We start from the raw sequence: 285,560 nt of genomic DNA, 5'->3' as shown, positions 1-285,560 counted from the left end.
CACCGGACCCAGAGTCATTGGGGTAGGTGATCCTGCTCCAGGCAAAGGTGGCAGCGATGGCCCAGGCATGCGGCAGCTGGAGCTGCTTTTTAGAATCATAGAATCATAGAATGGTTTGGGTTGGAAAGGACCTTAAAGATCATCTAGTTCCAAGCCCCCTGCCATGGGCAGGGACACCCTCCACTACACCAGGTTGCCCAAAGCCTAGTCCAACCTGGCCTTGAACACTGCCAGTTTGAGCCAGTTGTCAGGGAGTCCTGTACATCCAGGGGTACTGAACATTGAGGACAGGAGGATAACATTATGCAGCCTGGTATAAGTTATAACTCAATGCAAAGCCTACATCAGGGATTCTTGAGATTACCCAGATGGTCATTCAGCCCCGTATGTTGATGCTCTGCGAGATGGGCTTTGCTGTGCGGCTGCACACTGCTGCTCCCAGGATGCAGTAAATCACATCGGGGTTTTTCTTCACTTGCAGCTGCTCCCCTGTGACAGCAGACACGTAGAGACCAGGATATGGAACGAGTTCCTGCATCTCCATGTACACCCTCTAATTCAGATCTAACGTTATCTTCTCTTACCTGTCCTCAGTTCTTCTCAAGGCACAGAGAAAGAGCTACAGGCTGGTTTTCAGGGTGAAAGGCAGTAACTGGTGCTCACAGCAAGACACGTGTCTGTGCTGGGTGACAGGAGCCCGGGATCACCTGGTCCAGCTTCCCAGGACCATGCTGTGGTGCTTTGGGATCCAAGTGTGTTACAACTGATGATGGGTTTAGGAAGGAAACAGCGACTAGTAGGACCAGCTGATCCTGGTCATTTTAAATTGGGAAATGGCTACTGATATAGAAGAACTGGGAAGAAGAGTTCTTAAGAGAGCGAATTTATATTCTGAGCTTTTGCTCCTCACTCACAGCTGTCTGAAAAACATCACTCCCTCACCCAGCTACTCAAAGAGCAGGAGAGCATGAGGAGAAGGAACAGCTCAGATCTGGATGGGCTGTTTGTCAGGTATGAATCCTCTCATGCAGCCACTCTCACTTCTATTCAGCACATGTAATGAATGTCTGAAAAATCTGGAAATTTATGTTCAGATCAATGGGAGCTGATTAATTACCTAAGATGTATTCAGATAACAGAGTTGAGAGGAAAAGCAAAGGCAATGCTTTCAAAAATGCTCAATGAAGTAAACCAAATACATTGAGAATATGTTTAAAGCATAAGTGCAAAGACGACCCAGGCAAGCGGGGTATCAAAGAAAGGAGACATCCAAAAGCCAGTCTTACAATCAACAACATAGACATGAAGGAGAAAAGAAATCTCTAAAGCTATTAAAAATCTGGAAGCCTATTAAAAATGGATGAAAAAAGGTACAAGGAAATCAAATCAAGAGACATGGAGTGGCACTTATGAAAGGAACCTTTAACAGAGTGGAAAAATTACTCTGTGATCCAAGTGAATTTAAATAGTTGCTCCAGTGATGATGGAGAACGGCACTTTCTTGTTTCATAGCCCTGCTCCCAGCAGATCCATGTCGATGTGCCTTCAGACTACGGGAATACACTAGGGGGGCTCATCCTGCATGTCCAGCCACCATGTCCCCACCTCAGCTGAGCAATGACACAACTGCCACTCAAAAACCGAGGCTCTGCTCTGCCTCCTGCTTCAGCAACAGGATCAGCTCATCCTGCTCGTGTCTCGCTTCTGTGTTTTGAGTTGGGAGGACCACCGTGAAAGCCAGCAAGGCTAAAGTTGGTGCAAGTGAAAGCTGAATCTGTCTCTCGACCCTGTCCTGCACCAGTAACCCGCTCAACACCACGATCTGCAGAGGGCCCTGCTGATGCCTGGTGCAGGGTGGGTTTAAGCTCTTTGGCAGGGAGCTGACCCTGAGCAATGGAAGGGGCAGAAAGCCCAGATAATATTGGCACACATGAGAAAGTTGATGTTTTTATGTCCAGCCTCAGAGTACAGCCCTTCTGCAAAAGACTGACATTTTCTCCGAGACGTGGTGGGAAGTCCCTTCTGCCCCAGCATCAGCTGTCTTCTAGCAACACGCCAGACTCACACGTTGATGCCTGGGATGAAAGCGGGTGCTTGGGGGGGTTAGAAAGGCCTTGCCCAGTCCCGTCCATTCCAGGTGAGCATTGCCCAGGTCTGGCTTCCTCTCCCTCAAACCCTGTCTATTCTGGGAGAAAATCTGCTGGCAGCTCTACTTTTCCCCACCTTCTTACTTTCAGCTCTATTTTGTCTGCAGAAGCAGCAATGCTAACATTCAAAACATGACTCCAGTGGCAAAGAAATCAAAGAGTTACCCCTAAAGCAGGAAATTTTTAAGACTTAATCATAGTGCTTTTTATGTGAAAGATTGAACATGCAGAGACACCAGAGGCATTTAATGGTGACCATCATTGCTGCACCTCCAGGAGAAGCAACCAGCAAGTCTGTCTGTGCCCCGCACCTTTCACCTCTTGCCCAGCCACCCATTTCCCACCCCCCTCCGCAGCTGTAAGACTGAAGGATGAGAAAAGACCTCCAGCATCCACACCAGATATCCCACCAGGAATGTCCCCATCTCTTCTTTAAGCCTAGGTTTAGTTTCCTCCTTCCCCTAATCTTCAGGAGACTGTTCCAGATCATTACAACTCTTCTATTAAAAATCTCCTTATAACTTCCTGAATGCTTTCATGGCCAGCATGCTGCATTTGTTCTTGTTCCAAGATAGTCCTTTAGCTCAAATAGCTTTCTTCCTCCTCTGTTCATTCCCCCTCCCCTCGTTGCAGTCATGCCTCCCTTGGCCATTGCTTTTTCCAATCACAGCAGCCAAGCCCTTCCTCTGCCCGGGCAGATGAGCTCTCAGCCCCTACGGCCACTGCTGCAGCCTTTCTCCGCGCCTTCCCACTCGCCGTCCTTCAACAGCGGTGGCCATGTGTGTGCAGTGGTCCTGGATGTGGTCACACCTGGGCAGGGACGCAGTACCCATGTTCACCCCTTCCTGGTGGGAAAACATCACCTGGGATAAGCATATTTGCCTTTTTCAGAGCTGCACCATGCTGGTGGCTCACCATCCCCCTACAACAGATGAGTGGAAACAACTTTCTCTCCTGTTCCATCATTTCCAAGCAATGAGGCCCAAGCTTCAAGCAGAAATTCGTCTTATTAGTCCCAGCGTGCACAGCTCTGCACTTTGTACTATTACATTTCATTCCGTTTCTATTACTTCCCTCGTCAGGATCATCCAAGTATTTTATTTGTTATATTTGATCCGATTTTCCATTTACCTTCAGGTCTTTAATTATTCTTTCCTCGCAAATTTATTCTAAGCTTTGCATATTGTCGATGTCTCTGGTTGCCTGGATCCTTTATTTCATTTTTTAAACAGGAGAACTGGGCTTGCCATTTTCTCCTGCTCGACTCATGTATTAAAAATCCTTAAGAGCAGACTCGTGATTTCATGTGCCAGTTCTTTTAGGAGTCTGGGCTGGATTATTTGTTCCCCCTGGCTTCAGTGCATTAAAGCTCTTTCAGTTTTGCTTTCACCTTGGATGCCGAAATTTCCATTTTTATAAACCTCATGCCCATTAGCTATCATCCCTGTGCCCTTGTGTCCCGAAGCATCGTCTTTATTGAAAACAGAAGCAAAGTATTCTTTTAGATATTTGGCTGTAACTACATTTATTTTTTATTTCATCTCTCTTGCTTTCTTTTTTGTCGGTGTGACCTAAGATTTTTACTCTAAAAAAAAAAAAAAAGAAAAAATTTGCAAGTTGTACCTCAGCTTGAGTTTTGACAAGTCTCGTTTTAGTCTTGCAGTTTCTGCACTCAGAAGGAGTTTGTTGATCAGTCTCTCCTTCCATCGCTTTTGGGCTCTCTGCTCTCTTGCAATCTCTCTTCCAGGAGACCAGCTGTATATTTCCTCCCTTTGCCCAGAATGTGCCTTCCAGAGCAGTTTTGTACTTTTGACTTCCCAAGGTCTCCTCTGCACTCAGGCCCTTGTGCTCTCCTGTAGACAGCATGGGTAGACCTGGCTGCAATTTTTTTCTCTGTTTCTCAGTCCGTCCTTCCCAAGTAAAGATCAGGTTCAGTTCATCTTTCTGTTTAACAGCTCTTCTACAATGTCCTCTCTGGTTTACCCGAAACGCCCCATGAAACAGCTTCTCCTGCAGACGTCCCCACCTCCTGGAGCCCCAGACATGGGCTGGGGAGCTGTAGCTCCAGCCAAGGAGCTGGGAGTCCTAACAGGCTGAGGCTTGCATCTTGGCCAGCATCAGGAACATCTGCCATAGGGTTGATGGGATCATCCAGATTCATGGTCGTCAGCTCATAGTCTCACCTGAGGACCATGCACTGCCAGGACAGGAGGTAAGAATCCGAGCTCCAAAAAGCACTGTTGATAGTGTCTGCAGATCACCCTGTTCCCTCTCCCTCTGGGAATACTCTGAACTGTGCTACTTTTGACATCATTGACATTGCTACTTTTGACATTCAGCCTGGAGAAGAGAAGGCTCTGGGGAGGCCTTCTAGCAGCCTTCCAGTACCTAAAGGGGCTACAAGAAAGCTGGAGAGAGGCGTTTGACAAGGTAGTGTGGTGTAGTGATAGGACAAGGGGTAATGGCTTTAAACTGAAAGAGGGGAGATTTCGATTAGATAGAAGGAAGAAATTCTTCAATCTGAGGGTGGTGAGACACTGGAACAGGTTGCCAAGAGAAGTTGTGGATGCCTCATCCCTGGAAGTGTTCAAGGCCAGGCTGGATGAGGCTTTGAGCAACCTGATGTAGGAGAAGGTGTCCCTGCCCATGGCAGGGGAGTTGGAACTAGATGGTCTTGAAGGTCCCTTCTAACCCAAACCATTCTATGGTTCTGTGATTCTACGATTGTTGGGTAGTTGAAGAAAAAGAAGCCAGATTCTCTTTTTCTGTTCTTTTGTAATAATAAGAACCACCTCATTCTTCTGCTCACCTTACAGCAAGAGTCTTATGGCAACAATAAAATAAAAAAGGAAACAAGAAATTTTTCTAAGAAATGAGCAGCCTCTCCCCTGCACACAGGGTTCCTGTGGTTTGGTTAGTGTTTAAAAGAGCTCGTGCTACTGATACGGCAAAAAGTCTCCTTCATAGAAACCTGAAGTTTCTCATCCAAATTTCTTCTGCTTGAAGATTTCTCATGTTTCTGCAAGTACAGTGTCTCTGAATGGTTTTCAAATGACCAAAACCAATGAAACAAAGAAAAACTGGTTTTAAGGTAGGCCAGTGATAGGGGAGAGACCCTGGAGAGTCTGCTGAAATGCATAGTGTAAGTAGGGAAGCACAGGCATGGCCATGTCTGGTGCCCAGAGATTTTCCAGCTACTGATTTAGCATATGGGGGATCCTCACTGATGAACTGTTCTCTGGGGGTGTCCAGACCCACCACAGCAATCCTGATGTAAATCAAGGCTGTGGAGGAAGGATCCCCTCCTGTTCCTGCTAGTGTATGTGCTGCAGATCTCATTTAAGGTGTTACCATGTGCTGAATCCAACCCATGACATAAAGCAAGATGCTGTTAGAACAACAACGTAAATCTTCATCTTTGAAATGACAAGTCAGCTCTAATGCAAAAGGGAAGGAGAGAGACAAATTTTTTAAATGTATTTGGTCAAGTAAGAGTTCTAGGTTTTGTTCAAACTGTTGACTTTCCTCAGGGTAAAATAATTCCCTTACTAATGAGATCCAGCCCAACTTAAGAAAAGAAAGTGAGTTCATCCAGCAGATCCATCTCTGTTACTCCTCCGATTTCTAAACATGGTGGGTTTTTTTTCCTGAGTGATCTCCCGTATCTAATTATTTGCCATGCAAAAAAGAAGCTTATTCTAATGAAAGTGTGCACTAATACAGACCAGCTTGGCGTTGGCAATGACACCGTTTGCTCCAGTTCATGACCACAGCACCAGCGAATCATCCTCTCGACAGCGCAGGGAAGTTTCGGTGGGTGCTGTTGACAGCGCCTGCGACGTCGCTCCTGTGCGGCAGGATTTTCCGTAGGCTGCATTAGCGGGACTGAGCCAGCACAAAGGCTCAATCTGAGAGCTCATCAGATACTAATTTACTGCTAGCCCCGCTATAAATAATGCATGCCAACGGGGAGCTGCAATGGCCCTTAGTGGAGTAAAGCACTCAGGCTTTCTTCCTCCCACGGAGGCCAAAACTCACGTCTGTGCTGGTACCACAGGAGAATTTTATCATACCGACCTTGGTGACTTAGGATCATCACAGGAAAGTCACTGGGATTTAGGCATCTTTTATCTCCATCGAGATATTTATATCTCCATCAGGCTATTTCTTCCTTTATTGGCAGGAAACGCTGGCTAAAAAGCAGAAGGCAGGCAAAAGATCTACTGGGATTTTCCATGGGGATGAGATGTGGATTCCCTGTGGGGTTTTACAGTCACTCCAGCGAGGGCCAGCAGGTCCCTGGCGCTGAGAGAAGGACAAGAATGGTCACAGCTGCATTGTCCCAGTGCTGCTGAGGAGGGTGATCCGAGAGACTCCTAGAAGAAGCAGCAGGATGCTCCGGGCCGGGATGAGGAGGAGGACTCATCCTGACCTCTGTCAGCTCGTTGTCTAAGCCCTGGAACATGAGAAAATTATTTGTCAAAATTGATTTCGAGAGACGTAGTCAAAAAGTTTTTCTGAAAATCTATTTGATTGTATTTTTCCCTGTCCAAGAGGAACATCCACGTCGTCCAGTCTTCCCACTATTGCAATGCCAGCGTAGTCAGGGTGAGACCTAAAGCTTCTCCTGCAGTTCTGTGCAGTCTGTGACTCTCCAGGTTTTCAGTACAGGGGCGGTTTTAGTGACAGACTGGGTATTTTTGGTTTCTGTTCCACCTCTTCTTTCTGTAGGATCTTAAGAGATCTCGGCTGACACCTCCCCTGCCTTCTGTGGGGCTTTTTTTTCTCCTTATTTCTTGAGTTAACTCCCTCTTGTGTCCCTTCCAGAAACCCTGATGGAGCTTTGGCCTTTCTACCCACAAACAGACCCAAGACTGCGTGGGGCTCATACCGATTGTCACGAGTAATGTAGCTCCCCTGTAGTTTTCTCTTCTCTTCACTTGTTGTATCAGTGTCTAAGAAGACCTCTTGCTGCTTGTTTCTCTATGGGTATCTGGTTTGCCCTCAAGCCCCTCTCCCCTCCTAACCTGAGTTTCAAACGTACCCGTTGCCTGCCAGCCTCAATGCTCCTTTTTATAGGATTAATTAAAGTTGGATTTCCATTTTCAACAGAATGACTGTGGTTTAATAATCTCTTGAATATCTCACTAAGCCGAATGGGGCTTGGTGTTTGCTTCCTCCCTTGTTCCTTTCTTGCTTTTTTCTGTGAGAAGTTTAAGGATTTACGTTCTTTGAAATTTTTTTGTTGTTGTCGTTATTTAATTCCTCCGTGTCCCGGTAGTGCAGTTCTTCCTGAGAATGGCCTTGGGCCACCTGATGTGGTTTGGCCAGACTGCTCCTGTCCACAGCCAGTAGTTTAGTGCCCACCTGGCAGAATGAGTGATGTCCACCCTGGGATGGTGGGCCCCATACCACAGACCTCTCAGCCCTGCATCAGGCACAGCGTGTGGTCCCAGCAGGACACTGGGTTTAAGGCGCCATGGCCAGCACGGGGCAGCAGCTCTCCCTTGGTGTTCAAAGTGTTCAGCTCCTGGCACTGAGCTGGGACACAGCCCTGCTCACCACATGGGCAGGTTTGAGCCGTTTTGGGGAAGGATAGTCCATCCTGGGAGAGCTGCATCCCTGTGCAGGTGGGAGCACCATCCATGGTGTCCGTAAACTCTTCACCCAATACATGGATTTTAATCCCCCATATTTTCATGTGTTTCTAACCCCTACGTCCTTCACAAGGGTAGTTTGTTCCCTCCATTAATGAAGTTTCCATGGGGCAGGAGAAGCACTTTACCAGACCAAGCCTGGGATCAGTGAGGCTCCTTCCGCATCCAGGACTGACATCCTCATCCCCTAAACATTGGCTTGCCATCACCTCCAAGGAGTCCCCAAGGGGTGGAGGTTTCTTCTGGGGAGGACTCTGAACTTAGAAAGCAAATAATGAGAGAGTTGTGTTGCACTCTGCCCTTTGCGTTCATCGTGGGGGGTGTCATGCATGTGCCCATGCATGCTGCAGGAATGCGCTGGTGCAGCTGAAGGTACAAGGCGCCCAGGGATGGTATTGGTGGGCTTTCTTGGACGGAGATCCCCAAACGAGGGTCATCCTGGTGCTGTGCTGTGCATGGGCAGTGCCCAAGCCCCTCGTCACACCTTGGTGGCCAAGGGAACAAGCTGGATCCCCCAGACTCAAGCCGGGAGTGCTCCAGCACATACACAGTGAGGCTGATGGAGCTGAGCCTGGGGCAGCATGGGGTCCAGGGAGTGCAGCAGGGCCATGCCCACACCTAGCGAGGCAGTGCCTGAGGATCATTCAAACATTCAGAAGCTGTTGTCCCTCCTGCAAAGCTAGTTGCTCTGAAGAAAACTCTTCAAGCTGTCATAAAAACTACCATACATTCCATATAGCTTCTTGGGACCCTTGAGATGTGTCTCCTGTTTGTTTGACAGCATCGTTAAATAACAACATATCCAAAGGCTCTGAGAAATAGCCTTTGGGAGGTTTCTCTCGGGGTCTGGTTTGAGATGTAGACAGCCCCAGCAGCCCTGGTCAGCTGCCCTGGGCCTCCACCTGCACCTCTCGGGCTCCATGTCCACACCAGCCTGCCCCATGGCTCATCCTACCCCACAAGTTCCCCATCCCCAAGACTGAGCCCCACAGCAAGCACTTGGGCCACAGGGCCAGGAGGAACACGGGTCCCACACCAGACAGTAGTCATCACATTTTACTACTAGTAGTAAAATTCAGCTGCCACGATCTTGAGTTCGAGTCAAATCCCCGATCACACCATGAGAGTCCCCAGCTTATTAACCACCAAAGCAGCCACCCAGCTTTGTTTGAGAGGATTTAGGAAATCTAGCAAGCTGTTTTGCTGTTAGATGCTGAAAGAGGAAGAACGAAGCTGTAGTATTTTTTATTTTTTTTTTTCTCTGAGTCCCTTTTTATCTTTTGGCAGCCCTTTGTACAATTAAATAGCTCCGCGGGGATGCCATATGTTGCCAATAGTTTTACACTTCTCAGTAGTGGGAGGCTGGAACGCTTTCCAAATTGACATGATAGGAACCCATTACAAAAGTCTTCTCTAAGAGGAATGGCTAAATGTTCTGTCAAGGAACTGAATTAAAAATAGACCAACTGGTATTGTTATCTCCCCAAAAGAATGCACTTGGCATCACGCATAACGTGGTACATGTGGTGGTACATCTCTGAATCACTGGAGCCCGAACACTGCTCCAGTAGGGCTGCCAGCAGTGAGGTGCAGAGCTGGGTCCAGACCCCAGGTGCAGGTCTGGGACCTGTCTTCTGTTCCCCACCACGGCTGAACAACATTGTCTTAGTCCTGTCAAATCTATTGCCCTGGGCTCCGTGCTCTTCCAGAGCCAGTCCCTGCCTGGACAACCTGCCACCATGAAGCTCAGCACAGGAGGACCTAGTGGGACTGGCTTCATCTGCCTTAAGCTCCAGCACCTCCCAGACAGGCTTCTTCCTGGGGTGGTGGAACACAAACTCACACGAGTTCTCCCCAGGTCAAAGCAAGAAAGTGCCAAACCCAACTGCACGTCAGCGCAGTCTGCCTGTGCACACAAAACATGCTCCAGATGGATTTGTTTTCCCACCATTTGTTGTCTTCGTGAAAATACAAGTTTTCACCCTCCTCCATCTCCACCTTAATCTTTGATTGCCTTGTTCTCTACTTGTTTGCTCAGTGACTCCTCTCTACAGGGCGGATGACTGGTTTTGCTGTGGGACTGGTGGGGACACAGCCACCACACAGCTGTGGGTGGTGGAAGGGGCATCTCGTAATAGCTTGATAACAGCTATTAAGTAAATACCACACACTGGGAAAAAAAAAAAAAAAGCTTCACTTCAACCTCAAACAGGGTGGGGTTAACTATCAGAACAGAGTTGTTTACCTTGGGTTGAAATGTATGAATAGGGGGACTTTGAAAATCCGCTCCCATGAATTACTGGTTTCCACAAAGGCTTCTGTTATACGGCAGTGGCAGCTAAAATAAGCAGAAATTTCTTGGAAGGATTTTCTTTTTGTCTCAGTTATGTTTTTACTACAATCCTGGAGCATCATTCACGCAATCAAAAATTGCCAGTGGACCGGGTAGTACAACTGCCAGTTAGAGCTGCCCCTTTATTTATTCTGATGCTGTGTTGATTCTGAGTTGGTTTAAAAAAAGAAAAAAGAAAAAAAAGAAAACGTGACTGATTCCTATTTGAGTTTGAACTGAGAAATGTAGTAAAAAAGCAGCAAAATAAGGAGTATACCTGGTGGTAATCTTTGGCCTGAGGAGTAGATCAGGGTAAGCCTGTCTGGTTTGTGTGTGCCTGTCCCTGGGAAGGTGCAATGCAAAGCCCCCCTGGTCCTCCAGGATGAACCTGCTCCGGGGTTGTGTTTGCAGAGCGTGTGCTGGGCACAGGGAAGCTCCCCTGAAAGGCAAGGTGTGTTAACTTCAGCCACATGACATGTTAATGGGTTTCGGACATCTCTGTGAGCCAACTGAACACGTGTCTGAGCTCATACACCTCTACAGGTTTCCCCGAAGCCTGTGTCCTCTCTCCAGTAGGAGATCAGTAGTGTAAAAGACAGACTGTGGCCTCCGCATAGTTCAGACAACCGGATTGTTACAAGCTCAGTTGCCAAACCAAGGGATTTCCTATGTGCCTGCCAAAAAACCTCAGAGAATGGTACCCAGTGGGATAGAGCATACCCAGAACTGTGCTATAGGAATGCCATTTTGGTAAAGAAAGCAAAGGTTAGAGGATAACTGATTCCAATTATTTATTTTTTTTACCTTTTTCCCCTTGGGTCACTCGATAAAATGCAGACAGACAGCTGTGGAGGAGCAGCCCACTGCTGGCAGCTCCCTCTTGCTCCTTCTCTTTCGTGCATCTCACCGCCATGGCCCACAGCTGTAGGGAGGGCTGGTACCCACCCTGTCCCTGCCCTGCTCCTCGTCATGGAGCCTCCGAGTGCTTGAGCTCCGTGGGCTGAGCAAGCCTTGTGTTTCTGGGGAGGGATGCTACAAAATGCACAACACTTTTGGTGGGAGCAGGGATGGACCACACTTGGCCAAGCAGGTTGCTGCAATCCTTGCATCAAGCCCAAGCTAATATTTTTGCCTTCTGCACAGGATTAAGTGCCCGTAGATCAGCCTTTCAGCTCTATCTTCTGAGACCAAATCCAACCTCTGGCAGGTGGGAGGATTTCAGGACCTTCCCTCCGTGCAGGGTCTCTTGCTGTGGGGCTGGCTGCCCTGGCTGCCCTTGCAACACTGCCAGATTTGAGCTGGACAGAATTTGGGCAGCCTTGCAGGACTGCACAAGGCTGGAGCGACTTCTCCTTCTTCTCCTTCCTAGGCTATGCAAGCCGTGAGTGTGGTCCCACACGGGAGGAACAAGGAACCTCTGCAGAAGGGAGATGCTTTGTACCTTTCCCAGGACATGTGGAGCTGCTCGGCTCATGGAGGGGGCAGTGGCTGAGACTTGAGCTATCACCGTGAGGGAGCTCAGGCTGGATCATCGAGTCCTGTCTCCTCTGAAGCTCAATGAATCTAGAAAACCATCTCCCCTTGTCATCTGTGCTAAGAGATTCACAGCACCTGCACAGAAGTGCTTTTATGTCTGCTTCATGCATATTGAGAGTTGACATTAAAAGAGAGAGAAAGGAAGAACAATCCATTAGGCTCTGTGCACTAAATCCTAGATTTCAAACTGACACATCTAAAAATACCTATGATATGAAAGCAGATCCAGCATGATAATTGCACACAGCGAGTCTATTGTGCTCTTGTACTCTATATGGGATTCCTTCTCCAGCATCTACTGCAACTGTTATGAGAAACAGGAGCAAACCAGCCTGGCTAAAGTGAAGAACCACACTGATGGATGGATTAGCATCATCGGCATCCCAAAATACTCCGGACTCTGGCCCAGTGCTCTTCAGTGTGGATTGCTGGGATTTGGCACTGGGTAGCTCTTCCTAGCCCAGGTTTGATGTATTTCTGTAGAGAGTCCTTTGGTGGCTGACCTGAAACCAGTTTCTTGTGTGAAGTGGTTAGTGTCTGTGCTTTCCCACTTTCTGGAGAGATTTCTCATGTCCTTGGATGTGGTAGAAACTTCGCGTGTGTCACGAAACTCCTGACCTCAAGCTGGTATGGAGAGAGCCACCACTCAGGCTCTGAAGCATTTAGCTAAGTGAAATGATGAATTTTGTGTGTTTCTGGCAATTTCCTGTAGTTATAAACTCCAGTGAAAATTGAGATTAAATTGTAGTCTAATTAGATAATGATCTAATTTTATATAAACATAAGTCCAGTAAATCACGTTCGTTATTGTATGAAGCTTGTGTTTAAAATGAGCTCCATAACACACACGGTCCGTATCCATGCGTACGGATCATCCCTCCGCTTTCACACTCAAACACAGTGAATGCAAAAGCATGGGACAGATTTGTCTAAAAATCAAGTCTGCTGCTAGAAATCTGCTGCCAGCCTGAGAAAACATACAATACCCTCTTAGTCCAGGCAAAACAGCAGTGGGCTGGATAGGAAACAGCTATTGAAGTGAGGACCACAGGGAGCTAGAAGGAAGAGGGACCCATTCTGCAAAGTCCCTGCGTGTCATAGAATCACAGAATGATTGGATTGGAAAAGACATTCAAGAGCATCTAGTTGCAACCCCCCTGCCATGGCACCTTCCACTACACCAGGTTGCTCAAAGCCTCATCCAACCCAGCCTTGAACACTTCCAGGGATGGGGCAGCCACGACTTCGCTGGGAAACCTGTTCCAGTGCCTCACCACCCTCAGAAGGAAGAATTTCTCCCTTCTATCTAATCAAAATCTCCCCTCTTTCGGTTTAAAGCCATTGCCCCTTGTCCTGTCACTCCATGCCCTTGTCCAAATCCCCTCTCCAGCTTTCTTGCAGCCCCTTTAGGTAGTGGAAGGATGCTGGAAGGTCTCCCCAGACCCTTCTCTTCTCCAGGCTGAACAGCTCTGACTCTCTCAGCCTGTCTCCATAGCAGAGGTGCTCCAGCTCTCGCATCATCTTCATGGCCTCCTCTGGACCCGCTCCAAGAGCTCCATGTCCTTCTGATGTTGGGGACCCCAGAGCTGAATGCAGCACTGCAGGAGGGGTCTCCCGAGAGCAGAGCAGAGGGACAGAATCCCCTCCCTCAACCTGCTGCCCACGCTGCTTTGGATGCAGCCCAGGACATGGTTGGCATTCTGGGCTGCCAGCACACTTTGCTGGACCCCCAAGTCCTTCTCCTTAGGGCTGCTCCCAATCGATTCTCTGCCCAGCCTCCTCCAGTGTGACCCAAGTGTCCCTGCCTCCCATATCTGTGTTGCATCTTCCAGCTTTTACAACAATTCTGAAAGCAAGCCTTGGCCGGGGGTGCTCAGTGAAGATCCCACCACATTTTGCAGGGGGCTGTTTGGGAGCCCCTGGCCGATGCGGCAGCGGGCAGTGGTGCTCTGCCAGCCTCGTCTCACCTTACACGTGCACGTGGATGGGACAGATGGGCTGCTGTGATGAGCTGGAGATATTTCTGGGTTTAGTTGGTGAAACAGGCTGGGATCCTGGAGATGAAGGGCTCTATAAAAAGGCAAGTTATTCCCTGTAATTTGAGAGAACTGCCAACCCCAAATGCTAAAATATTCTGAGGTTCCCAAACCACAGAACCAGCCAAACTGTCACAAGATTTTCATTTTTAATTGGAGTTCCTTCTTATTTTCCTTCTGGTTTTGAGCTGTTGGGTCGTGCTCTTGTTTGCAGAGAGAAGTCCTGATGAAGCCCAAACTGGCTGGTTTTCCAAAAGCGAAACCTGAACTTCACTCGTGGTGGCGTGTCCCCAGGAGATGGGGCTTCTCTGAAATGTCAAGGAGGGGGGAGCATCATGACGACAGCACCACAGTTGAGCAGGTGCCCTTTTTCTTTCATCTGACCGCAGTGGTGTGGGTCCATACGTGTCCTGCACTGCTCCTTTCACTTCTTCCCCCCACCCCACCCCACCAGCAGCTGCTCCCAGCCAGGACCGCAGCCCCCGAAATACAACTTTGCCCTTTCCCAGGGAGAGCCGGGGCAGCGAGCTCTGCGGGAGGAAATCACTCCTCCTGCTCTTTGAGAAAACCACCTGCACTTAAAATGGGTCAAAGGAAGGTGTGAAGTTCACACGTCTCTGCGGTGGGAGCGGGGGGACGCGCGGCAGGGAGGGTGGGGCTGTCACCTTCGGCGCTGAGCCTCGCTGGTGGCAGCGGGACCTGGGCAGCGGTGGCCGGGACGGGGTACGTGATTGCTATTGCTGCTCGCTGCCAAAATCGCTAGAAAAAAGACCAGGAAGAGCCCCAGAGGAAGGCGTCAAGCTGTTTTGAATTGCTTGCTGCCTAACAGGGATCAACCCTCACGTGTCCACCTCGTTCCTGGCAGGGACCCCCTGAGATTTAGGGGTACTGGAAGCAAACACCGTCCAACCACTGCATTTCAAGATGGGGATTTGAGCCTGTGTCTCTTCCCATGCTGATGTACAGCGCCCAACCCACAGCTCTCATGTTCATCTCAGCTTCTGGAGGCACCACAGCACGGTCAGGAGTTTGTGCTTCCACAGACCCACTGGCTGGGGCACAGAGCAAGTGTTTCAGTTCCCTACCAGGGAAACGAGCCCTGACTCATGTCCCTTTTCTCAGGAAATGTAGGAAACAGGTCCCAGGTCTCCCAAATCCTTGGCTTGTACTGAACAGCTCTAGAGATAACTTCTGCAAGAGGTATGACCACATGTCCAGGATACTGAACACCTGGTGGAGGTATGAGATGGAAATGAAACCTTCAGGGGCTGAGATGGGCAGTGCCATACTCCCAACAATGAAGCTGATGGAATAAGATCCCCCAATCTGCTGTGGAAGAAATTGCGCCTCTGTGCCTCAGTTTCCCCATCTGTAAAATGGGCACACGGGTGTTACTTCTGCAAGCAGAGTGCTTTGACACACGTTCCTGCTAAATGCTGGTTAAAACGCAGGAGCAGCAAACCAGAGAGGGACAGAGCAGGCCCAAAGTTGCTCAGTAACCCTCCTGGCAGAGCCAGGATCTGCAGACAGCTCTCAGATGTGGACAGGGATGGCCCTGGGGATGGGATGCCTTGGCCCTAGGGCCTCCTTTACCATTATGGCTCTTTCTGTCAGGCTGCTTCAGCATCTGCCTGGAGCAACGCGGCCCTTTTCCCCAGTGGAGACACCTTCTCTTAGCACTGAGCAAGGCTCAGGCCTCGAAGGAGGAGACGGGGAGCGAAAGGCTACGAGGCAGGTGAAGGCAAAACACAATTTCAGTGTCTGTGTAACCCTGGCTGTCTCTGTATGTGCTTTTTCTTACCATCCCTCCCAGCTTTCAAGAATCTGTCACAACAGTTTTCCACTGAAGTACCTATCCTGCCAGAAACCTTACTTTGGATATCATTATTTGTACTATTTTCTAAGAAAATACACTGCTATAAGGACTTTCCTGCTTGTAGAAGGTCTCCCACCCTGCAGAGGTTGTGCCTCTCTGCATCAGTACCAGGTGCATAAGTAAAACAGAGAGAAATTCTCAGAAACAGGAGCTCTGAAATCAGTCCTACCAGGAAATCAGGACAAAGGGAGACACTACACCTCTCCTTTTTTTCAGAGCAAGGAAAAAGTTGCAAAACACAAAGAGAAAGGGTGTTGTGTGAGTACTGGAAAGAAGAAGGAAAAATAATAGCTGGAAAGAAAAAAGAAAATGTGGAAGGAGAGAGACAACACACGTGCGAGGAGAAGGAAAAAAGAAGGGGTAAAGGCGCTGGGGGAGCGGAAGGCAGCTGGCAGGGCGGGCGGCGAGCCGTGCCCCGGCAGGCGATGGCTGCGCAGCCGGGTGCTGCGCATCCCGCGTCCTGCCCCCGTCCCAGCCGCCCGCGGGACCTCTGCCAAGGAAACCGGCCTCGTCCTCCCGCCTTTATGGCTTCCTCCTGTCTCCGAAGGATCTTTGGGCTTGCAGTGCCGGGGACACGTCGCTTGCAAACCGCCTGTGAGGAGCGATGCTGCGCTGGGGCCGGCTTCACCCGCCGACTTTGGACTCAGCCCTGCACCAGCCCCTTGAAGAGGGGAGGGGAATTTGGGAGGGGGGCTTCGGTGCCCACCCTCAATGCCAAAATAAAAATGCCCCATGGATAAGGTCCAGAAGTGCCATGTAGCTCAGCTTGCTTTTTTGTAGGATTAGCTATTCCTCTGCGCCATGGCATAGGGATAGATGTGTCAAACGACTACAGACACCGTCACTATTAAGGTCACCTGCGGGAACTACTCCTGATTCTCTCCGACAGCACGAAACCTGAGTCTATTCAAGTGACATAAAATAAGGCAGGCTGTGACAAACTTCTAAGCTAGTTCCCCTCGGCTTATCCTGCCCCAGCCATGGATTCCTGTCGTCAGAACATGAAGTGCGCGGAGCAGAGGCTGGTGGTGCAGTCAACATACGGGAAAATCGGGCGTCTCCGGTATTTGCCATCACGAATTGAAATGATATTTGTTTTCTGATAAAAGGTTGGTACTTTGCTCTTTCGCAAGCTACTTTTAAAAGCAGTTACTCTAGGGAGTAATTTAACTCCTTGCAATAACCTCTGTCCCCGCCTCTGCCAACGCGTGTGTCAGAGCCGACGTAAAACTTCGTGAAGCTCCTGGATGCTCAAAGATATCCAGATCCCTTTGCTGAGGGAGAGGAGATCCATCTCAGGTGAAAGGGATTATCGATGAAGCTGGCAATTATTGTGTAATATAAAGCATCTCATCCCCAACAGAAGTGCCTCCAGGTCTGGTGGCCCCCTCTGATCCCCCATGGGAGAGGGGACCTGGAAGGACCATCCAGATGCAGAGCCCAGCCCTGCACATGGCAGTGGCCACAGAGACCGGTTCTCTGGTGATCCACATCTTACCCGAGGATCAGTGCTGCCCACAGCACTTCTTTCCTTCCTTTAGTGGCACTGACCAGTTAATCTGAGAAAGTCAAAGAGGAGAACATTATATTGGTGAACGCTATTTGCCAAGTGACAGGGAAAAAATATTGCGACTCATTTTTGGGAGTAACTGCAGTTCAAGCATCCCCAGAGAAGGTTAACTACTCGTGACAATATGCCCAGAAATAATTCATTTGGCAGTGGATAAGAAAAGAAAAAAAAAAATAGTTGAATAAACTATTTTTGGGTAGTGCTAGCGAGCCAGGAACAAGGACCAGAACACACCGACAGGCGGGTCTGTGCAGCCAAACCCCGATCCGGCACCGGATCCCACATGCACCTGTGCTCACGAGCGATTTGCAGGGACGAGCAGGGATCGGGCCCCTGGCAGCTCCGTGTGCCCCGTCCAGCAATATCTCCTGCCATGGAAGTGCCCGGCTCTGTGCCCCCTCCCTCCCTCGCAGCCCCCCTGGGCTGCTGCGATGCTACACGGTGGGCACTGGGCCAGTTTGCTGGAGGGGCCTTGCAGAAGGAAACCCTTGGTCAAGGGGTAAAATTACTGGGAAAATAAAAGCCGTCGTGTCAGGCAGCGGCAGAGCCGCAGGAACAAACCCCTGATTAGTATTCCCAGAGCTGAGTACTTTTTCGGAAGAAAAGCACCTACATTTAGCAGCTAGAGTAAATATCATGCCTTAATATTGTGTGTTAATAGACTCGCTTTTTCAGCTACTGATGACTGTAGTTTCGGAAAATTTATTGTTGCTATAAACCCAGTCTCTATCTCTCTCTCTCTCTTCCCTCTCCCTCTCTCTTCTGCTAATTGACAAAGAGGCCCAGTAATTAAAGGACAATAAAAGTTTTCCAGTAATTAGTTTCTGTTGTTTGGTTACAGGCCATCAATTGTTCTTTAATAATACCAATCGTTAGCATGCAGTAGTCAGTGGGCTCTCAAAGGCTTCTGGGGCACAACCACTTACCAACACTACACATTCCATTCCCATGAGGGCATCCTGCAGCCAGCGGGAGATTAACCCTCTCCTAGGATGGAGCGCTCCCACCCTGCCTTGTGTTTTTGGGTAAACATCTCACATAACTCATGACCAGGAGCCAGCAATTAGGGTAAGGTAATTATCCCTACCTGAGGAGCAGGGAGGCGAGTAGCCCATGTATGTATGGTGCAGGGTGCTGGCAGCCCTGGGGGGTTATATACACCTTATCACCCCTCTTATAAGGCTGCTTTTCAGCATGGCGTGTCCTGCCAAATACTTGCAAAATAATCTTTCAAGGTCTAATTCTGCAGAGGGACATTCCCAGCAATTTCAGCAGGATTAAGTGAACACATAGGCAAGCGAGCGTATGCCAGTTGATTCAAGGATTTCATATTTGCCTGCCTGAATGCTGCATTTTATGCCGGAGGCTCAGCGTGTTTGCAGGATTTGGCACCCACGTAGCAATGGCTGGAGACAGCATTCCCTCTTTTCTTTTGCTGGACCCAGCTGAAGCTACAATGAGAACAGATCCAAGAGATACATCAGCAATGCAAAGGTCTAAGGCCTTGATCATCCTACATAAAACTTTAACCATAAGGTTAGATTCTAATGTAAAACACGTGCCCAGGGTTCCCTGATGGTGGAAGAGACCGCGTCCCAAAGCTGTTGCCCCTTTACAGCTCCTCCTCTCTACTGACTGCTGAGATGGTGCAGGTATCTCACCTGGCCTGGGCATCCAGCCTGGCCTGAGGTCCCAACCCAGCTGAGCTCCATACTGCCCAGCTGCTTGATGCCAGGAAAGATGAATTTCAGGAAAGTATTGAATAAGGAAAGAAGAAATTCAATCCTTCTCCTCCACAAGGTTTTTCCCAGACACCTTATTTATACACCTAGCTTGGAATGTGTTTGGAGGCTCTACCACAAACGAAATCCCACGTTGGTTACGTGATTGCTAAAAATCTCCAACGGCGTTGCTTCGTTACAGGTGTGGAAGCTACGGCTCCTGGAGCTGGTGACTGCCCAGCAGTCTCAGCCGCCAACAAAAAAAAAAAGAATAAAATAAACCCGAGCCTCAGCATTGCAGAGAAAAGATTAAAAATACAGTCTTCAAAATTCAGAAAGCAAATTAAAAACACCTCCCTGTCCCTTATTCGCGCAGAGATATACATAAATACATATAGATTGTTTCTGTAAGGCAGAGACCCAGTTTGGGGACACATGACTCACCATTCTGGAATCCTTAGCGTGCAATGGAGGGGTGTCTTGCAGCACCTCTCCCCAAGCTGCAGCCTTCCGCTCACATTTGGCTGAATTTAATATTTCATTTTCCTATTTTGTTTTCTCCACCTGGCCTTCTGGAGCAGGTGGGATGTGAGGCTGGAGCAGTTCTCCAAGGGCACGGTCCTCAAACGCAGCTCTCTAACAGAGCTTCTATGGCCAACTTTTCTCAGGGCTGGGGTTCAACAACAATGGAAACCAGTGGAGGCTGTCCCCAGGGAGTAAAAAGACCACTGCTCCAAAGTCGGAGTCCTCCTTGACCTGGAGGACCTTCTCTCCTGTGGGCAGCTGCCTGCCCTGCCATGGCCCGTCTCTGCTTTCCATCAGAAATTCCTTACATGCCACTGCTGGACAGCCTGCTATGGTCCCATGAAAAAATCTTGATTTTGTCTAATCAGAATTTTCTGACGTTTCCTGGAAGATTCCCAAAGAGCACTTAAACGCTTTTGTAGCCTGGATTCTGGGTATGATTTCTGTCCATAAATAGCCAGGCTGAAGTTCAGTTAAATAATCATGGCATCCAACCGTGTGGCCCTTGCCAGAAGACTGGCATGTACTTGTCGCCCTGGCACAAGGGCGGCATGGTTGTGCTGGGGTATCTGCAGCTTCCCCTCCCTTCTCTTTGGGGGAAAAGCAGACAAGGAGCGAGAAGGTGCTGTCTCTGCGAGAACCTGCCCTGACCCAGCGAGGCCAAGGGCTTGGGGTGGGGAGAGGCAGGGCTGCAAAATGCCAGGGTTTTGATGGAGATAGACTCTCCCAATTCTCCCCATTCCCCATGATGAAGCTTATAAGGAGCTTTCCAACAGCTGGGTTCCGCCCCACCGCTGGAGTCTCGTAGAAAGGCTGGGCACATCTTTGGAGCGTACGGCTGTGGTGTACAGCCAGGGGAGGGCTGGTTTGGGCAAAACCTGAGGCATATCAGACAATTTGTTTCCGAGACACGGGTTTTAGGGAAAATAAGTGTAATTCAGAGGGTTTGAAGCATCTCCTAATGCTTTTTCATGTCATGTCTCAAAAATGGCTTGGCCTAGAAACTTCAGATTTGTTTAATTCAAGAGCCCTTGACGTAATCTAGCACAGATGAGGGCTTCTGAGAGGCTGCAGTGCTTATTTTGAGTTATTCTCCTCCGAATTACGAATATATTAGTGTTCTATCAGCAGCTGTGACAGTGAAAAGTTAAGACAGGCTTTCCAGACTTCGTCAAATCACCCTTGGAGCATCCTTTTCCAGGATCCCTGTGTCAGACCTGTTTCACCCGCAACAAGCCCAAGTCAAGGACTGCTAAAACACACTGGAAACAAATTCAGCCCTGAATATCCACATCAGCCAGACCTCCTCAAAAAAACCTGCTTTCCTCCTCAAACAGGCTTTCCTTTCTTCTGACTTCAGTGCCCCGTCCTGATGCCACTGCTCCCTGGCCAGATATATTCCTCAGATTTGCAGGTTGGGTGACACAGGCTCAGCCGTATCCAAAGCACAGGCTGGGGGATGTGCGTGCACAGAGGACACTTGGAGAGGGGGACATGCGTGCACAGAGGACACTTGGACATGGGTGGCCCAGCTTCTGTCCCCAGAGATGCTGAGAAATGCCTGCTGTGCTCCCACCACAGCTCCTCCGGGCACGAGTGCAACCCTGCACAGGAATTGTGTCTGCTCCATCCCTGGGGGTGTTCAAGGCCAGGTTAGATGAGGCTTTGAGCAACCTGATGTAGGAGAAGGTGTCCCTGTCCATGGCAGGGGGGTTGGAACTAGATGGTCTTGAAGTTCCCTTCCAACCCAAACCATTCTATGATTCTATGGTAAGAGGGGCACAAGCTCAGCTCCTGGTGATCCTTCAAAAAAAAAACCCCACAAAAAATGCAGATCTAGAAATGAGACTATGAAAGCAAAACTTCCCAGAAGGCTTCGCTGTGATAGACAGGATCAATATCCAGGTGCAGTCCTGCTTCCCTGTTCCCAAATTACAGCAGCTGCCCATCAGGAGCTCTTCCCTGGGAGTCTCCCCTGGCAGCACTGACAGCTGCTGCCCTGCCATGCCCATGCCACCCTGCCGTTTGTGGCCCACAGGTGTGCTGAGTTTCCAGTCCTTATCCACACCCCATTTCAGCCAAATCTAAACAAAACTAAAGTGTGAGACAACTCCTGGCAACAATTCAGCTCAGAGAAGAAGGAGCGAGCAGACATGAAGTTTGGGAAGAGCTCTATTTTGCAGAAATAAAACTGAAAAATTACTGAAATGTGTTTCCTCCCTAATGGCCAGGGTGATGGGGAGAGTGTGGATTTTTTTTTTTTTTTTTTTTTTTTCATAATTATCAGAGCTAAGGAGAGATGTTGCGGACGGGGTGTTAATTAGAGCTGATATACTTGGGTATATTGCATTTCATTAAGAGAGTAAATAACCCCAGCAGATTTTAATCCTGCTGGCAACGTGCCAGGTGCTGCGGAGAGATTATCTCTGAGGGTTAAAATTAGGCCAAAGAGCTAAAAGCAGCCTTTCCTGAAAGAAGGAGGCCAAGGATCCAGGCTAGAGGTGGTTGGCCAAAGCTCTGGGTTACCAAATTGAAATCCTCAGCAGAAAATACATTAGAAATGAGATAAATCACGGTTGCCTGATTTCTGTGGGTGATCAGAAGGGAGTCGAATCCGGGCACTTTCTCCAACTGGAAGAAAAATGTGGCCTGATATTGTTTGCCTTATCAAGCCCTTCGCACCAAAACGCCCAACAGAGCTGCTTTAGCTGTGGAGGCTGAGGAGGGTGACCCAGCACTGACACTAAGGAGTGTGGAGGGCAGCAGAGATCATAGAACCATAGAATGGTTTGGGTTGGAAGGGACCTTCAAGACCATCTAGTTCCAACCCCCTGCCATGGGCAAGGACACTCTCCACTACACCAGGTTGCTCAAAGCCTCATCCAACCTGGCCTTGAACACTTCCAGGGATGGGGCAGCCACAGCTTCTCTGGGCAACCTGGTCCAGTGCCTCACCACCCTCAGAGGGAAGAATTTCTTTCTTAGATCTCATCGAAATCTCCCCTCTTTCTGTTTAAAGCCATTGCCCCTTGTCCTTGTCCAAATCTCCTCTCCAGCTTTCTTGTAGCCCCTTTAGGTACTGGAAGGCTGCTTGAAGATCCCCTCAGCTCAGCCACAGCTATGGGGACAACAGTCTCAGAGTGCCATAACACCTCCCTGTAGAGGTGGGTGAGGTGTCCCCCATGGTGATGTCATCCAAAAAGCCTCCTGGTAACTCCCCAGGGCTCTTACACCACTGCATTTGTGGACCCCTCGGGGTGACAATCATCCACCGGTACAGAGACGCTCAACGGAGACAGAGGAGCAGAGGACCCTGGTTTGCTTTGGATGTGATCTTGGTGTGATGCACGGGGATTTAGTTACTTCTGGAGCGAGCTTCTCTTATAAATGCACACGTGGAAACGAAGCCAAGAGGTGGGGTTTTAAATCAATAGGAAACCGGATTTGCAGGGAAATTTAACAGCTCCCAGCCCTACCTGATGCCTGCGATCCGATTCCTCAGAAACCAGGGGAGCTGGTCCCTGTTCCCCAAGGATTTACTGTGGCTTCTTCTCAGACCTCTCAGCCTTTTGCCAAGCGAGTGCAGCGAACACCGTGCTCAGGGTTTGGGCAGCATCGGGGAAAGGGGACACACCAAAAAGTCACGTCAGAAGCATCTGGGCTCCTCTCCTGCTCCGTGACCACGTTCACCACGGGGAGCTGGCTGAGGATTATGGATCAGGGAGGTGAAACGCAGCAGGCACATGGGTGCTGTGCTCCAAAGGAGCGATTTTCAGAGCTTATCAGAGGTGCAGGAGAAGTTGGGGTCAGAGGAGTTAGTTGTGAAGGGCACAAATCTGCATCCTTCAGCAGAGAAGGGAGATGTGTCACATCGCAGAGGATCCAGCAGAAGCTTTAAAAGCCATTGAGAGAGACATGAACAAACAAGGATGCTTCATCTGCCTTTGTCTTTCTCTCTGCTCCCAAATAAATCAGTGCAGGCCACGTGGCCTTTAGGGAAAATACTCTGTGTTTGCCGGAGCGCAGCAGAGGATCGCTCTCTGTGATGGCAGACACGAGGAACATGAAGAAGATCAATGTAAAAGGTGCAAATGAAAGGAAATAATAAGCTGGAGCTGTGACCTTCTCAGAGTGTCAGGAAGCAAAAAGTGTTGAAGGAGGTTAAGAGGGTCTGCGATCGGTGTGAATTTCCATGTCCCACTCTTCCCCGTCAGCAATTCTTGAAGGTAGAAAATCGCTTCTGAAAAATTCAAGTATCAAAACTTTTCAGCCTGTAAATGAGGGAGAAATTAATTTTTATCCTTTCTCCTCGGGAGTACGAGTTGTAAATCACTCCATTAGCTATTTCGGGGCAGGACTGGAGCGTGATTATACGACGGCTGGATTACTTTGACATAGCTTAATTCAATTAAAATGCAGTTGTTGCATCCCGAGAAGGGACCCAGATTCCTCGCCAGTGACTGCACGGAGACGCACGCTGAAGTAACCACAGGAGGGAATTACACCATTTTATGACCTCAGCCCCGAGTAAAGCTGGTGTAACCCTCCAGCACCCACAAGTCATGACATCAGTGCCGGTCCCACAAGGGCATCTTGCAATCAGCGGACAGCTTTGGTTGGAGGAACCTTGGGAAACTCAGTTTGCGAAACAAATCGAAGAATGGGAGAGGAGCACAAACACAGTCACACAACCATCTCCATCCACCCTGCCGCAGCGGACACAAGAAGACTCAGAGCTCACTGCAGTGTGAGGCTCAGCAGCATCGTGTTTGTGGTTCCCACTGTCATTAACTTTGCTGGAAACCTTGCTCATTTGTCCTACACTTGGATTTGAAACAAGTGCTTCTAGTTTGGATCTTCTCTTACATCTTTGATGTAGTGATCCTTTGGAAATGAGAGGGGAATGAAGCCAGCCCAAAGGGAGGAGTAGATATCAGGGATGATTTTTGCATTTATTGAGAGATCAAGCCTAGGAAATTGTTTCCTTCCCACATGGCTGCTTATAAGTCCCCTTCAGAGACGATACTCATTAATGCCTGAGAGGCTCCAGTGCCGTAGGTGGATATGAAATAACAGCAGAGCATCTGTTAGGAGGTCTCAAAATACCTTATGCTTTGACATAATAATTACTTCTAAAGCTGAATAGGGATTTGGTATGTTAAAATTCAGGAAAATAAATTAAAACTAGCTTCAGCTATGGGAAAGGCCAAACTGCAACGGGAAAGGACTCCTACACTGTGCCTAAGATGATGGCCGGATCAATTAAAGAGGTATCTGGTATTTAAATGTGGGTGATGTTTATTCTTGGAACATTACTAGAAACAAAGGCTCAGCTTCTTCTCTATCACACCTGTTAGATCTCATATTCAGGACAACAGTCCTGTTTGGAACCTGATTTCCACAGCAGTTTCTTGAAATTCAGGGTGACTTAAACATAACCTTAAAATTAGGTGTATTTAAATGCTTTCCTATGCCTACTAACTTTACTGTTGCCCATGCCCAGTACTACTCCCTCCAGCCAAAGGGAGCAACTGTTGGTGCTAAGTGGGGATAAAAAGGAGAAAACAAAACAGCTGAAGTGACGAAATCTTTTTAATTAGGTAGAAGGCCCTAAACTGTTCATCACACAGAGCAGTTCTTACAAGCACCAACCTGAAGTGAAAAGGCAATAGGTGATTAAGCACAGGAAAGAATAGGAAGCAAACAGCAAGAAGGGTGGTTTTTTTAGTAACTTTTATCACTATATTACTCAAAGCTTTCACCTGTGAGCCCTGACTCACCTGCTCCTGGGGAGCATCAGGCTCCTATTTAACAGCCATGAGTAAGACCATGGGTACTGATGAGGTCTTGTAAATGGGGGTTATGGTATTGAGGCCATGTGGTGGGATAAGGTGTTTTGTTGAATGGTGTTTTGAAAGGGGTCCATCAACTGAAATAAAGAAGAGAAAAGCTATGCAGTGTTAAAGAGGCTAATTCTCCAGCTCTGATGGATGTGTATGACTCTTTCTCAGATGCCAGGTAGGTGCAAGCTATTGACTTTCTGTTGTTCTGGGACTATTTGATGCCTTCTGGGTTCAAGGTCAGGTGATGATGCCTGGTACAGCAAGGTGGATGGAACAGCAAGTTTGGGAATGGAAGGCTGAGAGGATAATCTATTTAATAAAAAAAGCCAAACTTGATGGAAGGGAAGAGGTCTCTGAAAAATACCGGGAATGTTTATTCCCCAAAGTGTCTGGATTGGAAGAATTCCTTTAGCCAGTATGCAAAGTGTTCTCTGCCACTACTATTAGTCACTCAATAGACTTATACTGAACAATTTCTGTTTGCAGGTAACTTAAGTGTGGAGAAAATTTCTCCTGATGAAGGGGTTTTTGGGCATCTAATCGGAGACTAAAACAAATTCCATGTGATTGAGCTGTCCAGTCATAAGAGTCTTAAAACTATTTAGAAAAACACTACCTACTGAGGCTGGCTGGCTGTCCAGCCAAGCCCTACAGCTTGGTTTGTGGACCTGTCAGAGCCTGGTTGTCCAACTGGCTTCTGGCCTCGGTTCGTACCATGTTAACAGATGTGACTTTGGCCCTGTGTAGTTACAGTGCCCACCTGATACCAACTGGGTTGGAAGTAGAGCTCAGTGGTGGAATACTCTTCTTTCTGTGGCCTGGCTTTGGCTGATGCTCAGAGCACTCTGTGGCAATTGGACTAAAATTAGGTTTTCCCCCAGCAACCTCTTTGAAAAGGTGCTGGGGAGAAGCTGCAGCTGGCTGCTAGAGATGGTTCAGTGATGGGACGAGACTGGAGCACAGATACTGGGTCACTTAGTGCGCGGCTTTGCTCAGTACCAGTCAATTCTGCTTTGCCTCCACTAATTTCAGGATGTAAATTAAGGAAAAAAATGAACACGGCTTCCAGGTTAGTGGAGATAGATGACATTCACTCAATCTGGCATTTAGCCATTTCTGTTTACATTTGATGTGTCTTATAAATACAGTATTTCTGATTAAGAAAAAATCTTTTTCTAAAAGTTTGCTTAATTTTTCACTTCAAAGTCAATCTTTAAAAACCTGTCTGCCATTATCAAGCCTGCAATGGTTTCATCCTAATCCCTCTTATGCTCTCCATTCTTATCCTTTGCTGAGGGGAAACGATAAAAATTTTTTCTGACATGGAACTCGGATCCAGTGCTGAAAGATAAGCTGTTTCAAAATAAAATTATGAATTTCAATTTCAAGCGTTGGTTAATATTGTCACTTTTATAGATATTTTCCTACTGCAGATTGAACAAAGCATATTAGCTGAAAGGCCTTCTCCTGAAATAGTAGCTCATACTTTTCTAGAGCTCCTTCTTCATTCTAAGTTTCCACTTTTAAGTATTGTCTTTCTATAGCAGCTAACATCCAGAGATCAAAACCATCTTTATAATTAAAATTCAATCAAAACTAGGGCTTGGGAATTTCCAGTAGGTGAGAAAAGCTGTAGGTGAGCTTAGGTCTCAGATTGCTGGCTGTTTTTATTGTAAGACTATTTTAAGCTGCTTCAAGTCTCCCTGTTTTAGAAACTGGTATTCAGGCATAGTCACAGGAAGATGGAATGGGGATGCACGAGTGGCCTTGAACACGTGGCTTTGCAAATTCAACTGACTTCCAGTGCAGTTTGCGTTGGAGTAACGGATGTGTATGTCTACAGTTATGATCTGAAAAGGTATGTCCAAGGGTTTGGAAGAAACCATCTTGTCTAATGGAATGAACTGGCTTAGTGTAATTTTTTTGGTGGGTATGAACTGGAATAGTTTCACTGGAGGAGTAGCTGGGTCAGCATCACCACCTGGAGATTCCTGAATCAAAATCATAGGAAATTGTATAGGTACAACACAGATTCAGTTAAATACATGTGTTTTGAAAGGAACCAGAGGGAGGAAGGTCTGCTCTGCTTATATTCTGGCTGTTTTGGCTGATTTCTAGGGTGAAACAAAGCACTTGGTGTGTGTGTACCATGAGCTGTGTACATTGATTAATACAAAATACTGAGTTCACTGCACCGTTACTGCCAATGGGGGAGTAACCCAAGGAGGCAGTGGTGGTTCAGGGCTGCTCAGCTTTCCCTCCCCCTGTCTCTCCATTCCCTGCTGGGCACTAATCTGGAATGAGCGTTCGCAAAGAGCCAGTGGACAAACCCCTTGCCTTGGGACCGCTTGTTTTTTGCTCAGCAGAGAAACAGCTGTGGTGGCAGCTGGAGTCCTCCTTGGCCCTATGTGGATTGCAGCAGGACTGTGCCAAACCATTACCTGTGCACTGGTACCACTGAGTATCATCGCTGTAGGATCCCACCCGCTTGCTGCAGCATCCATGGCTACACCCATGAAATCATTCCTGCCCAGCTACAAACTGCAGCATGTTAGCAATGCCATGTTGCAGATAGTTTCCAGGACTATTTGCTGCTTCTAACAAACACCCAGACTGAAAGCTCTTCTTTTTAAATTGAAGTATGGCCTTGACAAATACCAGGTGTGTAGAAAAAGTTCTGCGGTGCTGAAAGTTGCTCTGGCGAATACTGTGCAGTAAGAATATTGTATAGATCAGTGAGGAACACCCCTGTCCCACAAAACCTTCCAACATCTCCAGAATGTTCCTGCAACAGGACATGTAGGAGGGCTTTACTAGCGTTTTGGGGTTTAGTAACACTAAGGAAGATGGAGACTAAACCCTCAAACCCCTGGAAAAAGCACATATTCACTTATAAGCTATGTGACACTTTAAGTCAAATATGTTTCTGGCCAGGAACTTGAACCCAAGCGATGCACAGAGCAGCTGTGTGATTGACTGTGGGGCTGCTGGTTGCCTCTGCTGCTGTAGGGCCTGTGGAGTGCAGTTTCTTCTGTGAAATTTAGTATTCCATAGATGTGCATTGATAGAGCCTGAATGTCAGTAGTCAGGACTTCCAGCCTTTGGTGTGGAAAATGAAGCTTAGAGTCACAAAGTCAATGGAGGCTTTATATTTACCATGTGGAGGTGTTTCAACAGGAGCTATGGGGAGAACTGTACCTCAGGAGCTCTTATGTCCCATATTCAAGTGTCTATCTTCACCCATCTCTCAGATAGTTTGTGCTTTATGTTCCCAGCTTTGATCAGAACTGTCATTGCTGACCGGAGAGGTCTTTTTCTCAAGCAAATTTTGGCAGAATTGATATGTTCCCAACATCTGGATGAATCCTAAATGTCTGATTTTTAGTAAGTGTCACCAAAAAACCCAAACCAAACCCAATTCCAGCCTGATGTTAATAATGATCTGAATCGCTGTTTCAAACCATGAAGTTGGCAGTGATATCTTAAGCCTGAGAACGATGCACTTGCAGCAAGAGGAAGAGGGAACTGTTTAGTTTGTGAGAGAGGGCATGTTTCACAGCATCGACGTGTCTTATTTGCTGTCGTTTTGCACATAAAGCCTCTCTCCTCATTAATGGCACAATGAGGTGCACGTCCACGTTGAGGACGTTTTTGTTCTTAGGTGTTATAACCACCAGTTCTTCTCTGTTTCTGCAGCGCTCTGTATTTTCTAGTAGCCTTTGGAAATTGTTCACTTCAATTTTATTCACCAGTGACAAACTGCTGGTATGTTGGCACCTCAGATGGCGAGGGGAGAAGGAGGGGAAGGAAGAAGGAAGGGAGACCTATGTGATCTATTCATTCATTATTCTGCGGTGCGTGGGAAGTCATCTCTTTACATGATTGACCTGCCTGGATTTGATTACAACACACAGCTAACCTTTTCCAAATCTGGTTGTGTCATACAAGAAAAGGGTTGAAGGCTGTTGCCATGGTATTAAGGTATCTCTTGAGAAAGAAGGAAAAAAGAGAGAGAGGAAACGATGCTGCTTTACTTCCTAGCCAAGTATAAACAAGAAGCACACGCACATGTTTTTGTTTTGGAAGAGCTTTCTGCATCTTATCGGGTCTCATCTATCAATGCATTTCCTCAGGAAGGGAAGGAGGAATTGTCTGCTTTGCAGATCAGTGTCTATTCAGCGGGTGGGGAAGCGGGGGAGATGACAATTGGAAGGAGGAAAAAAAAAGAATAAATCAGTCTTGCCACCATTCATGATTTATTCATGAGACACGTGAGTTTTGCATTTAAATGTGACATTCTCATGATCTCAATATTGTATATGCAAATCTAAAGATTTCTGTCTCCTTCCACATGCCCAGCTTAAGTCTCGCCTCGGATCTGCAGCTCTGTAAATGCAAAATCGGGAAGGTTTGTGCTGCTCCTGGTTTACTCCTTGTTTATTCTGTGATTCAAAGGCTGTAAGCAACGCTGAACTGCTCTGTATATCAGAGGTATAATTTAGATGTCATTATTGGGTTGTGTTTTGGTGTTTTTTTTAACGATAGTGAACTCTGAGTCAGGAAATTACCTGTAGATTTATTAATGGTTTAACTTTCTGAGGTCTTGCCCTGCTGGAGCTTCCCAAGCACTCTTCTGCTAAGGCCAAATTATCACTCAGGATTAGCACAGAGTAAATACTGTGCAGCTCTGAACAAAGCATTTACACCTTGGGCCATGCCTGCTTCAACACTCAACACAAATGTTGAAGTTGTCACTCAATAAATAAAGGGCAATGATCTTGCTTGCAGGCTTTTAATTAAAAATACTGAAATACATTGGAGTAGAGAAGACAGGCTTCCTCCAACAGTGGTGCTCTATTTGGGACATAACCTGAATCTGGGGAAAATCCTTCGGTCTTTGTCCCTGGCCAAGATTCCCGCTTTGGGGATGCTCAGCGGAACAAGAGACGTGAAGGCATGACTTTGGAAAGCACTGCAAACTCTGCTCCCAGCTAAAATGATATATCCGAACTCCTGCACTGGAGAGACCTTTGGCCCAGTATTTGGAAAAGTGGATTGTGTCAGGAAAACGCTGTTCTTGGGGCTTTGCCTGATCCGCGCGGCTGGAACATTGCTCCGTGAGTTAGTTACGGGATCTCGTTGCTACTTAGAGAATAAATCAGAGTGTAAATAATTTTTGTGCGTTATTGGGTCAGTTCTGTCACTAGACTAAAGCAAATATTCCTCAAATATGTTATTGGCAAACAGCCATCGCATTCATCAATAACAATGAAATTTGTAGGTTTTATAGTGCTTTCCAGCATTCAACACCTGTCTCCTGTTTGCTTGTCGGGTTGAAGCCAGAACCTGCTGAAGTCGATCGCCTTGTATCAGCAAATGTCTTCCTACTGATTCCATGATTTTAGAGCCATAAATGTTTTCTAAGTATCCATATATCCTATTGCTCACAGTGGCTGCTTAAGAAAAGTGTAAAAGATACAAAACCTGTATTAAATGACACTTCCCCAGGGTATTATCTCAGATTTAGGAAAATATGGAAGTAGAGAGCTCCTGATGTTACATATTCAGGTCATCACAACTAATTGCTTTAATGAACTCATCTCTTTTAAACCCACCCGTATGTTTTGTCCCACAGCACCCTATGGCAATGAGTTCCACAGTTTAATTTCCTATGGGGTAGGCATCTACTTTCTTTTGGTTAATTTAATATGGGTCCCACAGTTCTTTCCGTTACAAGAGATAACAAGGTTGCTCCTGAGCATCTTTCTCCACGCTGCTCACGTTGTTCCACAGCACCTTTCCTCCAGCAGCAAACCTGGCCTAAGAAAATATGTGAACACTTCGCATTACCTGCAAACATCTTCATCATGTTAATTGTTCTCTTTTCCAGGTCGCTGATGAACATGGGCTGTGCAGGCTCCAGCCCATGTCCTAGCAGGCCTCCACTGGCAGCCTCCCTGCACAGGTGAGACCATCCATTTGTTCCTGTCCTTTGTTTTCCATCTCAAAGTTAACTATCCAGCTCTACAAGGCAACCTTCTTTTGGCCCATGACACTGGCTCAGAGCCCACGGCACGAGTGTGTGTTTGCCTCTCCCAGTGATCTTAGAAACACGTGTCCAGCTGAAAGACAGGAAAAGATTACCAGGAAAAAAAAAAATCTTGCTGGAATTAAATACTCAAAAATAATTTACAGATGTGTTTTCCATCATTCTCGCATCCTCTTTTGCTGTGTCTTCAGGTGCTTGTATCAGCATACTGAAGTAGCACCCTCAATAGCTGGCCAGACTGGGAGCCCTGTCTTGCCAGGCAGGGAAAAGAAACTCCCACAGGGTTTACGTTGTTATTTAAAGATATGCTATCAGCTCATTTTAGCCCCCATTTAAAATCCAAGAGGGATAAACGCTTCCTTGCAGAAAAACACACATCTATGCATACTCAATTCAAACACTCTGAGAAGGCTGAGTCTGCTGAGTGTTCATCGTTGACTTTTTTTAACAGGGGCTGAGTGGCGGGTGCCTGCAGCCGCGCTCAGCAGCATGGGAACAAAGCAGCTCACGCCTCCGAACGCCGCAGCGATGCGCTCGCTCCTGCGTGGAGCTGCTCGCTCCCTGCCCCCGAGGAACATGAGGGCCTTTTTGCTGCGGGGTGCTGCTTGCAGAAATACCGAAACGTGTGTCACTAACCGGACTGAGCGAAGCCAGGGGTGGATGAAGTTGGGTGCTCTGGAAGCCCAGAATGATTTCACCACTGTAATTTCATTCTCCAGTGGTGGATGGAGCAGGTTTCTGCATCCCTTCCAGCTCCCACAGACCTCAGGCACGAGAGCTCTGCCTCCAAACCAAGTAGCCTCAGACAGCATTTGGGGCTGTGTCCCTGAAGAAAGGGGCAATGGGGAATAAGCAGAACTTTAGCACATGCTGAAATGGGATTTAATTGTGCTGTGCAAGTGGATTTCACCATCTTGAAGTCTGCTTGTGCCTGCGTTCACGTGGAGCAGGGGTGTACTCTTAACGCAAGAGGAGAACGCTCCCCCTTGCAGACCTTGGTTTCTGCAAACGTGGCCCCTCTGAATGTCATCAACGTTGTGCAGAGCTGCTGAAATCGAAAACAAAGCCAGAATGCTCATTGTGCTAAGTTTGGGTTCCTCATTGTGCGTTGTATTGCATCAGTGTTTTCTTTAGTTGCACAGTCAGCTGGCAAAGGTTTGTTTGAAATCTCGAGACTCTCCACTTTCAGGGGAAAACATGAATTTCCGGGAGATGTGGGTTCTGCTCTGCATCACCGTGTTCGGGCTGCTCAGCTGGGACACGATGTGACAGCCCGGCTGGTCGGGGGCTCAGCCGGCCCAGGACCTGGCAGCAAAGGCTGCACTGCATCTGCAGGGAAAAAACACGCTCTGTTGTCTTTTTTTTTTTTTCCCCTTGCATTTAACTTGCAGAAACTATTTTATCGGCTTTAAAAAGAAATAGAATAAAATTAACCTTTGAAACTTATTTTGCAGAGAATCTCTCTCCCTGCTTGCGACCATAATGAAGTACTGTGTTTCACCAGCATTTTATAAGGTGATCCTACATGGCAAAAATCTTGCTTTCTCCAAAGACTCCTCAACTGCTGGGACTGAGCAGCAACTGGCACTGCCTGTGCTCCCAGGACACTTATCCCTGTGGCAAACCCTCTGGAGCCTTGAACCCCTGCCCGGTGTGATGGTGAGCGGCTGTCGCGTCAGTGTAACGTGGTATCCCTGGAATACCAGGATGGGGCAAATCCTTCTTTCCCCTGCTGCATCCACATACAAAGTCTTCCAGCAGCCATGGGACAAGGAGTGACCAGATGCTCTGGATCCTCAGTGCAGATCGAGTTTGGGTACGTCCCTGTGTGCCGACAAGCACATGTGTGCGGCTCAATGGGAGCCCATTGCTCATTTATATTTCGCTTGATTTCCCTCTAAAAGCCTGATTTTCTTCATCCACAGCCTAACTTGCCCCAGAAGACACCTCTCGGGACACCCGCTGTGCCATGCCTTGGAGCCAACTCCTCTGGCAAGTGGAAGGGGACAGATAAGCTGCAGAGCAGTGGTGGTTGGTGTTTTGGAAGTTGTGGTTTTATTTGATCCAGAGCAGGTACTGAGCAGCTCAGCCTGTGTAGCCCACACTGATTTCACTTTTGTCTTGCTCAGGGACTGGGTTTCTGGCTTTTTTAATGGCGTAGAGGAAAACAGGAGTAAACCGGCAGAATCTGGGATGAGGTTTATTAAGAGTCAAAGCAAAAATCTAGCATGGAAGAAGCTGTACAACATCTGTCTTGTACAAGTTTCCTAATAAACCTGCAGAACTCAGGAAACTAAGAAAAAGAAATGTTGCCAAGTCTTGGGATACTTGCTGCTGTTACACAGGGGATGGGGGTCTTGCACAGCCGTGGAGAGAAGCTGGCCAAGGTGGAACTCAAGCCCAGAAGAGCAAGGAGAGGAGGCTGGAGCAAAAGGCACAATGAAGAAAAGGGCCAAGGGGGGCTGTCAGGGCAGAGTGGGCATCAGGGCAGCAACAGTGGGTAGAGGAGGAAGAAGAGGGGTGTTTGATCAGGATGTCCAGAGCTGAGAACAAAGACCCCTCCAACTGGACCTGAAGCTGACAGGGCTTGTCCTTGGACAGTGATGGGAGGAGGTGTCTCTTTGTTGAAAACTGAATTTATCAGACAGTGCAGAGGGTTAAACAATTTGTGATTTGATTAATTTCTCAACTTCTTTCTGCAAGAGAGAAGGAGGGAGGAACAGATTGAAAATATTCAAAATATCTCATTTCAATGTTTTCAAAAACGAGACATTTTCTGTTTTCACTTGGAAAGAAAGCCTCTGTTTCCTGACTAATGTAATTATCTCAAGATACGGAGGGCAGGAAGTAACCTGACACTTAGCTGAAAGTTTTGTTTCAGGCAGCTGATGTTTTGGGGGTTAACCCGTGATAATTCCCCGCACCCTCCCTGGCATGGCTGGAGTCTTTAGTTCTGCCATTGAAATGAAAATCCATTATTTGTCCAGCTCAGCTAATAACACTGACCAACCAACCGACGGGCATTTCCACGGGCAGCAGAAGCCCTGGAGGAAGGCTGCCAAAAGCCCAGGGAGTCAGAGTTCCTCTTCACGTTCAAATCTTCCGACTCTCAAATGCTTTAGTGATGCCATTATAAATGCCTAATGTTAGACTCGTGTCCAACCTCTCCCCCTCCCTTGCTCCATTAGCCCTGCAAGGACAACGCTAAACCATCTGAAGAAGCAGGAGTCATCCCAGGTCAGGCTGAAATAGCTAGAAACCACTGATTATCTCCAGGTTCATTAACACTTTTGTTTTTAAAAAAGGTGACTTTCTGTCACTAAGAAAGTATAATATATATATAGCAAGTGGAAGTCAGGATTTAATTTTAGCCTCGATTCTTAAGGTGATAATATTTTGGGTTGTGAAGTAAGAAGTGCAGCGTGTCTTCACGCATGGAATACATGCAAAAATGTTTTTAAAGTGTAGTACATGTACCAAACTTCAGAGGCTACCTCGGGAAATTCCCACCCTGCCACGAAATGCCCAGCAATGGTATGTTGGGTGAAAGTGAAAGCAGAGGATTGGAAACATTAGAAAAAAATTGCAGCCACGAAACAGAGCTAAAATGAATTTGGACATTTAATCCTAGATCCATCGGCAAATCTCACAACAGATAATTTTTTTCTTGTCACCCTGGCAAAGCAGAGCCACATGAAACTGGTTTAAAAAAAAAAAAAAACAAGAAAAAAGAATTAATTTCTGAGATGAGCTGCCAATCTTCTCCCTGGGCTGAGGGTGAGTGCCGGCACTCCCTCGCACCGCTGAAATATTGAATAACTTTAGAGAAAGAAGCCAACTATTGCAAGCTCAGGAGATCATTTATAAACAAAAATCGCTCTCTGCTGCATTGAAGAGCCTGGGAGATGCTCTCAGAAAGATTAATTTTCTGGGTAGAGGAGGGGAGCATTGGTTTCACCCCTCAAAATGAACCAGCGAGATGATTCAATTGCATCACTTTCAGAGCGTGAGCCCGAGACATTCAGTCAAAGCGTAGTTATAAGAAATGACTCCTTTACTTTAGGGGGAAGAATCCTGAAGAAACTGTTAAACTCGGTCACAGTATGTGACATCCTTGAAATCAAAAGCAATACTTCTTCTCAGCGACTGCACAGTCAAATTAAAGATGCGAAGGCAAATTCATCTGTGGCGTAACGCTCCTGCCAGTGGCTGGGGAGGCACCTGGGATTAATTCCCTCTATTATACAAGTGGCTCAGGACCCTGACAAATTGTTTTGAATGTTTTTTGGAACACTTAACGTCCAGAAGACTTATTCACTAAGTGTCTCACATGGGCAAAATCGAGGAGCTCTGCCCCACCACAGGTGGAATACAGGGCTATCACAGCCCCCGGGGTGTGACTCTCACCCCTTCCTGGGGGCAGAAGGTGGGAACCTGCTGGAATACACGGATTTCTCATGGAGAAAAAAATTCCTCCATCAAGTGATTGGTTATCAAGGAGGGAATGTGGACCTTGATGTACCCACCTCGGTCAACTGGCAGGTCTTTGAGTGATCACTGGATCTAGGGGTTGATTCCAGGCTCGTTGCCCTTGACCAGCATGTCGCTGGCAGGGTTGAGCATCACCTCCCCCAACTCTCAGGTTGTCCTGTGGCATCCTCCCCAGATGGCAGCAGAGCAAATTCACCTCTCTGCTCCTGCAGACCCTCTTTTTTTCTTTGGGGTAAAGCTTGCAAACTCGACCTGTGCAAGACAACACATGTATTCATGCTCCTGGACACAACCCGCTTCTTTGCTTGCAGTTTGCCTGTGGAAAGCTTATGTTTTCCTGGAGGAATTATAAACACCTGTGCAGTGTGCCAGTGATCGCCATGCCAAGGTGAGAGCTGGGGTAGCACTGGCCTAACACCCCCTGAGATGGGCCCTGTTCCCGTCTCCAAACAACCCCAGGTCCTCACTCCTGCCCGGAGCACACGCTCCTCTCTTTTATGTAGCCACCCTTATCTCACTGCCCCAGTTTTGTGTGAGCATCACCGGCCAGGTCAGGTTTAAGCAAGCATGTACCATGCAGATGGTCATCTTCCACACCACAGCAGTAAGGAGCAGGGGAAGCTCTTACGTTTGCCTGTGGAACAAGGATACCGGGTCCCCAAACAGTCAAATAGCGTCCAAAGGCAGATGCAAACTTGGGGCGGACATGAGTACAGAGCCCATGGTTGGGGCTTTTCAAGCAAGGCACTGCAGCTGGCCTTTCAAGTCTGCTTCTGGTGAGTAAGTTCATCTTCTGAAGTGCTGACCCACATCTTGGAGGAACGGGTCTGCTGGTCACTTGATGCTTTGAAAAATCAGGTGTGTCTTTTGGTATGGGTTGAAGGAGGGGAGGTTAAGGACAAGGCTCTCCCTGCCTTTACTAGTGAAAGGATTTCAGCTCACATGTTGAAACTTCTGGCCAACAGAAATGAAACACATGATCTTTGAGAGGACAGATCTGCTAACAAACCACAAAATATCCTTCTGCTGCATCATGTATTTCCTCAACTGGGACCAGCTCGCTGTGGCATTCTGAAGCAAAGACTACTGACACAGTCCTGGGCTGGCTCTGCAAACCATCAGCTGTCATTCTCAAGCCCATGTATTGATGTTGCCCTAAAGAACATATTTATCAGGAAAACTCAGAGGTGGCCTCACGCAAACACTCGTGCCTCAGAGCACCATTGCCATCTCCCTGGAACGCCAAGCTGACTGTCTGGCACTCTGCCAGCGTGTGTCATCTTCACCTTGTGAAGACCTGAGCTGCTCTTCCGAGGTTTTTGACATTTGCTGCCAACTCTCTTCGTAGAGTTCAACAACCAGGTAATCGGTGCAGCCGTGCTTCCTACATCTAGCTTCCATGAAATGTGCTTAACTAGAACTTTGTTAGATTTTCATTCCATAAAAAGGTGAGGATCTTATGAGTTCCACCTACCCACAGCTCCATTTGGGTAAAACCCTGCAGTCTTTAGTGAGAGGAAGCATGGAACCCAGGTTTGATGCATCAAGTCGTTCAAGAACTTACATCACCTTGAACATGAGAAGAAACTTGCTGATGTGCTTTAGACTGTCGGGACATTTTTCTTCAGCATATTCACATCAATGGAGATTCTCTGGGCAAAATTATTCACTCATAAGCATCAGCCAGTTTGGTATTCGACCAAAAGAGAGCAAGTGCTTGACCAAAGGAAAGCAGATATTTTCACTTGGGCAGAAGATCAACATAAGTTGATGTGTGAGCATCTTTAATGCTTCTCCGTCGTGTTTGAGCTTGTTTTGTTTTGTTATATTTGGGTTTCTGGAATGTTTTAGCCTATCAATGACATTAATTACGGAGTAATTGCCTTAGTAGCATGTAACAACTCTCCTCTCTTTTTAAATAGATTTTCACACAATGTGTAAACTTTGCTGTGTATGTGCTACGTTTCTTGTGTCATGAAATAATGTGCAGACAAAATAATGTTTTTCCTGTCAGAAATTCAATGGGCATCTAAAGCAAAGTGACAGGTGGTTAAATAGCTGCATTTAAAGGATGTCAAGAAGATTTTTTGGACAGGTACCAAAAGCCAATGCCAAAAAGAAGGCCTAATACCATCTGTTTTGTTAGCGTAGAGATGCAATTTTACATTAGATTTTAAATGACATGAAATGCTAAATTCATACCCTTGATTTGTGGGTGAAATCTAGCTTATCTAGATTGTGGATGATTTTATTTACTAGCACAGTTCCTGACCCAGAGCCCACGCAGGTACACGAACGCTCTTTCCATCAGACCCATTCTAAAGTAATAAGAAGCTTGAGTTGCATTTAATTTGGGTTTGTATTACATGTAAATCCAGATGCAATCTGGATTTAATTAATCCAATTTCATTGCATTTTAATGTACACATTTGCATTGTGTTTATTGGCAATTGGCTTTATCCATTTGTTCAGCGTTTTTATCACCGATGAAACTACTGAATATTTAGAGATCTACATACTTTCTAGCAAGAACGAGTAGCGTTGCTCTGATTAAATAGTTCTCAGACATAAACCGGGGTTAAGACTAAAATGTCAAAACATAGCTGCAAAATAAAGTGGGGAAAATGATACCAGTATTTTAAAGCAATTAACTTCATTGTGCTAAATTATTTGAAAAATCCTTTCATTAGACATTTTAGACGGTATGTTGAGAGGAAGAGGACTACTCTGAAACAAACAACAAAACTGATAAATTTAGTCACTTTTCCCTGCTTCTAAAAGGTGCCTTTGAAATGATGGTTGTTCAGGTTTAGTTTAATATTTAGAAATACTCATTTTTCTGAGTATTTCTAGATCTGTATTCTATATAGAATCTATATAGAATCTAGATCTAGATTCTATATCTAGAAAACTAGAGTTTTCTCTTTGTGAGGAGTCCGTGTGGCTTGAACAGGATTGCTGAGATAATCACGCTCTGCTGTTTCTGTTCCAGGGCTAACGTTAAGCATGAAATGTAAGCTGTCATGTTTGGAGCTCCTCATTCAATGACCTGGCCAAAGCAACTAAAAACATTCTGGGGTTTGTGAGGAATCAGTTGTGAAAAGAAGAAGAACAGCATCTTTCCATTTCTGTGTTTAGCTGCTTGGCTCGGCTCTGCTGTGAATGCTGTGGCTTGGGTCATATGATGTCCTTCTTATGTTGGGTCCCCAACACAAGAAGGACATGGAGCTGTGGGAGCAGGTCCAGAGGAGGCTGCAGAGATGATCCGAGGACTGGAGCACCTCTGCTATGGAGACAGGCTGAGAGAGTTGGGGCTGTTCAGCCTGGAGAAGAGAAGGCTCTGGGGAGAGCTTTCCAGCAGCCTTCCAGTCCCTAAAGGGGCTGCAAGAAAGCTGGAGAGGGGCTTTGGACAGGGGCATGGAGTGACAGGACAAGGGGCAATGGCTTTAAACTGAAAGAGGGGAGATTTTGATTAGATAGAAGGGACAAATTCTTCCTTCTGAGGATGGTGAGGCACTGGCACAGGTTGCCCAGAGAAGCTGTGGCTGCCCCGTCCCTGGAGGTGTTCAAGGCAAGGCCGGATGAGGCTTTGAGCAACCTGCTGTAGTGGAGGGTGTCCCTGCCCATGGCAGGGGGGCTGGAATGAGATGATCTTTCAGGTCCCTTCCAACCCAAACCATTCTACGATTCTATGATCATTGGGTATTTGAAGACAAAGTAACCAGCAGGACAGAACAACAGTGTTCTCATCATGAAGCTAAACATCCCCATGCTTCAACAGCTCCTGTGAAGCTGGGCTTTCCAGGGATGCTCAACCTTCTTTCTGCTATCACCAGCTCAGGGCTTCTGAAGAAGGAGAGGGTGTTTTTTCTCTAACCTTCTAGGAAGGACTTGGAAACAGGATAGATACCAAAAAGTGGGATGTGGGTGGAATTTAGACACCTGCATTCAAACCTATGCATGGGAAACTCCCCGACTTGGGCAAAACCTAGTAAGTGCCTGGATTCATTCAGCTCCCTCCATTGGGACAACAGAGACCCCACAGAGAGAGACTTTCCAGGAGCACATGTGCATCTTGCTCCCTCCTAAGTTCTGCTGCAATCCAGATGTGGGTGACACAGCAGGAGCATGTCTGGTGTGGAGCTCAGGCGATGTAGTCATCCTCATCCAAAACTTGGCCAGCACTGGTTGTACCTTTGCAGACCCCTCAGGGTGGGCTGACAAGCCCATGCCACTCAGGTAGGACATACCATGTGTCCTATACCCACCAAGAAGCAGCTCTGCACCATTGATCCCTCTGCTTTGGTGGGGAGAGCTTGTATAAAGTCGGTCCTATATAGAGAGGGACACCAAAGGGCCAGAGGAAAGCAGGAGTTCAAACCTGTACCTCCTGGTAGACCCCCACTTGCTCCACAGGGCAGACACTCAGCTGCCACAAGGGACAAAACACACTGAAAGGTAGGCAACAACAGAGTGAAGAAGGATTTAAGAGCAGGTACAAGCTGGAGGCTTCCTGAATGCATGGCAAGACTGGGCAGGTCCCCCCCACGCAGGAGGAGCTGCTGATGCATGGATAGAGCATCGCAGAGACTGGAGGCACCTCGTGACATGTCATTCTGGAACAGGTTGCCCAGAGAAGTTGTGGCTGCCTCATCCCTGGAAGTGTTCAAGGCCAGGTTGGATGAGGCTTTGGGCAACCTGGTGTAGTGGAAGGTGTCCCTGCCCATGGCAGGGGGGTTGGAACGAGATGATCTTTGAGGTCCCTTCCAACCCAAACCATTCTATGATTCTCCAGGCCCTGGTCAGGGGTGGTGCTGGGAAGCCAGTTGATGCTCAGCTCCACCAGGTTACCTTCTGCTGATGATGTAATGAGTCGAAACGCCGAACGCTGAGGTGAGCTGTGAGAACATCCGCTTGATCAAGAGCGTTTCCTCTGCCAGCTCCCCTTGGCGTTGAGACATATATATATAAAAAAAAGCATTTACGGATATTAATAGCAATAACACTTTGTGACGACGGGTTTTTCAAATCAGTCTCTGCTCGAGGGCTAACGAAGGCAGATGAACGCGCGGAGTTTGCCGGGGCTGGTTGTTGTAAATCTCCTGCTTCGGGGGTCTGAGGCAGCATTAAGGAAAACGGGGCTTCGTTTGGGAAAGACAAGCTTTTAAAATGGTTTGAGTGGGACCGTCGCGGTGTCTCAGGCACCGGAAAGAAATCGGGTTGTTGGAAGTTTGGTGACAAAACGTGTTAATTTTTGTAGGAAACGACGGAACTAAATCCTGCTTTAAGTGAAAAAGCCGATTCAGCCTTAACTGTAAAGCTGCTAGCAATGACTCCACAATATATGAAATATAATAATTATGATAATTAATAAAGATAATAATACAGTAAAACCTTTCTAATTCACCCTAATGACTCAGAGGCTGCTTACTAATTACTGAATTTTGTGGATAAACAAGCTGGAATAATGCATCATAAAATACACTTTGTTCCATTATTTTGACAACTCTCGTTTAGTTTTAATTATTTATCCTTCATAATATACTAGTCACTGTACTTGGGGAGGGTTTTACAAAAATAATGAAGCTCTAATAATTTGACATGTCTGTTCAGTATTTGCTGAAGCAGGGAGGAAAATCAGCCCTTTCTGGATGTGTGCGAACGAGGAGGAGCAGGGATGGGTCGAGCACAGATCTCTGAAGTTGTAATGCAAAATATTTCGCAGATTTCATAGATTTCTACGTTGGAAAAGACCTTAGAGATCATCCAGTCCAACCATCCCTAATCTCCCATCATATGATACGTCTCTCCCAAGCCTTTGGAGGGGAGCCCTCGGAGCAGCTCTCCTCGTGGAGCACTCCCGCAGCCGCACTGCTTCGCTGCTGAATTCTCCAGAAAAATCACACCGTTTGAAAAAATAATAATAATAAAAGCGAAGTAGCTTTTGTGCCCAAATCAATTTTTATCCTCAGATCAATTTTTTTTTTCCGCCATCACGAGGGCTAAAAGCTTGGTTTTAATTTAAATGAGCGCTACGATTTTCACATAATCACCTGATTCCCGGAGCTGGCATTCCCTTGAAACCCCAGCCCGTTTCCTCGCTCCCGAGTTTGGCAGGAGTTGGCCACGCTCTTGCAAAGGACTCTGCGTTTATCTAGCTCGGTTTTCCAGCTACAGAGAGTCCTGTAGGGTGCGTGTTGTACCTGTGCCTTCCTAGTCATGATGTGGTGGTGTTTTATTTTTTTTAAAAAAAGGCCATTTCCATGGGAGATTTGCCAGAAAACTGACTCTATCAGCCCTGTCCCAGCTGTCTGTGAGCATGTGGATCAGCGGCGGTAACTCGCTGTGTCTGGGAATGGAATAATATACTGCAAAGCCGCTCCGTACCTAGTATTTTCTTCCACTGGGCTGGTTTCCGAAGGGGCCTGTTGTGGGATGAGCAGAAGGGAGCGAGAGAGCGCAGAGCCCGCCGTGGCGTGGCAAAAGGGCCCCAAGGCCACTGGGCAAGGCTCAGCCCACCCGCCCCAGAGCATCCTCCCTCCCCACCTGCTAAATTTGTGCTTTCTGTGCCCGTCAGCAGTGTAAATCCTGGCCTGTGGGGAGTCAGAGGGGGACAGCAGGGAAGGATGGCTGCTGGTTGGGCATGGATGGGTGCTGCCTTCCCGGCAGTGGCGTGTCTAAAGACGGAGAGGTGCGGAAAGCTGGGTGGCAGGAGGTTGCAGGTGTCCCCACCTCGGGGAGCAGGACGCCAACACCCTTGTGGGAGATTTTGGGTGGGAGAGTGCGTGAGGAAGGGCAGGCCTTCCAGAAGTGAGGTCACGGTGCCGGGGTCGTGTTTAGGGTGGGTCAGCATGATGGAAAGCATCCTTCTCCAGGGATGGCGCTGGGGCTGGGCAGGGGGAACAGAAGGCTGCTTGGCACCGTCCTGTATCGGGAGGAGGGCAAAACCGGGCACGGTGTTTCGGTGAGGGCTGGGGGTGGGGGGCGGGTGGGGTGCAGAGGAGCCATGACGGGGTCTCCACCGGGGAGCGATAACCGGTGTCGCACCCCGTCTGCCGGTCCCCCGGCGGCTGCTGCAGCCTTCCCGTCCCCGGGCGGGCTGGGGCTGGGGGAGAAGCGGGCCGTCCCGCTCTCCTCCCGTATCCAGGCGCCCCCGGAGCAGCCCCAGCCCCGCCGCCCCGAGGTGCCCCAGCACCCGCCGGTGCCGGCAGCGGGGCGGGCACGGCCCGGCCGCCGAGCGGGAGTCGCCCGGCCCCGCCGCGAACAATAGCGGCCCCGGCGCGGGGCGGCGCGGAGCGGGGCGGGCCGGGGGCCGCCGCCCGCCCCCCCGCCGCCGCCGCCGCCCGCCCTCTCCCCGCCCCCCGCGCCAGAGGCACCGCCGCCGCCGCAGCCGGGTCCATGCCCGCTGGAGCCCCCGCCTGCCGCCGCCCGCAGCCCCGGCATGGACGTTAGGTTTTACCCCTCCGCCCCCACTGCCGTGGGCTCCCTGCCCGGTGCCGACCCCACTTGCCTCGGGCCGCTGGATTATTATCACTGCAACAAGGTACCGGGGCGGCGGTGGCGGGCGCGGGGCGGGGGGGGGGGAATGCGGGGGGCGGCGGTGCCCGGCGGGGCTGCCCGGCCGGCTCCGCTCGGTGCGTCCCGCAACTTCTCCACGGTGGAGCGGGGGGGGGAGGAGGAAAGGAAAGTGCCGGCGGCGCCCGGCTCCGGCGGGAGGGAATTTTGAAAGTGGTGTGGAAGCGGCGCGGGGAGAGCCGTCGGGTCCCCGGGCCGCCCCGGCCCCGGGCCAGCCGCGCTCCCGGCGGGGCGAGCGGAGCTGCGGGAGCCCGAGCCCGGGGCGCTGCTCGGCGGGGCGGGCTGGAAGCGGTCGCGGCCGGGAGAGAAGCGCTCTGGGAGGGGGGGTGAGCGCGGCTCTTCGGGGCCGGTTGTTTTACTTGAGCCGGTGGGTTTGTTTAATGTTTTCTCCTACGGGAGCGTTTGGCCCGAAGCGACGTACGCGGGGTTTTGGTTGTTGTGGTTGTTGTCGGGCACTTTTTTGGCTGTTGTTTGCCGCGTTGTTTTGCACCTTGTTCGAGAGGCTGCGGAGCCGCCGGGCCGGGGTCGGGGGCGCCTCCCGAGCGGGGGCTCCGGCTCTGCTCATCGCCTCCGGCACCCACCTGCCAGCGCTCCCCGCTGATGCTCCTGTGAAGGGCAGCACCCAGCCCCGGGTTTGGGGGGGGGTGTGTGCTCCCCAAAACCCAGAGCACGGCGGGAGAAGCTCCCTAACCTACATTTCCCTCGCTCGCTGCAGCTGCAAGGCAAAGCCCCCCCTTCTTGCAAGGAGAGAGGGATCCGCAGGGGGATGTTTGAGGGTGCTGTAGGAAATTTCCTTCATCCGAGAGGAGCCGAAGCGAAGGCGATAGATGCTGGACTTGAGGGATAAATAGTTCTCTGCGAGTATCGCCTTCCTCACGCGTAGGTAAACAGCACGGATGTATCGGCAACAAAGCCGTAGGAAGCGGACTCGTTTGGACGGAGGGAGGATCAACCATGATAAGCTCCGAGACGTAACCCGGGCTGCGTCCTGGTGGCCCGAGTCGGGGGAATTGTACTGGGAAAAGAAGTTAATAAAGGGAGAAAATGCTCTCCTGCGTGGGGACCGCAGCTCAGGATGCCCTCGGCTCATCTCGCTGTTGTGTTACTTCAGAATCAAACTCTTTAGAAACAAGCAGAGGGAAACCTGTGTGGCTTCCCAGGTGCAGCGAATGAATCTTTATGTTTCAAGATGTGTTTTTGACTGTTGTCTGCCGTTTGGGTTATTTATCTCTTTTTATTAAGTTGTAGCAGACCTAATAGTTCTCGTTTATTTTGAGATGCCTGATTATGTTGAAAGGAAACAACTTAAATTGATTTCTTCTGTGTCCACGTAACTGCTGGCTTCAAACTGTTTTATTATCATTGCCGTTGCTCTTAAAATGCTAAATATGCTCTTAAAATCCTAACGAGAGACGGGTCACCTGGGAGCAGGCCGTCCGTGCCGCTGAAACGTCAGCCCATAAACTGTGCAAAAGCTGAGAGTCTGGGATCACAGGAGCCGTGTGCCGCCGGGAACTGCGGCCACCCCAAATCCTGCTGCCTTTAGGAACTGGATTTGACCGAGAAGTTGTGAGATGTGAACGTGATTTATTTCGCCTTCCAGTTGTTCATGCGGGAGCAGGCTTGAGGCCGCGCAGGCAGCGCTGCAGGCCCTCGCCGCGGAGCTGCGCGATCCCAGCATCCCGACATCCCCCCGGCAGCTCAAGCCTGAGCCTTGGGGTGCGCGAGGCTCCGTGTCGGCAGCTCATCCGTGGCCTGAATCCCTGAGATTAGTCCCGGATTAGGCGTCGCCATTGATCCGTGGGTCCTCGGTGTCGCACAGTGCTGCGGCCGGAGGGAATTGCATCTTCTGGGTCTCCAGCGAGCGCAGCCCGGGAGAGTGAGTGGATGCGTTTCCATGCTGCCAGGGTGGATGGGACACTGGAGAGGAGCACCCCGGGTGCTGGCCACTGCCACCAGATGCTGCTGTTGTCACTGCTACCGAGGATCTTAAGGCGACGGGAGGAGGAAAGAAAGAGACTTACCCTTTTCCGCTCTTCAGGGCTCTTTTTTCTTCTTCTTCTTTTCTTCGCTGAGTTATCAAATGTCATTTGCTTCTGCCCAGTGGTGCGTGTTTGTCTGTGGGATGAGGCTGCTGGAGCGGAGCCAGGGATGAAGTGGGTTGACTTTGTTTTCCAGGCTGAACGCAGGTATTGACGGTGGGAACTTCAGCGCCGAAACGTGGCTCAGTGCGGAGCGGGTGCTGGTACTGCCTGCTGCCTCCGCTGCCTCCGCTTCGGAGAGCTTCTCTGGCCAGTGCGGGGTGGTGTACGGCTGTGGATGGCCACCAGCACACTGGTGCCCTGTGCCCGCTATGGAGCGGTGTCTGAGCACACCTGGAGCCGCGTGGGACCCTGCTGGGAAACTCCACAAACTCACGCTGGTCCCAGCTCCATCACTCCCATTTGGAGCAGGTTGCTCAGCCCAGAGCTGGGCTAAGACAGTGTCTGCCTCAACACATTTCCACTTTAAAAAGCTGCGGAGGAGGGTGGGGTGGACTGGAAAAATCAGAAGTTCTCCCACTATTGCCTTCAGGTATCCTGGATAAAATCTCTCTCTAGGAAAGACCTGGGCAAGGAGCAATTAGAGGCTCTTTGCTGTCCTCCTGCTTCACCGAGTTTATGGAGGGGCTTTAAAGCCTTTTGCTTTAGAGGGGCTTGTTTTGTTTAGGTTTGTCTTTCCCCCCTGCCCCCACCCCCAAAAAAAAAAAACAAACCAACGGCTGCTTCATTTATTTATTTATTTAGGTGGGATGCAGAGAAGCCGGGAAGGAGTGCGCAGTGTCACTGCGTATAAATAACTCGCTGAGAGCACGGCAGAGCTCTGCCCGTGCCCGTCGCCTGCGAGCTTGGCGGGTAGATGTGCTTCAGCCCAAAGCATCCTGAAATGTTAATGTAATTGTTTCGTGCTCTCACCGGACGTGATATTGTTACCGCGAGGTCTCCGGTCTCGCCTGCGCGCTGCGGCGAGCCACGGTTTCCCTGTGCAGCTACAGAGGTGCCTATTGCGGATCAGCATTTCCATTTGTTAAAAGGACAAGGGATGTTTAGAGGGATAATGAAATGGGAGCGTACGTTCAGCCGAGGCCTTCCCAGAAGAGAGGTGTTTGCATCCTTTCTTTAACCGCTTTCGGAGCATCCCTGTTTTCCTTCGACGGGCTGGTTGTGGGGAGCGAGGAATGGACACCCATCGGTGGAGAACAGGGTCCCTCCTGCAGACAGGGTGGGAAGGAGCCTTCCCCTCTGCAGCTGGCATTTGGCGAGGAGTTTTTATATATTGGGCGTGCTGGTGGCCTCGGAGCCGGACGAAAAAGGGCTGCCCACGTAAAACAGTCCCCATCACAGGTGATCCTGCATGGAGCAGTTTGCCGTGGCAGCTGGGAAACGGAGCCAACCCCAGACTTCCCGGTGCCTGAGGAGCTGCCGGTTGCAGCCTGGAGGACTGATGCTCCTCGGCAGGATTTTTAGGGTTGAAGCCTTCACGGTGTCCTGCTGCTGCTGGGGGGCTGTGACGGTGTTACGGGAGCGAGGCCGCGTGTTCCTGCGCTGTGTTAGGGGATTGTTGGCCTGTGGTGGGGGATTCTTATGTCCCTCTGGTTGCTTCGTGAAAATGTGGGGATTTTTCCCACTTCAACTCGAGGCAGACTCTTTGCATCTGTATTTTACGATAAGTAAACCATGGGAAAAAACATATCGTTTTGTAACACAGGGGCTCGTTCTGCTCTTAGAGCTTTAGCGACAGGATCTGGTACGGTAGTTGATGTGCCAGCGTGGAAGGATTTTCCCCAGATCTTAAATTGTGTGGGTCCACAAACTACAGGAGAGATGTTTTTTTTTTCTTCTTAGCCCAGGCAAAATTCCTTTTGCAAGGGAGGCACAGGGCAGGAATCCTTCCTGAGCACAGCACCCGGTGTGCGCAGTGATGCAATGCACGAGGGGTGGTTCTGCCCCCTCCTCCTCCCTGGGGGGCAACTTTGGGGAATGAATTCACATCTCTCTCTTCTTCCTGCAGAAATAAATTTAAATTTAAAGAAGTTCTTAGTTGCTTCTGGTGTTTCGATGATCGGACTTGGTCAGCATGTGATGCCTTGTTTCCAGTTAGGGCAATGATTGATGGTGGGGAAGGACCCAGCCTGGCAATACCTCATCCTTGCAGAGCAAGTGCAGTGCTGTGACACTGGGAATGTTTCCTGGGAACCTCAGGCAGTTACTGGGAGATCCATGCTGGGCAGCCCTGTTAACCCTGTAGTGTTTCTGTAGGACTAAACAACACCATCAAAACTCGTCCTGAATCTTTCTAATAGAGCTGTGGCTTTGCGTCTCCAAACACACCCTGTGTGCTGCCTTTTGGGCTGATAAATTGAGGAAAACTGTTTCGCCAACACACCATCATAAATTATGGATAATTAAAATCTACTAGTCATGAGATGAGTCTGAATCTGCAGCCAATGCTCTCTTCTTCTTTTAAGAACCCTTTGGAAATGGGATCTGAGCTGCTGGTACGAGCCCGGGTCGATGTAGCGAATGCATTTCTGTGGAACGTTCTGTTTTGTTTTGACTTTTACCATAAATTGTACATTGCGGTGATAAACACGGTCCCTTTTTCATCGTTCCAGAACTGCTTTGCCATCCTGGAAGATAAAATGTATTCTTTCCCTTTCTATTTTCTAAGCCAACTCTGTTTGGGAGTAGCATAAATCTTTCTTTGGAGATGGAGGATTTTGGATGGGGAACAAAGTCAGGCAAATTTTGAATTTGGGGCCTGTTTTATTCTCATTTGGCAGGCTGCTTCTGTGGATTTGCAAATGTGGATTATTTATTTACTTTTAGGCCCTGACGATGGGCGAGGGCTTCCTCTGAAAAGCTCTTGAGCTGCTTGGTGGGACAACTCCGCATTCTGCAGAGCGATCTTTGAGGGGTTACACAGCAGAAAGCGTTTGAAGCTCCGTTTCACCTTGGGCTTGAAGTCAGGCATCGGGAGCTAAATAAGGAATATCCACCCATTCATAGGGATTGTTGTCCTCTCTGTGTGCGTGGAGGCTTTAATCTGGTTGTTTTGGGAACAATGGAGATATTTTGAAGACCGGTCTGACTCGTGTGTAACAGGGTGTTTGTTGGAGCCGCTGCTGAGTGACCTTGGCGAGGGCCTGATCCATGAAAGCCTCTGTAGCAGAGGAGGCATCGAGAGACCAAAATTCAGAAATTTTACAAGTTTCTCTGATTTGTTTACGATGCTTCAAATCAGTTATAAACATTGTCCCCTAAACCAGGAGTCCAAAGTGTGTTACACCACCATAACCAGGGTGTAAATCCATTAATAGCTCTGGATTTAAGAATAAATCAGAGCTTGCAACAGGCACCAGGATCAGTTCGTCCATCCGTAGTGGAGAAAACGTTGATAAATTGTATTTTGCTTGTAACAGACCAAAGCATCCTATGGCTTGTGTAGGGCACGGCTGGCTGCAATGGGGAGAGCACCTGGAACCCTGGCAGAGCTCTCCCAGGGCCCGGCTTGTGCTGGTGGTGGGCACTGCTGGCTCCTTTCCTGGTGGTTCTTGTCACTGTCGTGGTATTTTCTGCAGCGTTTGAAAAAAAAATAAAAAAATCTCTATTTTCATCCTGCCTTCACTTTGCATCTCTCCGCTGCCGGATGTGGGGTGCTGGGAGCGGGAGGTGAGGACGGCTCCGCCGCTGCAGATGGACCCGCTGAGCAGGGTGGTGCTGTGCTGGGGGAGCCTCATCCCCTCCAGGTGCACAATTTTGCCCTATTACCTTTGTGCTCATCCTTTATTTTATTTTATTTTTATTTTTATTTTTTTTACAAAATGAGCTCTAAATGCTTTTACCATAAGTTGGGTTATATCTTTCAGTATAAATGAAGCATATAATTGTGTTTTCCGAACAGCTCTACATTAAAAATAAGTTATTGTGCTGCTAATGTGTTTTCCTTGACAATTTTCCATCCAGCGAGTGCGAGGCTTCTGTCTGAAGCGGTTGTGCACCACCTTCTCTGCCTCTTCTTGCTGTTTTATTCTGCGTTTCTAAAGTAAAGTGTTAGTGCGATTCCAGCTTTGATACCATTAACTCCTAATTGGAGGTTTGAGCTCTAATGTTCCACCTTCCTGATTTTACACACACATTTTCATATAATTAAAGCTTATGCTTGGGGATGCACAGCTCAGCTGCAGGGGGGAGAAATCTCGCAGCAAAACTTACTGAAACAAGCACTGATCAAACCACTTTCTTTTTTTTTTTTTTAAAAAAAAAAAGGTGATTGAAAACAGTGGTAAATTGCCTGCTTTCGCACTTATATGACCAGATTTAAATATTTTAATCATCTGCACCCCCCTCCCTTCTTTCTATTGTTTCCCTCTGGTGGGTTTGTTCTGCTGAATGCCATTTCTGCTCTGAAAAATGGCATTGGCGGCTGCGTCGCCCGCGGGCGAAATCTTTACATTGTGCCACGGAATCTCTCTCCTGCGCCGTAATCTTTTGCGTAGACTGGTTGACCTCTGCAGATGTAATTAAATCTCTTCCCTGACGATGGCACGATTTCGGTTCGGCTCTGTGGCGAACGGACCCGTTAGGTAAGTGTTAAATTAGGGCCCTGGCCCAGCAATTGGTATTATGGGAAGATTTTTTGAGCATTGGTTTACACTGGTTGCCGCCCACGGCTTTCGAGGAACCTTTATCTGCAGAAATCGGGTGACTCTGGGTCTGAAGAAGTTTCTTGACCTCTAATTATAGCCTGGACACAGGAGGGTGGGTTGCGTGAGTGTTTAAAATGTAGATATTTTAGATAATTTTTTTTTTCTGTTGGTTTAAGGACCCAACCTCTTGCTTTTATAGTGCTTTTTTTTTTTTTTTTTGCCCTGTGTTTCTGAGGCTCTCCTAACTTTGCAGGAGCTAGAGAAGGGGGATGGCAGTATGGAGACCTATTCCCAAGCAGGACAGGGGGTAAAACTTGCTGCAGCTCTGCCCTTGGCCTCTCCTCCCCACTCACCTCTGATGCGTCTTCGGTTCCACGCGGCTGAAACCACCAGCCCGTGCTCCGATGCGGGCAGCCCTGGCACCGCTGTGCTCGGGGGAGATGGAGGATGGAGCATTGGGTGTGCTGGCACGTGCCACCCTCACCTCTGGGGACATCCCACTGTCCCCTCTCTCCTGCGTTGTATTTTCCCCGGGGTCAAGCTGCCCGTGCCCCATGGATCCTGTTCCACCTCAGCAGCGGTGAGAAGGGCCTTTTTTATCGGATTAGCTGGATCATATTAGCAGGTTTTTCTTCCCACAAGACCCACTGATGACTCAGAGTTTCCATTCCCATCTGGACTCATCAGGGAGGCTCCATCCTCTTTCTCCCGGCTCTCTGCCTGTGCCGCGCTCCTCTTCTCCTCTTGGCTTTACAGAAAAACCATCGTCTTCCTCTTCATAGAACCATAGAATGGTTTGGATTGGAAGAGACCTTCAAGATCATCTAGTTCCAACCCTCCTGCCATGGGCAGGGACACCCTCCACTACACCAGGTTGCTCAAAGCCTCATCTTCATCTCCTTCTTGCGTGCAGGGTGGAGCCTGTGTGTGCCTGTGGTTAGAGTGGTGAGATAAGGGCTGTGTTGTGGCTCTGTTGGTTATCCTCTCTGTGAACTGGCCCAGGGCTCCATCTCCAGAAGCAGCGGGTCATTTTGGGGTACCCTAGGCATTTGCAGGTTATTCTTCAGAATAATTTGGGCCACCCCGAGTGCTGAGCATCCATTGCAGGAGACCTGGGTCTCTGGTGAGGTGCAAGCAGAACCCAGGGCACCCTAAAAACCTTCTCTCTTCTGAAGACATGAATGCCCACAGTTGTACCTATGAAAGTTTCACCTTTCCAGCCCAATTTACCCAGCGGTTTATTCCCTGAGCATCTCCTCCCTCTCCCTGGAAAGGTGGTAGAGCTGTACAGCTCTTTGGGAGTTGTTAAGCCATTTGAAAACCCTCACATGCAAAAGTTTTAATGTGAAGGATGACCCTATGTAGGGGAGGAGATGGGACAGGTGGTGGTAACGGAGCCCCTGCTCTCACAGCATCTTGCTGTCCGTATGGTGGACCTCCGTCCCGCTCCTCACAGTGTGCAAGCTGAGCTCCTTTCTCCCCCAAAAGCTGATCTGTGGGTCAGTGCTGAGCTGTTTTGTTCCACCTCTACCATCATCTTCCCTTTACACCATGGGGAAGATGCTGCCAGAGTTCCCAGGGACCCTGGGGTTGGCTTATCCAAGTGCGGAGGTGTTCATGGGTTTCGGGTCTCCCTGGCTGATGCTGCTTGCTAGCTCTGAATTAAAAGACTTTGTTTCATCCCTTACAGTTACTGAACCCTAAAATAAAGGTAATTTTTTTTTTTTTCCTCTGTCAAAACCCAACAGTTTAGATCCAGTCCATACTTCTAATTTTTTTCATGGGTGCTTCTTTCAACCCTTTCGTGGGTTTTTATACGGTGAGCCATGTCGGCACAGCGTGCCTGCTGTGGAAGAACGGTGTGTTTTTAGGGAATTAGATTTCTAGTCCCCGGTGTGCCCCAGAGTCCTTGACGAAAAGGACAGAAACTTTGACAGCATAGAAATTAAATTTATGAAAACTTTAGAGGAAGTTTTGCATAGAAACACTTAATGGAATTATCTTGGTTTGTCCCAGCTTATGTGATGGGCACAAAAAAAGTATTTGGATGTCATCTGAAGAAGAAAAAGCAGAAATATGGGGAGGGGAACTTGAAGCATAGAAGCTGGGGCTTGTTGTAGCACTGGGAAATACATGTTCCTCCTGGCAGGATCCTGCTCTGTCCGTGTTAAACCCAGGGAGGCAACTTTCCCCTGATGCATTATCTTGTCCCTAAGTAGCGTTCAAAGGAGAAGAAGAATGTGCTGTTAAAAATATCAAACTTTTGGGAACGACTGGCAGACTTTGCTGCTGATAAGCGTTGTTGATTGAAGATCAAACAGCCCTTGAAAGCAGAAGAAAAACCTTCCAAGGGGTGCCGTGGATCCAACCCTGCAGCCAGACAGAGAGGTCCCGCGGGCGTCGATTTGTGCACGTTTAGGAACCTGTGCTGGAGCGCAGGTCTGGTCTCCTCCACCCTGGACGGATGTTGGCAACGTGGTGGTTTTAAACCTGATAAATCTGTTAAAGCCGAGGACAACTTTTATTAGATGCCAAGAAAACCAGAGTCACATTTTCATGATTAGGTGGTAGTTCTGTCCCCGCTCCAACCCCTTGAGATAAAGAGTCTGCCCAGGAGGAAAGACTGCAAGTCATGAAGCAGACTGAAGACTAGTGGCATGAGCTTCTTAATTAATTGACAACCTGCATTTCTGTGTCAAGGTGGCAAATTAATTGTAGGTGGCTGTCTGTTTGCAAACCAGATAGTTCTGCCATGGCTGTGCCAAACGGTGCATGGGGAGTATTTAACTGTTTGATTTAAATCAGACCGGAGTGGAGGTTTCACGAAAACTATATCAAATCAGTTTTTCCACTTCAGAGCTGGACTTTGAAAAGGGAGGAAAAATATTACTGAAATGGTCTTTTTAGCTTCATAAACTTGCAGCCCTTTATGTGAGGTGGTTGATGTGTAGCCACCTTCTTTTGGGGGAGGCCAGACCCTCCTGGGAGCAACAATATGTAACTTCAGTCACCTGTGAAGTGGGGTACCAAAAGTTGTGTGAGAGCACAAAAGAAACAAATGCATGTTTAAAATCATAAAATAGCTTAGGCTGGAAGGGACCTCTGGAAGTGCGTTTAAAATAATTCCAATAGCACCTTCGGGATTGAGATGGCAGGAGAGAAAAATATCAATATCCAGCACGCACCGAGTACGAGCCATGGATTTTCTGCTCTGATACAGCAAGAGTCTCTGCAATCAAATGCTAAGTAGGAAGTTTGTAATAAAAAGGGCTTTAGGTAGAATTAATAAAATGTGAAGTGCCTCATTCCTTGGGAAACATGCAGTATTGACTGAGATTTAGAAACACGTCCTGTAGGAGCAGGGATGTGGATTGCAGGCTCCGGAGCTGGCTCCAGCATCCTTTCCCTGCATGTATTACTGTCCCCGTTAGAGTGCGGGGTTTCATTTATTGTATTTTTTTTTGACTGGAAAGGTCACAGTGTGCAAGTTTGAGAGGAAACTAGTGAAGAGCTGGAAACAAGGGCTGCCTCGTAGAAAATCATCGCTTACTTCTCCTGCTCGTGCCCCTTCCCGTGCCTGGCGAGGCAGCGCGGTGCCACCCCGTGTGCCGCTGCCCCACTCCGAGGCTGCACGCTGGGCTGGAGTCACGTGAGGTCCCTGTGTGATGGTCCTGCTATGTCCAGCTGGATTGAAAACCTGTTTTCGTTTTGGTATTAATAGTATTCAAGGGTTAACTTCTTGATGGTGAGGTGCTGCACGCTAAACCTGTGTGACAGAGAAGAGCGTGCCCCGTTTCGGGTACAACTCCGTTGGGTCCTCTATAAGGTCCCAGAGCAGAGACCAAACACTGAATTTCAGAGGATATAGGCAAGATCTAAATGTAAAGATAAGGTAGTTGTTAGCAAAATAGGATCCTTGTATCACAGGCAAATCCAAGTTTTATGGAAACTTTTCTGATTGTGACTGAGTTTGATGAATTTTAAGTCCTGCTGTCCAGAGTGGTCCTTCACCAGCTGCAAGTGAAGCCGTAGATGCAGTTCCCATTTGCAGGAAAGCACTGCTCTAGTTAATTGCCCGGGAAATGTGGATTTCAACATCCTCTTGTCTTGTGGAATTGTCTTATGATGTTCTGAAGCTTGAATGGGGCTTCTCATCTGCCCCCAGAGTTGGAAATCGTAGGCAGCTCAGAGGCAGGAGGAGTGTGCTGCTGGATCTGAGGCTTTAGCTTGTGTCCCTGTCATCGTGCCATGAGTGTGGAGGTGGTGCCAGCTTGGAAGGGCTCCTCTGCTTAGCAAAAATCAGTCCCCAGAGTGGGCTGCCTGCTTCCTTAGCACAGTGATAGCAGGAAGGCTGTGGGACCCAGAGGTTTCTGAAGAGCTGCTGTGGCTCTTCCCATCGCTGGGTCACCGGGCCAGAGTGCCAAGGGGCCAATGTCCTCAGATGCTGTGAAATAGGGCTGGTGGTTGCCATCCTGCTCTCTGAACACAGGTGTGCACATCACGGCTGCTTCTGATGGCCGTGTGGCATGTATGGGAGGACGGGAGCTAGCTGGGCCACCTGGAACTGGTGGCCTCGTCCCTTTGGCCAGAGCTGGAGCTACTAGAGAGAGCAAGGGGGAGAGCCAGCCTGCTTTGGGGTTTCTGCTGTATTGTTGGGGACAAGGTCTCTTGCAACCTAAACGATTCTGTGATTGCGTTATTAGCCTTGGATCGACTTCTATACAAAGAGTCAAGATTTCTATTGATCAATATTTAATTTCCTAAAGTAAGAAGGATTCTGGAGAAAAGGAGGCTGAGGGAAGACTGTATCGCTCTCTACAAGTCTCTGAAAAGTGGCTGTAGCGAGGTGAGGGTCAATCTCTTCTCCCAAGTTACCAAGTGATAGGACAAGAGGAAATGGCCTCAAGTTGCACCAGGGGAGGTTTAGATTGACTATTAGGAAGAATTTCTTCACTGAAAGGGTTGTCAAGTGTTGGAACAGGCCGCCCAGGGAGGTGATTGAGTCACCATCCCTGGAGGTATTTAAGATGTATAGATGTGGTGCTGAGGGACATGGTTTAGTGGTGGACTTGGCAGCATTAGCTTAACACTGATGGTCTTCAAGGTCTCTTCCAACCTAAACGCTTCTACGATAAGCGAAACCTCCAACCCTGCGAACCCAGCAACGCCCAGGCTGAACCAACTTAAACGTTACAACGTGACGTGTGTGTGATGGAACATTCCCGAGCGCGATGCCCGTGGCTGCCGGTGCTTTGCCTGGTGCAGCAGTGGAGCCGGGCTCCGTGGAGCCGGGCTCCATGGAGCCGCTTAGCCGAGGCAACCTGTGCCTCGGGTCCCTGCCCGGGCATCGCTGAGCTCCGCAATCCGTGTTGCGGGGCCGGAGGTGGCTTGGTGGGAGCTGCTTGGACCTCCCAGCTTGGAGCCCTGCACGAGATGGCTTTCCCTTCGCCGTGCTTAAGCGGCGCGGGCGGAAAGCTTAGTCCGACGGGGAGGGGAAGGGGGTGAGAAAGGAAAGCCTGTTCTCTGCTCATCTCAGCTGCCATTCAGGTTTCGCTTCCCCTCGCGGAGCTTTCCCCTCTTCCTCCGTGTTGTCCAAGTGTTGCTTCTGTTGCGTTTGTTGTTTATGTTCTTTTTAGCCCCGGGGGCTGCTGCGAGAGGCGTCTCTTTGCTCCACCGGCTGTTCCTGATGCTTCGTTTTCCTCGCTAATACCAATTGTTTCTGCCAAAATCGTTCGGTGGTGTTATGTAAACCTAGAATCACACGCTAACGCTCTCATCCGGGCGTTCCGAAACGCGCTGGATCGGATTCGCCCCCGCACCGGCTCTGCTGCCGGGGTCCCCGTGGCTCCGCAGCCGCCAGGAGTGGGATGTCACTGGTCACGACACCCTCAGCCGTCTGAGCCAGTATCACCGTTGTTGCAATAGTAGTTTTAGTGGGAGGCATGAAAACACCCTGTAAGTCGCTCGGGGCTGGGATTTAAGCTCTTTGTAGAGTGTGGTACCTGCACAGCAAAGCTGCTTGATTCTGCCCCTCTGCTCTGCTCTTGTGACACCCCCCCTGCAGTGCTGCGTTCAGCTCTGGGGTCCCCAACATCAGAAGGACATGGAGCTGTTGGGGCAGGGCCAGAGGAGGCCTCAAAGATGATCTGATGGCTGGAGCAGCTCTGCTATGGAGACAGGCTGAGAGAATTGGGCTTGTTGAGCCTGGAGAAGAGAAGGCTCCAAGGAGACCTTCCAGCAGCCTTCCAGTATCTAAAGGGGCTACAAGAAAGCTGGAGAGGGGCTTTGGACAAGGGCGTGTAGTGATAGGACAAGGGGCAATGGCTTTGAACTGAAAGAAGGGAGACTTAGGTTAGATATAGGGGAGAAGTTTTTTACAATGAGGGTGGTGAGGCACTGGACCAGGTTGCCCAGAGAAGCTGTGGCTGCCCCATCCCTGGAAGTGTTCAAGGCCAGGTTGGATGGGGCTTTGAGCAACCTGGTGTAGTGGAGGGTGTTCCTGCCTATGGCAGGGGGGTTGGAACTAGATGATCTTGAAGAAGATCCCTTCCAACCCAAACCATTCTGTGATTCTTTGGTGCTGGGGTCTGCATTTCTGCTGTTGGCTTTGCAGCAGCATTGGTGGATGGTGTGTGGTTCCGTACTAGCACTAAAAGTGGCTGGCAGCATCTTCACCCCATCACTGCCCACGGGCCAGGGCAAAGCTGGCCTGTGCAATCCCTGTGTATGCTACCAGCCAGCCAGTGGGATTTGAGTTCCTGGAGCCTCTTCATGAAGCTGCCATGTTCCTGCAGAGGTGGCTGGATGGGCACCTCTTCTCCTATGGCAAATAGTGTGGCCTCTCGTCTGAAGTGTGTGTGCTATCTCGGTGGCAATCAGTTGTTTACCTGGAAAGTGATATTAGCAAAGATCTTCATGAATTTCCAAGTGCTGCCTGATGTGATTTGGCAGCCAGAATTATTTAAAAATAAATAAAAAAATAAAAAGGAAAGAGAAAGATGCACAGATCCACCATTGCTGTTTACCCAACCTCGTCCCCATATACTCCACTATTTTTGAGAGATTAAAGAGATTAAATCCTGCTGAGCTGGCAGGTGATGCTGATGAATGTTTGGAGGGGATTAGGGTAAATCCATTCCTCCTCCTGATTTAGCTCAAGATTTGAATTCATTGATAAAATTTACCCAGGTTCCACCTCTGAAACCTCCTCTGAGACGGTGAATCTGCAGAGGTGTAAATGAAGGCAGAACCTGTTTCTGGAACAGAAAGGCTGATGAATTAGCCATTATAAGGTTGGTGAACATTTAAGATAGCTGTACATCTATTCCTGTCGCAGTGTCCGATTAACCTGCACAGCCACAGAATTAAAGGGTGCTGGGCTGGTTCCTGGGCTGGGGGAAACCGGCCTGATGGTCCTGCTGCACTGCAGCACGGCGGTGAGATGCTCTGCAACAACCGACTTGCCTGTGCAGGACGTTGTGTTCATGTGTCACTGGAGTTTCAGCTGAAAAATGCCATCTCTCAGACTAGGGATGAAGTGGAATTGTGCAGCTGGGCGTTGGGGTTCAGGGGTTAGATCCAGCCAAAGCTGGGTTGGTGTCCTGGCCACTGTTTTTCTTCTGTGGTGGCTTTGCAGTAGGACTGAAGGTTAAAGAGGATGTTCTTAGCAGCCTCCACCAGCTGTTGGACCTTCTGGTATATCTGCATGTGTCCTATGGCACAAGCACAGGGATGACAGGACTCCAGAGCATGCTTCTGTGAGGTGTCCCAGCATCAAAAAAGTTGTCCTCAGAGGAGCACATAGTCCTGCAGCGTTGCCATTTGGGCCGAGGACCAGTGCTGTGACTCACACCAGCAATATGTAGTGCCCTGTGCTGGGCATCCTGCTGGGGCTGCAGGAGAGGGCACGGCTCTGCCGCAATTCCAGGGCTATATCCAGCACAAGGCTCAGTGACAGCACCGACCGACTATCCTGGTGGTGGGAGAAATGAGAATAGTCTTCAATTCTTCTTCTCTGTGTTGTATGTAGTCAAATTAAGGGCCAAAAAGCCCTGCTAGGAGCACAGAGGGGGTGCAGCGGTGGAGCCTCCACCCCAGAAGAGCGTTATGAACTGGGGCAGTGCACAGCAGGGTGTTTGCTGCTGGGGCTCTGCGCTGCCCGTGGCACCCACGGGCGATGACAAGGCAGAGAGTAGAAAAGGCTTTGTGCAAAGCGACTGGCATTTTTGGAGAAGGAGAGCTCGCACCTGCAGCCCTGTTGGGAGCCCTTGCCCTGGGACGGCTTGTGCGAGGGTGCTCGGGGGCTCGACCAGCTCGGCAAACCTGTGCCCACCTCGGCTCTGAGCTTCCCTGCAAGGAAGTAACCACCGGAGCAGTAACAGCGGTGGCTTTGGAATGCTCAGAGGAGGTGAGCCTGGAAGCAGCAGGTACCTTCATGCCACTTATCAGTTTAAAAATCACCTGGATGCACATAAAGTTGCACATAGACCTTTGCTTCTTCTGAGTTGCTTTGGATTTCCATGGTTGTAGCAGCAAACACGGTCCCCTCTTGGTCGTGGCGGATGCTGGTGGGATAGACAGGAAAACTGAAGCCCAATGGTAAGTCACAGACAAGCAGGAATACTTTCAGGAATGTAATACCTGGGAATAATTTAGAAATAACGTGTTTTTTCAGTGGGTCATTGGAAATATGCTTTTCTAGAAAGCAAGGGGAAAGAGAGCTTGAAATGATATCTCTTAACCAGAGCTTCCTTAACTGTCATTAAGCAAGCGGGTTTCGAGGGAAGTGTTTTCCAGTTTCTTCATCGTGTTGCTGCACAAGCTGGTGTTTGCCAATGAGCATGCCTCCAAGATGAGGAAAAAATACAATTAAAATTCACCATATGGTGGAGGGGAATACTTGGTATCCGTTTTTTGTGATGGTGGTAGTTTGTTTAAAATAAAGTTACCTTTGTATTTGCTTAGTTTAGCTCTAAACAGGGAAATAATGGCTCTTGTAATGCCTCTATTAGGAGAATATTGTTTTAAAGCACTTTGGGGTTACATTAGTTGAGTGCAAAATGAATTCCTCCTCCGGAGCAAGTAAACCCCGGCGGGGCGGAATGCCGGGAGCTGACAGCTTGATGTGGGGCTGCGCATCGCAGCCAGGTCTCCGGGGGCTGCTTCTTGCTGTAATTCTTCTTCTCTTCCCTCCTCCCTTCGCTCTCCTCGGTGAAGCAGCATCTCACCCCAGCAAATTGGTTAAAGCACTTACACCCGAACTGGGAGGGCACTGGGGGGTGTGGTGGGCAGCAGTGCTCACCAGAGGTGGAGAGAGCCAAGAAAGTTTTAAATGTTTTAAACAGAGCCTCCCCTATATCAACACATGAGTCGGTAGACTTTGAAATATCTTTTATTTTCTCATCTGAACACCAACTTATACGTGCAGTTTGGGGGTTTTCTTGCTTGAGGTGGTGGTTTTTTCCTTCCTATACCTGGCAGCACGTGATGGGATGCCCCAGTGCTTGCTGCTGGGGCTGGCTGTGGGTCGGTAACTGCATAACGAGCTCTTGGTCGTGCGTGGTGGCTTGCTATATGATGTAATACAGCAAATATTAGGAGAGCAGCATCTGGTAGCTCTGCTGTCTACGTGCCCGTTGCAAACGATTTTTCAGACCTGGGTAAACGTCCAGTTTAGTCTCATAACTGTGGTAAGACTCGTGCAGCCAAGGCCACCTGCTTGCCTCTTTTCCTTTTGCATGAAATGAGGGTGTTTGATTTTGTTTCCGATGCATTAAGTGACACTTTAAAAGCAGCTAAATGCATTAGAAAGAGAAGTCAAGATCTCCTTGCGCAAAGGTGTCGACGTTTTTATTTTAAGCTTAATGTTGCAGTTAATACATTATCTCTGAATTGTAAAACACAGGTGGGGATGACTTAAATATCCTGCTGGAGGGATTAGTTCCCGACTGCGGACGGGGAGCGTTTGCTGTGCAGGGTTGTGTGTGATGCGCAGGGCTGGGCTCTGGAGCTCCTGTTCTGCCGCCTCCCCCAGGACACAGGTTTCCAGTTTTGGATATGGCAATGCCCGTTCTCTGTCCCCACCTGGAATACTGCATTCATCTCTGGAGTCCCCAACATAAGAAATACATGGAGCTCTTGGAGCAGGTCCAGAGGGGGCCACGAAGATGATCTGAGGGCTGGAATACCTCTGCTATGGAGACAGGCTGAGAGAGTTGGGGTTGTTCAGCCTGGAGAAGAGAAGGCTTCGGGGACACCTTCTAGCAGCCTTCTAGTACCTAAAGGGGCTACAAGAAAGCTGGAGAGGGGATTTGGACAAGGGTGTGTAGTGACAGGACACGGGGCAATGGCTTTGAACTGAAAGAGGGGAGATTTCGATTAGATCCAAGGAAGAATTTTTTTACACTGAGGGTGGTGAGGCACTGGAACAGGTTTCCCAGAGAAGCTGTGGCTGCCTCATCCCTGGAAGTGTTCAAGGCCAGGTTGGATGGGGCTTTGAGCAACCTGGTGTAGTGGAAGGTGTCCCTGCCCATGGCAGAGGGGCTGGAACTAGATGATCTTTAAGGTCCCTTCCAACCCTAACCATTCTATGATTCTATAAGTGAAACAAAGCTCATAGTTGGTGTGAAGCCATGAAACTACTGGTGGTAAAAGTGCTGTGCAGGCTCCAGTACGTGGGTATGTGGCAGGGATGTGTCCTTGGGATGCAAACTTCCCCGACTGCTTTGCAGGGAGTTGCAGTGGAGAGTCCCAGCTCTGTGTGAGCAGAGGGGACGGACGAGCTGTGCTGGCTTCCTTTGTGGTTAACGTGGGTACAAGGCTCCGTTTAAATTTAAGAGATTGTAAAAATTGGGGTTGGGTATTATTGCGATTATGTGTGGTCCAGCAGAGTTTTGAGGCCCCACCTGAAATGGGTTCTACGGAGCAAACATCTGGTAAAGGATAGTCCCTAAGAACAATAACAAAGATGGACAAGGAGCGTGTATATAAGGGAGAGGGAAATGATGTTGCTACTGGAGAATTTCTTTCCAGGGTCATTTTTTAGATGAATCTCAGTGCTGCAAGTTCCCTGTTACTGGCGTGTCTGGTATGTGGTACCTGGACTGCGGTCCTGCACTCTGTGTGCTGAGAGAGGCTAGGCTGGTGTCCGACGTGAGACTGGTCCTTCCTGGTCTGCTGCTGGGGAAATCGTTCTTGCAAGTCTTGTGCTTGGTGAGGTTGCTGCTGGGCTGTGGCTTCTTCTTGCACTTTGATGGGGAGTTTGGGAAATCATTGGATGATTGTAAGAAAGTACAGGTGAGATGCAAGTGAGAAAGTGTGGTTTGAGCTCATCTTTAGCTCCGGAAGACCTCTGGACGCATAGATGCCATCAGCACCCTACAGCTATGTTGTGCAGAGTCTGGCGCAGCCAGCAGTGGTTTGCCTGGGGCTGCTGCGTTTCGGCAGCGCTGACTGCAGAAGAGTCCCCCCAAAAAATAGGGCTGGTCAGACATCCCTGGTGGGTTGCAAAAATGGGACTTCAGGCGTCAAAGAATCAATTCCACCTCTGAATTCCCAGGACACTATGGTCAATTAATTTGTGGTGTAGTCTCCTCAAGCATGAGGCACATGGTTTATGGTTTTACCGTAATCATCAAAGCTGAAAAAGTCATCAATCCTATTCCTTCCTCCCAGTGACCACACACTTGGCAAAATTTTCACCTTCTTCCTTCCTCTTTCTCCCCGTGCGAAGTGTCCCACCTTCTCGTATGAAACAGCCCAGAGAGCGCGTGGCTGCCTGTGGTGCAAGAGCCCCGGGCGCTGCTCCAGCTCTCCAGGCTTGCAAGGTGCTCCCTGTTTAGCATGTCGTCTTGTTTCTTTTCCTTTTGGAAAATGGGGGGGAAAAAAACAGTAAAAGAGGAGCTCATCTGCCTTCATACTCCCTGCCTTGCTGCAATAATCAGAGGGTTAATAGGAAAGGTGACCATGGAACTGGTAACCACGGTCCGCATGGGTTTTGCTGGGTTCCTGATCAACAAACTTCAGAGCTGGAGCAAGATCCATGTTGTTGGGGGACATCATGAATTGTGTGTCTGTCCTGCCTGCGTAAAAGCTGGGGTTTATGTGGGAAGGATAGTGCTGGTAGAGGCAATTTCCCAATCTGGTGAACGACCAAGGGCCTGCTAAGTGGTGGCATCAGAGGAGGATCCCCTGGTCCAAACAGGGGCCAGCACGTAGGTGTTGGCTTGGGTTGGGGTCTCTGCATCTACCTGGGGATGAGGGAGCTGTGGAGGAGAGGAAGGGGTTAAAATGAAGCAGACTGTCCAACAGGCGAAAGCATGGCGGCGTGAAGACAGACCTTTCTGTTGCATTGTGCTGTTTTCATACAAAGGATGGCAAAGATCAGCCCTGGGCCACTGCAGAGAGCCCACTCCTCTGCCCCATCCGCACCCTGTGGAGAATTCCTCCCTGGCACAGAGGTGGTACCTGGTCTCCATTCCCGGGCTGTGCCTTGGGCATCTTCAATGGCGCGAAGCCTCCTCTGATACTTGGGACTTCAGTTCCATTACCATCTTCTTTGATCTTAGGCACCAGTGGCACATGTGAATGGGGAAAGAAGGCTGTTCCAGTTTGCCCACATTTGTTAAATTTGATATGAGTGGACTTCATTTAAAAAAAAAATAAAATTTAAAAAAATGTTGGGGGTAAAACAGCTCCTGGCCCTGCTTGTAGGGATGTCATGGGGTGGTGGCCCGAGGCCAGGGTGAGGGGCCTCACCTGGAGAGTATTTGTTTGCAGGCTCTAGTTGGGTCCCTTTGCAGGTCCCACCAAAAGCCTTGATGACCGGGAGTGCTTCTCTCCACCAAGTCACTTTTGGTGGTGAATTAAATCATCACTTTTTTTTTTTTTTTCTCCAGTATTCAGCGTTCTGAGCTAAATTGGAACAGAAGCCTTTTCAAACCGTTCCTTTAATAAAGTATTTAGTTAATAGACGTTGCAGAGCTCACAAAGCTTGCGAGAATCTGACACGGGGTATCATAATATTATGATATTTAACAGCAAAACCTGCTGCATTATCAACTTACCTCTAGAGCATGGAGGAGGCAACAGCTGAGGCATAAAAACTAATGCTTCAGTATGACAGAGCTAAAATTGAACTTGGCAATTACCGCGTGCATGATTCGCAGCATTGTGAAGTGAAGCTACTATATAAATCAGCTCCAGTAATCACAGGGTTTAAAATTAGTCAGTTACTATTAACTCTGCCAGTGTTAGCATATGTTGAAGAATTATAAAAGTGAAAGGTATGGAATATCTGAAGTACAGGTTTAAAGTAAACCACTTGAACAAGCTCCCAGTGGGAGGATTTTAAGTTCACGCAGAAGTAAGGTTTGGGTACTCTGACAAAGGTTTGTGGAACACATTTAATTGCACGTTGCAGTCTAATCTTTTGAATGCTTAGCATCCTTTAGAAAGCACCTTTTCATGTTCCCAAGACTTTCACAGTTCACAGAGGGTAGAGCGATGATTGAATTCAATTTTTTTTCTCCCTTACAGAATATTTTTTTTTTTCCTCCAGAGCAGCCCTATTCAAATAGTTTGCAGAGCTCTTCAATGCCAGGCGTAGAAAAAAGGAAACAGCAGGATAATGTTTTAAAATCATTATGCGGAAGTGAAAGGCTGCTCTGAGCGCAGCACAGAAATTAGCAACTGCTCTGATTGCTAGGTTTTTAGTCAATGCAAAATTCATGGAATTTGCTGCTATGAAAAATAGGGGAGTCAAGTTATTTAATAGGATTTTAAATTATGTAGGATGCACAAATATTTTATATGGGGCACAGAGCTGTGTGCGTTTCTGGAGGAGAGCAGGAGCTGGAAGCAGCTCTGCTGGGGTTAGATGGTTGCTGCGTTGTCCGGTCCAACTCCCTTGCTCCTCTGGGTCACACCAACGTTTTCAACTTGACTGTGGTGGACATGTGTGGGTTTGTGACCTCTGGAAGCTGTGGAAGAAGGGTGAGGATGGGCAACTGGCTGGCTGAGGGGTTCGCACCCATCGCTCCGGACTTGCCATGTCAGGAGGACGTGTCACACCATGGTACCTCGTGTGTTTGCTGAAGCCTTGTGCCCGCAGCTTTGCTGTCCGTGAGTAATTCTGAATGAGTCGCATCTAATGTCAGAGTGATAGAGGAGGAGACGGCACAGTCCTCTCGGATCCTTCTCCCACTTAATCTCATTTTGAGTGCCTCAGTCCATGGATTCCCCGTCCCCGCATTTCTTCTGGGGAAGGTGGGCTGTGTTCTGATAGAGCTTCCTAGCTGGATGCTTTTCCTGCTAGTGAATCTAAAGCCACCTTTTCTTTAACTTCATCCACCGCAGAAGTTGGCCCTCACACCATGCAGTCCTGTCTTAGCCAGGCACCATCCCCTGTGCTTCTGCAAGGTGGTTCCCATCCCTTTCTTCGCAGAATCGTCATAGAATCACAGAATGGTTTGGGTTGGAAGGGATCTTCTTCAAGATCATCTAGTTCCAACCCCCCTGCCATGGACAGGGAAACCCTCCACTACACCAGGTTGCTCAAAGCCTCATCCAACCTGGCCTTGAACACTTCCAGGGATGGGGCAGCCACAACTTCTCTGGGCAACTTGTTCCAGTGCCTCACCACCCTCAGAGGGAAGAATTTCTTCCTTAGACCTGATCAAAATCCCCTCTTTCAGTTTAAAGCCATTGCCCTTTGTCCTGTCACCACACGCCCTTGTCCAAAGCCCCTCTCCAGCTTTCCTGTAGCCCCTTTAGGTACTGGAAGGCTGCTCGAAGGTCTCCCCGGAGCCTTCTCTTCTCCAGGCTGAACAGCCCCAACTCTCTCAGCCTGTCTCCATAGCAGAGGTGCTCCAGCCCTTGCATCATCTCCGTGGCTTCCTCTGGACCCGCTCTAACAGCTCCATGTCCATCTAACAGATGTTGGGGACCCCAGAGCTGAACACAGCACTGCAGGGATGTCTCATGAGAGCAGATTAGAGGGATTTCCCTCTTCTCTCTTTCTGTGTCCAACCTTCAGATCCTAATGTAGGTTGCAATGATTCGGTGGGTTTTCTTTCTACCCACTTGCCTCCTGTCCTGGCCATGCCGTTTTGTTACAGCCACGTCCAGGACAGGCAACTTGTGTCTTGTTTATGACTCCAGCGAAGTAGAAACGTGGCAGCAAATCTGTGCTTTGGTCTTTCTTTACTTTTAGTCCCCCCATGTGTCCTCATTATTTAGTGCAACGTGTTCAGTCAGTGGTTTTGAGGACGCTCATGCGCTGGCAGGGAGAAGGATCAGATGAGACCATATTTTATCTCTCTCTTTTTTATTTTTCTTTCTTTCTCTTGCTTTCTGAAATAGAGGGATAGGTGGAGTGGCATACAGCAGGACCATGCTACGCTCCTGGTTAACGTGCAAGTGGCATGGAGAAAAATGCTTTGTTAATCAAAGTAAAGCCCGATCAGACGCAGGGACGGAGATGTTAACACCGAGGGCTGTTTGGGTGCCGCTCCGGGGCAGCGCCCGCATGTGATCACAGAGTTGGTCGTTGTACTCCGTGATACAGACTGTGAAGGTCACTGTGCACAGATGAGCCTGTTTGCCATCATAGTGGGGACTTCATATTTTGGAAGGAGGCTCTGTTATTTGTCTCACCAGCAGCAAGGCGTTACCTTATCAGTCAGAGATAAAACTCGCCGCGTTCCGTTACAGGATTTTGAAATATATGATTTTTATTTTTTTTTTTTTTGATTGGCTGATCTAGGGTAAATCGCCCCCGTTCTCTCTGCCAATAATTCAAAGATTCAAGAAGAATTTATCAGTACATTTAACGCTTCCATTGAAACTGTGTTTCTGAGGTTATGGAAATGAGCTACAAATGAAAGTCACAACTCAGAAAGCAGGAAGCGTGCCTGTAAGCGAGGAAAAAGCTGTCACTGGCATTGTGAAGAGAGAGAGGTATAAATAGGGCATTGGGTTAGAAAGCAGGAAATCTGCGTGCTGTGGGTTTTACTTGGAATTTCTTCTGGTGACCCTAGATAAGATTGTTAACCCTTGTCTCTGCAGACAGTCGTACGTGCTCGTTTAGGGGCTCTGTCTTTGGCTTTTGGGATTGTCCGTGTGAGCGAACTGTTTGAAAGCCTGGCCGCTCCATCAATCATGGGCGTGTGGTTTTCGTGCTGAGGAAGGATCGCTTTACTAAAGGGACTGGATTTCTCAATATTTCCTGTAGAGTACAATTTAGTCTTCTCCCCACCCTGCGTGGCTCAGGGAGAGACGATCTCGTGGCGAAGGGTCTGCCCTTTCCAGCAGGAGAGGGAGGGTGGGTGTCGCAGACGTGGTGGCAATTCCTACTGCAGATGGACTTCACATGGTCGATGACCCTGACTTCAGGTTCAGTTTTTATTTTCATAGAGAAGATAAAATAAATAACGTAAACAAGGAAGGACTTTTTCTTATCTCCATGGTAGACTCAAGAAGCCCCTTCCCTGTGAGCCAGTGCCATGGGCATCCATGCGTGTCACTCCTTGCTGGTGACCTGTGCAGAACTGCAAGTGAAGTGGCTCCAGTCGTGACCCCAGGCTGTGTCCTGGGAGGCATAACCTGGCTGAAAAGGGCAGGTTTCTGCCCAAAACACACTATGGTCTTTCAACCTCCTGTCAGCACTGCTGGGAGTGTAGCACGTCAGCAAAACACAATCTGGTGTTTGTTCTGCCCTTCTATATACCTTTGTTGAAAAGGGTGGGGTTTTTATGGTGTACGCCAGTTATGGCAATAAGCTGGGGGGATGCCATCGGGGTGGGAAGTTGCAATGGGAAAGCCAAAGAGACAGTAGAGATGGTTACTGCTAAGCGAGGTGCTGTGCATCCCACCCACCATACGCTGCGGGGATGCGCGTTACATCGCGTCCTCCGCGGTTGGGGATGCAGACACTGGGGTGTCCCGGGATGGATATACCAACGGATGCTGCCTCCCCTCCTATCCACCACCATCTGGAGGTGCTTTGAGTTGTGGGGTGGGGTCCCATTCCTGAGGATGACCCAACACTGCTCCACCAGCCAGCCAGGGGGATGCAGCCATGGAGAAGAGCCATCTCACCATGGCATTTAACAACTTAAAAACCATACTGGGACAAAATCAGTACTGTGAGAAAGGGGCCTGGCCTCTCTGACACTGATGCTTTTGGTTCCCGGGCTGACAGCTCCAGTGCATTTATAAGTTGGGGGTCATGTGGGTGTTTAATAAAATGATGAGTGGGTATGATAGTTCTGACTGTTACAAGTTACGCATTTGGCTTAGGGACTTATTTCAGGCTTTTGTGCAGTCCAAAATTGTCTCACAGCCTGAAATCACATCTGCGATAGAAATAATAACCTCCCATCTCCCCGATCCCTGCGTGCTCTATAATAAACTAATGGTCACTTCCCAGTGGTGTCATCCCGGGAGCGCTGGCATCCAGGAGCGCTCGTCTCACGGACGAGATGCAGGAATCGGGATGTTTCCCGCACAGCTCGTGACTCTGTAGAAGTTGATAGTAGTATCTTTTTTTTTTTTTATCTTGACTCTGTTCTCTGAAGGTTTAAAAAAAAAAGAAAAGAAAAAGTGGTGAATACTTTGTACCTGGGCAGGGGGGACGTGAGCAACTCTTGCAACCTGAATTTGAACCCTTCAGAGGAAACCGTGAAGGTTTGCCCGTGTTTCTTGTCCTTTCATGTCCCTCGTGCCATCCCGCCGTTAACCCCAGTGCTTTCATCGGGAGGTTCCTGGTGCTGAACCCGCGCGCTGGTGGCTCGGTACAGACTGGGACTTTTCTGCCTTTGACTACAACTTAAGCCCCCTGAAGCTGAGCAGATCTGCAGGAGAGGCTGCAGCGCTTGCAAGGCCGTTGGCAGAAGCCGTCACCGCCGTCGGTGGGGACGGGGCACTCGCAGCCCCTCGTAAGCAAAAGCGGAATGGTCTCGTCGCCGGAGCGCGCAAACTTTTGCTCCGTGGGCTGCGCTGTAGTGGCTTTTCTCTTGGTACAGGTTGTTTTGTTTCCTGTGGTGTCTGTGTTGCTGTTGAGGCAGTTCCACGAACCTCCTGTTCCTCCCAGGGCTGTTTTGCATGGCAGGTGTTTGCTGTGATAAAATATTGATGGGGAGGAGGAGGAGGAGGAGGAAGGGAAGCTTTGTTCTCTATCTATCCCTATCTCGCGTTATTTTTCAGGTGGGAGGTACACAAAGAGCCACATCTGGGTTTTAAAATTGACCAAGGTCAGAGAGAGAATCTGAAGAATTTCTGTAATTTGAAAATAACTGGGGTTTGGTGCAGCTTGGGATAACGCTGCAAAATCTCTGCCTTTGCGAAAAGTTGGAGCTGGGTGCTTGGCAGGTGTTTTTGGGCACGGAGAGAGGAGCAGGGCAGAAGATGTAGTGGGCAGTGAGGAATTCCGGGATGTGTATCGGGCACACGACAGCGTGTGCTGCCCTGCGCCGCTGTGCTGGGTGTCCCAGTCCCTGTCCTGTGCTGCCCCACCAACGCGACTGGTCTTCACATGCCCCAAAATGCAGCATGTTCCTACTCATTTCTTTGTTGATGTCATCAAACTGGAAGAAAACCAAAAAAAAACTACCATAAAAACCTCTGGACTCCTTGTTTAGCAGAGCTGCCCGCTAACCTCTGGGCTGCCTGGATCCTTCTAGCACAGGATGAGACCTTGGAGCATGTTGCAACCGTGGGCTGAGCCCCGAGCTGTGCCTGGGAGGAAGAGGCTGCCAGATGTGCAGGTGTCAGAGCATCACCCGCCTGGCAGCTGGGCTGGGTGGCACAGCTGGTTCGCAGCCCGGCAGGACTGGTTCTGGGAAAGCCCAGGGTGCAGCAGGAGAACGGTAAAGGGGCAAGAGGAGGAGGCAGCGTTGAGGAGGAAAGATGGTGAAGGAGGGTTGGGGGGCTGGGACAACAAGCTGTGTTTACTTTTGTTTTAAACTGGTTGCGTTGCTGCTTTTGTGCTTTCACCCATCCTTCTCCTGCCTTTTCTTCCTGCCTGGTCTTTCCACAAGTTTTGATTTTCTGCCCCAGGACCCGCCAGGCTGAGGCTTTGCCAGGTTAACTGAAGATTGAGCATAGCGTATAAGGTGATTTTTGTATTCAACAGATCATAGAATCATAGAATGTTTTGGGCTGGAAAGGACCTCAAAGATCATCCAGTTCCAACCCCCCTGCCATGGGCAGGGACACCTTCCACTACACCAGGCTGCTCAAAGCCTCATCCAACTTGGCCTTGAACACCTCCAGGGATGGGGCAGCCACAGCTTCTCTGGGCAACCTGTTCCAGTAGCTCACCACCCTCAGAGGGAAGAATTTCCTCCTTGGATCTAATCTAAATCTCCCCTCTTTCAGTTTAAAGCCGTTGCCCCTTTTCCTATCACTACACACCCTTGTCCAAAGCCTCTCTCCAGCTTTCTTGTAGCCCCTTTAGATACTGAAAGGCTGCTAGAAAGTCTCCCCGAAGCCTTCTCTTCTCCAAGCTGAACAGCCCCAACTCTCTCAGCCTGTCTTCACAGCAGAGGTGCTCCAGCCCTCGGGTCATCTTTGTGGGCTCCTCTGGACCTGCTCCAACAGCTCCATGTCCTATCAACCTGTAACCTGCAAGCAAGACAGCTCCCCTGACATTGTAGGTGGCAGGTTGGGAAGCCAGGACCTCGCTCCATCACATTTCTTTCTTTCTTCCTGCAAAGAAATGTATTGGATGCTCCTTCCCCCTTCCCCAAAAAAGAATAAACCCTGATGCTTCTGGACCTGCTGCTTTGTGAGGTATAGAGCAACATCGACATGACCATGGTGAAATTGGGAATGAAGGGGAGAAATCCTGATGAGACAAGTATGGGTGTTGAGGCTCTCCTCTAGCAGGGAAGAAGGAACCTTGCTGCAGGGAATGCAAGATCAAATGGGTTTTGAAGAGAGCTGTGGAAGGGGATCACTGGGTTGCACACATCAGAGTGGCCTCCAGTGGGACCAGTAAAGCTCTCTGGGTGGCTGTGCCTGCTCAGGAGAGCTGTGTGCTGCAGGCTGCCCACCCGGGGCAGGGCTTAGGGCCCTAGGTTGGCCTTTGGTGATTTATTATTTTTAAATACAGAAACTGAAAAAAAACCCTGCTTTTGTCTTAAATGAAACAAAAACAGGAGGTGAGTGCCCCAGAAACTTCGCTGCACGCAACTTGAAGTGGCTGTGGTTTTCGTTTCTAGCGAGTTGTAACTATCTGATGAACCGTTTCTGTTGGTTTTTCTTTTCTATTTTTTTTGTTTTTCTATTTTCCCTGCGTGAAGGAAGGCAGAAATTTTTTTCTGGCCAATTTGTAACTCTGCCATTCCCGACTCTTGCCGTTAGCGGCCGTGGTTGTGCTCAGTGTAAACGAGTGTGCTCCGAGTCCGTGTGCATGTACCAGTCTGACCGTGACCTCCAGCAAGGGCATTAAGTGACACTAAGAGCCTTTTGACAGCAGCACGTGTGTAACACACTGCGGGTTTGGGTTTGGTGTTGGCATTGACCGACGGCCGTACCGTGAGCTGCAGGGTGAGGATTGCTGGTTGCCATGCCCTGTCAGCTGAGCTGGGATTTCCAAGTGCCTTTGGGGCTCAGGTACCTGCAGTGTGGGCACAAGGAACTGTCCAGTCTTCTGAGAGTTAAGTATCTGCTAAGAGCTAAATAAATGGTCAACCACTCCTGATACTGGAGATGTACCTGTGCTCAACTCAAAGGGACAAACCAGTAATTGATACACGAGTTTGATTTTTGGTCGTTACAATGAACGCTTCTGCTTTGTACTTTTTTTCCTCATTTCTACGTGCCTTTGGACTCGCTGTTCAGCGTTGCTCATGTGCTGTGCTGCCCGGGCACTGCTAACACCCAGCGAGAGAGATCGTCAGAGCTGATCCCGCCGTGTAGTTTCAGCTGTTTGTGGTTCCAGGCAGTATATGGTTTTTAATTTCTGACCTTATCCAGGCATCTTGGCTTCTGCTGTGAGGTGTTTTGAGCTTTTTTTATTTTGAAGTTTCATGACACAGTGGCTGTTTCCAAAGGGAAGGTGTTGAACTAATTGGTCTGACCAGCTGCAGCAAATCCTACAGCACAGGATCACTTGAAACTAGAATGATGTGCCTGCTTGGCTGAGATGGTATGTGAGTGTTGAGACTAAATCCTAGAGCAGAGGAAGATGAAATTCAAGACCTGCTGTAGTTGGAAAATGGGAGATAGGTGGTGGTCTCTTCAATATTCTGCTATTAAATGGTGGTAACAAGGTGATACTCTTCAATGAAACAGTTTTACCTTGTTGCAAGCGTAGATCGTGTTGACAAACGGGATTTAGCAGCTTTTGCCCATTCAGGAAAGTGATATTCTAGCTGGGGTTGTCCTTACAAGAAGACTTTTTTCTCTGCAGCCTCGCACAGTCTTTAAGTGGCATTAGCACACTGCCAGTGTAATAGAAGCATGGAATCCTGCATTGTCTCAAGTTGGAAGGGCCTCATAGGATCATTGAGTCCAACTCCCTGCTTCTCACAGGACTACCTGTAATAAAACACAGATTAAAAATCATAGAATCATAGAGTGTTCTGGGTTGGAAGGGACCTGAAAGATCGTATAGTTCCAACCCCCCTGCCGTGGCCAGGGACACCTTCCACTAGATCAGATTGCCCAAAGCCTCACCCAACCTGGCCTTGAACACTCCCAGGGATGAGACAGCCACAGCTTCTCTGGGTGACCTGTTCCAGTGCCTCACCACCCTCAGAGGGAAGAATTCCTTCCTTCTATCTAATCTAAATCTCCCCTCTTTCAGTTTAAAGCCATTACCCCTTGTCCTGTCACTACACGCCCTTGTCCAAAGCCCCTCTCCAGCTTTCTTGTAGCCCCTTTAGGTACTGGAAGGCTGCTATAAAATGCTGACTCCCATCTAAACCTTTGGCTCTGGCATTGCCAGCAATTGAGGGAGTATTGACGCTTAGTTTAATATTTCTAAAACTTGGTGATAGATTTTGCGTTGGCCTTACTCTAGTGAGGATACATTTAGTGTTAGTTGTTACTCGTGGTTGGCGTTGAAGTAGGCTCAGACAGAAGCTGGGTTGTTGGCAGTGCTGCTCATACCATGTTTCCACTCCATCTCTGTGTTTTCATCAGTGTGCCTCACTGGAGGGAGATCAAGGAGCCCACCTCTGTGGTTAGAGGTGGCACAGGGACTTCTGTCCTGCCCTCCTGCTCAAGTCCAGGCACTTTTGGGGCAGCTCGTTCTGCTGACTTGGTTTGCTCCCCATAAGAGATACCAGCTGCTGTTGTCATTGGCATCTCATCATAAAGAAACGTATCTACATGTTATCAGATAAATGGGAGAACATTTCTGATAAGGATATAAAGACAAAGTCCTTAGATAAGATCTTCTTGAATTAGGAGGCCTCTCTGCAAATAGTTTATTCTTAAAGGTTTTCAACCACGGTTCTCGCAGAAGGTCCTCGTGCATCAGGCCAGTAGCAGATGTCAATTGAAGGATGTGCTGAGTTACTCATGTGCCAGGAGAACCCTCTGAGTTTGCAGCTGTGAATGGGGTTCCTGTGCGACTGTGATTCTTCTGCCTCTTCACAAATTGGGTGTTGACACCATTATGTTTTACTGAACGTGTTTGCCTGGGGGTATTGTTTAAGGAGTAGCTTTGTGTGACTGAATTCCAACCTGTTGGATGTTTGCAAGCAGTTTGGTGTGGTTATTTGTTGGTTTTTGGGTGGCTGGTGCACAGCTGAATAAACAAATGCTCCTTCCTTCCAGTGTTTGCAAGAAGCAGCTCGGAGCCAGCTTGAACGAGCAGCCTCAAGCTTTGCTCTGCATCTTGACAGCCGTCCTGAACTACATCAGGAGAGGTGAAAGCAAAGTCCCTTCCTGGAAAGGAGAGAGAAAAAAATAGAAAAACAGTTGTGTTGTTAATAAATCTTGTTGGCTATTTTATATATATATATATATATGTGTATGTATTTTCTTTTTTTTTTACTTTATTTTAATGCTTCTGACACAGTTTACTACTTCTGCAACTCTTGCTGGCCTCTCCTGGGGATGTCTGCTGTGGTCAGGGGTGCGTTGCTGCTGGGTGCCCGTGGCTGGATCATGGCTGTCCCACCTGCCAGCCCAGGATGTTGGGGTCAGCACTGGCCCCAGGCCATGGCAGGTCCGACTTGGTGCATGGCAGCAGCTGCGTACCACTTCGGGGAGCAGCGACTGTGTGTGCTGGCCCCATGAAGCTTCTCTTACTGGAAATACTATTTATTATAGCAAGAAAAAAAAAATCTTAAAGAAATTTAGCAGTAATGAGACCATCGCATTATGTGTACACCCATCCTTGTCTTGCTTACCAAATATTCGACCATCCTACCTCTGGTCTTCCTCGCGGTCGCCCAGATCTGTGTCTGGCTGGTACCGCTCTGATCCCATCACTCACAAACAACTTGTCCTCCTGGCCCCAGGAGCTGGGGATGGTTAAAAGCTATTTGTGCTGGCCCTTCCCCTGTCCTGGGACAGGGGCACATCTTCATTCGCTGTAACCCTGTGGTGTGTGCTTGCCCTGATACGAGCTCTGAGCCCCTTCAGCTCGTCATGCAGAAGCACATCGTTGCCTTGCAGTTACTGTCTTACGTGCCATCTCAAAGGTGGAGAGATGCACCCTGCCAGAGGGACCGGGGTGGCAGCACCCCCATTGTCATGGCCACTGCGCACCCAAAACGTTCAAAGTCATCGCTTGCAGATCATTATCCTGCGGTTCTATCGCGTCCCGTAACCACCACCTTCCTCTTCCGATAGGGATCGCGAGCGAAACGTAAGATCTGATGGTGAAGGGCTGTGAATTCCCAATCAGAGAAGATTTGAAGGTTTGAAGACAATTGACTTTTATTCTTCTGTGTGTGGCACGTGGCTCCGGACCAGCACGGGCCTCGGCGGGCAGCGGCCTCCCCAGCTGGGCATCATTTTGGTGTTGGTTTTAAGCCTTTCCGTAAGGCATGAGGTGTTTGCAATGATACTGTGAATTTAACAAATCTTTAGAGTGGCTGCTGCCCTATGAGCCATGTGTAACTTCATCCCCTCGGGCAAGCGGATGGGCATCCACACCGGAGAGGGTTTGGTGGGAGCAGAGCATCCATGTCTTATCGGAGACGAATGAATCGATGCAAAAGCCCCTGGGAGGGGAAACTGGGTGTTTCGTGGTAGCTCCTCCCCAGGGCTGCCTTCCAGGTGGGCTTGTGGCACAGGTGGCCGGCGAGGACGTGGTCAGCGTTGGATGAGATGAGATGCGATGTGCGGGGCTCTGTCTTGGTTGGCAAAGGCTACTCGGAGCAGATGTGTTACTTATTTATGCAGCCCGGATCCTGGTGTGACGGGGTGCGGCACAAAAGCTAAAATGACAGTAATTAGAACGGATCCACACTCGGTGACCCAGAGAAAAGTGAAAACCTGGGGAGATAATCGTGAGTGAAAGAGGCAACACAAAACAGAAAACGGTGACGGTTACAATTTGAATGAGACAACGAGCTCCTAAAGCAAACGAGCTCCTGGAAATCCCATTAACGCTGACAAATATCCAGCTCTGGGATTCAGGAAGTATCACAGTGAACATCTGTTCAGGTAAATAACGAGGACGAGCCCAGTTGCTGTTTGAGGATGCTGCCCGCTCCTCTGTTTGAGGTGAGCCCGTTAACACAGGCCGCCTGCTAAAATCGCTCGCCATCATTACGGTGCTAACGATTATCCCGTTCTCCGTGGTCCGGGAGGATTGAACGCTTGGCTGCCCGGCGTTCATCGCGGCGTGACACCACAGCAGCAGCTCTGAGGGTAGCCCACGTTCTTGGCTTTAAGGATGATAGATTACTAAAGAGTTGCTGTGTTTGAACCCTCTAAAATGGGCGAGATTCCAGTAAATTCAAGTCTGTATTCCGTTCTAATTTCCTCACTGCTCCATCCAGCTATTTCTGGTCGAGTTTTAAATCCAAACAAATTTTGGTCCTCTAATGTTTCTTGAAACTGCTTTGGTTTTGTTTGGTTTTAAGAAGGAAGCCAAGGTCATGAGCTGAAAAAGACCTCAAAGCCTCTGTCCGGAGACAGCTTTGATTGCACGTAGTTGAGTGGAGGGGCTGATTCAATATCTCTGCTTTGTAGACGTCTGGCACAAACAACGTATAGCCATAAAAATAACCCTGAGAAGGAGCCCTGCTCATCCAGGATTGCTGGGAGGGTCAGGTTGGCTTTGGACTTGGAAGTCCTGTTGACTCCATGAGGTCTTCTGGTTGGCTTTGACTTTAGTGAAGATAACTGGAGGTGGATCGGAGACCCGACTCCTCCGGGGACGTGTGGGATCTTGTATGTGTCTGGAGGAGAGGCCTGCCTCTTGTATCCCTGATGGTACACCATAGCACAAGGTGTAAAGGGTGAAGTATGACGCTGTCATGACTGATTTGGTACAGGAAAATAATGACGATTTGGTCTGAGATTCCTCTCGGCCAGAGAACAAAGCCATGTCGTGAGTGTGAGGGCATTGTCTGGCTGTAGCTGGACAGAGAGAAGATCGCAGGCTGATCCATGTGCGTGGGGGACGGCGGTTGTTCAGGGCTGTCAGATGGTTTTTCAGGGCTTTGTTCATGTGTGAGGCCCATCCATGTGTAACGGAAAACGGCGTTGCACTGGAAGCGCTGCGCACGAGTCGAACGCCCCAGTGCATCCATCCCTTTGCCTCTGCTCGTGGGAGCTGTCTCCAGAGCCGGAGCTCAGGTGGTCCTGCTCTCACCGGCACCCTGAGAAACACCACCTTTTGTCCTCAGAACATTTGTGATTCCTGCAGGGCTGGGGGTATCCCTCAGCCTGGGAAGTGAGAGGAAGGCTTCAAGCCGTGGTGGACACTTCTCTCAGCAGTTTGCTTGGGCCAGGCACCAACTGCAACGTCATCTGTTGGAAAGGGACCACAATGGGAAGAAACGCAAGCAGCCCTGGTGTGCTTCAAGAAGCCAAGAGTGATCATGGGGTTTTCCTGGCGATTTGATGACAGATTTACGTTCAGGGGTTAGTCTGGTGGTCTTTTGACAGCAGGAGGTGAAGTGAACAGTGCAGCCCTGCCACCCCTCATGAATGGGGGTGGCAGCAGCTCCGTGGTGAATCTTGGCTCATGCTGGATATGAGCCCCTCAGTGCCAGGAGTAACGATGGAGAAAATTAAGCAGGAACTCCCCCTCCGGAGACATCACACATCTTCTAGCACATCTCTGGATTAGCAGAGAACCAGGACCCTGCAGGCTGTGGTGACCATCCCTGGTAGCCCCAGAGTCCTTGGCATGGTGACACACCATGGGATCCCTTGGAGAGCTCTGGGACAGCCCAGCCTGACCATCTTGGCCATGATGAGCGACCGAACAGCAGTAGTCATGGTGGTCAGCCAACCAGTCAAGAGACAGCATTAGAAATATCTGAGTGTGGGGGGGTTGCAACCTTTTATCCAAAGGCCTCCAGCATGTGCACGTGTGTTAAGAGAGATACTGGGCAGAAGAGGGTGTAAACTGCGAGTGAAGGAACGCAGTTAAATGGTGAAGGCTCTTGTCTGGCTTGGGGGATTTTGGATGGAGCGTGGTGTGCAGAAACCAGCTCAAAGTGAGCACGGTGCCATCACTTTGATCCCTGGGTCAAATGCGTGGGCTGTGTTTCCAGGACCTGCTGCCGTCCCCATGCAGGTGGAGCGTGCCTGCCCTCCACCACGGGGGTCTTTGCCTGCACCAAAACTCCTAGAGTTCTCTCTTGGCTCTAGTTGCTCACCAAAGGCAGCGGGTGCAAGAAGGGAGAGTTGGAAGAGATCCTGCTTCTTTTCCATTGTTTTATACTACTAGTAGGAATTTTGTTATATTTTTTTTTGGAAGTGTAAAGTGCATGAAACGTTTCAGAAGTGCCAGGGCTGGGATGGGACCCAGCACACGCGGAGAACAAAGCATGTCAGCGAGTCCCTTGTCTCCAGGCTGGCTGACAACCCTCTGTTCTGGCTAATTTTTGGTGTCATCAATCACAAGTACCTAGACAGCCGTCTCGTGGTGCCCTGTGTGCACCACGGAGCTCATCGAGTGACCTATTAGTGCTTTCAGTTAATTCTGATGACATATTTATAGCACGGAGATCTACAGCACCGATTTCCTACAGGACACATCACGGTTTGACATCAGATTAAGATCCTGGCTGGATCAATGGGGAGAGTCAAACAGACTACATGCAAATGAGGAGGATTAGATTTAAATCAGCAAATGTCAGTAATGGCTGTTTTTCCCACCAAGGGAAGAATAGGCAGGGAAAAATTTCCATCATTAATAATTGAAGTTTATAGAAGGGGAAAAAAAAAAAGAATGTATCATACACCACTCCTGCAGATAGCAGGGCCCTGCTTTTGCTGATAATTCTGTCTGGCAGACAAGTGCTAAAAAATTATTATGATTATCACTGGGTTTCTGAATCTGTTATGTATCTTCTTCAGTCATGGAATATTTGAACAAATGCCCCTTTGTAGCAAAGCTGAGAATACTGTTGGTAGCACAAAAACATCCATAGAAAAATACGGGCAAAACAGTTGGAAATGAGAGTTGGTATAATTTGCAAAAATGAGGAAAATAACAAATTCTGGTGTGGACTTTGTAAAGCAGGTGACTGGTGGGTCAGTGCCTGGCACGGTGGGTGCCGGGGATGCAGAAGGGCACCGGGGGGAGCTCCCTTCACCGATCCATGGGAGATGACTTTGGGCTGGCGGGATGCTGCGGTGGTGGTGGTGGTGCTCCGAGGCTGCCCAGGGAAAGACCTATGGAAGCAGTTACACAGGAGCTTTTTAAAGCTATTTGCGATGCAGCGTGTGAAAATGCAAAAGCTCCGTTCGTTTGAGAAAGAGTTTTCTGTTCTTTTTCTTTTTTTTATATATGTTTTCAGGGAAAGGTCCCAGTGGTAGCACTGGGTTTACATGTGTGAGCCAAACCTGCCAGGCTCTCAGACAGGGGACCGCTCTGCCGTGATACGTCCGTAAAACTTTTTGGTCGCTCTTCGTTGCTGCTACTCTTTATGCTGCCAACGATTTCTCCGGGTTGCAAAGCACTAGAGGTCGTGGTGCTCTGCCGCGAGGATCCGTGCTCGCTCGGCATCCCACAGCCTTAATCCCAGCCAGCGTTCAAATAACAACAGCTCATGTAAATCAAGGAGGAAATAATACATGAAAAGAAGGGCACATGCATTTCTAATTAACTAAATTTGCAACTGGTACGCACAAGTTAAAGGGCATGTGATTTATCACCCGTCAGTAAAAATGTTGGTTATAGCTCATGCTTTCCATGCTGTAGGGTGTGTGTAGCTCAGCTGTGGAGTTAAAGGGCATCTGATTTATCACCTGACACCAGCCATACTGCTTAGAACCATCACGGCTGGGATGGCAGAGAACACCACGTTCCCCTTCTCACCAAAGAGCTCTTTGCTTGGTTGTTCCTCCAGCAGAGACGTGTGAAGGACTTTGTTTCAATAAATGCATAAATAAAGAAAAGTTACCATAAGAGCTGCTTTTCACCCATTGGAAGGGGCGTCTGGAGCACAGGAGAGCAGCTGGTTTGGCCAGTGCAAGGTGAGGTGGTTCCTTGAGTACGTTGGTGGGTGCGAGCCCTTCTCCTCGTGTTACAGGGCTTCATGTCTGATGTTGGCCAAAAGTGCTGCCCTGGTCTCCCTTCTCATATCTGCAGTTCACACTCTTGGCCTGAGCATCAGATTTGTGATAGTGTTTAGGCTCTAACAGGGCTCAGTGATAGTTAATCAGATCTGTGGATGGTCATGGATGACTGGAGATTTAAGTGGATGTGCCAAGACCAGGCTTTAGGAGACCTCTCTAATTCCAGGCTCTTTCCTAGATGTTTGTGCAACCACTTTGGTTGTGGTTGTTGGCCTCAGTAGGAGCTTAAGCTTTTAGTACTTGTGAAAACTAGATCCTTCTTACTGCTAGCAAAAGATGAGCAAACTCACACAAGCTCTGTATTGTAGCGTAGATAAAACTGGCCCATTCCCTGTTGGACAGCAATGTCTTGAAAATGGAAATTCATTGGTTTTCATGCAGAAAGTTCAGCGCAATTTAATCATGACCATATCAGCCCAGTTATCTCCATGTATCAGTGCTGGTTCCAGGGGCTGTGTAGAAATCTGTGAGAGCCGAGTGTCCATCATACATGGAAAGATTTGCAATACTCAGCTCCAGCCTTTGGGATTGAAAGATATTTGCAGTTATCACCCATTCTTTTTCTGTCTGTGTTCTTCTCTCTTGTAACCTGGTAGATTCAAGGAAAATTTTGAGTTTTATCTGCTTTCCTCAAGGCTTTGATGCTTTCTGAGAAAAAGCAGCTGTTGCTAAAAGCGGATTAGTTGAGTTCCTACTCTTCCTTGTGAGCCCATGCTGAAGCAGTGGTCCTGCCAGGCGTGGGAGCCACGCTGCTAGAGAGGGCTAGCTGTGAAACGGTTCCTCCTAGCTCCTTGTCACCTTAAATGGTCCCAGGACCCTTTGGGTAACCTGTCATCTTCCTGGTTTCGGTGTGATCTGCCACAACTTCTCTGTCAAGATAAGCGATTAGTGCCGAAAAGCACAGTTTGAGAGGTGTGAGGAACGATGCCAACACAGTTCATACAGTCTGGGTCCACCAGAACATAAAACCTGTTGTGTTCAGATCGTTTTAACCTTGGCTTGCCATTAAATTTTAAGATAGTTTGTGTTTTGTGTGACTTTTTTTCTGTGTGTGTGTGATCTGACACGTTTTGGAGTATCTGGTCTAAAACCTTGAAAACTTTTCTATGAACGCTTGTGCGCGTAGTTGTTGCTGTTGGCTGCGTCAACAAGAGGATCGGTAAGAAAGCTCTATGGACCACAAAAACCTCATTACATAATGTCTGGAAATACAAGACATATACGAGTTCGAGTAAGAGATACAGTAAATCACGAGGCTCTGGAGGATGGAGGAAACTCTTTTAAGTGGGCTTTGATTACCAAGCTCAAAAAAGTCTCCTAACCCAATGCTGATTAGAAATCGGTGCTGACTGGAAGGGTTGGGTGCTGAATCTGATGTTTTCAGCTGAGTCAGTTCCTGGATGAGGCCTCCAAAAAGCCTGTGGAGGATGAGCAGAAGCTCAGGGTGGTGGGCAGCCGTGTTTCTCACCTCACTGCTCCCCGTACTACAGCAACAGGTGGGTTAGAGCTGCACCGAGAGGTCCCACGATGGGTGGGGAGTGAAGCTCTGCCTCCCTGCATCCTGCTCATCACCCCGCTCTGCTCCTGGGCTTTCCAGTGCAGTCTTGCCCTGCCAGTTCTGCTTTGTTTCATATGTGCATCTGATTAGGTTTGGTCCTCCTGCTCCCCAGGACCCAGTGCACAGGTCAAGGTTTAGTTACTACAGGGTTTTCAGAAGTGGTTTTTTTTATCTTATTTTATCTTCTTCTCAACACGACCTGGCAATGTGTGCTGGCAGCCTGGAAAGCCAACCGTGTCCTGGGCTGCATCCAGAGCAGCGTGGGCAGCAGGTTGAGGGAGGGGATTCTGTCCCTCTGCTCTTGTGAGACCCCCCTGCAGTGCTGCGTTCAGCTCTGGGGTCCCCAACATCAGAAGGACATGGAGCTGTTGGAGCGGGTCCAGAGGAGCCCACAAAGATGATCCAAGGGCTGGAGCACCTCTGCTATGGAGACAGACTGAGAGAGTTGGGGCTGTTCAGCCTGGAGAAGAGAAGGCTCTGGAGAGACCTTCTAGCAGCCTTCCAGTACCTAAAGGGGCAACAGGAAAGCTGGAGAGGGGCTTTGGACAAGGGTGTGTAGTGACAGGACACGGGGCAATGGCTTTAAACTGAAAGAGGGGAGATTAGATTAGATCCAAGGAGGAAATTCTTCCCTCTGAGGGTGCTGAGCTACTGGAACAGGTTGCCCAGAGGAGCTGTGGCTGCCCCATCCCTGGAAGTATTCAAGGCCAGGCTGGGTGAGGCTTTGGGCAACCTGATCTAATGGAAGGTGTCCCTGCCCATGGCAGGGGGGTTGGAACGAGATGATCTTTCACGTCCCTTCCAACTCAAACCATTCTATGATTCTTCCTCTTCTTTCCTTGTACTCCCTTCTGGAGTATTTTGCAAATCTGGGAGATTACCAGGGCAACCAAAGTGCCCTACTAGCAAGGGAAATATTCCACTAGCTTTGTATGTTTTCTATATAAAAATAAAAGTCCAGTGGGGCCTTTCACGTAGCCAGGGCCTCAGAGAGGGTGAAGGAATGAAAAACGGGCAATGTGATAGCATTTTGCTACCACCTCAGCTGAAGGATGGAAGGAATCAAGGCAACACGTTTATTTGACAGGGAATGCTTTGTGTACTCGTGTGATCTGTTGATCCGAAAATTAAATCACTTTCTTCTTCATCTTCTGTGCCATTGATCTTGGAGTCATTAGTGAAAGTACCAACCATCACAGTGACACGTGCCCTTGTCTCGCACAACCCTCACGGAGGAGAACAAGCATCAGCAGATGCTTCTACTTGTGCGAGTCAAATAGGGGTTGTGCTTGTCCCCAGACTATAGGGGGATATATATACGTTAACTATAGGGGGAAAAGAGATACTCTTACAAATTTCATTTATTTTCCCTAATAGTGGGAATACCTCTTGCCTCATTATCGCTGCTGACTCCCGTGCAGTGGGGTCTGCTCCATGAGTTGGGTTCTGTGGCTTCAGGCAGTTGGGTGCAGCCGTGGAGCTGGTGGCAGCAGGGCTGTGGGGGGTGCAGGAGGCTCCGTGCGGAGCAGAACCTGCCCCCCCTGTGCCAGCTGGGCTCATACGGCACGAGGGGAGCGGGGAGGAACTGGGGGCTCAACGTTTGTGTGGGTACACAGATATGGTTATGTATGTGGGGCTATGGTTATAAATATATGCGTTTGGACATAAATATATGAGTATATAATAATAAGCGTGTGTATATGTATGTGTGTATAACTTCTGCAATATTTTAGCTCTGGCAAACCTCATTTACTGTGTTTTCTAATTATAGAAACACAATATCTTTGTGCTTTAGAGATGCAGAGAAAAATGAAGATTTGGGAAAGTCCACTGGAAAACTTAAGCAGTTGATTTATTTAAGCATTTGTTCTGTAAACAGAGTTCAAGGCAACTTTATATTTGTAGGTAAAAGCAATACTTTATTTTTTTTTCCTCCTCCCACCCCCCAGCTATCTGTGCGTTTCCTGACTCCCCTTCTGAGCACACCTGGGGATGGGTGCCCTGCTGTGACCGTCCCCATGAGTGCAGTGCCCTGTGTGCAGGACTGTGCCTGGAGCCTTCTGCACTTCTCCCTTCTTCCCATGCAGGTCCCTCCGTCGCTGCAGAGAAAGCACGAGCTATAGAAAAGTGAGATGTGATGCTGGATGATAAGCTGCTGGTTGAGAGGGACGTGGTTTTTGGAGGGAGCATCCCAGCCTTGCCGTCCGGGTGGCTGCGGGCACTGTGCCACCACCTGCTCCCTGGGCTGGCACCCTCTCCCCGTGCATCCGCCCTCAGCTTTCCAGAGAGGAGCTTTTGTGCTGCTCAAGCTGTTATTTAAAACCCTCTTCTGCTGGTTTATCCCAGCTGTGAGGGGTCCCTTGGAAACCTGAGTCTGCCGTTTGCCTACGAGTGCTTTTGGGATGAAGGTGGCGAGCGACCTGAGCGTGGCCTGGGAGTGACGGGGCATAGAGGGGAAAGGAGGGTGGATATGGAAAACATTGGGCAAAAGAGCACAGCACATGGTATTCAGGATTAAATCTTCCAGTTGTGCTGTTGCATTTAATCGGTGTGCCGCGGGGATGGACACAGTACCAAAAAGCAGGGACTCACTCCCTGTGCCTGCAGCGCTGCTTCCTCCACACCATCACCCTCCTCCTGAGCTCCTGGCTACTTTTCCTCTGCCCAGCAGGGTGCCGGGTAACCAAGGCAGGTGCCAAGGGATCAGCCCCGTGTTCCTCCCTGTGCAGAGCGTGGCCAGCAGCGAGTGCACCGTGCGCGGGGCTCGGGGTCTCCCACCGCCTGGAGGGAGGAAGAGAAGGGAGGATGAAAGAAACAATAATATTTTTACACTTACTGTAACTCAGATTCAGTTTCATATTTCATTAATTATTGTTTTGTCATGTTAGGAGCCTGGGGAGGAAAATATTAATCACAGGTTTTGCTGAGTGCTGTTTCAGTAAGTAAATTAATTTCAGACGGGAAGCTTGTTTGTGTGGATATTGGGCTCCTTCCCGCTGTCACCAGTGAGCTCCTCGCCCTCCCCGGCACCGTGCCAAGCCCCGGGCTGTCCCCTGCCCAGCGGCACATCTCGATGGCAGCGGTCACCTTCACCGCAGCGAGCAGAGCTCGTGGGTCCCGTCGGGTTTGCTTCTGCTCGTTTTTGTTTCTTTATGTTCTTTACTAACTTCTGGCAAAAGTCAAGGCACGGAGGTGCCCTTCGCGGCTGGGGCAGGAGGCGGTGGAGGTGGCAGCAGCTCTGGGATGCTGCAGAGATCCAAACTGGCCTGTGCAAAACTCGTCTGGACTGTGCGAGAGGAACCAAATAGCAGGTGCTCCATCCTCTCCATCCCAAATCGCTGCTCTCAGCCCCCTGGCTGTATCCCACAGCCCTCCCCAGGCACGGAGCTGCATGAGAGCCCTTTTCTTCCACGCACCATGGTCTTCATTTGCCAGCTCTTGGCACTGGGGAAATTCCAATGACACGTTTGCATCTTTTATTATTATTATTATTTATTTAATAAATAGTGTTTCTTTGTCGAGAAAGAGAGCCCTGAGGTAGATCTGATTTACAACATGCTCCCCCTCTACCAGGGATTATTCCCTCCTTGTTTTAAAAGCAAGTCAGGAGCTGTGTTGGCTGTGCCTGGGTTGGAGCAGTCAACGTCTCAGCGACTCGAGGCAAACCTCTCAGGTGCTTATTTTGGGAGAGGGCTTTGCACCCTTTCTCACTTCTGGAGTCCGTGACCCCAGACAAAAATAAATACCATCTTACTGTTCCTGCTCTGGGTTATTTCTGGCAGCATCACCAAGTAACTGAATTTCAGAGGGCTGCGGGAGTGTGTGTGTGTAAAACAGTAGATCTCAGTAAGATAATCAATTATATGCAAGAGGAAACCAGAACTTTTTCCATTGGTTTTATCAGATATTGTGGTCAGTCAAGGCAATTCAAAGCAACTCCGAACCCTATTACGTTCATTCTTGCTCTAATCGCTCCATCTCTGTTTACCATATTCAGTTAAAGTGGCTTGTTTGCTGCATCCGCTCCGCTGCCAAAATAACCTCATTTACTCCTGCAAACGGCTGCTGCTGCTGTAGTGCTCCTGAGTTGCAAACAGGTTCTCGGTCGCAGCGCTGAGGTTTGGATATATTGTTCTTTGAATCCGGCCGGGGCGTTGGTTGGTGACATTGTCATTCACTTTCAAATGGCATTTGAGTGACAGGGGTGGGTTTGGGGTTTTTTTTGGAAACATGGGCTTTCCTTTCACCTGCTGCGGAGCTGAGCAGCCTTGGAGCTGGGGGCTGTTTCCTTGGGGTGTTGGTGCTTTGTTGTTTGTTGTGTTTTTTTTGTGGTTGCCGTTGTTTTTGTTGTTTCTGCAAATTTTATCTCCGAACTGAAGAGTCTGTTAAAAATATTCAAGTTGCTGCTTAATAGAAAGTTGGACCCAAAGTTGGCCAGAGTCTGGTACGACGGCAGCAGTGTAGGCAAAGGAAGGGTTTGCCCTCATGACATGCAACCATGAACGAGCAGCGGCCGGCGAGCGGTCCCAGCCCCGTGGAGCTGGGTCATTCAACTCATTTCCTCCTGCCCCTTGTTTTTGCTGTTGTCATGTGCCTGAAGCTCTGCTGCCGTGGCTTCAGCTGGTGCACGGTGTTGAGGTGAAGCTGGAGGAGCTGTCACAGTTGGAGAAAAGGGGGATGGAAATGTGGCCAAAATGGCCAAAACCTGAGTTTTTGCTTCGTATCCTGTCTCTTTGCTGTGGCACAGCCCTTGCTCCTTGCCGTGGTGGGTTGCACGAGTCTGGCCATGCGTCATCCAGCCCTGTGGCTGTCAGTGCTGGGGGCATCTGAGGAGGGAGCAGCAGTCAATGACCTTCTCCTTGATGCCTTGACCTTGGCATTGGTGGCGTGCGGAGGTCTGGTGTGTCCCACGGGCTGGGGCAGCAGTGGAGCTGGCCTTTTGGCCAAGAGCTTTGGCAGGGCTGTGACCTGTGCCAGCCCTTTTGAAGGAAAGTGTTTCTGCTGCTGATTACTTCATTGGTGATGGGTGATGCTCAAAGAACGACGCAATACGCCCGGCTTTTCCGCTCGTCTTTTGTGGGTTGTTGGTATGACCGCAATCTCCATGGCCTGACTATGGTCCCTGATGACCGTGTGCTGCTCCGTTGCCTGTCACCTCACCTTGGATGGGGAGAGCAGCTGGTGCTGAGCACCAGGATGCTGGATCTTGTGGTGGGATTTCACGTCTCCTTGCTGCGCGCCTGGATTTGCTCCTCTCCCTTCCAGCCAGGCTTTGCTCCCCTGGTTGAGGTGCACCATCGCTTGGTGGGAAGGAAGAGCTTTGTCTTCTTGAAGCTCAGGAAACAGCTGTGGAAACAAAACCCCCAAACCACCCTGAAGCAGGGACGAGTTTATAATGCTTATGGGTTTCTCATGCATCTTGGCTCAGAATATGACTTTAGTGCCCTGAAATGAACCATCTTGAAAACACTGAGGGGTTTTTTTGTTTGTTTGTTTAGGCAGGGGGAGTGAAACTTCTCACCAGGTATAAATCTAAAGCCAGAGGTGAATTTGTCCCCTTTTCTTTTCCTATAAGTATTATCTTCTGCTTTGAGGTAAATATGTATTTTTTTTACCCCGGCGTGCTGTGAAATTCTGCTTTCAGCGACCAAAGCCTTGATTTGTTTCGCTATGAATCGCGCCTCTGACCCGGCCCCGAGCGGGAGCTGCGTCTGCACTGCAGAACTTGTTATTCGGAGATACGAAACTGAAACGGCAGGACACGGTTCTGTTTGCAGAGGGTTTCTCCTCCCAGCAGGCGTGGGTGCTTCGCTCCCCGCTCGAGCATCGCGAGCCGTCGCGCTGCTGTGCCGGCGATGAGCGCGAACGCCCCTATTTTCTGGGCAGGGAGAGCGGTGGCCTCCAAACGAGTCCAGTTTATAGAATCAGAGAATGGCTAGAGTTGGAAGGGACCTCAAAGATCATCTAGTTCCAACCCCCCTGCCATGGGCAGGGACACCCTCCACTACACCAGGTTGCCCAAAGCCCCATCCAACCTGGCCTTGAACACTTCCAGGGATGGGGCATCTACAACTTCTCTGGGCAACCTGGTCCAGTGCCTCACCACCCTTTGAGTGAAAATTTCTTCCTTGGATCTAATCTAAATCTCCCCTCTTTCAGTTTAAAGCCATTGCCCTGTGTCCTATCACTACACGCCCTTGTCCAAAGCCCCTCTCCAGCTTTCCTGTAGCCCCTTTAGGTACTGGAAGGCTGCAATAAGATCACCCCGGAGCCTTCTCTTCTCCAGGCTGAACAGCCCCAACTCTCTCAGCCTGCCTCCATAGCAGAGGTGCTCCAGCCCTCGGATCATCTTCATGGCCTCCTCTGGACTCGCTCCAACAGCTCCATGTCCTTCTGATGCTGGGGACCCCAGAGCTGAACACAGTATTCCAGATGGAGTCTCCCGAGAGCAGAGCAGAGGGGCAGAATCACCTCCCTCGACCTGCTGCCCACCTGCTGGTTTGGGTGAGATGAGAGCAGTTTTATCCTGCGTGCTGGGGGTCCCGCCCAGCACCCTCCACCGTGCTTTCCCAGGAGAGCGCGGGAACAGCCCCTGCACTGGGGACTCGCATCCTTGCATTGAGCGATTTGCCGAATTTCATTATTTTATATGTTATCATTAGGTCTTTTCCACCTCCTTTTTTGGCAAAACAAGGTCTTTTCCACTTCTCTTCCATGAAATAGCTGCGTGTTTCACCTGTCCCCTGTTCCCACAGGGCTTCGATTTCCCATCTTTCCACCCTTGGTTTCCCATCTCCGAAGGGAGTGAGCGGAGCTGAATTCAGCTCCTGAAGCCCATGTGTGCTGACAGCTGGGATAACAACATTACAGTATTTTCTCTATTATTTTCCGACCTGTTATTTTTGCACTCTGTCATTTGGCTATTGCTGGGCTTTCGCCGGAGGTTCGCGTGGGGCGGTTGACGTGATAGTTGGTGTTATCGCTTAATGTTCACTTAATTGAAACCCTGCTAAAGTCTGGAAGGATTTCAAACCGCTCCTTCCTGCGTGGACTGTTCTGCATTTGTCAACGCAAGGTTTCTCCTGCTCTGATGTTGCCTTCTGCTCGGTCAGGTGGCTGTGAAATTCCCAAGACTTCCTCAAGTGTATTTAACCTAAATAACGTTCTTTTCTTGTGCAAACTTTGTTTCACTGTGCAGCCTAATTTCCAGGTCATTAGCGAAGATATTAAGCAACAGGAGAGCTGGTTAAATACTTTTGTTGGTGTGTTGTTAATTATTTCTGTCTTGAAAAATGAGTCGCGTGATCAGTCTTGTTGTGAGGTCTGTGCACAGCATCGCCCACGGCTGAACCTCAGCTGGGTTAAACGGAAGCACAGCTCAGTATGGGAACTCTTCACCCAGTTGAGATCAGTCTCATGTTACTTTAAGCTGAAGTCAGATCCTCGTAGAACAACTGAGTTTATATGTAATTTCAGTTGAGAGCGTCCAGGCCAGTGGAAATTGGTGCAAAGAAAATGCACCTTTGTTGAAACAGGTTGAACCTCGAATCAAGGTTGGTCCAAAGCTTTAGATCTTTCTTGGTAGAGAGGTCTGAGAAGAAACCTTGGAAAACATCATCACACCTCAGCAGCCAGTTCTCCCATAGCTGCTCAGTCGCTGAGGATGAGCTGTGGGAGTGGTGCTGCTGCCCCTCTCCGAAGGACCGTGCTGCAGTGTGGGGCCGTCATCACCAGTCTTCCTTGCCCTACCGTAAGGCCTGCAGGTCGAGGGAGGGGATTCTGCCCCTCCACCCTGCTCTTGTGAGACCTGCCCTGCAGTACTGGGTTCAGCTCTGGGGTCCCCCAACACAAGAAGGACATGGAGCTGTTGGAGCAGGTCCAGAGGAGGTGGAAGATGGTCCAAGAGCTGGAGCACCTCTGCTGTGGAGACAGGCTGAGAGAGTTGGGCTTGTTCAACCTGGAGAAGAGAAGGTTCTGGCAAGACCTTCTAGCAGCCTTCCAGTACCTAAAGGGGCTACAAGAAAGCTGGAGAGGGGCTTTTGACAAGGGCATGTAGTGACAGGACAAGGGGCAATGGCTTTACACTGAAAGAGGGGAGGTTTTGATTAGATCTAAGGAAGAAATTTTTCACTCTGAGGGTGGTGAGGCACTGACACAGGTTGCCCAGAGAAGTTGTGGCTGCTCCGTCCCTGGAAGTGTTCAAGGCCAAGTTGAATGGGGCTTTGAGCAACCTGGTGTAGTGGAAGGTGTCCCTGCCCATGGCAGGGGGGTTGGAACTAGATGGTCTTGAAGGTCCCTTCCAACCGAAACCATTCTATGAGTCTGATTTCACAGCAGAGCTCAGCTCTGGCCTATGCCTTGTGCTGGAGATGCTGGAATTGGTGTTTCACTGTTGCTTTGACCCAGTAGTTCGAGGGCTGTACTGGGAGAGGGAAAGCTAAAAATGATCTTGCTGTGGCAAAAGCTGGAGTTTAAGCTATTGATAAAATGCTTCCGTAAATCTTGTCCTGATGGGATGCTTGGGATGAATTCAAAGATTGTGTGCCCTGGTGCTGCTCCAGTCCTTCTCCCCCAGCGTCATTGGAGACCCCGGCGGGGAAGCCTGGGAGAAGGGCAGAGCGGTGCAGCTGATGCCATCCTCTTTGCTGGCTGATCATGCCATGGCTTAGTTGTGGGAGAGCAGAAGCTCCCCAGAAGAAAATAAAAAATAAAAAAATAAAAAAAGATATAAAAATATAACTCGGGTGTCGTGCTGGGTCAGGGGGCTGTTGGGTGCGGGCAGGGGCTGGTGAGCAGCGTGTCCCAGGCTGCTCTGAGACTCAAGAGACGGATGGATGGATGGATGGGATGTAGCAAACTGATGGTTTCTGTGCTGCCTGCAGTAAATATCTCCACGCAGCCTGAAACTCCAGCCCCGGCGGGCAGCAGAGGTAAACCTGATTTGCACATGAAGCGTTTGCTTGGGGATTGTCTGCATCAGCACTCGCCGTGTCCTTCAGATCCGACCACGTTGCATGTTGTTTCCACTGTGACTGCAAAGATTTATATAGGTTTTTTTTAATTTTTTTTTTTACACAATATATTAATACACTATTTTTTCAAGAAATACAAACTATGAGCTTTCTGCTCTTCAGCAGATTTATTATGTTTTGTTTAAAGGAACCAAACTTGTTTTCCTTTCCAGTGAGCACACAAGTGTCCGGTCCCATTTACCAGTTAGAGAAAGTGATTAATTCTTCTGTTTTTGTAGTCAGCAGCGAAACGTGGTCTGGTGATACGTAACCACCCTGCAGCCTCGCTGGGGCTGAATTATCCTGCACAATGGAGCCTATAATTAGCAGGTGGAGAAGATGCTGCACGTGTAGTGTTTGAGGATTGCAGAGGGACAGGGCAACCGAGGGAAACAAGAGATTATGGCCAGGCAGTAAAAAATTAAGTGTTTTCATCTCTCTGGGATGCTTAAATCTTTATAATACAAACTCAGATAAAGAAAACCTTCACTGATGTGATGGGGTTTAACCAAAGCAGAGTCTGAGGCTGTCGTACCACGTAGCACGGGCATAATTCCTGCTGCTCCCTGTGGCTTCAGAACAAGGAGGGTTCTTCTAACAGTTATGAAAAATCTGAAAGTGGAAGAAAGTTGGTACTTTTATAGAGGTGCGGCTGAAATATAAATGAAACGTATCCACTGGAGGGCCTGAAATCTTGGCGTGACTTCCAGAATTGGGATGCCGAGTGTTCACTGGAAATCACTTTCCCCTACTAAATGCTTTTGGAGAAAGCACGAAAGAAAATCTTGTTTGCTGGTAAATGTGATTTTTTAGGAGTCTGACTTAAGGCACCATGAGGACATGAGTAGAGGTTCCCAGTCTCTGGAAGCATGTGGTTCAGGAAGATCTTGCAAGGCATCAAAGCTGAGCTCGAGTATCCTCTCATTAAAACCCCAGGTCTGGAGGTGCAACGTCATGATCCGTTTCAACAGCACGTCCTTCCCTGCTGCAGAAGGATCACAACACCCCTCGTGAGTCTTTGAGGAGCCTGGCTGAGGAAGCCTGTGAGGTGGTATCCATCCCTTACGTGCTCTTGATGGGCATCACAGGATGTGGGGAGCAGCAGGACTACATGAAGCTCTGCTGGTCATCGGCATGGTCCTGTCTCTACATTTACATGCTTGCAGGGTGGCATATGTGAGGTCCTTATCTTCCCACACTGCTACAGCAAGAAAGGAAAACCAGCTCTTCCTACCTGTGCCTCGTCCTTGTGGGCAACTTCTTGCCCAAGGCTTCATGGCAGCACTGTGCAGATCACTGCTGCTTTGTTGGCTCTTTGATCAGGAGGTCCAGCCTTCCTGAGCTGGATGTGCCTTTGGAGATACACTCCTGATCCTGTGGCTCAGCAAAAAATTACAGCCGAGGAAGAGGTGGATGCTGCTGCTCGTGCCCTGGGCAAGCAGACCTCATCTCCCTGGCTGGCCTGGTTTGGACCAGCGGTTAAGAATGAGGCTCCAAAGCAAGAGCATGAACTCTTTGCAGAAGGGTTTGTCCCTTTCTGCAGTGCCTAGTAAAGTCCTTCTGATGCCGGGCTGGGATGGGGCAGTGCCATGAATAGTCCAGGTGTGGGACAGTAACTGCTGCTTGGCCCAGCTGGTGCAAACGGGGTGGACAGCTGGGGAGGTGGGCAGTGGGACTGCGTACCCAGCTCCTCAGGCGTCTGATGGTACCTGACCTTACAGCCTCTGTTTGAAGGTGATAGCTGCAAGTGTGCTTGGGGCCAGGATCTGTTCCAGGGCTGAAAGCATAGAACCATGGAATCACAGAATGGTTTGGTTTGGAAGGGACCTTTAAGATCATCTAGTTCCAACCCCCCTGCCATTGGCAGGGACACCTTCCACTACACCAGGTTGGGTTCCAGCCCCATTCAACCTGGCCTGACCACTTTCAGCGATGGGGCAGCCACAGCTTTTCTTTGGGCAACCTGGTCCAGTGCCTCACCACCCTCGATGTAAAAAATTTCTTCCTTCTATCTAATCTAAATAATGCTTATCTGGAGAGAAACTCCCTGTGGATCAGTGCACAGCACCCCTCAAGTGTGTTGGTGGGAAGCGCATCATGACAAGTAGGAATGCTCACAAGGACCTGGTCCTGGAGTCACTTTGGTTCCATTTTGGTTCTTCAGATGATGTTTGGTTCTCTGCAGGAGGCCGAGGATAAAGCCCACACAGGCAGCTGCTCTGACAACCAGACCCACACAAACATGGAGAGCAATACTCCATAATATCTCTCATAATTGTTCATTTAACCTGGATTTAAGAAAACTCTTCGGTGTCAGGAAGCAGGACTGCCTGCCAGAGCAGGCAGGTGATGGCAGCTCCCACCACTGAGGACCATCTCTCCTCTGCGTCCCAGCAGAGCTTTTCCTCCTCTTACAAAGTCCATGGTGGACCCTTAGGGCCATGCCGGTGGCAGCTCCAGTGTCACTGCCGTGCCCGTAGGAGGCTTCGTAGGAGGGATGCAGGGTGCTGGAGCATGAGGATCTCAATAGTGGCTGATGCTTCCCTTGGCTTTGTTAGTGCAGCCGTGCTGATTAATGGGCTGCACCCATACGGATGAGAAGGATCAGGCCTTGGGGCTCCCACCCCACGGCAAAGCTGACAGCAGGCTGGTTTGGGGGAATTTCGGGAGCAGTGGAAGGGGCAGCGCGGCCATAAATCCTGCGTGGTGTGAAGGTAAGGGCTGTGTGAGAGGGCTGGGAGCTCAGCTCGGCGGGGAGCTTTTACGTTTTCCCTTTGTCAGCATGAGTTAGTGTTGAACAGGGCAAATACTTCCCTGCCAGAAGGAGCCCAGCGAGACCCGAGTTGTGAATATATGAATAGCGGTTTTGTAAATGGTGCATCTGAATTTATGAATGATCTGACACCGACAGGTTGAAATGAACTCTGTAATTTTATTGTGTTAGATTTAGTAGGTCAGACGTATACATGCCAAGTCAAAATGACCTAGAAAACCTTTCTAGGTCAAACTATTGCTTGAAAAGTTGTCTTTTTCGAGGGCAAGGCCATAAGATTTCATGCTTACTCTGACACATTTTCCTTCTAACAGTGCAACATCAGGCTTTGGGACATGGCAGAGAGTTTGTCATCTCCTACACTGAGAAAAGAGAAAGAAACATGAAGAGGGATGCTAATTTCTTAACGTAGTTATGCCTTTTCTGGCCACCTCTCTTGTCCTGAGATAGTACCTGGTACCAGGTACCTGGGCAGCAGGAGTTTTACACTAGAAGTTGCAACACCGATTTTATTAGCCCCTTATAGTTTCCAGCAGTGCTGAAACCTGCCAGCAGCTCCTGGGTCCAGCAGCAGCCAACATCTGCAGCCTACCTTTGAAGCCCCTTAATGAGATGGGAAATTATCTATCAGAAGGATCTTTTTCTGCCCTAAAGAGGCTCAGGAGAGGCTGGGGAGGTTTGCGCATGATGGCTCTTCACCAGAGAGATGGGATGGGGCAGAGCTGTGCTCTGCTCACCCAGGCACCAGAGCTTGGATGTCACAGGTGGAGTTGGAAGGACCAAGGCTGGAAGGACCCAGGACCTTGATGTTGTCATCCTGCAGCTTCCACCAGGTCTGTTAATGCTGCTGCAGTCTGAGCTGTTAGAAGGATGCCTGAACTTCTAATAGAAGCTTGGCTGTTCATGTGGGCTACTTCTTATTTCAGAGCGCAAACATAACCATGACTCCAAGAAGAAGTGAAAAGGGCTCCCTCCCACCTCCGTATAGTTTTAGAATGGACTGAAAAGTTTTTGTCTCATGGTGCTTGTGGCGATGCTGCGCGATGTGGCTGGACGAGGACCTGGGCTTGGTGTTGGGCTGGAGACCAGCTGTTAAGCAGGACACACACAGATACTGAGCTGAAAAAATGTTATCCTTGGAGGTACCCAAGCAAGAGTCCTGCATCCCAGCCATGGCCAACGGCGAGCAGCACCTCCACATGCCGTTTGCATGTTGTGCCTGCTGGCTTTGCTCCCCAGGGAAGGTGGCCATGCCCCGTTTCCCAGCCTGTGCCCTGGACTTCCACCTGCCCAGGCCAGGCATGGTTAACCCCACGAGCAGGGCTCAGCGCTGGTGGGTACCGGCATCCTGGGGGGTATCCCGCCTACTTTGACAGGCTCCCCGGCATCCAACGACGTTGCTGTGCCGGCGTTCCCACCGGAGCAGCACAACCCAAACTCCACAGGTTGCAAATGGTTTGTTCAGCCCAGCCATGACCTACTTGAAAGTTGCTTTTGCCATCCCAAGGCAGCGGGTGATGGGAGGCTGCGGTGCCTGCGGAACAATTACAGCTCACAGCAGTCCAAATGAAAATGTTTGTTGAAAACAACATGTGCATAATTAAGGCTTAATGAGCCCTTGTCTGTTTGGAATCTGCAATTAGATTTATAATAGAAAATACTAGCAAATGCCAAATAGCTTTAAAAGAAGCTGAGATAAAAGATAATTTTGCTGCAAATCTATAGTAATACTGTAATTTAATGAGCTGGAAGTGGTGCGGAGAAAGACTGTAAAAGCTTTGGACAAGTTCGTATTGTGCACGTTTATCTTATCTGCCCGTTTCCCTATCTGTAAAGCTGTCAGTCTGGCTTTTAACTGCTTGAAAAAAGGCAGGATTTTGCTAAAATCAGGAAGATTCCCTTTGTTTATTTTTATTTAAGTCATTAATTAGTCTTTTTCTCATCAACATGCTCTAAACTTCTTATTGGGGTTAATAATAGTAATAATAATAATAATAGTAATAATAACATCTCTATTCAATTATTTACAGCGGGGCAGGGGCATAATAATAATCAGAGGTGCTTCCTTCCGATTAGTTTCATTAATTTTAATGAGTTTTCAACTGCCTTTTTGAAGATGTTGAGAGTTTTCAACGCCGAGGTGTATATTTTAAGTAGTAAACTTGCGGGCAGCTTGGCTGCAGTAAGCCCCAACTGCCTTCTCACCCTAAAGAAAAAAAAAGTTACACGGCAGTAAAATTTGCTGGAAAGATGGGTAAGATGAACAGAGAAGTCTCAAAATAAAAAAAAAAGAAAAGAAAAAAGGGAGCTGAAATGACAAGTGCTTGGGAGGGATGGTTCGTTGTTGGGTTGGTTTTTTTTTTTCATAACCAGAAGCTGAGGTTGGGAACGGAGGGGTCCTGGCTCTGGATACGGCGCGTGGACCCGGTGGGGAGCCGAGGTGAGCGCGACGCGGTGCTGGGGCTGGTACGTGCACCAGCCCCCGGCCGTGCGGCCCAACGGCTTTGGCAAACCCGACCCAGCACTCGGTGAAGTAGGACGCACGAGGATGTGGTAACGCTGCCCGCGTCGGGACCTTTCCCGTGTGATTTTGTGGCCCGTGTGAAACGTCGCTGAGCTTCGGCTCCTGTAAAACCGTGGGTTTGCACGTCTCGACTCGCCGGCGGGTGAAGTCGAAACGCTTCGCGGGGTTCGGCTGGTCCCGGGGATGTGGGACCGAGGGGCGAGCGCAGCGTTACTTAACCCGACCATTGAACACGCCGCTCGGGTCACCACTGAGGGCAGAGCCCCCTCCCAGCCCTACAACTGTCCATCGCTGCTTGGGGGCACGTTTTGACTGCTCCTTGCACCAAACTTGCACTAGAATTGGTTTTTCTGCAGAGGTCAGGATTTTTAAGGCTTTCGGGGTGTTTTCCCCCAGTGTCTTGCTCAGCTTGCAGCCTCCGAGGTGGCCCCGCCTGCTCGGCCCCACGATGCTGACTCAACAGCAGAGCCTCTGGTGATGAAAATCCCGTGTCGCTCCCTTGGTCTCACCACGGGAGGGGACAGGGTGGTAGGTGGGGGCTGGGGGTGGCTGTGGGGTCCTGGGTGCAACGCAGGCTGCGGGAACGGTTTGGGGAGCTCATTGCTGGATGAGGCTTTGAGCAACCTGGTGTAGCGGGGGGCAGGGGGGGTGGAACTACATGATCTTTGAGGTCCCTTCCAACCCAAACCATTCTGTGATTCTATGATTCTATAAATCCCTCCGCTCCCCAACGGTCCTGGCATGGGGGTTTGGGCTCTCCTGCGCGTCCTTCCCACGCACGGCGAAGGAGCGTGCTGGGATGAGCTCACCGTTGTCCTGTGTACGTCAAAATACGCATCGAGGTCGTGAGCGGTCCCGTCGGTTGGGTCGCAAGGAACGACAGGGTCGTGATACTGGGGGAGATAAAAGCCGGTTCTCTGACACGGGAAGCTGTGCGCTGCGTTGTTCTTGTTGTTTGTTGCCATTGGACCTTCCCGACCCTCGCTGGGTTTAGGGTCTGGTTAGATGATGTGAAACCACAGAAGATGGACGAGAAGTCTGTGATTTAAATAAGATGGGGCCGAGTAAGAGAGGGAGAAACACATGGGGCTATACTGCCACACGGAAAGCGGGCAGTGAAAACACTCCCAGACTTCCAGGATGTAATTTCAGAAATTATCTTCCTATCATCTTTGGGTTTTGGGGCTTTTTTTTTTGTATTTTAAAGGAGATCTCACTTTTCATTAGTTGTGGATTGGGTTTTTTTTAATCATGAACATGTCCAAACGTCTACGGTAAAATTGTGAAATCGATTGTACTTTGTCAGCCCATTTTTTTTTTTTTGCAAGTCATGCTATGTACCGCTGCAAGAGTTATTTGCATACCCAGTTGAGCGCAGAACCACAGAAGGCAGGTTTTCACCGGTGCCAAATATTTGCGTGTTGGAAACTATTCTCTAAATGACTAGTGTGGAAGCGCTCTGATTTTTTTTTTTTTATTATTATTTTATTTTTTTCCCCTCCTGACTAGCTGGTTTTGCATAACGCTCCCCATTCTCACCAAAGTTGTCTTGCAAATTGATTATTCTTCTCCCTTATGATTTGCAGCAGGAGAAAAAAAAACCAAAACCAAACACCAAACCATAATCTTGAATTCTGGGGGGCAGAGATGTGCTCGTGCTTTTGCTTTCGCTACTGGGCCAAAGCTTCTAATGGTGGAAATGTTCAGCAAAGTACGTGGCTGCGCTGGCGGGTGAATCTCATGTGCTCTGGGCTGTGCTTCACGCGGGCTCTGCGGGAGGAACAGTGGCGGGAGAGAGAACTGAAGTTACTCTTGTTCTTCTCGAATGGCAACTGTGATTTTTTGTGAATTAGTGGAGCGAGCGAGGTGATATTTGGGAGCCAGTTGTTCACCGGTACAGCTGGCGATCAGAAGCCTAATACACATTCTTAAGAAGTTAATGGCTCTAAGCCATCTTTGCGTCTGACAGCTCTGCTCCGTGACGGGCGCTCCTGTACTCGTTTATTTATTTACTCCGCAGCTGAGTAAAGATAAACGGAGATTTCGGAAATCGTTCCGGCACCGCGCGCGTGCGTCAGAGCCGGCGTGACGGCGGCTCCTCGCGCCGGGCTGCCGCGGCCCCTGGGCTCCCTCGCCGCGGGATCGCCTCCGTTCGCCCCAGGCGTTGGCTCTCGTCCCGGGCTCGGGCGCGCATCCGGACATCACCACCCACGCAGGGTCCCTCTGCGCGCTCCCTGGGCCAGGGAGACAAATTTTCCTTGAAACTATAGGATGGGGAAACTCTCTGGCTTAAGGTTTGCTCCTTCCCAGCCGCTCCCATAGGTGTGTTGGTGCCGGTGGCCGCGCGTGGCCCCTCGTCAGCAGTAGCTCTGGCGAGGGCTGTTCTCGTGTTGAGATCAGCATCTCCATAACAGACTTCCAGAGCAGAGCCTGCCGGTGGCTGCTTCCCAGGCAAACGGGCATAAGCTCTGTTTTAATCTCAACCCTGAGGTTTTAACTTGCAAAAAACAACGTTTCCAGGTGCCTTTGGCACTGGCACAGTTCCTTGCGCAGAACCTCCGCAGCTTCTTTTAGATCTTGGTACGTTTTCTGGCTCTCTTAGTTTCCTGTGAATTAGGAGTGTTACCGGCGAAGCAGGCAGTGCAGTTAAGTCTCGTTATCACTTACTGTATTTGCTTTAGACTGTTTGCACCCCAGCCCGGTGCCAGGAAATGTGCTGCATTTGTTTACCTTCCTCCCTCCCCAACAACGCACGGGGCACCGGGCATTTACAGGGCAAGCTGGTGCCATCAGCTCTCCTGGTTCTTCAGCTGCTGAGGGGAGAAGGACCAGCTTAGCAAGAGCCTCGTCTCTTTATTTTTTGCAGATAAACTCCTCGAGCACCTGCGTAAGCGCGATAAACAACGCAGGATGTGCTCGTTGTTTGGTTTCGGAAAGGAAGTGATGTACGTGCCGGAGACTCGCGGCCGCAGCGGCACGATGGTATCGTGCAAAATAAATGGCGTTTGTGCGTGGTCAGCCGTGGGCTGGAGAGGTCCTGGGTGAGAGCTGGGGTGTGCTGGGTGGGTGGGTGTCAGGAGGAGCCCCTCACCTCACGGGCAGCCTGTTTGCCTTATCTATCTACGGAAAAATCAGGAAAGGTTTGGTCTGGTCAAAGCTGCGGCTCCACTGAGCTCTCTGTACTGCGGGAGAGGAGGAGGATGATGAAGATGGAGATGTCCCATGTGCCTGAGCTGCTCGAAGCACCGCACGACCCCTCTCCCAGGTGTCATCTGAGATCAAAATACATATTAGATCAAACCAGATCAAAATTAGATCAGCATATTAGATCAAAATCTGCCCTCAGGGGCAAAACCTGCCAAGTTGACGGAACCCAACCCCTCCGCTGCGCACAGCAGAGGTGCAAACATGAGAGTACATTCCTCTGACCATCGTTCTTCTCCCTTGCTGTGGCTGGGAGGAGGCTGGATGGAGCGTTAGCCAGCTCTTCTGTCTGTGCTGCTTTCGCTTCTTTTCGGAGTCGCGCATGAAAGGGTTAAGCAGGATTTTGATCTCGGCAATATTTTCATGCTTATACATTCTGTTTCTCATTTCCATGACAAAGATGGTAGAAAGAGCAGAATAAGGTACAGAATTTCCAGAGCAATTTTAAGACTGTAATGAGAACAGAAAATAGTAGGGGGAGAAGAATTGTAATTAGAATATGAAATGGGAAAAAAAATTAATCTATTTCTATGTCAGTCTTAAGACTAAATTCTACTGCTCCCTGTAGCTTTCAGCGGACGGATTTTTTTGTGTGTGTATGTGAAGAGCTTGAGCTCCTTTGCAGGCTCTGAAAGGTCCAGGTAAATGAGTTTAAGTCCTCGTTCCCCCTAGATAATGTAATAACAATAATTCCGTGTGCAGCATTCGCAGAAAACCAGGCAGTCTCAGATAAATGAAGGCTCCCACTTGAATAGTGGTGGCATTCGAGATGTCTCCAGCCTCCAGTACAGGAGAATAAAAGGGGATGCTGGAGATGCTCTTGAGGTGGAGGTCCATGCAGGCACCTGGGTGAGCATCGCGTGATCACCTGTCACAGGAGCACGCCAACCCCAAATACTGACGGTTGGGAGTGACCCCTGTGTATCCCAAGCCCCTGAGCGAAGCTGGGCCAAACAGATGAGGTGGCACAACACCTGGTGTAGCTGGACTCTGAGTATCTCCAGGGATGGAGATCTCACAATCTCGTGGTCTAGTATTTGACCACCCGCATGCCGGAAAATGTTTTTCCTGATATATAATGAGGTTACATCTACCCATGGAGCTTCCAGCAGCCTACAGGTCGGGGTCATCTTGAGCTCAATGCTTTAGATGTACTATTCCCCTCTAATTTGTCCAGTTGCTACTCTGGATCCTTCTAGGTGACAGCGTCCTGCAGCAAGAGTTTTTGGTGTTGGGTCTGGTATGAAGAACTTCTCTGCGAGGTGTTTAATTCCACCAGCTAATGACTTCAGTGTCTGCCTCCTTGGTTCCCTGTTCTCATCTTATGACTTCATGTACATCTCTGTCCAGTCCCTCTGGATCTGTCACCCCTTTTCCTCGTCCACATATGCCGTTCCACGCCTTGGATCCTCCCTGCTATTGCCCTCTCTCCTTCTTCTAGCTGTACAGATGGTAAAATATTTAATCTTTTATTCTCTGTTCTTTTCCTAATTGCTCCTAAACCTTGAATGGCATTTTTGGCAGCTGCCGAGGACTGAGCAAAAGTGGGAAGTGAACTCTCCAGAACAAATGCACGGCTTCTCTCCTGGACGGTAACAGCTATTTTAAGGCCCATTGTCGTGTCTGTATTGTTAGAATTGCTTTTCTCCAGTGCATTACTTTGCATTTATTGACATTAAATTTAATCTTCCATTTCCTCACCGCCACTTAGTACTGCCAGAGCCTTATGCAAAGCCGTTCAAAGTGGCTTTCAGTTTTGGCTAGCCTGAACGGTTTTGTCTCATTAATAAACTCGAGTCCTTCTAGATCACTTCTCTTATGAACTGGATAGATCTTAGTGCAGATGGATCATGGACTGTGATCCTCCTCTTGCTCTCTTATTCCTCTAATGAGCATCTCTTCACTGCTCTGAGCAAGATGACCTTCCCTTTTGTCCCATGACAAGCTGAGTTTGGTTTCTATGAGTTTTGGGGTTTTTTTGAGGAACCTTGTGAAAAGCTCAGCCAGAGAGATCGTTTCCCCCTTTCCAGGTACTTGTTGACCCTTCAGCAAACCCCGAAGCTCCGCTGTCTCATCCCGGGTCCCTCAGTGCTACCTCGGTGCTGTGCTGCAGCTCCGGATGGTGTCACCAAAGGTGTCACCTGCTGCTCCGGCACCTTCCCTGTGTGCCCCCGGCTCCGTTTGGGAGCTGTGCCCCACGTTTGTTACCTGGCGTTGCTTCAGAGCAGAGGGGAGAACACTGCTGGGCCGTGGAGGTTCCTTAGGGTTTTGTTGGTTTGGTTTGTATTTTTTCCTACCAGCCATCCCTGTATGTGAGCTGCTTGGAGATGTCTTTCCAAGGGAGATGTAGCTCTTGGGAAGGGGTTTGGGAATCACTGAAAACTCCTTCAGAGCACCAGCCAGTGCAGGTCATTCCTGCCTTTCCCACCTGGGTTTAGATTCTCGGCAGTCGCTGTTGTGCCTCGCTCAGCCCTCGGCACCGCCAGCAGTGCCGGAGTTTCTTGGTTTTTTTATTTGAGAAATAACTGTTAGTAGGCTTCTGTCCCGTTTGTGAATCGCTCTTGAAACAAACCATAATCTTGAATTCTGGGGGGCAGAGACGTGCTCGTGCTCGTGCTTTTGCTACTGGAACAAAGCTTCAAATGATGGAGGTGTTTAGCAAAGCACGTAGCGTGGTAACGACGCTTATCCCGGAGCGAACGGCAGCGCGTGGCCATCCCAGGCGGCTCCACCGGGACCACCGTGGAGCTGCTGAGCTCTCTGCCCGAGGAGGGTCCTGGGGAGAGGGCTGTAAATCTAGTGCTGAACTTCCGACCCGCTTTGACAGGATCAACCGAAGGGCCATCCAAGCGTTTCAGTGGGCAAATAAATAACGCTAAGTAGACCGCTTTGGGCCAGAGGTTGTGTAAAGACCTTACTGGGGAAACTGCAGTTAAAGAGATTAAGCTGAGCTCGGCGATGTATTCCCTGGAGAAGCGTGATGCTAAATGACTCCTCTAGGAAACGGCAGTGGCAGCTCTGCAGGCAGCAGGGCTGGAGCCGGTGTTCCGCATCCCGGGGTCGTGGCAGAGATGCGCGTTGGCGAAGAGCATCCTTGCCAGCGGCTTGGTGTCGGTGCCCTGCACGCCCGTAGGGCTGAGCCCGGGTGCCCAGGGGTGCCCCACGCCGTGCAAGAGCAGCGTCAGGAGGGACACAGGGCTGGAAGTGCCATGGCCAAAATGCGAGTACAGCAGAACGTGGTTATGCCGCTCAAATAATACTTGACTGATTAAAAATTAATTGTGGAAAAACCTGCTTCTGTAAAACTTCCTAAAGAAGAGCTGTGTTCCCGCATGGTGGGTAGCGTGCCGTCGGAGGCAGCTAAATAAACCCCAGCAACGTATGGGCAAGAAAGATTTTAATTTTTTTAAATTATTTTTTTTTAAACGGGGATTACTAAATATGGCATTGACTGTGTTATGCAAGTTTTCTTGTAGCCTCAGTTTTATTCACTAAAAACTTGACAGTATTTGTCCCATGGCATTATTGTGGGTCACTCCATGTCACGATGCTGGTGGTGGCTGAGGTGTAACTTGCTGGACACCGAGACCAGCTGCATCCCGAGCGTCTCCAGGGAAAGGTGACATCCCCAGTGCACCCAGTCTGGAAATGAGGTTGTTGTGGGATGAGAGGGGACTCGCTGCCTGTGTCCTGGCACAAGGAGGCAAAACTGAGAGGCAAGTGCTTGTAGCTCTGAGCAGCAGGAATCACTGGAAGCTCCCGATTTATTCTCCACAGAGTGGCTTATAACTCCCTGATGATGATGGCTTTTAGTTGCTGCTGGATTTGCGTTACAAGCCACTTGTTAAAAGCTCCAGATCCTCAATGGGCTTGCAGGTAAGGTGCTCTGGTCCAGTATTGCCAACAATAAGTGTTAAAATTTAGGTAAGAACCCCTCAAAAAAAAAAAAGAAAATCAACAAACCCAAACCTAAAACCCCACACACTTAAAAAATAAAATTAAATAAGAAGTTTGGAAGATTTTTGAGATCTTGCAGGTGTCACTGAAGCCATTCCTGGTATGAGAGCTGCCAACGTATTTCTTACAAAGTTGAGGTTTTCATCTTGGCTCATGACTCTCAGGAAATAAAAGGATATGATGAGATTTGTAATCGAGTTGTACAAGCTGGCGGTGCCATCCATGAGAAAGTAGCACCTTCTCTGAAACTTGGCAGGAGGTTGTGTTTCTTTCCACTGGGTCCTTCCCAGTTAACAAACATTTATTCTCTGTGTTTGCCCAGAGCTGGAGATCACACAGCTGCTTCGCTCTGGGGCCTGTCCCAGCTCGCAGCGCACATTTATTTTTCTTATTCGTTTTCATCTTACTGACATGGGACCCGTATGACCTCTGGGCACATTTACAGGTCTGAAAATAACGTCGTATCGCAAAAATAACAAACCGAAGTGAGTCTAGAAAAGCAATAAAAATAAAAAAAGTGCTTCACAGAACATCATCTGAACAAAGGCAGCGCTCGGCTCCCTGTCTGGGCTGGCTGATGCCCAGCAGTGAGGTAAGAGGGTAAGGAATTGTATTTTTTAAGTCGATTCTCCATGACAAAAACATGATTTTTTAATTTTTTTTTAAATTGGTGAGTAGAGCTGTTTGTCCTGAGTGCATTACGTGAGACAGGTTTGAGTTGGGATTTGGGAAACTGGGGCTTTGAGTCCTTCTCGAAGCAGAGGTCCTCGATTCTTGGAGGCGACCGTGGCTAACGTAGGTCAGTGCAAGTTGGGTGAAAATGAGAGGGAGAGCATCAGCCACCGCCACTGGTTTGTCAATAGGCTGCTTCTGTGAGTGAAAGAATAATTGAACAATTACAGAAGAGCAAAAGGATGGCGAAGACAACTGCACGAGAGCGTGTTCCTTTCAAGTTAGGACTTGGAAACGATACCACTCCACACACACGCATCGTTCAGTGCAGGTTTGATCAATTTTGGGGGCACAGGGGACGATGAATAGACGCACCCGGGTCTGGAGTTGCCTGGGAGGCTCGACACGCACTGGGAGCGAGACCAAAGTGAAAAAGGAGGAAGCATTTGTAACCAAAGGGAAATATTAAAATGTCTGTTTCTGCCATAAATCGACCTGGAATGATGGGGCTGATTGTTTTGAAGTGCATTCCGTAGCGAAACAATAATGAGAAGAGGGAGAGCCCATTACTTATCTGCTCTACCTGGCTGGTGTATAAGTGGCAAAAGTCTAATTGAAAAAATACCCTGATGGGAGAATTTCTAATAAATTTGTTTGTACCCTCATAGCCTGGAGGAGAGGCAAAAAAAAAATCCAATCAGCGGTGGGGAAGTTCCAAAGTTTCCGTTGCGTTTCAAGTCTTGATTTTCAGGCTGGCTGCTCCGGCTGGCAATCAGAGGCACAGTAATTTTGAAGGCAGGATTCATTACGGTTATTATGAAGGCATCAAGGGCACAAGGAAGTGTGGAGCAGAGGTAGGGAAATAGTAGAAAGCCATAAAAAAAACCCCAAAACAACCAAAACATTCTGATGAACAGCATGATATAGAGAAAGCAGAGTGGTTGTCCTGCCCTAGACCTTCCTAGGGAAAGAAGATACTTTTTGTTTTCCAGATGACTTTGTTTTTCGGGAGAAGAGTTGTCTAAATAGGTCTTAGTCTAGATCTGCAAAATACTGCTCTGGAGCAGGACAAAGTGAGGCACTTGTGTGGGAGGAAGGAGGATAGATGGATGGATGGATGGATGGATGGATGGATGTGTGTTTAAATAAAGCAAAGCTTTTATTTAAGACAGAGCTCTGCTTTTCCTGATATGGAAGTAAATATTTCTGCGGTGCAAATTTCTGCTCGTTCCAGGAATGGACAGAACTATCTCTCCACTGGAATATTCTCTCTCTCTTCAGAGCTGCTTGCTGGAAAGCCGCTGTGCAGCTCACCCACCCCGTCTCAGTGCAGTCTCGAGATGCAATTGCTCCAGGATCCACTGGAAGTTTTTTTGGTGGGGTGGTACCAGAAAGAGCTTGGGAGTGGGACCTCAGGACCAGAATTTTTCCTCTTCCAAAAAGATTGACTCCCCAAAAGCAAGCCAAGTCAAAGACTGGCTCCTGCTGCAGAGCATCTCCACCAAACTGTGCCACCTCAGCTGCCAATTCAGCCTTTTCCCTGGGGTTTGGCAGGGTTGGCAGAGGGTATTTAGGCCTGATTGAGTCTCCATGCCTGGAAACACAACAGCTCCAGCTGGAACCGTGTTAGCAGGAGCCGGTGATGCCAAGGATCATTTTACAGGTGGAGGGAAATTCAGTTTAAAGTGGATAGCACCCAGCTGGATTCCGGGAGAGCTGCTGGTCCTGGCGAGCCCTGGGGCTGCCAACTCTTCCCGCAGCTTCCGCCTCGCTGATGGCTTTACCAAAATCCTGCCGTCGCGCAGGGATCCCCTCCCACCCTGCCGCGCCTGCCACGCTATTAGTTAATGAGTGTCACAATACTCGCTCTAATTTTCTTGCTTTTAATTGCTTTACTCTGCTATCCCAGAGGATGGTTTGGCAATTAGAGGGTGTCTGTGCACTCTGCTGCCCCGCAGAGCTGCGTCACCCCCACTTGGCTTCGCTAACTCCGCCGACTTTAGTAGCTAATCCTGCAGCACTCGGAGAGGTGGAAGTGTAATTAATAGTCTGCACTGAAAAATCTTCACCTGGTTTCATTTAGATTTCTCTTTTATTGTTCTTAATACAGCCCATTTCTGTTAAGGCGGAACTCGTGTCGGAGAGCCAGAGGACACGCAAGGGGTGAACAATCTTCAATTCATCATCCGGCTTGTTAAGGGCAAGAGGGGTGGCTCTTCCCCGTGCTAAGTAGATGGTGTTGTTCACAGCTGGTACCTTCATCCTTGTCTCGGGAGTGTTTTATGACATAGCTCGTTTTATTGCCGTAATTAATTTGTGAACTTAGCCTTGAGAACTGCCCCGGCCGTGCTTCAAGCCAGAGCTGATCCTGGAGGGCTTTTTTCCTTCGTTTGGAATGGGAGTGAGTGAAAAGCTCCCGCTGTAGCTAATTAATGAGAAGAGTTTCACGGTTCTCCGTGGGGGTTTTGTAGCCTAAGAAGCGGATTAGCAGTTCGGAACCGGGTGAAGGGGACAGGCGTGTTGGTGAATGCTCTGCGCTTGGGCTGTCCTGCTTCCCACCCAGCCCCAAAGCCCGGCCGTGGAGGAAGAGTCCTGGCAGAGCAGGTGGGGGAAGAGGAGATGGGGGCGATGCGTCTTCTTGCAGCCAGAGTTTGCAAACACCACCAAACCGGGGGGGGAATCGGGCTTTGCATAGACAGAGCCCCTCATGCATGGTCTGGCGTGACTTTCTACGTTGCTGGTGGAGGTTGGCTTTGGTGGTTGTGGCATGTGTAGGTATCTGGAAGAGGATTGAAAGGGACCTGCCAGTCTTGGAAACTTCCATCGATGGAAATTGGCTTTTTAAAGCTAATGGATTGATCCAATGGGAATTTTAGCAAGAACTTCCTGTGGGTGCTCTTTGCTGCTGGGTAGATCTGTGGTTTTGCACAGGTTTGGTTTGTTTGAACTGGCGCGATTCATTCATTATTTTGCTGGAAAATGACCATTAATGTGCCGTGTTACCATGGCCCGTTGCAGCAGCAGCAACGTGTGCGTGCTCATATGTGCTCAACAGTTTTAAAGGACCGGCTCAGGATTTTCTTCTGGGAATCTTGGCGTAAAGAGCCAGGAAAGTGTTTGGGATGCACATAACCCTGGCATACAGGTGACATTTCACTAACTCTTAACTTTCTTTTGTCTTTCCAGTTTGATGGGGAGAACATGTACATGGGAATGAGCGACAACGCCCAGGAGTTTCTATCAGCAAATCAGGTAAGAATTGTTTCGCTTGGGCAGGCAGCATGGATGGATTTTTCTAGGAGACTTAAGCTTTGCCTAAGCTCAAATTCTAGGAGCTCTCCGGGAATCTGCGCTCCTGAGACATCGGGAGGGTCCATGGAGGAGGTCAGAGCCAGTTGCTGCTGAGGAGCAGCAGCGGATGAAGCCGGTACAGGGAGGGGGATGCTCTCCAACGAGGCAGCCTTCACTCGAAATGAAGGTGCAGTCGGTGTTTCTGGATGCGGTGAGGTTTCCAAGTATTGTCTGTAGTTCAGGTGTCTCCTTCCCTCACGTAGAGTGTTTCCTGTAGCTAAACAGATTAACGGTTAGCCGGCTCGGGGAGAAAAGGGAATCAAAGGTTTCCTGTTTTGGAGTGATAAACCCACGTGTGGAGGACCAGAATAGAAGTGCTCACATCTCGCAGGTGTCTGAGCCTTTCAGGGCTCTCTCTCAGCTTGGTTGTATGTGAAACAGAAATGTCCGTTCAGTGGGGCCCTGAACATATATAAAGTTAAGCCCATGCTTAGGTCCTGCTGGGAGGTGAGGACTTCAGCACGTGCTTACCTGTCATCCTGACCAGTAGATGATGAGAGATGGTCCCATCTGCGTCCCCCTGAGATGGCCTGGCATGGCCAGAGCATGCTGGGGACTTGGTGCATCTCTGAGGTGCCGGATGCTGCACCCTCGGGGCGAAGCATCTCATTGCATCCCGCTGCCTGATGAGAGAAGGTACAAGTTCATCACTATTATTTGTCAGCATCCCGTTTTTGGGCTGTGCTGGGCCCTTGTGTTGTGGGGCCCTGTTGGTCACAGCCACGTGCGTCGTGGGCTGTGCAGGGCTATGTCGTGTGAAGTTGATGTGTTGCAAAATTTGAAAGGTGGCCGTGTGTCGATTGCCATCCAGAGCAAGAGGCTGTTGGCTTCCTATTGTCCTGAACCCGGTGCGTGTGGCCCAGGGCGAGGTTACGGTGTGCTCCTGCTGCTGGGGTTTGGTGTTCACCGCAGCATCACTATGAATTACGGGGCTAGTGAGTCATCCATGAGGTATCTAACTCAGATACCAGCGGCGATTAAAATACATGCACATAAACCAAAACCAGGATGAAAACCTGTTGTTTGCCGCCTTAGAGTTGCGGCAGCGCGTTGGCTCGTTGCTCGGCAGAGTTGTCCCTGCTCTGGCTTTCGAAGACGGCACACGAAGCCGCCGCCGCTGCGGCGTGGGGAGAGGGCTGGGCTTGCCTGAGAAGGGTTTCCAGAGGGTGGGGAAGGAACCGCAGACTTTGTGCTGTCGAGTGATTCAGCAGAAACAAACATGTAGTCGATCGACGATGGCATGTGTTTGATCCTTAGAGCTGGGAATCGCCAGAGGTTGAGTAAACGTAGAAAGGAACAGGGTGACCCAAGCTGCCCAGGCTGGGGGTCAGCCCTGTGCCCCCCCACACACACCTCCCTGTGCTCCTCAGGGCTGTGCAGAGCCTACGAGCAAGTGGTGGGTGCCAACAGGGGCAGTTGTCTTAAATACTCTGCCTTCAAAAACTCCCAAGGGATGACCGTTCTGCAGCCTCGTTGGGAAGGGCTGGTGGCACCGGCTCAGTGCCCAACGCCGTTCCCTGGCTGCGATGTGCCTGTGGGATCAGACCAGCCTGGAGCTGAACTGTGGCCAACGAGAACCGTTTGTGTTTCCTCCTCTACGTCGGCAGAAATCACCTCGCAGCCCCTCCCGTCATCCCGCTTCCCTCGTGGTGGGCAGCTGGAGGGAAATCAGAAGTGATGCTGCTGGGTGGGGAAGGGCTTGGTGACCCACGATCTAGGAGGAGGAGGACTGACTTCCAGATAAAAATAGAGGCTATTGTGTGATGGAGGATTCAGGTACTGTTTGAACTTGGGAGGATAAACCAAACCAGCTTATATCTTTAACCTGAGAAATAGAGTTTGACTCTTCATTTGTTCACTATTTACTTGGTGACCTTTATTTTCTACTTTGAAATAGCAGTTAAGGATGAAAAGGGACGAAGTCGCTTTGTCTTGGCAGAGGGTGGGCAGGGACCCCCCGTTACAGTGATGGGTTTGTGCCATGGGGCCATGCTGCTGCTTCATCTTCTGCAGCAAAAGCTCTGTGTGGAGTGGGGACCAACACGGAAAATAGATGGGGAAGTTTGTCTTGTCTTGCATCTCCAGTTCCCCTCCTTGTGCTGCTGTGCTTGGGATGGTCGGACAAGAGCTGGGAGTGGGACCAAGGGTGCGGGGTGGCACCTGGGACTCTGCCAGGGTGGGTGCCCCCATGGGATGCTGCAGTGACCCCTATAACCTCCCCCAGGATGGGAGCGGGGAGGAAGGGCGAGCATCATGCTTTCATGCTCTGCACGGACATTAGTGGTGGTTCACACCCACCATGAGCTCTGGCCGAGGAAGACGAGGAGCAACCTTCCTCCCTCCCCCTTGTTAGTTCGTTGTCTCCCTTTATTTACCTGCACATCAGCACTTGTTTACCAGAGAGGACTCTCCAGCACCAGTCATGGCTTCACTACTAATAACCCAACCCTTCTATTTAAATGGGAGTTCCAGATGGTTTTTTATTGTTTGCTAAACCTGTTGTAACCTGAACGAGTACATTAAACAGCAGGAGCGCAGTTTCACAATCCTGCTTGAGAGGCTGCTGAATCACCGGCCCCGAGACGCCTGCACGGCGCACGCGGGGCATCGCTCAGCCCTGGGGATCCCTGGGGATGGAGACAAATCACACACGCTAATTACCGAAGCCATTACACTGTAATAGATGGGCCGGGGGGGATGGGGTTTTTTCACTGTTTTTTGTCTTACACTGGTTGCACTGGGCACCGTTGGGCATCTGCAGCTCTTGGCAGCAGATGCGGCTTCACGCTGAGCCCAGCTCAGGCAGAGGGGATGGGATGTCCGGCATTAACGGTGGGAAATCTTAGCTTCACATCGCCCATTTTAGGACACACTCGCTTATTTACCCCAGTTTTGTGCTCCACAGTGAGCTCCCAAGGTATCAGCACACTTGCCATGGCCTGGGGTGAGACCTTCCAGCCCCTCCGTGCTTTGAGGCGGGTGGGAAGGGCCGGGAGAGCAAGAAATTCCTCTGTGCACGTGGCCTTATTTCAGCTGGAAAATTTTTAGGAGTCTACAGATGGAAGAAGTTCAATAGTCTTTGTTATAGGACATTCTGTATTGCCTTGTGATTTTTCTTGCATAATACCTAGAAAAGGAGTCAGGCAGCAAGCAGAATTCAGTTTATCACCTCTTCCCCCGTCCTGATTTAAACCCCAGGGGGTTTGGATGGCTCTGTGTCAGTGCAATGCTTTACACTTTCTGCCCAGAGATCCAGCAACTGCTTAAGCTCTTGACTCATCCTTTCCCATCACATAGATAAGATTATGCTGGGTTTATGGCTGGAGCTGCAGTGAGGGTGCAGTTAGGGCAGCTCCTGTGCTCAGCCCTTGGACAGTGTCGCGATCCTGCGGCACCCTGACGTCAGCCTTGTCTCAGCCTCTCGTACGGACTTTGATCCTAAGGAGCATCTGTGGTATCTCATGGCAAGAGGGTGGCAAAGCCAGGACTCGGGTCTACTTCCGTCTTCTTCATCACTCCCTGCCCGGCAGAGCTGCTGACTTGGGAGGAGGCAAAAGGCAAAAAAAAAAAAAAGAAAAAACACACCCAAAACACAACCATCAAAACTGATCTGCTCCCTCCCTTCATCTTACTGGTCGCGAAGGGGGCCTACAGGAAAGCTGGAGAGGGGCTTTGGACAAGGGCATGTAGTGACAGGACACGGGGCAATGGCTTTAAACTGAAAGAGGGGAGATTCAGATTAGATCTAAGGAAGAAATTCTTCCCTCTGAGGGTGGTGAGGCACTGGCACAGGTTGCCCAGAGAAGTTGTGGCTGCCCCATCCCTGGAAGTGTTCAAGGCCAGGTTGGATGAGGCTTTGGGCAACCTGGTGTAGTGGAAGGTGTCCCTGCCCATGGCAGGGGGGTTGGAACAAGGTGATCTTGAGGGTCCCTTCCAACCCAAACTGTTCTGTAATTCTATGATTCTGTGATTGCTTATGTGCTATCAGCTGCATTACTTGTCAACTCGAAAAGGGCTCATCTCAGCTGAGAATGAAGCACAGAAATACAGGAGCCTGAAACATAATGAGAGCGCTGACAGATCCGGCCTCACGCCGGCACAGCCTGCTTGGGGAAAAGAATTCCTCTTGTTCTATCGAATAGGAGGGACATCTGACCCCAGGAGTGAGTCAAATGTGAAATGTAATTCAACCCTCACCCGAGGCCAGAGTATAAATGCAACTTGACATCTGATCAAACCGTCGCGGACATTTGACCCCCGAGATGAGTGAGGTATCTGTTGTGTCTCATGAAGTCAGCGGAGCATCATTCCTCACCCCCATCAATTTTCTTTCTTTCTTTCTTCCTTCCTCCCAAGCAAAGACAAGGAATTAAGTAATGCAAAAATCCCAAGGAACAGACGGATAACCCATCATGAGAGGTACTCTGAAAAATGAGTAAAAATGCAATGGTGCTGTTAAAAGAAATAAAAACACTTGCAAAATCGGTAAGAGCAGGCATTTATGAAGACCTCGGTGATAGAGGAAGTAACCTCAGAAAAGGCAAAGGTTGGGAAGTTCCTCATGTTGCAGGACAGAGCTGAGGGTGGTTTTGTTTGGCCTCGTGAGTTTTGCACTTGCAAGAAGAGTCCACAGGTGGTTTATAGACGTGAATGAGCTACGCCTGGGAATGCCCTGCGAGAAGGTGTCGTTATCCTACGTTATGGGTGGATCAACACAGGGAATAACTGCCCGGGGTGCTGGGGATGCTGGGATGTTCGACCAGGGGGTGGGAACAGCTGAGCCCTGGCATGGTCTTGGGAACAGTTGTCTCTCATCTTGTTGGGAGAAGGGATGTGACTCTGTGCCTGGTCCATTGAGGGACGTTACGGAAGGACATGGGGGAGTGTTTGCCACGTTTCTCCTCTCTCCATTGCATGTCCCTGGCTGCTGACAGGGCAATGGGCAGTTTGAAGGAGGGGAAAGAGCTGATTACTCACCGCTGGGCATTTTTGATCCTGCACTCTGCCTGATCCCAGGAGCTTTCACTGCACGGCCTATTCCAGCTGAGCAACGTGCCCGTTTCTGTACCGACAAGTTAATTTGTGTGACTCCTCATGCAAATGCTGTTATGCATCAGTATAGCTTGTTCGGGTCAAGGAGATGCATTGGCATAAGCAACTCTTTGCTTTTGTAACTGAGCACACAAATAGGACCCCACTGCTGTAACTGTGAGTGTTGAAAATATGATAGTTAATGGACAGAAAGTTATTTCTACACTATTTCCTCCTCCTAATGCTGTTTTTATAAGATACTCTTGCTTGCACGCTCGTAGAATCATAGAATGGTTTGGGCTGGAAGAGACCTCAAAGATCATCTAGTTCCAACCCCCCTGCCATGGGCAGGGACACCCTCCACTACACCAGGTTGCTCAAAGCCTCATCCAGCCTGGCCTTGAACACTTCCAGGGATGGGGCAGCCACAGCTTCTCTGGGCAACCTGTGCCAGTGCCTCACCACCCTCAGAGGGAAGAATTTCTTCCTTGGATCTAATCGAAATCCCTCCTCTTTCAGTTTAAAGCCATTGCCCCTTGTCCTGTCACTACATGCCCTTGTCCAAAGCCCCTCTCTAGCTTTCTTGTAGCCCCTTTAGGTACTGGAAGGCTGCTAGAGAGTCTCCCCAGAGTCTTCTCCAGGCTGAACAACCCCAACTCTCTCAGCCTATTTTCATAGGAGAGGTGCTCCAGCCCTTGCATCATTTTCTTGGCCCTCTGCTCCATGAAGGGCCATGTCCCCCTTATGTTGGGGACAGCAGAGCTGCCCATCTGTGTATGAAAAGCATCAGGTCTTGGCTACCAGGAACCACACGTGTCCTGTGGACACGCGTAGGGGCTGCAGGTTTACACCGCAGAGTTGAAGAAACGTGTTTTCACTCAACCCTGGTTGATGTCCATGACCCTGCAAGAGCGGCAAAGAGGGCTTTGGTTTGGGCTGTGTGTGTTAGGGCGAGACTGAGTAACTCTTGGATGGAGCTGCTGACATTTATACTGCTGAGAGAGTAGATCTGTGGGCATAGACACGTGTGTACGTGGCAGCACGTGCATAAAACAGAAGGTGGGTTTTTCTCTCGTGGTGTGCAGCGACCCGAGCTCGGCTGAGCACGGGAGTTATACTGATGCACCAAGGGAAGCGGAGTTGAGAGAGATTATATTTGTCGTGTGTGCACACACGTATACAGCATCTGTCTTCAGATGTGTCCCTATAGAAATGTTAGTGTGGGGTTGTACATGCCTACCCCGTTCTGCATGCATGAAATGCATCTGCGTGTGTATCTGTGTGCTTGGAGGTGTATAAATCACCGTTTATCTGCTGTGCCTATTGCCCTTTATCTCTTTATCTCCATACATCTCCAAGCTCAGGTCTGTATTAGCCATAATAGATACAGTAAGTCGCTGATCTGGTGGGTCAAATGGTCAGGGCTCTTTGATCAGCCGTCAGGATACATTACCACCGGGGCCTCCGGTGGGGCTTGAATTACAACTTACATTTGACTCATTTCTGGGGTCAAAACGTCCCTCTTATTTGATCGAATGACAGAAATTGTATAATTTGTATATATCCCTGAGCCATATGTGCTCTGAGTGCCACTCTAATGTGTTTTATAAAGGCACAGCTGTCTTGGTGACTTATTTAAAATGGGATTTTGAAGTAGTGTTCTTGCCATTTAATGTCCTCGTTCAGGGTTACACAAGGTTTATCAAATAATAAATAACATTTAGAACATTTGTTTTAGCATAACAATGGGTTTGCTAGTTATAAGGAACTGGACGGTACAATAAAGCTGTGTTTGGTAAATAAGCAATACTGTAGAAAGCAAGCGATAGCATAATTAGAAATTAATGACAGTGCAGGAAGCTATGGATACCTTCCTGGCGTTCTGCTAACGCTCCAGACTAGGCAGAGCTCATCTTGGAAGCCTCTGCTATAAAACATGCCATCAAACCTTGTCACAATACTGGCAGACGCGTTGTCCTCCCACCAATCTTGACTGAATTGCAGCAAACTGTCAACAGTTGATAAAATAAACCTGGATCTGGGGCAGATTCCTTGCAGGGTTGTGGGGGGGGAGTGGTCCCCTGCCCCACTGGGGCTGCAGAGCCAGGACACAGTGACTGCATGGTCATGAAGTGACCATGGAGCCCCAGGCAGCGTGAGGACGATTAGGTGCTGCTAACGAAGACATGGGTCATCCTCCCCTTGTTCTTGCACCTTCCTCCCTAGTAGGAAGCTGTAAAACAGGACCAATGTGGACTTTCCCCCACGTGGTTTTCCCTCCGGCAGTTGCTTTGGAACAGATGCTCTGTCACTATCAGCGCCATGACAGCGTGCGATTGCTCGGCCATGACATACTCTCATGTTGATTGGTCCCTGACCTACAAGGATGTGTGAATGTGAAGAAGTTTCCAGCAATTTGTTTGTCCCCAAAGGTCGTAAGGTGCACAGATTGCTCGTGGTCACCACAGCTGCTGTCTCAGACGTGGGTTTCCTCCAGAAGAAAGGCTGGAAGAAACCAGGAGACCATGCACATGGCTGAGCGATACCTTAGGGCAATCCTTCTCGAGTCTTCTCATGGTAAAGGCTCCGCAGCGGAGCGGTGGAGGAAGAATTAGAGCTTGCTGTGAGGTTGTGGTTGGTGTGATTTCCACTCAAGTTCTCTAATGAACTTCTGTGTTTCTAAGGAGTCTGATCAGTCTTTGCATATGAAAAAACTTGTGTTTGTTTTAACTTTGAGGAGATGTGTCTCAGGGTCTTCATAGTCTTTTGATTTGGGCTCTTGATTGGCTTGATCGATTGATCACAGGAATAGATGACAGTCAGGGGATGGCCAATGCTAGAGAAAATCACTGATATAAGTGAAAGGGTTTAAAAGAGAAGGGACTGTGTCCCTCAGACGTGGAGAGCTCTGATGCTCCTGAATTTCCAGCAGTATTATGGTCCTTGGCTTTGCCTCCCTTGCCTCTGTACAGCATCCTGGTCTCTTCCAATCTGCAAATAGTCTGTGGTTTTGAAGTCTAGGGTCAACCTCAACGGGGGCAGAGTTACACCTGAAAGTAAAAAAAACATGATTCCCTAATCCCTTTACAATGATATATTGCGAATATTGCTGGAGCAGGTCTATAGAATATATACCACAGGGGTATATAGCCCTCGGCGAAGAGAAGGGAGAGCTTTATACTGACTCCAGGTTGAAAGAGAGGATTAAATAGAGTTTGGCAGTGCAGTGGTAGCTGGGGGTGCGCGCTGCAGCGGGCACCCGGGCTCGGATACAGATTTTGCTCTTTCCCTGCTGTTCTTTGAGTAATACTGTATAATTTCATATGTTGTGCTAGAGAATAAAAAATAGAGGGAAGACATTGATAGATATTAAATGCCTTTCTCAGCAGATGATTCAGGAAGAATCTCATGTACTATTTTAGAATGAACAATAGAGTGTTACGTGTCATTTATTATAATCAGCAGCTAATGGAAACCCTTCCAGGAGGGGTTACGGAGGTGAACGCGACTACAGCTGATGATCCAGGCTCGTGAATTTTGCATGAACTCCTACGTGACAGTGAAATTTTTGAAAGGTGCAGTCAGGAAGCGATTCCTGTAACTTAGTCGTACCAAGAGAAGCTTCAATTGCTGATGTCAGGTTGGCTGTAGCGCTTAAATATAATAATAATTAAAATATACCTTGGTATTACAAGCAGAACAAACATTGTCTTCAACCCTTGGTCCCACAGGACTCCTAAATTGTTTACAACAGGGTGTTTGAAAAACAGCCACCGAGCATCACAGAGTGCAAAGCCAACATAATGGAGCAGTTCCTAGACCAAAATGGATAGTCTCTGTTTCTATTGCCTTTACTCCAGGAGGGGAAAAAAGAAAGAGCATCTCATACAGTTGAAGGTATCTGAAAGGTGACACAGAGCACCTTGCAGGGACAGAAAACTCTGAGGTTGTCGTGGTGGTTGAATCTCATGAGTAGGCATACATTTCATCAAAGAACTGAGGTTCCTACATAGATTTAGGTTTAGGGGTGTCCAGGGGCACAGGCAGGAGGGAGAAAGAGGTCCTTGGGTGCATCGGAGCAGTGGTTGGAAAGCAGAGGAATAGCACACACCGCAGCCGGCACGCTGAGGGCTCAGCACAGCGCCGGCCACCCCTCGAAGGTCTTCCAGGTGACCACAGCCAGCTATGCCCTCGGGTCAGTCTGAGAAGTTAATCTTTCCTTCCAAGTCTTTCCCAGGTTTTCTGGGATCTGAATGAGCTCAGAGGTTGTTTTTGACCCACTTTAACATCGGTGTCAGTATTAAGCAGCACAGCTGATTCTAGCCCTCGGTCTGCGAGGAGCGTGATCAAAACATGCGTGAGGACCTCAGCAGGACTGAAGGAAACGCGGACCCGAGTTTCCAGAAATGCTCCTTGTGTGCCACAGGGTGAAGGAGACGGAGTAAGTGGGTCTGCTTCAGAGCACCATGGGGGATGGCTCAGGTCTGGTCAGACTGAATAACACCGCAGAGGATCTGGCGCTGTGCGTGGTGGGTCCTGCGGTGGGAGGACACGTGGGCCGGCAATCCAGCAAAGCTGGCGAGCTCGTAAAGCCAACAGCTCATAAAATAGTAGCAAAACATAGAGGAAGGTGGTGTGCAAAATCCTTTAGCCAACAAAGTGTCACTTTATCAAAGATTTCCTACTGCTCAATGCCACTGTCAAGGGACTGCATGTGGTGAATGCAGAGCTGCTGCCTCTGATGGTCAGCATGGCCCAGGGCAAGGTGGAGAGCTACATGTGGGGCAACCTGGGGCACCTCTGGAGAGAGCAGGTCACCTTCAAAGCATAGATATCATAACATGGTGCTTATGTGTGCTTTAAACTCCCCGACAGTGCCCCTCCGGTCAGCTACCCCTGCTCCTGGGAGGGTGCTGGGTTCTCCTTGAGTGGTGGCTGTCGCTTCAGACAAAGGCCATCCCAGAGCTTTTATGCACCAGCTGTTTCTGCCTTCTGATCCTCCAGCTCCTCGCATGGTGCTAATTCCTCGCCGCTTGTCTCCCAAGTTACCCGCTGCGATGGGGAGCCAGGTCTTTGCGCGCTGATGATTGATGCTGAGCTCCGATAACGCGACCACGTCGCTGTGGGTTGGCTGTGACCAGCAAGGTTTGCTACTGTGTCCTGTGGGGGTTGGCTCCTGCAGAGGTTGGTTTGCTTCTGTAATGGATCTCTGGGGAGTGGCTTTGGGAAATTGTGTTTATCTGTGGAAATGTAGCACTGTAGGCTGCAGGAATATGGAAAAAAAACCCCAACACACCAGCATGTTGCTCTTGGGATTTCCTTTCCCAACTGATTGATTACTTCTCTTCTCATCGGAGCCCTGGCCCGAGCCAGTGTTTGGATCTGCCGTCACAACAGAGTGATTAACTGGGAGCTGCTTATTCCCAGCAGGAAAGCGTGATTTCCCACTTCAGAGCTTGGACAAAGGCCTGTCGGCTGCATTCGCTCTTACACTTCTGCTGCAGGATTTGCTCAGCAGACCCCTGGGCATCCCTTGTTTTGAAGCCTGAGCGGCTCAGAGCGGGTGCAGCCAGCAGGTTACCCGGGCAGGAGGCCGTGTGTGGTGGATACCCACCACGAGCAGTGCAGGTACAAGGGACACACACCATGGGTGCCCAGGAGAGGGGAGCGTGTGATGTGGGTACCACAGGTGGGGAACATGCGTTGCAGGTACCCAGGGAAGGGACCATGTGTGCCACCAGTCTGGTGTGGTTCTGCTCCCTTGAGGAAGGCTTAGATCTTTCCCGTTCAGGTGATGCGCCAGCCAGGGCTGCTCAGAGCTATGATGGGAACCAAAAATCAGAGACAGTTGGGGATGCACTGGTCTGTTGTGGGGAGGTGTGCTCCAGCACCGGACCCAGCTGAAGGACCACTGTCACAGCAGTCTGAGCTCCTGCTGGCACGGCGAAAGGTGGCAAAGCTGACACCAAACTCTGCTTCTGGCCTGTGCACCCATCACCCATCTCGCAGTTCTGCTGAGGACTGTGCTGGGTCTCACTCATCGGCGATGCTGGTTTCATGACCAGCAGCCTCTGAGCAAGCCTGAATTAAATTGATCTCAGCCTAGGAAATCCATCAGCAGCCACCAAAAGTGTCTGAGCTGGTGCTGTACAGCTCAGGTCTATACATCTGTGTACACTGTAAAGGGCAAAATACGACTTGGCTTTTATTACTTTAATTAAAACATGAGTGAAGAGTATGAGATTCATATTAAATTGTATTTTCCTGGCTGCTGTGTGAAGGAGCTAACTGATCTGATTACCATGAAGATTACAAACTATCAAAGTGAAAAAGAGCTTTTTGCAAGTATTTCATATTAAACCTTCAAACATAACACTTTAAGAATAATTATAGTTGTATTACTGGAAAATGATTCATGAATTCTGAATAAATATAAGACCCTTAAAGGGAAATGTTCCAAGACCACAGTTTTCGTTCCAATCTGATGAAATTTAGTATCATTTTGCAGCTGTAGAATAAAATGAAAAAAAATATGTACATAGACTGTATTGAGTATGTGTCAGACTAAACTAATGAGATTTTTTTCATCAACTCTAAGCACGCACACAGACAAATGGAATAGCCATTCTCATTTTCCGTAATAGAAAGCACCGAAAGAGAAGGCAGAAAGGATCTTACTGCTCACAAGTCTTTATTCTACCCTTGATTGTTAAATAATATATTTTAAGTTCTCATATCTCGCCTGCAGAATGTTTGAACTGACATTAATGGGTATATAAGAGAAAAGAGCGAGCTAAAAAAAAAAGAAAGAAGTGAGGAAGGGTTAGGATTGGGAATTTTATTAATATTCCCAGCGGGCTGTAATAAAGATACTTTTCACACAATACAGTGAATGTTTACAGCAGACAATTTAGTTTCCTTCCAACAATTATGAGAGAAATTGAATCTCAGGAAATGTTAGTTTTCTCTAAAATTAGACATAACAATAAAGATAGCCCTGAAAGTTTAGCGAGGAGGAAAGAAAAGGAAAAAAGGAAAAAAAAAAAAAAGCCATCAGTCTCTGGAAGGCAATTTAGCAAATTTATTTTAAGAATTCCAGATGACTTCTGAACAAACCCAGACACCGTGGAGGCTTGTGCTCCCCACGCCGTGCTTGAAGCCGGAGGCTGCTTTTCTCTCAAGGAGCCTTTTTTCCCCCCAGACTTGTCAATTCCTGGCTCCTTTTGGAAGCGAATACCCAAAATGTGCTTGTTTCCAGCACAGACCCCGCCGGAGGAGGATGCCCATCGCTTCTGCAAGCACGTGGGGCACAAGGTGGTAGCAGGTCACTCTCCTCCACATGCAGGTCAGGATGCTCCAAGCCTGGGAGCCCACACTGGTGCCAAAGGGAAGGAGTGTGGTCCTCACCTGCCAACGTCTCATCCCAGGGCAGGTTTCCCTGCATTGAACACATGAAAGGGAATCAGGGCTATTTACATCAAAAAATAGCAAAGCTGTAGTTGCCCCATAACATCAAACCAGCAGGATGTTTGCTCACCTGAGGGCTGGGAAGTCGCAAGCTGTGTATTTTTGCATGAGTATTTGCATGTCTTCTCGCAGGTGCAGCTAACGTTGCTGCTCGTGCAAAGGGAATGTTTCCTCCCCTCCCTTGCACGAGCGCAGAGCTCTGCAGGCAGTCACACGTGGGTTCACACGCACAGAGGACGAGTTAGCACAACACTGGGAGCTCAGGCCTCTAAGTTTTTCCCGAGAAAATTGGTCAGGAAATGTCAAGAGAGGAGCCGCAAGGAAAGGATGGAAATTACTGGGTACTTGAATGCAACTTCAGGAATGAATTTCTTGTGCTCCCACTGAGATGCTGGGGATCAAAAAGGGACAGGCGCTCTGTAAAATGCAGAGAACTCCGAAGCTCTTTGAGCAGCTCATGCTATGGTGTTTAATTTTTGAAACGCCGCGATTTGAACGTTCTGCTTGCCCTGGTTTCCAGACTTCAGCACCGAGGATGTGCTGCAACGTGTGTGTTAGAGACACCTGCTCTCCTCTGCTTGCCTGCTTTTTGTTTTGTCCACGTAATCCTTGATTGCCAACTTCTGCCTCACTTTGTTCCAGCCTGGAAAGAGATTCTTGATATTTGATATCAAGATTAGGGATGGGAGGAGAAATGGTCAAAGCCGATGCAGCTTAGCTTGCAGCCAAGCTTCTCTAATAATCTTTCTCGAAAGGATCTGTCCCATTTTGGTCATGTTAGGGGCTGGACTGGGATGGTGCTTTTTGGTAACACCAAGTAGGACTCTGAGGTACCCGGGCTGGTGCCGGTATTAGCAATAGAAGGACTTGGCTCTGCGTTGTCACAGGTTAGTGGCAATATCTAGGCTTTGTGTGGGCTTGGGTTTGAAAGATGGCAGATGAAGCCCTTGAGTTCACTGGGCAAATGTGAATTTTTACCATGGCATTGATGTTTTGGCTTTGTTACCCACAGCCCTGTTGTGCTCAGAGTCTCCCTCACCTCTCCATTAGCATCTCTCTCTCATTTTGGCTCTTCCACCTCTGCCCGTTTCCCTTGGGACAATTCAGATTCCACCTGGCATGTTGTAAACGAGTAAAAACAATAGAAAAAGCTCTTCAGCTGCTTAATGAATGAAGTGTTTTGGCCTCTGGGTAGCTGGGGCTGGTTTTCTTTGGATGGAGCTGCTAATGGAGTGCCTGCTGCCTCATGCCTTGTGTGTTGGGTTGGATCCCTTGTAGTCATGCGATGAAGGTCGTGCTGGTGTTGATGTGAGCCCTCTTGCACCTTTATCTCCTCTGCAAAGCTCATCTCTGTGTCAGCAAATGCTGTCTGTTGCCTCTATCGCTGCCAGTGCCTACAACAGTCCTTTCTCACCGCCAGCATTGGAGGTGGTCACTGCTACAGGCTCCTGGCCATGACCAGCAGCTTGGTGTCCCAGCTGTCCTTCTAGACAGACAATTGTCACTACTTTAGGGAAACATTGCTATTTTGATTGTTAATTTGATGGTTTTCCTTTTTGCTTTCCTCCTCAAAGGATGTTGCCCACTCTAGCTGTTCATTTTGTTCAGGTTACGTAATGCTTTAGAAGGTATTTGATGAGTATCTGTGATTTAGGACATAGATGAGTCCCTTGCAGCAATGTGTGTGTTCCTGCCTATTTTAGATACCATACATAAGCCTGTTTTTATTAAAGGAAAAAAAATTGTCAAAATTGTTCAAGATAAAATCTGATTGTTTCCCAAAATGCACATATTGGAGGCTTAAGGCTGAGATTTTCACACCTAGGCTGGGAATTTGGATACTTGGCCACGCACCACGTTACAGTCCTCACACTTTTGTTGTGAGTCTCTTGGTGCTTCGTGCTTTCCCTAACAGCCCGTCACCTTTGTGCTCTTGTGATGTGACAGCTTCTGCTTTGGACAAGCGAGTAAATGAATAAAATTCTTGCGCTCATGGTTGGGGAGGAAGGCTTGTGACCGTGGTGCTCAGAAACTCAGTAAACGCAAAGGAGGCAGAGAGAGATCCCAGGTGGTTATCTTGACATCTCATGGACCAGGAGGACTGGCACGTTGATGAGTTTTGCATATTTAGGGTCTGCAAGGAGTGAGGCATCCTGATCTCATAGTTAATCTTTAATATCTCCTTTGATCAACCAAAGCCAGGTCATGCTTAGCTGCAGACAGACGTTGCCTGTCTTGGCGTTGGAGGCAGCAGCCTCCCAAACCCAATCAACTTGAAATCACGTCGATGCTCTTGTCATCTCATCTCTGGGTTTACTTTGGCAAAACTGACTCAGAGATATCTGGCTTTGGCACTTCTCCCGTGTGCTGGAGCCAGGTTCTGGGGCTGAGGGTCTTCAGGATGACATGGGAGGCTGATTTATGCGCTGGTGATTTCAGCTAATTTCCTTTTCCTATTTCGGCAACTTCCTGGCAGTCTGAAATGTTGTGCAGTGGATGGACGCGTAAAGGATTTCAAGCTCCTCTTGGGGATAAGAAGGAGAGAGGGGAGGGAAGAAGGTGGCATTTTACAAAGCATTGATATGTTCTTAATTTTAATAAAATAATAAAATAAAAAAAAGGTAAGCGGCACTTTAGCTGCTAAGGCGACAGGCGCTTAAGCAGCACTGAATAAATACATAAAACATGTTTGCTGAAGGCATTTGTCGTTGGAAGTTTAAACATGAAACATGCCTGCTTCGTCTGATACCGTAATAAAGCAGAGATGTTCAAAGAGCCGTTAGTGGTGCGCTGCTACGGCTTTACATCTTCACTGCACGTACCGAGGAAGGTGCGTTATATCAGCGATGCCTCGGTGAGTTTTGCCCCTAGAAGGGAGAGTAAGTGAATCCTGGGAGGGATTTCAATGTGTCTTGGACTTTTTCATAGTGCGTTTCTCCTTCTGGATTGATGGACGTGGCTGTTCGGGTATCGTTCCCTTGTAAAGTGCTGGGGCAGGGCCATGGGAGGCAGCAGCTCTACCATTGTCCCGCTGTCCCCAGGCTTAATAAAAGCTGGCTCCGGGCCTGCTGAGACAAATAAACAGGTTTGTGTATTTAGTTTTTTAAATTACAGGATAAGGAGGAGCACAGATACTCAATCCATTAAGAAATAACTAGGTGGGTGATTCACTACCATTTGTGTAAATGGCACTAACTCTGGTCTGCCTGCACAATTTATTAATACTTCACGGGAGGGGAAAGAAAAAAAAAAATTATTTTAATCTCATAATGGATGATGAGCTGTGAAATTGCTTCTGCAGCAGCTGGGCACCCTGGGGGAGGTGCTAGATTGCACCACATTATGCAAACTCTCCCCACATCTCTGCCTTCCTCGTGCTAATCAGACACGTCAAATCTGGGCGATGGGGAGGGTGATGCCACTGCTGCTCTTGGATTTTATTACTTTTTTCTCTTTTTTTTAATATATATGTGGTTTTCTTGTCAATTCTCTTTGGGGTCCCACGTCTGCCTTTGGAAGCATGTGGGCTCAAACCTGAGCATGTTTGTGGTGAGTGATGCTTTGGGCTTTGCAGGTCCTGGCCTGTCCCTGCTGCCGCTCACGAAGTGAAATAACTGGAAATTTAGGAAATGTACTGGGGCTGACCCAGTTTGTGGTCTCCTCTGGCCAGAGTACCAAGAGCTGTTAGTGTTGAACAGTGGCTGCCGTCTGCCTTCGTAGGCGTGGGCCGGGATGATGAGTGGGATTGACGCCCGGAGCGCTGTGAAGGTTTGTTTGTCTACTAAAAGGTGTCGTGGTTTAGCCCAGCCGGCAACTAAACACCAGGCAGCCGCTCGCTCACCGTCACCCATCCCCAGGGATGGGGAGGAGAATTAGAGGGGAAAAGAGAAGGAGACCCTTGGGTTGAGATAAGAGCAATTTAATAATATATGAAAATATAGAGAGATAAATGATGTTAATAGTATACACAGACAAGTGATGCGCAGTGTAATTGCTCACCACCCGGTGACCAACACCCGTCCCATCCCAGCAAACGATCCTGAAATAGGTAAGTCCCAACACCACAATCCTGGATGAGCAAAAGGCCTGGATAGAGAATGAGAGCGAAAGAGCGCTCCAAGGGTCCAGGAGAGCCCTCCCAGAAGAGTTCCTGGAAGACGAAAAGCTCTTCTTTTGGTCAACCCTCATCTATATGCTAGGCATGATGTTTCATGATATGAAATACTCTGTTGGCCAATTTGGCCCTCCATCCTAAGTCTAAGTTCAAATCAATCCTAAGGGCAGTTGGGGACCCTCTGTCCCATCCATGTCCCCCCGCAGCCTGTTGTGCTCCTGCACACTGGCAAACACGGGAAGCTGAAAGGTCCTTGATGTCTCACCAACTGTAACCATCAGTGCGCTACCAATATTCTGCTCGTAACAAATCCCAGACTAAATCCAAAACACAGAGTTCTTCCAGCTGCTAAAAAGAGAAACTAACTCTGTCCCAGCGTTAGAAAATTTGTCTGTGCTGATGGGAAAAAAAAAAAAAAAGTCAGGGTACATCTGGGAGAGGAAAAGACTTGATTCAAGGTGGGTTGTGGTGCTGTTACGGCTTTGCTGGAGGATCTTTCTGCAGACATCTGGGTAAAGCAGTGTTTGCCACGCTACCTGCCTCTGCCGGCCACGTGCAGAGGGCTCAGACATGTCCTTTGAGATGAAACTCTGAAAAACTTGCTACAAAGCATCCGTGCAAAGTGTGCCACAACGGGGTTTTTAATCCCTTAACCCCACGCCTTCAGTTTTGAGCATAAGGGAAATACTTTCGAAGACAAAAACCAAAAGGGGACAAGCGTGGTACAGAATGTGGTTTCCTTCCTGCTCTGGGTCCTTCTTGCTCCGCTGAAGCCAGGTGGAATTAATTTCTTAGAGTGCTTTTTACTAATTCTTCCTTGCATGCACTCCAGTCCCGTTTTCAGGCCGCCTTATCTCTTGACCTGCTTACGGTGCATTATACATCATTATATAATGTACCCGTGGCTCAGCGCGAAATCCCGGATCCGTACAGCCCAACAATGGATTTCTGTGAAGTGCACTGATCTTATTATGCAAGTTCAGTATGCCATGAGACAAAAAAGGCAATTATGTAAAATCCGCTCTCCTCAAATAATTCCCAGAAACGCACGATGTTCTTGAGTAGAATATGATCCTATTCCTTGTATTTGCTTCCAGGCGAGATACCAGGAAAGAAAAGAAAAGAGGTTATGTTAGTCTGGCCCAGTTGGTCTAATTTTAGATCCCCATCAGCTCCTCTCTCGCCGGATGTACAGTCCCTTTAATATATTTTAAAAACAGGCAAAAATCATTATAAACAATTTTAAGGAGGCTGATTGTGAGACAGATGACAGAGGGTACACTTTGCCAACGTGGAGTGGAGCTTGCACATCTCCGAGCTTTCCCTGGAGCACTACCACGTTTGCTGTGAGAAGAATAGGGAAGAATAGCCACAAAACCACGTAGTGGAATGAAGCAGTTCTCTCATCAGTGTAGGGAGGCAGCTAAAACATAGGTGAAGCTAGATGTTACTACAGGTGATCCAGAAGCAACTACACATCAAACATGCCTCACCGTCCTGGCCCTGCTTGTGAAGATACAACAAGGAGTTTTCAGGAGCTCTAGTTCTTGCCGACATTTGCGTAAGCCAATATTGAATGCTTCTGAAAGCACTGTCGGCAGACTTGGAGCCTTAATATCCTCTCTGCTGATGTGGAAGTTGAAGGTCTTTGTTGTAGGGACGTGGTGTTGCCATACAGAGTTCAGCCTCCCAAGCTGGAGATGGGGGGTCTGGACGTAGCACCTCTACCGTAACGGGAATACCCCAGCGTGGATCAGGACAGCATGGGGCAGAGGAAGGTGACACCTGGACATGCTCTGTCTCATGAAAATGGCATTTCAGACGAGTAACAACAGGAAATCTGCAAAGCAGTAGGTTGGGGTGAATTTCGTGAGGAGCCTGGAGAACTCCCTGCTGCTAGATGTTGATGTCAAGAATGTAACAGAGATGCAAGGAGGTGGAAGGATGAGGTAGGTGAAAGGGAGGGATGAATTGTTGTGTTCTCTGAGGAGCTTCCATAATTGTTCACTAGGGATTTTTAGATCTCCAAAACACTAGCTGGTACTGGCTAACTTTTAGGTCAGCATGTTTGACCAGACGAACTGCTGGTCCAATTGCTTACATGGGTCTTGAGTTCTTGAGAGGATAGTATGTGGTCATGGGTTTCCATTCCTCCCTCCTAATTTTGAGAGCTTTTCTCCCCAGAATATACGTGGTGGCATGAGAAGGTGGACCTGGAGGGACAGTTGTCCCAGCAGGTTCAAGTGGAGCTCTGTTCTGGGGCATGCTGTGGCTCTGACGGAGTCCGTCCCTGCGCTCCCTTACAAGGCTGTTGCTACCTTGCAACCAAAGGAGGAAAGGCTGAGGTATCCGAGGTGGATCACATTTTTCTTCCTCATTATTCCTAGGGGTAACTACTTCCAAAACTCATTTTTGTCTGTGTCACTGGGGAATTAGAGGTCTGTCTCTCTCCCTCTTCCCCAGAAGGATAAACACAGCATTACTAATCCTTTATATACCCCTGCACGCTGCACTGCTGCTTCCATGCATGTAGATCTGCCTTTATGGTAACTGTAACCTTTTCTTGAACCAGAGATTTTCCTGAACAAGAGCCCTTTGGGGGCTTGTGTGGGCTTTCCTGGATACATTTTTAATAAACACAATAATTTGACTGCAGGCCCATTACCTATCGCCTGTTTGTTCTATCGGATAGTCATTTCCATGCCTGCAAAACCCACTAACTCATAGGGCAATCAAAGGAAGAATGACAAGCAGGACAGAATTGGTATGTGTTGTGATAAACCAGTCCATCTTCAGCATCACGTGCGCCGTAGCTTTATATATTGCCTGTAAAGAATGGCCTTAAAAAGATATTAAATCTTTAGAAAAAATCAAGCCTAATTGTAACTATATTTTTGTTTTCCATTTTGGTTTACGTACAGTATATGACTTTTGCAGAGACATTTTTATTCCAGGAAAATGACAGGCCAACAAGAAGCCATAATTGCACTGATTTTTAGAAGTGCCTGCATTACTACAGATCTGATGTACTGCAAGACATGAATCAGAAAAATTCTATTAAAAAATCTCTTGAATGGCTGACACAGGAGTATTATCCACGATGATTAATTTGACTTGGTCATTATGAACACAGACAAGTCTGACAAAATTGCATTTCATTCCCCACTGAATTCATAAAATCACTATACACATAATAAGAAGTTATAGTTCCCTGCTATCCACTATTCTTGACAGGATTCCAGTTCTGGATAAGATACTGATTAAAAAAAAAAAAAAAAAGTGAGGGGAGAGAGGGAGTTGGGAGCTTTTTTCAAAGCCTACAATAGGGCTGATTTCTTTTGCTCTAAATTGTTCATAGAACTCCATTATTTTTACTTTTTTTGGTGAAGTGGTGATGCGGGTCAACCGCAGGTTTGGACAATGTCAAACTGGCCGTGACCTCTTGTTTGCATCGAAGGGATGCGGTAGGAATGCACACACGTGCTTCACGTGGTGAATGCCCAGAAGCCCTGTGGGGCTGTACCCGAGGGCGCAGGGCAGGGACCGTCACCGCTGCTGCCTCTGGTCGGCCACAGCCGCCAGCGAATCCTCACCCGGATTGAGTCTGGGGATTGTCCATCATACAGCTGAGTATTAATAACCAGTAGCTTGTTCTTCAACAGGTTGCCCAGAGAGGTGGTGGATGCTCCATCCCTGGAGACGTTCAAGGCCAGGTTGGACGAGGCCCTGAGCAACCTGATCTAGTTGGAGATATCCCTGTTCCTTGCAGGGGGGTTGGACTAGATGACCTTCGAAGGTCCCTTCCAGCCCTAACCATTCTATGATTCTATGATTCATTTCCCACCCACGTAAATGAGGAGCCAATGGGCAGGTTGAGGACAGAGAGTCCCAAGAATGTTGTTTCTGGATTTGGTGGCATGTAAAACAAAAAATACTTTTCCAGTGAGCAGCAGAATTGGGTTCACGCCTCCCAAAACTCTATCTTTTTCTGAGTGAACTGAGATTTTCTGTTCCCTCTGAACATTCCTGGCTGGTTCCCTTCCCAGTCCCCATCCTGCTGAGCAGCAAGGCCCCACATTGCAGGCATCCATTCGTTGCTGGAGCAGCTGGCCAAGGAGATTATTAGAGCAAATGTGAATGTTCAGGACCCTGGTACCTCCCTTCTGTGCTCATGTGGTTTTATGAAACTTGTAGAAACGAGACCTTTTTCTGCTTTGTCAAATTTGGTTGAAACCATCCAGCAGGCTCAGCTTTTGGAAGACCCATGGCTGTGTTACTGCATGGAGTTGGTGCCTGTAGGAGATGGGACAAGGTCAACTTATGTTGAGTTGGAAGGTGAACGTCCAGCTCCATTCAAAGCAGCACTGTGGCTGAGCTGGAGGCTGGATTTCTGCGGCAGATTGTCGTGGTGCACAGAGCCTGCATCACAGCGATGGCGGCACGATAGGAGGAGACGGTGAGGTACAGGGAACGCGGAGGTGTGTGCCCGCTCTTTGGGTGAACCAACATTTCCTTGGGATTTAAAAGCCCACTACTGCAGGTATGGAAGGGGAGCCCAGAGGCAGGCAGAGCCCAGCCTTCCCGCAGGTTGCCGGCCGCGCCGCTGTGCTCCCAACCTCCCGAACATCATGCAGACGCTTCCAATGCATGTTTGTGTTCATGCAAGAACTCATTTTTCCCTTTTCAACCACATTCCCATAGTCAAAAACCTGAGCATGTGAAAATTCATGTAAAAGGGGCTGGGAACACTTCAAAGACAATTTGTAGATTGTATGTGACTGACTTAATAAATACTTCTTTACAGTATTTATCCAGCTCTACCCAAGGAATTCATTGGCCCTGCTATTCACGCGCTGGATCTCCGTGTGCGAAGACGAGGCAAATCAATTTCCATTCCTAAGACCCAGAGCTGCTGACGCGGAAAATCAGTGCTACTTCACTTCTTGGCACGGGGCGTTGGGAATCACAGGTGTGAGCGCAGCCCTTCGGCACTACCCCCCAGAGGAGTGGTGCCGAAGGGGTCTGCAGCCCCCGGGTCACCCTGCGGCGAGCACCGGGCCATTGCCCTTGCTGGCCCCAGAGCGTTTCGCTGTAATTTGCAATGTCCAAGTGACTTCCACCATCTCCTGCCACCTGAACTATCGTTTCTGTCCCCATGGGTTCAGTGCTTTGCACCGAGCAGAAAACCTCTGTGGTTGACGTGCTGGAGAAACATATTGAAGTCCCCTTCTTGCAAAGATGATCGTGCCTGTGCTGAGTGGTGCGTGTGGTGGGAGAGCAGTTTGGAGGCTTTCAAGGGAATGCAGGGTAGCTTGTCTTCATTAAGCTTTGGTTTTCACTTATTCATCGTGTTTGGACTCTTTTCCGCTTTATATGGCTCAAGATCTTCTCTCAAGTTGGTGTACCCTGCAGCTGGTGTGAACATGGGCACACAGTGAATCCTTTTGTAGGTATGTAAGAGAGATAGGGAATGGCTCTGTATGAAAGAGCAATGTGCTCATCTGGATTCTGAACTGATCGGATGCATCATCCAGCTTTCGTGAAATCAAGATACCCGACAAGCCACCTGGTGGTTTTTCTGCAGCCCTTTTCCCAAGTTGTCCTGATAGAGCTCATAGAGTCATAGAATGGTTTGTGTTGGAAGGGACCTTCAAGATCATCTAGTTCCAACCCCCCTGCCATGGACAGGGACACCTTCCGCTAGACCAGGTTGTTCAAAGCCTCATCCAACCTGGCCTTGAACACTTCCAGGGATGGGGCAGCCACAACTTCTCTGGGCAACGTGAGGCACTGAAACAGGTTCTATCTGATCTAAATCTCCCCTCTTTTAGTTTAAAGTCATTACCCCATGTCCTATCACTACATGCCCTTGCAAAAAGTCCCTCTCCAGCTTTCATGTAGCCCCCCATGTAGGAGGGGAGTGCTCTCTCACAGCCCTTTGGGCCCCAGGTCCTGCTGCCGTCCCCATGTCCAGCCAGGCTCTGCTGGGAGGGTGGGCATTGCCATTGCTACTCATGGGACAGCATGGGCAGCCCATAACCTCCATGTCCTCCCTGCTCTTCATGCACACCAGGAGCTCAAGGTGTAGCCCTTGGTCATACCTCTCAGCTTCACAAATAGCAATGTTTTCCTCACTTTGCATACCTGCCAGGCTTGTTTTGGTCTGCTTAGACCTGTCTAATCTCTGAAGTATCTTGAGGATCACGTTCCTACAGCAGTAAGCTCTTGTGTTAGCTGCAGGAAAAAATTCGTTAGCAGATGAGGGATGGCACGGAGTCCATGCTGGTTTGTGTCACCTGGATGATTAGGGTGGGATGGATCACGCCAGCCTATGTATTTCCCTGTACCTTGCCAAGAATGAATGTTCTCTCTTAGGCTCATATTTACTGTTGAATGTTATTTGACAGGGCAAATATTTACCTGCAATAATACTGCAAATCTCTCTCTCTCCTTCTCGCTGTGAATAATATTTCTCTGAATCAATGCTTGGCTGCAACCCCTGGATCCTTGTGGATAATCACACAGAACATGGCTCAGTGGAGAATTGGGGTCACTGGACATTTGCCGTGCTGCTGAGGAGAAGTTTCCCAGGTCCTTGGTCAAGTTGTATCCTCTATGATTAATACCAACACACAGTGAAGAGATGGTGCGGGCCGGCTGTAGAGTGTTTAGTAAAGCAGGGCAGCACTTTCCTCCTCTCCCAAGAGGGAAAAGGCAGGAGAAAGCTGAAGCCTTAATTTGTAGATGTGCTCAGCTCTTGTGGCTCCCTCCTGAGTCACCTGCATGGCGAGTTCTTGGCATCCTTTTAAACACGGCCGTGGTTGAGGCTTTGGCAGAATCCCAGCTGGTCCCTCAAGAGCTGCACTGTAGGCAAGGAGGGAGTCAGAGAAGAGGCACTGTCCCCTCTTGGAGAGGCTCCATCCTGTCCCTCCGTCCCGCTGCAGGCAGAGCAGGGGTTTGGACCCTCCAGGGAGCCCTGCGGCGTGAGCCAAGAGCGTTTGCAAGAAGAGACTCGTCATTTCAGCTCATTTCAGTGTTTTAATTTGAAGAGGACTAATGCGTAATCACGACTGTCATCTGCTCGGCAGTGGAAAATCCTAGATCTTCCGTACTGGGCAGCCTTTTAGCAGAGCGAGCTTCTCTGCTCCCGCCTTTGGAGTCCTGGTGGGATGAATGGGTTCAGAGCAGCTCCCTAATCTCATTTGTAATGTATCCTTATAACGTATAATTGGCTGTTTAATTTCATTCCAATTAGCATAAGAATAGGAAATATCATCTACGGCGTAGCCCACGCGGTGGTACGAAGGGGCGTTGGGTGCTGCTGGTTTGAGTTGATGGCTTTTTGCGAGACCACCCTTCGTGGGGACGGAGACGTCACCTCGGACGTGTCAGTAGGCACCGCGTGTGACAACAAACCACCCCCGTTCCCACCCTCCCGCGTGTCTGTCTGTCTCATCTCCCTTCCTTATCTTTGTAGCCATCGATTTAAAACACATATAGAAGAAACGTGCCTTGCTTTGGAAAGTTGGTCGTGGTGCCAAGGGTGTAAGAGCTGGCAGGCACCGAGCCTGATTATGTTGATTGGATATTGTCTAATCTGATTGTGATTGTGTCCAGCTTTGATTGTGATTTCGGTATGTCTGCACAATACTGTAGGTATTCGGAAACCTTTGTGATTTAAACAGGTCTTTTTTTTTTCCTTTTTTTTTTTCTTTTTTTCCGTTTTTTTTTTTTTTTCCCCCAGCTGAATAGAGCAGAGGCAGAAACATGCGGGGGGTGCGGTGAGTGGGGTGATGGGGCTTTCGCTCTCCTTCCAAACCCACCTCAAAGCCTTCAGTGAGCTGCTCTGCCGCGACACGAGGAACTTGTCGTTTTGAAGAGAAGCTTTAGGAAACTTTGAGTGGGTTTTACATAATTTAGTGAAGTACAGCAAAGCCACTTGCTTATATACCTGATAACCAAACTAAACCGGTCGGAGGAACAAGTTTGCTGTGCAATGATTTATTTAAATCCCTTCCCGCAAAGCGTGGAGCGAAATCCTCTTAAAGAGCCGAGAAAGAATCGGTGTGCCTCGAAGCGCGCAGCCCGAACGGAAACCTGGTGCTAGATGTGTTACACGGGATCTGTCCGTCTGCTGCCGTGGACATCCCTCTCGGCCTCCTGCCTCTCCCGTGGAATACCACTGCTGGCCAGGAGCTGCCTGGGAAAATAGCTGGGCTCGAATTTCCCCCGAACAACACGTTCTCTATCTCAGCCCGGGCTCCGTCTTGGATTTCCCGTGTGCTCCTGTTTCCCCGCAGCCGGTGGGAATCTCAGGTGGAGGTGAAGGGGATGTGCGGTACCTGCGCTTTTTTCCGTCTCTTTTTGCAGCGGGGCAGGAGGTGGGGGTCCAGCCCTGGCTGGCGGGTGAGGCACGAGGCAGGAGCGACCCCCTGCTCCAACACCCTGGGTCTCTCCCAGGCAGTGCCGGAGCGTTCCCACTGGGAACCTTTCTACCTACCCATGGATACTGCCCGGCCCCCTGCCGCCTCGCCCACTGACTTCTAGTTAAATAATAGGGTTTATTTCACTTTATTAAGAGTTTTCTCTCTGCAGTCCGGGGTGATGAAGAGCACGGATCCAAGTGGGAGCTCTGGGGCAATGGATTAATAAAGCCTACAGCGCTTAACTGGTTTTGCACACATCTGGGGTTTTGCTCTTAAATCAAGTATTAAGTCAAAATCCAACCATGAAACTAGGTGATCTGAGAAATTTAGCTTAAAATCCGTGCGTATAATACTAGAGCTAATCAGAATTTCATATGCTATAATAATATGTGAAACAGTCGATGTTTAGAATAAGCCTCCTCTGCCAGACACTCATTATATTCTGCCTCGATAATTGATAATTTTGGATAGATTCACACTTACATTACGAAGCAAATATGTTTTTGTCTGAAGTGAAAAGGATTGCACGGGTGCTATAGCATATTCTTTCTCTGTATAAATTGGAACACTTAGAAGTAAACAAGGCACCAGCAAACCTGGGAAGCACAAGGAGCACCAACATCGCTGCAGGTTCATGGTGGCCTCGAGGGAGTGTCGGCAGGGAGGTGAGGGAGGGCTTGGCCAAGTGCAGTTTGGGTGAGGATATCAGGAAGGATCTCCATACATGGAGATACAAGGATCTCCATGTGTGGTGAAGTCATGCAGGCTTGCTTTAAAAGATTAAAAAACCATGTGCTGACTGCATTTCCAAACCTGGTTATAGCTGGAGTTTGTGAGGAATCAACAGGTATTTCATTCCCAAGTACTAGTTAATTCTACTGAGCTAATTCTCATAAACACTCTTGAAAATACAAACTGTAGATACTGTAAGAGCTGAGCTGGGTTCCCAGAGAAGGACTTTGCCTTAAAAATGCAGCAGCTGGTTGGGAAACAACCGTGCTCTCCTGGCTGTGGGCTCTGCGAGGTTTCTGCTGAGGTTTTGATGAGCTAAAGGTGTGCTGGAGGGACGCAGCATGGGCCAGGGAGCAGTGCCGATGTCCCAGGCGGATCCTGCAGTGTCCCTGGCGGTGGGGCAGCCCTGCCACACTCCCTATCTGCCTTCTATGTGGTTACAACCCGGTGGTGTCCGGGGCTGGAGGTGGCTTTTTCATTAAAACAAAACCATTTTCACTGGGATGTGCTTTTGTGTTTCTTAGGCAAATAATCACTTTTCTTTGCTGAACCAACAAGGCAGTGACACATTGCCAAATGTCTTTTTTATGTTTTAGACATATAACAGTCAGAACGAGAATAATGAAGACTATGAGATCCCTCCCATAACACCTCCTAACCTCCCCGATCCTTCCCTCCTCCACTTGGTGGACCACGAAACTGGATATCACTCCCTGTGCCACAGCCTCCCTCCGAACAGCCTGATACCAGCGTACCCCTACCAGAACATGGACCTGCCAGCCATCATGGTCTCCAACATGTTGAGTCAGGATGGGCATCTTCTCTCCAGCCAGCTACCCACGGTCAGTGACTATCCCCTCTTCTTATCTTTCGTTAAAGCCGCTCTGTTTGTCGTGTTACGAGTTCCGTTGAACATAGAAGGATGTTAATGATGAGATGTTTGCACTGGGGGTTGGGAAGGGCTGGTGACATGGTGACACAGCCCTACCTCACTCCGCTGCTGCCCACGAAGGTCGGGGTGTAGTGGCAGATGCTGTGGTCACCCACATGGCCATGCTCATGGTGGCAATTTTATGTTTCTAGTGTGGTGTCTTCCTGAGCCTTATGAACTGCTCAAGAGCAGGGGGGGGAGTTTGTTTTTCTCTGTGTACATCATATCCTCACTGAACTGAGCAAAGCACGTGTGCCCCAACCCCGTGTGAAGGCACCCAGCCAAAGCCCCTCGTTCATAGCCCCTACACCCCGCGTCCTTTCCCCTGCGGAGAAAAGCCCCCCCAGACCATCACCCCTGTGTCCTGCTGCCAGGGCGGCCCCAGTGGCATCAGCGGGAGAAGCGCAGATGCTCCATGAAGGCAAAGCTGTCCTCTGGATTTCGAGGGGAACAAGATCCCTCTGGCAAACTCAAGTTGCCTCTTGGCTCCCGCCGTGGCAAGGCGATACCTTGCAAAGTTTCAAATGACTCTTTGTAGGAATAAATAAGGCAGGGATAATGAAGTTAAGTGTGGCTCTGGGAAGAAACTTCAGGGCTAATTAGACCTTGCAATGCTTCTGGTGTCAGCAGCACCGGGGAAAGGTTGTGACTTGCTTTTGACAGTGGTATTGAATTAATACTGTTGCTGTTTAATAACATTTCCCTCTTTAGCAGATTTAGCCCTGTGGTTAGTTTTCTGCATTGTTTCTCTCTTAAGATCATTGATTTTCGTGGGTGCCGTTGGAAGGCGTCGATACCAAACAGAGTTAATTTTACTTAAATCGCACGGCTGCGAGTCTGCCTCGGCGCTCGCTGGAGAGCATTCGGCGTCGATTGCTTGAGTAGATAACGGGCTGAAGGGTAGTGATATTTAAATATTTAAATGGGATATTATCTCTTGGTCTAGGAAAATCCCAAGGCTTTCTAAAGTCTCGATGCGTCTCCCAAGCTTCATCGTTAGTGTGTTTAAGAAAAATATCATGTTCTGCCCATCAATATTGAACGCGGGCGTATTTCTGTGGAATTAAATATTACTTAGGCCTCTGTGTTAGCTTTTAGGTTCTTAGGTGATTAAAACATTCATTTCTGAGACAAAAAGAGTCAATTTCAGATGAAATATTTTTCCCTGGTTTAATTTAAAGCACAGCCCCTTTGCCTGACCCCTATTTTCATAACACGATAATTTTATCCTGTGTTGATTGTCTCGTTTTTGAGAGGTGATATTGCACTTATAAATCACTTTCTAAAATACCTAAAGAAACAAGAATAGTGAGATTTATTAAGCAGCTTCTGTACGTCTGAAATAATTTATTTTGGAGTAGTCCTTGAGAAATGTTCTCTTTCTAACTTTATGGTACTGTTTTACAAATGCAGCATCGTGACAATAAATCAGGACTGAGCCAGAGAAGATAAGAAGGAGGCTTAGTGGGCTGTAAACGTAGAATGGAGAGATTACAATTTGTTTGCCCCTTACCACGAAAATAAAAAATCCAGTGAACCCTGAATTTTCCAGCCAATAGTGAATTGAAACTGTTTGGTTTTGAGCGGAAATCCTTGGAGCTGTAACACATCTTCGGAGGTGCCAGCAGCAAGGGGGATAGGTCGGGGAGTGAACCGCGTCACACTTTTTAGGTCAGAATTAAATCCCGCCTTACCCTCTTGCCAAAGCCTTCCTTCCATCCCATCAGACTTCTCACACTGAACGATAACACCTTCTAGCCCCTTGGTTTTTTTTGCAATAAAATCATAGACATAGAGCAGATTTTTAAACTCACATAGTTCCTATCTCCTGCCCACATGCCCCTCAAGCCATAGCCCACTCGCTGGTGGCCCCACGAAGCCGGCCGTGCCTCGGGCATCGCAACGCCGGGTGTGCGATGGGCTACGACCCTGCCCGAAACTCAACCGCCTTCGGGTGGGCGTTTGTGTTCTTGACCCTCTGGGTCAAGAAAAGGGGCTCGTTTGTTGACACTTCCAAAAAGAGGGGGCTTCTTGCCACATGGGTAGCGATGGAAAGTTGGTCTGGGGATGAGCCTCACCTGAGCGCGGAGGAGGAGGAGGTGTGTGGAGGATGGGGCATTGTCCCAGGACCCACGTTGCTCATGCAAATGCTGGAGCCTCTCTCCTCGCTGCTGCTCTTCGCTGTGGTTCGTACTGGTTTTCGCATCCGCAGCTATTTCCTGCCTCGGCTGCCATGTCTTTTGGGTTGAATAACAGTGACAAATGACAAACAATTCAAGGTAAAACATTTAGGCACCGGTTAGACTTTTCCTCTAAAATTATAGCTTGAGCCTTGGGATTTTTTTAAGGCATCCTCAGGAAAAAAAATGTCTCAAGCTATTGGAAATAGGTGAGCTACGACTCAGGGAGAGCTATGGTGTTGGTGTTTTCCTCTACAGCTCAGAAGTGAATAAGGAAAATAGAGGTTCAGGTTGCCATCACCTTCAATGTCTCTTGTCCTGGGATGTCCCAGCAGTATCCTTAGGTTGAATTAAGCCTCCCAGTTCCTCTGCAAGGGAGAAGGCTGCTGCTCCTGTGATGCAGATGAATACAGAGTCAGGTTTAAATCAGGGCAGAAATTCCAGTGGCAGGATGAGAGCTGGAGAGCGAAGGTGGGTTTGCTGTGTGCCAGACCCTGCTTCTGGCTCCAGCCCGTCCCTGGGGTGTTGGGAGATGGACACCCTGCTTTGAGCAAAGGAGCTGTACCCTGATGAGGAAAAACCAAATCCGCTGTCATCTCTGTGTTTCCTTGTCCCTTCATCATCATCATCATCATCATCCAGAGCACCTTTCACACCACCGGCCTCTGCACGCTTCGCTCTACCCCGTTGACCAGGTCTGCGTCTACACAACATGGTTCTTCACTGCTGTTTCTGTCACGTTATTTCCTTTTCTTTATTTTTTTTTTTCCCCTATCAGTTTTCAGAAGTCAAGGGAGTTTTCAAACGCTGAAGGTGGGATGCAGGGAGCTGGAGAGGAGAGAAGGAGGGATGGGTGGACAAGAGCATGTGAAGAGCTGGCAGGAGATGCGGCGTTGGGAAAACCGACGGAGCGGGGTGCAGGGGGGCTGGGGAGGAGGCAGGGCTGGCTCCTTTGGGGAAGGCATGTGATTTTTTGTCTTGGTGACGAGAAACAAACAGAAAATTCTTAATACAGTGGATTTTTTTTTTCTTCTACTGTCCTTTCTTTTGCTATGGGAAAAGAGGAGGGAAAGAGGAGGAGTGGCAGGAGGGGAAGAAAATAGGAGAGATGTGATTTTCATTGAGAAATGGGAATACTTAGGAAAAAACAGTCAGAGGAAAAAAGATGTTTTCCTTGGAAGGAGAATGGCTTTGCCCACTGTGAGCATCCCAGCAGTGTCCTGGTGTGGACAAGCAGCCGCTGAGCCCACCGGGGGTCCGCAGGGCTGGGGCCACACCGGGGCTGGGACCGGGGGCTGCGGGGCCATGGGGAGGGGGCCGAGGAACACCGTGAATCGGCGGCGATCGCCGGCGAGGTGGGGAGGTGCCGGGTTAAGGAGCTGCTGTGAATAAATGAGATTTCAGAAGGGATTTCGTAGGACACATTTGACAGAAGCAAAGGGCAATCGAGGTCAGAGCTCAAGGACCTTCAATCCAGCGCAAACGTGTTTCCATAAATATTAGATAGTGGCGGAGGGGGCTGGGGGTATCTCTGCTGAGCAAGTGGGACAGTGCCCGGTACCCGGGTGCTGCGCTGGGCTGGGAGGCAGCTGGGAGCACCTGGTCAGGGTGACAGCACTGCCCGGAGCCCACCACAACTGCTTGGAAACCCCGAAATCTTGTGCTCCACCAAACCCAGTGAAGGACGTTGCCATGGTGGGACGTGCTGAAAAACCAGCCTGTTCTGCTGTGGCATGTGTTGTGGGGCTGCAGCTGCCGTTCTTCTTTCCTGCTCTGCCATGTCCTGGTGAAATCAGGGCACAGCCATGTATTTTTGTGTGGGAAGCATCATTTTGGCCATGTGGCAGCTGTTACAAGCAAACGTTGGCTTTGTAGCAGGTGTGTAGAGTTTGATTGGAGAGATTAGCAACGATGCCCGTGTCTGCATCTTCCTGGTGCTTCTCACGGTGAGAGATATTTGTGGCTATTTTAAAGGCACTAACATTCCCCATGGGATAACTTTTTTCTGCTCGCAGCAAGCTGGATCAGCAGCTCGAGTGAAGAAAAGGCTGCAGTCACAGCTTGGAAGTTTTTTCTTTCAGTTTATTGAGTGAAAACAAGTTATTTGAAAAATATTAAAAATCTCCAGCGATGCAAAGCATATTCATGATGTGAAAACAGCAAATTTCCAATTACCTGTGGAACTGGTTTATGGAGAGGGGAGAGAGTAAAGGGTAGATGGGGAGTGAATTGTGGCACAAGGGTGAGCGCAGCCCTGAAATTCCTGAAGAGTTGGTTGGTTGACTTGGTGATCTGAATAGCTGTTTCCCAGCGCTCCAAGGGCTCCAAGGAGAAACATCCTCTCAGGTGCCCACCAGAAGACCTTGAGCTAGGTCTTCCTCAAGGCAGGTTGCAAGACCAGCCCTCTGGCCATCTCTCTTGGCTCTGCAAGTCTCTCCCCAGCTCCTGTCCTTCCTGAGACCGCTGCTCCCCATCAAACATGGCAACATTTCTTATTTATAACCTGAGCCAGAGGCAGTGGGAATTGCAGGAGTTTTCTCTGGATAGCCCAGGGTATGACCCTAGGAACACAGTCAGGATACTCGATGATAGGCAACATGGCTGGATGTGGCTGTACAGACCCAGCGAGTGTTGGAAGTTTTCCAATAGAGGATGTGAGAAGGAAAATGATTAGATGTTGACAAAAAAGCCAAGTAAGAATGCCAGTTTTTTATCTAAGCCGTTGGAAGTACATGGTCCCGGTAGGCAATACAGCTTCCGTGTTGTTGGTAAATAGAATCATAGAACCATAGAATGGTTTGGATTGGAAGGGGCCCTAAAGATCATCTCGTTCCAACCCCCCTGCCATGGGCAGGGACACCCTCCACTACACCAGGTTGTCCAAAGCCTCATCCAACCTGGCCTTGAACACCTCCAGGGATGGGGCATCTACAACTTCTCTGGGCAACCTGTGCCGGTGCCTCACCACCCTCAGAGGGAAGAATTTCTTCCTTCTATCTAATCTAAATCTACCGATCTAAATCTAAAGACTTCCGATACACAAATATTTCGATGTCTTTAAGTCACTGCCTGTTCAAATGAGCCATTTAAAGTAACCTACATCCCAGTGCAAGGTAGGTGCAGCAGTGCCCGTTCGAGCAAGTTCATGCTCGTCGGAAGAGCCTTAATGAATAAACGGCCACGCGCGAGCGGGCTCCGTCGACCCGCAGGCTGCACCGTGTCACCAGTAGCGAAAACTCCGCAGAGTCCCCCGCGTTTCAGTCCCGGAGAAGTTTGCACTGACAAACTGGTTGTGTGCTTTAGGTTCTGACTAATTTGTCCTTCTGCTTATTAATGGTTCGGTATTTAAAAACTAAACTCCCGAACAGGAGCCCTTGGTGGAAAATAATAATAATACAACTATATGTGAAGGGTTCTTTGTATTAAACAGAGCCCTGTTTGCAATTCCCTGCTAGTGTTTTTCTCCGAGGCAATAAATGAAAGAAATATGTCTTTTTAAATTTTATAAAACTCAGAAAAATGGTTTTAAACAGCTTTTCTTCACCTCCTATAATTATTTATTTTCAAACAGTCCTTCAGGGTAATGTTCCGTTTTCTTATTTCACACTCCTTTTTCTCATAAATGAACCATCACTTCAATAAATCATTATGAAAACAGAGACTAACACAAACCCTGAAAGGTTGAAAGATTTATGTAACACATTTATGTTTTCCATTTTCTCATTCTGGTACTCCACTGCTAAAGCTAAGCTAATAAAAGCTGCTATTAATATTTCTTGTTGCCTAGCAACCGCAGAGAGGGAGTAATAGCTTTAGCTAGAAAAATAGATGACCGATAAGGAAAAATTCAATTCTTTTATTATCTCAAGGGAAAATGGGCTTTTACTGGAACATTATGATGTACGAGTGCGAAGTTGAATACAAAGGATATTTTTTCAGTTGTTTTTCTATTTTTAATGAACGTTATTTTACCTTCACAAACTCGTTTAAGGCATTTGCCCCACCTACTTGCGAGCTTAATTTAGCAACACCCACACATGCTTCTGGCTTTAAGTATCTGTTGGCATTTTCCTTTGAAACCCCCCGTCCCTCCACGCCTCCCCCTGAGCTTGATCGCTTGGCCATAAAATTTCACTCCAGGTCGGAACCCGGGAGACAAGATTCCCAATCTAAGAGTAAATTGTTCTGTATGTATTTAAAAGCACGCTTCCGCCGCGGAAGGTGCACGTATGGAGAGTTGCTTTCTGAAGTTTTGGCCGTCGCGGCTGAGCTCTCTGCAGTTGGGGAGAGCAGGAACGGAGCTGGTGCCTGCAGAAGTGCTGGTCCCTATGGGAATACGAGTCGTCTTCTCTAGGGGAGGTCTTCCCAGAGCGTCCTGAACACTGGAACAAGCTCCTCGCAGAGCAGCAGCCCCTCTTTTCATGCTGCTGATGCAGGTGATTCAGAGTGGTTCCCGCTGGGTGCTGCTGGGAGAGAATCAGGGTGGTGGGAGTCACGGCCAGGTCCCAACTCTGCGAGTGCTCAGGAGACAGCAGTGCTTACGGGGACCGGGCTGTGGGGGAGAAAAGGGAAACTGAGGGACCAAGCTCCTACCAGTGCGCTGGCCTGGTCAGTCCTTGGGTTCACCCATGGGTACCCCATATCTGAGACTTGAGAACGTAAAGTGACCTGATAGGCTTTTCATGCAAGTGAGCTGTTGTGATGGCTGAGAAGCAAAGCAGATGCGGGTTTTGCTCAGTAATGCAAGATTTAAACCCTGAACGATGGAAAGGAAGGAGGCAAAGTGTCACCATCAAGATGACCTTCACCTGCCAGAGTGGGGATCTTGCATGGGAACCTGCCTTTTGTCCTGAAAACCTCTCAGAGCCGCCTCCCCGCAAAAGAACTGCTCCTCAGCTGGGCACGAGGGTAGGCTGCTGGGCCTCTGGTGACCCCCAGCAAGGTGACCCCCTCAACATTCACCCGGAGTAGCTTCTCCAGAGGAAGATGCAATCCCAGCTCCCTTCTCCAGTCGACATTGGTCCATCCCCTGTGGCTCTGGTCACAGCCCCCAAGAAAGCAACAACACTTAACAAATTAATTTACTTTGCAATGAGCCAAATTGCTTTTTCCAGTACTTTTAAATCCTATTTTTGTTTTGTGCCGTGAAGTCCCCATACTTCGACGTGCCTCCTGCCCATGTCTGGCTGGTGCTGTGCGTGGTGGAGGGCCGAGGAGGAGGAGACGAAATGGGAAGCCGGCGCTGCCACTCCGAGAGCGTGTTGCATTCGTAGGGAAATGGCCAATGGGTTTTCAATAAGTGATTTTCCAAAAAGCAGATAGGTACCCAGCTAGGGAGAAGGACACTGCTCCTCTTCGTGTCTTTGTGCATCTCCTCCTTGGTGCTTCATAAAGCAGGTTTTCCTGATGCAGTCTTCTTCCTAACAGCCCAGATCCTCCAAGGAAAGAGGCTTAATTGTAGCCTCCAAATTTTATAGATGGCTGAAGGGTCTGGCTGATGGCCAGCACCTCTCAGGCCCAGTTTCTTTTCGGCATATCTGTATGGAGGTGGGCTCTGAGACTGTGATACGCACAAAGTGCTTGGTGTGTTTCCTGGGAGATAGCAAAGATCTTCCTGAGCTTTGCAGGCTCCCACCAGTGCCGGCTTCTTGCCTGGGGCGATCCTGCCTCAATGTGACAAATTCTGCCTGGTACCTCTCAAAGGATGAGTTGCATGGGATTACTATATCTTCTAGGAGATCTCACCCGTAGGAGATATTCCATGATATCCACCTATAAATTACTTTTACTCTATATTATTGCATCATCATTATTATTACTACTACTACTGTTATTATTATTATTACAGTTACATGCTGTTACAATTGTAATGTCATGTATTTTATATATACCTGGGCTAGAGGCATGGGTGCTTGACACAGTGCAAAACCTACAGGGAAGAGATACCTTGGAGAACTTGCTACCTACAGAGGCAAGACAGAAAAGTAATATACAGGGACACAGTAATAGCCAGAGGCGCACAGGAGATGTGCAGCCTGTCAAACACAGTGCTCTTGCACCCACACGCCCTGTTCATCGTGCCCCTGATCTAGATTTGGTCTTCCCCGTCCATCCTTCTTCGTGCCACAGCCACCGCTACCCGCTCATGTCCACCCTTTTCTTTCTGTCCCGTAATGAGGGGCTGTGGGAAAGCATTAAAACGTGCTCTTACCTATAGCACCACATCGTACGGTGCTGGCAGGGTCTTTCGCAGTGGGAGCGAACGTGTGCGTGCGAGTCTGGCTGTAGAAGTGTCTCTCTTGTCTGTGTCTCTTCTGGTTTTGTGCTGCAAGCTGGGTCCTTATCTCCCCCGACTCAACGCTTGGCCAAAAAGACAGCAGGTCCCATCCCGAGGTTCCTTGGAAGCAGCGTCTCTGCACCTCGTGGTGATCCGGTTGTGCTGCACCTTTAACTATTCCATAGAAATTCATCCTCCTAATCGTTCCTTTCCTCTCCTTGAGTTGGTCGGGATCGTTCTGATAAGCGGGTGGCTCTGGGGCAGTCCCACTAAAATAACGGTGCGGTAACTGCGGGGAGGGCACACGTGGTATCCCCAGAACGTACGTCGAGTGATGGTCCCTCTTGTTTGCCCCGTTGGCTGCCGTTGGGTGTCTGTGAAACAGTCGGGTTTGCTTCTGTAGCGGTGTGAAATCTTACCCGTTGCGTTTAAGTTTGCATTTAAACAAACTTCTTCGGAACAATAATCAGTGCTATAAATAAGCGGCTTGTGTCGCACCGATGAGGAGGCTCGTTGTGAACAGCGTGTACGTATTAGCAGTGTAATTAAAATATCAATTACGCCGTGTTGACAGTTTGCCAAATAACTGGCTTTTGTGCGCAGCCAACTTAATCACTCCCAAGTCTACTCGCAAGACCCGATGCAATCTTGATGCCAAACTAGTACAACATAAAACCAGCGTTTGCTAAAGCACAGCTTCGATATTACTTTGCGTAATGGTGCTGCACTCCGTAGCTGGGATCATGTTCTGAAAATTGTCTTTTAATGTACGATTTGTATTGCTGAGAAATGTCACTTACTTTGCAGAACGTCTCGCCGACAGAAAACCTAAGATTTATTCCTGTCGGTTTTTGTCTCCTATGCCGTGTTGATAACAAGAAGTCTACTTTATGTGTGTGATGCTCATGTCAGTTTTGAAATTTGGGGTTTCATAAAAGACAGTAGTATAAATAAAACATGATAGAAATTAAAAATATAGTGGAAAATAAAATCTCCGAATTACAGTAGCAGATGAGATGAATACAGCATAAAGGAGGTTTTCAGAACAATATCAAATAACAGGAGTAAGCATGTTCAAAGCATGAGATGGATCTTTCCTAAGAACTGATTCTGATCTTAAAATGTGTTTGTCTCTAGTATGCAGACCTGGGGATGGATGCCTGTTGCTTAGCCTAATTTTAACCCTTTAGACTCAGGTTGTGTGCTCCTGCAGGGTGGCTTTTCTTCTGCTTCTTAGCACAGATCCCCACTTTGACAGTTTTTCTGGATGAGGTTAAAAACACATTGTGCTGACATCAAAAAATCCAGCAAATGACAATATGAAACATCCGTGTTTTGAAAAATGAACTAAAGGCTTGGAAGAGAGTTTCCTTGGATTCTGCGATGTGGCTTTGGTGAAATAGTGCCCCAAGGTGGTCAATTCCCCATCTCCTCATGGAGGATTTGTCACCTTGGCCCCAGGACCTGGGGGAGGATGGTGCCTGATGAGCTTTCCCCAGCTGCTCGGGCTCTGGCATCCTTGGGGGACCATCTCCTTCCCTTCTATCACAATTTGTAAAAATGTAGGAAATTATGTCAAAAGTTAGCATTAGAAAAGACAAAAAGGTGGAACAGTCAGCTAACAGTCAGAAAATGTTGAAATTACCCTTGCCCATGCAGACTGATTTGGGGCATTACGAAGCATCTTTGCCTTTAATTGCAGTATGAGATAAACCTTGTCAGACTGTCTTTGCCTAAAGGTTGGTGGTCTTTGGTGAAAAGGTTTTAGGTCCTCTTTGGACCTCAGAGACCCCAATCACTTTGAGAACAGTAAGTAAAGTTCATAAAATCATAGAATGATTTGGGTTGGAAGAGACCTCAGAGGTCATCTAGTTCCACCCCCCCTCGCCAGGGTCAGGGACACCTTTCACTACACCAGGCTGCTCAAAGCCTCATCCAGCCTGGCCCTGAACACTTCCAGGGATGGGGCAGCCACAACTTCTCTGGGCAACCTGTTGTTCCAGTGCCTCACTACCCTCAGAGGGAAGAATTTCTTCCTTGGATCTAATCAAAATCTCCCCTCTTTCAGTTTAAAGCCATTGCCCCGTGTCCTATCACTACACGCCCTTGTCAAAAGCCCCTCCCCAGCTTTCTTGTAGCCCCTTTACGTGCTGGAAGGTCTCCCTGGAGCCTTCTCTTCTCCAGGCTGAACAAGTCCAACTCTCTCAGCCTGTCTTCATAGCTCCAGCCCTCGCATCATCTTCGTGGCCTCCTCTGGACCTGCTCTAAAAGCTCCATGCAAAGTTAATACTGATGTGTTTCCAGGGACTCTCTGCTTACCAAGACTTGTGCACCCCTGGCAACCCAGGCTGTACGAATGTACCGGCACTGCAAAGAGTTCATGTGAGAGCTGCAGTTTCTTACTTCTTCCTCTGCCTCTTACTGGATGTGCTCAACCCTCTTGCAGCTGGACAACCAGAATCTGCTTCCACCCTCCCCAAAATACTGTCTTTGTGCCTTATTTTGTGCACGTGGGTCAATGGTGCAGGTTATCTGAGAACTTACTTTTGTTTGGGTCATGCATAGGACAGTAGAGTAATTTCCAGGCAGCAGTAATCCCCAAAGCACGTGTCTCTGTGCCTTGCCCCACGTCCCGTTCCGTCTCACTGCTTGTCCCTTCTGTCGGCATGGGGTTGCAAAACAAAGCTGAGGTTTCATTGCCACCGATCTGGAGTGACAGCAATGATCTAATGCAGAGAAGGTGGCTTTGCCAACGAGGCAGAGCTTCCTCCGTCCCACTGGCTGCTTGTGCCATATATTCAGTTCGTTTGTTGTCCTTCCCGTCCCGTGCTACGCTCCCCTCTTTGCGACGTGCACTTGTTTCCGTAGGAATAACGAGGAGATGCGGTGGCTGTGGGGCTGTGCCATGCAGAAAGCCTCCGAAAGACAAGTGAAATTTTTTTTGAAGGTTTTTTTAATTTCATAACCTCTGTGACACCATCAAGTCTTCATGCTCCCACATGCGTTTATGCCCCATGTCGTAATGCAACATAAAGTCTTCTTTGAAGTGCATCAGGCAGCTGTAAATAGAATTTATTTTTGGCAATTTTAACCAGCAACACCTCTGATGCAGGAAAAACTGTGTGCTGTCATTTATCCCACCAAACTAGCATGTCTGGCAACCCTTTGCCATCCATCTTGCACGTTTTGATCAATGTTGCAGCCCATCTTTAATTGCCCTTATCCCTTAAATTGATCGTATTTATCTCTTAGCTGTCATTTGCCTCCTCTTTGCATGTTACCGGGTTGCATTAACCTGCTCCAGCAACAACTCATCCCTCCGGATTTTCCTTGCTGACGAGGAGGGTCCGTGCAACTTTGAGGCTCAACGCGTGCTGCGTTACATGGCTTGCCTTTGGTTGCCTTTCCAGAAGTTTCATACTCAATTGACTGGTTTTGGAGGCAGAATCTGTGCAGCTCGACTGCCACCGGCACGTGCCCGGGGCAGGAGAACACAAAAGGATGGAAATTTCCACGGCTTTTGTTTCAGCCCAAGTTATGATGACTCTTCACTGCTGTAGGTGTGTGCGCGTTGAGTAAGTCTTTTTTTGTTATTTAAATGGGAGCCATTTTTAGAGGCAAATAACAGAAAGTGCTTACAATAAAAATAATAGGCTGTAACGGGCTTTGTTATGCAATGAGGGGATCAAAGAGCTACATCAGCCACTGGGCTGATTGCTGGGAGTGAAGGGAGAAATGGTTTCTAATTGGTAGGTAAGATTTCCTCAGCTGGTAAATCCAAATGGCAATCCTAGCCTTTTCGGAGGGGTTTTCTCCTGCCTGTGGCCTCGGTAGGGTTTGCTGTCAGAGTGAACGTCGGTAGAGAGCAAGGGAGGACACAAACACCCCAAATCTCTCCCTGCGTCGTACCAGTGGGGTGGGTGTCGGTCTGGATAGGTCCAGCTGCCAAATTCCAGCCCCCCAGGAGACCAAAAGCATTGAGCCTCTGAAGGACACCCTGAAAACCACAGCTCATGGCTGTCATCTCCTCTGCCTTAGTGGTACAGGCTGAAACACTTTACATCCCCACAGCCCAGAAAACCCAAAGTTACCGTTCAAATGAAGAATGCTGCTTGAGTCCTGCCTCTGCGAAGCGGTGTGGGACACGATGTCAAGAGAAATTATAATGATTGCTACAGATGCAGGTTGTCACGGGAAGAGAAGAATGTTTCTGCATCTGATGCGTGGCAGCGAGCCAGTTGGTAATGTTACATGTCCGAGTGTTTCACTTGGGCTCTGCCGGCTGGAAAGCATTCCATAATGCTCTGCCTGCCTGTCATATTTGTCTCCCAGCTCTGCAGAATCCCATTAGGAACCTTCCATTTCCACCGTGGAAATTGTTTGGTCTCTCCGAACGGCCGCGCGAGGGAGGGAGAAATGTGTCCCTGCGATTCTTCGACAGCCCCAGAAATCGCCAGTGTGACACTTCCCACGTCCCTCTCTTGCAGTGGGCGTTTCTCCTGATGGATCGAGATGTCCTGTGACCTGCGGTAGGCAACTGCTAAACACCATGGTGCTGTGAGAGGGAGCAGGATCCGATCCCTTCCCCTCCAGCCGCCGGCAGCGCAGCGCCCAGGGCGGGTGTCCGGCAGAGAGGCACTGATGTTGTTTTGTCTGAAGCCGGTGGCTTTTGTGTTGGTTGTCGCTTTGGAGTTGGAGTCCAAAGTGGACTCATTCACTTCAAAGTGGCCAACATGGGTGGCCCCATGATGGACATTGTGGCCTTACAGCTTGGGGCTGCATCGGACACGGTTCCCCCCACTGACCAATACTTCTCCCATCTGGTTTCTCCAGAAATTGAGAGCAGAGCAAGCGAAGATCATGGAATGACTGGCAAGCTGGGAAGAACATGCCTTCTCCTTGCACGAGATGGATGAATTTGAGGTGATTTGAGGTGTTGCAGCAAGAAAAAGGAATAGCAAAGAGTGGGGTCAGTCAGGGAGTAGCTGTCCTGACCCAGGATGTTTTCTGTAGAGGAGAAGCACGTTTTGCCAGTCTCTCCCATTCTTTATTACGTTATTGTCTGGCTATGAGGAGGAAAAGCGGTGATTAAAGACCCATGCACGTCATGATTTGTGGGAGTCTCTCAAGGTTTTGTTGTTGCCCTGGTTGCTATGTTGTTTATGCTTTTTTATTAACGATGCTGGATGTAGGCAGCGAGGAATAAAATTTGAGGGTTTGGACATATTTGGGACAGAAGGAAGGGAATTCAGAGAGATTTAAGCATAGGAAGGAAATGGACTGCGGGGTTGCTAAGGCAGCTTGTTCAGTGTTGATAAATGTGAATTAGTGCATGTTGGGGAGAAAAATATTCACTACTCGTAAAGCTTGCAATGTTCTAAATTCACTTCCCAAAAGCACGTGGGCTGCTCCCCAAAAAACCCTGCGCAGCGACGAGGTGTTGGAAGACAGGAGAAATTCCTGGGGCGTTTTTGGAGAGTTATATACTGTGTGCAGTGCTGGTCAGCCTGTCTCAGGCGAGAAGGAGAAGGAAAAAAAAAAGAGGCTCAGAGAATAGAAATAGGATTTATCATGAGCCTGAAAAGCTCCTCTATGCTGGCAGGTGGTAAGTTGAAGAAGAAGGTGAATAAAGTAAAAGAAATTATATAAGTGCGTAGAACAAACAAGCCAGAGCAGCTAGAGCAGGAGTATCCTCTAACAAGGAAACCTCACAGGAATTGCACTTTGGAAGTTCAGAGCAATAAAAAGGGAATGATTTTTTCCATGCAGCCAGGATAAACTCTGGGACTCACTGCCCCAGAGAGGTGAAGAGGAAAACACCAAAAAGATAGTTTTTAAATGTTTATGAGGATAACAAAAAGATAGAGAGTTGCTGTAGTAAATGTTAAAATGCATGTTGGTGGCGAGGAGGAGGAAGTTGCTACATGTGATAAATCCAAAGCTAATTTCTAACTGGAATTAACCTGAAGCCGAGGAGCACCAGGTCCCATCTCACCCGTATCGTGTCTCATTTGAGGTAAAATGAGGTGGAATTGGGCCGTGTCTGTTTTGGGCTACTGGGAACACTTTAAATCTACTGATTTTGCCGTAGACCATCATTTAAAAAAAAGGACAGAATCAGTACTGACTCTGCTGTCCTTGCTGTGTAGCCCCGCGAGCCAGATCTGTGTCGTTTCCCTCTGCATCCGAAGCCTCGGTCCTCTTTACCTTGACAGAATAGGGATGGAGATTTGGGCATGTTCCCAAATCAAACCTCAAAGCATTAATAACTTCCTATTACTTGAAACATTTTTAGCGTGTCTCATCAGCGTTGTTTTCCCTAACACGAAGAGAAGGTCTGTCCCGTTGCTCTTTTCCAGTTCATACTAATGCCAACATGTTGGGGTAGACCAACCTTGGCAAGGCACCTCTTTGAAGGTGCATTTTTCATGCTCCCATGGTTTGCATGTGCAGAAATGGTCTCTAGAAGAGCTGAGCTCCAGTTGTTAACACAGTGGAGGTTTCATCTTCTGCCCTTGCCAATCCACCTGCTTTGTCGCAGAGGGTTTCTGCCTGGTGCTGGAGACAACCCTGCTCGCAGCTCCACGTTTCTCACTAGTTGGGCTTTTTCATGGCATGTTTCCAGTTCTATATCAGTTTTCTGTATCTGTCCTAGAGACTCTTTGATTATTTCAGCCTGTGTTTTTTAGCAACAGTCTCCAGACAGTTGGCCATCTGGTTAGCATTAATCTGAAGGAGGAGGTGGCATGCTCACCTACAGTAAAATCACTTTCCTTTCAAGGCGAGTCCTGTTACCTTTCATTTTCATGTTGAGCTGAACTGAGGACATCCAGTTCTGACAAGATGGGAAAACAGGTGAAAATGGGATAGCTAGGACACATTCCCTTCCCAGTCTCTTGCAAAACCCAAAGCTGGTATCAGCAACTGCAGTTGAGTTCTTACTTTGACTTCTATGTCTTGGCAGGCATGGTGGGATAGAAAGCACTTGCCTTCTCACCCAACATGATGGGGCAGGCCTCCGCTCAGCCTCCACAGCCAGCTGGTTTTGGTTTGGTTGGTAGTATTGGCTAAGTTCACTCTTTTGGGAAATCCGTTCCTTTTTGAGCTTATGTTCCATGATAGGAGTTGTGGGCACCACAGCCCAGCTCCCCTTGCAGCTGTCTCATAAGAACATACATTTGGGTTTGTTTTTCCTATATCAGAGCTGAGGGTACAATCAGGCCTCTCTGAGGGATGTAGGAGATCTGGAAGGTCCACGAGAAATGTCCAGAAATGACCAACACCCTGGAGCTCAGAGATGGTCTGGGCATTGAGCAGATATTTGCTGGAGACAGGATTGTCTTTGTGGCCTTAGAAGCGGCTACAGAGCCCTCACGCAGGTGTCTTAGATGCCAGGCAGCTATAAGTGAAGCAGCAGTTTAATTTTTATGCATCTGCACTGCAGAATGAAGGACAGAAAGATCTGTACTTATGGGTCCTCCTATTGTCTCCATCTTATCAACTTGCTGAGAGGACCAAGCACTTCTTGCTCTGCTTTGTCCTCTTGCAGGGGTGTCCTTGCTTCTTCAGCAGCTGTCCTTTGCTGGCAGAAATTCAGCCCCTCCATGGTGGCCGGTAGATGCTCTAGAGTGTCTACCCAGCGTCTAAGCAAGAGTTGCCCTAAGAATCAAACCAACACAGTAGAGGCCAAAACAGAAAGAAAAAGGTTTTTTAATCCTTCCACAAAAGCGGAGACTGAACCGGTGAAGCCCTACTCGTGCGAGGGACTCGTACAAACTGTGTTGGGGAATTTGTGAGGCGAATCAGAGATCCCTGTCCCACCCAGGGTACGGTTGACTTTGAACGTCCTTCTTTTATAATTCGGCATCTGGGGCTCTGCCGCGGTGTTTTACAGGGCAGATATCCCGTTCCTGAAGGGATGGAAGCCAAAGTTCAGCCCGAGTATTATGCCCTGATGAAGGTATTGTGTTAATGCCAAGTGGAAGAGCAATACCGCTGCTGATTTATGGGATGTCTGCATGTGTGGCTAAGAGCATGGATCTGTAAACATCTCTGCTAGCCTGGCGGGTTGAAGATCTGTAACATTAAGCTGGTTGCAGAAGGGACTCTCATGTGGAATCTGAAGGTCCAGCAAGTGGGACTTTTAAAAGTAGTTTTTCTCTGGCTTCTCACAGTCAGAGCATTGATGAAACGTGACCTGATAGAGCTTCCCTGGTGTGAGTTTCCAAAGAATTTGAGGGGGAAAAGCCTGGATCTGCTCGCGTCACACCGAGGTGCATTTCCAAGCTCCTTGCACGAGCAAGGAGTGATTTGCGTGTGCGTGTCCGCACGCGCTGCCGTTGTGCACTGACTTCAGGTCTGCACAGGAGAACTTTTGTTTGTGGCAATCCTGCCTTTGGGGTTTGCGCTTGGGATCTTACCCCGCAAAAATCCAGGACTAAATTGAGGCCCCTTTGAAAATTTGCGTTTCCTGATCCGTGATGGTTGATTGGAGCTGGAATTCTCCTGAGTGACAGTTTGCTTCATCCCCTTTTGCTTTGCTTTCCCACTGAAGTAGAAAAGTCATGTACAGTACAATGAATTTAGTGCAGTCAGCAACAATTCAGCCATGCTGATTTATTTGAGCCATTCACCGGCAAGCACTGCACTCCTCTGGAAGCACTAGTGCCTGCGAATTTCGTGTTGATTTTTACTGTTGCCCATGAATGGTCAAAGGTTTTAAGTTATTACAACCAGATTTTTTTTGCTCTCGCGTCCTTTGGGTGATGCTGAACTCCGTTATTCAGCTGTCCTTGGAGGATGCGTGCGTGGACGTGGGGCTGGCTCTCCAGCCGGAGGTCGCAATCGTTCTTGCAATAGTTCTAAATCACGTTCCATTGTATTTACATTTTTGTTGTGTTTGTGTTGTGTGGTAAGTTGGCCATATGATTACAATAAATAGGTGTGAGGAGGCAGCCGGTAACGTTTTTAACACCCAGTCAATCACTTGGCACGCTCTGATGCCGTGTACACCATGAATAATAATAACTGGACTTCGGTTATAGCTTACATTGACGGTCCTCTGGGGAAAAATTCAATGAATATCTACAATTATGGCTGTAGCAAGATGGCTCCTGTGTAGTACATAATCCACACTGATTTTAAAAACATGGATCATTAAAATCAATACATATTGCAACCAGACTTTACGAGCTTGATTCTCCCTTACACGAAGACGTGTGCCAAAGTTGTGGAAAACAGCATTAGCTCAAGGAAAGCTGGGCTTACTATTTCCTCCAAGAAACCTTTTCCTAGTTCCTTCTTCCTTGTATTTATCACTGAATAGTAACACAGATATTTAACATGAGCAAAGTGGACTTCTCAGCCACTTTGAATTCAGCGTGAAAATGGTGTAGCCAACAGTGCTGCTAAGCAGAAAGACTTGAGCATGCATCTGGTTTATGAGATTGTAAAGGCTTGGCTCTATGAGCCCTTTCCTCTGGAGCCTGTGCTGTGAAGTTACCTGTTTTCTGCAGAAAGGGAAGCTGGTCCTGCAGGATGGTGCTTTGATCAGCAAAGAAACGTTGTGTGATGCCAGGAGTTCAAGGCACCTGACATGGGGCAGCATGGAGCACCAAGTATTTTTGAGGTCAGCAGGGTTGGTTTTACTGAGAAAGGGCATTGCCTTTGAGTTGACTGCTCTGAGCCTGCATACTACAACATCTAAATAACCCACCATGGGGAAAACCAATGGTACCTGGTCATAGTACAAATATATATTTAGGTGATTTGAAACCCAAAACAACTAAGAATATGGAGATAGGGAGAAGAAAGAGAAATCCGCTGCCCTGAGGGAGATTGTGCCAGAGATACTGAGTATAGACTGTACCTGTCTTGCTGGAGAGTCTGACAAGGGAGTTCCGAAAAGTCCTTAAGAGCTAGTACCTTACAGAGTCCTTCGAAAAAAAAATGGTTTTATGAAAAAGCAGGTTTTCTAGCTGAAGCCAAGAACGATTGCCAAGTGCAGAGCAGTGTCAGTGTTGAGTCATGAGTATAACAATTGCCAAACATCGAGCCAGGCCATTTTGTTAAAAACATCGCAAATGTGGAAAATGCCTATGACAAGCCGACTCTGGAGTGATACCTGGGGTGGGAGTTGGTCGCCACGGCTGAATTTGTCACGCAGGTTTCTTTGACAGTGACGAGGCTCTTCTGGAGTGTGATTCATTGGACCTGTCTGAAATACCTACCTTGGGATGGAGCAAATGTCTCTGTAGGGATTTGAGGAGGACCAGACACCCAGCTCAGGTGCATTAGTCCACATTTTAGGTGCCTCTATTTGCATAGATGTTAATTTTTCCAGCTATTCAGCAGAAAGGAACAGTTGTATGTTGAAAGTGAGAGTTAGTAAAATAATTCACGTTCTCTCTTTGCAACATATTGAAGAGACATTAGTAGACATGAAGATGATGAGGTGCAGCTGAAGTTAGGAGTGAAAGCCTGTTGTGGGCAACCGATCCTGGTCCTCAGCGGACAGGCACTGATGCTGCAGGATGAGCAGTGGCTGAGATGCAGGAGGGGAAGGGCTGGAGGGATGGGGATAGCTGCAGTTTGCAACCTCTTCACCCCATACACGAGAAAGGAATGTGGCAGCATTCCTGATGGTATCACAGGAAGGGATGTTCCTTGGTCCTTCATCCCCCTGCAAACGTTGACTGCAATGGCAAAGCAGAGGATAAGACCCTGCACTTGTGCATCAGGGGAAGTTTCTTGTCTTCAGCTTGTGTTTCTGGAGAGTTGAGGCAGCCAAGCGCCTAGTCTGTGCCATGGTACTGCAGCTCAGCCCTGGATGGGTTAGCCACGTAGGAGAACTGCGTGTTCACAGGGTGAGGGTAACCTCTGGTGACAGGCAAACAGGAGCTGTGAATATACACAGCGTATATCCTGCCCTCTGGGCAGTCAGTGTAATCAAGGAACTGAGGAGAGTGGCAGAACATCTTTGCAGATAGCATCACTGGTGTGAGTAGCTCCATTCACGGACAGCCGTGGAGGAAATAAGGGGCATCTTGAACTTTGCGTCAATCCCAGGGAGATGTATGAGAATTTTGAAAGGAAACATTGGCACTTGCCCATAAACCTGGTGTTTGCCAAAAAGGCGAGAACCAAATTCTTCCACAGGTTAGGAGTGTCTGTCCCACTTTCTTCTACACCTACACTCTCTCAACGGACCATCCATCCTGCCTCTGCAGATTCTGCTTCTGGGCTGGAGGCAGCTCTGGGAGCTGTCAGTCCCACAGAGTCCACGAGACAGGGAGATCCTGCAGGAGCAGAAGGCGACATCAGTAATGATCCATCCTGTTTAGGGTCCTGGAGACCAGGATCTACCCACTGCGGTTCCTCCGGGCTTCGGGGAGAAGACGCTTCAAGCTGGACAGAGTAAAGCAGCAGTTTCCAGTTTATGTGAACGCAAATTGCAGGAGCTCAGCCAACCTCCCCCCTTCCCAGAGAGGCAGAACAGACCCAGGATCTGGGAGCAGAAAGGAAAATGTGTCTGAATCATGCATTGACATCACCGGCAGCGCTGCAGCTCTCCGACTCACGTCAGAGCCGCATTGATACGGCTGCAGGAGGCTGCGCGGCTTTTAATATTCTGGGAGAGCTGCTACAGTGGCAGAAAAAAAATTATTCATGGATCAAAAAAAGAAAGGCATTAGCAGTACAAAGCGTGATGATTGTCTCTGTTCTACCGCGAGGTTGAAGCGATACGCCAGCTGCGGTACATGAGAAGTGGCTTGAAGGAACACCAACAAAAATGCGCTGATTATTCTTGAAAGACCCTCACAACTCAAGCCAAGGTATCACTTACTAATTTATGGGGAAGTACGACGGGTGCCCAACCCTCCGCTGACTCACGGGCGGTTCATCTGGAACAAGAGGCATCAACAAGAGAAGAGCGTAACAGGCACACGCTTCGTGTCACTGGAAATAAAGATTGAGGTGAACAGAGGAACTGCCAGCGACAAAGCCGTAATTAAGAGATGCCAAACCAGCTTTTTGTCCTAGAGGGGGGACAAAAAAGGAATACAGAGTTTACAGAGGAGATGGTGGTTCCTGCCGTGTGCACAGGGGAACAGAGGAGGGAAGAATCTTCCCCGTGAGGAATCAAATTCAGATACCGGCAAGCAAATGCCGCGCGGAATGTCGAGCCCTGTGGTGGAGGCATATTGTTAGAAAAGGACCAGATATAAAATTACTCTAATGCCTTTTACCAGGATCTGTTCAGTGTTGAGTGTTAGATTTTAGCAAGGTGAGTGTTGCCAGCCAGGCCATGGGTGGTTAGCAACAGTCCACTGTCTCTACTGGCAGAAGAAAGTTGAAACGTACATAAAATATATAAATACATACATCTATAAATATGTAATATATAAAATAGGTGTCTACTGGAGGTACTGTGAGTGCCTTTTGGGGTTACGAAAATCTGAATAGATTGCTATAGGAGAAAAGTGTACAGAAGTTATTTTCCTTGACATTGGGTCTCAAATCCTTCAGACGACTCCAAGCCAACGAAAACGTGTTGACACACTAATAACTTTATAATAATGTTGTGTCGTTAAACTTATGCATTTTTTAAGTTGTTTGCTCAGCTGATCCATTTGTAATTAGCGTTTAAACTCTTTGTGAATCTTCTTGACCACCTCTCCTTGCTGAAGAACATCACTCTTGGTACCCAGGAGGGGCCGAGGGGTCAAGACGCGGAGTGAGCTGAGAGCTGGTGGGGCCCTCAGCCCAACCCTCACTGCAGTGTTACGCTCACCTCGGGACACGAGAGCCTCAGAGCAGCTCGTGGTCACATCAGCAATCAGCCAAATCCCCCGCTGGGATAAACTGCTTGGCCTTTGGTCTTTTCCTTCATCCACTTGCTAATAAGATTACCCCATCCAACAGAGGGACAGCGATATTATCCCTGGAGCGAGCAGGCAGGCTGGGTCGTGTACATGAGGATGTTCTGGCTGGGTGTTTGCTCAAAAAAAAAAATTTAAAAAAATCCGTATTTTTCTGGAAATAAAGCAATGGCTGCAGAAGCTGTTATTTTCACCCAGCAGCTCTGATCTGTGCGGGCGTTTGAGTACTAGGGATTTCCCTGGGTCTTACCTCGGTGCTGGAAACCCTTTGCAGCCCCGTGTGATGCTGAATCTCTGCTACCGAGTCTCTGCTGCCTTCGGTCCCACCTCACCGACCCTGTTTGCAAGGATGGCAGTTGTGGGGGGAAATACTGTAGTTTCTGAACCAAGCCAATGTTACGTGGTGCTGCTGAGAAGCCGCAGATGCAGAGTCCCACAGTGCCCTTTTTACAGTCTCTTCTCAGAGCAGGACCTTGCTTTTGAATGAAAAAGTTCGGTCTTAAAATAGAAACCCTCACTGAATTATACAGCCACTTGATAATTACTTTTTAGTGCTGCTGCTAAAAATGCCCAATTAAAAGACTATAAGTCATCAGAGAGTGCTGTCAGGCTACCACACATGGAGATTTTCTTTCCAGCTGCATTTTATTTCCTAATTTTGACCGGCCAAAGTCTTGAGACCAGAGAGTAAATGTTTGCATCTATCTCTATTTATCTCTGTATTTTCCACCTTCTGGGCGGGTGGCACACTGGGACGCCGGCCCGGCGCTCATCCCCGGGGGCTGCGGGGTCCCGGGTGGAGCATCGCTCAGGGGGACCCCGTGAGGGTCACCCCAGGATTTGGCTGGGACAGTTTGGAAAGCTGTGGTGCCAAAGGTGCGACATGGGTAGATGTGCCAGGCTTTGGAAGCGTGCCAGTCCATGTGTTCAGAGGCAAACAGGAGGGAAAGGATATCCACCCGATATTAATTATGACTTTTGAAGCTTTGCCTAATTACATTGTCTCTCTTAAGACGACGACACCAATATTTATGAGTGGGACTTTTTATTCTCATTGTAATCAGTGACATAAATAGGTAACACCTTTATAAAGAGTTAATAAAAATGTGTCAACACAAGCTCGAGCACAAACTATCGAGCAGTGTGCAGTAAAACATTCCAGTGTTTATTGTATTAATTGAATATTCATGAGATGCCAATTTAAATTGCAGTTCACAACTGTTGCTGTGTCTAATGAATAATTTAAACAAGTGTGGCCAAAGAGATTTCAACGCTGCATTAGCAAACTGCAAGGGATTAAGCAACAGAGAATTTATAATTAGCTTTGTATATCCTATAATAAATTCATTGGAAAGATGGTTTTAATTATCCCACATGTTAATTCAGAATTCAGTGCATTCATTTTCGATTGAGAAGTAACCCTTTCTTCCCAGATAATATATTTGTCTCTTCTTCATCTTCTGCATCTCAGGAAGAGGAAATTGTGAGCATGGAATGGCCTAATCTTTGCAAATCTCATCCGTCGTGACACAGCATTTGTATCTGCCCATCTCGGGTCCGGGGTAGTTGCTTTATTGTGTTTCCAGCTGGGGATGCTGAGACAAGTGAGGTCAAACCCCTTCCTATAAGTCCAGATCGCAGAATCCTGCTGTAGCTTCTCCCGAGCCGATGTGCTATGGCATGTCCTCTTTGATACGCTTCTAGCTACTTGGGAAATATTGTGTATTCCTGGAAAGCAAGTCTGCGAAAGCGATAAAAGTTTTTGGCAGTCGTCTCCTATAGGCAGCTTTAAGTTTTTGTTTAAAAGACAAAGATGCGCGTAAATAACCCCAAAGTTTGAGCTGAGATGGCTGCATTTTTTTTTAAAGCAGAACAGGAATAGTTTTACTCTTTATTTGGTATTTATGAAGTGCTTTTCCTGTGGGGGACGGGCCCCTTTGCTTATGGTGCCGGGGGCTATGTGGTCCCGGCTGCTCAACCCTCTCTAGGGCAGCCCTGTAGGGTCTGGGGGCTGCACTGGCGGTGTGGCTGCTGGTGGTAAAATCATGGAATCATAGAATGGTTTGGGTTGGAAGGGACCTCAAAGATCATCTAGTTCCAACCCCCCTGCCATGGGCAGGGACACCCTCCACTACACTAGGTTACTCAAAGCCTCATCCAACCTGGCCTTGAACACTTCCAGGGATGGGGCAGCCACAACTTCTCTGGGCAACCTGCTCCTGTGCCTCACCACCCTCAGTGTAAAAAATTTCTTCCTTAGATCTAATCTAAATCTGCCCTCTTTCAGTTTAAGCCACTGCCCCTTGTCCTATCACTACACAAAGAAGGGGATAACGATGTCCTTGACAGCAGGGAGGGCTGAGGTCCTCATCAGTTGTGAGCCCCCTGTGGAGATGCTAAACCCTTCAGGGGGACGAATATTGTCTGCTCTTTGCACTCCACCTGCTTCCCCAACCTACCGCCGTGGCCGCGCTGTTTGGCTCTAAAGCCCGTTCGTACGTGTAGAGACCACAGTAGCTCTTGAAGAACCTCAACGCTTGTGCTGAAACCTGCTGGACAGAAAAAAACTGGGAAGTATTCCAGGGAACGCAACTCCTTACACCTAGATGAAGCTGCCTCTGTTCAAAGCTTGGCTGGCAAACTCAGAAGGTGTCTCTGGGTGTGCGTTGTGGAGGAAAGCGCTTCCTTTCCAGGTGGTTTTGTTTAATTCCAGGTCAGCAGGTTAATGAGATCTCTGGGATATGTTATTTGATCTGGAATGTAAACATTCGCTTGGCATGTGTCCTTGATGTCTGATCAGATGGAAATGCAAATGCGGCACTGAGCGTGCCATGCCATCCAAAATGTTTTGGTGACACAATGTGTAAGACAAAATAGCGATTGCTTTTTTTAAAGAGCCTAATTGAAACGTTTTCCGTTGCCTTTGAGTCCTGCTGTATCTATCAAATCAAGAGCTCAGCACTGTTGGGTAACGTGCCTGATACTGAGTTGGAAGGACCTTTGGCTCCCTCGGGAGCACCGAGAACCCAGGGCTGTCCCAGGAGCCACCGACACGGCAGAGTCAGCGTTCTGGCTTCCCTGAAGACCTTAATTACTGGTTTAGTGCCTCTGTCTTTTGGGTGAGTGGAGTTATTTAAGTTGATAAATGGATGGCATTGCTGTAGTGCAGTATGTTGTCGTTGACACTTATTGATTGAACCTCGGGACTCGATTGATCAAGCTCCCCAGTGCCAGCATGTAATCCCACTGGAAAAAATGAAACCTTTAATAGGGTCATGTGTTACTCTTGGTTTTCCACTTGGGGTGACACGTTTTGGGAGGGAAGGAAGTGGTTTTGATGGCCTGAATCCCTGCCGATACCTGTATTAGATAGACTGGCAGTAGGATCACTTGTTATTGTGGCAATCCAGTCTTGGGCAGACCCAAGCCTCATTAGGTATGGCATGTTTCACCTCCAGGAATTGAGTGTCTTGATGTTAGAAGGAGCTAAAGGAATCTCTCAGGTGTCTGTGATCCATCATGAAGAAGCCCAAGAGGACAGAGATGCTAATGGACTGAATGTTCTTTCACTGGTCCTCCTTAATACACTCCAGCTAATCTAATAAACCATATTGCACAGCGCAGGCAGTGCAGCAGCTCCCGTTAACGTTGCTGCTGGAACCTAAGGAAGCACTTTCTAAAGTCGTATGGCTTTAATTCTGCATTTGTTGTAGGTTTTTGCCTGTCTGTAATTTGCGGTGGAATAGCGTCTGCAGTTATATTCACTAGTTAAGAAATGAGAAGGGTTTGTCGTTGTCGGGAGTCAGAACAGAAGTTACGGCATCTGGCTCCCGTGGCAGGAGACGGTGCTCAAGTTTCTCTCCTCTGTTCCCTCCTGCAATTAGTTTTGTACATACGGAGTCGTTTGGGCTTTTCACACCAATTTTGGAAGTGCTCAGCGTTTGCTATAATTAAAGACGAGAAGATAATAGGCTGTGCCTTCTGTTAGCGGTTTACGGGATGCGGCAAAGTCGTCGCAGACCTTGCAGCTCTCGGAGATTCCCCTCTGCAGAGCAGGTAAATGCCATGATCATCGTTTTGCTGGCGGGGAACTGGTGTGCGGGAGATGCAGTTCCCTGTCTCGGATTGCTCTGGCACAGCTGCATTTTGAAACTCAAATAGTTTCCTAATGAATATTCAGCCGCAGAACCGTCCTTCTTCCCTGGGTGCTTGTGTTCCCGGTAATAGGGGGCTCTTATGAAACACTTACTACGAACCAACACAATGATCTCAGCAATATCTGGCCACAGAGGGATACCGAGGTGGGGGGCAAAAAGGGGGCAGCTCGTTGCAGATGTGTAAGAGAAGTGTTGTGATTTGTGTGCAGATGTGGTATCAGCGCTGGGGAACTCAGCTCTTTCTAATACTGCAGGCATTTCTTATGGTACTTGAAAAGTGGGCTGTTAAACTTTTCAACCTTAAAAAAAAAAAAAAAGCTTTTAAAATTCATTCACAGAATTTAATCCCACAGGGACAATTTTTCTGTGTAGTCTTGCCATTTTCCTGTTGTATTCTAAAATTAGTTTTCTTCTTTTTCTTCTTCTTGTTCTTCCTTCTTCCTCTTTCTTCTTCTTTTTCTTCTTTCTTCTTCTTTAATGCTTGATGCCATAAAACTTGGAGGCCTGTCGTTACTTGTGAGTCTATTGCTCTATGTGAATGCAATATCTGAAATGTCTGAGAAGAGCCAGGAGACGCATAAACCCAAGTGAACTGAACTGTGCAGTGAGGCTACAGTAAGCTGGAGGAGCTCACAGGGAGGGGCCAATAAATACGATGGCAGATGGTGGGGCCAATGTGGCTGCAGGTCCAGCCCGTGGGGGAGAGGGTGGATGGAGGAATGTGGTGTCCAGTGGTAGGTGAGCTGGCTATGGGAAGTCCTGTAGGAGCTGGAGGTGCTCTTGCCAACCTTAATTTTTATCCCCCGACTACCCTGAGAAGCAAACACCAGGATTTACACAGTCCTCACATTGCCCACCATCTTCTCCATCAAAAGTGAAGCTTCTCGCCCCTCTACCAGGCTGGGGACAGGCTCAGTTCCACGTGCTCCACAGCCATCACTGTGCAGTGCAGAGCCATGTGGCCAGGGGTCCCCCACGGTGCTACCCCTTGTCAGCGGGACGGAGAAGGACTGGATGGGATTCCACCTCCTTGAGGACACACGACAGAATGCCCTTTAGCTGTTGTCCCGTTTGGCAGGTGGGATCACAACAACCAAATGAGTGGCCTCCAATCCCACCAGCAGCTTTTTGTCGTATTCTCGAAGAGCCCTCGGCTGTCCTGGGCCCCGTGAGGTCTGCGGAGCAGCAGAGCTGGTGGGGGCCAGCTGGGCCGGCTGTCTGGTGGTGCTGGAGTTCTCGTCCTTCCTGCAAATAGGACAGACCTGAGTTTGCATCTTTCCAGCCTCCGCCAGTGCCTCCCACCAGGGTACTGGCTTCTCAATGGTAGAAGGGCTTTCTCTATTACTCATTTTTCTTTTTTTCCATTTTGCTCATTTTTTTGTTTCTGGCATTGTCCTCTGTTGTGTAGGGAACAGAAGTGGATGTCAAATCCATTGCATTTTCTGAGAAATTAGATTCTTCCTGTGCGGCAGCCTGTAGTGCCGTGAGTGCTGGGAGTGCCAAAGAGCTCGCAGGAGCAGAGCAGGACTTCTGTCCATCCCAGCAGTTCAAAATCTTGTAAAAAGGAGGCCGAGCTGTAACTCAAGATGTTAAACATATAATAACGTCAAGGATCTGGTAAACCCAGCAGGAAAAGCAAACTCCCCCAAGGAGTCTCTGTAGAGCTGGAGCTGTGAAGCGAAACACTTTCTGTCTCTAGTATTTTCCTGCTTTCCCTTTTTTTTTTATCCCTCGGGTTACTTGCACGAAACCAGATCTCTGCTTCTCAGGAATCTATTTGTGTGTCTCAGATCCTGTCTTTGACCTGTGGGGCAGCTTTGCTGGGCAGGTGATGGTCCCTGGGAGCACCCAGCTGGAGATCACATCCACGCTCAGAGGGGACCTGGGAAGCGTGCCAGGGACCACCTATACCACCACGTAACTCTGGTCCCTAATCCCAGCCCTGGGACTCAACAAGTCCCACTAGAGAGGTGCTTATCTTCCTAGAAGGTTTTAACACTGGCTTCTGAATCTATCTCCCCACCAGTATCTTTGGGATTAAAAAGTGAAAGCCAAAAAGTAAAGAAAATCTGATGTATCAACAGGTCTAATGCTGAAGAGATTTTTCCACTTCCTCCCCATGGGGATAGCTTTGCCTCACCATTAGAACCATATAATGCAACAAAAATGCTCCCTGAGATAATTTGTCTGCTCCTCCATCTATCTCAAGTGCAGAGCCAGAAATCTGGAGTAGGAAATCCTTCTAGCGGGGCTTCAGGGCTTGTGCAGACCCCTCTGCACTCCCAGGACCATCTTAGCCCCCTCGGTCCCTACACCTATACCCTATAGTGTGGGTATTTCTCACCTATCCCCTTTGCTGCTTTTCCCCTACGTAGCTGGTTCTCACTGGCTCTCCTCCTCTTGCCAACATTTATGAAGGGAATGTGACAATTTTATTAAGTTTTATACCCACTGTGGGTTGGCGGGGGGCTCAGGGTCTGGTGCTATTTAATTACCTCCCACTGTCCATTACGGGGGAATTCCAGCCCCAGCTTATGGGATGTGATGGTGTTACGCCTGGATGAGCGGCAATTGCCTTCGCCTACAAACGGTTTTTACAAAATCGCTAAATAAAGTATTCAGAAAACATGCTGGAAATTAATGGAACAGATTATTTGCAAACACGTTCACTGAATTATCAGCCTTGTACTTTATCCGTAAAATAATGTACTTAAAAAAAAAAAAAACCCCACGAAGTTTATTGAATACGTTATTTACAGACTGTTCTCCAGCTGAGAGCTGCAGGAATGCCAGCGGAGCGCACGGGAGGCTGCTTCCCAGAGGCTGGAGCAGTCGCTCCTCCTCCAGACAGGTGCATGGTCCAGGACTTTGCTTGCATTTTGCTGGACCATTTTGCTCATCCTTGACCTCAGGAGAGTGAACTTGGAGAGGGATATGTGCTGCCCCCCTCCCTGCTCCCCATGGGAATGGTCACAACGGTTGCTTGGCTTCGTGCGTCGCCGCCTTTTAAGACTCAATGCTGCTCCCCATTAAGAGTCAAAATGCCTGTAGAGAAGTCAGTGGAGGGGAATTAAGCCGTTTGGTGTAGCGTTGTCATATCGTGGTACCCAGCTCTGGCAAGGAGCGAGGGATCGTTTTGGGGATGGATGGTTTAGACCTCCCGCCTGGCAGGTCCCCACGGCAGCACATCGCCCTGCAGTGAAGGGAGCGGGACGGGTGGGAACCCATCTCGGAGGAGCCACATCTTATGAGATGGGAGAAATCTGAGCTCCTCATGCCCAGGATCAATGTCACCACCAGTCTTGGTTGCTTCTGCAGTTCTCCTGCAATATCCATCCCGTCGAGTTATTCTCAAGCACCTCCAATGCAAGCAGCAGGGTTTATCCCTCCCTCAAATCAAAGGAACATTGTGTGACACTGGTGTATGGGGACAGTGTCACCTGTCCACTGGTGATGAGGCAGCTCAGGAGCGTGAAGGAAGCCCAGATCAGCCCTGGGGTCTCCATAGTGCAGGTGAGGTGGGGCTGCAGGGTTGCAGGAGATCAGCTATAGGAGATGTCCCATGTGCGGTTCAGGTCCCTATCTCATCTGTGTTGTTTCTCCATCATCACACAGTTGGTGGGATTCAGGACTCAGGATGGGCCAGGACCTTACAATACTTTAATCTTCTCCTTAAGAAGCAACATCCCAGCTAGGGGTGCAGATCTGCAGCAGTGCTGAGATGGAGGACAGGTCTGGAGGTTCAGCTAGCTTGAGTGTGTCTTTTGTCCTCTTGAGGTGCTTTAGAACCATAACCTTTTGCAATCTGTGTAAGAACTGCACTAGCCCAAGGGAGAGGGAAGCACACATTGAAGCAGGACTCCTACCTGGTTGACACCCCTCAGGGATGGGAGTCACTGGATTTGGGACCCTCGTGGACATCTCTGCTGTGCAAGTCCACAGTCACGCTCTTACTGGCAGATGACCATGCAGAGGGGGTTGTATCATAGGAAAACAACAAGGTTCAGTTCATGCCGTACCGAGTTGGTCCGTTCCTTTTGGCCGAGCCCTTCCAGCACCGGGAGCGATGAGAATATCCATGTGGAATATTTCCCGTGTGCCGAGCACGGTCTCCATCCTGTTTTGCGCCGCCGTTCTCACCCAGAAGGTACAGTGCTTTATCTTCGTTGCGAAGCGTTAATCGTGTTTGGAGGATTCTTTCCCCCGTAATAGCAGGATATCGTAACACAAGATCACAGCCTGTTGAAGTGCTGAATGCAGCTTGTCAGGAAGGTGCTTCCCAAAACCAGCCCTCAGTCCTTCCTTCTCCTGCCCCCCCAGGGCCTGCGAGCTGCAGGGAGCTTCTTTTTCAGGGGAGAAAAACATGCAGAGGTGGTCAAGGCAGGAAAAGACATGGAGAAATTTATGTAGTAACAGAAGAAGATAAAAAAAAGCTTCACCTGTAAGAAGACATATAAACACAACTGAACTGGGAGAAGCCCTGGGAGCCTGGTCTGGGGTCAGCCGTATGGCTTTCCGGGGAAGCTTCACGTTCGAAAACATTGCATTTGGAACCACCAATATTAATAGGAAAGGTTGAAATTTCGAATTATGTGGCATTCTGTCTTTGAATATAAGGTTAGCTAGCTGGGTTGGAACACCCTTATATATTTAAATAATAAATAAACCCTTATACTTTTAAATGACCCTACAGGTCATTTAAAATATGCTTTAATTATTTGGTCTGAATTCCATGGGATTTTTGATTTGCCAGGTGACAGAAAATGTAGACAGGAGAAGAGCAAAGGTGTAAAATCTGGAACAGGAGTTTACATCAGTTTCCTAGCCTTTCTTGAAATCTGCAGTTTCCTGAATTAAATAAATAGTTGAGATCCTGTAACAGTTTGCCCCATCCCTGGAAGTGTTCAAGGCCGGGTTGGATGAGGCTTTGAGCAACCTGGTGTAGTGGAAGGTGTCCCTGCCCATGGCAGGGGGGTTGGAACTAGATGATCTTTGAGGTCCCTTCCAACCCTAACCATTCTATGATTTAAAACAGACCGTAAAACTTTATTTTTTTCATATATATCTGCTCAAATCCTCTTCAAGTTATCAGGCTGAGGTCACTTGTCTGCACATGGCTTGAAATAACTGACTGAGGAGCTCTCGGTACTGTGGATGCTGGTATTTGGTAATTCTTGGAATATTGGGGAAGCTCTGGAGGACTAGAAAAGAGCTAATGTGCAAATATTTAAAAAGGGAAACAGAACAGCCCAGGTAATTACAGACCTGTCAGTCTGTCATCAATCCTCAGCAAAATAATGGAGTGGCAGATCCAGGCCTCAATTAATAAAGAATTAAGGGAAGGTAATATAATTAATGCCAATCAACATGGGCTGATGGAAAACAAATCTTGTCAAACTAACTTGATATCTTTTTTTGATGAGATTACAGGTTTGAGTGATAAAGGTAACAGTGTTAACATAATACACTTAGACATCTGCAAGACATCTGACTTGGAAGCACAAAGTATATTGAGAAAGTTAAACAATACCGAATCGATGTTAGACGAGTTTGGTGGATCAGCTTGTCACTCGGTCTTCCCAGAGTTTGTCATATTTTTGCCAAAGAAAGCATTAAGTAATTGCCAGGGAAGTTTGGAGATGATGCAGTAAGTAGGCAAGCAGCAGAAGATGGAGATGCAGAGCTTTTAGCGTGGCCTGGTAAACTGAGCACTGATGTTGAATATGCGTTTGGAGAACCAATATTGTCCCACGGGCAGGTGCAAAGAAAATCTTTCAAGATGAGGAGTCTTCTCCTTAGAGACAGTGGCTCTGGAAAAGGGATGTGAGAGAAAAGGAGGCTCAGGGGAGACCTTCTCACTCTTTACAACTACCTGAAAGGAAGTCGTAGCAAGGTGGATGTTGGTCTCTTCTCCCAGGTAGCCAGCAATAGAACAAGAGGAAATGGCCTCAAGTTGCGCCAGGGGAGATTTCAATTAGATATTAGGAAAATTTTCTTTACTGGAAGAGTGGTCAAACATTGCAACAGGTTGTCCAGAGAAATGATGGAGTCATCATGCCTGGTAGTGTTCAAAAAACAGGTGGATGTAGCACTTCAGGACATGGTTTAGTGGGCATGGTTGTATTGGATTGACGGTTGGACTTGATGATCTTAGAGGTCCTTTCCAATATTGATGATTCTATGATTCTATGCAGGGAACAGCCGTGCTTCGGGGTGGGTGCTGGCTGATGGAGAAGTCCAAAAAGCATCCATAGCAATGAGCAGGGTGGGAAACTTGGAGAGAGTGCAGAGGACCGCTCTGCGTCCTTGGCCAAGGCAGGAGGGCTTTGACTATGACCTGCAGACGCTTTGGTGAAGAACAGTCTGGTGAGAGCTCTCTGGTCTGGCAAGCCATGGGCTGTGGAGCACCGGGGGCTGATCGCGGGGGCTGCACGTAGGGCTTGCTCCAGGGATCACCCGCGGGGCGATGTAGCAAGCGAGTCCATCCTCATGGGCAGTTTTTGGACCACAGCTGGCGGGGAGGGTTTTGGGCAGTGGGCAGCCCCTGCCCTCCTCCCCTGCCTCCTTACAGCCCCCCCTCCTCTGTCCTGCTCTGTCCCCCGACCTGCGGGTCCCATGCCGTGGCCAGCGGGCTCACAGTGGGGCTTTAGATCCCCCATGTCACAGCCACCAGGACAAAAGTAAGACGGGTCATGAAACGAGGGGAAAGCTGTGCCTTCAGATCTGCCCTGGGGCATGTCTGCGTCTCAGAAATACTCTCTTTGAATCGTGAACGTGGATTCTTTCTCTTTGCTGCCTGGCCCTGAATTCAGAGATGCTCCTTCAGAGCACGTTTGCAAACTTGAGTCTGTAAAACCATTTTTTCACTGTGTTCGATGAAGAAAAACTGCAGTTTCCATGTAGTTCCAACAAAACTTCCATGTGCCCAAACCTCCGAAGCCATCTCCGCCAGTTCCCATGGGCCAGCAAAGCCACCCCAGGGCAGCCTGATGGGGGTTACAGATCCCCAGGGGCTGGTAGGGGGGTCCTCGGTCCCAGTGGGGACCAGGAGCATCTGGGAGGAACGCTTGTCCCAGGGAGTGAGGACCATGGCTGGAAACTCCATTGCATATAGAAAGCATCTGCCGTATGGTAAATGCCCCCCACTCCTACAAAAATAAATTGCTTCCTTTTAAAATTCTTTCCTGCCATTCCCCTCGTACTGGTAATGGGATGATCGGTGGAACCAAAGATGTGGCTGTTACTTTAAAGGATAAATTAGTTTGACTCTTAACTCAATAATTAAAACTGTTATGGCTATGAGCCTGCAGGGATAATGTACTATTATTATAGTCATTTGTTTCAATTAAATGCTTACTGATTTTACAATAGCAGCTGGGCACCTGTGTGAGATAGCTATTACTCTGAACAAGACATCTCAAATTCCAGCAGAAATTTGTCACTGCACTAAAGCATTTTACATAGACCATGAAAGTTTATTAGGAGCAGTTACAAATCGGGAAGAGGAAGGATGGTAATTGGGGATATATTTTCTTATCAGCTTCTCTCTCTCTCCTGCTCGCTCTCTTTTTTGAGTAAATCATCTTTAAGCATTTCAGCTATGGCGATGCGTTTACACTGAAACTTCGATGCGGAAAAAGCCTGCTGGGAAAACTTTGCTTCAAAGCTGTTCAGCAGATAATTTCTCTCCCTGGTTGATTGTGATTGTAATGGCTTGTTCTCAGGAGCAAACCTAAGGAGAGGTAAGCCACGCTGCCGATGAGTTGTGTGGCCACCCCTCTCAGATAGCGAGTCTTCTCATCTGGGGAGGAAGCCCTGGCCGGGAAAGGCTCCGGCAGCTCTGCTCAGCCCACCCATGTGAACTCTGCCTAGGAAGAGTGACAGTCATAGGATCATAGAATAGTTTGGGTTGGAAGGGACCTTCAAAGGTCATCTAGTTCCAACCCCCTGCAATGAGCAGGTTCGTCTTCAACTAGATCAGGTTGCTCTGAGCCCCGTCCAACCTGGCCTTGAATATTTCCAGGGATGGGGCATCTACTACCTCTCTGGACAACCTGTGCCAATGTTTCACCACCCTCATTGTAAAAAATTTGTGCCATATATCTAGTCTGGCTCTACCCTTTTTTTGTTTATAACCATTACCCCTTGTCCTATTGCTATAGGTCCTGCTGAAAAGTTTGTCCCTGTCTTTCTTATAAGCCCCCCTTAGGTACTGGAAGGCTACTGGAAGGTCTCCCTGGAGCCCTCTCTTCTCCAGGCTGAACAACCTCAACTCTCTCAGCCTGTCTCCAGAGCAGAGGTGCTCCAGCCCTCGGATCATCTTTGTGGCCTCCTCTGGATCTGCTCCAACAGCTCCATGTCCTTCTGATGTTGGGGACCTCAGAGCTGAAGGCAGCACTGCAGGGGGGGTCTCCCGAGAGCAGAGCAGAGGGGCAGAATCTCCTCCCTCGACCTGGTGCCCACGTTGCTTTGGATGCAGCCCAGGATATGGTTGGCTTTCTGGACTGGCAGCACACGTTGCCAGCTCATATCCAGCTTTTCATCCATCAATATCCCCAATTCCTTCTCCACAGGGAAGCCTGGTGGTCCCCATGTGCTGGTCTCCCCAACACGTGGGGCGATGCCCCTGGGCTAGGGCTGCCCCGTCTACCCGCTCCTGCTGACCTTGGCCATCATCTTTTACACATCCCACTTTACACGTCTCCACTTCAGCTTGGAGGCTGCGGTGCGGCGGGGGTCAGCCAACGCCGTATGGTGAGCTCCAGCCAAATTTCTTCCTTTCCTGCTGGGTGACATCTGTGAGCGCTTCGGCACAGATCCACCCGGGATTGCAGCCCAGCCACGAATGCAGCAAGGACAAAACACACCGTGGGGGAACAACGCAGAACCTCTGGATTTGTACTTCTGCCACCAAAACATGGTGATATCTTCAAGGTGTGGCTGAGACCGAAGAATGTGAGAGGAGGAGGAGAAAAATCCCATGCAAAGCGAAGGTAGAAGGTGGTTATGGGGCTGGGACCTGCCTCAAGGCTTCAGCTGGGAATTAGGATTTTGCGGGAGAGGACATTCAACACCAGCAACCACCCCTGCCTGTGCCTGGGACAAGAGCCCCGGTTCTACTGGCTGTTGCCGTGGCCCTTATTGCTGGAAAGAGCTGCCTTTCACGTGTGAATTTTGGGGGCACAGTTAACTTGAAGCCCCACTTGACACGTTTCGAAATGTCGTCTTTGCTGGCAGAGCACCCAGGTCTTCCTCGCGGCGTTTTGTCGCTCGCGCTGGATTACCCTTCTCCCCAGAAACAGGGAGCGCGGAGCACGTGCTGTTCGTCAGCCTATTTTTCTCTCCTTCTTAGGATTAGCTGGAGTGTTTATAGGCCAGATATGCATATTCATTTAAAAAAAAAAAGAAATATTGTGGGGAAAAAAGCTGTCTTTGAGTTAGCACAGCCTTTGGGAATCTGCTAAGTAAGATGCACTTAATTACTTTAGCTATGACTACATCACATTTCACTCGTCGTTCCTCTGAGATGCAAAACATCTTTTCAGTGGAGGCTGCAAACGCATCCCGAGCCGTTCGCAGCACCTCGCGCCGAGCTCGTTGTGCTGGGTGCCCGGGATGGAGACGGGATCCAACCTGGCTCTTGGAGCCGCTCCTCCTGGTGATGGAGCTCATCACGTTAGCAGGGCGCTTATTTGATTCCACGTGTGCTTCCGTGGGGCTCTGCGGGGCTGCTGCATGCTTTGGGGAGGGGAAGAGCGTGGGTGCAGCGGGAGGAGAGGTCCTTCGCGTTCGCGGGGGGACCGGTGCATTCGTTACCTTCTCTCACTTCGGTTTGCCAACCTGGCGTGTTGCTTCTAAAACTGCATTTTTTGAAAAAAGAAAGGGAAGTGGAGAGAAATGTAGTGAGTGGCAAACGGCGGGGCTGGATCCTGCCCCTCCAGGTGGTGCTCAGCAGGGTTGCACACAAGGAATGTGGTTGTCCATGTCCTTCTGCAAAACCTCCTGACTGGGGGGGAGAAGAGATGGAGACATGGGAGAGTGAGCGAGGGGGTCAGAACTGGCAGTGTTCTGCAAAGGTATTAAGTAAAACCACCAGTTTTTAATGATGTAAAGAAATAGGCAGGTGCTTAGGAGAAGACCTCTGGGCTAAGATATTCTTGAGCAGGGGGATGTCCCAGGAAAAACGCAGTGTCTCCAATTTTTAAGCAAGGGTTGTGGTTGAGTTACTGTCAGCCCGAGGCTTCTGTGTGGATTCTCTGAGCCAGGGCTCAGGTTTCTGTTTTTTTCCTCCAAATTTTCATCAACGTTTGCAGCACGTGTCCCATCTCCATAATTGCACTCCTGGACTTGTTCTGCTCTGATGCATAAATAACATGCACTGTAAAGAAAAAGTATATGGTTACATATTTAATGGATAAACAGAGCCGTTGTGGTCCATTGGCCACATTATAAAAGTTTCAGAAAAATTGTCTTAATCCAGTATTTACCAAAGAGACTGCCATGGCTGCAAATGTGAACGAGCTGCTTTAAATTTTAAAAAATTTTAAGCCACGTTTCAGAGCCTTCTCCGTTTCTAAAACACCCATCTCCTAAACTTTTTCTTCATTTCCATTTAAAATAAGGACAATAAATTATTCTCTTCCATAGCAGCTGGCAGATCTTCCCCAATGTGAAAGATCTGGATTAGACTGACAAAATCCGAGACAAATGCACCTTTTCCACTGGGATTTGGGAAGGAGCTTGCCGCTCGCGCGGCAGAGGGCTGCTGACCCGTCCCCCCACCTCGCAGGCTCCCAGTCGCTGCCTCTCTCACCCCTGGCCATTCCCAAGACGTTTGCAAATTCCATTGCAAACGCACGAATTGCCTCTCTGATGCCTCCTGTGCTTCCCAAGCCCGTCGCCCGTCCCCATCTCAAGGTCTTTTGGGCCAGGATTTCGCACGTGGCAAGGAGAGGCCAAACCTCTGCAATAAAGCAGATTTTAAGGACACGTGAAGTGTGAGTATCCACGAGTATCCACGAGTATCCGCAGCCAAGGACAGCAATTCGGCGTGGTCAGGCTCCTCGTGCTGTTGAAATGCGAGACGTTATTTTCTTCCGGCGCGTTAAATCCTCGCGCTTCGTAATTAATACAGAAAAAAGGGCAGGTCTGGGAAAATCCGTTCCCCCGACACGCGCTCCTCTCCTGATGGAGAATCCCAAAGAGGGCAGAACACGCTGTCGGATGTCGTGTAAAGCTCTTGATTCCTGACCTGCAGCAGTAAATCTGGGTTTGTGTTTGGATTTATTTCCTCTGAAGCCTACGGAGCCCTCGCAGGTCTTCCCCAGGTTTCTGTCTGTACGTGCTGCTGATGGAGCTGGCAGCCCCGCCTGGTAAGGAGAGATTGCACCTCAGCGGGCTTGTCGGAAGTGAAGATTGTTAATAAATAAAGCCTGGGTCTTTAAACTCATGTTAGCATTAATCAGATTAATATAAAAGGAAAAAAATCTGGAAAACGTTTCAGGCAGTGGCTGGATGAGGCCGTGTGGCAGGAGGGGGCTTGGCTGTGCCCGCGCGGCTGTGGTGGGGCTGCCAGGGGGCAGCCAGGGTGAAAATGGGGTTTTCAGGGAAAACCATACAAACTGGAAATGGGATCTTGGCTCAGCAGACAGCAGGGCAGCCCCAGAACCTTCCATGCACCTACAACATGGTCGGGTTTGTCCCCATCTCATCTCATCTCTGCTCCTTGGCCAGGACAGGGGGTTGTTGCTGCTCCCACCTGGCCCAGCCACTTGGACTTTGGTTTATGCCATAATTTATGCTCCACAAGATCTTTTTATTTTTTCTAATGTAGCCTTTGACATTTCTTATTAGCCATAAATATATATGTTTCATTTTTCTTTTGAATCTTTCAAGAGCGTTGGGCTCAGCAGCCTCAGGAGGCAACACTTGTGCCGGTGGCCTGTGCCGTGTCCGTGCATCCCTGCAGCCGTGTGTGATTAGTCGCCTTGCAGTCCCATCAGATGTCCCCTCTCTCTCACATTATAAGAACAGATAAATAGGTATTAGGAAACTCTTCATTTTGGGGGACAACTCTCATGTAGCCTCATCTCTTATCTACACACATACACATCGCTTCTGCTTCCTTCTCCCACTGGGAAATCTTAATGGGCAGCCCATAATTTTCTTTGCCCTTGTCTGGACTTTGGTTTTTTCTGCTATGTTCATTTTGAGTGGGATTGGAACTGATTGGGAGGGTCATCTCCAGGAGGAGTTGTAATGAGGTGGTGGTCGCCAGCAGAGCTTGCCCCGGCACGTTGAGGTCCGTCTCGGGTGTGTTGTGGTGCTCAGGGCTTCTAGGGCTTGGGAACGTACAAACCTTTGGCTTGATGGCAGTGTCACAGCCTCGGGCAGACCAACGTGGTGGGAGTGGGGACATGGGGCTTCCACTGGCTGCTTTTGTGCTTACTACTTCTAGGTTTAACCCCAGTAGCACTAGTGACTCAACAGCTGTACAGTGGATGCAGGAGGGTTGATTGTGGTACCTTCATGAGATAATACCTTCATATGAGAATATCTTCACAAGCAGGTGTTTTTTCACCTAGGCAGTTACTAAATGTCAACACCAAGTATTGCTCGGAAAGAGCATGTTTGGGATCCACGGCCTCTAACACTGCATTGCTGATAGCCCAGAGCTGGACGGTCAACCACGGGCCCCAAATACCTTGAGACAAAATGTGCTGGTGCTCAGCGATGGCCTCACGTGTGCAGCAGGAAGGCTTGGCCCCAGAAATGCCAGGGACATTGCAACGCCCTCGCTTCTCCTGGTGATCTGGCCAAAAATTGCTCATTTCTGAACTTTTCTTTCAGACCCTGGTAGGTCCCATACACCACTGGTCCCTGAGGCAGGCGGGGCACCTCCTGGACGCACAGACCTGTGTTTAAAGATGATTTAGCACCTCTCAGTAGTCCTTGTGGGCAGGATGATGGCAGGAGCAGAGCCCTGGGTGCACGGTACTCAGTTCTTGCTCTTGGCTTGTTTGGAAGGGGACATAAGGAAGACTTTACCAGTTGTGTAGAATAATCTTAAATCAGTCAATACGAGTTGGCCTTAAAGTGATTTGACAGCATAATAAATAAATAAATACATTTTTAAATTGCAAAGTGATGTTCTCCCAACTCAGATCCAGGAGATGGTCCACTCGGACGCCGCGTCCTATGAGTCCAACCGTCAAGTGCCCCTGCTCAATCGCCCCGGGATGTTAGCCGGCCCCATGAGCGCTCTCAGCCAGTCACAGCTGATTTCTCAGATGGGGATGCGGAGCGGTGTAACCCACGGTTCCCCGTCGCCTCCGGGAAGTAAGTCTGCTACACCATCTCCCTCCAGTTCTACTCAGGAAGAGGAGACGGAGTCACATTATAAGGTACGTGCAGTCACGCCTGTTTTAACAGACAGCGAGAAAACAGCAGATGATGTTTTTCAGTGAGGGATAAATTGTGCTAAATAAGAGCACAGACTTTTGATCTATTTTTTTTAAATATGTGTATATAGTGGGAGGCTTTCCCAAGGATGGGGAAATCATCTCCAGCCTAGGGTGAGGTATGGCATGGCACGCTAGCACGCATGCCTGGGTTGTGCATGCAGCAAGTTTGGCAATGAGAGTTGGGCTTTTCTCTCCAGGGTTTACCAGGTCCATCAAGCTGCAGAGTTTCCTCCAACAAGGGTTTTGATGAGCAAAGCAAGTTCAGGGCTAAGGTTCTGCAAACACCTGGGTACAAAGTTAGATTTCTAGTGGCAGGTGGAGACTAAAACGGGCTGGTGGAGAATGTGAAGTTCAAGGGCAACCGTGGCTACAGTGACCATGACATGGTGGAGTTCAAGATCCTTAGGGAGTCAAAGAGGGTGCTCAGCAGAGTCACTACCCTGGCCTTCAGGAGAGCCGACTTTGACCTCTTCAGGGATCTGCTTGGTAGAGTACCATGGGATAAAGCCCTGGAGGGAAGAGGGGCCCAAGAAAGCTGGTTAATATTCAAGAATCGCCTCCTCCAAGCTCAGGAGCGGTGCATCCCAACAAAAAGGAAGTCAGGCAGGTACGCCAGGAGGCCTGCATGGATGAACAAGGAGCTTCTGGACCAACTCAAACACAAAAAAGGAGCCTACAGAGGGTGGAAGCAAGGACAGGTAGCCTGGGAGGAATACAGAGAAACTGTCCAAGCAACCAGGGATCAGGTTAGGAAAGCTAAAGCCCTGATGGAATTAAATCTGGGGCAACAGGGGCAACAAGGGTGACACGAAAAGCTTCGCCAATGATAAAAGGAGGAGTAGGGAAAATGTGGGCCCTCTCTGGAAGAAAACGAGAGACCTGGTTACCCAGGATACGGACATGGCTGAGGCACTCAATGACTTTTTTTGCCTCAGTCTTCACTGGCAAGAGCTCCAGCTGCAAGGCCCAAGTCCCAGAAGGCAAAGGCAGGGACTGGGAGAATGAAGAACCGCCCACTGTAGGAGAAGATCAGGTTCAAGACCATCTAAAGAACCTGAAGGTGGACAAGTCCGTGGGACCTGATGAGGTGCATGTGCAGGTCCTGAGGGAACTGGCAAATGAAGTTGCTAAACCATTATCCATCATATTTGAGAAGTCGTGGCAGTCTGGTGAAGTTCCCACTGACTGGAAAAGGGGAAACAGAGCCCCCATTTTCAAAAACTAAAAAGGAAGACCCGGGGACCTACAGGCCAGTCAATCTCAACTCTGTGCCTGGCAAGATCATGAAGCAGATCCTCCTGGAAAATAAGGAGGTGATTGGTGACAGCCAACATCGTTTCACTAAGGGCAAATTGTGCCTGACAAATTTTGTGACCTTCTATGGTAGGGTTACAGCATTGGTGGATAAGGGAAGAGCAACTGACGTTACCTACCTGGACTTGTCCAAAGCATTTGACACTGTCCTGCACAACATCCTTGTCTCTAAATTGGAGAGACATGGATTTGACGGAATTGGCTGGATGGTCGCACTCAAAGAGTTGTGGTCAACAGCTCGATGTCCAAGTGCATGTAGTGACAGGACAAGGGGCAATGGCTTTAAACTGAAAGAGAGGAGATTTAGGTTAGATAGAAGGAAGAAATTCTTCCCTGGGAGGGTGGTGAGGCACTGGAACAGGTTGCCCAGAGAAGTTGTGGCTGCCCCATCCCTGGAAGTGTTCAAGGCCAGGTTGGATGAGGCTTTGGGCAACCTGGTGTAGTGGAAGGTGTCCCTGCCCATGGCAGGGAGGTTGGAACTGGATGATCTTTGAGGTCCCTTCCAACCCAAACCATTCTATGATTCTATGAACTTCATGCCACTGCACGAGCCTTCATGGTCGCTTTGACCATGGCTCAGCCCTCAGGAGATGCTGTTGCTCTGGGACAGCAAGGTGCTGGCTCACTGGGGCTTGCCTTTAGCCGAGAACATGCCTTAGGTCGTTCAAGCATCTTCTGCAGGCCAGGGCAGGGCTGTTGTCTCATCCCCTGCTGCATCTCACCTGGTAAACCCCAGGAAGACCAGGCCAAGTCCTGCTCTGCTCGGCTCCCTCGTGGGAACTGGTGGCTCCAGGCAGCCTCTGTTTTCCATAAATACCATTTGCTCTTTGGTGCTGCCCAAAGAGGACCGACTGTAAAACTGTCATCATGGCTGTGTTTGCGTTGCGCCTGTTCCCGGCTCCTTCACCTGGTCAACGGCGGTGAGGAGGTCCGTCCCCCCGCCGCGCTTCAGGGAATCAGGGAGGATTAGAGTTAGAACACCATCTCACTCGCTGATGGGCTGAAGCCCCATCATGCATTTTTTTCCCTCCCCCTAAGCTGCTCTTTCACCTCCAGGCCTCCCATTCAAGCCCAATTGAGCAATTTTAAATTAAACGCAATTTTTTGGGTCTCTCTGCTCAATCGCTAATGGTCACTGCCTGTTTGACAAATGTCACCGCGCTGATACTGAACGTCATGACCGGTCGAGAGCCGCTGAGCGGAGGACGGGAGCGCTCCTGCCCTTTACCTCCCCGTCCCTGCCCTGTGCCACCTCAAGTGAAGCCTCTTAAATCCCGGCGCTTCCAAGCAGCAAATCCACCAGGAGAAAAGGCCTTTTGCTCCCAGCGCTCACCGGGATGCACAATTTTCATGACAGCTTCATGTTTAGACCTGTGTCAGTTGATTTTTTTTTTTTTAATTTTATGTTTTTTAGACCTCTGAGTGCCAGACTGGGCAACTTTCTAACAGAATTAGCCCGTGCACATGGTAGAGCCGGGACTGCCGGAGTCAGGTCGTGGCTGAGCACTTGGTGCCCAAGCCCAGTGGGTCTGCAGCGGAGATGCTGGTGCCGTGTTTGCCTTCGAGGACACAGATCCAGAGCGCAGCAGCCAGCTGGCAGCAGTTGTTATTCTCTGCCGTGTTTAACCACTGGTGTATTTAGTTTTCCCTCCGCTATAAAATAGGGATAATGGTGCTTCCCTGCGGTGCGAGCTTTCGCTGACCGCAGTTAATGCATTGAGAGCTTTGGTGTGCGTCCAAGTACTTTCCAGGGGTCTTTCCCTTCACACACCATCGCACAGAGGCTTCTGCAGTCCCATATAATTCATCACTCCAGGGAGATCTTCCAGCAGCCTTCCAGTACCTAAAGGGGCTACAAGGAAGCTGGAAAAGGGTTTTTTACAAGGGCGTGTAGTGACAGGACACGGGGCAATGGCGTTAAACTGAAAGAGGGGAGATTTAGATTAGATAGAAGAAATAAATTTTTTACAGTGAGGGTGGTGGGGCACTGGAACAGGTTGCCCAGAGAAGCTGTGGCTGCCCCATCCCTGGAAGTGTTCAAGGCCAGGTTGGATGGGGCTTTGAGCAACCTGGTGTAGGGGAAGGTGTCCCTGCCGTGGCAGGGGGGTTGGAACTGGATGATCTTTGAGGTTCCTTCCAACCCAAACCATTCTATAATTCTGTGATCACGCTGCCCAGGGCATCCCGGTGGAGGCTCAGCCATAGGATCTTCTTTCTGTGCTACTTGCACTGGAAACATCCCTGTTCCCACCTTGCTGTTTTACTCCCCAGCCTGGTGGCAGTGTCTCAGGCTGAGACACACACAAAATCCAGCTGCCATTGCCTGTGTCCTCACCTTGGTCCAACCACCTGCCAGGCACTGAGCATGGACACAGCTCACCTGACCCGGTCATAAAGAGTGAGCGGTGCATGGAAAGCGTTCAATGCATAGGATTAAAATAGTTCAAATCCTGGATATTTTTCCTGGATAGGGGTATGTACCTGTTAACAGGGTGAAACAGATTGTGGATGGTCCCAGTGCGATGGGTAATGTGATGCTGGTGCTCGCGACCCTCCTGCCTTGGGAGCTGGGAGGATGAGCCGCCCGCTCACAGGTGGCCGAGAAAAGTCAGGAGCAGCCTGCAGAAGGGGGTTATTGGGCTGGAAATCAGAAACCACATGGAAGGTGAGTTTGGAAAAAAATTCATGGACTGCTAAAGGCATCTGGCTGGGAAGCAAGGTGTTTGGAGAGGGCCTAGGAGAGGATCAAGGGAAGAGCGAGCTTGTGATGCCGGGGAGGAGGAGAGGGAAGGAGGGTGATGGAGGATGAGTGTCTGCAAAGCCCCAGCTTTGAAGCAGGGACCACCGAGCTGTGACCTGGTCTGTGAGGAGGTACCAAGCCAGGCTCAGACACCCATCAGCACTTTGTGTAATGATCCTAGAGGCTCCTGGGGACCAAAGAGACCCCAGGGCTGCTGCCCTCCTCGCCACCCCTGGGAGCCCTTCCCTGCCCGTGCCCTCTCTCGTCCCCTTTGCTAAGAAACTCTAGCACGGACTCGTAGCAGCCTACTCCCAGCTCACTGCTAAGGGACGTGTCTTGGTTTTGCAGGTTACTGGAGAGAAAAGACCATCAACAGACCTGGGCAAAAAGCCTAAAAGCCAAAAGAAGAAGAAAAAGAAGGATCCCAATGAGCCCCAGAAGCCCGTGTCAGCCTACGCCCTGTTTTTCAGAGACACGCAAGCGGCCATCAAAGGGCAAAACCCCAACGCTACCTTCGGAGACGTATCAAAAATTGTTGCGTCAATGTGGGACAGTTTGGGAGAAGAACAAAAACAAGTGAGTTACTGACATCTCTCTTTTTTTTTTTCCTTTCGACTGTTTAAATACGTTTTTCCATGGTACAGTGTCAGAGTCTCCCCAGGCACGTTCGGGGTGTCGCTAGGGCTTAAACAGAAGCCGGATGTGCGGAGACGGAGGCTGTTTTCAGGAGCGGTGCTGCTCCAGGAGATGCTCAAATGCTTCACGTGCCGCGCTGCCGGCCCTGGGCCACTGCGGCGGTGATGGGACCTGGCCCTCGAGCACCTCCTTGGGGGACTTGGGGGACACACTGTACAACGTCTTTGCCACCTATGTGCCCCAAGGAGGGAGGGTCTGACCCCGGTCCCAGGCAGGGCAGGGATGGGGCTGCAGGAGGAGGCACTAAGCTTTGCCTCTGCCTCTTTTTTAGAAAAATCTCGGTTGTTACATGGGGAAGAGCAAATTTTTTCTGACAACTAATTATTCTTGGTAAGATCACACTTTGTGAAAACATCAGTGGCCTTTCCCTGACAATGGGGTGTTTACAGCCTGAGATGAGAGATGGGTTTGTATTTGCTTATTTACTTACAAGGAGTGACGGCAAACCGACTGAAAACCATTGCTCTCTACATTGCTGGCCTGAAATCTAACATTAGGGCTTTAAAAGCTTGGGCAGATGTCCGAAGTGGCCTCACAGAGGAAACCTTGCTGCCCCAAAGCTGTCAACCACTTTCAGTCTGCTTCAGACGGAGACTCCCAGGTCCTGCTTTGACTGTTTTGTTGATGCTGAGTCAGTCTCAAAAGCCTGTAATTGCTTGTTGCCTATTGAGAAAACCCCAGGGAACACTTTCCGGAGCATGTATGTCTTTTTATCAGACAGAGCAAGATCTAACACTGTGTGTGAAGTGTCTGGGAACCCAAACATGCCCAAACTGACGGTCCCCCCGTGAGCGGGAGCCCTTCTCCTCGAGCCTGGCTGCCGGCGTCAGGCTGGCGCTGTCTCCCGTTGGGTGCCCACGGCCAGAATTTAAGCAGCTACATTTGAGGAGGGAGCAGCAGGGAGGAAAACAGTCTTGGAAATGGAAGTCACACTAGGAAGTAGCCTTGCTTTCTACCCTGTGCCAAGTTGGGCACAAGAGCAAGGTGCCTTCTGGGGTGAAAGCCCGTTTGCTGATCAATCTGGAGTCTCCATACCGTGCAAAGTCTTGCTTTGGTGTTTTCATGATATTCCCTTTTCTTGTCTTTGGGGATCACGCTGGAATTTCTTGTGCTGAAGAAGGAAGGAAGATCCATCCCCTCTCCGTGCAGCAGGTTGTCCCCAGGCAGCTGCAGGGCAGGGGCTGGGTTTGGGCCGTTGGTGCAAGGTGTGGGAGGTTCAGGAGCACAGAAAAGCTTTTATGTCACCTCTTTCTCCTGCTTTCATCCCTCCCAACATCTCGATCTGCCTCTCCCTTGCTCCATCTGCTTACAGATGTCCCTGTACATCGGGCACTGAGCTGGGCTGCGAATGTGGTGTATGGAATGGAAGTGCTGGAGCAACCCTGGCTCAGCGCCGGGCGAACGCTGGGCTCTTAATTGACAGCAGGGATGAGACCAGTGCGTTTATCTTCCCTGCTAACTCTCCCTTCTCCTTGTTTATGAGGGAGCAGCAGCCTTACTCTCTTTACACATGCTTTCTAAGTGGCTCCATTTCTCCCTCTGTAATTGATTTAATTAAGTCATTTGTTCCTTGTCTGAATGCTTAAATATTAACTTCCTGGCTTTGTCTCCAGCTGTATACTTTTCTCCCACGACAGCTCCCTCCCTGCCCGGGACTCCGGCTGGAGGGACACTATTTATCTTTGGCTCTGGTGCCGTAGTGCTGGTTTGTGCAATGGGGCACGTTCACTCTTGAAGTGTTTGGCTGGAAAGGAGTTTGTTTAGTCCCTGTTTGCTTTCCCCTGCCAGCATCCCTAGTCAAGAAAGCTTCTCTTCTTCCTGGCGTGAGAGAAGAGGATGGACTGGAGGCTGGAGGATGTGATTTTGGGCTGGGGTTCCTCTCAGCCTGAGATGTTCAAGGTGAGGCTGGGACATCGTGTCTCCAGGGGGCTGATGTGCAGACCCCAGCCCCACCACGCCGTTATTAAGCTGTCGTTTATATCGCCGTTAGTTGCTGCTTCAGATGAGGATTATAAACCTGATTTTCCGCTTTCCAATGGGCACAGCGTTTCCCCAGCCCTGGCTGTGTTTTGGTTCCTGCCTTGGAGAACAGCCAGCAGAACAGGCAGGGAGCACCCAGGGAGGGGGTTCAAAGCCAGCTGCCCCACAAACCCAACCTCAGCCACAACATTTTGGACTTGTGAACCCCCACCACGTGTCAGCAGCCCCCGGCACATGCCCCACTGTGCCTGCAGATGTGTCCATCCATCCATCCATCCATCCATCCATCCATCCTTCCATCCATCCATCCATCCTTCCATCCCTCCCTCCCTCCTAGCTCCATCATGCACAAACGAGTTACGTAGAGCATGGGGTGGCCATCGTACCGGTGCCAGAGGGATGAGGAAAGCCCAGTGCCGGTGGCTTGTAGCTGGTGCAGCGCGGCCAGTGCCTCGGGCTGGGACGGGTGGTCCCATGCCCCCCGCCCCAGCAGAGCTTCAGCCCCGCTCCGGCTGTGCTTGCCCCACGGACGCTACATGGAGGGTCCCTGGAGCAGAAAGGAGATGCCACCCCTTTGCCAGGTAGCTCGCGCCAGCACACCGAGGGTTAATCCTCTGCCGTTTGTGCTGCTAATGGTTATATGCACTGCAATATCAAAGCTGTAGCTATTTATTTGCCATTGAGCAGGTGCTGCTGCTCCCACAAAGCAAATTTGCTTTCTCCTCCTGATGAAACAAGCAAAATAAAGGTTGCTCACATCCCATTTCAGATACGTTTTTTTTTTTCCCTGTGCACTAGCTGAAAGACAAACACCGAGCGGGAACCAGAATGCACATTATGCAAGAAACCATATCATCCAGGAGCATCTTTGATTTGGCTGCTGCTGTCACAGACGTATTTCACGGAGAGGGTCGTCCCCCCCCTTCTTTCGTTCTTACTGGTTTATCATTTGTGCCTTTGTCATTTTGTTCCTTCTTCTTCTTCTCTTCTCAGCCTCTTCACAATGAATCTTCATTTTCCCTCTGACACACTTGTATCTAAATTTCCTTATTTCCTGCCTTTTTTTATTTATATCTGTTGCCTGGTGATTTGATCACGCTGTGGAATACAGGATTAGCAATCTCCGTGTCCTTGGGTACCGCTCAAGGACACCTGTTCGGCAAAGCGCCGTTTTCTTCCCCGTTTTAACCCCTTCCAGCGCGGCCGTGCGTGCGTAACCGTAATAAATAACAATACCTTTAACTATCTCCGGCGCCGCGTTAGCAGGATGTTGTAATCTTCATTCTTCAACAGCTGCCGTGGCCCTTTCTAAGCAGCTTACATGGGAATCTGAAGAATGTGACTCGGGGAAAAAAGGCAAAAAAAAAAAATATTAATACGGACTCTTTGAACTTTGCAAATAGTTTAGCAGCTGTTCCTGTGGAGATAGCTTAGACTTTGGTGGAGAGTGAAATGCTAATGCAGCCGTTATCATCACAGGGGGTACCTGGCGTAGCAATCCGCCGCAGCTCCGGGGCCCTGCTCGAGGCTCGCAGAATCCCGCGCCTCGCTGGTGTTATACATTACGTTATACGTTGTATAATTTGTTATATAAAATATAGATTATATAGCATTCTAATATATTATATTTTTATATTAGATTATGAAAATTATTATATTATACATTATATAATGTTGTTATATTATTATTATACAGACCAGCGGTTGCCGTGTTACCCGGTGAGGTGTAGAAGGGCTGCCTGATTTGACAGAAATTAGAAAAATTTGAGCACTAGATTGGAGCAAACTCTACTAATTCACTAGGAAGGGTTTTTGTCCAACACAGACGCAGTGCTCACAGCCTGGTCCCAGCTCGTGCCACCCGGCAGGGCTGCAGCCCCCTCCTCTCCTTCCATGGGACCACCAGCTCTCCTGCTGGCAGACTGCTCCAGAGTAGGTGGATGGGTGCTCCCTGGGTGGCTGTCCTCTACTGGGGGAATTCCATTTGCATGATGAGCCTGGAAACTCTTCGGAGCATATAGAGAAGTCACCGGTGGGATTTGCTCTTCTCTTCCATGTTCTCTTATTCTCTCTCTGAGCGTCTTCCCGTTGCCCAGCGTATTTTGGGGGTAGAGGAGGCTGGTTTGGAGCCTGGCAATGATGGAGCACAGGGAACACTGCCAAGGTGGCAGTTGGAGATGTCTCTGGAACCTTCTTCTTTTCACTAGAAAATCCAGCAACAAATTCAAAGCATTGGGTTGGTGTTGCCCTAGACCCTGGCAACTCAGAGTAGAGGCATCAAGAAGTTTCTGAGCAACCTGTTGAGTGAACCTCAGACTCAACCAGGGCTTCCCATCCTGAGCGAGCAGAAACGAAGTTGGACAAAATTGACATTTCCAGTTGAGTTTATGAATCTGGGGACTCCCTGGGGACACAAAGGTACCAGAGATGAGTTCTTGCTCGCATAGCTCTGCTTTGCCAGGACCGGTTCAGTAATGACTGGTGACTCCATGGCCAAATGGATATGTGATTTTCCTATACAAACGCACAGCCTGGAGACTAACCCAGCGTTCACTCTCCAGGGATAAATTACCCAGCAGAAAAATTACTCGCTCAGCAGGATATAATAGATCACCCATCTAATCAGATCTACTCAGTGAACCTGATACATCACCTGGTGACAGGACACTGCGTGTATCTGCAGTGGGACAGAGGCATCTCGGGCCAGCTGTGAAGCTATATTATGGCAGAGCCATCACTGGGGAGAGATCCCATGGGAACTGCAGGTAGCAGGTGCTGCCTGGCAGCGTGGCCGTCAAACTGCCCAATTCCAGCGTCGTACAGAGCTGGTGGTGGTGGAGCCAACGCTGGTTGCAGTTTCCTGCTGCTGCCCCTGGCAGTGAGGGGCTGGAAGGGTCCAACCAGTTGCCCTGGCCTGGAAGGAGGTTTCTACATCTTCTGAGTGTCAAGGAAAGCCATGTACCAGAGAAGGATGAAAGCACCAGTCGCGAATAAAGTTTCAAGAGAGGTCTGATGGAGACGAGGATAATGATCAGGGACATATGAAGGGGCAGATCTACTGTTAAAAGCAGCTCCATGAGACTTCTCTTCTTGGAGAGCAAAATCAGAAGCGTGGAAGATGCATTTTGTGTGCTTTTCATCCTCCATGGAGGTTAGGGGTTGGATTTGTCACCCTCCTCCTCTACTTTGTTTTGGAATCTTCTGTGGATTGCCCTGGGAATATACATGTCCTCATGTGGAGCGATGAAGTCAGGGCAGAGGAAAGCAGGACTCTGTTTCAGGACACTTTAATCAATGGTAATTGGTACTTGATTATGGGTTTATCCATTCATTCTCCAAAGGACAGCTTCACAACACTGCATCTCCACCAGGATAAGGGAAATCAGAGCCTTCTCTTAGCCAATGCCTTCCATGTAGGTGTCCTCAGGGATATCAGATGCGCAGCAGCTTCCGTGCCATAGCTGAGAGCGCCTGGGAGAATTGGAGCACTGCTTAACCAGCAACCTCGTGATGGGCATCATTGACAGATGCCTCCCGTGTCCAAGCTTGTTGACCTCAGGACATAGCAATCCAGTCTATAGCCATTAGACTGAAGGAGGTGTGCTGAGATTTCCACAGTAAACGTAGCTTGGGTTAGTTGGTTTTAATGGTGGGAGGGACAGATTAAGCCTTCCTCAAGAAGGGAGCCGGAGGGATACAGAGGAGGGTGTGAGAAGGTGAGGAAGAGCTGGGAGGGAATAAGGATGGCGTGGCCGTGTTTGCTGCACGCGTTTCCGATGGCCGTGCGGAGGCCGTATGCCAAGAGAAGGGCGGTGTGGCAGCCGCTGCCGTGCAGGGAGGAGGTACTTTCAAGTCATCTTATGAATAAGCCATAAGTTATGATGATCCCAAGAGATATCTTGAAGGAAAGTGTATAATAGTTAACAAGAAAAACCCTCTGGATTTACAAGCACAATAAAATCCAAATCTATACATTTGGGGCGGGGGGGGAGAGAAACAGTCATGGAATCATAGAAAGGAGGGCAAGGAGACACTTAAGAGGTCAACCAGACCACACTGCTGCCTGGGGTCAGGATCATCTCTACTTAAGCCATTCTTGATGGATGTGTGCCTAATCTGTTCTTAAACCTTCGGTGGTGGAGATTACCCATCTCCCCAGGCAATCTCTTCCAGTGCTTAATTATCCTTACTGTTAGGAACGCTTTCCTCTCGCTTAGCCAACATTTCCCTCGTTACAGCCTAAGCCTGTTGCCTCTTTCCCTGTCTGCAGCAGATGCAGAGGATCGTTCATTGCCTCCTCCTTTGCAGTGTTGCATTGGGAGATGGTGGCTCCTCTTGGTCTTCTCTCCTGGCGAAATACACGGAGTCCTTCAGCCCTCCCCTCCTGGAGACCTTTGCTGAACTTCTCAGCTCTTCTCTCCTGATCTCTCTTTTGAAGCAAAACACCCCAAACTCCAGCTGGGATCGCAGCACAGACTTTTTCACTTGGGGTCAGCGGACACCTTGGTTTTTTGGGGAGAGTTTGGGTTCTTTTTGTCCTTTCCCAGGCTTGGGAAGCAGCGTTTCTGCTAAAGCAGGCAGGCTGGGATGCAAAGGTTACCAGTAACAGCTCTGGCTGTCATTCAGTGCCGGCGCGACACGGAGCCGATCGTGGGCGTCAGCAGGGTTTGGAATAATTGTCTTCTCTAATTAACTGGTTATCAAACAAGAACATTTCATTACGGTACAATTACTGGCTGCTTTGCTGAGACACAGAGGTGTCAGGATTACGATCCCAACATATGCTTCTTACAGCTCTGATTTTTTGTTTTCATAATCACTAAGCATTTTTGCTCCCCCTCCCCACCCACCCACTCGCTTAATGACTAATGAATCCTCCTGCTAATGAATCAAGAAAATAAATCAGCGGGCACGGCAGGTTAGAACGAAAAACATGCAAAATGTTTTGAGGATCCTTAAATCTGATAAATTACTTTTGAAATTAAAATCCCTGGGAGAAGATGGGATTTAATTAGAAAGCAACATGGTTTTGTCAATGTTTAAATTACAATTTTAAAGGTTATAAATACTGCACCGGAGCGGCCGTTACGCACACAATTCCTGAGAAGTTTGGTTCGGACCTGCTCTTCCCACCTCAGTGTGGTGGTTCCCCAGCACCAGCCTGGGGTTTGGCTGCTCAGCGTCCTCGGCCGAGCCCTGCGTGGGTGCAGAACCCTCCATGTGCAGGACAAGGCTGCAGAATTCCCAGCAGGAGCCCCTTAGGGATGTTTTTTTTTACCATGAGGGTGGTGAGGCACTGGACCAGGTTGCCCAGAGAAGTTGTGGCTGCCCCATCCCTGGAAGTGTTCAAGGCCAGGCTGGATGAGGCTTTGAGCAACCTGGTGTAGTGGAAGGTGTCCCTGCCCACGGCAGGGGGGTTGGAACTAGATGGTCTTTGAAGGTCCCTTCCAACCCAAACCATTCCATGATTCTATGATCACAAACCAGATAATCCACCAGGAACCTTCCAGAGCTGGAGAGAGCGTGAGGAAACACCTCCTGGGCTTGCCCTCCTACCCCTCTCAGTAGCCCGAGCAGCACAGAGGCTCCTCCTCGGAGCCATCTCCCTCTCCCTTCGGGAGGACGTGCTGCTCCACTGCCCCTTCCCAGCCTTGATGCATCAGACAGCACCTGGCAGCGCTTTCCAAATACAAGTGAGGCACCACACTGCCTGAAAAAGACAAAGAATGGGGGAAAAAAAAGCGTGTAGCAGAAAAAACAAGTGATGGAGATGAAGATAGGCACCTCATTTATCAGGTATTCATTTCTTTGCATTCAGGTTTAGGAAGTCTTGTTTACCTGCCCTCTCGCTGTCCATAAATTGCAGGTTTTTCTCCAGACAAGTCTTCTTAATAAATGAATTCATCTCCATGTAGCTGTGCACACCTGGATTTAAAAAAAAAAAAAAAAAAAAGATTTAAAAAAAAATTTTAAAAAGATTAAAAAAAAATCTTCAAAACCACTTTTTGCTGCTCCAGAGGCAAAATATAAATACATTTTCAATCCATCAGCACCCAGCTATGGGCACTGCTATGGGATGCAGGAATTCACATTTCATTTCTGTGCAGAATCCGGTACGCGGACACCCGTGTCTCTGCTTTGCCACGGCGGCAGCACCGGTGTCACGGTGATGGGCTACGGGCACAGGCGAGGCAAGGGTTGGAGGTAATAGCTTTTACTGGGGGAACTGGTACAGCTGGAAGGAATAGTTGCTTTTCACAGGCAAACTCTTCTTCGGGCTGACGTTTTTGAAAGGTAATTTTGTTCTGGATGGAGGAAATATAACCCTTCCTGAATCCCAGAAAGCCGAAGACAAACTTAGGAAAACGCTTCATTTCAGAAAATTGCCATCCGAGACCTCCAGTGTATCTAGTCAAAACGTTTTATTACGGGAATCGCTCTGATTTAGCAACGAAAATAAGGTTTTCAAACCATTTTTAACAGAATTTACCTGTACTGATTTTCAATTGAAGTTCAAATAGCTGGATAGTTTAACAGCTGGAAGGTTATTTTCCCTTCGGAGGTCAGCGTTAGTGCTGCCGTGGCCATGGAAATTTACAGGGAAAGGAGCTGAATATCCTCACGGGGCTTCGGTGTCCTGTTTTTAAAGCAGAATTAAATGTATGCAAATCTATTCTAATTGAAATCAACTTTCGGTGCACTGCTCGAGGAGGGCTTTGAGTTTCCAGCAGAGGATGGGACCAATAGGTATTTTTCGTGGGAGTTTCTGCCTTTTTGCTGAAATTTTTACTCCGTTTTAAAATATTCTTCCTCCTTGCTTAGTTTAATCCATTTTACCCCGCGAGGACTCGCGCCGCTTGAGACAGGCTGGATTCTGCTGGTGTTTTTACATACATGGAGGACCAAACTCTGGGCAGAAAAGGGACCAGCACTGTGAAATGGTCATGAAACATGTCCCATTACAGGGGCGAGGAGGATGAATAAACAATAATAATTTGCTCTGACAGAACTGTACTATTTTTTTTTTCTCGGGGAAAAAAAAAATTCCTGTTTCCCTGCAAGCTCCTGCTCCCCAAGTTGTAAGATTAGGCAAAAAATCTCGGCTTTTATATGATGAGAAAGCACTTCCCAGCTGTCAGGACTGCAGAGAAGAGCTGGAGTTTGGGGCTCTAAAGGCTAAATAACAGGAAAGCCAAGAAAATGAATGAGTGAGTTAGGATTTCTGAATGTCCCACCATTATTTAAGCTCATCCTGTCGTTTGGGGATTTTGGCTCTTGTCTTGCTCTTCCAAGAGCCTGGATCATGCTTTCCCCTGGTTCCTGTTGGGAAGCGATTTCGCTGGGTTCACCCTAGGAAATCAGGCTGTGCCTCTTACAGCAGACATGCATTAAGTATCTACCTGGGCACACAGACCCTTCCACCCAGTGACACCTCCAAAAATCCCAGCGTGGATCCAATCCAGGGGCTTTATTTGCTCGATTCGGGATAAATTCCTCTCCAGCAGGAATTGGTTTCCCCATGCACACGTTTTTGCAGGGTACAGCCATGCCCAGCAGCACCTTGTTCTATTTTATTCATAATTATCTATTCTTTGGTCCTTTCAGGCGTACAAGAGGAAAACAGAAGCGGCGAAGAAGGAGTACCTGAAAGCCCTGGCAGCGTACCGGGCCAGCCTCGTCTCCAAGGTACAGCCCGTGCTCACGCAGTGGCTGGGCACAGCGATGCTGAATTAGTTGCAACTCATGGGACCCTCTGGGGAGGAGCAAGTTTATAAGAAATAGGGTGTAATCGTGCTGTCAGAACTGGTACCGCTGTTAGCCACCTTCCCAGGGAGCTGAAAGAAACGTTCTTTGGCGCGATTAGGGCGGGCGCCAGGCTGCCGGCTGCCTTCAGCACCTCGAAAGGCCACCCTGCTGCTTTGGGTTGTCTTCATCAGGGGGTGTCACAGCGGGGCAGGAGGTTCCCTGCTTGGGGATGAAGGGGTCCCCACCGCTGGTGGCTGCTCCTTGCCTGGCTCTCGGGGTGCAAGTGCTGCAATCAAGGGAGCGCCGGCGAAGGCGGGAGAATGAGGCTCACCATGGGTGACACTGGGCATTGGGACACCCTCCACTACACCAGGTTGCTCAAAGCCTCAACCAACCTGGCCTTGAAGACTTCCAGGGATGGGGCAGCCACAACTTCTCTGGGCAACCTGTTCAAGTGCTTCACAACCCTCATTGTAAAAAATTTCTTCCTTAGATCTTAAGGAAGATATATCTTATATCTTCTAGATCTTAAGGAAGATATATCTTATATCTTCTATCTTCTTAGGGAAGATATAAGGATGTCTTAAGGACCTTATCCACCTATGTGGACCTAAGGAGCGAGCTGCGGGCGGTTTGCATCCGTGCCAGTTCATGGCACTCCGGCACTCCGGGCTCTGCCAAAGGCCCCGTGAAGTTACTGGACTTTAATTTCCCACATGTGGATGCTGCCAGCCTGTGGTCCCCTGCAAGCTGCTGCTGGCTCGGGGGAAAGGAGCAAGCTGCGGGAAGCCCACGTGGCTCGGTCAGATGGACGGATGATTGTCTCGGGACATGTAGTGATGTTTCCTCCCTTTCGTCCTCATCACCCTCCTTTCTCTTTCCCCACAGAGCTCTGCTGACCAGGGGGAGACGAAAAGCGCCCAGAGCAATCCACCTTCCAAAATGATCCCCCCCAAGCAGCCCATGTACCCGATGCCGCCGCAGGCTTCCTCGCCCTACCCCGGCCTGGGCTCCTTCCTGTCCCCATCGGACCTGCAGAACTACCGTGGCCACCCGCACCCTGGCCTCTCCCGGACCCTCACCTCCAAACCCATGCTGCCCAGCATCAGTGCCTCCCCGCCGCCCTCCTTCCAGATCAGCCCCCCCCTCCACCAGCAGCTCTCCTTGCACCACCCGCAGAGCTCCCTCCTCAGCCAGCCCCTCAGCATGCAGCAGGTCCCCCAGCAGCCCCTCCTGTCCCCCCCCATGGCACTACAGGTACAGCCCCCCATGAACGCCTCGCCTCCTGGGCAGCAGGTAGGTGCTTGGAGGGGGAGAGGGTTTGCAGCATGAACCGCTCCATTCGCCCTCTTCCCGTTGGGAGTCTTCTGTTGGGTTTTGGATGGTTGAGGGATGTTGGGTGTTTGCGTTGTCCCCAAGGGAGTCTTCTGTTGGGTATTGATGTTGTCCCCATGAGAGTCTTCTGTTGGGTGTTGATGTTGTCCCCAAGGGAGTCTGCTGTTGGGTGTTGATGTTGTCCCCAAGGGAGTTTTCTGTTGGGTGTTTATGTTGTTCCCAAGGCAGTCTTCTCCTGGCTCCATCCTTGCAGATCTTGTCATTTGAGGGTGACAGATTCAAAAGTGTTGAGCCGGGAGCACGAGCACCCCCACAAATGGGGCAAATTTGTGCGACTGGAGCAACGAAGGCTCTTTCAATGGGGAAAGCTGCAGGAATTGGGGGTGCCCCTGGTAAAAGCTCCTTGTGCACGTGGTCCCCCATCCTTGTCTGGGGAGGGTTTCACTGATGGTCATCTGAACCAATGGGTTGGATAGTCAGTGAGAAACGCCCCTCGTGATATTGCTGAGAGAAGGGAGACGACAGCAGGGATGCAGGGGGATTGCCAGGAGAAGGAGAAAAAGGATAGAGGGAATGTCATAAGCAAAATATAAAGCCAATATTTTTCCAAAAACTGCCTGGCAATAGGAGAAAACACTTTTGTGGCAGAGAGACGTGAGCATGCCATGTGTGCTTGGTGTGTGCTGGTAGTACCAGCACAGCAGCAAAGCAGATCCTACAGACCAGTGCTATGGATGTGTAATGTATCGGGAGGAAAAAATTGCTATAGCAAAAACCCATTTGCTACACCTTATAGAGAACTTGCCAGTAGAGGAAGGAGGAGATGGGTGGTTCCCAGAGTTTGTCCATCTGGAATATGAACTGGACGGACGATGCACAGTGGAGGACATGAGCCTCAATTCACAGCTGCCACCATTTACTTGATGGTACTTTTCACTGCAGTATTCACGCAGCTGCCTGGAAAACTCGTGTTTCACGTGTTCGCTAGCTATATGTCACACAATTCATACAGTACTTCAGCCATGAGCAAAGCTTTCTTTCCCATAGTGTGACCTATTTAGTTTGGGGCTAACTTTGAGAAAACAGAAGTTGTTAATTTAGGAACAGATCTGGCAGTGGAAAAAACCCGAAGGAGAGCAGGGATGTGGAAGCACAGTTATCGTAGAATCACAGAATGGTTTGGGTTGGAAGGGACCTCAAAGACCATCTAGTTCCAACCCCCCTGCCATGGGCAGGGACACCTTCCACTACACCAGGTTGCCCAAAGCCCCATCCAACCTGGCCTTGAACACTGCCAGGGATGGGGCAGCCACAACTTCTCTGGGCAACCTGTTCCAGTGCCTCACCACCCTCATTGTTATACCTGACCATAATAAAGAGACAGCACATGTGGGAAGGTCAGATCCTTAATCAGATTTTAATTTCCAACCAAGTAACTTCTCCAGTACGGCAACTGGGCTTTAGCTCTATATAGGCAAGAGTGGCTTCTGTACTTCAGCGAGAGCCTACATCCAGCAATGAGCATAAAAGGGGATCCCCATAATCACTTTAATTGGAGTAGTTTTTGTTGCTGACGGCAGCATTTTGTGAAGCTTCATTCTACATGAATTTATGACTAAAAAAATAAAAAGTAAAAAAAAAAAAAATACCCCACGCTGCCCTAATTTGGATATTTTGAAGAAAATCTTGTTCTTGCTCAGGTAACTACCATGACTCCTGTTAATATACATTGCCTGATGTCACCTAATTAAGCCAACCCCAAAAAATCGGGAAAGCTAATCAGCTTTCAGATAAAACAGTGCCGCTGACGGCAAGAGCCGATGGAGAGAGTTGCTTCTGTGGATGTTCCTTCTCTTATTTCTGTGCCTTACAATGGGGTAACGTGTTACTGCAACCCGAGTGGAAAAACACTTTTTGCATCCACAAACACTGCGGATGCAAAGGCTTCTGTGGCTGCATGTCCTCCACAGCCACGGAGGAGGGAGGTCCTGAAAAACAAGAGCGGGGAAGAGGGATGTAAATCAGATGTTGCTGCGTTGGCACCTGCTTGCAACAACTCATCCTCTTGCAAGGTCCCACCGCGGTGGTTTCGGGTCCTGGGCTTGGACCCGCTGCTGTCCCGGGGGCTGCCACGGTGCTGGGGTAACGCGTGTAAAGGTGTCGATGCAATATTATTAGATCTGCTGCTTCTCCTGCTGCCTATGCTCCTGTAACCCTCCCTTTCCTTTCCACCCCGCAGGACTTCTCACATATTTCGTCTGAGTTTCCAAACAGCGTTGGACCCCGTTCGCCTGGTGCATCAAACCCGCCGGGAAGCACCGAGTGGGACAACGACTACCCCAGCAGAGAGTGTGGGATCAACCACTGCAGGCCAGTAGACAAACCAGCACGTTGCTAATGCACTTTCTGTTATCTGAACTGTGGCAGGGTACAACAGCTGAAAATCTGCCCTAAAATGTACAGCAAGCTGATGGGCTCATTGCGGTCGATGGAGTTCAAGGTTTCCTCTTCTCTATAGGCTCCCTGAAGCGATGCTGTGGAAGCAGGTAGCTTAAAAATCACAGATGAATTCTTCATTGGGCAGGAAGAAGTTTCCTGGTTTTTGTGTTTCCCCATTAGCAACAGAGGAGTTGGATACATCTCCTTCTAGAGCTGGCCAGGGAAGCCCAGCCTCCCGAGCAGACTCCCTGGAGGTTTGAAGGTGGCCGTGTCCATAAGCAACGTCTTTCTGTTCCTGAAGTGATTGCTCTTATCACCAGGGTCCCATAGTTGCCTCTGGCAATGGGTCCCTGATTGGTCCTGGGGTTTTCCCACGATGCCGCACAAAGCCCCATCCTCCCAAGAGCCACACAATGCTCCAGACCCCACATCTTGCAGGAGAAGGCCACAGGCATCTGCACAGATCTTCCCCCTTATGCCCTACAAGCTCTGCCATGGACGTGCCAGCACGAAGGTCCCTTCTATGCTGCTCGAATTCCCCAATAAATAAAATCATCAGGATAATCTCAAAGCTGGGGAGGAGGGAGTACGTGAAAGCCATTTCCAACCTCTGCCTAAGCCACCGCTCTTGGCTCAGCAATAACAGTTTGGAGGTTGCTATTGTGCTCCGTAAAACACGTGGTTTGCTGGGGAGCAGGTAGGGAAGGAGGCTCGGGAGCTTCTGAGTATTGTTTGATTTGCTCAAAGTACTGGAACATGGAGCTCTCACGGGAGATAATAGCAAGCTCCCGGCCTTTCAGAGCACAGCTCCCGCCTGTGCCAGCGGTGCACTTAGGATCGCTGGGCTGGGCACAGACTGTACAGACATTTATTTCTTTCAGGGAGATAAATCACTCGCTGAGCCATTCGAATATCTCTGGCTGCCTGCCCGTGGGGGCTCAGCTCGGTGGGTTTTGCCGGGCTCTGCCAGCCACCTTTCGTGGTCCTTCCTGAAGTCCCTGCAGACAACCCGAAAGGAGGGACCTGTTTGAGACTGGGGGCTAAAAGTCCCTTTAGATGCTGTGGGTAAAATGCTAAGGATGCTCGGAGGCTTATGACACGTGGATCCCAAATCCCAGAGGTGCTGAGCAGAGGCAGCTCCCACAGAAATTAGCTCCCCTAGCAGTAAAAGTCATAGAATCATAGAATCACAGAATGGTTTGGGTTGGAAGAGACCTCAAAGATCATCTAGTTCCAACCCCCCTGCCATGGGCAGGGACACCTTCCACTACACCAGGTTGCCCAAAGCCCCATCCAACCTGGCCTTGAACACTTCCAGGTATGGGGCAGCCACAGCTTCTCTGGGCAACCTGTTCCAGTACCTCACCACCCTCAATGTAAAGAATTTCTTTCTTTACTTTAATGTCATTACTTAGGGGATCAGCTAGGAAAACACTGGATTCCCTCTGCAAATCCCACCACGAAGCCCCGTGCAGAATACTCAGGGCACTCTAGAAACGGGTGAAACGCTCCCGTAGTTGTCAGGATTGAGTTTTGTGTTGCTAAAACAAGCTCCGTGGCAGCTGGCTGGAGCTCTGCATTGTCAGCAGAGGGCCCGTGCAATTCATGATCAAAGCTCATGCATTTCATGCCTTTGTCACAGCAGAAATATCGAATTTCATGGGTTTATCGCAGCTTCCTGGAAAAAAAAAATCATCCTCCAACCAGACAGATTATGCAGAGACTTCCAGATAATTATGAGGGTAGATTATAGCGATGAATTAAGAGGGATATAGATCAGCACTGCAGAGCACACCGAAAAATGTCATAGTTGCTGTTAAGGAAGGAGCCCAGCACCCAGCGCTGGCTTGTTCTCCTGCCATGGCAACGCCCGGTGCATCGGCAGTGCCGTGCCCTCCTGCTCCTGCCAGCCCCGGCCGTTGCTGCCCAGCTCGTAGCATCCACACGCGTTGCAGGAGCTCAGCCCCGCTGTGGCTCAAGGTTTTCTCGTGTCGAGAAAAGAGATGATCTGGTTCTCATCATCCTCCTGTCCGTGCTGCTTTCTCCGATGTGCTTTGCACGGGTTTGCAAAGTTACCCCCGGGCTCCCGCGTGGCACCGTGCCACAAGCCGGGCGCGAACAAAGCGGTGGTAGAGGGAAGGCAGATCTTGTTGAGTTTGATTCATCGATGCGGTTTTAGGTATAATCGGGAAGTCTTTGGATCATGTAATTGCCCGTTTCAACCTCAAAACTGCATCCGGCTTCGTTGCAATTAAAGCAGCGCTCCGAGGAGCGAAATCAGCAACTGTCTGGAAAGAAGGAGGATCATTTTCTGCTGTGATGTGGCTCAGCTGTAGAGTCCCAGATTCCTGAAAGAGAGGGTTGTACCAGCCTCCCCAGCACGCAGGCAGGCCTGCCTTGCTCTGTGAGTTTTTATTTCATGTCTGACCTCGATATTTCTTTAGCTTCCAGCATGTGTTGGCACTGGGTTAGCTGGGCTAACGCCTCCCCATCCTACATTTCCTATCGTGTTTGTCATCCAGACAACTTCTGAAAAACTCACAAGGTTGTCTTTCTCTCTGTCCTTCTCCATCTAATAAGGGGTCTGCTGTAGGGTTTTTTTCCCCAGCCTATATCAGTGCCACTTAAAATGCCATTAAATGACACTTCTTCCCTTGTACCCCTCAAATTCTGGGATCCTGTGAACAGACACTCCTCAGTTCATAAATCAGCCATGTCAGAGAGAGAGTTTTGAATGTTTCTTGGCCCATCCTCTCCTCGTTCTTCAGGTGTTGGTGCTTCCTGACTTCCATCCAATTTCCCTAGCTCTTTCTGGGCTTAAGCCCAAGGTGCCCTCAACTGCTGGCAGAGACACAGGGAGCATTTCTCCATCCCTGCATAGAATACGACTATCACGTCCCACAAGCGACCACCACGTACCACTTTATTGCTTTTTTGCCATCATATCACAAACTACTTCCATAGTCCCCTGTCTCCCTCACCTGACAGCCTTATTCTCGCACTTTTTCCTCCGGAATATCTGTGGTTTGCAGTGACTTTCTCCAAGGGAACTAGCTGCCTGTATCAACGGTACAGCTTGGTTTACAATCACTTGCAAATCTTTCTTAACTCCTCGAGGCACCTCACTTGTGGTTTTTTTTTTTTGCCCTGCCTTCTGATGACAGCTCTTTCCACCAAAGCTCTCTTTGGGGTTTCATTTACATTTGTCTCCTGGCATTTAGGTATTTCCGTGATGACACTGAGCTGGATTCATCTTTCTACGTCCTTTTGCTCATTTGCAAGGCACGGATTAGGTTCTTTTTTGGGTACCATCATTCAGTAACTTTTCTCCCCTCTTCCCAACTCTCCTTTGGGCTAAAAGACAGGACGCTCTGTTATGCCTTATCCAGATGCATGAAACCATTTACGGCCCCTTCATCCAGACACTTCCATCCTCTCTAATTCCTGCTAACAATGAAGTGATCCTCTCCAAATGGGAGAATTTTCCAAATCAGAAACTAAATGAGCAAACAGTGCAAAAAAAGGCAAGGATAAACCATCACAAACGCACTTCGTTTGGATTCAATTATTTATGGTAATACTTCGTAACAAACTGGGAAATGTTCTGTGGCGTGTTTTGTAAAATTAATGTAGTACTGGAATACCTCGCTGCTGCTCAGTGGCGTTAAATCTTTGCTGAGTGCAGTAGGGAAGACTCTGCATTTTAAATGTGGATTATAAAATGTGGAGATTAACAAAGAGCGGACTCTTCTGCGCTCTATCAGAAGACAGCTCTATCAACAACAGCATTACCGTGCTGTCTGCTATTTCCCTCTTCTTCCACTCACAAGAACACCCACACCAGAATCTCCCAAAGCTTTGTAATAGAATCATAGAATCATGGAGTGGTTTGGGTTGGAAGGGACCTTCAAGATCACCCAGCTCCAACCCCCCTGCCGTGGGCAGGGACACCTTCCACTACACCAAGTGGCTCAAAGCCCCATCCAACCTGGCCTTGAACCCTTCCAAGGATGGGGCAGCCACAATTTCTCTGGGCAACCTGTGCCAGTGCCTCACCACCCTCAGTGTAAAAAATGTTCTTCATCACCTTTTAAGGCCAAGATGTCTTTATGGAGCCAACAATGTTTCTATCAGGTCTGTGCAGATGATAAAACCCGTTAAAATGCCTGGATTTCAGAGCAAAACCCACATGGGATGTCAGCCAGGAAAGAGGGACTTCAGCCATTCCTTTCCCTATTGTGTCCTGAAAAACCAGTGTCCGGGCTGCCTCGCAGGACACTGCTGCTGGCAGTTGAAAGCAGGAGCCTGTCCGTAGGGAGGGCGGAAGCCCCGGGTGCTGCAGGCAGGGAAGGGAGTAGTGGTGCTGATCTGCACAGCTCGCTGTAGAGCCGTTGGCACGCGGGGTGTCTCAGTGGTGTAAGCCGACTTCCCTCTCCAGGACACACCTGGAGCTCTTGAAATCTAAGTCTTTGCTTCAATAATGTGATCAATTCAAGATCTGGTGGGCCAGGGATGTGCAGAGCACACAGCCTGGCTGCTGTCCCACCAGTCCTCTTCCATAAGGGTCTTCCTAGGGTTCCTTCTACCTCCTGCTGTCTTCACCAGAGCCACAGGAAAGCAACTAATCCTGCTGTCTCAAAGATTTTTTTTTCCCCTCACTTTCTGATTTTGAACTTTTCTAGTTGTACTTATTTTGCGAGAGGAGGCGAGAGGCATCGAGCAGATGGTGTCTCCTGCTTCCATGCTCTTTAGCCATGAAACTTACCTAAATCCTCCTGGACACCCGCAAACATCTTCAGGCATAAGCCCCTCAATCACATTTTTGAGATCCCCCCATTCTTTGTGCAGTGTCAGAATGACACATTTTATCCAAAAGCACGTGTATGTTTCCTAAATCCCCGTGGCTTAGCCTAAGCACAGTGTGTGACGAAGAAGAGGGCCGGTGGCCGAGGGGCTGAGCCCAGGCACAGAGCTCCAGAGCACAATGGTGGAGCTGGTTCCACCATCACGCTGACGTGCTCTGCAGGGAAATCCAGAGTTCAACCCCTGCTGCAGCCCCCGCAAGAGCACAAATTAAGCCACAAGAAAGAATTTATATCTTAGTCTTCATTGGTGCAATTCAGGAAGAACCAAAATGGCACCAGGCTCTTACCCTTAAGCACCTTCTGCTTGGTTCACCTCTGCACGCCCGTCCCTGGGAGCAGACTGCTTTGTGTCTGGCACTACGGAGTGCCGTAAAAACCTGTCTATGAAGGATATGTTCACCTCTCCTATGGAGGCAGGCTGAGAGAGTTGGGGCTGTCCAGCCTGGAGAAGAGAAAGCTCCAGGGTGATCTTATAGCAGCCTTCCAGTGCCTGAAGAGGCTACAGGAAAGCTGGAGAGGGGCTTTTTACAAGGTATATGTTGATAAGACAAGGGGGCAATGGCTTTAAACTGAAAGACGGCAGATTTAGATTAGATGTAAGGAAGAAATTTTTTACGCTGAGGGTGCTGAGGCACTGGCACAGGTTGCCCAGAGAAGTTGTGGCTGCCCCATCCCTGGCAGTGTTCAAGGCCAGGTTGGATGAGGCTTTGGGCAACCTGGTGTAGTGGAGGGTGTCCCTGCCCATGGCAGGAGGGTTGGAACTAGATGGTCTTTAAGGTCCCTTCCAACCCAAACCATTCTATGGCTCTAAAAACCACAGCACAGCTGAAAACAGGTGTGCAACCACGCGTGCGAGGGCTAATTCCAGTAGGTGACTTCTCAGCTGCGTCCCTGCCCGTCTCACCTGGTGCCTCTCGCTTCCCTTACAGCATGCTGCCAAGGGACAAGGCACTCTACCTCACCTAAAACCCTGCATCCCTTTCCGAGGAGGCTCAGACGAAGGACACTTGAGAGGGTCTGTCTTACAGACTACGCGGAGAGGCACCCAGCAAGTCGTACGGACGGGAGAGCTGCCACCGCGCCTCGTCGCTGGCTTCGTTTCCAGGCTCTAAGAGCAGTTTTCTTTTCTTATTTTGGAACTCTAAAAGTCTACTTTTCTGTGGAAGCCCGAAAACCTCATTAAATGGTGAAGAACAGGTAAAAATAATAATAAAAAAAATAATAAATAAACACAAAACCAACAAAAAAAAAAAATAAAATAAACTAAAAGGACACCGTTTTTCTGCTTGCCATCAGCTTAGCTACAGACTATTTTCCTAGTGAACTGCTTTTAGACGCAGCGTAGGGCCAGGTCTGGTGTCCTGCAGCATTAGGCCAGCTCAGTAGGAGGATGCACTCTTTTGACTTGCTAACAGCACTAAACTTTGTGCAAGAAAATGTGAAGTTTGTGTGAATATTGTACATGCAAAGGCCTTGGATGTCTGGCGAAAAAAAAAAAATCACAAAAAAATAAATAAAAACTATTACTCGGTAGGTGGGGGGAGAGAGAGAGAGCAGAAGGCAAAATACGAGAGGAGAAATGTGAAAAAGATGATGAAATTATAATTTGTTGGATAGTTGTAAGTAGCTTACTAAGTGTTTTAGAGCTGTGCTAAAGACATCTTTAAGATTTTTTTGTGAAAAGAATTAGTAGTTTACTTTATAGTAAAAGCATTTTATATTAATTGTAGCACATTTTTTAGTTATACATAGAAGGGAGACGTGTATAAAAAAAATGACAAAAAAAGCCTGCCAAACTTGTTTCTATTATTTGTACAGCAAGAAATGGACAATTTATATCCATGTTGTATGGCATTATTATATTTTTTCTGCCATATGTCCATCTATTTAAAAATTGCTGACAATGATTTTTGTCTATTTATGAAAAATTAGAGAGCATAATTACAGTTTCTCATAAGGTGCATTTCTGGGGTTTTGTTGGTTTGTTGTTTTTTTTTCATTTTTTATTTTTTATTTTGTTTGAGGGTGCTGCTTCCACAGCGCCTGGCACATTCGGTTCACAATGCTTATCTTACCTTTCTTTATAATAAAATATGCAAAAAGTAGAACTGATCGGTCTCTCCTTACTCTGAGGGCACACCCTGGAAGTGTCCCAGCCAGCGAGGTCCCTGCCTTGTCCTTGTCCTCCTCAGCTTTCCCATCCCTCTGTCCTCCCCCATCACATTCTCACTTGCTTTCTCCTTCTCCACCTTTGCTCTTGGCCCATACTACTTCATTAAATATATCTGCGACCACCTCCAGCAGTGGAAGCTGTCACTGAGCAGTGGCAGACAGACGAGCATTTTTCTTTCATTCCCTTGGAAATTGCCAACTTTCCCCTCAGCAGAGGGTATTTTCCTTTCTCAAGGAATAACTTGTTGCCCCAGGCGTTTTCTTACAAAGCTATTCCATACCCCAGTGCTATGGACCCTCCTCCCCTCTGCCAACCCTTGAGCAGACAGAAAACGTCCCCGGTGGATGCCCACGAGAGCCCCATTTCCAACTTCTCCTAAGAAGCACAGATGAGAAGGACACGAGAAGGATGAAAAATTCAAACGGCGTAAGGATGGAATTGGCATTTCCATCCTTCCGTAGCAAGGACGGAAAATCCAAATGGCATAAAAAATAACGCCACGTGCAATGTCACACCCTGGGCCACCTGCCTGGAGGAAGCCTGTTAATTCATGTACCGTTTTAAGCCCATTTGTAGATGCAGCTTGGCCAGAGGAGTCTCACCACGTGGTGGCCCAATTTCTTCCAGCGTGCACTTGAACGGAGCCACGTGAAGCTGGGCCACGGCTGTGTTTCTCCTGCAATTGGGGCACCCAGTCTCGTTCAGGTCCACATGCCACAGCTACAATTTTTCCCCACTGCTGCCCACCTATGATGAAAGCAGCTTTAATATTTATGTTCTCCAATGACTTGAAAGAACTTTTTTAAGCTTTCAGACCATTTTGATAAACCAGGGAAGAGCTCACCCTCCAGAGTTAAGAGGTTTTTTTGATGGTTTTACATATGCTACAAAAATTTGCTGCCATGCCTTGTACCTATTGCAGTAAAGTAGAATACCAATCCCCAGCTCTTGCCCACAGGCCACTGGACAGGGCAAGGAACACATGGTGGGAGTTGTCCGGCAGTGTCTTCTGGTTGACATCTGCTGTAGCATCATCTCACACACCTTGTTGGTACATCAAAAGAAGCCACCCCAAAATCCCACCCAGAAGCCACCTGCTCTGGATAGGGCAATGAGGAAGACCTTCTGAGATAGAGGGGTGGTTTGGGGCATGGTGGGTTTGGATGAAGCAGTTCCCAGTAGACCACGCTGGATGCCAGGAGAGGTGAAGGTAACAGCACCATGGCAAGGGACAGCAAGTCCCTGGAGCTGCAGGACCCTGCAGAGGCTTGCAGAAACCCAGACAGATCCCAAACTCCTGCTGCAATCAGCCGGACAGAAAATCTATGTTCTGCTCCACTTCTGGGGCCATCACAGTGTTACTGCGAGGCGACTGAGTGGCAGTCCTCTCTGCTGAGAACATTTGCTTTCTGGGCATGAGGGAGAGACATGAAATCAAGATGTAGCTCCGTGAATCAGCTTTCATTAGAGCAGTTACACTTTTAACCCCAAGCTTCCTGCTCTCCCCAAGTATAAACAGAAGAAGTGCCTGTTTCATGTCCCGTTGGCCATGGTGACTCTGTATTTTATTCTGATATAAGCACAGCAAAATCTCACCGACACAGCGCACAGGGAAGCAAGGAGAGCTCCTGGATAAAGCTATAAAAGTGAGACGGACTCTTCCTCGCTGGTGGCCAGCAGAAGGCCGTGAAGCTCGCCTTGTGTCTCTGTAATCTTGAGCCATCTGAAAATAAAACGAGGAGCAGAATAAAGCTTCCTGAGGAGCAGGACAAGCAATAACATCTCAGCCCAGCTTGGCTGGCGAGTGGTGAGTAGATAATTACTCTGCAATATCAGAGCCAGGAGATTTCTTCCAAATAGGCAATTATTAAAATAGGAGGGGGGAAATAGGACATTAAGATGAAAACCTACCTTGAGTTATCACAGCAAGGAGATAGGACTTATTCCAGGGAGAGTTTCTGAAATGTTAATTTTTCTTGTGTGTAGCAGGTAAGTGGCCTTGAGACTCTGAAATCACAAGGAAGCTGTTTCCAGCCCTGGGAGGAAATCTGGAAGAGGTCTTCACTGGAAGCATCACACTACACCAGGTCCCTGTGCTTTGCCTTTTCTGAAGGACGGTGCCCATCCACAATGCCCCGCAGCCCCACGCCCCAGCAGGCACCCCCCGGCTGCATTGGCTCTGTGTCACCGTGATGGTGGTTATGAAGCCATTCAAAAGCCTCCACCAAGAAGGTCTCCTTGGTGGCAAGGTGACCTCGCCAATTCAGGCCTGACCATGCAAAGCAATACCCACTTTCAATGACTTTTTAGCCAGCCCACCAGCGTTACCATGGGCTGCCTCTGCTTGTCTGCGGGCAAGCGATGGCAAAGGGCTGGTGGCTGCCATGGGGCAGTCGTGCAGGGCACAGTGACTGCTCTCCAGCCATGGCAATGAGGGAGCCACAACGGTGATGCAGGACAGTTGGCTGTTATAGAGAAATGGTGAGATGTTCCAGACCTCTTTAATCCCTACCAATCTCTAAATTTGCATGATGGCAGCTGTGTTTAAATGGTATTCCAGCTGTTGGCTCTTTGTCATGAACCTGGAGTTGCTCCAGGGAAGCAACTGGGAGCAGATACTCCCATCCACCATCACGGCTGGCTCACAAAATGCATCCAAGCCCCACTGACAGGTTCAGCCCCAAACCCGTGGGCAGGCGAGGACGAGCACCCGGGAGCAATGGGCCAGGCAGCAGTGGTGTGGCCGGGTGACCCTCTCCTTGGTCTGAACCCTTGGTCTGTTATTAACATTAGTTGAAAATAACACTAGCCTCAAGAAGCCAGGCCAGGTTGGATGAGGCTTTGAGCAACCTGGTATAGTGGAGGGTGTCCCTGCCCATGGCAGGGGGGTTGGAGATGTTTGAGGTCCCTTCCAACCCAAACCATTCTGTGACTATAATTCTAAGCCATCGTGGACCTCAGGGCAGAGTCAGCTCTTCCTAAACGCCCCGCTGTGCGCCTAACCTGCCTTTAAAACCCTCTAAATTCCAGGCAGATAACCTAAATCTCACTCCCTACAAAGCAAATCCCTCACTTTTGAACATGGGGAAGAACTTATTGCTTTCCTCGTTGCGGTAATTTTCCCAATATTTGAAGAAGGATATTGGCTCCCCCCGCCTCCTCCCCCCCTGCCCCCCGAGCAGTCGCAATTGCGGAGGACGAGCTGCGGTGCTTCCACTTTTAGTCAGAAAGAACCAGATGGGGCCTCCAAAGGCTCCAAAACAGCTTTGGGGCCAGGGGCTGGCAGGGCAGCCGTGCCCTGCGGTGCCACAGGGGAGGCAGGACCCAGGCAGGTGTGCCCAGGCATGGGGCTAATGATGGAGAGGGAAGAGGCATGGGCAGGGAGAGACCTGGCTAATTGACTTTGGTTTATGAAGATGTAATTAGCAGCACTGTAGGATGTAATTGGGGAGTTTAATGAATCTCATCAGTGGGATCTCGGCGGTGTTAACCCTTCGCGTGCAGGGACTCGGCCCTCTGGGCCAGCCCATGCAGCCCCGGTCAGGATGGGATGGGGTGCCTCCGGACAGCGATGCCCGGCTTGCCCAGAAGCAGGGATACTCACCAACATCCCACCACCCACACCGCATGCCCAGGGTGTCCCATGGGCTGGTGACGTGCAGAAAGCGGCTGGCCTTTGCCGGTGGTTTCTCCTCAGGCACCACCCTGAGCTTGCCCACAGCACGGGGCAGCGGACACAAATGCCCCTGCAGCACTGGGAGGACAGTTTGTCTTCGTTACATCTGTGTTATGAAGATGATGGAATGGAAGGGAAAACGATTTTGACAGGCAATATTGAAAACGCTACGCAAGAAAGATCAAAGGAAAGGACTTCATCTGACAAATCCCAGGACCCTGACAGCAGCGGCACGTGCTAGGAGCAGAAGTCTTGTGCCAGCCTCAGTGAGGTCCTGGTCCTGCACCGAAGGCAGCTTTGCAACTCGGCAAGTGTCCCCATTCCCCAAAGGTCCCATCGGGGTCAGGGCTGCTGTGCAGTGCCGGTGCTGAGAGCTGGAAGCAGAGTGGTCAAACCTAGAGCAAGTCCATGGAGAAGGAAATGTGCAGCGGTGCTGGGACCCAGCGCCTGGGACAGTCCCACGCACAGTGCAGGGGCCCCCAAGCTCAGGCTCAGCGGTGCCGTGCAACCAGGCAAAGAAGTTGCATCTTGACCCCAGTGCTGGCTGCTCAGCACCTCCAGCTCATCACCCCAGACGCACCTGTGCTTCTCAGAGGTGTTGTTCACCATCAGATATGCCCACCTGTGTCATGACCCAGCCCATTGGCACAGGTGTGGGGTCAATGGGGTCCTCACCGCACGGTGCAAGTGGCCGAGGTGGTCAGGGTACAAGCGAAGTGCTCACTGCCGTGCTCAAGGAGTGCAGAATTATCGGTTCGAACAATGATTTTTGAAGAAGAGAGATGAGAGGAATAACAATTCTGGATGAAATACTGTGCTGGCCAGAAGGGTAATTTAGAGTCAGATCTGAGATCAGATGTTTTGTCACTGTATCCTCAACTCTTCTTGACTTTCAACTGAAATTTGATAAATCAGCATAATACCTGGCACAGTAATTACTCTACATTTTATTCCTACTGGGGTTACCTTATTACACTGCAAGCATATTAGGGAGCTTTCTGTTGCTCTGCCATTATTATTTGTGGGGACAGAAAGTCAAATAATGCAGAACTTATCAAGTGGATATTTTTGCAGATGATGCTGGTGAGGTCGTTTGCAGGGATTCGTGCAGCTGAAGGGCTCGTTGCTCAGCAGAGCTCAGCCTCTCTGTCCCAGCACCTCCATGGCCCTCACCAACACACTGCTTTGCTTTGCTGCCTGTGTTTATGTTCCCATCATGGCTCCAAGGCAGCTGAAGGCTGGGAACCCACCAGGGAGTCTCTGCTCAGGATTTTGTTTAGTTTGCATTACCTGTTGCTCCTTATTTGTCTGAGGAGGACAATCAGATTTTCTGGAGCAAAAAGGGATGCTGTGGGGCTGTGCTCCCCTGTCTCCTCCCAGCCAGGACCCCATGGGAGGTGGGCAGACGCTGCTCACTATCCCACACCCGCCTTGGCGCAGAAAGCCTTGGGTCTCAAAGTCCCCCACCCTTCTCCTTGCCAAGGTCCTCAGGGTCTTCATGCCTCTACCAGCGCCAAACCCCCTCCCCACTTCCCTCCTGCCCTGACTCCCTCACCATATCACAACTCAGAGCCCCCATTCCCACAGCTCCTTTCCCCCAGCTCTCCCCTAGCCCACTCCACCGTCCAGTCACTGGCTCCACACCTCTGCCACCATGGCTCTGCAGTGGTTGCAGCCACAATGGATGGAGACACGTAGACCAGATTTAGGATGGGGATAAATGAGAAGGTAACAGAAGGAAAGGACAAGCCCTGCTCCATTTGCATCATGGCTTGATGGTGTGTGAGAGCATTTGTGTTGCACTCTGATCCATCCATCACTCCAGCGCCAATTGCGAGCTCAGTGATGGAGAAGGATCACAGGGAACGAATACATCCCTTGGTGGGATCCTGAACATCCTCCCAGTCACTCGGCACATGCCCATCCCTCCTCCCAGGAGCCTCAACCAGAGGCAGAAGCAAGGTCCAGGAGATGCTGCAGGGCTGTCCCCCGCCATGGCCTCGCTTTTAAGGTCAGCCCCGCCAGGCACCTGCAGCTGCTTCAAGTCACTGTTGGCACTCGGTCACGGTGGTAGAACACAGTTCCTCGTCCTGTAATCACATTAAAACTTTATTATGAACAAAGCCTCTTGCACTGCAGGTCCATGGGAAAGAGTAACACTTCTACTGCTCTTCAATATATAACTGATGTACGTTTCGTTGCTTTCCAGATGGATTTTTGGTCACGAGAGATAGTTATGACTATAAAATGACAGTTACTTTTGATGGGATAAAGACTATAGGTCAGTGTCTTCTGCAAAGCCAAGAGAGGCCACGCACACATGCCTGGTGCCGGCCGGCTCCCATGGGGCTGGTGCTTGCGAAGGGAAGGCAGACAGAGAGTGCACGGAGATCTGCAGGCAAGGAGCAGCACCCCACTAACACAAATCCTGAGGTTTGAAGGAGTTGACAGGATTAACCTGGAGGAAACAAGCAGAATAAGCCCACCTGTTAGAGGCACAGTCTGGTGACAATTCAACAGCAGAAAAATAGCCTGAGATGCATCCATCCTAGAGGGTCTTCTGACATATCCTTGTCCTCTTCTTACACCCATCTACCCCGCAGCTGAGCATCCCTGCCCCAGGGCACCCACACTGCTGGGACCCCGTTCAGCCAGGCAGCTGCTCCTCTGCTGGGCTCATTGTGCTCCTCAACCCCTCCTGTGGCTCCTGACAAAGCAGGAAACAAAAAATGCCACCTGTTAGTGATAAATAGCAGAAAATCCGTAAGGTCTGTTGGGCTCTGGGAAACATCTAGGCAGAAATGGCAATTCCCCTCCAGGTTCCCTCCTGATCACCCACAGGCTGGTCGTGTCTCACCGTAATCACATCTGGGAGACATGGCTCCATCCATTCCTGATTTGAACCCGCACTTCAGTCCGTGGGGAGCACCGGGACCACTGGTTGCACCCTGCATCTGATGGGAGCAAGAGTAGGCAAGGAGGGCTGGCTGGAGAGAGCCAGGTGGGCTTTCAGACCCATCGCTACTGCAGTCACCTTCATGCAACATCTCTTCACTCTCGTGCAGCAGGAAACCAGTAGCTGGATGTCACAAGTCAACCCCCTCTCTCCATCCTGTCGGGGCACACATGTAACGGGCAATCGTTTCTGTTTCCTGATCAGGAGCTTGTAACTCCCACAATAAAGAGGAGGGCTGGAAGGAGTCCCAGGGATTTGGGATTTCTCCAGGAGACAGAACGGCTTGGGGGAAGTTAGCAGAGAAACAGGATAAAGGCATTTCAGAACATATTGAACCTTTTTTTTCTTTTTCTGGAACACACAGACATTCGCTAGGTACTGTCTCCGGAAGAACTACACTGCAAGTACATTTATTGGCTTGGAGCAGAGTTTACACTACATTTTTTCTCTAGCAATTTACACAAAATATTTCTGTAGTTATGCGGGGAGTTTTTATAATTAGAGCCTCATTTGACTGCTTTAATTATGGCTGGTCTTTTGGCAGAGGGCTTGAGCTTCACTGCCCTTTGGAGGGCTTGTGCTGTCACCCACTCACCTGAACAACTGGGGGATCCAGAGGAAAAAAGGCCACAGGCACTCCCCCAGTTTCCCTGCCAGCACTCTGGAAACAGCACACAGAGAGGCTCTTTCAGCTTCTAAAATTATCAAAGGAAAAAGGTGGGCCAGGAAGGACTCGAAGGTCTTTTCCACCCTCAAAACGCATCTTCTGGCAGTTTCTTGTATCATCTCGGTCACTGAGTGAGCCTGGTGAAGGACCACAGCTTTGCTGCCTGGCCTGGAGTCGCTGGGACAGAATCATAGAATCAGTTTTCTGTTCAGAAAAGCCACATTTTTTAAGTAAGCTGCATTTTTAATAAGACTGCAGCACCCAGTTCCATGAGAACAAAGTTGATAAGACACTTTGTTTTAGCCCGTAGCCAGCCATGGGATGCAGGTATCCATAGTGATCAAGGACTTTTCAACTTGTTTTTGCCAACGACCCAGCTGTCCAAGAACCTGGGGGGAGCACGGCCAGGGCGATGGACACCTACACTGGCAAACGGGTGTTCCATACCACGGAATGTCATGTTCACTATAAATTGGAAAGTTTGTTGGGGTCAGGCCCTTTTTTTCTCAATGGTCACCGTCCTCGGAGGGTCTTGCCTGTCATTCTGCTCCCGAGGCCTGCTCTCTCTCATCCAGGATTGCAGTTTCGGGATTTTTTCCTGCTTTGGGATCACTAGCTGGGAACAGACCAGACATTAGTCAAAGGGTGGTGAGCAATTGCACTGTACATCACTTGTCTGTATATATTATTATCATTATTATTTTCCATTTTATTTTATTTTATTTCAATTATGAAATAGTTGTTATCTCAACCCACGGGTCTTCCTTCCTTTTCCCATTTCCGCTCCTCGAGTGTGGAGGGGTCACTGGGTAACACCTGGCTGTTGCTTAGCCCCGGACACTGCCCTCCCTAGGGACACCCAGTCTGTCAAGTGAGGCCCAGAACAAGTCACACTAATTGCCCCAATGATGAGCAAAATGAACTTCAGTCCCACTTGGCCCAGGTGGGCAAGACCCAGCTTCCCAGCTGGAGCTTCCGCAGTACTCACGGGGGAGCTGGCTGCTTCCCAGGGCTGTCCCCTTCCCCGGCACCTAAGTGTTGGCTCAAATCAGGTAGAAAAACAACTCACCCACAAAAATTCACTCCCTGCATTTTTGAGAGTGTTTCAGCCAAAACACCACGGGCACTCAGGGTCTTTCTCAGTAGTCAGTAATTCCACTGGAAACATCAAGAAAAGAAATAGCTAAATATCTTATTTTGAATAACTGAAAAGCAATCTAAAGTCATGTTGCAGAACAAATGCACGGTTCCTGTTTTACAGATTAGAAAATTTTGATTTCTTAAACCCCCTCAGCAATTCAAGGCTCTCAATCAAGAGTTTCATGTTTCTAGGTTATTTTTTTTTTCTCTTTGACCCCTTCGTAACACTGAATGCATTACATCAAGAAATGCCCAAGAATTGATTTCTTTTCTTTTCTCTGTACTGAAATGTCTCAACACGTCACTTTTTCCTTTTCAAGTTGCCATTTTTACACAGTTGCAGGCATTATTTAAAGCTGTAGAGTTGAAAAGACTCAAAAACCTGGAGAGAATAAGTCTCCTCTTCCCTATAAACATTTGCCATCCATCCCTTTGTGTTCTCATTTTTGGCACAGAGGGAAAGAGAGAGAAACGAGAGAGAGAGAGAGAAAAGAAGAGCTGGAGACATGAATAATTTCTTCTTTCTCAAAACCCAGAATGAAAAGAAAATGTGAATACAGAATGAGACACAAACTTTAATATTTTTTTCCTTTCATCTAGAAATTTCCCATGAAAAGATAATAACGCACCTCCACTGCATCCTCCTCTGCAGTTCCTCCGACACGCAAACCCTTTCCCTCGCCACCCAGGCAGGAAGGCAGGGGACTGTGGAGCCTCCCAGGAGAGCGACTGAAAACCCTTTGGGGTGTCTCTCATTCTGGATTTGCATAGACATCAGCACCCTGGAGAAATGGTCTCTGCAGGATGCTCCAGGTAGGGCAGACACACAAATAATCAGTCCAGCTCTTACAGAGTAGAGTGAGCACAAAATGGGTTATGTCTTCCATCCTTGGATGTTCTCCTTGGGATAGCTATTGCTTCATCAGAGTGGACTCTGTAATGTTGCCTTTTGTAGGTGGAAATAGCCGTATTCTGCTTGACGTCAGACCAGAAAGATGACTTTCTGTAGGATGTAACATGGCAGAGCCTCAACTCACCTGCAAGTTCAGCTCCTACACCCCTCACCAGGTTCAGTAACAGCAGCCAGCCCGATGACGTTCCTGCATGGTTTAGCACAGATAAAAGCAGGTGAGGGTCTTAGCTGGTGTGAAGTGTAACTGCAGCACTGGTTTCAGCACACCCTGCGATGAGCACGCAGGAGCCATCACCAGATGCTGTCCAGACTCCATGAGCCTGTCCGTCCTTGGGCCACGCTCACACTTACTCCATAGATAGCCCCACTGATTGTTCGGGCTGCTCCCCAAAACCCCAAAATTCATGCCTAGACCTATAACGACCCAGCCTGAGCACTACAGGCCTGATTCAAAATGCACTGCAAGGAACAGGTGATCCTTTAGTGCTGTCGGTGGGTTTTAGATCACGTCAGCTTTAAGCTGTACCATGGTAACTTCAGAGCACCCTGGTTTTTAACCCATGAGCTTTGCACCAATCCAAGCCAGCACACAAGTGCAGAGAGCCCTCAGCATTGGTGGGCACAGACCACAAAGTTCAGGTTTATTCACATGCCCAGGCAGTAGGTCAACCCACGGTCAACCCACCAAAACTCACCGATGTTTACGGCGGTCCCTGACATTGCAGGGCTCGATTTCACGGCTGGGTTCTGGGTCTGTGCGCTGAGCACCACGCAGCATCGGATCACCCCGGCGCCCATGGCAGGACACGGGCATTGGATGTCGTATGGCCTTGATACTGAGAGAGGTGGAGCACACGTAGCTGAGCTTCTGAAACTCCCCTCCCCTGTTCGTTTCTGCACAACGTTTTAAGAAAATCAGTTCATTTGGGGAAGAAGAGGAGTTTGCCTTTGCAAACTGGCAGCTGGGCTGGCATCTCCACTCACTTCTGTGTCCCCAGAACCTACCATGAAGGGGGCTGGCGTGGCGGTGGTACCATTAAGTACCATCAGGTAACATTAGGTACCATGAGGGCTAAAAAGGGCTTAGAGACATTCATGGACAACAGCCCCCTAAGTGGAGACTGAGATGAATGGAGACATTCCCATGCCCACGCTCAGTGCAGGTGCTGGTGGAGTGCATGGGGAATGCACTGCAGGATACGGCCCAGGCCCATGTGCTCTCCCAAAATAGCACTGCCCAGCACCGCTTCTGGAGACACAGATGACATCTCTGACCCTGTATGGCAGGGGCTATCATCGGCTGCAGAGAATTACAGCAGTACTCTGAGCTCCGTCGAAGCCCTGCCTTGTCTTATCAGGACCTAAGTATTTGCCCTGGGATAACCTCCAAGTATATCAAGAACAAAATCCCATTAAACGCTGCCTGTCTGGGAACTGGCCTGACCTTTCCAGGTGCCTCCATCTCAGAGGTGCAAGGGGACCGTTTGGCTGTGACAAACCAACCTGAGCGAAGGTTTTCCTCGAAGCCGGGTGATACGGTGCATGGCTGAACTGCCGGTGCTCAGCTGGCAGTTCCTGGAGAGTCACAGGAGCCTTCTGTTCGTGCAGCTTTTCGCTGTTCCTCCTAATTATAATGTTTTAGGCAGGAAATATGCTCTGGGGTGTCAAGCAGCAGTGAGCATAGTCTACTGCCCACAGGACTTTGAATGCAGCTAAGGCTCAGTGGGGCAGGGCTGGGGACACGCGGGGCAGGGCTGGGGACATGTGGGGCAGGGCTGGGGACACGCGGGGCAGGGCTGGGGACACAAGGTGCAGGGCTGGGGACATGTGGGGCAGGGCTGGGGATACGCGGGGCAGGGCTGGGGACACGTGGGGCAGGGCTGGGGACATGTGGGGCAGGGCTGGGGACACGCAGGGCAGGGCTGGGGACATGTGGGGCAGGGCTGGGGACCCATGGGGCAGGGGTGGGGACATGTGGGGCAGGGCTGGGGACACGCGGGGCAGGGCTGGGGACACAAGGTGCAGGGCTGGGGACATGTGGGGCAGGGCTGGGGACACATGGGGCAGGGCTGGGGACACATGGCGCAGGGCTGGGGACATGTGGGGCAGGGCTGGGGACACGCGGGGCAGGGCTGGGGACATGTGGGGCAGGGCTGGGGACCCATGGGGCAGGGCTGAGGACATGTGGGGCAGGGCTGGGGACACATGGTGCAGGGGTGGGGACATGTGGGGCAGGGCTGGGGACATGTGGGGCAGGGCAGGGGACCCATGGGGCAGGGCAGGGGACATGTGGGGCAGGGTTGGGGACACGCGGGGCAGGGCTGGGGACACATGGCGCAGGGCTGGGGACATGTGGGGCAGGGCTGGGGACACATGGCGCAGGGCTGGGGACATGTGGGGCAGGGCTGGGGACACAAGGTGCAGGGCTGGGGACATGTGGGGCAGGGCTGGGGACACATGGGGCAGGGCTGGGGACCCATGGGGCAGGGCTGAGGACATGTGGGGCAGGGCTGGGGACACATGGTGCAGGGCTGGGGACACGTGGGGCAGGGCTGGGGACACATGGCGCAGGGCTGGGGACATGTGGGGCAGGGTTGGGGACACGTGGGGCAGGGCTGGGGACACATGGCGCAGGGCTGGGGACATGTGGGGCAGAGTTGGGGACACAAGGTGCAGGGCTGGGGACATGTGGGGCAGGGCTGGGGACACACAGGGCAGGGCTGGGGACACATGGCGCAGGGCTGGGCAGCTTCGGGGCACCCAGCCCACTCGGTCGGTCACTGTGTGTTTTATCCCCACATCTCGTCGTTGCTCGTGGTGGGGGAGAGGCAGCATTTCAGAGCCCTCTTACTGGATGTTGTGGTTTAACCCAGCCGGCAACTAAACACCAGGCAGCTGCTCACTCACCCTCCCTCACCCCTGGGGAATGGGGAAGAGAATTAAAGGGGAAAAGGGAAAGAGGCTCATGGGTTGAGCTAAGAACTATTTAATAATAACAATAATATAAAATTAAAAAGAATACTGATAAAATAATAATAATATATGAATATATATACAATATGATAATAGTATATACAAACAAGTGATGCACAGTGTAATTGCTCACAATCTGGTGACCAACATCCATTCCAACATGGCAATCCTGGATGAGCAAGAGGCCTGAGAAGAGACAGAGAGAGAAAGAACTCCCAGGAACCAAGAGAGTCCCACAGAAGAGGGTCCCTGGAAGACCCAGGGCGAGCTGCTTCCCAGTCAACTCTCCTCTATACACTGGGCATGACACTGCATGATATGGAAGACTCCACTGGCCAATCCAGCCCTCAGTCCGAGGCCTAAGTTCAAACCATAAGGGCAGTTGTGGCCCCTTTGTCCCGGCCATGCCCCCTCCCGGCCTTTGTGCTCCTGCACACGGGCAAAACATGGGAAGCTGGAAGGTCCTTGATGTCCCAGCACCAACTATAACCATCAGTGTGCTATCAACATTCTGCTCATAATAAATCCCAGACTACATCCAAAACAAAGAGCTCTTCCAGCTGCTAAGAAGAAAAACTAACTCTTTCCCAGTCAAAACCAGGACAGATGTGTAGAGACCTCAGTGCACCTGGTGTCACAACAGCACAGTTTGTTCTGTGTTTCCCAAGCGTCCTCCTCCTTAAAGCAAAGTTTGTGTCCATGGTCCTTGAGCCTCTCCACCCTGCATGTAAGGAGCATTCACAGGTGCCCTGCAAACTCCTTGGGGTTTTCACAGATGCAAGGCCAAAAAAATTAGCTAAATGCATCTCCCAGGCTTCGATCCTACGTGACCATCTGCAACCATGTTTTGCACAGCAATGGTTCAGCAGTGCTGCTCATGCTCTGCTCTCTCAGCCCCCAGAACACCAGTTATTGGGGCCCAGATGGCCACCAGGCAGTTAGCTCAGTTTTGTGCTGGAATTATACCTGGGTGAAAACAAAACTTGGTCTCCTCCTCCAGCAGCCCTGGTCCTGCGGTGGTCCCTGTGCTGCAGTGGCCCTTATCCTGCTGCAGTCCCACATCCCTGTCCTGCCACAGGAGCCAGGGCTGTGGGAAGGCATCGCCACGGTGTGCAGGGCAAGGTGCACCCAGCACCTAGGGCCATGCTCAGTACCCAGCCCAGCTGGTGCTGAGGGCCTCAAGCATCTCCATCCCTCCTGCTTTTCATTGCCTTTCCTTTGCCCCCTTGCACACCTGGCATTTTATGAATCCAACCTCAAAGCCACACTGGCACAAGGCTATTGGGTGCTGCAGCAGAGGATCACTCAGCTGGTCACCCCGGAGCTGCTGGGCATGGACACAGTCACCCAGGGACTCGTTTTTGAGACATTTTGAGGGGTAGCAAGATGGGCAGACCCCCCTTTATCCCTTTCTCTGGGAGAAGACCGCGCTGGGTAGTCAGGCTCCCAAAGCCACCAGCCATCGGTGCGATACGGGACAAGGGTGGCTCTGCCCGTGCAGCTGCACCTGAGCCAGGGGCACCTCAGTGGACTCGGGAAGGCATTCCTTATTTTTCCCTGGATTTTCCCACCAGCACCAAAGCATTGGGTTGTGAACCTCTCCCCTGCCTGCTCTGCAGGTGCTGGCAGCCTCAGCGTTCTCCTCCAGCATCACTGCCACTCACCTTAGCACCCTTAGCCCAAGATCTCCACGGCAGAGCAGGACATGGGTGCTACATGGTGCACCCTTCTCCCAGCCTTGCTGCCCCAGCATGGAGGATCCAGCCTCTCTCCCCCAACAAACACAGAGTTGGGACAGAGATGGCCCAACAATAGCTGGGGGGAGGAGAAGAGCCATTAAAAAACTTGAAAAAAGCTCTTTGCTAAAATAATTGCTGGTGAGAACCCAGCGAGAAGCTCCCAGAAGCAGAAAAGCCCCAACGCCACAAGCCTTGGGCTGCTGGGTCCGGCGGCTGGGGCTGCGGGAGAAGCGGAGAGGGACGTGATAACCAAAAAAGGCTGGAGGAGATGAGGGGCTCGACCAAGTGCCGCTGTTTTGGGGTGAGCACCCCAGCCCCGGTTATGCAAGCAGCAGGACAGAGGTTTCCGGTGATATTTGCAGGGGAAGGTGGAGCCCCTGAGGTGCAGAGGTCCACCTCCCCCCGCAGACCTTTCCACCCGCCGTTTGCTTCTCAGTTTATTATCTTGTGGTTTGAAACAATACAGGAAGGATGTAGGTGTTTGCAAGAAGAAAAAGAAAGAGGAGGGGGAAGGGAGGAAGGCTCGCCAGCCGCTGCCGGGCTTCTCGGCGGGTGTCACTTGCTGGAAACTGCTCGCCCACGCGCATTATTAAAGGTGATGAAATTAATTTGGGGGAGAACAGAGGAGAAAAGGGTCAGGTTCCCACCAGAGCTGGAGCGGGAGGGGCAAAGATGCTCTCATGAGTACCCTCAACCATGGGTGATGGGTATCCTCCATGGCAGCCCAGGCTGGTTCCTCTGGAAAATCAAAAGGAAGCTGCTGATGGGGATGAACTGGAAATGCAGCAGAGACAGGATGAAATTGGGGAATTAGACTAACAGGGAGCAGGATGAGGAGTAGACAGCCCCTGGCCAACAAGCCAAGGGCTGTAGGAGGCCCAGCAGGGTGCAGAGAGCTCGGGCAAGGCGCTGCCAAGAGTCCAGGTGCCACAGGTCAGTCCCTGTGGATTTAGCATGAAACACTTGGTGGCCAAGGGATGGAGCTTGTTAGTGCAGCCTACGTAGGTCCCAGTGCACGACGTCTGCCACGCTTGGGAAGGAGCAAAAGCAGAAGGAGAAACAGATGGAGGTGAGGGCTGCATCCCACCTGGCAACGGGGAACATCGCAGGAACAGCAGCAAATGGGTCTGAATCAGGAGCACTCGGGACAAACCCTGTATTTCCACTACACGGTAGCGTTCTGACACGTCTCCTAAAGCAGAATAAAAACAAATATTTGTGTAAAATTCCCCAGATTGTAGATAACATCCCCCCTTAGCAAGAAACCCCACCAGACCAGCGTTATTTTGAAAACTTCACTTTGGAAAAATATTGAATTGCTTTTTGGAAAGATATCCTCATCATCAGAAGTATTTTACTGCAGCGGTATTACGTTACTGTCACATGAGAAGTTGGGCTTATAGCAAGACAGCAAAAAATGATCAAAATAGTATTTTTTTTCAGGAGAAACCCCTCCAGGCTGCACAGACAGCTGTGGCTGATCTCCAAAGTGCCGGGCATCCTCCTCCCACCACCTCCCGTGTCCAGCCTGCCTGGGGTGCCTGGGACCCGATGCGGTTTTCCGGGCAGAGTTTTGTCCCAGATCCACAGGACGGGGCTGTGGGAGAAAGGCAGTGCCATGGGAGAAGGGCAGTGCCATGGGAGAAGGGCAGTGCCCCGGTCCTACCACCCAGCCCTTGAAACCACACGACAGCTTGGCTCTGCTTCAAGGTCCCAGGGCACCTGATGCCCAGGGACTTGACATGACCCTCCTCATCCTTGCAGGAGGGACTCTGTGCCAGGAAGGGAGCTGGCAGCTCTCCAGGGTGGGATGTGAAAGGTGTATCGCTGCTTCGGTGACAGGAAAGCTGTTCTCTTGAGCGGCGTTATCTCATCTATTTTGCAAATACAAATGTGATAGAAATCTGCAAAATAAGGAATATGCATTAACTTCTGAAAAGTTTTGACTACATATCATTATCTGTAATTTCACTGCTTTGATTTGCATATTCATAAAAGAAACACACAGCACGGATGTGTCAAAGGCTTTCAGATGAACATGAACAAAACCAGCAGACTTGCAAGCTCAGTGCTGAAGTAATTGCCAAGACGCCTTCACTTTCCCTGATGTTAGTGCAATATTTTGTCCCCGAGCTTGCAAAGCACTTCCGAGGTCCTGCTCTGGGTTGCTCAGCTCCGAGGGCTGAGTGAGCAAGCACTTTGGCTGGGCAAAAGTGCAGGAAAAGCAGCCCAGCTGGATAACACACACGGTCCACACGCTCTAGCAAGGCAGCCTGGTGGGTTTCCAGCCCAGATACTGGTGTTTGGGTTATCCCAGTGCCAGCAGCACTGAGCACCCACCAATAAGCAAGGCGGCATGATAAGAGATGCTGGTGGGTGGGCTGCACCCCGACGAGTTTTAGGTGCTCAGCTTGTAGGTGCCCTGTCCCCCCCTCTGTTAGCGGGCACTCTCGGAGGTGTTGGGTACTCTCAGACGTGGTGGGCACTCTCGGAGGTGGTGGGCAGCCCTTATTTTTCGGCCATGCAATGCAAACAGCTGAGGCTGAGGTCCCTGCAGGCAGCCGGAGAGGTGGCAGCGCCTGCAGCACAGCTGATAGCAAGGTGATAAAAGGGCGAGTGACTTCTGGCTTTCAACTTCTTTCCATGCTTTTAAGCTGGTGAGTAGGCGAAGAACTGCAACCGTCGCTGCACCGAGCCACTCGCCGTGCTGCTGCTCTCAGTATCACAGTGATGTTATTCCTGTACTTTCGGGGCGCTCGGGGCTCATATCTGAGTCTCTCCATCTTTATAAGACACCTGTACCAAAGTCATTCCTTCCTTTGCCTTGTCCCCTCCCTTTTCAGAGGTAGAGCTCATCGGAGCTGGGGTCCCACGCTTTTGCCCGTGCCCCTGCAGAGAAGCAGCACCCCGCTGTATTTGGGTGTCCCTGGGCTCTGTGGGTGCCAACGTCACACCCCCCCAGCTGCTTGCACCCAGCTCCAGCAGCACCCACTGGTGCAGAGCTTGTCAAGGCGCTTGGAGAAACGCCAGTTGCTGTCGAAGGAAAGCAGGTGTGGCAGCAGGAAAAAGGGGAAAATGTTATTTTTCAATTTCCCTCTAACATTTTTCAGGCGGGGAGCAGCGGGGTGTTTTAACAACAGAGAGCAAAGCAGAGCTGACATGCTCAAATATACCCGTCTTCGATGTTGTCTTGGATGGAGAGTGTGAATTTTTGGTTGCAAGAATAAAACACTCTGGTTTTGAAAGCTCAACCCTTCCCCTCCCCCCAGCTACCAGAAAGTTAACCAATTTGGCAAAAGTCTACAGCAACATTTGGCTGAGGGCACTCTCTTGCTGAAAAGGCTCCTGAGCTCTTCGCTGGCTGCTGGTCATACTGAGACAGGAAGGATCTTCCCCACAGCATTCCCAAGCTCATGGTCATGTCTCATACTCCTCTCAGATGTGAGCTAAGGGGAAACTGAATTTTTGGGGGGGATTTTGAGACCACCACTGAGCATGGCTGAGCTCAGGCCTCTCCATGCATGGCCAGCACTGACCCCGGCCACCATCTCACCCCAGGGACAGGACACCCATGGACCAGTACCACCCCGCTGCCTCCCCAGAGCAGCCTTCTGCTGTGGCTATATCAGCAATTTTTGCTTAATTGCTACAAAGATTTTTTTTTTTCCTGTCACCAAACAGCTTTTTATCACAAGACATAAATAAATTGGCCTCTTCAGAGAGCTGATGTAAACTCAATAAGCAAAGACACATTATCAGGTGAGTACATCACGGCCGTGAACAATGCCGGGGGCTTGCTGCACTGCTGGTGCTGGGCTGGGAGCAGATGTGGGAAAGAGCTTCTATATGGGGGCAGTTTACAATGAGATGGCTGGTTCTCCTCAGAAACACCCCCAAAATATCCCACAGGCACCTGAGACTGGGGGTAAGTAAACACAAAGGAGAAGGGGACATGGGTCAGCCCCAGGCTATCAGGATGAAGCGTAATCAATCCCCCTTTTCTTACCCCACAGAGCCAGAGGAATGGTTTGACTGGAAGGATTTCATAATTTTTTTCTCTCCCAAAAACAACCCGTAGCAGTTCATACCCAGTTTCAGACCCCAACCCAAGTGAGATTCTTGATGGTCATTGTGGTACCCACATGCATGAAGGCAGGAGTTACATTTTGTAGGACACCTGAGATCTGAAACTGGAGCAAAAGAACAAATAGAAAAATCCCTAAAAGGGGAAATTCCAAATAGACATGTCTGTGGTGGACCAAAGAGTTTTACTATGAGATTAACTTCTTAATTATTAGCAACAGATAATTTACAAAACCTCTTTTTTTTTTTAAGGCCATTCAAATTGAGAAAAGGAGATATTTACTTCTGCAACTGCTGATTGGAGATATGCCAATATTGCCAGTTATTTCTTTTCAAAGGGAAGCAGTGGGACTTCTCCCTGTTTTCCATCTCTGATCCTGCCAGCTTGTCCCCCCGACCCTGGGCCATGGCACAATGCAGCCATTGGGGCACAGGGCAGCACCACCAGCCAAAAGCTCCCCGTAACCTGTCACCCTGTCCCCTCCCGCTGCACAGACCAAACATCCTCAAAAGCATGAGGCAGCACGGAACACACCCTCCATGAGACACGGTTTGCTGTTTTCTTTTCCAGCCTTTACAGTCCTTCCCCTCCTTGGTTGCTGGATGGGGACAAAGACAAGGGAAATGCTTTGACTGCCCAAGGAAAGCTTCAACTGGCATGTGTAAATGCCAATGACGCACAAGTAGGTGCTGGTTTAACTGGGATGGGGTATAGTAGGGCGAGGGGAATGAGCCCATCTCATAAAGCAGTGTCTGGTGTCCTGATTGCTCCTGTTTCAACCCAGCGTAGCCAAATTCTGCTTCCTACCATACAGAGCAGAGCCGAATCCTGGGAGTAGGTTACTTTCTCAGAGCCTTTTCATGGAAGGGAGAGATCAAGTGGAAACAAGTGTTAGTGCTTGAGCACTTGCCTGCACCCCCAGCCTGCAGCACCTGGAGGAAAAAAAGGGCTGGAGGGGATGGAGGCTGTGATGAAGAGCCCTGCGAGGGAGGAGGGCTGAGCTGGACCTGCCACACGCCAGCTGCAAAGGCTGAGGCTAAACCCATCCCTAAACACAGGGCTGCTGGTCCCTCTGCCTTACAGGGCTGGGCATTGTGGTTTTTTCATGCAGCTGCAAAGCCTCTCCTCTGGCTACTGTCCAGTCTCCGACGTGAAGGCAAAAAATAAGCTCGCCTTTTGGTTTTAAAGGGAAGCCTGAAAATGGAAACGTTGCACGCTCAGAAAGCAAAACCGAATACCCAGAACTCAAGATGTACGACTGCAAAACCAGATGTTTCTAGTCATCCACCCAATGGGTGCCACGAGCGATGATTTTTGAACGTTTAGCATCAACTTCAGGTTACAAAGCTCTACCTGCAACTGCCCGTCCCCTGGGCCTGGAGTGTAGCCCAGGTCACCCAAGCAGTGGGAAACCTGACCCAGGCATGTGCCCAATGTGGCACAGAGGCAGCACCTGCACCCTCACAACACTCTAGCACCTTGGCCGGAGGCTGGACACACGGACTTTTTGGGGCCAGGGCATTGGGTAAGGATGTGCTAATAAGCAGAACAGGGGTGTGTTGTATTTCTAAGAAAGCTCACTAGGGACTTTCCCTTTTCTCACTGCAAGAGAGAGCTTGGGCTTTGCAATGATGTTCTGGGGTGCATCTGGGGTCCCTGGGGCAGCAGGGCTGGAGCAGGCAGGATGGGTCCCAGGGTTCAGGTCTCCAGCTAAAATCCCTGCATACAGCCAAGTGCCTCCTTCCCAAGGAAAGCAGCTGTTCCCATAGGGGACTTGCCAGGTGATTCCTGCTGAGAATAGCTTGACTTCGGCCAGTGTCCCCTCCCAAAGTGCACCCACCCCTGCTCCCCTCCACACCCAGTCCCCAGGATCCCTCCAGCTCCTGTTTCTTACCTTCCCTCCTGTTTGTTGTCCCTTCTCCTCCTCCTCCCTGCAACCCACTGACAGACACGGTGAGGCCAGGTATGAGCCCAGTGTTCACCCATCTCATTGCTGCCTTGTGAGGACACTGTGCAAAGAGCATTTATAATCACCCTCCTTGGAGGAGACCCCTGGGTGGGCTTCCTCAGGCACCCAGCCACAGCTGGTGTTGGCAGCCATGGCGGCGCAGCTCTCCCCTGTGAACCCTGAGTGACCAGTGTCTCCAGAGAAGCATCCAGATCTACAAGTCTCCCTTCCCATGGGAAAAGCCAGGTCAGCACCAACACTCATCTCCATCTGTTACCCCTTTCCCAGTTGTTCTGTTGGACCTCTTTCCTACTCACTGGGACAGGCTGCTGAGATCATCTTTCCCAATAACAGCTGGTTTTGTCCCCCTTTTCCCATGTTCATTCCTCCCTGATCCACCTTGATCTTTTCACCTCCTTTGGCCCTTCCCCTAAACATCCCAGAAGTCCTGGACAACCCCCAGGTTCTCTTATTTAGTCCCAAACTCCCATGCCAACACACTCCGTAAGAAGCACCCTTCACCCCCTCCTTTCTTGGCATGGGTCCCTGGTGAGCAGTTCCTCCGCAGGATCCCACTGTGACAGTGGCTTCCTTGCCATCCCTAGTAGCCCAAGAGGACAAGGCTGGCCAGGTGCCACATTGCTCCTCAGAATCTGGTCACTGCATCTATTTTAGCCATTAGCCTGTTTTCCTTACAAATAATCACACCTCACATTTGGGCCAAAATTCCAAAGCAAGTAACTCAAATCAAATCATTTTTTAAAATTAATCATTTCTTCCAGATGAAAGGATGGCATCTGCATCTAACTTTTCAGCAGTAGAGAAAAAAAAAATCATATTCAAGATTTCTTGAAACTAAGAAGTTCATATTAAAAAAGCAAACTGACCAGAATTATCTCATTCTTTTCGGAGTTACTTTTGCAGTTTCACAATAAAAGCTCCACAATGCTGACAAAGAGTCACAAATATTTCCTAACCATCAAATCCCTATCCTGGAGCACTGTGCCCAGATCTACTTTGATGTGACATTGCAGTGACAAGTATGACAGTTGTGGAGCTGCTCCATGGGTGGGACCTGCCCAGAACCCAGTGTGTGACCACCAGCACCAGGGATTGGAAAGTGGCATCAGCTGAACACTGATCTCCTCCCCATGGGCCCATCCCCAAGGACTATCAAGGCATAGGTATTTTCTGTGTATCTACATCCACCTCTGCAAGCCATGGGCTTGGACAGCCAGTGCTCCTCACTCCTGCCTGAAACCAGTACTAATGTGGGCACTTTCCAACTATAGTCTGCTGGTCTTTGCGTTCTCTGAAGCTACTTGACCCAGTATTCCTGGCCAGGGCTGTAGTTCCTGCAGCAGACGGAACTGGTTCAGCCGGCAGTGGGAAAAATCAAAATTGTCATTTTAAAAATAATTTTCAATTTATTCCCTTCTCTGTGCTACTCAGATGGGAATTAAATTGATTTTTTTTACACTGCCTTCGTTTAATGCACACAGCTCTTTCACTCTCTCTGCATCACTAGAAGAAACCTATGAAAAATCAGTTAAATAAACACATCTGTGCTCAGAGCCCTGGAAATGCAGAGTGGGCATCTCATGGGGGAAACCAGAGTGGTTTGCAGAGTCCAGAAACAGCCCTCCCATCTACACAGGGGCTAAAGAATATCACACCTAGACAAAGCCTAGATCAGGGCCCCAGTTTGACACGCGAACTGGGTGCAAGCCAAGGATGCTGTAGCAACATACAGAGTCTGGTCTTCTGCTTCAGATGGTGTTTGGTGCCCAGAGCCCAACACGCAGGAAGCACGGTGCCAGCACGGCCACCCGGTATCAGCGTGGCTAAAAACATCACAGAGCATCCTGCATGGTCTTTCCTACTTGACCTTTCAGCTGCTGGAGGCTGTGAGTGTTATTGCCCTCAGCATCACTTCATGGTTCCTCTGCTGAGCTCTTCTGGGGATGGACAGGGCAAGTGAGGTGACAGACCCAAGCCCCAGTGCTGTGTAGTGCCAATGCTCCTGTAGAAACAAAGGGATGGGAAACAGGTACTAACCAGGCAGGGGCGGGGATCTGGAAGAAGCTGGGATTTCCCTAGAATGATCCTTTTGATGAGGCGTTTCACACCAGAAGAATCAAATTGCATGGAAAGCATTGTTGGGAGCATGCTGCTGAGCAAGCCTGAAAGCCCGGGCAACGCATGGGCTGTGGGCAGGTTGTGGCAGCCATACAACGTGCCTTCAGCATGTCACTGACATGAGATTCATGTCTCCAAAGACATGTCCTTCCCCTCCCTGGTGCCACCAATTCTGGCAGGAACAGGGGTCCTGGCTTTGCATCCAGGCTCTGCTGGTATAACACACCACCACCCCCAAGAAGTCCTCCCAGCCTCCCTCAGGCCTCAGTGGCCTGTCCTCCCCCCATTGTCTCCTCCTTAGTCCATGGCATAAACCAGATCTGAAACTGAAGTCAAACCAAAATTCAGCCTCATTTCTTCCTCCAGGAACTCTGGTCCCATGTTTGATTCAGCATGCTGCTGCATCATTTCAAGCCCTGACATGAAACACAGATGTTCATCCCCTCAACAGGAGGGCTCAGACACTCCTGGACTCTCACTTGGGTTAGGTGCTCCAGGCTGTGTTTCTACAACACGTTCTACCTTCCCCACATGCTGTTGAGTGTTGAGAAATGAGACCTTGCACATGCTCCCAACTCCTTACCTTACTGGAGAACCTCCCCTCAGAGCAGAAGCTTTGTCACTGTTGTCCCAGGACAGCTGCAAAGGGCACCCTGGGCCAGACTCACTCCAGCTCCTGCCCTGCATGGGACCTGCTCTCTGCCCATCAAGTAGCTCCAATGTTATCTTGCAGTGCGAACAGAAGATGCTCTTTGATACACAAGGAAAGTAAAACAGTTTATCTCTGACATCATGCTAAAGCCATCTTAGATGAATCACCAGCTCCAACAGAAGGTGCACCACAAAGCCAGAGGCAGAAAATATCTTGGCTAACTGTAACAGGTCCTGGAAAAACAGTCCTGGAGTAGTCAGGTGGGGTGAAAGATTTTCAGGTGCTCCTGGCTCACCAACTGGCCCTCCATGAAAAGCCTCAAGTCCCCATATCACTGTGATGGAGCAGCAAGTACAGAGCTGCTCTTCAAGGGACAGGGAGCAAGGTGAGCAGAGGAGACCTCAGTCCAAGACAGCAGCCAGGTCTAACAAAGAGTCCAGCTCATAAGGCAATACCATGGTGATGAAGATCTGAGGTCAATCCTGGGAACAAGCCCTCAGGTCACATTTAGGACCAGGCTCAGCAGCTACCAGACCAGCACTCCTCCAGCATAGCTTAGGACTGAAGGCCAATTGCTGAGCTTAAATAGAGCTCCTGGGCCCAGGGATGTGGGTGGAGCCTCCAGGTGAGCCTGGTCAGGGTCGTTAAGGCTCATTAGTGCCCTCAGAGCCCAGACATCCATCTTTGAAAGGAGAATATATGGACCCGCTCCCATTGCCCAGGGGAACCAAAGGTTTCAACCAAAGGTTTATGGACTTGGGAAATGGATATAAGCTGGAACAGAGGAGGTTCCGCTTAAACATGAGGAAGAACTTCTTCCCAGTAAGGGTAACAGAACACTGGAACAGGCTGCCCAGAGAGGTTGTGGAGTCTCCTTCTCTGGAGGTGTTCCAAACCCGCCTGGATGTGTTCTTGTGTGATCTGATCTAGGTGGTCCTGCTCTGGCAGGGGGATTGGACTAGATGATCCTTTGAGGTCCTTACAATCCCTGACATTCTGGGATTCTGTGACTTTTGTGCTTGGAGACTTGTGATGAGACTCTCCCAGGCAGGTGCCAACCTCACGCCCACTGTGCAAACCAAACGTAACCAGGGGCAGTAGCTCTGTGCCCCGGAAGCAGGCATCTCCTATGGGCAGAGGAAAGGAAGGAGAAGGGTCATGTGGGTGGCTACGGTGACAACATGGCTCGAAAAAAGGCACATCAGCTCCAGGGCTGCCCAGGGACCGTGCAACCCTCGGGGGAGCTGGGGGTGCAGGAGTACATCCCTGAGGTGGAAACACCCCTGGATTTGCCAGCTGGGACCTCCAGGAGTCATGCATGCAACAGCAAATGTTTTGAAGGGAGTTTGGAAGAACACAAAACTTCTTTGGGGCTTGTTTTCTGCACTGACTATAACAGTTTGTTGGACGAAGAACACGCTCCCAGAGGTATGTACCTAATGGATCTCAAGGAGCCACCATCTCTTTGCTGGTGGTTTATAAAGAAGCTCAACTATTCAACCATCGGAAAAAACATGAACGGAGACTTAATAAAGGCATATTTCCAATATACAAAAAAATTAATGAATTTGTATGGTATCCTGTCTACAAGAGGAATTAATTTAGACAGCCAGCACTCAAGGCTTTAAGAGCTGGTACTGCAGAAGGTGGACAGAATGAAAGCAAAGGAGAGTAAACAGAGGAGAGATTTCTAAGTGCCCGTGACATTTGTTCAAATACTTTATTTCAATCAGCTTAAAAGGGAAACATAAAGCTGAGGTTGCTCCTTGGAAAGGGAATGGAATTGCAAACCAGTAATGCACTCAGAGCAATTGAAAGGGAGCTGAAGGCAGCTGTCTGCTGCAGAGAGGGCGCGAGCAGCCCCACCGAGGACGAGCTTCTGCTCTTCTGGGGATGTTTTTGTTTCCAAATACCATCTCATATTGTCTTGTCTGTGGAAGAGAAGCCACTCCAAAAACACAGTGCCTGAACAACACTGGGAGAGTTTCATCTGCGCAGACTAAGTAATTTCACATTTATTTTGCCAAACGCTTCGGGTGAGGTCCAGATCAGGCAGAGGAACCTGCCCTTCAGGAGAGGATCCAGCATCTAAAGTTCCTGTTCAATTCAGCTTAGAAACACCGAGAACCATTGCGGGGGGGAGGGAGCAAACACCAAAATATCATCTTGGAAAAGGTGTGAAATTCCACTTCATTGCTAAAAATTCCTCTTTACATTTCTCCAGTGTCTTTCACACAAGCCGGGAGTGTGCCGAAGAGAGGAGCGGTGTGCCATGTCCTCTCCGGGTGTTCTTTCCTGGGCAAAACCATCTGGTGCCACTCTAAAGCAAGCCCTGATGAAAGCTGCTCCTATTTCCATCACGACCCCACCATGCCCCACAGCGAGGCAGACGCTGGGCTGTCTGGGTGCCTCCACGGCATCGAACAGCAGCACCAAAGGGGATATTTAGTGGAAAAGTGGATTTGGGGCAAAGTGATACCTATGGCTTGGTTTCCAACGAAAGTTGTGATATTTTTTGTTTGAAAAATGGAAAACCAGCAAGCTGAAGGAGGAAGGCTGTTTCTGACCACCTTCACTACAGTAGACTGTGGGGTAAAAAACGTGTTTGTTCAGCATTGTAATTTACTTCTAGTAACAGAAGAAAAACGGGAGGCTATTGATTTGTCAGTATTTTATATTTGTTTTCTTCTTTTTTACATTCATTAGCTCGCAGGGTTTCTTTTATCTGTGAGCTGCCTCTGACAGTATTCAATACATTTAGCATTTCTATAAATATGTAAATATGAGATCTGTATGTGTAAACACACACGCATAAATAAAATAGTAATGATGTGTGTATCTATATTTGTGTATATATAAAAGCTAAATTAGCTCCAATTTATCTGACGTCCTTTATATCTCCTATATGCATCCCAAGCCAGCATTATGTTCCTAAGTACATACAGTCTTCATATTTATATGAAAATGGCACCTATGAGGAATACAGATAAAAGGCTAAAAAGTGTTCCTGGTGGATAAGTAACTCCTAATTCCTTAATTTCTTTTTACTGGTTCCCCAGAGCAAGCAGTGGAAGATACATAAATAAGTCTGCACACATTTATGTAACCTCCTTGTTTAGCCGTTTTTCGTGTGGTTTGTATCAGAGACACCTGAGCTGATGCTGAAAGTGATTCTCCCAGGAGCTCCTCTGCTACTGGTACTTTGGTCCTGATCCAGAGCAAAGTTTGGGATTACAAGTAGGGAAAATAAAGTTGCACCAAACAAGGTAAAGGCTGACAGAAAGGAAACCATCCCAGGGAGACCTCAATCTGAGTTTTCCTTGAACTCCAGGCAAACAAGACATAAGTCTCTCAACTGTGAGCAAAGAGCTGGGAGTGCCTGGGGCTGCACATGTTCTCCAGCTGGTCCCAACCCAACTGCAGCATCCTGGGGACCCCATGCACATAGAATCATAGAATCATGGAATGCTTTGGGTTGGAAGGGGCCTTAAAGACCATCTAGTTCCAACCCCCCTGCCATGGGCAGGGACACCTTCCACTACACCAGGTTGCTCAAAGCCTCATCCAACCTGGCCTTGAACACTTCCAGGGATGGGGCAGCCACAACTTCTCTGGGCAACCTGGTCCAGTGCCTCACCACCCTCAGAAGGAAGAATTTCTTCCTTAGATCCAATCTAAATCTCCCCTCTTTCAGTTCAAAGCCATTGCCCCTTGTCCTGTCACTACACACCCTTGTCCAAAGCCTCTCTCCAGCTTTCTTGTAGCCCCTTTAGGTACTGGAAGGCTGCTGGAAGGTCTCCCCGGAGCCTTCTCTTCTCCAGGCTGAACAGCCCCAACTCTCTCAGCCTGTCTCCATAGCAGAGGTGCTCCAGCCCTCGCATCATCACCATGGCCTCCTCTGGACCCGCTCCAACAGCTCCATGTCCTTCTCATGTTGGGACCCCCAGGTCCTCCTGTAAAGGCTGGCCTGTGGCCTGGGGTATTTTGTAAGCACCAGCAAACGGAGCCCAAAGGGCCAAATGCTGCTGGTGGAAACGGGCAGGAAAACCAAAGGGACTGGTGCACGCTGGAGCATGAGCGGAACCAGCCGCAGAACTGCTGCCCGTAATGCCTTTCTTTTCCAGGACACAGCAGTGCTCCGGCCAGGCGAAAGCCTGCTTTCCCCGCTCCGACGGGGCGGGAGCGCCCTCGGGCAAGGACCAGCCCCCCCCGCCCCCCGCCCCCCGGTGACGCGGGAAGCCGCGCGGGGCCGGCGCGCGCTGCGCACGGCACGAGCTCCCCCTGCAGCGCCCGCGGGAAAGAGAGCCCCGGCGAGCCGAAATCGTCCGCTTTTAGCCAAAAAAATCCCCCCCTGCGGCTGGCTTGGCAGCGGGCCGGCGCGCGGGTGTGCCCGCGGGGCGGCTGGCAGCGCCCGGCGGGACCCCGCGCCCTCCGCTCCCTCTTTTCCCCGTTTCTCGCACCTGCCTGGATCGAGCCGGGTTTGAGCCCACCCTGCCGGCTCCCACCCCCGGCGGCGACCCGGCCCCCACACCCCCCCACTGCCACCAGCATCCGGCTCCCACCTTTCTGCTCCGGGCAAGTTTCGGAAATCTTTTACAAACCGCATTAATTTTGCACCCTGTGCCTATAGGTCTAATGGAAGGAAAAAAGCCATCGATATTTTGGGATTCCTGCAAGAGCTGTTTCCTAAATGCCAGCGCCTCGGGATCAAGTTGGTTAGAGAGCCACACTCCGTCCCATTGCTGGTGGCTTTGGATGCAATTTTGGATTTGCTTTCTAATGGAAGAGAGAGGTATTTATAGCTCTGATGGGTCGTGCTGGACATTAACGCTGTCCCGGAGCCAAGAACCTCGATTCCTGCTTTTAGGCTAAAATAACACGGAGACCAGTGCCAGCCCACGAGGGAAATGGGGAGGCTGAGGATGCTCAAATGCACGCTTGCTGCGACCTGGAGCAGATCCCCAGTTGGCTGCAGGGTACGGAGGTGGGGGCTCGAGCCTAGGTTTGTGGGGTTATAGGACTGGGATTCACCAGTTCCCTGGCGCCGGCGTTTTGGTGGGAACATGAGCAAAGTCTGGCAAAGCCCCACCGGCACAGGGAACGCTGCGCCTGCTGCTGGCCGGAGCAGCATTGCCAAGGGCTCTGCAGGCAACTTACACCGCTGCTGCTTACCTCCGAGGTGGGAAGGTTGTGGGAATTACCATCCTCTCACTCCCCCGAGCTAACGTCCTTGGGACAAGGACGTGTTGTGGGACAGTGGAGATAAGATGTAGTGCCCAAGTCGTGTGTTTATCTGTGGATCTCAGGAGCCCCTGCTACCTCCAAGAGATGACTTCTCCCTACTGCAAGGACTCCTACGTGGGGTTTTCTCTGGGCAGCAGATTACACGAGCCCTGGGCCTATGGAGCTCCTCCAAGGGCACAGAGCCCCGGCAGCATCCAGGGATGCCATCTCCCTTCCCTCGGCACCCAGGAGGATCCAGAAATATTTCCAAGTGTTTCGCCAGGAGAGATTTCCTGGGACAAGTGCTGCCAATCTTCCCTGGGTGGATGCGACCACGGAAGGGGACTTCATGGTTCGCCACAGTCAGTGTGAGGGAGGAGGAGGGAGAAATAACAGTTCGAGCAAGCTCAGCTTTTGGTGGCATCCTGGCAGCCAGAGAGGTTCCAGCAGGGATGACACAGCCTTTCTCAGGCAGAAGGTGAGGGTATCTCCATCAGCGACTGCGAACGATGCTGCGGAAACCTTAATGGCCAGGGGGACTGGTGGGAAACACAAAATGTTAGTGGTTTCCACCAGCAGGGATGTAGACGTGGATGTAACCACAGCGGGGAGATGACGGCTAGGGAGGTAGGGGCCAGTGAGCTGGGAATCCCCATGGGTCTTCCTCCTCCAGAGCCCTGGCTGCCCAAGACTCACAAAAAAATGTCTGCTTTGACTCCATCCCTTCCTGGGCTCATCTGAGCAGGTCCCTTACCAGTGGCAGGAGTGATGATGGGCCAAAACACCAGCTTGGGCAGGGCAGGGCAGGGGAGCGATGCTGGAAGAGCGAGAGGAGAGACACGATTAGTGCATCAAAGATGGGGAGGACCAAAAGTAGGAGCATCTCTAGCCAGCTGCCACCCCCACCCAGACACAGCACATGCTGAGACCCCCCTGGCCTCCCACCTTCACCCGGACTGGAAGGAGCTCACTTGCAGAGAGGCTGTTTCCCTCCAGATTTGCAGGAAGCGGCACAAGCCATGAGATCCCTGTGGGTCCTGCCAGGCTGCAAAGAAGGGGACAGCGGCAGGTGGGACAAGAGGAATTAGCCCCCAAGGTCCCCTGCCTCCCAGTACTCCCAGGACAGGACCACTCTTCTTTGCCTCTGTATTTGTGGGTCAGTTTTTTCCCTTTTTCTCTCCATTCCCTGCTCCATGCTGCAGACAGCACCTGCAGGAAGGGTTCAGGCCGGGGTGCCCCAAAGGGTTTTTTTTACCCCACCCCTCAGTGCTGCCAGCAGGCAGGACCCAAAGACACACCAGACTAAACACCCAAAACCCAGAGAGAACCATGAAACAGCCCCAAACCACTGTGCAGTTGTCCCCAGCACTCCCAGGCTCCTGTGACTGCCAGGACATCCCTCCCTCCCACTTTGCTGCAGGATCTGCTCCTCCACGGATGGTCCTGCAGCCACCAGGACACAATCCAGGAGATGTCCTCTGCATGGGACGGTCAGGGCCACGGGTATGGGGACATCGAGGTCCAGCCAGGTGCTCCGCACCCAGAGCAGTGCGGTTTCCACAGGGGATCCCAGCACTGCATCCCATCACAGGCAGGGAGTGGAGTGGTGCTCACTGCAGTGCAGATGGTCGGACTTTTCTGCTGAGCTGCTCATCCCCTGCTTCTTGCTGGGTAGAAAATCTTGAGTATCCTATGAGGGGAAATCCAGCTTTTTTTCTTCCTCCTTTTTTCAAAGTGTTCTGCAAACCCCAACACAACCTTTTTTTACCATTGCTGAAATGCTGACTTGCCAGCACCAGTTTTAGCCTCTTTACAAAATTCAAACCCAGGAAAAGTTCAGCCAATATGCTGATTTTCTACAATTCGCTCTTTGCCAAAAACTCAAAGCCATCCCAAAAAGCTGCTGCAGCTCCATGGCTTGCATTGGCTAACACGTGGCCCCTGCAATCAGGAGCACATGGTGGACGACGATGCCACAAGGATGCTCGGTGCCTACTGAAGCCAGGACTTTGGCTCGTGCCACCAGACCTCAGCGGGGCTCCCCTGCACCCCACGCCGCCCTGCGCCAGCACACCACCATAATTTCCAGCCTTTGCCACCAGATTTGCATCACTCTGGGTATATGCATTGGGTATACAAGTCATGTGCATGGGAGCAAGGAGATGGAGGTAGCCGAGCGCTGGATACGGCCATGGGATGCTTCTCCATCCTCCTGCCAGGTCTGCATCCCCCCTCCCTACCTGCAATGGGCTGCAGAACTGCCAGGATCACTTTCTGGACTCTTCTGGCTCATTCTTCACTCTGCTGCCCAATATTTCATCATCTACCTCAGCAAAATGTATATTTCCCTTTTAAGAGCTCTCCTAGAATAATATATTTTTTTATTATCGTGACAGTGAGGGCTCCTGTTGCCATGGATACGTGCCCTTTGCTAGAGAAGGAGCTTTCTGGGTGTTGGAAATTCTGCTATTTTTCCTGATCTACAGGGTTTGATTTTTTTTTTTTTTTAAATTTAGTATTTATTCCCATTATCATCATCTGAAACAACAGGTCATTTATATCGCATATGGATATGTCACCAGTACAGTAAACCCTTCAGAAACAACCTTCTGCTTTTAGAAAGAATTTTGGTTTTTTGAAAAAAAAAATCTACCATGCGGCATCGATAATATATAGTATAACAAAAACACAGAAACTCTGAAAAGATCTCATCTGTATCTCACCACATTATACAATAAATTCCATTTCTGGCTTCAGGACTCCTGAATGAGTGTTATAAAACCAAGTCCAATTTTCTGTGGTTTTCATACTCTTGCTGTAGAACAAACCTGTATCTTCTGGTTGTCAATTCAGCCGTCCTCCCATCCTGAGCCTCTCAAAACCTAATCTATTTGAGAACACACAGAGAAATTAAATGGATATATTAAATGGAGAGATGGACAGATAGATAGACAGATAGATGGATAGATGGATGGATGGATGGATGGATGGATGGATGGATGGATGGATGGATAAATCAATTCAGCTTTTTACTCCAGCATTCCCTTACAGGCAAGGGCTCTAACATTTGCATTTACAAAGGTATCACACATACACAAAGACATTACAGGAACTTTTCCAAAGCACTTCATCTCTCAGGGTAATTAGTGATGAAGGATTGTGCTCTGCTTCTGCTGCTCCCAGCTGCCAATGTGCACTGGGAAGGAGCTGGAATACGCCCATTTTACAGAAAGGAAAACTGAGGCACGGAGCCAGTCCGTACCTGGTCCCAAAGCAGATGAGCAGCAGAGCTGGGGTGAAAACATCCAACTTTCCTTGGCTTTCTGCTGAATCTTTCCTCAGTGTTTTTACTGACAGCACCCACACCAGTTTCCTCCTTCTCTTGTGGTGAGGAGGAGGATTGAGATGTCACCTGTGGGCTCATTTCCCTCTGTGTCATCGGGACCAGGAATGCTGTGTGAGACCCATTCGCTTCCCTCTCCTTGTACTCCTCAGCTTTTTTGTTACTTTTTTTTAACATTAAAAACAGTAGAAATTACTCAAAGCAGGCTGGCATCACATGAAAACTCCCCGAAGAGCAAACACTACAGAAAAGGTCCAAGATTTACCTACAATAAGGCAAAAAGTTTGGTACTGAGTTTTTAAAAGGAAACTGCTGAAGTGAGATACCGGGTGGGTTTACAAGTTTATACAAACTCACATTGAGCAGACACTGATACTTACTGGGTTTAAAGATTATAACCAGTGGGAGATGGTTTAGGTGGTTTCCCCAGACTGCTCGAGGAGCCTCTGCCACAGTGGCTGGGCCTTGGTACCCACCCAGGTGATGCCAGCGGGAAGAGAAAAGCGAATCAGAGCCCCTTCGCCTGCGGCTGGAGCACACGGGAGGGCCCCGGGAAGGGACATGGAGCTCCTGGAGAGCATGTGATGGCAGGTGTGCATCAGCTGGGAAAGGGAAATAGGGCCCAGCCCCATGGAAAAATGGGGATGTCCTCCTCTGCTGGTGGGAAACCAGGTAAAAGGTGTTCATATCCCCACCCAAGCCTTGCGGAGACACCAGCGCTGCCAGAAACGGAGGCACGGAGAGGCGAAGTGATGCCCAAAGAGATGGAGGAAAAGCTCCGGCTGAACCAGGGGGTCCCACCTGGGCACGGCCTCTCCCTGCCCGCACCAACCACCTCTGTCCCCTGCTGACTCCCACCCCAACAAGCAGATTTCCACCCGAGGACGAGGACCCGCAGCACTTCGGAGGAGAGTCTCCTTGAGAATGTCACGCGTTAAAACGTATCCCACCGCAATTTGATTTACCTCTAATACGAAGGGGAGAAAAGGGTTATCCATGACTCATTTCTCGTGCCAGCCGTGCAATATCACATCATCACGCTCTGTCGCCATGGAGATGGCACACGCGAGAGCAGGAGGGGGACCGAGCACCCCGGCAGGCGGGCACAGCACCGGGGTGGCAAGGAGGAACCAAAGATTTTCCATGAAGAACGAAAGGAGAAGGAACAGCGGCGGCCCAGCAGGCACAAGGCGAAATATTAATTAGCGGGGTGCAGAGCTGAGGTCCCTGCAGGTCGGGGATAATTCCCTGCTGGGTGCTGGGCATGGCTTCCAGCAGCACCCATGGAGCAGGACCGGGTGTTTGGGTGCCCCACGCCAGCGTCCCAGTGCCGGGGCCAGCTGCGATTTTCTAGAGACATCCACATCTGGGAGCTGACCACATTTAAAGTGCAATTTTGAGGTGCAATTTGATAAAAGGGAGAAATAAGCCTTTTTAAAAAGAAATATTGCTTTTTCTGTGCTTCTCCCATCTCTTTATGAAGCTGACAGGTGCTCGAGGTGCTGCCACCGACGCAGCTGCCGATGGCATGAGTGCGGTCATGCAAGCGGTCGTGCCCGAGCCTCCGTCGCTGCCGTGGCACACTCGTGTTTAGCAGCACCTGAACATCTTCATCTTCTCCATCCCACCGCTGCCAGACCTTCCCTCCCACCGCCACCACCACGCAACACCGGAGCAGAGCTGAACACGCCATGCAGACAGCGCTCGTGTTCCTCTGAGCAAAATATTTCCCAGTCTGGCTGCTTTGGGAGATGCTGGTTGATGCAAAGTGGTTGCAGACACAAATCTGAGATCCCGCTCCTCATGCGAAATCCTGACGGGATGGCCCCGCACGGCAGATCAGGAAGCAGCACGTGGAGTGACACCAGGAAAACATGGCACTAAGAAGTGTTTCGGGCAGCTCATGTTCTGTTTTCTGTGATTTAAACAAATATATTAATTTCTTCAAACGTCGTATTAGCAAAGGCAGAGAAAGGTCACGGCTCAGCCAGGGGGGGCTGAGCATCTCCGACTGTTTAAGCGTATTTATGGGTCACGGATGGTCTGGGCAGGGTGGAGGGTGAGCTGTGATGCCTCAGTTCGCAGCTTTTGCTGTTTGGAGGAGGCAAGAGGAACACTCAAAGTCATGAGCAGCAGCATGGGAAACTTTATCTTGACTTTTTTTGAATGGCTTTAAGTGGCTCAAGTGGGAAGTTATTGCATCGGAGAAGAGGCAGCCACCACCATGTGAGGACAAGCCAGAGGAGCCACGGTGGGATGGGTGCAGGACCTGGGGGCTCCCAGGGGTCTTTTGGCTCTCAGCACACCTCAGCATCCCACCAGCCCTATATCCCCACCAGGTGAACGCTGCTAAACGCTCGGAGCTCCGTTCCTCCAGAGACAGGGCTGGAAAAGCCCATCCCTGCCCAGGGATGAGCACGGGGACGGCACAGCCGAGCAGCCGCATGCGCTACGGACCCACAGCAAGGGATGCCCAGAGAAGTTGTGGCTGCCCCATCCCTGGCAGTGTTCAAGGCCAGGTTGGATGAGGCTTTGGGCAACCTGGTGTAGTGGAGGGTGTCCCTGCCCATGGCAGGGGGGTTGGAACTAGATGATCTTTGAGGTCCCTTCCAACCCAAACCGTTCTGTGATTCTATGATGCGCCAAGGGACACGCTGAGTGCTCACTTTTCGGGCATGAACTGTCTCGTTCAGCCGAGGCTGAACGAGAGAAAACATCCTCATTCCTACCTGGGATCCGGAACATTTAACGTAGCTTCCCTGCTCCTGCGGGGCTCCCGCCTGGGTACGATCCCTCCTGCTCACATTAATCAAATGCCAAATAGAGTTTCCCTGCACCCCAAACAGGAGACGTCCGTGGGATGGCCAGCACCGGCGTGCTGCACCAACTCCAGATGAATATTGACTTTTTAATGACAAACGCTCCAGTACAAATACCAACCGGTGCGATGCGGGCTCGGGCAGGCAGCGCAAGGAGGCCGGCACGCCTGTTATTCACCAAATGAATTATTTGATTCCCGTTCCCTGCAGCATGCTGTCTGCTAGGAAATTTTCATTCAGTCTCTCTAACTCGAGAAGCAATTGTAAATGTCAGCTCTAAATGCTCAGATTTAAGCGTTGGGTTGTCTTGTTTGATTACGGCACTAAAAGGTCAGAGCCGACTAATGGGAAGTACAAGCGGTATCGGGAGGGAAACAGTGTTCTGCTGCGGGTGAGCAAACACCTGGGGACAACCTAATCATTCTTCCTGCAGCATCTCTCTCTCTTCCCTCTCCGGCTCCTTCATTCGGGGCTGTTTTCCAGGTCTTGTGACCTGGAAAAAAAAAAAAAAAACACAAACATTTCTAGGGAAAATTCCTCCTTGTGACGTTGCTGCCGGGGATGCTGATGGCGCTGGGTTTCCCCACGGAGGAAGCGGAGAGCTCACCTCGCCGTGTCCCGCACGGATTTGCTCCCAAAGGGTAAGGGATGGCACGGGATCCGGGCTGCTGCCAGCCCTGCTGCCACCCCCACTCCTCTCCGGGCATGGCGCGGGCTGGCATCGAAGCGTTTTAGGTGCCAATGTCTCTGCGCCTCCATTTCCATCCCCACTTTGGCCCCACCTCTGGCAACCAGCACCCCAGGAGCTCCATAGAGAGAAAAATTGGGTTGTTTTTTTCCTCCTCCTTTCCACCTTTAAAATCCCCTTTCCCTGAGCTCTTTCAGTCACGGTGGCCAAATAAAACTCTGCTTGCCTCAAAGTGACTCAGCTGAGGAAATCTGCTTTTTATCTGTGCCCATTACCATCATCCCAGTTCTTTAAGCTGAGTTCATTATATTTATTTTAAAGCCACTTTCAAAAATATTAGTCCTTCTGCCATAAAAGTGCTTGAAAGAATAAAACCCTGAGGAGCTGTTATTCCTCCCCAGGAAATAGCATGGTGTGGTCCCAGGCAGGATCATCACTCCATCCAGATGCTATCCTGCACCGGGAACCGATCCCCGCTGTCAACCCCAAAACCTTCCCCAGGCAGAGAAATTCAGTGCCGATTCCAGGAGTCTAAATGTTTCTGGACATTTACATCAATGACAACTGGGAATTTTAGAAAAACTTTTTCCCCAAGACTGTTGTCTCTGGTGAGCACTGGCCTTGATCCTTCAGCACCAGCCTGGAAAATAACCACTGTCCCCAGGATGCTCATGCCACCTCTCCGGGCATCTTCCCACGAATCAAAGATGCTGCTGGACTTTGGGAGAGATCTCCAGCTTCCACGGGCTCCTCCTGGGGAGGCAGTTCCTATCCCCTGTTTCTGGGTGGTTTATGTTTCAGGGTCCTGCATCACTTGGAGAAATATGAGGCAATTGGCTTTTCCACAGGCTCCTTTGCAAGAACATCATCATATGATCCCGTTCAGCAGAAGATGGTGCCAGAAGGGTGAAGCAGCTGAGAAACCACCATAAAACACATGGTGGGAGGAATTCCCACCCCATCACCAGTATCAAATGCAAAGAAATCAAAAAAAAGAAATGTCCATCTCTGAACTGAGCCGTTTCTTTCATAGCCCAGGCACGGAGCAGGACGGTCTGCCTGAGCTGCGCCGGTAAAGTCCTGGCAGTTTGTGGTCTATAAGATTAATAGGAAATCTGCTCTGGATTGGGAGTGATTCCCTCTTTTATTGGAATGAACCCCAAAGAATAATGGCTGTAGGGCAAGAAGAGGAAGGTAAATTGCAGTAATAATGTGTTTCTTTCTGCAGACATGCTTTTGATCATAGAAAAATACACCATCTGTTTCTAAATTACTTGTTGTATTGATTTAACAGTTAGTAACGTGGTGGGGTGTTTTTTTTCTTCTTTTTTTTTTTTCTTTTGCAAATCCATTTTGCAAGGTCTCCTGGAAATCTGACAGTTATGTGCAATAAAAAAGAGGGGCTTGTTCATCATAAAAGGTTACTGCTGCCAGCTGTGGGGTTCTGCACAGGGAGGAACAGGCTGTACCCGCGTGGGCTCCTCCAGCCCCCTCCTCTCCAGCACCCTGTCCCGCAAAAAGCAGAGGAGCTGAGTACTATGCACCCCATAAAAACTATTTCTTTACACCAAATAAGCTGTTTCTGTGCTTATTCCCAGTTCAAACCACATGCACCCCACTGCCCTTTGCACCCCAAAGGCTGCAACGGCATCAGGGACCCTGCACCTGGGAGCAGTTCTGCACATGGTAAACCACGTCCTCCCCCAAATGCCTCCCACCTTCGCAGGGCAGCACGGACAGCCTCCCCCAGCCCCACCCTCATCTGCCAGGGACCAGCTCATCTTCGTTAGGCTAATCATTAATTTCCCAGTGGTGCATTGAGATTTGCTCTAACCAGAGGAGAAGCCCTGCAGCTCGCAGCCTCCTCACCTACAAGTGCCACCTCCGCTTAACAGGCAACCCAGGAGCAGCACTTTACACCCACAGCCCATCTGGGGAAAACCAGGGATTCCCTCTCTCAAACGAGGCTCCCAGGGGAACACCCGCTCCAGCCCGGCCCGTGGTGCTGCTAACGCACCCCAGCACCACGCTGGGGACCACTCCGTACAGTGTAACAGGATGCATGACCCATCATTAAAAATTACATTATTTCACTACTAATTAGCTGCTGTTATTCACCTGCTGCCTGAGCCTGAGCTTTCTCCCCAGCTACCAGCTTTCCTGGGAGACTCTGGGCTTCCCCACGTAGAGGGCCAGGACAAAAGGAGGTGGTTAACCCAGAATTTGTCACTTTTAACCCAGAATTTGTCACTGTGCAGCGATGTGAATGTGGCTCTTTCCCATCCCGGTGTCCCTGTGTGGGTGCAGACGCTGTGCCGGGAGCTCTACCAGGGCCACCGACCCCGGGGTGCCTGGCTAGCACATCTCACAGCCTGGCAGAGACACGTCAGCAAATGATGGCTTTAAACTGAAAGAGGAAGAAATTTTTTACACTGAGGGCGGTGAGGCACTGGAACAGGTTTCCCAAAGAAGTGTGGCTGCCCCATCCCTGGAGGTGTTCAAGGCCAGGTTGGATGAAGCTTTGGGCAACCTGGTGTAGTGGAAGGTGTCCCTGCCCATGGCAGGGGGGTTGGAACTAGATGGTCTTTGAGGTCCCTTCCAACCCAAACCATTCTATGGTTCTATGATTAAACACACCAATGGCTCCCAGCACTTAGGCAGCACCTTCCCCAAGGAGACAGGGGACCATTGGGTGGCTGACGGCTCTCACCAAGCTCCCACAGACCCCACAGAGGCCAACATCTGCATACAGCCTTGGTGCTTCACATTGGGCACCTGTGAGAACAGGCTGCGTCACCGGACCACGGAGCATCATCAGCTCCAGGGAGGTTTTCTGAGGAAACCTGGTCATTCCTGGGCATCCTCAGTAGCTCACTCACAGCAGCCGCTGCCACAGCACACAACCTCTCACTTTTTGGGAAAGAAAAGGCTTTTCAGTGCCAAGCCCCACACTAACAGGGATTCACCTGGAGTAACAGCAGTCAAGGTTAATTGGGAAAGCTTTCGGTAAACACTGGCTGTGCTGCACATGTGCTGGCAGAAAACACCCCGAGGCACAGCCCAGGTATCACCCACGTACAGATTTTCTACTTCTACAAGTGAAACCAGGAGACAGATCTTGGCTCCTGCTGGTTATGATCTGCAATGTTTATTTGACCCAAAAAAAAACAACAAAAAAAAGGCATTTTCATGCAGAATCTTTTGGTTCATAAAAGAAGTTGTTTCCCAGCAGCCACCTGAAAACCCTCCCCCTTAAACCGAGAAATAAAGTGACCCAGGAGTCGGCAAAATAAAACAAACCGTCCAACTCCGACAAAGAAAAGTGGTTCTGATCATTCGGTAAAATATGGAAAAATTTGGCAAATAGAGCTGATCTGCAGTTCCCATCTCTCAAGCGCTACGGAGCTGGCTCCAGTCTCCAGCCCTCCGGCTGTCTGTCTAGGGGACAGACACACGTCCTCGTGCTGCAGGACCTGGGGAACTCTCCGGCGGGTCCAAGCCAGGCAGGTGAGAGCTGCCGCGTCAGCACTTTTAACTGGGCGATATAAATATAAAACATCGATAGAAACGGGTTCTTTGTACAGAAAATATCATCTCACAAGGCACTGGGGTGACGACTGCGCAGCTGCTTGCGGCGGGCTCCGACCGGGCTTCTCCAGCCGCCGCTGAGCATCGGAGTGGGAGGAAGGAGGGGAAGAAGGGACCGGAGAAGTCCCGGTGCTGCCATCCAAGAGGATTTTCACCCCACCGCTGCCCCAAACGCCCCAGGAGTTGCTTTTCCCAGCCGGATGGTGCTTTGCCTTGGTGGGGGTGGCACAATGTCCCGGAGGGGCTCCGGTCTTCTTGGGATGGGGCTTGGGGCTGGGTTTGGCCTGGAGGGAGGTGCATAGATTGGCCAGGGGCTGGGGCTGCTCTGCCCGGCTCTCCGCTCCCTCTTCACGCCAGCAGCCCCAGCCGGGTCACCTTGGCCGAGAGGAAGGAGTGGATGATGAAGACGATGGTTTTAGGGCAGGAGTGAAGGTCCAATTGCTGCAAGAAAAGAACAGAGAGATGTTTGCAATGGGGAGGGCTGTTCCCAGAGCAGTGAGCTTCCTGCTTGGGGCCAGGAGGGCAGAGAGCACCCAGAGCCCCCTCAAAACTCCACCACAGCCTTACTGGGGCCCTGGGAAGAGCTGTGCACTGCAGGGGCTGCGTGCAGCCAGGGTTGGGTGGATGAGCCAAGCCTCATCCCCACATGCCAGGCAGGATGGGTGCTGTGTGCAGGGTGGGTGCTGTGCTCCCCTTCTCCCTCCAGGGCTGACAGAAGCATGAGTGGGGGGGTGGTGAGGGCAAAACCAACTCACAATCTCTCCCTCCGGGCCACCAAAGTCCAGGTAGAGCATCTTGGTGCCATCGTCAGAGGACATCTGCAGCTTCTCAAAGGGCTGCTGGAGCAGGACGGTCTTGCTGAGCCCAGGCTCAGTGGTGGAGATAGTGAAGCCCTTGTCGATGTGGATGGCCAGGGTGCAATCCTGCCCCTTCCACGTGCAGGCTGGGGACGGGGACAGGGGTGAGACAGCAGCCACCTACCTCACCGCCCGGGCCACCCCCCCGGTCCCCGCGCTGACCTGCCGAGACCTCCTGGACCAGCTCGGCGGCGCCGTGGGTGCCGTCCACCAGCAGGCGGGTCCAGAGCGCCAGGTCGCGGGGGTTCTCCAGGCTGAAGAGGTGGGTCTGCACGCCCAGCCGGGTGCCGGTGCGCAGCGCGAACGACAGCTCCGCCTCGTACAGCGCCGAGCCCTTGGCCGGCCCCGAGTGCACCAGCCTGCGGCACCGCCGTACCTCAGCTGCGCTCCGCACTGCACCGCGCACCGCTCCGCACCGCGCACCGCTCCGCACCGGCGGATGCGCGGCGGGGCCGGCAGGGGGCGCTGCAGCCCCGCAGATGCGGCCCCGCGCGCAGCCAGCGCCCCCCGCGGCCGGACCGGACCCTCCGCACGTGCCTCCCCCACGCCTTGAACCCCCCCGGCCCTACCACCGCCCCGGGGCGGCACCGCCACCATCCCAGCCCCTGCCACCACCCCTGGTCACTGCCACCACCCCTGGGGCTCTGCCATCACCCCTGGTCACTGCCACCACCCCAGGGGCTCTGCCATCACGCCCAGCTCCTGCCACCACCCCTGGTCACTGCCACCACCCCAGGGGCTCTGCCATCACCCCCAGCCCCTGCCATCACCCCTGGGGCTCTGCCCTGACCCTCAGCCCCTGCCACCACCCCTGGGGCTCTGCCCTGCCCAGCCCCTGCCATCACCCTCTGACACTGCCACCACCTCGGGGCCTCTGTCCTGAACCCGAAACCCTGCCATCACCTCCAGACAATGCCACCACCCCAGACCCTGCCATCACTCCTGGCCACCGCCACCACCCCGTCCCCCGTGCAGGGTCCTACCTGGTGGCAATGAGGGGGTAGCTGTGTGCGGGCTTGCCCAGGGCATCACGGCTCTGCGGCAGGCTGCCATACAGCAGCAGCTCCTTCTCGGTGAGGATGGCCAAGAGGTTCCTGGTGCCAGTGCTGGGGAGCTGCAAGGGGAGGGGGTCAGGGGCCAGCGGCAGCACGGTGGTGAGGGGCAGGAGGGGACATGAGGGTACCTGCTCAGTCAGCCAGCCCACGTGCTTGACATCCCGTCCAGCCACCGTGCCGGTGCCCGCCAGCTGGGCTCGCAGCTCCTCCTTCACCCGCGGCAGCAGCGCGCCCGCGTTGGCCTGGATGGCGCTGAGCCACGACTGCGCCGTGGCCTCGTCCTTCGCCCGCAGGAAGAGGGCAACGCGTCCATCCGCCGAGCACACCTCCAGGTACCTGCAGGGACACGGCCTCGCTGGGTCCCCGTCGGCCCTCAGCGCCACAGGGCACCGCGGTGGCATCACCACCCCTCGGCACCGTGCCCTGACCTGTGCTCCGAGTCGGCAGGGAGGCACTTGCGGGACACGTAGCACATCTTCAGAGGCACGGTCCTGCCCTCCCGGAGCTCCCGAGGGGGTAGCAGGGGGGACGATCGCTTCTGCAGGGCGGCGGGAGAGGGGTCCCAGCTGACCGTTGCTCCCGCCGAGGAGTTCTTGAAGTAGGGGGAGATCTCCTTCATGTACTTCACTGGAAGAGAGGCAGCACCTGGCTGAGGGCACAGCACAGACTGTGGTGGCCTCATCCTGCCCACCAGCACCCATCTGCCCCCCTGAGACCCCTTGAACCCTCCCTGCACCAAAGCTGGTACCGCCTTTGCTACCTCCCTGGAGCCATCACCCATAGGTGCTGCAGCGGGTCCTCTGCTCAGCATCCCTGTGGGTGCAGGGAGGGGATGGCACCAGTGGGCAAGGTTGTACCAGAGGGTGACATGACCCCTGTGATCCTCCCCATCCCTCTGCCCCCACCATCCCAGCCTGGGGAGCTCCCTGGGAGGGATAAAAATGGACTTTTCCTCCTTTTAACTCAGATCAGTTCACAGATGCAAGTCTGAGCAGGTCCCCGGGGCAGCACACGGAGGCAGGGGGTGGGGAACGGGCAGGAGTCCCAGGCCAAAATTACACAGTCCAAACTGTGCTGGTACAGCCGGTCCCATCGCCAACTGGGAACAACAGCTCTCAAATACCATGGCTCGGCCCCAGTAAAAGCCTGGGACTGCGTGCTCGCAGCTCCCAGAGCCCTGCCCCACCAATTACAAACCAGGGACAAGAAACCAGCTTTCAGTCCCCAGTGAGTCTGGCTCCGGAGTCACAGCCCCCAGAGCCGCGCTGGGACGACGGCCGGCTCTCGAGACGTAGGGGAAGGGGGAGATGAAAGTCACCACGAATTGATGGGGGTCCGTAGCTACGTCCTGAAAATTAGACGGAACCAGCCAAAAGACTTTGACTGAGCAGGAGAGGATGCCCTGCACACCACAGCCTGCTGGGACCAGTCATAGTCCTGCCCTGGGGGCAGCGTGGGACCAGCTGGTGGCTTTGGGAAAGGGCTTCCCTTTGGTGGCCCTTGGGGAAAGGGCCGTGGGACAGATGTGTGCCTACTGCCACGTCAGCAGCCATCACCGCTGGTTCCACTCCAGGTCCAAGCCAGTGGGCACGGGTGGCAGGAGGGGGACCTGAGCTTGGCTTTGCAGCCAGCTCTTGGAGGTGACTGGTTGGTGAACCAGCTCCATGGCTGCAGCAAAGCCACGGCAGCCTGACTTTTTGCCAGAAAAAAGCCCTTCTCCCATCAGAAGAGCCTACCATCCCCATCCGTCACCTGCCCACCACCCCCTGTCTTCCCCTTCGTTCCTGTCCCAGCGAGCTCCCCGCAACCTCTGAATCCTGAAATCCCACACGGTGGGGCACGGCGGGGAGGCAGAGCCCCGCGGGGTGTCCCGCTCTGCCCAGCCCCAGCAGGACACAGCTATAAATGGCCACGCCGCCACCACGGCACGTGGGTCGGGTTACCCCGTGGTGGCCAGGGCCAAGGAGGTGGCGTGGGGCCACCAGCCTCGTGCCCTGCACCTCCCGTTATAAATAGCCGCAGTGTTGCCGCTGGCATTTGAGCCAGGCTGGATCTTACCCCGAGTTATTAATCTTGGCAGTGAGGACCAGCCATTATCCCAGTGCCTGGGAACTAATTGGAGTTCAGAAAGATAATCATTCAGCCGCCGAAACCCGAGCAGCGTCCCTGCGCCAGCCCGTGGCTTCCCGGGCACGCGGAGGACGTCACTGGCATTAGCCGTGCGATGGTGGGGTCACGTCCCGATGGAGCAGAGGAGACGAGCAGTGCCTGGCCCAGCACAGGGCACGGAGAATTAGGCAATAGCCAGTGCGTGTGCCTCTCTGGCACAGGATTTAAGGAGGATTTAAGGCTGGTGACGAAGCGCTGACGGGTCCCCGAAGCATGGGGGGATCCCGAGCTGGCACAGGGTGCCAGGATGCAATGGGGGCTGCGGTGCTCCCCCCAGGCTGTGCACCTAGGGCTGGGCCACCGTCCCATGGAGCTGCTGTCCCCTCCGACACAGCAGCAGGCTGCGTTCCAGAGCACACGGCCCGGCCGGAGGACACGGAATGATGGGGCCACCCCCACCCCAGCAGCAGCCACTGCACCCCTGCCTGTCCCTGCAAAGCAAAAACGAAGCCGTGGGGTTTTCTCAGCACGAGCTTTATAGCGGATCGACTCACACTTCCACCAGTCCCTTCACTGCAGCAGCATCACCTGATATTGAATGGATTAATTAATGACACCCATCTCATTAAAGCAAACAACTCAGACGATATCATGCATCATCTGGTAACTGTCATTACATCTACTAGTAACTGTCATTCTTGCACTGGTGTTTTAGTGGTTTTCTAATTAACACCTCACAGTGCTGGGGCTCCCAGGCTGGCTGCCCTCTTCCCATCAGCCAGCACCCCTCCAAAAATCGCTCGGCAAAAATACTCCACCTCCAGCAGGCAAAGAGCCCGGTCAGTGGCTGCCAGGCAGAGCCCCACGGTGCCCAGAGCCCCACGGTGCCTCCACGCAGGCTCTCTGCTCCCCTGGGGAGACAACCTGGACTACTGAGCATCTCCAGCACGGAGCAGAGGGGACACATAGCACCTCCGGCCGCTCAGGGTTTTGCCCTGAGTAATTTTAGGGTTTGAGGGAACAGCAAAAGTCTCTGGGGAGGCCATGAGTGAGAAGCTGCTCGTGGCATCACCAGAGCATCGCGTGCACCCCAGACCCTGCAGCAAGCTGCATCAGGGACATGTTTAACCGAAGGTCCTAGGTCTGCCCTGCTCTTCTGTCTCCATTGCAGTTGCTTTTTTTTTCTCCTCAGCACTCCAGAAAGGAGCAAAACCATCAAAATCCCTTGGTTTTACGCCTTGGGTAACAGATCCTCCCCCTCCACCAGCCCATCCCTCTCCAGGACGAGGAACAAGCCCCAGCTGAGCATTGCTGCCACGACCTGCCCCATGCACGCGCTCGTGGCTCAGCACCGCCCGAAGCCAAGCTCCTCACCCTGGCACGCTTTGCCGAGGAGCCACAAACCTTCCTCCAGGCAGGAAAGCAGCCCCAGCCACAGGGACACTCAGCTTGAGAGCACCCACCCGCTGCCCGGGCCACCAGCCGGGCACTGCAACGCTCTGCTTTAGCCCAGGGATCACAGCACGGATTCACGGAGGAGAGGTTTATGCCTGCGCTGCCAGTAAGGGGTAGGATGGGTCCCACTGCTCCCCTCACCCCAAGAGTCTTCCAGCAGCATCCGTATGGTGCTGTGGGTCAAAAAGGTCCAACCCTACAGGTGGCCATCACATCAGGAAGGCTTCCCGAGAGGTCCTGCAGATCCAGCGCTGGCCCTAAGGAGACACTAAGCCCATCTCCAGCTGGTCCTGCTCTGCCTCAGGACTAATGATGCAAAATTAACACGTGAAATTGGAGGGGGGTGTCAGCAAACACACATCCCAAAGAGACACTCTGAAGCGACCTGTAAACTTCAAGCCGATGCTGTGCTGTGCTTCCAAAACGCCCAACGCAGGGGCTGCCACAGCTGCCCTGTCCAGCATCCCACCCAGGGACCATCCCCTGCCCCTGGCTCCGAGCACAAACGAGGCAGCAGCTGCTGGTCCCAGCTGCCTCCACTCAAGGTCTACCTAGAAGGGTCTGCTCCAGGGAGGAAAATGCCAGGGGATAGGTGCTGCAGGGCAGGGGTGCCACTGCTGCCCCTCCTGCCCCAGCCCTCAGTGCCAAGTGCCATGCTCCAGCTCTTTCCTAAATACTCACCTGTGCTCCTGTGCTGCACGGCCAGCAGTGACTGATGGGCTGAGCGATCTCAGGGAGACCATGGGACAACTCTCCATGTATCCATAGGAGGAGAAACATCCCCAGAAAACTCCCCAGGGAAAGCAAAGCTTCAGGGCGGCAAGGGGTGGAGGAGGATGCAGACCCTCATCGTCCCTCTGCATCATCCTAGGGCAGGTCCAAAGCCTCTGCTGCTTTTGGTTCCTTACCACGCGTAAACCATGACAGCACCCACAGCGTTGCCAAGGCAAAGCCCAGCTGCTCGGACCCTGAGGACCATCACATCTGCCAAGAGACGTTCACTTCAGTGTCCCACAAAGGGCTGGAGGCCACCTCAGGGCTTTGCCTCCCAAAGCCCTTCTGAGCCCAGATGGGTGGCAGTGACAGGGAACTGCACAAATCCTGGCTGCCACCGCCCGAAACCCCCCTTCCACTCCGTGTCGGGTGTTATTTACCCCAGGGCCACTGAAATTTTGTGGGTATTTCACATTTCACACCACGCACATCTCCACCCTCTGCGACTTCCTGGGCTTCCCACGGTTAGGGAAGCCGGGCATCCCCAGCACGACACTCTCCTGGCACCTCTTTGATTTTCTGAATTTCAGGCTTCCAAGTTATTCCTTGGCTGAGCAGGTCCCAGAGAGCTGTGACAGCCCCAGGGGCTCGCTTGCAGCCAACAAGCCCTGGGCTACCATGGAGGGGAGATGCCTGCAGCTGCCCCAGCTCCTCCTCCCCACTGCTCTCGGTTCTCTCCCCATGCCAATACGGCACAGGGGCCTCGCTGGGAAACCCACTCTTGGCATCGAAGCCCTTCCCAGGGCAGCTGCAAGGATGTTTATCAGCCTTTCCCCCACTGTGGAGGGTCTCTGGATACCAGGCAACGAAAAAAAAAAGGGGGGGGGAAATAAGGTAAGGAAGAGCAACTCTCCCCAGAGTAACAATGTAATATAAATACAGTCAAACTCCTCCTGCAAATATCAAGAGAGTCATTTGGCACATCCCAAAAAAAATCTTGGCAGGACACACCGAGAGGTATCTGCGTGTCCTCATGCCCGGCCAGCAACGACGCGCAGGAGCCTGAAGCCGAGCTGGGCAGCCTGGGGTGGGATCCGGCACGTGGAGCCGCAGCTGATAGTTGGAATAAGACACGGCATCTCCCAGCCCTGCCAGTTTGGAGGGCCTCACCCCAACCCACCATCCCGGCCCACGGATGCAGTAACCATAAGGGATGTCAGAGTCGCCCCGGGCAGCGCGCGGGGACCAGAAAGTGCCTGCTTGATGTTAAGGCCATCGTGTCGCTTTTCACCGAGCCCTGGAGCGAGCCCGAGCAGGAGTGGGGAGCAGGGAAGCCCCCCCCTTTGCCACCCTTCAGGCACTTTAAGGCCACCCTCTGCCCCCCAGCCCTGTCACCCCTTCCCAGGGCAGGCCTGGACCGGGCTGGCAGACCCAAAACAGGGAGGAGATGGAGATGCACCATGTGTCTACGTGATGTCCGCAATCGGATGAGCAGCACAGACCCCTGCCCCGCTCCGGCTGTCGCCGGCAACATCCCTGAGCAACCTCATGCTGCGGGACTCGATGGCATCACCTACAAACTAATCACAAAGCCTCCAGCGCATCGTGGGGGGAGCCAGCCCAGCCCCGCTCTCCTCCCAAGGGTACCTGCTGGGAGTTTTAATTAATTAATTAAGAAGTCCAGCAGGTCATACCTGAGCTCAGTGAGCTACAGCAAAGGCCCTGCCTGCAGCTGCCTCCTGGAAGGGCAACCTGGCAGCACCCGGCTCCGCAGGGGGATGGAGGAGGAGGAGAAGGAAGACCAGAGAAGTTGTTCTCTGCAGAAAGGGCAGCTCATCTCCACCTCCCGCAGGACCTCTAGCAGAAAGGAAACCCACGCCAAAGTAAAGGATGAAAAGAAAATAACAGAGAGAGGGTGGTCCGAGAACAGCAGCTACAGGGAGGAATTTTGCAGACTCCCAGAGAAAAAGGCTCTTGTATTTTCCTTTGGTCAAAAAAAAAAAAAACAAAACAACAAACCAACCCCACCAACAACCCTATCTGCTCCCAGCAGCTGTGCAGAGCAGCACATTCCTCTGGCTGAACCGTGGTCCTGCGGCTCCCAGGAGAGGAGGAACCCACAGCAGAAAGGGCTGAGCGAAGCTAAAAATGAAAATCTGGAACTGAGACAATCTGGGGAAGGCGCAGGAAAGCAAAAGCCACGGCAGCGGCCGGCACCAGAAGACACAGAGCTCTTCTTTGTCCCGGCAGAGCCCAGAGCGCTGCTCCCAGATCAAACCTCCTTTCGGGATCCGTAGCACTGCAACCACACCGGGAAGGGGCTCTGGTGGCCCAAGGAGATGGTCAGTGGCCACGAGAGAGGAAGAGTCCCATCCTGGGGGACAGACCCTGGGTGCTCACCCCTGCCCGGTCAAGTTGGCAGAGGGTGGGCAAAGGCGAACAGACGTGATGTGAAGTGTAACGGGAGAAAAGCGGGGTCTCTCCTCCTGCGCTCCCAACACACCAGCACTCAGCCACGGCCCAAGTACGGGGTTCGGGGGCGCTCCCGTGGCCCGACAGCCCCCACAGGGATGGGAGACATCAGGGACCAGTCACCTGGTACCAAGTGGGAGCCCATTCCCAGGGGACCGGCTTCAGTCTCCCCTGGGACAGTGAGGGCTGCAGTCCCTGGGATGTTTGTACCCTCAGCTGGCAGATCAGTTGGGCCACAGTGGGGGTTCAGCTGCCAGACACCCCCCCAGGGAGGCAGCTCCTGAGCTGGCCCTGCCTGCACCAGGCAGCCCACTCCTCCTGCCTGCCCAAAACCCACCCCAGCAAACCAAAGGGTGCCCAGCAAGGAGCAGGGTGCCGGTGTACCCCCTCCCGGCTGGTATAAGCCTCTGGAGCTGCACAGCCCCGCTCCAGCTGAGGATGTGGGTTTAAACGAAAATCCCAGGAAAAGTAGGAAGATTTCCATGGCCTAAGGAGCCACAGAGATCAGGGTGACACCATCAGATAGAAGAGTCGCAAACCCCATAAACCCGCCCCACACCTCCCATCGCCGCCTGCCCGCAGTCCCGCAGCGGGGAGACAGAGCCGCCGCCGGGCACGGAGCGCTGGCACACGTTTCTTCCTCTCCGGAGGGAGATCCCAGCAGTTACCTCCAGCTCTCCGGATGAGCTGACAAACCAGTCTGCATATATTGTTTTCCATTTGAAAGAGTATGCAAATGTGTATGCAGATGATGTGTCACCCCATTCTCCCAGCACATCACCAGGAAAAACAGGGATCAGCCCCCTAGAAGCAGGAGGACCCTCGTTCCCCCTCACACCTTCATCTCCTACCTTCCAAGACCACCTCCTTGCCCGTCTTCTTCAACGCCTGCACCGCCTCGTCATGCGTCGCCTCGGACAGGTCGGTCCCGTTGACGGAGAGGATGGCATCCCCCACGTACAGCGCCTCGGTCTGATCTGCCGCCAGCCCCTTAAATATCTTGGAGATCAAGATGGGCATTTTATTCTCTCGGCCACCTTGGAACAGAAGAGAAATGAAGCAGTTGTGACTGTTGGAGCACATGGAGGGGGATGCTCAAGTACCTGCCCGCCCCAGCGAGGCTGAGCCCTTCTCCCAGCGCTCAGCTGTGCCGGGACATCCCGCAACCCCATTCCCTCGGACGCCCATGGCACATTCGTAACAACCACAAGAGCCAAAACACCACAAGGCTTTACAGCAGACGCAGGTGATTGCTCCAAAAATCACTCAGAACGGTCGCAGAATTCCTCGCAGAGGAAGCACGTACCCTGGCCATCTCCCCATCAGTTTTGGCAGGAAAGCATGTCTTTATCTGCATTAATTGTGTGTGCAGAGCGACCATCCCCGCTCTGAGGATTCCATGATCCAAACAGATAAGACAGCTGAATGTTTTTGGAGAAGCGAAAGAGCCAGGGAGAAGTGAACCCATCGGGCTGTTGGCTCCTCTTCGCACAGTCGCCCTGTTTACCTGCTGCTCCCTGTTCTCCAACCTAAAAGGATGTTATTCAAACCTCCGGCAGCTCGAGGAGATCAATTTGCACGTTAACTTTTGAACCTGCAGGGAGATCCGAGCATTTTGCTGCCGTCGTGCCAGGGAGCCGGGGTGCAGCAGCCACCGCCGAGCCCCAGCCCGGGCAGGCACAGCCAGGGGTCAGCAGCCCCCGACGTGCCCTCCGCCCTCCCCAGGAGCCTCTAAGAGACCATCTCCCACCGCGGAGGGAGATGTTGAGCCCAGCCTGTCGTCACCGCTCGCCTTGGAGCTGCTTGCAGCCAGTGCCACAGGCATTTCCTCGCTCCGACGCCTGCCAAGCCCCTCGGAGGGCTCCGGTTATCAGCTGTCAGAGGCCTCCGCGGGGGCTGCTCCGAGCTGCCGAGTCTGTCCTTCCAGCAGGAGCTCCTGGCCCGGGCTGCCTCCACCGAGAGCCCCTGCCAGGGCCAGGAGCCTGTGCCAGCTCAGCTCCCGCACGGCTCCCCGCTGTCCTGCCAGCCAGGGCAAGGCCAGCCTGGCAGCTACGGCGCCCGGCCCCTCGCCACGTCCCAAGGCAGGACACCCCACCCGCAGCCCGGTTTGCGGCCAAGCGTCCCGGGTGAAACACGGCTGGCACGCTTTTCAACAGGGGAGCGGCAGCAGCCTGGGTGAGGGGGAGCGATGCCCACCCCTAGCAGCAGTGGCGGCACTGGCAGGGCTGCCCCACCGCCTGTAACAGCTGAGAGCTCCCAGTTTGGATGGCAACTACTTGGCTTCCACGTACGTCACCGCAAAAATAAAGTTTTAACTGAGCCGAGTGACGTTTCTCCTTTGCTGGGAGAGCCACGGAGCTCACAGTAACTTGGCAGCCAAGGGGCTGTTACGAAGGGGGCTTTATGCTTCCCAAAAAGCAGAGCTCAGGCATCCCACCGACGCAGCCAGCGGCACTGTTTCAATGTAGTTCCAGCACCCGGACATCCCCATCACAAAACCTCCCCACTTCCAGAGGGAGCCCGAGGCTGCGGCTGTGGTCCCTCCGAGCTGGGAGGAGAAGCCACGTCAGGGCTGCCGAGCCCACTGCTGCCCTGCCGGCACACGGAGCTCCGGACCCTTCGCCCACGCGCCGCACCAGCCCTTTGCCCGCCTGCTCGCTGCCCCTTTCGTCCTCCTTTCATGGAGTTTCCAACACGCTCGGAGCTGCGTGAGCAGCAAAGGCAGAAATGCCATCCCTGCCCCAAAAAGTTTCCAGCCTGAAGTTCAGGCGAGTCACTGCGGAGCTCGGGAGGGAAAACAGGGATTGTAACACGGAGACTTCCCACCGCTCAGCTCTCCAGGAGCAGACATCTCTGAGCTTGAGAGCGTTGGTTTAACACCCCAGCTCCCCGTGCCTGGAGATCTCCAAGGGCTTTACAGTCGCTTCCTTCGCTTTGCCGACAGCGTAAAAGGGGCATTTCTCAGCACGGGGACACGGAGAGGACAAGGACACGCTGGCAGAGCCCTCCCTTTGGAAGGGCAGCTTTTGTGTAACCGGGTGCCCTGCACGTCCCACATGCCTCAGGAGCCAGCACCCTTCCCCTGCGTGCAAAGGGGCTGGAGGAGCCCCCTCCAGCTCCCAAAAGCCGGGGACCCCCACTCTGGCCGGGGCACGGTGGGCAGGGGCTGGCCGGACACTGCTGGAGCCCAAAGTGCTGCGGCTGGGGATGTTTCGGGTCCCGTCACTGCCACGCGTTCGCCCTCCTCGTCCTGCACAAGGGTTAGGGCTGTGCCCGGGGTGTGAAGACCCCGACCCCAACCCCAAGCCCAGCCGCTGCCCCAGCTCCGCTCCGGCGGCGGGATTCGATCCCGGGCGCGGCAGCGAGCTGCGGGACAGGCGGCAGCAACAGGTCTCGGTGCCCGGTGCCTCCCCCCCAGCCCCGGGCACCCCCGCCTCGCCCCGGCCCTCACCTTTGATGCTGATGCCGAGCCCCCCCACGTCCTGCTTGACGACGCGCACCGTGCGCCTGATATTGGCGAGCGCCTCGGGCACGGCGGAGCCCGGTTCGCCGCCGTTCAGCTGCGCCGCCGGGGCCTCGCCGGGGCCGGCAGCGGGGCCGGGGCCGTCGGCCGGGCTCACCCCCAGCACGTCCTCGGCCAGGGTGAGGAGGACGCGGAGCCACTGCCCGCCGGGGCCGCGCAGCTCCAGCAGCCCGGTGCGCGGGGCGCGCCTGCCCGCCGCCATCTTCCGCGCCTGCCGCGCCGCCCCCGCCGCTCCCGCCGCGCCGCTCCGCGCCGCTCCGCGCCCCGCGCACCGCCCCGCGCACCGCCCCGCCGGGACCGAGCCAGCCGGGTGCGCCCAGCTCCGCTCCGGCCCGGGATGGGGTGTGGGGGCAGGACTCGGGTCCCGGGTGCTCCCCGGTGCTTCCTGCTCCGGCCCGGGATGGGGTACGGGGTGGATCCCGGGTCCTGGCTGCTCCCCGGTGCTTCCTGGTGCTCCTCGCTCCGGCCCGGGATGGGGCACGGGAAAGGGGGACGACTCAGATCCCCGATGCGCCCCTGTGCTCCCCACTCCGGCCTGGGATGGGGTACGGGGAGAGGACCTCGATCCTGGGTGCTCCCCGGTGCTCCTTGCTTTGACATGGGATGGGGTACGGGGAGAGGACCTCGGTCCTGGCTGCTCCCCGGTGCTCCTTGCTTTGACATGGGATGGGGTACAGGGCAGGACCTGGGTCCTGGATGCTCCCCGGAGCTCCCCGCTCCAGCCCGGGATGGGGTACAGGAGAAGGACCTGGGTCCTCAGTGCTCCCTCTCCAGCCTGGGGTGGGGTACGGATGGAGGACTCAGGTCCTGGGTGCTCCCCGGAGCTCCCCGCTCCACCCCGGGATGGGGCACAGGGAGGGATGCAGGCCCCAGTGCTCCATTGCTTGTCCTGGGTCTGGCCCTGGCCGTGCTGGGAGTCCCCATGCTGGGCTGTGTCACGGGAGGAGCAGTGGGAGCGGGGCAGGGGGCAGCTGGCTCAGCCCTGGGATGTGCAGCGCCCCAGTAGTCACGGTCCCCCTTGCCTGCAGCCCGTGCCCACGATGGGGTGCCCAGCAGCAGCAGGATCTGACTGCTCAGCCCGACCACTGCACTGGGGCACAAATCTACAGTGCTGGGCAGGATGCTCGGGGAGCACCCAGCCAGACCCCGCAGGGCACCTCAGGGTGGGTGCTGCCTTACGGGGGTTTCTAGACCATGCACCAGGTTCTCAAAACACTTTTGGCTCATCTATAGGAGTTGGCAGCGGCTCTGGAGGCCCCACAGGGCCTCGCTGCTGTGCCCGCAGGGCAGGGCAGGGGCTGCCTGCGTCCAGCCCTGGCCCAAGGAGTTTCTCAGTAGCCAGTTTCTTTGCAGTGACCCCAGAACAGGCACCTCCTGACAGCCCCAGCGGGTGTTAAACAGCAGCGAGGCAGAGGGAGATGGTGTGTGCAGCAGTTCTGCAGAGTGTGTGTTACTTTTCCCTTGCTTGTCCTGTTTCTTGAGAACAGGGATGATAATTCATTTTCTTTGGCAGACCAGCATTATTTTTTTTTCTGCAGCCAAGAGGCAGCAATTAGGAGCAGAAAATACCTCTAGGAGTGAAAATACCTCTTGGTTCATCCCCCATGCATGCCCCTGGCACTCGTGGTGCTTTGGGCAGCTCCAGGGGCCTCCGGAATGGGGTTACTGAGGTCCCTGAGCCTCTGCAAAACACATGGATTTATGAGAATTCAGTAATGTTTACTGCAGGCTGGGAAGGGGACACAGTGAGGGGCCCTGGGCATACACGGTGAGGGGGGGTCACAGGGTGCGTGGCTCAGCACAACCCTTTCCCGGCCGGGGGCCACAGCCAGCCCCCGGCATCAGCCACGCACACAGGGGAAAAATGCTCCCCGGGCTCCCTCCCACGCAGCAGCAGCTGTGGAATTCCTTGAGGTTGCAGTAAAGGAAACCCTGATGGTTATTTCTTTACAAAACAGACGGTTCACATATTCCTGATTTTCTTTTTTTGCTACAAGTCCGGGGTTTGGCTGAAGTGACTCCCTGCCTTTGCGGGACAGCACTGCTCGCCGTAGTGAGCTCTTCTACACCGCCCCATCACCCAGCCAAAGGTATTTCCCGGTGATTCCATCCCCTGCACTCCCCACGGGCCCATCCAGGCCCTGCTCCAGCTGCCTGTCCCACTCCATTTGTGTACAGCAGAGGGGAATTCTGTCCTTTTGTCCTGGAGTGGAGACAGGGCTTCTTTTCCCTGTGCCACCCACTCCGGGAGCACTCACTTGATTTGCCAACCAGGCAGCTGCAACCAGCAGTTTGTCCAGGTTTTTTTCCTTCCCAGTGCTGCTTTTGCTATTTCCAGCATTTAAGGCCACGTTCCCATCTGAAGTGGCAGCGGGAACTCTAAATACTGCTTTTAGTGCTGCGGGACGGCACCGTTTGGGTTGCTTTATTTCATTTCTCGGCTCTGTGCCCACAGCAGCACAGATGCTGAGAACGGCCTGGATGCAGGGAAGCCATCTGGATGGGCAATGCCAGGCAGAGGGAGAAGCTCTGCCTTTCCCCGTCCCGCTGCTGGGATGGGGAAGACGCAGCGGTCCCCGCAGCCAGGGCACAGCACACCCAGTTCACCTCCCTCGGAGAAAGAGACGTGCAGGTGCCTGTGCAGCCCCTCTGCCGCTCCCGTTCCAGCAGCGGATCTGTCTAAATAAAAGCATCATTTATATCCTCCGAGTCACCCACATCCCTGTCCCAGGGCCGAGGGGGCTCCAAGTTTGCAGACATGTTTACCACACCAGATCTCCCCCCACCCCCGTGCAGATGGGTTTCGTTAGTGACAGGCTTCGTTAGCGCGAAGGTGCTGAGCCTGAGGGAAGCAGGACACAATGGAGCTACAGGGGCTGCAGATACACCAGACCTGTTGGCTCAAGGATTCCTGAAGCTGTTGGGGTCACAGCAGAAACCTCATCCCACCGCCGCCACTGCTGCACGGGCTGCCGGACCACCAGCTCCCCCCTTCTTCAGCAATTAATGTTCCTTTGGCAAATGAATCAATTAATTATGTGGGATGGTGACCCAAGGCAAGTGGTGTGGGTGTTGGTTTCTTCTCATGCAAATTAAGAGTCCAAACTGTCATTAAGACCCAGGTCCCAAATGGGGAGGTGCAGCTGAGCAGGGGGTACGTCAGGAGGGGAGCAATAGGGCACTGCAGTACGTCCTTGGGGGTTCTGGTGCCCCCCAAGCAGAGGTGCTGCTGGTTTTGGGACTTTTCTGCAGGTTTGGCTCCCCCAGCCAGGCTCTCAAGCCAGATTTTGCTCAGACTCCTTCATTTCTTAGGATACCCTTCATGTCCCAGGACACACGGTGAGCACTGGGACCTGAGTGTATTGGGTGGTCCCAGCTCGATTTGATCCATTGTAAGATACCATGAGCGTAATTCCCTTGCCGTGGTGCTGCAGGACGGATTGTGGGATGGGAGGGTGGAGGATGAAGGCTCTGACCGGGGCTGGCACACAGGAGTGAGTCGCAGCTTCCAGGCATGCCAGCGGCGTTCGTCAGGGCTCCTGCTGAAGGGAAGGAGGTGGTGGGGGAGTTGCTTGAAAAATTGCTATTCACAGAAATAGAAACTTCCCGCAGAAACATGCGTGCTTCCGTGACAAAAGCCCAGCTGGGAATTTCTCCCTGGCAGCAGGAGCAGTGGGAGGGGAAGGGGCCGAGGAGTGCGGGAGGCTGTGGTGTGGGGTCGGGGCTGTTGCCAGCACCCTGATCCTGGCCCCAGGGGAAATCGTTGCGTTTTAGCTGGAAAGAGCATGGCTTATCTCCAGCTGCCCTCTGAACGGTCTCCAGGAGGAGGACCTGGTGGTGCGGGTAGTGACAGGCCCGTGCCCCTGCCCAGGGGCTGAGCTGTGCTGTGCTCGGCAGGCAGCTGAGATGCCCCTTGCCCAGCCGATTGCCATTGCGGGGTTGAGTCCTGGCATTTTCTCTACACAATCCCTTCGGTGCCCTGAACTCCATCATTGAGCAGCTATTATTAGGCTCATTTCTTGGCATAGCCAGGAGCTGTGTCACGGTCCATTTATAGAGTGCCGTGAGACGTTTCGTTACTTGCGTTAATTAAATTATTCCCTCTGAAACAAAATAAGACCTTAAGAGCTCACGCTTACTCCCTGAGACAACATCCCCAAACCGTGGGGATCCAGGTAGCATCTCGGCTGCCAGCAGTGCTTGGGATGCTCCAACGGTCCTTAGCCCTCTGCACCAGGGAAGTGCTGCTCTGCTCAGTGTCCTCCGGGAATTCATGGGGGGCTCGGCACTGATCCTGCCCTGCAGGACTGAGCCCCATGGAAGGGTTGGGAAGGGAAATAAAATAGCTTTTATTATATAGACAGATATTCGTATAGATAAATTTTAGTATGGATAGATTTTAATATGGATATTAATAGATTTAGATATGCCATATGTATTTAAGAGAAGGATTCATCCATTGTTATGCAGGAAATGCAGTAAAACGGCATTGTCTGACTTTAAAATCACTGGAATCTCCAAGTCATTTAACTTGAGAGCACTTTCCATTTGCTTTGGAACATAATTAGTCCCTACAAAGTTTCTTTCATCTCAGTCCGGGCTCTTCTCTTACCGGATCCCTGTGAGACAGCCACCAATACCTGCATTCTCATGCTCTGAAAATACTTTTGCTGCCACGTGGCAGATCTTGTGGTATCAGGGCAGGATCCTTTCCATCGAAGAACAAGAGACTGGATGGGAAAAACAACACCCAGGAGCTAAAATAGCTTTGGGAAAGGCGAAAGTTGTCGCATGTTAAAGCCCAGTATCCACTGCCTGCTCCAGCTTCTGGCTCTCAGATGCTCTGGGACCAGGTGGCATCAGTGGCAGGGACTTCAATCAGCCCCTCGGGTAAGTTAACAGACATAAATTAATCATAAAAGTCAGCACATGAACTGCAGATTGTAAAATCTGCTGTCATGTTTGCAGTTTTGTTTGGGCTGATCTGCCCCCCTGGCCTCTTCCATAGGGAATGGGGCAAACTCTCCATGTTTTTGTTAATTTGCAGCTCACAAATGAAAATGCTGTTTCCTCCGTGCTGGGCACCAGGGAATAGGCATCCCTTGGACTGCTGAGTTGGTGGGATACACCGCTGGAGATACCACCCACAATTCCATATGTCCCTTGGCACCGTAGCTGCAGAATCTGCGGCACCAGAGCCAGAGCTCATGGGGAAACTGAGGCACTGAGCGAGAGTGGGCAGGTCCCAGCTCAAACCAGGCCTGCAAGGAGCACTGGGCACATCACTGCTGTGTTTCCTGGCTGCATGGGTGATGCACAGGGGCTTGGAGATGTTGTCTGCTGGCCAAAGCTCGTGATGTGGCCTCTCCTGTGGGTACTGGCAGCATCTTCCCTCCAGGCAGCACGTGCCCACGCACTGCTGCCTGCTGCGGCGTTTGACCTCCAGGTGCTTTATTTGGCAATATCAGACCCTTCCCTGCTCCCCAGCTGCTCCAACCTGGCTTTAGTTGCATCCTGCATGTTTGCATGGGGGGTTGCTATAATCCTGGGGTGAGCTGTGGGTCCAGGGGGGCGCCGGACAGACAGACAAACACACTTGCAGGCAAAACTCTCCTCCCTCGCCAACGCAGTCCCACGCACAGAGAGGGTTTCTGGATGCGGCCCTGCAGACAGGGACCCCGCCACACCCCTCCTGGAGCCTCTGTGCCCATGGGAATGCCAGTGTGACCAAGCCCCAGTCCCTCCTGGCTCCTCCATTGAACCGGGATGCCCCTGGGAAATGCCAGGTCCCCTGGCGCACGGTCCTGGCATCATCCGGGCACTCGCAGCTCCCCTGGGCTTTTTTTAACTGAACAAATAGCGCTTCGATAAATGTCACTTCTCCCCACGGCCATTGTTTCTCTCCGATGGCCCATCAACGTGACAACACCGAGGTTGTCTGGAGAAGGAGACCTTGATGGATGTCGTTCCATTCCCTGGCTCAGGGGATGGTGCAGGAAGAGCCTCCTGTCCAAGCATAGCACAGAGGGGCAGGAGGGATGGGAAGAGCCTTGAGTCCTAGGAAAAGGCTGTTTATGAGCCCAGAGGGAGCTCCCCCAGGTCTGGCTGGAAAGCTACCTTCAGCATCAGGTTTTCTGAGTTCAGAGCATCCTTCTGCCGGAGGATCACGTTCCCTGCAAGGGCCGCGTCCCTGCGGGGCACCGCTGGCCTTGCGGATGCTGTGGGTGGGTGATGGATCATCCTCCCAGGGACCGTTCCTGCTTCCCACGAGCGGGTCGAGGAGCGGCTCTGGGCAGAGTTCCCGCCTCGCTCCATGGAAAAAGGCAACTGCAGGATTTCAGGCTGACAGCAGATGCCAGCAAAGAGCCGCTCTGCAGCCAGCCGGGGCTTGGCGTGGGCAGGGGGATGCTCGGAACCCTCCTCCCTGGGTAGCTGGGACACCTTCTGCCCAAACCCACCCATCTGGCTGGGTGCTGCGTGCTGGAGGACGAACCCTTCCTGGGACCCGGAGGAGCGCAGGCAGCCAGCTGAGAACCCCCACGCTCAACTCACGGATTGTGGCATCCGCCCCGACCCCCCTCCCAGCCCCGAGGAGCAAGTGGGGCAGCAGCTGCTGCAAAACCGGTGGCACCAACAAGAGAAATGGGGGACCCTGCTCCCTCCGGCTCATCTCACCAGGCTTTGGGCCTCAGAGCCCCAGGCCAGCACCTGCGGGGACAGGGACACGCTGCGCCTGGGGCGGCCACTGCCTGCTCAGCCTGTTGGTTATCACAGGGTCACACAGTGGTTTAGGTTGGAAAAGTCCTTCAAGATCATCTAGTTCCAACCCTCCTGCCATGGGCAGGGACACCTTCCACTACACCAGGTTGCCCAAAGCCCCATCCAACCTGGCCTTGAACACTGCCAGGGATGGGGCAGCCACAACTTGTCTGGGCAACCTGGTCCCATGTCTCACCACCCTCATCATAAAAAAATTCCTTCCTTATCCAGGCTAAGGGGGCACTGGAGAGGGATTCTCACCTCTTCTCACTGCCCGATCAGTCTGGGCTCTGGACTAGCCCCAGCCCGGGTTTTTGGGGGGGTGGTGTCCAGCAGGGTCCTCCTGCACACCTTGACTCCCAAAACCCACCCTCCCTTTCCTGACCAAATTCCTTTCCTAAGGACCTGGGAAGTACCTCGCACTCCCTCTCCACTTGGCAGATATCCGTGACACTCCTGCTCTGCAACAAGAGCTATTTTTACCCCCCTGCTGCAGGCACGCTCCCCCAGCTCAGCCTCCTGCCCTCCCTGTGCCCAGCACCACCCCCGGTTCCTGGCTGGGACCCCACTGCAGCTGGGACCAGGTCTGCTTGCATCCCCCAAGCACCCGCAGCCGGGGGGATGCAGGAAGTGCCCCTTCCCTTCGTCTGCTGGCATCATTTCTGTGGGCTCCATCCACCACGTTGTGCAAAGCTCTTTTTTCAGCCTGACAAGTAGCTGGAGCTTGTTTTATAGGAGGACGTATACATATATACATATATACCTGACCCCTGCTACTTCCCCTTTCCCAATCGTCTTTTCAGGTCCCCGGCTCAGGTCCCTCAAGCGAGCTCAGGGCTCCCCAGGGGATCAGTACTGGGAGCTTTGCCAGGTCTTTTCGACAGCCAGGGAAGGGTGTCGGACTTGGAAAAGCCCCAGCTCCCGGGGTTCAGGGACCAGGCAGGGTCTGTGAGCACTTGCCATCCTTCCCTGGTCTGCTGGACCCCACATTTGTCGAGGAGCCCCGAGCCCCGGGACACACGCTGCCCATCTCAGTGCCACTTCAAAGGGCTTCCTAAACCAAGCACCAGGGCAGCAGCTTGAACCCACATGGCTCGGGGAAGGCTGTGCAGGGGGATCCATTTGCGTTCCAGGGTGGATGCTCCAGGCACGAGCCCTGAAGGGGCTTGTGCAGGGGCTGGAGGGGCTGTGGCAAGGGGCTGGGGACCCAGGGATCTCCAAAGGAAATCCCCAGCACGAGAGGGGGACCCAGGGATGGCAGCCGTGGCCCCATAGGGAAGGACACCCTGAACATCACCCACTGCCCCAGGCTGGCCCCCGCACACCTCCGATACGGCCCTTTGCTTCTTTCCAAAGAGAGGTTTTAATTTACCCTCTCGGCTGGCGAAATCCTATCCCATGCAATTCCCCAGCCGTTCCTCCGAATCACAGTAATTACCTCATTATTTTGATATTAATAGAATTCATATGGCCTGGAGAAGATAATTGAAATTAGCCCTGCGCCGCTGGCGAAGGGGAGCAGAGGGGGCAGAGAGGGCCTGAGCCGGATGAGGGGTGCAGGGCTGTGCCCCAGCTGGATCCTGGCACCCACAGTGGGTCCTGGGACCAGCGATGCCCACGAGGCTGCAGCCCGGCCGGCCCCAGCCCAGGGATGAATTATCGCCTGGAGTTTGCGCGATGGCTCCAGCAGTGCGTAGGCAGGATGGATGCCCGTGCTGGTTCCTGTTGGGCTCCTGCGAGTCAGCCTGGCAGGATGCTTGGCCAGATCCTGCCCCTGCTCCCAAGCTGCTCACCCTCTCATTGTCCCCTGCCTTGTCCCCTGCTCCAGGCCAAGGGCATCCGGCATCCCCCACCAGCATGTCCCATCATGAGGCCGTCCTCGTTCTTTCTGGGGAAAAAAAAAGAAAAAAACCCAAAAGATTCATTAAATGGAAGCGCAACAAAGGCAGCGCGGCGCTGAACAGCTCTGGCAGGAGATGCCATGTCCCCGCAGCCGGCTGCTGCCCAGCGAGGCCGCGATGGAGCCGTCCCACCGCCCCTCCAGCCCCAGGCGTGGGGGGCTCCAGCCCCACCTGCTCCCCGTCAGATGGGAGGTGACCCCCGACAAAGGCCGGGGCCGCGTCTGCCACCCTTGGGCTTTGCCCCGACACGTGTCTCCTTAACCTCTTCCTTGGGACCAGCTGCTACCGGGGCACCCTCCTTTGTGGCCCCGGTGAGCGGCAGACGAGTCTCCCCATCTGGCCAGCGAGGCCTCGTCTGTTGGAGACCCCCTGCCCCAGCTTATAACGGCATTAACCTCCCCCACTGCCCCCAACCCCCCCCCAACCACCATCAACTGTCACCGAGTGCCCCGGGTCCCCGCGGGGCCGTCGGGCTGGGGACAGCCTGCATCCCTGGGCTTATCGCACCACTCACCCACCGCCCAGCTGAGCATCCCTGCCTGCACCTCCAGCGCTGCCTGCCCGCCTCCGGGCACGGAGCGGGGCTGGAAACCTCCCCTCTACTCCCCTCCTAACACCGTGCCATAAATACTGCATGTGAATGCTGTGTACAAATGTTGCACATGTGTTGCATGTAAACACTGCATGTAAATGTTGCATGTAAATATCACATGTAAATGTTGCATGTAAATGTTGCTTGTAAATGCTGCATGTAAACGTTGCATGTAAATGTTGCGTGCAAACGCTGCGTGTCGATGCCGCACTGTATAAATGCTGCACAGCATAAGCCCTGCCTAACGTAAACGCAGCACATAAATGCTGCTTATAGGGGTTGTACGTGGAAAAACAGAGGCTCGGAGCCATAGGGGCTGGGGGAGTGGGGGGCAGCCAAGGCGAGTGCCAGGGCTTGCAGCATCCAGGATCCAGTGGGCAGATGGGCCTCACCCTCAGGAGGGCACAGGAGATGGGTGCCACGAGCGATGCCTGGACAGGACCCAGGCAGGACAAGGCAAAAGGAGGAAATTGCCCCCAGGGGCTTGAAAAGTTCCTGCACTTGTGCTTCCCTATGGGGTGAGGCCAGGCTTGGTGCTTGCAGGACCAAGATCCCAGCATGAGGGCTCCATGCCAACCCCGCTGCAGCCAAACCACGTGCCTTTGCCCCTCACTTCGTCCGGCACTGAGCTCTGCTGGGAGCTGGGGGATGCTGGGGCACCCTGGGGTGCCCAGCAGGCAGGGGACCATCAGCAATGGGATGCCAGGAGCAGCAGTGTGCAGTATCAGGCCCTTGAGCCTGGCAGGTAAAGGAGCCAAGGCAGAGGCTGGCGTTCCCCGGCTGGCGGAGGCCCCGTGGGCTCCTCTGCCCGGTCAGCGGTGTCCCCAGGCCAGGGACAAGAGGCGAGATTCCGCCACCGCCACCTCCCTTGCCAGACATCCATCCCCACGGAGGCCTTATCTGCCACTAATGCTTCGCAGCAGCCTTCCCAAAGCTTGCGGGCTTGGCAAGACGCTCCAAGACTGCATTTGCTCCAAATGGATTGTATCAGGGGGAGAACAAAGCACTGGAGAGTTTTCAAAGCAAAGTCGTGATCACAGCCCGCAGGAGGGGCAGCCGGTCCCCCCCGGCACCACCTCGCTGGGGACCCAGCAGGGCCCAGACTCAGCCCCAAAACCCACCAGGCAGTGGGCTGGTGCCCCTCGGCTGTCCCCTCCCGGCCCCAGTGGTGGCCGGGCAGGAGCCATTCAACGGGTGCTGGCCAGGAGACAACAGCTCCATTTTCACTGAAAAATGTCCTGCTGCAAAATCTGGCCTCGCTCCAGCTGCAAATGAAAAAATAAGTTTGGTGGTTTTTTTTTTCCCTCCTCCAAAGTTTCTTGGAAAGCTGGTGCAGGCCAGGCTCTGGAGGAAACGCTGACGTTGGCATCATGCCATGGGGCTGAGGGTGTTGCATGGGTGCTCACCCGTTTTGGTCCCCATCCTTGGTGGAGGACAGCTGTGGACAATGCCAGGGCTCATCCAGAGCACGATGGCCAAGGTGTGCACCGTGCTCGTGGCGAGGTGTCCCCAAGGAAGCGATGGCACGTGGGGAACTGTGCTTGTCAGGAAGGACTGGAGGAGAAGAAGGAACTGTGTAGGCAGAGGAAGGAATAAGACCAGAAAGTCGTGTTGGCTTGGCTTCTCCTCCGATGCACAGAGAAGATGGTGTCAGCAGTGAGTCAGCTCCGGGAGGTATGTGAAATCATAATTGAAGAATGCTGAGAAAACAGCAAAATCCCACAAAAAAAGGATGAAATTGTGGGGGAAAAAAAGCCAACAACCCTCAAGCAAAAGCAACAGCGACGGTGCAGATCCCGGAGCCCCAGCGCTGGGCAGAGACGTGAAAGAGGACGGGTTTAGCAACTGGACACTCTTCAGGGCGCAATGGGATAACTGCAAAATTGCATCAGGGTTGGGGAAAACGGAAAACAAACGCAAGAGCAGTGGCTTTGTGCTGCAGGACAGTCGAAGGGCACCACATGGCCCTGCAGCATCTGGCCCCGCGGCGGCGGGCTGGAAGGACCCACGTGAGATCCCGGAGACTCTCCCAACGCATTCCCAACCCACGAGAAATGTCGTGGCCGGGAGGGCCTCTTTGAACAAGTATGGTCGAGAATCTGGGGAAACAATAGAGCTGCACGAGGCCAGGCTCTGCAAAACGCCTGACTCAGGGCATTATCACGTCTCCAAGACAAACTGGTTTGCACCAGATTAGGACGAGGGAGAGGAGTGGGGGCTGCTCCGTGCAGGCTCAGACGTCCCCGTGGCCACAGCAAGGGCGACGCAGAGCAAGCGAGCAGCCTCCTGCAGAAGATGTGCGTTGGTTCGCCAAGATCCAGAAGGGAAAGACATTGGGAAATCAAGCAAAATGTCACAAATCCAGAAACTCAAAGAAAAAGGTGTAACCAGCAGGCAAAGGGACATTTGTGAGCCCTGCGGGGAGAGGCTGTGTGTGGCACTCAACTCGGGACAGGAACTCATCCGTGGGGACACAAGCCACCCCCCCGCAACCAGGAGAGCACCCATGTCCTGCAGCATCCCTATGGGTATGCGAGCAGGGCACCAAACCACAGTCCCGAGTGGGGACCAGGGCTTGGTTCTGGGAGCCAAATAAGTGTGAAACAGCAACAAAAGATGGTCTTCTGTTATTGTAAATGAATGAAAGGATCCACTCAGTTCGACACACCTGTCAAAGCATGTCCACTGGATAAGACAATGATAGCAGTAAGGACTAACTGTGTGAAAGGGGCTCCCAGTCCATGTCAAGGACCAAGCGTAGATAGGAGCATTAGCAGGACGCTCTGCCTAAAAGCAGGGATGAAATAAGAACTTTGCCCTACTAGAACAAAGGTGGAAATTCTCTCTACCCTAGGTACAGAGCCAGACATGGTAAAAGGTCACACTGACTTTAGTGTTGAGAACACCACAGGCTCAGCAACCACAGCCCCAAGAATAACCCAACTGATGCTGCAAGGGGGGAAGTGAATTCAGATGGTGCCGGAGAGGAACCAAAGATTTTGCTGAGCCAGAAGGCTTAGTTTAGCAACAAATGACTGACAGTCAATCACTTTATACTATAAAAGCCCGGTCTTTAGGTGGTAGAGATCCTAATACACCTCTCCAAGGAGTGTGTGTGTGTGGGGGGGGATTTCTTCTCTGAGTGAGGACATCCCTCCAAGTTAGCCCTTGAGGCTGTGCGGAAGAGATCTACTCACCACCATCGTTGATATGGGTGAGAAACATCGGTCTCTATGACATAATTACTTATTAAACTAACTTTGAACTATTATTCAACATACTGAGTATTGATTTAGTAGTGACCGCTTTGAGGATTTGAATATTGCTTTAATGCTATAGCTGTTGTAATGTGCACTAAATGTTCTAATTAATGTTCTTTAGCCTGGAATATCTTGCTATCGATTATAACAATCTTTTCACTTTATGGACATATTATTATTAATTATCAAGGAAAATAAACATTTTCACTCTACGTATATACATAATCTAGTCTGCCATCCTCAACACTGCGGGACAGTTACCACTAAAATCTCCATACCTAATTCCTAGTCATAAACTGTTGACCAAGTCTGGGACTAGGAGTGGATTCAGGTCCACTCCGAACCTCGTGACTCAGCAGGAGGTTTTCCCTCATCCCTTTATTAGACATAAACTGCTGACCAAGTCTGGGACTAAGTCTGGATCCAGCTGCACCCAGGCTCTTCTCTGAGAAGGGGTTTAGAGGTCCAGGGGGTCCATTCTGAACCTCGTGACTCAACGGGAGAGTCTTCCTTATCTTTTCCTTCATCCCTGTGCAAACCATTCCAGCACTGTTGCTAATATCTATAATGGTGACTCTCTAAGAAACCTAAATCACTTCAGTCCCTGCAACAGAGCACCATAAACTGTGCTTTTCATGGGTGTAGGCATCTGCCGCGGTGAATGTTGCACACTAGCAACCAGCCATCATCGAAGAGATGCTGACATATTCCTGGTGCTTCCCTCGGGAGGTGGATGCTGGCCATGGCCCCAGGGTGAGCAAAGGCCCCAGCAGAGCTGGGCTGGGCTGTAGTTTGGTGCTGGATCCTCACTGAGCATCCCAAGGCTGGGACCTGCCTCCAAAGAGCTAAAAGCAATGGGGGAAATGGCCGTAGGGACTGCGGGACAGGCGGGCAGGGGAGGTCCTCCTCTGGTGGCTGGAGCCCCGGTGTCACCATCTGTGCGGCTGCAGATTCCACCCCCCTAAATTGTCCCAGCCCCTCAGAGCTCTTTGCCCTCAACGGGGAGGATGAACAAAGAGGTTTTACATAATCCCGTGTGATCTGCATAATTCACAGCCCTGAAACGTGCTGCTCTCACCCGCCACGTCGCACAGAGCTCCTGGATGTCCCTCTCTCTTCTCAGCCCCCTTCCTATTTCCCCGGCCATGTATCGCTGCCGGGAGGAAAACCACACACCAAGCAGTTCTCCCAGCCCCCAGACGCGGGTACCCACCGTTTTTGGGGATGCTGCCGGAGGAACCCGTAGCCTGACAGGCAGCTTTTGCTCCAGGACGTAAACACCACACGGTTGACTGGGGAGAGATCAAACGTGAAAGGGTGCTGAGACATTTTCACGAGGACATTTTGAGGGTGCCGCGCTGCTGGTGGCTCATCCTGGAAGGTCCCCTTCTCTGCTCCCCCTTCACCTCTATCCCACCTCCGTGGAAGGAAACTCAGGTGGTGAGCTTAGCTGAGCACTTCAGAACCACAAAATCCAGCCTCCTCAAGCCAAGAAAAGAAATCGTCCCTTGGTGATTGCTGGTTTTGTTTTAAAATATAAAAGCAAAGCGAAAAATAAATCCCAGCAGTCCCTGCAGCCAGCTGCCGTGAGTGCAGAAGATGCCATGCCTGGTCACTACAACCCGATATGCCACAGGGCTGGAAGTGGCTGCATCCAGCACATGCACCCGTGCCAGACACAGCCCTTGGCCTTACTGCTGTGGTGACATAGCGACAGACACCCAACACAGTCCCCTGCAACGGCGCCACATGGAAGTGGCCCAGCACAAAAGTGGCTCTTTCCCCATAAACCACCCCAAAGAGAGGGTCCACCCAACGGCAGCAGCACAGACCCACTCGGGCAGCACCTGGGGACGCGCCTGGGCTCCCGCTCGCCGCAGGACAGGCACGGGCAGCGCCGGCAGCATCTCAGCATCTGCAACCGTCTCTGATAATACCACCCGGAGGCTCCAAAATGTTGGGGAAAAAATAAATATAGCTCAAAGGAGACGAAGAGATCGAAGGGAAATGGCCATTAGCAACCCTCCATCTGCAGTAAAAAAGCCAGCCATGTCCGGCGCTCCGGATCTAATGGGTTTTTAATATTCTCGTGGCACGCACTGTGGTATATATGGTAAGAGACACTTGGAGGTCTTGCATGAGCACCATTACTCGGGGGGCTGCTCGTGGAGTTCAGGCTCTTCCTTTCCCTGCCAGCTGCCTTGTTGATGTAGATGTTTCAATTATTCTGTCAAGCTGCATATTCCAAATTAAGGCCAGAGAAGTGTCTCTGTCTTATATAGAAAGAAAGAAAAAACTATATCCCTAAAAGGAAAAGAAATGAACTCAGAAATTAATAAGGCTGATTGACAATGCTGCTTTGGAAACTCTGGTACCATATGGCATCCTTGAATGGCTGCAGTGCTGTTAGGATGGAGCTGACCAGCTGGAGAGTTACTGTGGGTTGTTTGTAATTGTAATAATGGATATCAGATGGCTGGTGTGGAGCAGTTTATAAATGAGAACAGACAATGAGCCGCACTGTTTGTCAGGAAATCATTGCTGATATGGGCTTAGCGCTACCCACCACTCCTCGTTGGAGCTGGCTGCTCCCAGGGCACCCTGTGCTGCCGCTTGGTCCGGCTCCGGCCAGGAGACGTGCGATCCTGGGGCAGGTACCGCGTCGGTGCCCGAGGCTGGGGGTTCAGCCACGAGCAAAACTGCCAAAAAAACCCCTTCGCCCTCCTGGTACTTTGGGCAGAGCCTCAGGTGCCACTTGGAGATGCCGGCCAGGCTGATGTCCTCACGCAAAAAATGTGATGTGCTGGCGGGTGCCTCCCTAAGAAAGCCAAAGAAAACCAGGATGCGGCCAGGGATGCGGCAAAGCCTCGGGAGCCATCCAGGCTCGCAGGGCTGATAGGGGCTCGGATGACACTTCCAGATTGGGGTTTGAGCTGAACAGCCTGAAACATCATGACATTTCAGAATTTGCCATTTAATGGATTGGCTTTTTTAAAGTCAGTAACAGTGAAATTCATTATTTCGTTCTCTGCTCATCTCCAGCTCTATGGCTTATCGCATAAAACGAAGCAAGAGTTTGAAACGAAAACGTCACATGCTTGTTCTCTTTTATTTTCCAAAATGAAATTCCATGCAAAATAACACAGGGCATTGCCCAGCTGAAATTTCCCCTCTGCTCCAGCAGAAGCCACCCTGTGCCACATCGCCTGGCAGCCGAGGGCATCGAGCCCCAGCCTGGGGGCACCAGGGCAGGAGATGGCTGGGAAGAGAAGGCTCCATGCAAGGCTTAGATGTCACATATATTTTTAATTCCCTAGCATGCCTGGATTATTTCTTTCCCCCAAAAAAGCCATAACCAGATTGGATTAAGCACCCTCCCACCAACACCCAGAACCCCTTTGCTGGGGGGACCAACCAACAGCTGGCAGCGGTGGCCGGGCAGAGCCAGGTGACGTGGCAGGGTATGAGGAGCACACCCATGTGTCGATTCACACTCATGCCCACGAACACCTGCAAACCCAAACACAGCTGGTCGCTCTGGCGGGTCTTATTTTGGGCTCAGCAGCCCCAGCGCAGGGATGGAAGAAGCTCTGGCACTGTTGGGCTTTCTCCCTGCTCGGCTTCAAGCCGATGGCATCTCTGGTGTTTGGGCCAGGGAGCAGCGGGCGCTTCAGGATCGGCCAGCCGGCAGCAAGGAGAGCTTTCTAGGAAAGCAAGCTCGGTGGGAAGGTGGCCAGGACTGGAGCTGGGGCCGTGGCACGTGCCAGGTACCACACAGAGCATCCACGAGCCAACCTGCCCCTCTGAGACCCTCCGCAGGGCAACTCCGTGCCGTGAAACACTGTGACCCTGCTTTACATAATAGAATTAAATATTTCTTATATAAATATTATGTATTTATGTTTTAGCTATTTATTTATATTTGTATGCTTTATATATATTCTTCTAGAAATCTTCTTTTATATTATTCTTGTACTTCTTAGAAACGCCAGGGCATACAAATCCTCAGACAAAACCCATTGTCAAGCTGGAAACGGGCAGGGCAGAAGGATTAAAGCCCATAATTGAAATCAGCTGGCAGGAAAACTTGCTCTAAACCATCACCCTTAACCAAGCTCCGTGGTTATTTCCCTGGAGAAAGACTGACTCGTGGTCCCAGCTCTGAAAACACACCCGTTTATACCAGAGTATGGCTCTTCCTCAAATCTCCAGTATTTCTTTTTATCCAGTTCAGAGAGGATTGTTTGACTCTGCTTATTTAACGCCTCGGTTTCTAGACTTTCATATAAAATGCAAGTAACCCATTCATTTTAATAGCAGAGATTCAGGGTTCGTCTAATTTATATCAACCACTACTTAGGGAAAATTTGCATTCGATTACCACGCACCAAACATCATAACCGATTGGTTTCGATTAGTAAGGGGACACCGAGATGTGGTGCAGACACGAGACACAAGCTGGACCTGGCCCAGGAAGCAGGAGGGCTGACAGCATCCCCCAGACCCGGCCACCGCATCCCCATCCCCACGTCCCCCCAGACCCCCCAGGCGACCCGATGGCATCCTCCTGGCTTCAGCCCTAAGTTGTCACTCGATAAGAAAACTCCTCCGCTTTCTCCAGCTCAACTTTGGCTGACCTCATCAGCGAACTGAACTAATCGAAGGAAGCGAAGTGGGAAAACAGCCCAACGGCCCTTCCTGACGAGGCGATAGCTGTCAAAGCTTGTGCGTCGCATCACGTCACATCACCCGGCTCCGGACCCCGGCGCTGAGCTGCAGGTTCCCCGTTCGACTCTGGCATCGCAGACGCATCGCTCTCTGCTCACTATCACCTTTTAAATCACCGTAACTGCAAGCCCTGACACACGTTGTCAGCAGTTTAAACTCAAAGAGTTTTAGATTTCAAAAAAAAAGAGATACTCAACATGAATCCTTACTCAAATACACTATTTTTTCCAGCACAGGCACTCTGGAAACGCTGAGCACCCCAGGCTGGGTGCAACCCTTCAGTGGCACCCAAGCATCGTGCGGTCTGATGCGCTCAGCTTGGCTTGACATCACTTTTGGGGTGTCATCTCTCATCACCCCCCTCATTGCCCGCGGAGGGCCCCACTTGCAGCCGTGCCAGTGCCGTTGTTGGTTTTTATTTTACAGGGGTAATGGAGCCTACCCACATCCTCCCGGCCCCGGCCCGCCCCAGCTCCCACCCACACACCGCCGGCGTTAATGGGTTTACTTTGCCGTGCCTGGCAGGTAACGGCCTCCGAAAGCGGGTGTCAGTTTGTCATCCCAAGCCAGCAGCTGCGCGGCGGGCAAGGAGCAGGTGGCAGCCCCGTGTCCCCTCGCACGGGGCACGACACTCATGGGATCAGTGTGTCCTGGAGGGCCGGATTCGGGATCCCCAGCTCCGCTCCGAGCCCCGACGCATCCGCAGTCCCGCCGGCTCCCTGTATCTCTTCTCTCCCCTTCCAAGAGAGGTTGAGAAATACACCAAGAATCTGCCTGGGGGGAGTTGAAAATTCAAGGTAGGACCCAGCTGAGTGCCGGGACGGGCACGCGGTGGCTGTGAGCATGACCGCCGCGCAGCCACGCCAGCCCAAGACCTTCCACGAGCTGCCGGGGGAGGCGAGTGCCCCCACAGCCAGACGCGGGATGGAGGAGGGGATGAGCACCATGGCTGGCCAGGAAGAGCCATCCCAGCTGGGAGGAAGAGGATGAAAGCACAGTGCCAGGGATGAAGCCGAGGAGGTGTGTTAGGAGCAGAGGGTCGAAATAAAGTCTAACAGTGGGTGAGGGCAGAAGCTGTGAGCTGAAAGATGCACCTAAAGCTCTTTCTGCTTCAGATATCTGCAAAAGATACGCTATTAAAACCGAAATCGGGCTCCTGCCCCTGCCTCCACTCATCCTCTATTTACTGATTCGCCTCCAGGGTGGCAGCAGACTTTTGCTTTGTATCTGTGTTGGGCACATGTCCCATTGCTCAAAAATGATCAAAAATGAAACGAACACCATAGCAAACCCCAGAAAAGAGCTGGGTGCACACGTGAGGATGGGGGCAACCACCAGAGCTCTTCATGGAGGAGCAGCAGAAAGCAGGAGCGTGCAGCGAGCCTCCATCCCAAGCCTGGCTGTGCTCTGACAGGGGCTTCAGCTGTGATTTGCAAAACGATCACCCCATAAAGAAGGAAAGATTATGGGATTTACTCCACGGGTACAGCTCTGGCTGGAAATGGAGCACAGCAGCCAGACTGGGGGCAATGCTGTGGCCCAAACTGTTTCCCACCACAGGACAGCCCTTCTGCTTCCCCACAACCCCTCTGGACATGGATCTGCTCCGAGCATCCCCAAACCCTTCATCCTCCAGCCCATCTGCTGCTCAAATCCCCGCTCCCCGCTGCGACGTCAGGGCGGCTCCTGCTCCTCATTAGAGGTTGCAGCCCCTGAGCAAAGATTAATCTAGTTCTTGCGTGATTTTATCTGCTTGAAAAGAGAGGGACCAGCTCTGATCTCACAGTCTGGAGACTGGTGGGGAGTTTACTGTCCCCTGAGCTGTCAAGCCAATTCCCTGCAGTACCAAGCTGTTGTTCTTGGCATCTGCTAGGCAGAAAGACTACGAAACACCCCAAATATCTGTTTGCTTTAAAAGGTAAATATTAATTTCAGGATGCTGTTTACATAACCAGACTCTTCGAGCTCGAAGTCATTGCCTTTTGCTAGTTGTCACACGATATTAGTGTGTATTTAACATTTATTTAACTCTACTTGGTCTTGCTTGTGCCAGATGGCAGGCAGCCTGCGTGGCTAGGCACGGGCTTAGCTGAGTGCTGCTCTGAAAGGAGAAAAGGGGGTGGTTTGAGACTGAAAAGGTAAAAGTTTGAGCAATTTTGCTGCTGCAAGTCCCCGAGCGACACCAATGCACACTGCAACCCCGGCATCCCTGAGGCTGGGTGCTGTGCTGGCCCCCAAGAGTGCCGCAGAAGCCAAAAGCAAGACAACCTGAGAAGCATCATCCTCCGACAAGTCCAAACCAGTGCAAGGGCTGGGCTTTCCTCAGCTCCTGCCGTGCGTCGGAGCCAGGGCAGGGTCTGACAGCTCGTCTTTGACTCGTTGGCTTTGCATCGCCTTGGCCTGATCCTGCCTGGCACTGAGCTCCCTCACTGCGTGCAGGGAGCAGGTCCATGGGCCCTGGCAGAGCCGTCCCTGCAGAGAGCATCACAGTTTGCATGGACCAGGTGGGAAACCCAGAGTTGGAACCCCGAGCTGCAGAAGCATGTGGGTGCCTGGCCAGCCAGTGACCTGAAGGAGCAGATGGAATGGGAAAGGACCTGCTTGCTGCCTCCTGATACCCCAAACAGCGAGTTTCTTCATCTCAGTGAAGAGCTGAAAGATCTCACAGGGTGATGCACATCCCTGATATGCAGCCCTGACTACTGAACGCTCACACATCCCTTTTCCACCCCTCCAGTCATTTACTCTCCCAGCACAGGGCGTTTTTTGGGTAAAGCAGCAATGTCGGTGTCCCTGCTTTCTCAAACAATAAAGAAATGCAACCAGATGGCCTTTGGAAAACAACTAGGATATTCAAGACAGTATTACCATCTTCATGGCTGCAGCAGGCACCCATCAGCTTGAATATACAAACGAGGAAGATCTGAGATGGTTCCAGGGACAGGATTCTGGTTTCTAAGCTGGACGGGACACTCTGAGGTTCAAACATTGATGTTTGAAGAAAGGGACCTGTGTGACAAATAATATCCCCAGATTTTATCACAGAATATTGCCTGTGTGTGCTCTGCCTCCCACCCAGTGAACAGGTCTCATCATCCCACCCCTCCTCTTCTCCAGCAGTTCTTGCTCGGTGAGATCCCATCCTCCTCCCACCAGGCACGCCTGCCTCTCCAGGGAATGCTGACCTGCCTTCGCGCACTCACGTTGTGCCAGGAGAAACACTGACCGGACACCGGGACTGACCTTGGGAAACTCCACCAAGCTCCAGACCTCCCATTCTGGCACCATCTGCCCCGCTCTCCTTTCACGCAGTTCTCACCCGTTAATGATGCTTGTACTAAACTTTCCATGTCGCCTTGTTTTGAAAACCAGTTCCCAGTGAAGGAAGCAGGCAGGTTACTCTGCCATGACCTGCTCCAGGAGATAAACCCTTTGTCTCATTTCCCACTCATTTTTATGACAGTAATTAATCTTTCTTCAGCATTTTCAGAGCTACACATGCCTGTGAGATGAGATTTCCGAATAACATTCCCTCTCTTTCTTGTGGTCCCTGTTCTTTGATCAGACCCATTAATTCTTGCCCCTAGATTTGCCTGCTCTGTAGAGGGGATGGGAGGATCGAGCTGGTGTGGGACCCAGGAGGGGACAACGAAGGGGTGAGGATGAGGCAAGAATGAGGCTGAAGGAGCTGAGCTGTGGGGAGCAAGAAAGAGATGTATGCCATATGTCTTTGCCCGAGAGAGCTCATTCCAGTCCAGGGCCATGGTCATCAGCTAAAGTCTCCCCCAATCTGGGAACCCTCCAGCTCAGCATCCCACTCCCTCCTTTTAACACAGGTCCACGAAGAGGAGAACAACCTTCAGCTGCTCTCAGCTACCTCACCAGCTGCAGGGACAGAGCCTAGGAGGGATTTCTCAGTGTTTTAGACCTGCTGGTGACCCACCTCGCTCCATACTCTGCTGTGCAGGGCCTCCTTTGAGGTGGGGGCTCACACAAACCCACACTTTGGGAGAACAGGAGCAAGGTTGCAAAGTCCTACTCCCAGAGACTGAGCTTCCCACCTGCAGCCACCTTTGTCATGTGGGTGGACAGGCTTTATGCAGAGGAGGACTCGAGGCCACGCAATGAAAGAGGTTTCTTTTGACAGGACCTTAGCAGGAGCTGGAGCAGAAGCTGGAAGGAGCGCAGTGAGTGAAAGAGGATCAAACCCAGAAGGGTGCTTTACATCAGTGCTCAGGTACGGATGAGGATGTGGCAGGACAATAAACAGAAACTAAAAAACCTGTCTTCAGAGCACAGCTCACGCAGCGTGGCACGAGCTGTGGTATGGGATGCCAGCAAATAAGCAAAGCAGATGCCAAGTACCTGCTCATATGGCAAGCGCCATTCCCCCATCCACCAAATCCAGAAGTACACCATGGAAAAATGTAGTCCATGATTTGACTGTCTGGCAGGCAATTAAATGTGTTAAAGATGATGGGAGCATTTCTTGACTTGTGGAGCGCATGTACGAATATTTGTCCTGGTTTCTCTGGGGCAAAATCATAGAACCAATTTTCTGTTCAGAAAAGCTACATTTCTAAAGTAAGCTGCATTTTCAAGAAGACTGCAGCACCCAATTGCATGAGAACAAAGTTGATAAGACACTTTGCTTTAGCCCGTGGCCAGCCATGGTATGCAGGTATCCACAGTGGCCAAGGACTTTCAACATGGTTTTGCTAATGACCCATCTGTCCAAGAACCTGGGAGGAGCACAGCCATCTACATGGACAAATGGGTATTCCATACCATGGAACGTCATGCTCGCTATAAATTGAAAAGTTTGTTGGGGATGGACCCTTTTTTTCTCAATGGTCACCATCCTCAGAGGGTCTCACCCATCATTCTGCGGTTTCAGGATTTTTCCTGCTCTGGAATCACTAGCTGCGAAGGGACCGGACATTAGCCAAAGGGTGGTGAGCAATTGCATCGTACATCACTTGTCTGTATATATTATTATTATCATTATTATTTTCCATTTGATTTTATTTCAGTGATGAAATAGTTGTTAACTCAACCCATGGGTCTTGTTCCTTTTCCCAATTCCCCTCCTCGAGTGGGGAGGGTCACTGGATAACAGAACAGTTGGCTACTGCTTAGATCTGGATACGGGCTAAACGTAGACAATATTTTAAGGAGGTTTGTGTTTTGCTGGCCATAGATATATAACATGTGTAGTGGCTGTGTATTTATATTCCTAAAAATGCTTTTTGCAAATCTGTGGATGCTCAGTCGGGTGTGATATAGGTACATATATTTAGACATATATATCTACCTCTCGAGGATGCATGCGCCCACATACTGCACTGGGCTGAGAAATCTTCTTTTTCTTGTCCCAAATACAACAAGTTCAAATGATATGAAGGAAAGGGTTCCAAATAAAGTCCATGCGCCCGTAGAGCTTCTTCTCTAATACACAAGCCTGTTTCAAGGACATACAGAAACATCAGCTAAGTGAACAGGTGTTGCTCGGTTGGACACAGAACACAAATCTATACTCATACAGGCTGGGCGGTTTTTTTTTTTTTTCTCTTAGAGCAAAGAAACCCTGCTCTGTGTACCAACAGAGCAAAAATTGCAACTGACTCCTTCCTTTGACGGCTGTTGATGTTTCCCAACCTGTAACCCAGCACAAGAAAAGCTCAGCTCACTATCTGGCTTAAAATCTAGGAGGCTGGAGGTGGGGAAGGGGTGCTTCCCACAGGAAACAGCAGTGTGTGTCTCATGATGACATGGTCTCCCTGATCACAGACCACCAGGATCTGGAGCTCATCCTCCCTGCAGGACCATGCTCGTGCCCCAGCTCTCACCCACAACCCTGGCATCACTCATCTCAGACCTCCTGAGAAAGAGCACGGAGAGCCCATTCCCTGCTCATGTCTCTCTGTCTCTGTAGAAGACTTGCTGCAGGAGACACAGGATGGTCACATTTAAAACACGAGTTTGTTTCTGCGAGGAAGTCACACATAACTATGAAAACGTCCCCAGAGCTGCTGTCCTGAGCTCCTACATCTTTCATTGGCATGGAGGTTTGCAAGATCAAGCCCTGTATGTACCCTATCCTGGTAATCTGTGGGTATTATGAGTGTTACTTAGCATAATTCTCTCCTCTTTGGGGTTTCCCTCTGCAGCTGTTTCATCTTTAGAAACAAAGCAGCAATGCAGACCCTGTAATGGAGCTGCTTTGTGCCCACCGTGGCTTTACCTTGGGCAATACCAAAGCTGTTGAAGAGAAAGGAAGGAGAAAACACATTAGCTCCTCCTTTGAAGCCGTCCCCAGCACATCTCGCCGCTCTGCTTTTCAGTCCCAGCCCTCCTCACCTCCTCCCCGTCCTGAGCAGCAACACTTCACCCCAAGGCATGTCCCCCCAAGGTCATGGTGCCCAGGAGGGTCGGGACACAGAGCAGGGAAGCAATGGTCCTATGCCATCAGCACCGCAGTTCCCATCTCCCCCTCTGTGCTCGGGCACATGGAGGGCCCTAGCATGGGTAAGCCGAGATGCCAGGTTGCGGCTGAGGAGCGTGGCCAGGTGTCTTGGGGAGCTGGTCCCATCACGTTGGTGAAGCCTCTGATGAAGCCCAGCCTGCCGCTCCCCTAGGGGCTTCACACACTTTGGAAACCAGCTAAATTAAATCAAAGCCCTTACCAGTACCCCACACAACAGCTCTTTCTGCTTCACCAGTGTAAATTTGGGCAGAGTGAGGCTGTAGGTGACACTGAAATGAAGTGGTGGTAAACACAGGCCAGAGCCAAGCTGCAGCCAGCGTGGCAGGAGATAAGAGCCGTGCGGACGATGCAGGCTCTGGCTGACAGGCTGGTCCAGGGAAGTGCTGGTGCCTCGCGAGGGGAGGAGGCAAAGCCACAAAAGTTAAAAAGAGGACAACGGGACTAGATGGATGCTCCTGTCATTTTAATGTAAATTTGAATCTGCTCCATCGTGGGACATCTAGGCCCAAGAGATGCCTGCTCCCGGCCAGCAAATTCCAAAGGAGCCCGTGGCTCCCTGAGCATCTAGAGCTAACCACTTCTGCCAAGCTGTGGTGCGCCGCGGCTCACTCGTAGCTGGGCTTTCAACGGGCTGCTGGCCAGCAACCACTAGCCTAGAACTGGAGGAGTTCAAACCCAGCTTGTTAGGAGCATGGTCCTACTGGGAAACAGCAGCCCTGACCTGTGTGCCCTTTTTTCCCAAGAGCCAAGTAGGGCTCACAGCTCTCACTGCCTTCATTATACCGGCAGTGACACGAGGGGATGAACAGTGCCCTAGGGCTGCCAGTTTGGATCTCCTGCTCCATCCCAAGAGCTTTCCTTCACTGGCAATGAGCTCTGCCAAGGCTGAGCCAAGAGGCAGCTGGGCATCAAAAGCCACACTGGTACCAGCATGACTTGCTAACCAGTGGTGAGAACATCTACTTAAGACAGGAGACTGGGTCCTGGCTGTGCTTCCAGGACCACATATATATTTTATTTCGGGGAACAGAACCCCCAACTATAACCCAATTTGCAGGCACATGATCTTCCTCCTACAGCTACTTTCAAGTCTTTCGGGAAATCCCTGACCCAGCTAGCCCACTTGCAGATTCCCTGGAGAACACCTATCGTGGCAAATCTCTCCAGGATGGGAGCTTAGTTTTCCGATGCCGATCGGACATCAGCACAAGGCTGCAGCCTCAACAAACCCAGAGCAAGACTCTCAGGCTCTTGGAGAAGTTCTCATGATCGCAAACTCCAGCGTTTCTGGGCTTTGAGGTAAACGGCACTCGAGCTTTGGACTTTGCCAAAACACTCACATCTCAGCTCTGATGTGGATATTTGACTTAACTTCTGGGTTTTGTTTTCCACGTGAATCTAAATGTATTTTCCTGTGGCCATGCTCCGGGGGGCATTTGTGGAAAGGCAGAAGTGCTGGGGACACCAGGCAGACCTGTGGGAGATCGAGTTCCCTGGCCAACAAAGTCACACCTAACCATGAGAGCTTGTAGCAAGGCTTTTCAGATCCCTCCCTTTCCCGCAGAAGAAGGACCATGGAGTTAGCTGGTCCACTGGAAGAGCCCCATTCTTCCTTATTGCAGCCTTTCAACAGATAAAGGCTTATAAAAAAGATGGAGAGCGACTTTTTACCAAGGCGTGTAGTGCCAGAACGAGGGGCAGTGGTTTTGAAGTGAAAGAGGGTCAGTTTAGACGGGATATAAGGTGGAAAGTTTTTACGAGGAGGGTGGCGAAACACCAGTTGCCCAGAGAAGTTGCAGATGGCCCATCACTGGGGCAGGAAGGTTGGAAGCGGCTTTAAGCACCCTCATCTAGCACAAGATAACCCTGGGCTTGGACCGGGTGATCTCCAAAGGTCCCTTCCAACCCAAACCGCTCCACCATTCTTTATCCCACTTGTCCGGCAACTCTTGAAACACCATCTCCAGGAGCTGCTGTCCCTCCAGGTCCACCTAATCGAAACCACCCCCTCGAGACACGGGGCTACAATGAGTAATTAAATTCACAGATAAAGCGTCGCCTCCGACCACACAGGGCCCTCCGGGCTCCGCCGCCGGCAGCGGCCCGGGCCTCCCGCCGCGGGGCCGGGGCGGGCCGCGCAGGCCGCGCCCCCGGCAGCGTCACGGCGAAGGGCCGGGCCGGGCTGGGCAGGCCGCGGCGGGGCGGCGCGGCGGAGCCGGGCCATGGTGGGGATCGCGGGCGGCTGCCAGTGTAAGAGCCGCGGCGCGGGGCTGGGGGGGGCGGAAAGGCGGCGGCCCGCTCGGCGCCGCTGGGCCGGGGGCGAAGGGCCTAGCGGGGCGCGGGGCCGGGCGCTGGCGGCGGCGGCGGCCTGGCCGGGCGGCGGGGGGCGGTGCGGCGGGAGGCGGGGAGCGGCGGGCTCAGCGCCCCGAGCCTGCCCTGCCGGACCGGGGGTGCGGGGAGGGGTGCTGCGCCCCGCTCGGCGCTTCCCGCCGCGCACGTTTGTGTGTAGAACCGCCCGGTACGCGGGTTTGGTCGGTGCGTGTTGATCAGCGGGCGCTTCGTCGGCAGCCGGGCCACGAGCAGCCCTGGGGACCCCCGCCCGCAACACCAGCCCGGCGGCAGCCTTGCGGAGCGGCCCGCCGGGTTTATTTTTAATTTCCAGGCGGGATGGGGTGTCGTGACCCCGGGGCCACCCCGGCGCTTGGCCACCAACAGGCCGATGGCTTTGACCATGGCCGGACCCGTAACGTGCGCTCAGATGGGCAGCGAGCAGGCACTTGGGGTTGGGAGAGTGATTGGGGTTGGGAGCTCCGTTTCCATTAATTTCTCCAAACAGGAGGTTTGTTTCCAGAAGAGTTGTGCTCTTTGGAAAGCGATGAGGTCGGCGGGAAGCACATTGCTGCTGCCGCAGGGGAGCTGGGCAGGTGGTCAGCCTGTGCCTCTCACCTTATTAACCTCCTCTCGTCCATGCTTGTGTGCACAACACTTGTTTATTCACAGCAGGACTGTGGGCTGAGGGCCGGGGTGCCGGACAGAGCCGTGGTGTCCGTGGGTAACGGGTGTCCAGGCTGACAGTCTGGATGGGCCATCTACACCAGGCTGGATCATGGCCTTGAGACTCTGTTGATAAGTCATAGTTCAGTGAAAGGAGAAAAGCAGTTAAAAACACATCCCAAAGCTCAGTGGAAACGAGGGAATTTTAAAATGAAGTGTGATTGCTCATAGGGAAGCAATGTAAATATAGATGTGGACACTAATGCGGATAGTGCGGTGGGAGGAGGGCACAGCAGCAAGCAAGCGGTGTGACATCCACGTGAGTTTGCAGAACCCGGTACCTGATTGACGGACTCCTGACCTCACTGCCAGGGAAGGCTCTTCATTTTGTCTGCTTTGAAGAGAAAGTCCCCACAAAAGGAGCTCGGGTGAGATCATCTGCTTTAACCTCGCTGTTCAAAAGTCATAGAATCATAGAATGGTTAGGGTTGGAAGGGACCTTAAAGATCATCTAGTTGCAACCCCCCTGCCGTGAGCAGAGAAATCCTCCACTACACCAGGTTACCCAAAGCCTCATCAGTCAGCCTTCTGTGCCTGATCTCCTTTCTCCAAGCTCCCTTTGCGGTGGAGGAACAGGCCCTTCTGAGGGTGATTCATCTCACCAGTCTTGGACACCTCTTTCTGGATAAGATGAATTACGTGCTGGAGGTGCCTGGGCTTTTTCATTGACTGCAAGGCGAGTCCAGGATAGCTGGCTTAGGCTTTGGCAACGAGGAGTTAGATTAAAGAAATCCCACCCAGTGTGTCTGCGCGTGGTGCAGCTTGACAGTGTATGCAGTGACTGGACAGATTCCCTGTTTCTCTTAGACTGAGCACTGGGAGGACACAGGCCTTGGAAATGCTACTTAAAAATAATTGAAGCTAAGGGAGACAACAATCCTGTGCCTAAAGCCGTAGTTTCAGGGTGAGTATGTGAAACCACTTTCTCTCTCAGCTGTGGCACTTTCTGCAACCTTGGGCAAGTTGTTTGAATGTTTTTCTGGATCGTGGCAGGAGCGTGTGAATATATATGTAGCTGCTTGGTTTTGCAATATTAAGCCATGTCTGAGATTAGGACTTTTCATCTGGTTCCCATTGACAAAACGGGGTCGGGACGTGATTGCACTGATGCCAGCAGGTACAGCAAGGCCGTAGCCCCTGGCCTGAGAGGGTGACAAGTTCCCAGGAAGCTTCGGGTGACTCAGCGGCAGCTAGAGCATCATTTCTTATGCAGCTTTAACACACCTGTGGCTCAGCATCCGTTGGTGAAGTGCTAATGATAACCCCGGTGAGCACTACAGCTGTTTTGTACGGATAAGCGCGTAAAGATGCGTTCTAGCCTTCGGCAGCTGTATAGATAGAGCGGGTAACGATGTCCTGTTAGTGCCAGTGAGGCCTGTTTGTCTGCCGACAAACAGGGTTGGGGTTTATCTTTGGGCTTGGGAAAGTGAATAATCAGCTGTAGACTCATAATTTTTATAAGCACAAATTATATGCATTGCCTTGGTTATCAGCCCAGTGATTTCTGCTGTATTATAAATACAGTTACTGGCAATGTCAGGTGGTCACCTGATTCCTTTGGGTATGTATTACAGAGAAGTGGTTCAGTGCCCAGTGTGAAGCTAATGATCTGGAAGGGAAGGAGAAATGAGAGACTGCTTTGAAACTTTGGGATGTTCCCGTTTAGTTCAAGGTTCATACTGACTCTCATGAACATAATGCCTTTCTTAAATGAGCATTTGCAACAGGCAGAAATTAAAATGGATCTTTCAGAGGCTTAGTCTTGATTTTCTTATGCTGTAAAATAAAAGGCTTAATTAAGGTGTTACTCTTCCCTTGACACGGTGTTCGGGAGAGTGAAATATACTGACTTTTTAAAGCAGACAGAGAAAAGAAAAAGGGGTTTTGATTTGCAGCTTCTCTGAGGATGGAAAAGAGCATGTACTTCAGGTAGAACTCTTAAAAGCAGGACTGGAGTGAGCTGAGTGTGTTCCATCAGCCTGAGGTGCCAAGGCTTCGCAGCTATCTCAAGATGTTGCCATAAACCACTGGAGAGGGGAGGAGGGCTGCTCGGGTTTCCCTTTTGCTGGCAAGAATCAGAGGTGAACTCTTTGACTTCAGAAGAAGGGGGTGGCTGTAAAGCTCAGGAAGGTGAGAAGTGAATCCATCTCTCTGCCTCTGATGTAGAAAGTCCTGGAGGCAGTGCTTCCACCCAGACAGGCGATTTACCTGGAACTCCTCCAGACTGAAAACCACCTTCCTGACGGCGCTTGTCCAACCAGTGTCCGGGGCAGAAAACTTCTCCCATGTCCCTGTCACCTTCCCATCCCTCCCTGCCGCACCCCACGTGTGTGCACACCCAGGTTTGATTCAAACCCCCACAAAGGTGTCACTAGACATAATTTTGGCCATATTTGTGCGCCCCAGGTTAATCAGCCCTGACCCTAGAGCTCCGCTGAAACATCCTTTACTCCATTTCATGTTCTTCTAGAGAGAGAAGCACTGACTTCTACAGGTAGTAACTTATCTGGCAATTGGACTTTGAGGTCAAAACCTGCATGTTTTCCTCCAAGATGTGCTTTGCAGTCTTAGTATAATTTAAAGAATCAGACTAGTCAGGCAGAGATTTTCTCCAATGTAGATTTATGTTGGTATTTAAGATAGTAGTTGATAATGGCCCTCAACCTTGGGTTGCAAGGATATTTTCAGAAGATAAATGGCATGCTGTTGTCTTGACTTTGGGTCCATAGGTGACACTTTGAAACTTTTTGAAATATTACAGAATTCTCTCATTACAGGTATGGATTTGAATGGAAGGTGTAGCATTAGCCATTTTTTTTCTGTGGATGTCATAAAATAATCAGATGAATACTTAGTGAATGCTTGCAGAATGACTGCTGCTTTTCTCCGCGTGCACTCAACAGACACACCAGTTTGTGAGCATCAGTACCAGCTTCTCCCTGAACTAAATATATCCACGTTTTTTAATCCTTGTGATCTCTTGGGAGTTGGCCTGTCACTTCCTAATAGTGCACCTAGTAGCTGTAACAGCAAGTTCCTCCAAATACATCACCTGGGACACTCCTGCCTGGCTTTGGTATGCATTTTATCACACCATTTGTGACAGGTGGCAACAGGAGTAGGAGAAGGAGATATTAAAATCCTATAGGAAGGAAAACAGGGAGGCTGTACGTGGTAGGTGTATGCGGGAGTAGGCTGGTCTGGCCAGGGACTGGTGAGGGATGGTGGGGTGAAGCAGTTGCTGGTGTTGATGGAACTGGGCTGGTGGCAGACAGGAGCTCGGGGGTGCTGGGGACCCCATTCAGGGACCCTCCCTGACACCCGCCTGGCTGGCAAAGACTCTTCCAACGCCTTATCAGGAGTGGTGAGCACACAGACGCTTAGCCTAATAACGCCTTACCTCCTGGATATCTTTTCTTGTCTGTTAGCCAACAAATATTTGCTTTATACTTTTAAGTTGTGCATCCTGCCTGTGGAGCCTCTTTGGGTCCGGCTGGAGGTGCTTGGCCAAAGGGAGATGGGAGAGGGGCCGTAGTGTGGGGTACGTCTGTACGGTCACACGTGCTCCCCGGCGGGCAGACACTCGTGGTTGTCCACTTGGAGCACGGTCAGCTTTCTTTTCTGGTGTGAGTATTGCGGGATCTGGCATTTTGTGGCTATATTCTTGGGAGCAAACATTTCAGTGAGTCTTGGTTAAGCAGAAACTTAATTTAACACTTTTTTTAAAGGCTGGGGAGATCTCAGCCTGTGGCATTTCCAGGTGCGGATGAGATTAATTTGCTTATCTTAGGTGATGGCAGGTAATTGCATGTGCAGGGAGGTACTGTAGTCAGGATGTTAAAACACAAAGAAGTCAAATGGCTCCCATGTTCCTCCCCCGCTGTGCAAGCTCTTTTGCATTTAAACACCCCGTCTAGCAGATCTGCAGGCCGGAGTCTTCCGTCCTCCTCCTCCCTAATTAGGTTTGGTGGGGGCCAAGAAGCCACTGATGAATTGTGACTGTAAAGCACTGAACTTTGAGGGGAGATGAAAAAGACCTTGGAAGCATTTGCCGCCCTGGCACTGCGTATGTGGGTCGGTAATGGGGTTTATCTTCTGACATCATTAGGATCTCTGACATTTCTAGCTTAGAAACAATAACTCGCCTTATCCGTCGTCATGTTTTTCTAATTAAAGACAAAGCTTGGTAAATATTTTTTAAATGATTGAATTTCCCAAGTATGGAAAACACATGTCAGGAGTCAGGCTGGCTGCGTCCAGCGCGCCTTTTCCCATAGCGTCCCTTGGAGCACGCGAGTGCAAATACAGATTTAGAGCTGTGGGTGACAGGTTTATCTGGGATGATTGGCAAGGATTTATAAACCAGGAGGGGATTTACTTCGCTCTCCCTCCCTCCTCTTCCCCCTCCTCCCCGACCCCTGTCTCAGAAATAGGAAATTGGGATCACATTAAACCCTAATTGGTTTGGCTCCAGCGCTAGTTCGGTGGCTGCCAAATAGTTAATTTATTGCGTGAGAGTTTGGCCATGTGTTGAGAGGCAAATTTGCTTGAAGCAAGGGATCTTTGTAAAGTGTACATCCATTCCTGTGCCAGGTCCTGTTTACGGCGGCACCGGAGCGGGGTGCCGGAGGTGCTTTCCATACCCATCCCAGCAGGACAGCAATGGGGGGACCCTGCTGTGGGGCTGCCGTTCTGCCTTCCTCGCTTCCCAGCCAAAACACTTTCAGGAAGAGTTGCCTGAAAGAGCTTAAAGGGGTTTTAGCTGGACTTGGCGATCGACGTTTGGATATTGCCAGCTAGATAAGACGTGGGAGGATCTCAAGAGAATAAATGCATCTATTTGGGAGATAACAGCAGGCCTGGGCTGTCACCGCGGAGCAGGGCCAGGTGGGGAGTCCCCGGGGCTGGTAAGATGTCTTTTCCTGGATGAAGTGAGAAGGGGCAAATGGGAAGCAAGGAGTATCTGGCTGGCTTCCTGTGGCCCTGCAGACGCCCTCCTTGTTCCTGCCCTTCTCGGTGAGGTCGGTGGCTGTCGGACATCCCTGATTTGTCGTTGCCTGCTGTTGGATTCCAGGCATCTAGTGCCATTTGGCTCCCATGAAGGTTTCTGGAGGTCGGGCTCCAGCAGAAGGGCTTGCATGGACTCGAAGGACAAGCAGCCCTCGCTCAGGCCATCACCATCGCGGCATTTGCCAGCACTTGAAAGGGAGTTTCTTGGATGAAAGAGGATGCTGCAGGCTGAGTTAAAGACTCTCACTGCTAGTGTGGCTCCAGTTTTGGAGCATGCTTTGAAAGAGGCTGTGTAAGGAATAACTCTACGGCTGTGGCGTTTTGTTTCATTTCTCGCTGAGTTAAATAACAAACTTCATGTTAGGGAGCTGCTTCCAGCTCCGAGGCAACAGAATTATTACCGCCGCGCTCAGCAGCGTCGTTTCGCTGTCAGCTGCTGTTTCCATTGTGAACTTGATACCTGAAGGCTCAATATTGTGACCCTTTAATTTTCAGCTGCTGAAACGTACCGTGTGAGTTGGCTAAAAGGGAAGAGCTCAGAGGGGAATTTGAAATAGTTATGCTGTGGGAGGCATGTGTTTCTCTGGGTATTTCTTAAGTGCTGAGTGTTTAGGAGAAATTGATAGGTAGTAGCAATGCACTCTTAGCAATACCTAATTCCTACTGTACCTCTTGCTTCCTGGGATGTAATAAAATCCATTAAATTCTATTTATGATCTAAGGCTCAATGTACCAATAGTTTTATTTGGATAATTGTGGCTGTTCTACTATTAATCAGAATACTGAACACTTCCAGGTATAGTGCAAAACCCAGGCTTTGTATTTAGGAAGGTACAGGGCTGACACGGCGAAATGTTAGCCAGTTTTTCTGAGTCAGAGAGACATCAGTTCAACAAAAAAAAAAGCCTGGATCAAGCTGAGCATCTTTGTAAGAAGGCAGCTCCTGCCCGCGGCTGCCACACTGGGGCCGTGCTGCCCTGGATTTGCCAGCTGTAGCATGGAGGTGCTGGTAGGGTTAGGCAGGCAAAAGGGAGAGAGATTGGACAGGTATTGGAAGCAAACATCCCTGGTTTGCTTTGGAGAGCATCGTTTCATCCTGAGGTCTGAAGGCAGGTTACGTGTTCATCAGGGAGCCGCTCCCCACTTGTGTATCTCCTGCTTAGTTTGAAATGCAGCCATTTCTGGGATGAGCTCCTGTAATTACTTTAGAGTACATCGTACTTCCACCGCTTTTGGCAGGAAGGAAGGAGGAATACTGTGCTCCATCGCCAGACAAAATAGAAATCAACAATTGGGATTTTTCTCAACGAGCGGATCTGTCTTCTCTGCCATTAAATCCGAGTTGGATGGAAGCCTTGTGCCCATTTTGCTTTCGCGATGCGAGCGTGGCGTTCTGCAGCGCGCAGCCGGTGTTCACGCGAAGATTAAAAGCAGCAGATTCCAGCCAGAAATTCTTTCTAGCGCTTTGCTTTCCTTCTGCTGTTTGCTTCCCTCTTCGCACTACAGATGCTAATGGATCACCTTCCCGTGGTGAGTAACGATACAAGCCGTACTTTACGTTGTGCAGAGAAACTCTGTCATCTTCAGGAATGTTCTTTCAGAGATGCATTCCCGCTCCTAAACCATCACAGATCGGGCAGCGATGAAAAACCTTCAAGCCTCGCTTGAGATCGCTTGTGTCAGGCTGAACACCCACCTCCTCTTTGAGCCTGGGCACGGATTGAGGCTCTAGCAGGACTGTGCCATGGTTGGGTGCATGTACAAGCTGATGTATCCAGGTTTCTAGTTTTCTGTGCTTTCTGTACTGTCTTCTTCCTCCCTCTTCATAGATGGAAGTTGTGTTGGACTTGACGTCCTCATCGCAGAGCTGTCTGCTTCCCAAGACCAAATTTTTTTGCCAGGAGATCTGCTTAGAGGTGGACAGAAAAAGCAGCAATCTGGAGGATGGTTTTCAGAAAAAAACCCACAACAAAACAGTAAATTTGTGGCAACCATGAAGAAAACTAGTTTAGCAGATCTGGGAGAGCATCCCCGGGACCTTTGAGGAGATGAAACCCTTCGGGGCTGTGGGATGGGGAAGTGCAGAGGCTGGAACAGATCCTTAACCTGGTCTCTGCTGTCATGCTTGTATCCCATTCTCCAGCCAAGCCACCTGTAAAGGTGCACACAGAGAGGAGGGGTGAGAATTTAGAGATGCAGGCAGTAGCTTGTTCATAGTCCGTGTAAATCTGATTATGGGATATCGGGGACTACAAATCAGCGTCACACAAAATTCAGTTTTTGGTGGATTGTCTGCATCTGTTTACTATTGTTCATTTACTCCTCTGCAGCAAAATACCTGACTCCAGATTACTGCCCTTAGTCCACCTGAGTCTCCACATTTCAGAATACACTGGTCAGTGCTTTTTTTTTCCCCAGGAGATGATTTTTTTTCTGTGAAAGCATGGTCTGCCGTCTCTGTCTAGGTACACTGAGCACCTAGAAGTTAAGTTGATGAAATCTGAAGAAGAATCTTGGACAGCAGCAGATACCCCTCTTTTGGAAAGCCGATGGATGAGGACCTTGCAAAGGGAGCAGCAGAGGCAACCTGTGCCCGCTTTGGTTTTAGCATTGCCTTCCCTGCCACCCGTATCTAACAGCACCCGCTTGGCCTGGCACTGGTGTGGCACAGCGGTACTCCTGAAACGTTCACAGGCACCTGTCTTTCCTTTTTCTTCTTGGATATACTTGTCTCATTGAACAAACCTTTTTTTTTCCACTGTGTAGTATTGATTTTAGCAAGAGGAAAAACCAGACCTCTTTGTGCATATGAATGGATAAACAACTATTAGAGCACACAAAGTGTTGGGCAGGTAATTTTTAGATGTCTCTTGATTTGTCTGCTGCCAGTTTTATTTAAATGTTTAGTCTTCAGTCACTGCAGCTACTGAATTTATCACGTTTTAGTTCCCATTTAAATAATTACAGCAGTTTCCCTTGAGCCTTGTACCTGTAATTAAGAAAGCTAAGTTTGATACAAAGTTAATGGAATTAAATTAAATTTGTTATATTTTATGGTAACTAATGGTCACTACGCCTGAACATTGTTTACCACATCTCCTTGATCCTTCATCAGTGCTGATGACTTTTCTCATGGTGTATGGACAGTTGAGCAAACCATCAGAGACCAGCATCTTGTCCGTGCAGAAACTATTGCCTTCGGTCTCACAGATACCATGCAGGATAGTTTGGTTGGCATAGGATCTCCGCTTTCCCTTTTGCGTTTGTCGATAAGGATTGTCTCAGTTCCCACCAGCACTGTGCTTTTACTGTCCTGCCAATACTCTCGGTGGTGTAAGGTGGCCCAGGAAACCTTGGAGAACCTAGCAGCACTGTTTGGAGCTGGTCCTGCTTCAGGTGAACTGGATAGATGTGACTCAGCTGCCATTTGGGCTCTGAGAGCCCCATTGGGTGAAAGTCCGATGTTATTTCAGAAATATTTCCTATACTCAGTGACCTGTGAGAGCCCTGTTAGGAACAGTCACCGGAGGGGCAGTCTCCGCGCTGTGCCACAGGAGTACCTCGGTGCCTCCCCAAACACACCGACCACCTTGCTCTGTTCTGCAGGAAGCCTCCCTCAGCAGAATTTTGCAGCAACTTGCTTTTTTCACTCCTTTGTGCAGGATTTCTACAGCTGTTACTGGTCCTCCCAGTCTGAAGGCCAGGGTGATGCTGGTTCTCCAACAAGCCCCAAAGAAAAGCAAAAAAAACTGGATGGGACGACAAGAGGTGGCATGCATGGACTTGTTCAGGCGACCATGTGCAGTAGCCTTCTTTCTGCTGACTCTGCTCCTCCAATGTGGGGTGAGTCTGTAAAGCAGCAGGAGAAATCAGGGTGAGGACAAGCCAACGGATAGATCTGCCTGCATACATGCAGCATGCCAGGAATTTAAATCCATCACCGACAGTACTATCCAAATGGCTGTGCTTCTCCGAACAGCAGCTCCGTGAATGGAGATGCACCTCTTCGCACCTGTTTTATAACACAGAAGCAAAATATTCAGGGCGTCCAAATAGTTGATACCCCGACAAACAAATTCTGGCAGTGGGAACATGAGTTTCCATCTCATTAAGCTGTTGGCAAAGCCCTGGTAATTCCAGTCACTGATACAGCGCAGGAATTATCCCTCGACACGACTGGTTGTGTCAGGTCAGAGCATCGCTGTTTTTTCTCAGCAGTTGAGTGTTTATACTTGAGGGTAGAAGAAAGTATTGAAACATCAATTCATTGGGTTCTTCTCTGGCGCCGGAGCAAGGTCTGGTGAGGTCGGGAAACAAGGGTCTAATGATTTCTGTACAATGAGCATGAAGTGGATTTCTACACCTAAGTTGTGATGAGAAATTCTTTTCAAAGCTAATTATTCCCAGTTTTGCAGAGGCTTGAAGGTTCAGCTTGGAGGTCACCAGCTCAACTGCAGGCAGGTTGGCTTTGACAAAGTTCCTGCTGTCTCACAGCTGTTTGTTGGTCTGTGTGAAATCAGCTGGTGGGTTTGGTCCGCTTTCTTGGGGACAGGTCAGCTCTGCCCCAGTCGATCCCATTTTTGGCATGCAGGAGGTGTGCCATGAGGTTGGAGAGATGGAGTTGGATGAGCTGGAGATTGTGGTGTCTTCTGGCTCCTCCAGCGGGCCGAGGATGAGGCCTTTTGTTGGAGGGGTGGCACGCAGATGTCAATAGGCATGGGAAATTTGCCTCCAGCGCTGTTACAGATTTCACGGTGTCTTGCAAACAAGAAAGAGCAGTCTGCTCTCCCTGCCTCGTCTTACATTACACAGCTTGAGACAGGCGCGTACGAAATTCGTTTTAGAGGTCCGTCGCCCAGTCCCAGAGACTAAGGAATGTTTTAGTAGGGCTTTTATAAAATTTATGTGCTTTATCAAAGGTCCTATTGTTTCCTCATTAAAGCAGGATTATCCCTCTGGGATTAGCTGTTCTGCGTGGGTCAAGAGGACAGCCACACTCCGTTTTCGTAGTAGACTTCTGCCTGCAGAGATGTGCTGTGAAACGACCGAGGCAAGTGGGAGACTGAAGTACCCGGGAGACAGAGGGATGCAGGTGCCTGGAAACAGGGCCCAAGAGGAGCTTTTACAACTGTTGGTTTGGTTGGACTTGACTCTTGAACACATGGAAGAATTTTAGTGGGCTGCATCTCCAGCTCTTCTTATCATTCAAACATCCTGTCTCTGAAACTCCTTCAACCGCCTCTGTCATTGGTGCCGAAACGAGCAGGCAGGGAGACCTTTTAATTTGCACAAGGATCTTCTACAGTCAGTACAAGTTGACCCTGCAGGCTTTCGTGAACTAATTCCTGTCAGTTTGGCTTTGCAAGATCGGGTTTTTGCCCTCAGATTACCTCCTTTCTTCCAAAAGTTTGTACATCTCCTGATTTTTTTTTTCCCCATATGACTACAATTCTGGATTAGGTTTGAGACATCTAAAAATCACTGCTGCGTATCAGATAGCTTCTTTTACTAATGCTGTAGTGTCCAGACATTTGGAGCCTATTGGGAAGTGGTTTTGTTTGGATTTTTTTAAGTGCACGGTCTGTTTCTACAGTTTGTAGTTGCATAGTTGCATATTCTTGTGTTCCTAATATAAATATTGTCATCACTGAGCAAGGACTTGCAGGAAAATGGTGGAAAGAAATGCTGAAGCAGCACTGCTAATCAGGTAGATATGTTACACCGCTGTTTACTTGTAAGAAGTCTCCAAGAAGAAGAATGAACTCTTGGGCTAGAAGGCTGCTCAGGCTGCGGTATTAACTTGTAGAGAGGTGTTACTTGAAATGGCTTCTGTAAAAATCCCTCAGAAAGCAGTTTTATTACTTCACTTGCTCTGCTCATAATGACATTCCCTAGAGGATAAGTGTTTGTCATCTGTTTTTCTAGATCTGCAGAGAAGTAAAATTCGAAGTACTCACGCTATAGCTTGGAGCCTCAGGTCAGGCGTGAGCAGCTAACAGCACGTGTGGTCTGCCTTCCCTACACTGAGCAGAGCATCCTGGCCTGGTTGCCAAAGAATACGTTGGAGTGGCCAGGCTCAAATGTGGTGATGCTGGGAAAGCTGCAGCATTCCGTGCTTACGCCTGCCCCAGGCCAGGCTGAGTCCCACCAGCATCCCTGGTTGGGTTGGTGCAACCCAAAGCTGTTGTGTGAAGAGTGCAATCTGTTGTAAGTGTTGTTGGGGCATCTGATGGTGGTCTACAGCCATGAGTAGGACCAGTGGTGT

The 285,560-nt window shown here is 50.4% G+C and overlaps 2 protein-coding genes across 2 annotated transcripts; one reads left to right on the top strand and one right to left on the bottom strand.

Moving 5' to 3' along the window:
• Positions 1–43,224: 43,224 nt before the first annotated feature.
• On the top strand, positions 43,225–195,564 carry TOX2 (TOX high mobility group box family member 2). Its single transcript, XM_086622990.1, has 9 exons — positions 43,225–43,326; positions 105,660–105,725; positions 132,191–132,436; positions 171,184–171,423; positions 175,886–176,113; positions 185,819–185,899; positions 186,848–187,255; positions 189,534–189,664; positions 195,528–195,564. The coding sequence occupies exons 1-9, from the start codon at positions 43,225–43,227 to the stop codon at positions 195,562–195,564; spliced, it is 1,539 nt and encodes a 512-aa protein (XP_086479116.1).
• Positions 195,565–235,667: 40,103 nt separating this feature from the next.
• Positions 235,668–247,706, bottom strand: SNTA1 (syntrophin alpha 1). The gene is made up of 8 exons (XM_086622819.1): positions 247,433–247,706; positions 244,833–245,018; positions 237,660–237,858; positions 237,360–237,567; positions 237,160–237,290; positions 236,339–236,535; positions 236,075–236,262; positions 235,668–235,760 (listed from the first exon to the last, which is right to left on the bottom strand). The coding sequence occupies exons 1-8, from the start codon at positions 247,704–247,706 to the stop codon at positions 235,668–235,670; spliced, it is 1,476 nt and encodes a 491-aa protein (XP_086478945.1).
• Between the last annotated feature and the right edge of the window lie 37,854 nt (positions 247,707–285,560).

Source organism: Tauraco erythrolophus, chromosome 18 (genome assembly GCF_009769465.1).
Source record: "Tauraco erythrolophus isolate bTauEry1 chromosome 18, bTauEry1.pri, whole genome shotgun sequence".
NCBI lineage: Eukaryota > Metazoa > Chordata > Aves > Musophagiformes > Musophagidae > Tauraco > Tauraco erythrolophus.
This window is presented reverse-complemented; position numbering and strand designations above follow the sequence as displayed.

Excerpts from the sequence above, each read along its gene's own strand:
- SNTA1 (XM_086622819.1), bottom strand. The coding sequence starts at position 247,706 with ATGGCGGCGGGCAGGCGCGCCCCGCGCACCGGGCTGCTGGAGCTGCGC. Across the intron at positions 237,859-244,832 it reads CAAGGAGGTGGTCTTGGAAG|TGAAGTACATGAAGGAGATC; the intron begins GTAGGAGATGAA and ends CCTCTCTTCCAG. Across the intron at positions 237,568-237,659 it reads CCTGCCGACTCGGAGCACAG|GTACCTGGAGGTGTGCTCGG; the intron begins GTCAGGGCACGG and ends GTGTCCCTGCAG.
- TOX2 (XM_086622990.1), top strand. The coding sequence starts at position 43,225 with ATGGACGTTAGGTTTTACCCCTCCGCCCCCACTGCCGTGGGCTCCCTG. Across the intron at positions 171,424-175,885 it reads AGACGGAGTCACATTATAAG|GTTACTGGAGAGAAAAGACC; the intron begins GTACGTGCAGTC and ends TTGGTTTTGCAG. Across the intron at positions 176,114-185,818 it reads TGGGAGAAGAACAAAAACAA|GCGTACAAGAGGAAAACAGA; the intron begins GTGAGTTACTGA and ends TGGTCCTTTCAG.